The 288,358-nt window shown below is 37.2% G+C and overlaps 6 protein-coding genes across 9 annotated transcripts; 2 read left to right on the plus strand and 4 right to left on the minus strand.

The window, feature by feature from the left end:
* Window positions 1-8,996: 8,996 nt before the first annotated feature.
* Window positions 8,997-61,615, minus strand: LOC5566807 (arrestin domain-containing protein 3). Its single transcript, XM_021846881.1, has 9 exons — window positions 61,009-61,615; window positions 31,718-32,054; window positions 24,904-24,974; window positions 22,644-22,835; window positions 20,291-20,386; window positions 20,113-20,183; window positions 18,583-18,883; window positions 12,115-12,229; window positions 8,997-9,945 (listed from the first exon to the last, which is right to left on the minus strand). The coding sequence occupies exons 2-9, from the start codon at window positions 31,827-31,829 to the stop codon at window positions 9,710-9,712; spliced, it is 1,194 nt and encodes a 397-aa protein (XP_021702573.1). The 5' UTR covers window positions 31,830-32,054; window positions 61,009-61,615; the 3' UTR covers window positions 8,997-9,709.
* A 16,678-nt stretch (window positions 61,616-78,293) lies between these two features.
* Window positions 78,294-85,640, plus strand: LOC23687866 (putative gustatory receptor 58a). Of its 2 annotated transcripts, none has more exons than XM_021846882.1 (5): window positions 78,294-79,489; window positions 79,547-79,696; window positions 84,231-84,299; window positions 84,360-84,437; window positions 84,509-85,640. In XM_021846882.1, the coding sequence occupies exons 1-5, from the start codon at window positions 78,674-78,676 to the stop codon at window positions 84,581-84,583; spliced, it is 1,188 nt and encodes a 395-aa protein (XP_021702574.1). In that variant the 5' UTR covers window positions 78,294-78,673; the 3' UTR covers window positions 84,584-85,640. The 2 variants fall into 2 exon arrangements, with proteins under 2 accessions (XP_021702574.1, XP_011493295.2); XM_011494993.2 differs by having other exon boundaries at window positions 78,350-79,489; window positions 84,360-84,449.
* Window positions 84,616-103,157, minus strand: LOC5566808 (sorting nexin-2). The gene is made up of 5 exons (XM_001651167.2): window positions 102,647-103,157; window positions 90,726-90,847; window positions 89,782-90,670; window positions 89,563-89,715; window positions 84,616-86,076 (listed from the first exon to the last, which is right to left on the minus strand). Exons 1-5 carry the CDS (start codon window positions 102,779-102,781, stop codon window positions 86,026-86,028), a joined length of 1,350 nt encoding a protein of 449 aa, XP_001651217.2. The 5' UTR covers window positions 102,782-103,157; the 3' UTR covers window positions 84,616-86,025.
* Window positions 103,158-112,357: 9,200 nt separating this feature from the next.
* On the minus strand, window positions 112,358-150,153 carry LOC5566809 (myosin heavy chain, muscle). Of its 2 annotated transcripts, none has more exons than XM_021846883.1 (15): window positions 150,105-150,153; window positions 148,024-148,320; window positions 132,006-132,149; window positions 130,436-130,807; window positions 130,209-130,371; window positions 129,722-129,825; window positions 129,234-129,641; window positions 127,608-127,778; window positions 126,837-127,432; window positions 118,079-118,196; window positions 116,780-117,043; window positions 115,615-116,711; window positions 114,832-114,910; window positions 113,581-114,756; window positions 112,358-113,517 (listed from the first exon to the last, which is right to left on the minus strand). In XM_021846883.1, the coding sequence occupies exons 2-15, from the start codon at window positions 148,228-148,230 to the stop codon at window positions 112,594-112,596; spliced, it is 5,823 nt and encodes a 1,940-aa protein (XP_021702575.1). In that variant the 5' UTR covers window positions 148,231-148,320; window positions 150,105-150,153; the 3' UTR covers window positions 112,358-112,593. The 2 variants fall into 2 exon arrangements, with proteins under 2 accessions (XP_021702575.1, XP_021702576.1); XM_021846884.1 differs by lacking the exon at window positions 150,105-150,153 and adding an exon at window positions 149,887-150,021.
* A 16,935-nt stretch (window positions 150,154-167,088) lies between these two features.
* Window positions 167,089-173,039, plus strand: LOC5566810 (protein PRRC1). The gene is made up of 5 exons (XM_001651170.2): window positions 167,089-167,686; window positions 167,748-167,850; window positions 171,956-172,126; window positions 172,188-172,377; window positions 172,504-173,039. The coding sequence occupies exons 1-5, from the start codon at window positions 167,191-167,193 to the stop codon at window positions 172,651-172,653; spliced, it is 1,110 nt and encodes a 369-aa protein (XP_001651220.2). The 5' UTR covers window positions 167,089-167,190; the 3' UTR covers window positions 172,654-173,039.
* Window positions 172,880-199,895, minus strand: LOC5566813. 2 transcript variants are annotated; one of them, XM_021846886.1, is made up of 12 exons: window positions 199,703-199,895; window positions 193,284-193,367; window positions 192,979-193,177; window positions 192,754-192,921; window positions 185,503-185,597; window positions 185,283-185,437; window positions 185,037-185,220; window positions 184,826-184,977; window positions 184,657-184,763; window positions 184,328-184,596; window positions 183,328-184,257; window positions 172,880-173,389 (listed from the first exon to the last, which is right to left on the minus strand). In XM_021846886.1, exons 1-12 carry the CDS (start codon window positions 199,764-199,766, stop codon window positions 173,070-173,072), a joined length of 2,727 nt encoding a protein of 908 aa, XP_021702578.1. In that variant the 5' UTR covers window positions 199,767-199,895; the 3' UTR covers window positions 172,880-173,069. The 2 variants fall into 2 exon arrangements, with proteins under 2 accessions (XP_021702578.1, XP_021702579.1); XM_021846887.1 differs by lacking the exon at window positions 199,703-199,895 and adding an exon at window positions 193,458-193,529.
* Between the last annotated feature and the right edge of the window lie 88,463 nt (window positions 199,896-288,358).

Here is a 288,358-nt window from a genome sequence, read left to right on the forward strand (position 1 = left end):
ACACATGTTTTGATTCTCACATGGCCCTAAAAAGCTGATGGTTAAAAGAAGGATAAATCTGTGATAACAAGAGCATGAGTTCAAATCAAAATCAATCGATAAAGTATGTTTTGAAGTAGGAAATACTTCGTCCTACTAAGGGACAGTTTCGCATTCCCGGAGCTTCAGGTTATCTTTGGCATATGTGTTAGAGACAATTTTATAGACAATAATCGTACTTAACCTTAAGCTGATATTCCATATTTGGTGTTCATTTATCGAATCCTCATTTTGGCAATAATATTCTGGGTTATAATCAATTCGGGGAAATATGGTATTCGGGGTTATGGGTTCGGGGTGATGGTTTTCGGGGTAATGGTATTCGGGAAAATGTTATAGGATCGTCTATATTTTTCAATATAGATTTCATTTTTCATTCTGCTCTTGCCATCTCGTGAATTTTAGTTCTTGTAAACTAATCAGAAGGTATCAGAAGGCCGGCTCCAGAGGCACGTTCCCCGCCATTTGGGAGATTTGTGCCATCGCCATATTTGAGCCTATTTCATCATCTACCCAATGGGAGAGGAAAGGGAAGGTTAAGATGGGAGGAAATAGGAGTGGGGTCCCTTGAAGATGGAAAATCGCATAAGCGAATTAAGAGCATGTAGCACCATACCACAATGGGTTCGAACAGCGCCCTAAAAAGGGCACTGCAAAACGCATGAGCGTAAAGAAAGCCTATAGCTCGTTACCACAGCGGGTTAAGAATACCAGAAGGTCCTGAAGATTCAGGTTTCTGAAATCAGTTTCACTTAATAAGTGTTTACCAAGTAATTGGAATCGCAATTACGCGAAAAATTGACATTTACATATCATGTGATAAAAAGTTCCATAATTGGAACAACAAATGTATCAACACACTGAATATTTGCCATGTGATAGTTGAGTCGGCAGTGGCCAGTCAAGGTTGTAACCAAGCGACTGCAATTCTGCTTTGACAGATTTGTTAAATACTTAGCCACCCTTTTGGATGGCTTAGTAATGTACAGACGTCCACTCATCTCGCGAAGGGAGTTGTGAGGAACATTTCCTATAAGCAAAGTGACAAGCAATTGTGAGATCACTCGAAGCAAGGGTAATTGTGTCCCAATTTACCGGAACTGGAAACATCCAAATCACTAGGATTTCCAATGGACGAAGAAAATCCATGGAATTTGGTCATAACCAATTCCCAGTTTGTGGAGTATAACAAATGCAAAGTCTGCGAATTTACATTCTTATGTTCATATAGAGATGTAGCGATGATCAGATAATGATTCATCATCTGATACATGCCAATTCGTCAACTCGTGACTGATTCTATTCGAACAGAGCATTATGTCTTCTCTAGCAGATACCATGAAGGTTGGAGGATTTCCTACAATAAGTAATCCAAGATTTGAACTACTTAAGCATTCCATCAGACTGGAGCTTCTCAAATTGATATCATTGCCCACAATCAGCAGAAGGCCTTTTCATAGGCAGTGAACAACAACTCGTTTGAAATCATCCATTGGGGATGATTCATCATGTGGTAAATACACCACAAAACGAAAGACGTATTTCCTATTGAGGTCACATACAGAAATATCAATTGTGACAGCACATACATCTCTGGTTGTTAACTCAGAAATGAGTATGGCGACGTCAGCGCTATTTACGAGCACGCATGCACGAGGCATGGTACGCGAAATTGCCATTTCATGTTTCTGAAAGTAGCAAAAACTGGGTCCACTAGGTTTCCTAGATAAAAGCAAACAAAAGTAAGGTTTAAAATTGAACTAGCTCCACTTGAGCTGTACCATTTGCATGAGTCTACAAAGATTGATCGTTGCTGACATTTTATGCTGAAGATTGATCTAACTAAGCTATCCTAGCCGTAGTCACTACCCAAACTAAGCAAGATTAAGCTTTTCGCAATCTCAGAACGAAAAAGATCAACAGCGAACAAAAACCAAATCGGTATCTCTTAAAAGTCGCCAAAGGCGAAAAGCACAGAATACACTGTGTAAAACGCATGATGCGAAACCATAGAGGTGAAAATTTAAACTAAATTACATTAAATGTATTAATAATCCCACCCTTGAGACTTGAGGCTTGAGACTGAAGAAGGGCAGCCGATTGTTTCGGAAAAACACAAGGTCACCTGCACCATTGCTTCGGGTAGCACAAGAAGGGCATAATACTACGTCAATAATGTAAGTATCACAGCAAAACCATGCTGAAGGTGTCTGGGTATAGGTAATTCCTCATACATGTTCTGGAAATATTCAAACCTCATTGTTTCTGAGGAAGTAATGACAAAAATAAGAAGAAGAAGAAGCAGGAATGATCATAATACTTACATGTCAATTACAAAGATTAAATATACCTACCTTGATACCTTGATGGCTACAGCGTAGCGTCACGCCATTGCCGGGCGTATTGCAGAGCTCTTCGTCGGTCTTGGGCGAAACTTCTCCAGTTGCCCCGAACGTTTAGGGTCGCCAGGTCTTCTTCCACTGCGTACAGTCAGCGTATTCGTGGTCTTCCCCGAAGCCACCGTCCTCTACCTGGTTCCCTGCTGAATATTATTTTCGTTATTCTTTCTTCCGACATTCGCACTAAGTAACCAGCCCATTGAAGTTTGCCGTATTTTACACGCTTGATAATATTCGAATCATTGTACACTTGATACAACTCGTGATAGTGCGTCTGCGCCACACACCATTTTCGAGTTTCCCACCGAGTATTGTCCGCAGCACTTTACGCTCGAAAACACCGAGTGCTTTCCGGTCTGACTCTTTCAACAAAGATTAAATTATAAGAAGAAAACTAGTTCATATACGTATGCTAATCACATTTTAAAACGATGTATTTATATATAAGTTTATAGAGTTTCTTATTATTAACCAATAATAACCAATGAGTTTTTTAAATATGACTTTATTTGCCTTAAAATGTTATTCTACAGACTAACGACCAACCTAAACTTGCTGCTATATTATCATCTTAATCGAATAAAACAGATCATGATCAACACGAGTTGCAGCATGACTAAACAAAGGTTTTTTTTCATTCTTGAGGGTTTTTCGATATCCAGATATAACGGGTTATACGATGTTAGCACAACATTTGTTTCTATGAGCTGAAACGCGTGACACTAAATTTATGTGTTCATTGTTCCTAGCTGAATCCGGTTTTATTACATTAAGTTTGCTTCTTAAAACACTATTTATAATTGCTTCTTGAAATAATGCGTCGTGATTGTAGGAAGTGCAATTTATGAAAATCCGTACAATTGCTACAGTTAGAATCACAAAAAGAACTAACCTAAATGTTATAAATTGCAATTAAATGGAAACTTTTCTTCTGCTTCGAGTTTATGTTATGATTTTCACTTAAATAAACATCTCTGATTTTGACCGTTTCCATATTCAAAGCAATAAGCAGGGTTTCATTTAGAATCTTTTTAAATCGGTAATTTGTTGAACCATCACGATTCCATGGTAGCTCCAGATATCCATTGATATTCAATCCATTTGGTGGGGAAGAAACGGTGAAACCTGATAATTTACATATTTTGGTTTTTCGACAAATAAAATTTATGGAGTTTTTTTACCGCTAACTTGATTATTCAAATTGATGTTCGGAAGATTCTATCGATGGGCTCAAGGCATTAGAATAGCATAAAAAGTTCTTAAATCAGTAACAGATAAGTATACGAACCCATTTTTTAAAATAAGATTCCAATAATGAACCTTATCAAACTTCTGCTCATCAACTAAAAATTAGGTTTCCAAAAACTGAAATATTTGATTTTTTGACTACATTTTTCCAAAAACAAACAAAAAAATAACTGTGATATGAACTATTTAGATAAAGAGTTTACGGACATAAAAGTGATAAAAGATTCGAAATATGTTGAGAATTGTCTTTGAAACAATGAGAATATGGCATCAATTTTTCTATGATCTTTTTGTGCATATTTGAAATCCTTTTTTGCAATGCTAGCAGTTTTTTTTCACCTTTATTCTGTCCCAATGCACTTTCGATTGAAAGTCGTTTCGCATTCCCGCCTTCAAACATCTTCAAACAATTTAGAGTGTTATGTTGAAAAATTCATTTTGAAAGTAATAATAAAATGATACCGGCTCCGTAATGCAAGAGTAGCCCGTTTCGCATGCGAACGTTTTACATAAGGACGTATGGCATAATGAATGGTATTACTTATTAGATATGAATACACCACGTAGAGTATTGGTTTTGTAAATTCAATCTATCCTATTGCTCTAACTTTTTAACCGTTGGATAGAATTTAATGAAAATTTGGGAGTATTTAGTTCATAGTGCATTATGCGGTTCGAGTAACGATTGACCAGCGATCGGAATCCCAGAAGTGAAGGAAAAAGTATTCCGTACAACACCTAAAATCACAACCGCGTAGTTGGGGCCTTCAACCGAAACCCGAACGCCTCCGTTCGGGATGTGGCTAAGAACCTGCACCTAAGCCGAACTTTTTTTCCCAGAAGGCTGGGCTTCGAACGTTTAAGGTACAAAAGGCCCCTAATCGCGACGAGAAGCAGAACAAGTCCGCCAAAACGCGTGCCAGGAAGTTGTACCTCAACATGCTGACGAAAGTGGAATGCTGCATTATGGACGACGAAACATATGTGAAGGCCGACTTCCCCGGCAACCTGTTTTTCACGGCCAAGAATAAGTTCAGCGTTCCGGAGCATGTCCGAACCCAGAAGATGTGGGAAGCGGAGTGCACCTTTCGTGACCCAGGACACGATGAGCGGACAGGTGTACATAAAAGAGTGCCTCCAGAAGCGGCTGCTTCCTCTCCTGAAGGCCCACAACGTCCCAACAATCTTCTGGCCGGATTTGGCCTCAGGCCACTACTCCAAGGACGTGTTGAAGTGGTATGCGGACAATAACGTCAGTTTAGTGCCGAAAATGTTCAACCCTCCCAACACTCCGGAGCTCCGCCCCATCGAGAAGTACTGGGCGATTATGAAGCAGCACCTTTTTAAAAGACGTTTGATTCACAGGTTGTGCAGAATATTATGGCCGGAATTAAGGCCAAGGTGCGGGCATTTGCGTATGGACTGTAAATAAAATACGAGTAAAATGGTAAAATGAAGTTTAATAGTTATTTTTCAATCCCTGAAAATTTGATGGCAATCGGATGAAAATTCAAGTTTTGCGAATCAATTTTGTGTGTGGCAATTTCATCATGGACACCCTTTACGGAGTCCATAACCGGCATCGACTCGTTTCGTCATTACCAGAAATAAAACTGGAAAATGCAACTAGCAAATCACTTTCTTATCTTGAAAGTGGCTGCATACTTTGAAAGGTGATCCCAAATTTTTAAACAATGACATTAATAGTCGTTTTTTGTTTTATTTTTTCATCATGTTGCAAAGAGATTATTGCTCTATTACTGCTCTCATCTCCAAATTTGGTCGATTAAATTATTAGAATAGAATCAGGATTAAATTTTTGAGCCAAATTTTCAAAAAGGTAGCAATTTAATCAAAATTTTATTATTAGGTGCTACAGTGCCCGTACGATTTTGGTACGGTTTGTTTTTGGCAACTTTACCGTTCGATTTTGGCAGCACGGAAATGCATATAAAAATAATGAATCATGGGTTAGTCACCAATCCTGTTCATCTCAATGTTTCTGTGGGCCTTTTTGAGGCTTATCATATTTAAAAAAGACTCATTAATTTCGTGGTCATTATTACGGTGATGAAAGTTTTAATAAAAATAACCGTTCGATTTTTGCGTGGTTCGATTTAAACAACATAAACATTTTTGGCATATTGCCAAAATCGAACGGGCACTGAATTCATATTAGGGAGGTATCAGCATGCAAAATATCATGCGTTTAGAGGGACGTCTTTTATTTGAGAGCGTAGGCGAATTAGGGTAGAAGCTCCGGTTTTGACCTTAACGTTAATTAGCCTTAATGAATTATAAACTGTCTTGTCTTATAAATCAAATCAGCGTGAAGCAATTTGTGTTCAATAAACCACATTCACATGATAGGGCTACATTGATTTATTCGTCCATTTTCATTCAAAGGTAATGTAAACATTAGGGCGGTTCGAAAATTAAAAAAAGTTTGGAAATTTCACAGCACACTCTTTTTATTTTACAATAAAAATAGCGTGCTGTGAAATTTGCAGCTTTTTCAGTGATGATTAAGAGGTGGGGCAAAAACGATGTAGGTTTATATGGAAATTACTATGAACAAATTTAGAAAAATATTCCAAACACGTTAGTACTTTATTGTAAAGACAAACATATTAACTAATAGTGGAAACCCATTCTTCAAACCCAATTAAAAAAGTTGCTGAAGAAACAAATCTCTTTAGAGCTAATTTTGTTTGGGATTTTAGCGAAAGCTTTCAGGGCTAAAATCCAACATGGAGCTAAATAATAGCAAACAAATTCATGAATAGCTGTTCTCTTATTCGTCGTATTGAATTGCTATCTTCAAATTGTTACTGCTGTACACCTTATTTGACAAGTTCATAAAAAATCAATGTGAATGGCCAATTCAGGAATCGAAGTTCTAGACGTAACCGAAACAGGCCCATTTTGCCCATCGCCAATTTTATTGCGGAAAAAAGGTTTTTGTTCAGTTTCTATATGTTTGAAGGCTTTCATTTGACGTGTTTGTTTGTGTTTGGCCGAAACATCTTTCCTAGGACTGTAATGAACGTACCGAATGAAATGGATATCATATTTTTCTTCGACAATACATCATTAATAAAACACAATCGAAAAACACTCGATAGCCTGTGTTAGTGCTGTATTATATATACATTGTTTCAAGGCATAAACAAAAATATTTAAAAATTAAGCTTTTAAATTTGGCTTCAACTTTGTTTTAGTTTCAAATTGATATCAAGGTGGTGGAAGAAATTGATTTTTGAGCAAAGTAATGTCTCCAGAAAGATTCCTTCTTGCTAGTATGATTGAATGAATTGAATGAATTTCATCTAATAGAATTAACAAAATTCATTGGAATGTGTTCATTGAATTACACAAGGGTGTTTATTTTCCCCCGATACCTTTTTATCATGGGGCCTTTTTAGCCGAGTGGTCCGCGGCTACAAAGCAAAGCCATGCTGAAGGTGTCTGGGTTCGGTTCCCGGTCGGTCCAGGATCTTTTCGTAATGGAAATTTCCTTGACTTCCATGGGCATAGAGTATAATCGTACCTGTCACACGATATACGAATGCAAAAATGGCAACTTTGGCAAAGAAAGCTCTCAGTTAATAACTGTGGAAGTTGTAAGGGAACGTAAAAGCCCTCTTCTATCAACTTGTCGAATGGTCGGACAAAAGGAGTATCCCTAGCAGAAAAGTAGAAAAAAAAAGTTGGCACCCCTCGAATTCCGCCAGCTCATGAGTTATAAGTTTTTCGCGATCGCGGGCGCACCAGACGCCATTATTTTGTATTTTTCGCAATCGTATGTAAAACAGGTAAAATGTGTTTGGTTGTTACATAAATGAAAAATAAAAATAAATAAAATTTATGTAACAACCAAACATACTTTATCTGTTTCACATATTTATTTGATACGATTGCGAAAAATACAAAATAATGGCGTCTGGTGCGCCCGCGATCGCGAAAAACTTATAACTCAGAAGCTGGCGGAATTCGAGGGGTGCCAACTTTTTTTTCTACTTTTCTGCTAGGGATACTCCTTTTGTCCGACCATTCGACAAGTTGATAGAAGAGGGCTTTTACGTTCCCTCATAAGAACACTATGCTGAGAAGTAGGCTCTGTCCCAGTGAGGACGTCAATGCCAAGAAGAAGAAGAACCTTTTTATCAGCCGTAGTTTTGATCCGATTTTCTAACTCATTTTTCCGACATTTGATATGATATTCATCACCATGAATGTATCAACACTTACTTCTTCAATAGAACCGAGATACTAATTTAGGTTAGCTGAAAAGTATCACCTTTTTATGGTAAAAAATAAGCATTCGCTAAATGTGTCCATTTTGCATCTAATTCCAGAAACAAAAGTACCCTATGTTACCCCGTAATCCATCTTGTCTCATATTATCATAGCAAAAATTGCAACCTGAATCCTGGAAATAACATGACTTTCCTTTTCTTTATAATATTTTATAATGTACCATGACCCCACAGTTATGGATCAAATAGTGTGGAGTCCAACCTATAAATTTCAATAAAACGACATGAAAAACGTTAAATTGTAATTTAAAAGCACGAATCGAATCGTTTCAAATTGGAACTTCGGTTAGTAAACTGTTTTGGGTGTAATATTTACATAGGATTGCATAAAAATTAAAAATTGTGTCGGTTCCTGAAAACCATATTATGGATCAATTTTCATATTATGGATCAAATTGTGACATATTACGGATCAGTGCGCAAAATCAAGATATTTTCAACTCAATGCATCTGTATTGCATGGTATGGCGAAAGTTAACAATGTTTCATATATTACTGCAAAAAATAGCAGTGTTAGAGCTGGAAACAAGGGTAAAATGCCCTTTTTATTGTGATACTGCATTGTAATAACTGAGACATGAACTGTTTCCGCTCCACACCAAGTTTTCCACCCATTTTTGTCTGCTAAAATATGAAATTTACAAACCTTGATGTTTTATTAGTTTTATCCTTAGTGCTATTGTCTAAAAAATGTCGAATCCAATGCATAAAATAGCAGAAATCTACATTCTTTGGAAGTGATCCATAACCGTGGTAAACAATCATTTCCTGGTCCATATTATGGATCACTAGTTAGAAGTGCTAATATTCGGTATTTTGAATGAAAATTCAAGTAAAATGTTTTTCAAAGATGAATTCATACTAAATCGAAGCGAACGAGCATAAAACATGCTATAACATTTGAATTTGAGCTTATGAATGCTGACGGCACTTCTTACAGAAAACGACCATATAATGATAGCTGTGTGGTACCAACTAAACATTTGTCAAAAACACCTTTATTTAGCGGTTGAATGTTGTGCTTTACATTACAAATGGTAGAAGACAAATAGTATAACATGGGAAAAATATGGTTTACGTCAACGTTTATGTTTTGAGCGAGTTATCCGATGTTGAACGCCAAAGTGATCCGTCACTGTGGGTGATCCGTAACTGTGTGGGCATGGTATTTTATGTTTTCGTGCTACTGCTGAATCCACAGTTCGTACGGGTTTGTTTTACTTTAAATTTGGGGCACTGGTTTTCACATACATTTATTGCTCGCCTAAAGTTTACGTGTGCGGCAGTTTATTTCGCTACCGTGTGTGATGGAGACGCATGGTTTTTGAATGCGGCGTAAAATGAATAAAGTGAGTGGATGATAAGAGGTCTGACTCCTCAGATGGATAAAAGGCGCTGTTGATGGATTACGTAAAATCAATTTGTGTGCACCTCACATTCATTCTTTTAGTAGAATTTTGTCCATAACAAAAATTAATGTTTCATAAAGGTTATGACTTCACTCCCTACGAACTTCCACGTGGTTTATGAACGACCCTCTTTGGTGAGGCTGATAGTACGGACAGGGAATAGCTATACACGTGTACATGACTGGTTGCGGTGCGTGTTTGCAAGCACATATATCTAGGCAGGAGGGCGGTTCCACTTTCATAGGTGGTTTATGTCATGTTTACCTCTGCTCCGCTGTCACCTCGGTGAGTCAATTCATTTCCGGTGTATTTCAGCGATTTCCACGTCGCAGGATTTTTTGCGATTAGCGCGACCAACAGCACGGGCCGATATTTGCTGGGAGCTACGAACAACCGTGAGGTACACCGGGCGGTAGAGGGGCGCTAGGTCGCGGTATTCGTTGTCGCTAACGTTGCATCCGTCGTACACTTCCCCCAGCAGGAATTCCGGTCCTATATAAATTCCACCTTCCACGTGGTCAATGGCAACGTCTGTGAGAAGAAGAAGAAGTGATAGTGAAAGTAGAGCATGGTGTTTGAATATAAATTTGCTGTGAACAAGGAAACTATATCCGATTGGCCTATGGCAAAAATGTTGCATAGAGAATGTTTCGAGAGAATGTCACAATCTGTGTGCGTATAACTTTTATGGTCATCTACTCTGGCAATGGAGATAAGCACACAAAATATCTCAAGGAAGAAGTTATTAAGCGTCCTTCTAAAAAATATTCGTACAATTTTCTAGTTCATCTTTTACTTTTTGGAATAACGTTCCAACTGAGACAGAGCATGTTTCTCAGCTTAGTGATCTTATGAGCACTTGCATAGATGTTAACTGAGATCGTTCTTTGCCAATTGACCATTTATGTATTCGTATATCGTGTGGCACACGAATATACTTTATGCCCAGTTCATCAACTCTATAAACTACTTGTAACGTCCGTGGCTATAAAGCTGTCATGCTGGAGGTTCGGTGGGTTCGATTCTCAGACTGCCTAGAATCTTATTATAATTAACATTTCTTTTATTACTATGGGCATAAAGTATCAGGTATGACCGCCATGGGCGTTAGCAGAATATCCATCAGGGAAATGGGAGACGAACAACCATAAAAACATTATTCATCATATTCTTTGTCTGTGGTTATTTCAAACTTTTTTTTTGTAAAATGTAATACAATATTGGCAGTGAAAATGTTATGTCTGCATGTCTGCGGTTTCGCTAATAATAATGCAAGCATGATAGCTTTGAGACATGTCGACTGTTTTTAGCTTTACTAGTCTGTGGTTAGAACGTAATCAACAGGCAACTAATAAAAACGTACCACAAGGTTGATACAGTTGTCATTTGCTGATTGATTGTACCAGTCCTTTGTAGCCTTAGAACGAATGGATTAAATTTTATGCGCAAACGACGTGCAGTGATTCCCCAACTAAGCGAAATCGATCTCCTGGGGATGATTTTTAGATAAAAAAAAATGAAAATGTGTAGAGATCAATTCTGGGAGAGCAATAAAAACCTTCTCAATAAAAAGACGAAAATACTTGTATGGGATAAATTTTAAACAACAACTCGTAACATATAAAATATAAAATTACTTAATAGATATTTAGATAAAGTCGATAAAACGATCTTATAACATTTTTCCAAACTACCATTACCCTGAAAATCAATATCCCGAATGGTCAAGTACTCCGAAAATCAAGAACTCGAATTTCATTACCCCGAATATTCTGTTACACACGATTTTTAACTTATTCTTTTTCATCTAAGCACTTCTAAGCACACGAAGTTAGAATGCTCATTGCGTTTCAAACTATTTACGGTCCAAATATCCGCAGCTGCATTTCAACTATACCAAACTGAGGGCCATCGGTTCGCATCCCACTAGTCGAGGATCTTTTCGTAATGGAAATTTTCTCGTCTTCCCTGGACCGACCAGGAATCGAACCCATACACTTTCAGCATGGCTTTGCTTTGTAGCCGCGGACTCTAATCACTCAGCTAAGGAAGGCCCCAAGTTATCAAGCAAAATAGACAAAAATATTCACTATGTATAGTCAACTCTCCATAGGTCGATATTTTAGATACGATCTAGTTATGGAACATATAATCAGTAGAATTGCTATTCCATAGATAATCGAGAACTCTAACTGTGGTTTGTATTTTTCTCCAAATTTTCGAAATTTGTTTACTTATTCAAACCGTTTTATGGACAAAAAATCGAAAGCCAGAAGGTCGAAAGGACAAAAGATCAAAAACTATTCGCTTGGTGGGAAGTTTTCTCTTCTATTAAAACAGATTTTCGACTTTTTTCCCTTCTTTTTTATTCTTCGAACTTTTGTTTCTCGATCTTCTGTAAATTCGACCTTTTGTCATAGCTTCGAAATTAATGTATCTGCCAAGATATAATATGAAATTGAAAGGTACAAAATATTCAACTCTTATTTTGATTCTCTTTTTTGAATGCTATTGTTTCTCTTATGCTAAAATATATGACATAGTTAGCATACAAAAAAGTTATTTATGTACCTGTAGGTCTTAAGAGGGCGATAGTATAGAGCCAAATCAATGAAGATTAAACGTTGAATATTCAACATTTTTTATGATTAAGACCAATTTGATGTATATTCTTACCACAGACACAATCTGTTTCCTTACCGTATCCTATGTGTGGCTGCAGATTGCTGTTCGGTATTCGGAATGGTACCGTTCCAATGGTGATGGGGAAATTGATTTGCAAATCATCTCCAGATTTCTCAAATTCCAAGCATGCCTAAATGAGAGAGAACCAGAACAGAAAAGGGCTTTTTAGAGCATGTTTGTATGCTTGTGTGACCATTCGGTGTGTCTATTGGGCTATCATATGCGGTTAGAATGCTTGAGAAGCAGAAATATGTTGCGTTAGGGCTTGTGGTCCTTGATTGCTGTATGGTTTCGTTTGCGGTTAGCTTCTCATACAGCTGGTTCTGTGTGACGAGTTAGTCAACAGAGAAGTAAAGCTACTCAAAATTTATAAACGGATATAAAATCTGTTCTTAAGCACACGTGGACGTCATATATCCTTAAGAGCCAGTTCGCGAGAACCGCAACCAAGGGAAGTTGTATTGATGTTCTCCGATCAGGCTGAAATTTTCAGGGATTGTTCTTCTATATAAAAGATGATGTTTTGCAAAATATTAGATTTTTATATTAGGGGGAAGTGGGACAAAATGACCCCCAATGATTTCATGTCACTAAACATGCAAAATCACCAAAACTGATATAACTATAGTAAAAGTGCACGGATTTTGTTGAAATTTGGCATGAATACTCTACGTTTATATTTTGAGATTGGCATGGTATATGGATTTTGAAAGTACTTCAAATCGAGAAAAAAGAGTTTTTCATAAAAAATTTAGTGATTTTCAAATTGATTTTTTTCTTACCAACTGAACTAGGTCAAAAAACTAAATATGACGTTTTGTAGGGTAACTCATGGGCTTTCATTTGAGGTGTATTCCAGATATGCCGTTTCAAAAATTTTCGAAAAAAAAAATTTTCGGGGTAGTGTTTGAATTTGAGCCATTTTGCGAGTACCGCAACCGCCTTGTCTAGAGAGGTTGTATTGATGTTCTCCGATCGAGCTGAAATTTACAGGAGTTGTTTTCCTATATAAAAGAATATATTTCGAAAAATTTCAGATTTTTATATTAGGGAGAAGTGGTACAAAATAACCACTAATGATTTAATATATAAAAAATACAAAATTAATTAAACTGCTATAATAGCGATAGTAGGGGCCCAGATAGCCGTAGCGGTAAACGGGCAGCTATTCAGCATGACCATGCTGAGGGTCGTGGGTTCGAATCCCATCGGTCGAGGATCTTTTCGGGTTAGAAATTCTCTCGACATCCCAGGGCATAGAGTATCTTCGTACCTGCCACACGATATACATATGCAAAAATGGTCAATCGGCATAGAAAGCTCTCAGTTAATAACTGTGGAAGTGCTCATAAGAACACTAAGCTGAGAAGCAGGTTTTGTCCCAGTTGGGACGTAAAGCCAGAAAGAAGAAGAAGAATAGCGATAGTAAAAATGCACTAATTTGTATGAAATTTGGCATGTTTACACATACAAGACGCGACGCGAGACAAGACATAACACTTATCGTTCTTACAATCGTTGGCATGTTTACTTTACGTTATATGAATGATCATTTTGGATAGAAAAATGTTTCAAATCGAGAAAAACCTGTTATTTTGTAAAATTAGTTTTTTTTCAAATCGACTTATTTTTGGTCAACCGAACAAGGTTGAAGTTTTGTAGGACAACTCAAGGGCATTCATTCGCGGTGCACCGTGGTAAATCAAAATCCGGGCGGTATGAGCAGCGTATGGAGGCCTCTTTTCGGCAGTTGTAATACTGATTATATCATACCGTGTTGCCGCTGCCGTATCTGAAAGAAATGTCACTTTCTTGCAAAAGTGATGATGTGGATAACAATAAGTCATTGCACCAATGTTTTCGTTAGCAGCTTCGACGGTTCAGTAGTAAGCGTTGTTTCTTCTCACGCTGTTTGGATGGGTATCAACTACCGCATTTTTTTTTAATTTGGATTTGGGTTTGATTAGGAGGGTCACATGTATGTGTGTATGATGGTATGTTTGCTAGAGATCAATTTGTAAATAATTGAGTTTAGCTTAGTTTAGACTGACTGCACATTTGGCTGCTATGAGACACTGTACTGTTTATATCTTGAATGGAATTTTGACTTTTGCTAGCCTTGATGTTTGCAAATTTCTTGAAAGAGTAAAAGAGAGACGAAGATTGTTAAAAATTGCATATTTCCACGGAAAATTGTGTGATTTTTACAAAAAAAAACATATTTTTCAGTACAATCGTTTAAACGGTACAGTAGTTCTTGTGATTTTGTGTGTTTTCCGACACAAAAATATTGGGGGTCATTTTGACCCACTTTTCCCTTATAAAAAGTGTAGATCTGCCAAATGGGTTTCTTTTTGAATAGTAATGAACACATATTGTGTAAGCAATGTTTGTGATTTAGTTGTTTGGACAGACATGTTGGTGGTTTAAATTGCAATCATCGCTGATTGGTTCAATGAACGACGCACAGTATTGTTCTTATTACATATTACTCATATTTTGATGATGTTCAAAGTATTATTCCAGTTATATTTGAAAATTGTGTACTTACGGCATCGAAACATACAATTCCAATACAATGTCTAGATTCAAAAACATTGGGCTCCAATTCCGGACAGCCTCTTTTTACTTTTTTAAACCATATTTACAGCATATTTTTTCAATGTGGTGTCACTAAACTTTTAAACTATAACTTTGTGTATTATTATGTTACAATCACTACTGCTGCGACGATTGCCTCCATCTAAGCGCCATCGAACGCATGGGGGAAATGTCAAGTGGGGGAATGAGAATTGAAAAAAAATATCTTCTCATTGTTGATTGATCGATGTGAATGCAAAATCGTTTATTAAGTGAATTATAATTTATATATTATTACTATATGCTTATTAAAACTGAATAATTACAGATAGTGACCTGAATTACCCTATATTAAATTTAAAAATTTGAATTTGTTTGCCTAGTAAGAGACCAAATGTAAGTAATAAAAATATGCTATACGATTATCTCTAACCAATTAATTTATACCTTTGAGCTGATCTCATCGGGGACATTGATCAGTTTGTTGAACAGACCTCCGAAAGGCCAATACGTCGGAATAACTACAAAAACAGCTATTTTTTCATTCAATATAGTTGTATAAATGTTGTCAATTTAGCATTTTATATTATCAGAGTGTCCGGATATTGGTACCGTCCGCATTTCGATTCACTACGGTACACAGCGAATGAAAGCTCCTGAGTTTTCCTACAAAACTTCATAATTAGTTGTTTGAACTAGTTCGATTGACAAAAATATAAGTCGATTTGAAAAAAAAAAACTAATTTAATAAAAAAAAAATAAAACAGATTTTTTTTATCAATTTGAAACACATTTCTAATCCAAATACCACGTTCATTTTGAAGTTCATATAACGTTAATTGAACATGCTAAATTTCATGCAAATTCATTTATTTTTACTATCACTATTACTATAATTGATTTTGTAAGTTTTTATATATTAAATCATTAGTGGTTATTTTGTACCAGCTCTCCCTAATATAAAAATCTGAAATTTTGCGGAATATATTCTTTTATATAGGAAAACAACTCCTGTACATTTTAGTTCGATCGAAGAACATCAATACAACCTCTCTAGACAAGGCGGTTGCGGTACTCGCAAAATGGCTCAAGTTCAAACACTACCCCGAAAAAAATTTTTTTTTCGAAAATTTTTGAAACGGCATATCTGGATTACACCTCAAATGAAAGCCCATGAGTTACCCTACAAAACGTCATATTTAGTTTTTTGACCTAGTTCGGTTGGTAGGAAAAAAATCAATTTGAAAATCACTAAATTTTTTATGAAAAACTCATTTTTCTCGATTTGGAGTACTTTCAAAATCCATATACCATGCCAATCTCAAAGTTCATATAACGTAGAGTATTCATGCCAAATTTCAACATAATCCGCGCACTTTTACTATAGTTATATCAGTTTTTGTGATTTTGCATGTTTAGTGACATGAAATCATTGGGGGTCATTTTGTCCCACTTCCCCCTAATATAAAAATCTTAAATTTTGCAAAACATCATCTTTTATATAGTAGAACAATCACTGAAAATTTCAGCCTGATCGGAGAACATCAATACAAGAAGGGGTTGCGGCTCTCGCGAACTGGCTCTTAAACCCTGGAGTAAACAGACTGATGTAAGTAAGTCTTGAACAGAATAAGGGCGCCATTTAAATGTCTCGACATTATAAAACTCGTCGCAAATTTGCATTACTAGCCTCTAGCGTTCTCAATTCGATTGCGTGGGATGGTGAAACAATCTCCGCTTTATAAATTGCAAATACAATTTTTCTTTATATTCTCTGCGCTCCTGTGAAAAAGTTAGGGATCATCCCCACAAAAACAAATCAAAATTTTTTGTCTATATCTCTGTGATTACACTTCTGAATGAAACTTTCTATGGCTCTTCCGAAAGTCAATTAGTTGGTCTTACTTGGTAGGTATGTTGTTGTCTTTTTTTGGAATTTTACTGCATACTTTTCTAAACTTGATACTAAAAACATAGCTTTTTTTCTCAGCATAGGATCAAGCAAAAAAAAATTTCATCAAATACGGCTTATTTGAAAGTGAATTAATTGGGCTTACATTTATGGACATAATTGTCATTTTCTTTGTACCGTCGATGGGGGTGACAATGGGTCTGGGGGGTGAGATTGGGTCAAAACGGAAAAATATGATTCATGAAATACTTCAGCTAATAACGCTGATATTACTAAAATTTATAATGCATATGGTAGGGAACATATTATTACACATAACTAATCACAATATACATTTTTAGAAATAGTAGTTATTGTTTAATATATCAATAAACTTGTATGTTGAAACTAGACAAAATTTACAACATTAAATTTCTCCTGTGCCAAGTATAACGCATGTACTTTAAACTCTATTGTTATATAAGTAGAAGGTTGAAAGTCTATTCAATACACTTCACACGTATTTTCCGGAATCTATTTGATTTTTCCACAAAAATTTCATTTTTTTCGGTACGTTGTCTAAAACATTAAAAATGGGGATGAGATTGGGTCAAGGAAGAACGATTGTAAATGTAAACCACAAGTCCACTTTTCTGTCCTTTTACGGTGCCATGTGTACTCTTGCATCATTAAGATATGTTTATTCTTTCTAAATACATCATCGCTGAAATATCAAACAAGTCTAGTTGAGGATCCCGTGCATTGAATAACAATGCAACGCATTTTGACAACTTCTCAAACCAGCAACTGTTTTTCGTCTGCAACAACATCGTAATATTTTATCAAATGGATTTTTTTTTAAATTTAATTATTTATTAGTGTTTCCATATTATACAAACATCTCACGGAAGTACAAATGAGTTGGATAGCTGAAATACCGGGATCATGACGACAACATCAGCCTCAAATGTATTGCTCGTGGAATGTCGCACCGAAATTTAGCTATTTGCGATGGTTTAAAATAATCACTGCCTTTGGGGAAACTGAATAGGCTTTGTGGAAATGAGATGTCTTTTCATCTTGTTTACATCGTGTTTCATCAATATTTTTCAGCTGTAAATGGTTTCGCAATCATATTCTCAAAAACAAATTGTTTCAGTTACAGTGATCCAATGTCACCCCCTCTATGGGGTCAGATTGGGTAATTTTTCATTCACTTGTAGCACCGCAGTGAATAAATATTTTTCTATAATTTTTTGGACAGTTGTTAATGTACCATCAAAGTACATACACACCAAGTTTGAAGTTTATTGGAGTTGAATGGCGAAAGTTATTCAATAAATAAATCGTACATATCCTTTTTTGACCCATTCTCGCCCCCAATGATGGTACTGACTGTTTTGTTTATTTAAAAAACTTTCAGCTTTTTCTAATAACATTTTGTATGTGCCCTTCAAAGAGTGACATACTGAGACAGTTAGTTATGTGTTTAGTGTAATTTTAAGAAACTGCCACAATTCAAGTAAAAATTAAAAGAAAAGCAAAATAAACAAGTTTTGGCCAAATACCTATGAAGTAAGATCAACTCATCCTCTTTCGAATGAGCCATATGGAGTTTCATTCAGACATGTAATCACTGAGGTAAGGACAAACAACTTTAGTAGTCGAATGATAGAAGTCGAGTCTAGTACACGACACTGAAGACGGCCTTACAGTTGAGGTCGAAATACGCGTATCTGTCAAAGGATACAAACTTTAGTGGAATATAGTATAGTACTAAATTCGGTTTTTGCATCTACTTAACTTTAGTATGTTTTGGGGATGACCAAAAATCTTTTTCATGGTAGCTAAGGCCAGCTTTCTATGCAAAAAAAAATGCTTCAGCTGAAGCTAAGCCTGACTAGTATTTTCTGAGCACTGATATTTCAATTTAACGTCAAGTATTAAACTACTGTGCAAAATTGGCGCTTATTTTTATGGAATTTTGTAGACACTAAGTGTTCAATACTCACCGTCAGCATGTAGTAGATTTGCACCAAGCGACAGACGCCCATCAGTGTTGTAGGCACCGTCGGTATCCGCAAGCTGGCACAGGTATCCTGATGATCCCGGGATGCCACCAGTTCACCGTTGTACTCCAGCACCAAATGTTGGACCTCTTTTGTCACGCCCAGTACGCCTCGTTCGACGAAAAATTCGCAAAACTGGAGCAGCCGCACTTTCAGCTTGACACTGTCCTCGCCCTGGTTGTCGATGGTGGATTTCAGTTTGAGCGTTTCACCACAACAGAACGCAGTGCGGTCTAGAGAGCAGCTAAAGAATTGAAAGCATAAATTGGTTAGATATAGTGTTCCACCATAGATAAACCATAGAATCATAGATAAACATGCGAAAAAAAATAGCATTAAATTTTAGTTACTACAATCATTAGAAAAATAACGATACTATTAAACATATGTCAGAGACAAATGTCCCTTCCCGTCAGGTCAAAGTCTCCTAAAATATAAAATTAAAAGCTCTTTGGATAAAATAGGACAAGTTTTACTTTTGGTACTTTATTTATCGTTAATTGTAATATTTGGTTCTTGATATTTATTAAAAAAATGAATATAGATCTCTATATAAATATTCTACGGAGAAAAAAAAAATGTCAAAGACTAAAATGTGATTCGAGTGATGTGCCATCACAGTGAGGAATGAATACCTACATAATTTTGATTTTAGTTTCGTTACATTATGGCATTGTTAGTCAATTGATTAGTCGTTTTAAGACAATGGTTTTCAATATTGCAATCTTATTTAAGGTTATACAAATATAGCGATAATTTATTCAGAGCTAAGAACAATCCCATAGTTTTTGGAAGCCAAATTAATAATAAAAAAAAATAAAGAATAATTTTGAGTTATACTAAATAATTGTCATGACGCCTGGAGTTTGAAAACAATTTTTCCAAAAAAAAAGTTTTTATTAGGGGTAAAATTCGAAAAATTTCACTAGTATTGTGTCAAAAACGAGTTCCTCGAGTGCCCTTGATTAATATTACCAGAAATCATTCAAAATCTGCCATGTTTCAAATTTTAAATACCTTTGGAATTTTAATTCTAAGGGCTACTCATGTTTTCGATTTTTAGAAGCATATATTTTATTCCAAGGATTTTTATATCTCTGAAACTTAATCAACATTTACAACGTGACATAGTCAGTTTTTGAAATTGATTTACCTATAAATGGATACAACTAGGATACTACCCAAGAAATTCCGAAAACAAAATCACACACGGTAAAACATAAATTGGTTGAAGATTTTTCCGGATTTTTACAAATCAAGGAAAGTTGTTGTCATAAAAAAATATATTTCATCAGAAGTTACAGTACTTTTCAAAATAGGGATCTCATAAATAGAATTGAGGATTAGTTAATGTTTTATCTTTACATTTGGGCTCCAGATGGGTCCTCAAAGCCACGTTATTCTCCAACGCGTAGTTGTCATTTTAATTTGCTACAAAATTTAGAAAATATTTTCAATGATTTTACTGCTTACCTTAATGTCACTGGGCCCTTTGCACAGCACAGACAGCACTTTACTTTCTTATCCTGAGCTGTAATTGGTTTCTGTCGATTTCGGGAGATAATGGATTGAATGTGTAGAGACAAAAGTGGCATTTGAATTAGCACTGTTCCGTAGTCGTGGTGCATCAGGCTGCCAACAAAATACTTACCAGATATTGTTCGTCCATGCAGTCTATGTGTGGTCCCACAATGGTGAAATACTTGATTCCTTGAGGTGGCGATGCATAGGGAATGTCTATTGTAACCTGCTCGTTGTGTGCGTATTTGGTATACAATAAAAAGTATGAAAAATAAGACATCAGTGATCTTGAACACACTTCATAAAGCGTACTTGTTCATGGAAGCACATCACATACAACGCAAATATTGAGCAATAATCAGACAACAAAATTGAATTTTGTCACTTAAATCTTTTGGTGAAAATGTTCGGAGAAAGATTCATTATTTGTTTTTAACTCTATGATAAGTATTATTCCAACCAATGTATTTATCCCAATTTGGTAAAACTAGATTTAAATATTATTGATATCAATTAACAGCATATTTCATTTCATTTGTCGCAGCCATTCAAAATAAAAAAGAAAACGCTTTTCAATAAACTTAACAATGCATGTAATGCATTTATCGTGAAAAAGAAGATTGTTTCGATATTTGCCTCAATTATTATTAATTTTGTTAGACATTTCTCCCAATGTTTCAACATTGTACATACAGTGCTGTTCTGAATAATAGCAGCGCATGTCGATTTTCATACAAAATGCTCAACTTTGACATGCTGTAGTTTTGTTCCCTTTCAAGCAATCGAGTTGAAATTTTCTCCACAGAACTACAAATATGCCCAATTTTGTAAACACAAAATTTCAAAATTTTCTAAGCCCCTGCCAGAAAGTGAGATACTAGGTGAAATTGTTCGAAAAAATAGCAGTTTTAAAAATTTGAATTTCGGCTTGACATTATAGTTTTAAATTGTATATTACTTACCATTGGAACAATCTCCTCCTACTTATCAAACCTACACTTAAACCGAAAATGTTTAAAATATTTGTAGAAGAAAAATTTTAAAATGAAAAACTGCTATTTTTTCGAAAAATTTCACCTAGTGTCTCACTTTTCGGCAGGGACTCAGAAAAAACTGAAATTTTGTAGTTACAAAATTGATCATATTTGTAGTTCTGTGGAGAAAATTTCAGCTCGATTGCTTGAAAGGGAACAAAACTACAGCATGTCAAAGTTGAGCATTTTGTATGAAAATCGACATGCGCTGCTATTATTCAGAACAGCACTGTATATGCTTTGTGATTCTAATATTAGTAATTAGTGCTTTTAAAGGGAAACAGCTTTAAAATAATCTTCGAAATTTTGTTCTGAATTCGCTGTTGAATCTTCTTTCTGCAATTACTCAGATATTTTACACATTTCCAACATTTGGCTAAATGCCCTCAGTATGATTTTGAAAGCTAAATTTTCTTCTAAAATGAGACCTAGATACTAAACCCGTATTGGCCTGAGTGAAAGCAAAAATATTAAAACCCTTACCACTCAGCGAATACTTAACTTCAAATATTTTTTTGTCAGAATACTGGCCCACATATCTAGTTTCTAGAAGTGGCTGGAAGAACTCGGGAATACTCCTGTAGCCGGAGTAATTGCGGTGGGTCACTGGGTCAAGTCGGGTAGAAAAGAGCGATTTTTTGGGATATGCCAAGTTATCTTTATTTATTTCCAATGGCAATCATATTAATTTGCATAGATCATTAAGATCTTATATTCAACATTAAACATCAACAGTTTTGTACCGTTTGGAGTGTACCAGATGCGGCCAATCGGACTTAATGCCCTGATGAACCGGCTCTAGATTTATTAGATACTAAACCGTTACAAATCTCCAAAAGTATAGATCGAACATGCATTCCTATAAGCTTGACACAGATGTTAAGATACAACACTTTTTTAAATTTGAGGCATCCCGGGGGCCCAAAAATAGTCAATAAAATTCAGTTGACATAATTTCAATTTAATCGATTATCAGAAGGTTTTTGCAGATGCGTTTTTCTTACAACTCCTTGATATAGTGGCCACATTATAATATATTAACATCATCTGACCGATTTATTGTGCGTCTTCATATATTTTTTTAAACCTCTGAACTTTATGGAAAACGCAAAAAAGCCAAATTCTGCCATGCTTGAATTAATTATATAGTTGAATTCCCTGTTGATTGGTTGAAATGAATTTTTTAAAGTACAGTGAAACCTCCATGAGTCGATATTGAAGGGACCATCGACTCATGGAAATATCGAGTCATGGAACAGAAATCCTTTGGAAGGCTACTTCTAGGGACCATCATAGTAACCATGAAATTTTGTTTTTAGTATGGTTCCATGAGTCGATATCGAGTCATGGAACATCGACTCATGGAGGTATCACTGTATAATCAATTAATTCGGGTCACATTCAAAAAGATCAAGCGCCCCTGTTGAGGAGTGCATTAATTGTATTTACCTTAACGAAATAACGAATGTAACAGGCACGTGACTCGAAACTGCAAGGCAGGTTGGTTTCCGGGATGTTGAAGCGGAAAGGGAATTGATGCTGGCCACGAATCAGGACCGGAACGGTGACGTCTAGTCCTTCGCCAGCCCGCTCACCCCATATCACCGACCGCTCGTCAATGTAAAGCTGGTCGTCCTTCACCTATTTTGTGGGTTGCCAGAAAAAAAAAGAAAATATAAAGTACGGTACACAGTGTGGGCCGACATGCGGTAGGAAAAGCCACATGAATCGGCGCTTGGAAGGCATTGACTGCTTTACGATGAAAGAGACAGGTTAAATTGTTTGTGTATGTGGATTTATGTGTGTAAATGTACATGAATGAAGCTGAAAGGATGTTTGGTTCAAAGGTATTCAAACATTATATGTATTATTTTAAAGGTTGTTAGATGTATGCCAGGCAATTAAAGTGGCTTTAAAATCTTTGCTAATTAGGGAAGTCTTTGAATATGGATAATTCTCAAGTGAAGGGTAGTCTTCGGTGGACATAGAGATTCTACTATTAAATAAAGTTTTATTCTAATTCGTGTGATTTGTTTTCAATGTTCGCAAATTATTGTCAAATTATTTTTAAACCCACCACTTTTATTGTTGTTGCTCGTTTTTTTCGCGTTATTATTGATATATTTTAGCGACTTTAGGCAAACTATCGATTTTTGGGGCCCGGCTAGCCGTAGCGATTGACGCTGAGGGTCGTAGGTTCGAATCCCGCCAGTCTATGATCTTTTCGTAAAGGAAATTTTCTCGACTTTTCAGGAGTATCTTCGTACTTGCCAAACGATATACATGCAAAAATTGTCGATTGGCAAAGAAAGCTCTCAGTTAATAACTGTGGAATTGACCATAACACTAGGCTAGGAAGCAGGCTCTGTCACATATGAGACGTACCGCCAGAAAGATAGAAAAAGAAGAATAATCAATTTTGGTAACAATTGAAACGGTTACAACCCTTGAATTGTTGCTAACATTGTTTCAAGAAAATAATTGCAAATACTTAATTTCTAATATCCTGGTTCTCCTGATTTTCGGTAATAGTTGGAGTGTTTATTAAGAATCTACATATGACAACATCTTCTTCTTCTTCTTCTTCTTCTTCTTCTTCTTCTTCTTCTTCTTCTTCTTCTTCTTCTTGGCATTACGTCCTCATTGGGACAAAGCTTGATTCTCAGTTAAGTGTTCTTGTGAGCACTTCCACAGTTATTAACTGAGAGCTTTCTTTGCCTAAGTTGCATTCGCAAGTTTCGCATTTGTAAATCGTGTGGCAGGTACGATGATACTCTATTCCCAGGGAAGTCAAGGAAATTTCCATTACGAAAAGATCCTGTACCGGCGGGCATCGAACCCAGACTAAGGAAGGCCAACATCTGAGCTTCAAAAATCTTGATATGCTTATTATCAACAACCCCCCCCCCCCCCCCATATTATCTTCGGTTAGGGATGGGACATTTCAACAAAATTTCTTGCCATTTTATCAAATAGTATGTAATAATTGGATAAACTTTACTTTAGTGCTGAGAAAATTTCATTCAAATTGGCTCATAAATAACTGAGATCTAGCCGGCAAAAGCTGACCATTTAGTATGGAAAGAAGAACAAATATATTATCCAACACCTACCGAATTACCTACAGTGGTCTCACTATTATGGGTCACTTTGTCACGATTATTAGTCACTCCGTTTTGCATGCAATTCAAATGGAAATGACCCATAATAGTGGGTGACCCATAATAGTGTGACCACTGTAATTACCTACCGAAAAGAGATCGTATATCTGTTGAACATTAACAAATTCACATCTTTAATCTAGCTTTATGTGAAATATGTTTTATCAATTACTTATCCTTACCTGTGTGACTAACTAATTTTCGCAAGACCCATTCCATTATATTATGATTATCACCAGTTATGTAATGACTGGGTAGAGATCACCTTTCTATGTAGCATTTTGAGAACGTGCCCTGTCTGTCATACCGTAGCTTCTCGGCTATTTAGCATGCATTGTATCGCTGACGCCAGTTATTAACATTCTGAAACGCGACAAACCCATCCCACTCAGTGCAAAATCCTTTAAGTGAGCGTGTTAAGGAGGGTGAAATGTGAAAAGTTGGATTCTTGTCGGTATGCTTGTGGTATTGTTGCAGGATTTGCAGTTGGCTGGGGAGGGAGGGTGGAAAGGCTGGCTGGCTGCCTACTACAGATGTGACATAATTACCGTTCTCTTATCTCCGGACACAAACACCTTCCACTCGACGTGAGCTTTCCCTCGGAGTAGCAGACGGATCGCTGAAACGAAAGACGGGTGTGTGTGGTAATTGAGGCTGAGAAATTTTCCTAAAATAACAACTGTTGAGATATGGTATTATGTTGGTAGTCAAGTTGGATGCAAAGAGCCTTTCGATGATATGGAAAAGCTTGTGGAATAAAAACTGAATTTAGATGTTATTATCTTGATAATACATACCATATCACCATAAAACTCTTTAAATGTTGAGTATTATTTTAGTTTTTGAATATCTCTTCATTGCTTTGTTTATGGGTATGCCATTTTTGACCTCGTAGTTTTCATTTTTTAGTAGGTATTCAAATGTTAGTTTTTACAATACGGAGTTGGTGCTCTAATGGCTATCGCTTCTGCTTTGCAAGCAGAAGGTCGTAGGTTCAATCCAAGGCCCGTCCCTTTCACATATTTGTAACACTCTTCCTAATAGCTGCCTTTCACTATCTCTCTGCGTCATTATGGCGCAAACATCATCAGTTCTATCTATCGCTAGAATTGAATATATCGACTTAACCGCTTACCACAGTGGTATCCATACGGTCGAATATCTCATCCATTACTAACAAAACACTCCTACTTCCAAGGTAGCTGTGGGAAATGCAGAAGATTCTCCGGTTTTCTAGTAACAACGGCTAACTAATTAACTTCCTTCCTCTCCCCGGTGGACATAAGGACGTGGCCGGCGCCGTTATCAATCGATAAATATCAAGGGTAGTGAGATTGCACATTGAAGATGAAAAAAAGCTAAAGCCCAAGCTTCATCTGAGTGGTCCTCTGTGCAGTATTACTATCCTGATTGATTACGGAGTAGCAACTACGAAGTGTATGTTCCATTAGTTGATCGTTTTTTTATCGTTGATCGTTTTTTGGTATTCAAATGTTAGTTTTTACAATTGATCGGTGTTCAGGCATAATGAATCGTGTTTTCAATGGTTCCAGGGAACCGTACCAAGTTTATTTCTATGAAAATTATGTAAAACATCAAAATCATGGTGTAGTGTTGATAAACATTCATAAACTTCTAGTTCTAAACAACGATTTGAACATGGTATCAACCTGAAAAGTGGTGAGGATGCTTCAAATATATCCTCAAATCAGATCTCATCATTAAAATTCGTACCAGTTTGCCCATTCGGTTTAAAAAAATAATTTCTGTTATATATCAGGAAATTCCTTAAGAAATTGCCTATATTTAGGCGTTTACCGCGTAGTTCTTGAAATTTAACTGTTCATTATTTCTATAAATGTTGCATTCATAAGCTCTATTTCTCGCATACTCTGAGATAACGCCCTAAAAGCCATTGGTAGCCACGTGTGTAGCTCGTTGTTTCTGAGCAAATGAAAGAATAAGCATCCAAACCAACATCACGGGCAGGTAGAAAATGATCCTTTCTTCCACATAGTGTTGTTAAATAACATGAAAATCCATTCAAATGCTCAGAAACAACGAGTTACACACATGGTTACCAATGGCTTTTAGGGCGAGATCAGAAGTTATGCGAGATTGCAGTATGCAGAGTTGGTTCAAAAACTAACGTAAATCACATGGACAAGCGATCATTTTCACCCCGAAATGGAATCTCCTGATTTTTTTTTAGTTTTACAATTTCTGTGCATGAACCAATCGTACTTGTTTTCCTGAATTCCGTTTTTGGTATCATCAACATTATAAAAAACCGACAAGACAAACCATGAAAATTAATCAATTTCACCCGAAATTACGGTATCTCGCAAATCTGTACCCTAGGAGATTATTATAAATTGAAGAACCGTTTGTTTGTTTCGTCAAGATCTCCGTTTTGGTAACTTGAATACATTAGCTGTTCTAGTTCATTCTAAAACTTCCTAGAACGGATACCTTCAATCTACTAAATCATTCATTTAAGTAAACAGAACATTTCACAGTGTAGAATACGGAACCTAATTCATGTGGCTGATTGGGCAGCATCCATTTATTACGTAACGCTAAAATTTGAAATTTTCGACCACCTCTCCCCACCCTCTGTAACGCTTTTTGAATTGAAAATTTTAAATTTTTGTATGAGCCGTAACGCTTGAAGCTTCCTCCGCCCTCCCCCTAGACCGTTACGTAATTTGTGGATGCCGCCTTGCGGTTCTTGAAAACCTCAATATTTCATAGAAAAACTTCAAATAATCGAATGGTGTAGAAGTGCCTGTTTTACCCCATTTTCCCACAAAATAATATATTTTTGGAATAAAGATCGATTGTGAATAATTGCGGTCAACTAAATATTTTTTTCTGGGTCAACCTGGGTAATAAGATGGAGAATACTTTATTAAGTGTTAATGACTGGAAGAGCCCGTTTTATCCTAAACTATTATAATTTAATATTGTGAAAAAATAAGTAATTTGAGCGGGATTAAACGGAATACAGATATGTTTCGATTTTTTTTCGTTTTTCAGTTGACAAAAAACGGATTAATTTTCTTAGACAAAATATTTTGAAAAGAAAATTGCAGTTTCGTCAGGATAATTTTCATCATATAAATGCGCGATGTAAAGTGTCGTAAATAAAAAAAAAAAATAAAATAAATGCGCAGTATTGATGTTTAGGAGCTGGGATGAGCATTTAGATTATTCATTCGTATAGGTTCGTAATGAAAATTGATTGCAGACTCCAATCAATCAATAGGACTCTACGATAAATCATTAAATCATTTAGTTTTCTTCGTCAGAATTTCAATAAATATATGGAATATGGAATATTAAAACGATACTCACATAAATGTGCTTTGCATCATGATCGTATTTGTAAAAAAAACTACAAGGAAGTGGATCAAGCTGATCATTGTTTTTTTAAAGAAATTTTCCACAAGAAAACTTTTTTTTCTTCTCTTTATCCTCATTATTCTGCTTCTTCTGCTTTCTTATGGCATTATGGTGACAAGGGAGACTGTGTTATTTTCCCTATCTTTTGTTTCACTCTAACAATTATCATCTAGCATCAATAAATTAGAACTTTTTGGCTAGAAACTCTTGTTAAGCTTCATGAACAAGCGTATGGCATTTGGTATAAGACTCTTAATTACCCTTTTGGTCTGCATGGAGAGAAGAAGTGCGTGTCTGCTCAAAGATCAAGATCCCAGCAAATTTTGGTTGGGAACTGGCGTGACGTGGGATCGTCCAGTAACAGTTTCTCGAATTGTCAGCTATTTCAACCCTCTTCTCTCTTCCTCGAAGAAAACTTATTATATGGAGATTCCAAAATTTTCAGCAGATTGCTAAGTTTTGCTAGACCTATTCCCGTGCCTCTTGAAACAGGATCTAATCAATAGCTGTTTGCTTTAATCTGTACAATGCTATTGAGTTTGAGAGATTAAACATAATCACCCCAACATAATAAGATCGAAAACCGTTTGGCATTCCTGTTTACGCCAGCAAAATCAAGTGGGCGAATAAGATTCTATCGAAAGTTGGATCCGCCGTAAACAAGAATGAGGGTGAATAATCAAAATATTGTGGGGTCGACAGTCTTGAGGTTGCCCAAACATTCTTGAGTTCATTCCCAGGTGCATCCCTTATAACAAAGAACTTAACACATATGTCTATCACATTAATATCGAAAATTCTATGATACCATATAATTAGGTTGCTAGGACGTGGCCAAAGAAACTCTCGACTGTTGAAACATGCGTCAGTTTTGAACAACAGTAATGCTAAGTTTGAAAACTCTAAGATAAGAAGGTGTCAAACCTTATTGAATCGTATATGACTTGACACCTACCATGTATCGTAGGTGCTCAACACTAATATAATGTCGAAAATTCAAGCTACAGGTATGTTCCGTTTTTATCAACACGATCGGCGATTTTCAGTTGACAAAAACGGAATAATTTTCTTAGACAACATATTTCTCAAATATAAAATGAACATTGCATTTTTGTCAGGATAATACACATTTTCATCATATAAATGCACAGTATTGATGTTTAGGAGCTGTGAAGAGCATTTAGATTGTTCATTCATACACAGTTCGAACGAAACGTGTAAGTTTCTGTGACATATAATGCACATAATTGGAGCGTGGAATATCATGGATATTTACATGATGTGTAATGTAAACTTCAATTATATGTAATGCAATCTAGCAGAATCCTGAGTGATTACATGACATATAACACACTTTTACATGATTCCAGACTTAAATTTACATGACGTCATGTTTACATAGCATAAATGAAGTTTACATGACGTGTAATCATCATTATTTTTAACTGTGTATATGTTCGTAATGAAAGTTGATTGCAGACTCCTATCAATCAATATGATTTTGTAATAAATCATTAATAGTTTTAGTTTCCTTGGTTAGAATTTCAATGAATGTAATATAGAATATTAAAACGATAATCACATAAATGTCCTTTGCATCACAAGGTACGCCTCATTTGTAAAAATAACTACTAGGAAGTTGGGAAAGCTGATCATTGTTTTTTTTTAAGAAAGATTAAACAAGAAACAGCTTCTTTATCTACTGCTCTTTCTCATCCTTCTACATCTTCTCCTTCTTCTCCATTACATGAAATTACATTATGGCATTACATCCCAACTGAGAAAGTGCCTTCTTCTCAGCTTTGCTGGACTTCTTTCCTTGCCCCTTGGGAAAGGATCTAAGCTAATGCTGTTTGCAATAATTTGTGCAATGCTATCGAGTTTGAAAGATAGAAGATAATGTCCAAAATATGACAAGGTCGACAGTCTTAACCAGAGTGTATACCGGAATGAGCTACACAGCAAAAAAAAATCTTAAATTTACATGGCACGTAAACTTTCATGATTGTCATGTGAATCGAATTATCATTTGATATTAAACGATAAATAATGTAAACTGCCTCATTGCATTCAGGAATGCTTGCAAACTTGAGTGAAACTGAAACATTTCATGATCTTGCATCCAACATTCGCCAATGTTGCATGCTTTCTTGCATCTTGAGAGTGGAATTGAAAACACGATCGCTCAGTTTACATGATTCCACGTTGAATATTCTGCCACAAATAATGCACATGGTTGGATCGACGGCGTGTCATTCCATGTGCATTATTTATGATTGAATTTTCAGCGGGAAAATCATGTAAATCGAGCCGTTTTGCAAGCAACATTCTTTGAGAGAAGGTGTTTCGCGTTCAATAGATGGCTTTACATGATTGAAACTAAAATAACGTTACCTGTAAATCTAAGATTTTTTTGGTGTGTAGTGTGCCATGCGATATTCCATATCGCAGCTTACAGATTATGTGAGACACGAGATGCAGATACGTACACAATATATTCTAGTGAGCGAGTCTCATGAGACATCTCGTGAGGCTCATCACATGCGCTTACTAGGAGTACTTTCATGCAGTTATGTTCATCTCAAGATCTCAAGCTCTTGATGTGAAGCGCGTATACATGATGTCTGGTCTTAACAAAAATAAAATAAACTCGAACGGGGCATATATGTCTATCAAATTAACATAAAAAAATCTTTTATGCATGTTATATAAGAAAAAGGAGAGGACTCTGCCACGCTCTTAAAAAAGTATTCAACTAATCACAAATTCCAGTTGTTGCTAGGACGAGGCCATAGCAGCTCTCGATTGTTGAAGGATAGGCCAATCTTGTCCAACAGACCATGCTCAGTTTGAAAATTCCAATTGAATAGTTGCATAAGAAGGTGTCAAACCTTATTGAATCGTTTATGACTTGACACCTACCATGTATCGTAGATGCTCAATATAACGAAAATGTCGAAAAATCAACTATGAGGCTATTAAAATGCATTTTAATTGCTTCAAAATAAGTATTTAGTTTAAATTTGAAACATTTTGAAAATAAAAAAAAAATATTTTTTTATGTGTTGATAGATACGGAATAATTTGTTGACGAAATCGGAACGTGACAAAATCGGAGCGTGACAAAATCGGAACGTGATAAAAACGGAACATACCTGTATTGCTATTCCTGAAGCTATTGAAAAATATTTGAATTGCTTCAAAATAAGTTTTAAGTTTATATTCTAAGCATATTTGACGTTTCCTATTATGGACCCTCCATTTTATTCCCATGTAATCCGGCTTGGTGCTGGCGTGCCTATTACGGACCCACCTGGACATGCGTATTATGGACCCTCTTGTGTGGTTTTATTTACAAAACTGTTCAAATATCTGTGTTTATGCGGCTCAAACCAAATATTTTGTCTGAAACTACTGACTAACAATACGATCGAAGTTCCCCCGGTGGATTTTCATAGGAATAAGGTTGCTTAGAGTGTTAATTTTATGTTTTTCTGTGGGGGGTCCATAATACGCAAAGGGTCCATAACCGGCATCGACTCCCTAACACCAATTTAGATCTCTAATTTGGCAGCATTCGATTTTGATTTCGTTGAGCTTTGAACCAGTCATTTCTTATTCACCTTATATTGTTCCAAAATGTTATTTAGGTACCACAATAATTATGTACCTAACCGTTAAAGATTTGTAAATATAGTTGAAAGAGAGAAAAATCATTTGTTGTAGGTAGTTTAGTTGCCACTAACTTATAGAGGGTTAAAAGAAATTGAAATAGTTGAGTTGGGTGCTTTCTGTTCTTTAGAATATTATACTTGATGGGAATGTTGTTTAGGGATAAGTAATTTTTATCCCAAAAAATCATGGGTGTTTTGGTTATGTTGGAGCAAAGAAGGTACGGAAAAACGAAAAAATTGATAATGATCACTCAGAAGGTGGCAAACGTTAACGAATACTTACACTTGAGTTTGAAATTCTCGGTTGTGTGCATAATCACCTTCCCGGAGAGCACTTCACCAGCATAGTAGTATTCCTTATCAAGCCGAATATCCAACTCCTTTATGTAATCCATCGTGCTTTAGTCTCGTTGTCGTCACCGAACACTTTTTTTTCGTTTTTTGGAGGGATGACAACGCAGTACTTCACTCACTTTGTTATTCTTCGTATGTTTTAGGTTTTTTAAGCTATCAACGTAGATTATACCTCAATTTATTGCGTTTGAGTGTCACATGTTTAGATTATAGCACGCATCGAAGATTTAACGACTGAAAAAGTTTATTAAATTTGTAATTTTAAACTGAAAAGAAACAAAAATATCTATTATAGGTCTCATAGCTAGATGTGCTTTACACTGGTGACTATTTTTCCACAATTTAATATGTATGGGCTTTTGGTGTGGTCGTTTGTCAATCGCAGTTTAATGAATCATTCACGTGAATCTATAATTTTAATCACATTTAGGTACATTTCACCTGAAGTATTATGAATATCATATCCAACCTTACTAATCTTCACAAACAAAATTTCGGAACTGTTACCACTTCGTACACTTAAAGTCTAGCGGAACATTACATGACCTTGACAATCTTCATTAAGTGTTTTCCGCTTCCCGTGATCTCCTTGTTCACTTCATGGGGGCACTCCATGTCAAAAGCAAACGCCAATTTGGGGGCTCTTTATTGGGAAGTGATGTGCCAGCAGAGCCATTAAAACTTCCATCCTCCCTGGCGTACAAATTATGTCTGCTCACTCGTTCTGCACACGTGTACAGAAAAGACAGACTTTCAACGTCATCATCCTGCATCCGACCTTTAATTGTTCACAGTTGTGATATATAGTAACAGATTCATATTCTCGCAGCGTTGACAAAAAAAGTTGTTCTTATAGAAATTTAAACCTTTTGTTTTCAAATGCATGTTTTATTTGAATGAATTTAAGGGAAGTGATTTTTATTTAAATGCAGAGAAATTGCAATCCGAAGCATCTATATTACTCAATATGGATGTGGTCCTGATGGACCAGATCACCAATTCAGACTCGCTAGTTAGCCGACCTCGCTCTTCACTATAATTTGGGAAAACTTTTCATCAGCCCAAGAGCGAGTGGTGGTCTTACTATTACACTATACTATTATAGGATTAGCCAGCCGGATTATCAATGTAGATGGATTGTGCTGCTTTCCGGGTTGAATTTGTGTGGATAGATGTCAGCAGGATGCATACAACGGATGTCGAGTGGAGCGGGGAGAGTTCGGGAAATGGCGGTATGAGACGCTTAATTCAATTAAGGAAGCTATTAAACAGATTCAGACACTTTGGCCTAGCAGTTGCTCTTTCAATGGTTCACAGTACGTATGGGAATTATAAAAATAGGATAGAGTTGTCGGAAAAAAATAAGACAAGCGTAGGTAAATCAGCAGTGAGGGAAGGTGGGAAGCTGTTGATCGGGTTTTGTTTTCGATATGTAAACTTGCAGTGTTTTACATGATAATAGTGTATCCTCGGGGTAATCGATACATTTTGCAATTTACAAGAAGATCCACAACAATCGGAATCAAGACTATGCGCTACTGAACAGCTTCGCCGGAGACGCTCTTTCCAAATGATCAGGATCCTGAAATATCCGCAAAACAAAAGTTTCATGCCCACTAGCATCGCCTTGTGGCCAAATCGTGAATCTCGATTCTCTTGCCTAGTATACCCAATTACCCAGACAACCAGAAGTCGCATCAAAGTTAACGCAATAATTCGTTTATTCATACACATTACATCAAACCCGCAAAACACGGTGGATAAAATCGCTAGATTGATGAGTTTCCTCGCATAAAACGCCTCTTTTCTGAGTTCATTTGTACATTTTGTTTCGTTTCGTACACTCGTACAAAGTAAGTCGAATCAATCCGTAGCAGCTGTCAAATCCACATTTGTTATCATAAGTTACGTCGCATAAGATTACAGGTGAGTTCGGTAGGAAATTTATTCGCATTGTATGCTATTATACATCACACAATAAATGCACGTATATCACCTCCACTTTTGTACGTAGAAGTCCTTTTCGCGTCATCTTATAAGTGAATTTTTGCACATACAAAGCCTCCAGGTGATTTCGTTATACGTACATTTTGGTTGTCTGGGTAACCAGATAGCACTTTAATTCGCCCTTCGTGCTAATATAGGGCTATTATAGAGCTGATAAGCTCTACATTAGCCGTGTAACAGCCCTATAAGCCCGAAAATGCGAATTAGCGGGCTAGTGGTTACTTGTGTAATGATAGTCCTTGAGCTACTGAATAATTTTGCCATCTTTCTAAGTGGTCAGGCTCCTGAAAAATCTGCAAAACAAAAGTTTCATGCTCACTAGCGCCGCCTGGTGGCACAATTTTGAATCAACTTGCTCGAACAATGATGGCCCTTGAGTTACTGAAGAAGTTTGTCGAAAAAGCCAGCTTTCTAAATGGACAGGCTCCTAAAATATCTGCAAAGAAAAGGTCCAACAAAACTTCAAATTCCATAAACATAAGTATAAGCATTGATGACCTTACAATTTGTAGTTGCTACTCCGTGATTGACCAGTAGCTTGGGAGTAGCTTTCCACCTTCAATGTATACTTTCGAGAACTCCAAACAGCGCCGGCCTCGTCCTCACGGTCATCGGGGAAGGGAGGGAATGTTAGTATTATTACTAGAGACCGAGTTTTATTAGTGGGGAGGGATCATGATTGCATGATCAGGATTCACCTTGGTAATTGATGCGATTCATGCAACCTCAGTTCAAAAACTTACCCAACTATAAGTAATCTAAAGACAACGTGGATATACGATAAGTCAACACTCTTAGTATCGAACTATTCAAAGGTTATTTTTTATAATGATAAAAATCAGGTAAAAGTAAGGGTATAGGATTCTAAATGTTTATGTGCAAGAGTCTATGTCGACACTTACAGTGACGAACTGTTCATATTTTGTTAACCTTCCAGTCTTCGCGCGGTTTGCCACCGTCAGAACCGCCACGCTGCTGCTGTGAACGAAAAGCGAGGTTTTTCAACAGTGTTGAATACAACAGCGACGACTGAAGTGTTAAATCAATTCATTTAAGAACCATGCCCACTGTTGTCATGTTAAAAATACGGTTCAAAATATATTGTACATTTAAATAGAAGCATGAAACGAGCTCAACAAATTGATCATCCATCCTTGATTAACCTTTACGTTACCGGCCTCTGACAAGGCATTTTCAAATGGCTGCCATTTCGTCAATTCCCATTCGATTTTTTTGAAACTACTGTCAGTTTACTTTAAAAAGGTTTCAGTTATTTGTCATAAATGGAGAATGCTGAATTCGGAACCATGCCGGAGATATTCCGGATTGTACTGGGGTCACGAGGGTGCCAAATTCGGGAAATGTGATTATTTTTTTATTTATTTCAGCTACAACACTAAAGTTTTTATGTAAAACGTGAGATAATGGTAGATTGTCATCAATTCAACATAATTTGAATAAGTGGACCGTTCCAGAACATCGTAGCCGGTTCCGCCAGGGCCAGTTTGGGGACATTTCCGTTTCATGTCCAAAACATACCGTGCGACGTCTCAATCTTCATGAATTCGGGAGAACATGTCAATAAAGGAAGAAAAAACTAAATTTCAATAGATTTGGCCACTCCACCCAGCAAACCAGAGATCATATAAGGATGTTCATTTCAAATTGTATAAATGTACAATTTTCGTTGGAATTGGATATGATGCAAAACTTAATTGATTGATATCGTTAATGAAGTCATAAATTTCATCTGACTTGAATTTGCATCTTATAGAATTCCAATTTAGTCTGACCAAATATGTAACTTTGAACTGTCATTCCATTATGATTTTAACTTCACTTGGTATGACTCTATTATAATCATCAATGTGAGATTACATATGAGTTCATCTGATGTAGGTATAAAATCATACAGGGCACATCGCCGAACGCAACATAAACAAAAAAGTGGAATTCATGAACAAATGGTCTTACCTATTACAAGAACATCACTGCTCAACAGAAACACAATGTCATCACGTTGCATAAGTATTTTCGTACGATGTATTTAATAAATTGCTGCACTTCGTTTCAACTGCAAACGTTAATTCGATAAAACATGAAACCTTCAGTGTTGCACTGGCTCATTCGCAAAATGACAATTAAGTTCGGTAACATTCAAACATGATGCTCTACAGTGTTTCATTTATGTTTGCTAAAAGACCATCTCCTGCAACAAAGAATGTGCAGTATAGTGGTAGCGTATCAGACTAGCGATCTAAATGTCTGAGGCTCAAGGCTTGTTGCGTGATATTTTATTTCTTTTTATTTTATTTGTTTGTAAAAATTAAGTCATATAAATTGCAATACACAATCATATATGAAATTATAGTGAACGCCAAGTCAAATTGTCTGAAGTTGTATTGACCATTATAGATTATATAAAATGTACGTATATGGCCTCCACATTTGTGCGAATAGAGGGAATGTGTGCATTTTATACAATCTGTTTTTACCGAGTAAGTGTTCACTTTCTTCACTTGCAGTCTCAGTTATGTGAACATATTTGTTGGCTGGGCAGAGCACCTGACACAGGTTCCGCCAGGGCCTCTTTGAGGACATTTCCGTTTTTTGTCGAAAACATACCGTGCGACGTATCAATCTTCGTGAATTCGAGAGAACATGTCAATAAAAGAAGAAAAACTCCGGAAAAAACAGATGTGGCCACTCCAGATCCTGGCACAGGTTCCACGAGGGCCTATTTGGGGACATTTCCGTTTTATGTCCAAAACATACCGTGCGACGTCTCAATCTTCTTTAATTCAAGAGAACATGTCAATAAAAGCAGAAAAAACCGCTAAAAACAGATGTGGCCACTCCAGATCTCCTGACACAGGTTCCACGAGGGCCTCTTTGAGGACATTTTCGTTTTATGTACAAAGCATACTGTGCGACGTCTCAATCTTCTTGAATGTGGGAGAACATGTCAATAAAGGAAGAATAAACTAAATATCCATAGATGTGGCCACTCCACAGCACCTGACACAGGTTCCACCAGGGCCTCTTTGAGCACATTTCCGTTTGTTGTCGGAAACATACCGTGCGACGTATCAATCTTCGTGAATTCGAAAGAACTTGTCAATAAAAGAAGATTTGTCCACTCCAGAGCAATACCTACAATATGAATTTGGGCGAATAAACTGGCTTATTAAGTTTCAAGCATCAAAAATTGAAAAAAGAAAAAATGCATGAAGAATTTGTAAGTAAAACCTTTGCGGTTAATGAGCATGAGCTCAAGCATAGATGACCGCTTCATAGTTGCACTCCGTGATTGACCAGAGCAGTCGAAGGTGCACAGAGATTTAATGAATGGGGCTTGGGATTAGCGAACCATTCTCAAAGAGCACGAATCGAGAGTTCAAAGACTGAATATACCTCTGCATTTCCACAATTGTCTTGACAAGTACATAGGGTTAGTGGGTGTTGCCGGTCCCATCGCTCCAGCGGATGCAAGCAATACAATCGATGCACCAAATATTTATGACTGGATTACACCACTTTTTCGTCACACTGCGCAAACGTGACACGTCTGATTTTTATTGCATCGCTCTCCCTCGTAGGGGCAAGCGACACAATCCATGGACCGAACACTAATCTGTAGGAATAGGAAATCTCTTTGCGGGTAATAGATGAAATCTCGAAAGGGTTCCAAATTAGATAATTGCTGGCTAGATTATTGTTTAATTTCTGATGAAATCCTTAACATATTCTAAGCAAAATTTTTATTCTGTTGCAAGTGGAATTCCTCCATGCATTAGTAAGCAATACGATTGACGGAACTGACGTTTGGTCGAATTCACACTTCTTTGAACGGGCAATGGATTGTTCTTTTTTATACCGTCAAAACAATTATTGGCAGTAAATATGCCAAAGGTCAGTAAGCCAAAGGGATTTCATAAATCATAAGAATGTTTTTATAGAGTATTCATGAGGAGTTTCAAAGCGAATTCCTTTTATGTTTTTATCAACAAATTTATTGAGTAATTAATAGAAAATTTTCTTCGAAGTTTACAATAGATTCTTGGTAACATTCTAGCCAACACCTTTTTAGGATTCTTGTTGGAATTCTGATGATGTTCGAAACAAAGTTCTGGTGGATTCCTTGTTAGTTTTCTTCTCAGCTTTCTGCTGAGTTTTAACTAGTTGCACAGTGCATTCCTGCCATGGCGTATTCATGAAGATCTGCATAACAGGTTTTCCAAAAATCGTGGAAAACATACGTTCAGAAAGATCCTGCCTAAGACTGACAGAGAAGCCACATCAGTTTGTATGTATTTTATCCTAGATTTATTTAAATACTTTTCAGAATTTTCATTATGCTTTACCCGTGGCACATCATGTTTTGTTCAAATAACGGAAAATTTTCAAAAAAGGTTTTCGGCGAAACCTATTTCTTGTGCTTTGGAGTAGCCAGATCTGTTGGCAGCGAGGGCATTCTTCATTTATTGACATATTCAAATATCGGTAATGTCATAAAATAGGCCTTTCTGGAACCCTTACGTGGTGCTCAGGAGTGGAAACACAGAGTCTATTCCTTATTAATTGACACGTTCTGTCGAAATCATGAAGATTGAAACGTTGCACAATAGGTTTTGGACATGAAACTGAAATGTCCCCTAAGAAGCCTTGGCGGAACCAGTACCAGGTGCTTAGGGGTGACCTAATTAGTTGATACCGAGTTCATACTTCATTAATTGACATGTTCTTTTGAATTCACGAAGATTGGCACGTCACACGGTTTGTTATGTATATAAAACAGAAATATCTCCAAGGAGGCCTTGGTTTAACCTGTGCTTGGAGCTATGGAGTGGCCACATCACATGTTAATAAGTTGATTCTTCCTTTATTGACATGTTTTTTTACAATTGACAAAGATTGAGACAAAAGTAGAAATATCCCCTAAGAAGACCTTATGGAACCTGTGCCAGAAGCTCTGGCGTGGCCAAATCTTTTATTACCATGTAATTTTTCATTTATTGACAAGTTTTTAAAAATTCATTAAGATTGAGATGTCGCACGGTATGTTTTTGGATATAAAATGGAAATGTTCCCCAAGAAACCATCGTGGAACCTGTGCCTGGAAGTCTGGAGTGGCCACATCTGTTCGTACCGAGCTTTTTCTTCTTTTATTGACAAGTTCTCTCGAATTCACGAAGATTGATACGTCGCACGGTATGTTTCCGACAACAAACGGAAATGTGCTCAAAGAGGCCCTGGCGGAACCTGTGTCAGGTGCTCTGGAGTGGCCAAATCTATTGAAATTTAGTTTATTCTTCCTCTATTGACATGTTCTCCCGAATTCATGAAGATTGAGACGTCGCACGGTATGTTTAGGACATAAAACGGAAATGTCCCCAAACTGGCCCTGGCGGAACCGGCTACGATGTTCCGGAACGGTCCACTTATTCAAATTATGTTGAAATGATGACAATCTACCATTATCTCACGTTTCACATAAAAACTTTAGTGTTGTAGCTGAAATAAATAAAAAAATAATCACATTTCCCGAATTTGGCACCCTCGTGACCCCAGTACAATCCGGAATATCTCCGGCATGGTTCCGAATTCAGCATTCTCCATTTATGACAAATAACTGAAACCTTTTTAAAGTAAACTGACGATGGTTTCAAAAAAATCGAATGGAAATTGACGAAATGGCAGCCATTTGAAAATGCCTTGTCGGAGGCCGGTAACGTAAAGGTTAAGCAGCTGTAAGCTACTTTAATCAGCATGCTCATTTCACAAAAGCAAATTATCACTCCGGCAACGCGAAAACCTCAACTAGATTGCACTCAGAACGCGTGCAAAAACGACGCAAAAACAAAAACGTTTCTTCCGGTGAAGATGAAATGAAGCCAAAACTCAAACCTTCAAGACCATAAATTTAGACAGGACAGCAGCTCAAGATGAAAACTTGATAGATTGGTCACCACCAGCGAGTGACCAATCGATCAAGCCCCCGGCCCAATCCGCTGTTCGTCCCTCCAGACTCGTGCTCTCGAAAATCTGAGGTCCGGCCTCGTTGCATCTTCACCTTCTGCTTGGGCTGTAACAATCACTGCCCAGCAGAACGCATGCAGAATTTATGTCTGCTATAGACAATTTTTTTTTCCAAATTCTATAAAAAGACAAAAAGAGTTTTTGAAAACTGTCTAAAACTTACTCATCCAATTTGTAACCGATGTTAAGCGTGAAGACTGAGACTAGAGTGAGTAAGGAGAGCCGAGTATCAGCCAAAAAGAGAATGAAGTGTGAGCTAAGAATGAATCAGAGTAAAGAAATTTATAGAGTGACTCAACAGTTAGAAACGAGTGTATTAATGTTAGTAATTCAGGTGAGAATCAAATGTTGTCAAGAGTAATTCAGAGGAGAGTTTTAAATTAGTCAAGCAATTGCATAGTTTATTTCAAGACAGCGAAAACAAATTAGTTGTGGTATATAATGTCTGAACCTTGTTTTTCCGGTGAAACTAATAAGGCTGATACGTACAACGTTGGATGGTTTGAAATCAGGTGTTCAGATTGCAGACGAGGTGTCAACCTCGGTAATGACATTAGACGTATTTAAGCAAGGGGATGCACTTACGAAACTACTTTTCAAAATTGCACTCGAAGATGCGATTAGGAGATTTGACGTGCAGGGAAATGGCACTATCATCTCACAGGGTTTGCAGACGATAGTGATCTCATTTGAATTGATCTAGAGGCAGTGCCTCTGAGACAGTGGAGAAATAAATTGAATATAAACAGATTAACTAGGCTCAAAGGAATATTGATATTAGAAAGGATAGGTGACTAACCCTTGGTCCATTTCTTGTACATACAGCATCGAACATATTAAAGGCACCGTCTACTGAGTGATGAGTACCAAATGCGTCGATGGCACCAAAATTGTACGACGTGTACTTTGTATCCTACGACACTTTCTGTCTTGGTGCAATTTTTTGTCGAAATTCAGACAGGTTTTTGAATCAATAGTTTTAACACAACTTTTTCAATAATTATAAAAAAAATTAGATAGTTTGTTGTCACAGAAAAATTGAAAAGAAACGGTTGAGATACGGTGGAGATTTTACTCTCTGCAGTTGACCATATTGTATGGGAAAATGGCTTTGGTGTATTTTATACGTCCGATACTGTATATCTTATTACCCCGAATGCCATGAACCCGAATGCCACCCCGAATGAACAATAACCCAGAATATCATAACCCCGAGTTCCATAACCCCGAATGTGAAATTACATCGAATGACATCGCCCGCGATAATGGAATTCGGGGTGATGTCATTCGGGATTATGAATCGTTCGGGGATATGGAATTCGGGGTGACGGCATTCAAGTTAATGGTAATGGGGTAGAATCATATTTCCGTGGTCCCTAGAGATAGCTTAATTATATTGAGCAATGAAAAACGAATGTAACTGTTATTTCAAAACTAATCATAAATCTAGTAAATCATTCACAAGAAAAAATGTGAAAAATAAAAAAAAGTGTGTTACAAAATTCTAAACGAGCCAAAATTGAAGCATGCCAATGACTAACTGTGCCCAAGCCGAACCATACCAAAAACGAACCGTAAGTATGTAAAAGTAAATTTATAGTGAATAAAATGCATTGCACATATTGTGTTTTGGTGTGTTATAACTATAAATATAAAAACGATAAATTTGAGTAGTAGGTGTGTGATTATTAGAGTGGTTCAAAAAATCGTTTTTGCTCCACACCGCTCATTCGATTTTAGACCAAATTCTGGGTGTCCTCCAAAAATTTGAGCTCATTTGGATGAAAACTGAGACTGCACAAGCCCTTTAAAGTTTATATGGGAATTACTACGAAAAAAGCAATCAATTCATTCAATCGGTAATAGTGTTTGCCCATGTGCTCTTGGAGATTAGAGCTACGTTGATTCTGTGAGATACATTCATCAGCTACAACTTTGCTGAAGACCGTTTTCAAATCGGACGCCTCAGTAATTAGTTATTGATTTATATCCAGTCACAAATTCTTCAGCAGTGGTTATTTAACTTCTGAACAGGCAACATTGGTGTACCTGGCGCGAAAGATAGCACGCACAAAGCATGGCTACTATGTTCTACTGCATATATCCAGTGATGCCTGAAGAACAGCCCAATAATTATAGCCAAAGTTTTACAACTCATTGAAAAATCAATAACTAATTACCGGGGCGTCCGATTTAAAAACGGTCTTCAGCAAAGTTGTAACTGATTATTGTATCTCACAGAATCAACATAATTCTAATCCCCAAGAGCACATGAGCAACCACTATGACTGATTGAATGAATTGCTTGCTTTTCCTATAGTAATTCCCATACAAACTTTAAAAGGCTTGTGCAGTCTCAGTTTTCATCCAAATGAGCTCAAATTTTGGGAGGACATTCAGAATTTGATCTAGAATCGAATGAGCGGTGTGAAGCAAAAACGATTTTTTGAACCACTCTAGTGATTATTCTACCTTAAATAAAGTTTAAAGTGGTGGTATCGTTTGACCTCATGATTGGAAGAAAGGAGAATTTGGAATTAATTACATAGGCTGGAAACGAAAATATTTATTAATGAATTGCGCTACAGTAATGACCCGATTTTGTCAGCCCCCGGTTTTGTCTACCCCCGATTTTAGCACCTTTTTAGACCCGATTTTAGCACCCTTTTGACCCGATTTTGTCAGCCTTAAAAAAATACATCATTTTAATGTGGAAATATTAGGTACAACTATAATGTAAAAAGTCAGGTATGACCTTGGCCACGTCTAAACGATCATCTAAAGTATGAATTCATTTTGTATCGCAGTTGTCACAGAACGCAGTAACGTTAGGAATCTTGTGTTTTATTACGGCTCATACAAAAATATATAAAAACGCTGTAAACATTAACAAAAACATTAACCCCTCTACCGGCAGCTTCATTTTTTACCGCAGAAAAAAAAAATCGAATCGCGATAACTTTTTTGTTTCTCGGTATTTTTGCACCATTTTTTCACAAGTTCTCAAAAAACTCTTCTAGTTCGAGGATCCGTGTCGATATTGATCATTGGTCATCTGGATCCAGAGATATTCCGAAATTCCTTGGGGGACCGACGCTTAATCATAACCCACATATATATCTTAGGCTACACATTTTTTAACGTATTTAGATGTTCACTCTTTGGAACAATACATTAATGAGAGTATGTTGTGAAAAAATGAAGCAATTTGGAGCAACCGTCTTTGAGTAATGAGCATTTATGTTGCTGGTAAAAAACTGACCAAATAAAGATCTTGAAAACTTCAAAAAACCTCATATCGTAATTTTCAGATATCTCTGAGAATTCTCAACCAATTTGTATGATTTTTTCAGAGCAGCTCCTTATTACATGGCATTGTATAGCCCACATTTTACTTTTTCGATAAGTTGACGTAAAACAAAATGGCCGCCTAAGACATTTTGTATGGAAAATGTCGGTCCCCCAAGGAACATTGGAATATCTTTAAAACCAGATCACCAATCATCAATATCGACACGGATCATTGAACTAGAAGAGTTTTTTGAGAACTTGTGAAAAAATGGTGCAAAAATACCGAGAAACAAAAAAGTTATCGCGATTTGAATTTTTTTCTTGCGGTAAAAAATGAAGCTGCCGGTAGAGGTGTTAAGCAAAGTCAATAGGCGAGAATAAAAATAAAAAGTAGTCAAAATTTGTTTTCCCGATTTTAGCTTTTTTCCAATTTTGTCAACCCTAAATGCAACATGGGGCTGACAAAATCGGGACATTACTGTATTATTTTCAGGCCACCTCTGATTGATTGGTGTTCACCATCAATAAAACAATCACTCGCGACACTTCCCATTTGCAATATTTATTGAAAGACAAAATAAATCAACCATCAAATTCCAATAGAGTGGAAAAAATCCCAGGTACGTTGGGGAGGGGTCTACCCGAATCAAAATCAATCATCATTATTTTTCCACTCGGATGCATTTGTGGAATAGCTCGTGTTGTCTCTCACAATGTCCGTGTTCAAATTAATTAAAACAGGGTTTGCACAAAAAATAAATTGAAATTGAAAAGGTAAAATGGTTCCCAGCCAACAAATATGTTCACATAACTGAGACTGCAAGTGAAGAAAGTGAACACTTACTCGGTAAAAACAGATTGTATAAAATGCACACATTCCCTCTATTCGCACAAATGTGGAGGCCATATACGTACATTTTATATAATCTATAATGGTCAATACAACTTCAGACAATTTGACTTGGCGTTCACTATAATTTCATATATGATTGTGTATTGCAATTTATATGACTTAATTTTTACAAACAAATAAAATAAAAAGAAATAAAATATCACGCAACAAGCCTTGAGCCTCAGACATTTAGATCGCTAGTCTGATACGCTACCACTATACTGCACATTCTTTGTTGCAGGAGATGGTCTTTTAGCAAACATAAATGAAACACTGTAGAGCATCATGTTTGAATGTTACCGAACTTAATTGTCATTTTGCGAATGAGCCAGTGCAACACTGAAGGTTTCATGTTTTATCGAATTAACGTTTGCAGTTGAAACGAAGTGCAGCAATTTATTAAATACATCGTACGAAAATACTTATGCAACGTGATGACATTGTGTTTCTGTTGAGCAGTGATGTTCTTGTAATAGGTAAGACCATTTGTTCATGAATTCCACTTTTTTGTTTATGTTGCGTTCGGCGATGTGCCCTGTATGATTTTATACCTACATCAGATGAACTCATATGTAATCTCACATTGATGATTATAATAGAGTCATACCAAGTGAAGTTAAAATCATAATGGAATGACAGTTCAAAGTTACATATTTGGTCAGACTAAATTGGAATTCTATAAGATGCAAATTCAAGTCAGATGAAATTTATGACTTCATTAACGATATCAATCAATTAAGTTTTGCATCATATCCAATTCCAACGAAAATTGTACATTTATACAATTTGAAATGAACATCCTTATATGATCTCTGGTTTGCTGGGTTTACTCCATCCAGTTACTTCTTCTTTCAGCTATCAAAGCAACCGTGCAAGGAACGGATACCACCTACATCTTGAAACGCTCATTCATTGTGATGTGGAAATGATTACGGTGGGAAAATGGCACAGGACGAAATAGACTGATAGGTTTTAATCGGTCTGTGTTTTGAAATCAAGCTATGCAAAAGATGTTTATAAATAGTAGCTTTTCAGAGCGAATGTTGTTTGACTAAGAAACACAATTATAGTTAAAATTGATTCACTAAACCCGTTTAGGAATGTTAAATAATATCCCTGCGATATGAAGCAGCGGCTCTTTTCACTTCATGATGGCATTTAATACTTTTTCTGCAATCAACAATTCTCGAACACATGAAGTCAGTTTCAGAGAACCCGTCCAGAAAGTTTCGTGAAGCAATTTTGCCTGTCTGGTAAACAAAACGATAAATCACTTCATTAGAAATTCAATTAAGTACGGTTTCGGCAACAGGACCCCCGTGGGCAACATATTTTTACCAGTTTCAAGAAATTGCGGCATGTTGTATCAAAATTTGGCCATTATCGTTTATCAAATGGTATCCAGTGATAGTTTGCGCTTCCTTTAAAAAAAAAAGCAGTCGTAAAATGGAAGAAAACAATATTTCTTCAAACCCAACATACATTTGAACGGGTTAGAAAGTAAACAAATCACTCTGAAACATTTGTAAGCTGAATTAGTAGTTTACGGAACAAGTTGCAGAATGATGATTTTTACAGCACGAGTCGTAAATTTATCCTACGAGGCTTGCCGAGTAGGATAATTACGACGAGTGCTGTAAAAATCGAGTTTTGCAACGAGTTACGTACAACATTTTTTGCAATTTCGTAGAAGACCACTTGATGGTATCAGAAATTATATCGGAATGCATTCACCATTATTTTACAATTTCTGAGGAATTGTTGTGTTATGATTCATTACGCAACTCAAAACAGTTGCGTAATGAGAAAGCGTTGCGTAATGAATCATTACAGCACTGGTTTCAGTTAGGTAATGAATATTCCCGCACTGCGTACTCCAGTGCAGGAAAGTAGGCCGTTTCATGACAGATTGGCGTGATGGAAAACAGCCTATTACGATGAGAAATTGCAAAAAAACTATTATACAACTTCAAATGATATTTGGGAAACCTACAATGAACATTTTATAATTTTGTCTGACATTCTGATTCGACACACTTTTTCCATTGTTATGACCAAGATTTTTAATCAGAGGCTAGATGTATCTAGAGACTAATGTTCAGGCCACATTGCACGTAAGCTTTTATCAATCCAAAACACCCAATTCAATTCAATCTTAGAAAGTTTTTGATTATTGCGTTATCCTCTGCCAGTATCATTATCTCGGTTCGTGCGTTCATAAGAGAAAATGAAATGTAAACCAAATATAGCAAGTTACGAACAAAGTGTGGCACCATGCTCAACGAGAACATGAAAAATATTAAAGGGGATATATCAGTATCAATGCAGTACAATATCCTTTTCGGAAAGAATGGAAGAACAGATAATAAAATTGCGTGCATTTCGCATTATAGGGGGAGATCCCCCAGTACCGGACACTTAAGCCACTAAATTCATAATTCGAAAAATATTGATTTTATGGGCTCGTGTTACCCATTTATGATAAATATTATCATTTTTATATTGTACAAAAATAAATTTGAAAATATAAATATGAATTTTGACATTGCGTTTTGATGATGTATTTTAGTACCAAATTGATCGATCTTGAAAGGTGGCACCCAATACCGGACACGATCTGGAAATGCCTCGAATTCTGTAAATTTGAACATCATTGAATGTGTACACTAAAGGAATAGTTTATAATTACCAATTCAATGCAATTGCAACATTTACAAAAATAATTTGAGTTTTTCTTAGTCTGCAAGATGCCTATCAAAAACCTCTTTCATATATGATGAAAAATAGCACATTTTACGATGTTGTTCTGAATGTTCATTCTTCTCAATTTTATTGCATGTTTGATACCATGGTCGACGGGACCCATGAAAAATGAAAGTATTTTGAGACACTGATGCAATAATTACAAAAATATCATATAACAAATCAAGCTGTCCGAAACTGAGGGACAGGAGGTGCTTAACCAAAATTGTAATTTGTCCATATTTACTTCAATTATGGCACAAAATACATTCATACTATCAAATTAGGATTATGTTCGATCATGCTTGCGGGATCCAAAGTATTTTTTCATATTCGAAATAATTACTAAACAGCCTCAAAATTAAGCAGATACGTCAATTTTTTAAAGATTTTCAAACTTTTATACTTTTTTAAAAAGGCATGCATATTTCAAGGATGTGTTATGCTACGTAAACATTAGTCTACATAATAGCTTTCTTTGCTACTAATACACCATCTTGATTGGACCATGATTTCTCAATGTTTCGACTTTGTCCGGTATTGGGTGCTGTCCGGCACTGGGGGATCTCCCCCTAATCTGCAGATTATTTGTCTGATACCAAACCATTGGCTATTTGTCTGATACCAAACCATTGCTATTATTCTTGGGTAAGCCTTATCCAAAAAAGTTTGTTCACTGTAACATTTAACTCATGTACAGTACTAGACAGTATAAAATTGCCGTTTTTCAAATAGAATAATCAAGTTTGGAGGCCTGGATTTCGGCTCTGATACATCTAAAAATTACAACACTGCTAGGAAATAGCTCATTTGAATTTAACTAACTTTGGCATTATCGTAAGTCTCCAAGTTTGACAGAAAGTTGAATTTAAAATTAATTTTAAATTAACCCATATCCGCCCAGCGTCCTAAAAATAGGACAGAAGCCCCGAACGCCCAGCGTCCTATAAATAGGACAGTACTTGTGGTGCAAATATCTTGAAAATAAAGAGGTTTAGGAGAAAACTGTCTTCTGCAAAGTTGATCACAGGACTGCTGACTTCCACTTAGTAACTATTTTAATTCAGAATTAACACACCAGGTGGCGCACAGACGCCAACAAATGTCACATTTATAAGCAACATATGAAACAACTTTCCAGCGTACAAATATTTGCTTCGTTTATATCTCATTCCAGCGATGAGATACAAAAATGGTGTCTTCGACAAAGTTGAACAACTAAATAATACCTATTCGCATAGAACCTTACAAATTCGAAAAACACTCCCAAGATGGCGCTAGTGAGCTAAAACTTTATTTGCTTATATCTTAGCCCAGTTATGAGATACAAAAATGGTGTCTTCGACAAAGTTGAATAACTAAATAATACTCTATTCGCATAGAACCTTATAAATTCGGAAAACACTCCCAAGATGGCGCTAGTGAGCCAAAACTTTATTGGCTAATATCTTAGCCCAGTTATGAGATACAAAAATGGTGTCTTCGAAAAAGTTGAACAACTAAATAATACCTATTCGCATAGAACCTTACAAATTCGGAAAACACTCCCAAGATGGCGCTAATGGCCCAAAACACTCCCAAGATGGCGCTAGTGAGCCAAAACTTTATTCACTTATATCTTTGCCCAGTTATGAGATACAAAAATGGTGTCTTCGACAAAGTTGAACAACTAAATAATACCTATTCGCATAGAACCTTACAAATTCGGAAAACACTGCCAAGATGGCGCTAGTGAGCCAAAACTTTTTGCTTATATCTTAGCACGGTTATGAGATACAAAAATGGTGTCTTCGACAAAGTTGAACAACTAAATAATACCTATTCGCATAGAACCTTACAAATTCGGAAAACACTCCCAAGATGGCGCTAGTGAGCCAAAACTTTTTGCTTATATCTTAGCACGGTTATGAGATACAAAAATGGTGTCTTCGACAAAGTTGAACAACTAAATAATACCTATTCGCATAGAACCTTACAAATTCGGAAAACACTCCCAAGATGGCGCTAGTGGTGCTAAATAATACCTTTTTTTTTGCTTCGATGCTTACTGACTTTTAAATGGCTTGCTTCTCCAACTAAATAATATCTATTCGCATAGAACCTTATAAATTCGGAAAACACTCCCAAGATGGCGCTAGTGTGCCAAAACTTTATTTGCTTATATCTTAGTTCAGTTATGAGATACAAAAATGGTGTCTTCGATAAAGTTGATCAACTAAATGAGAACTATTCGCCTAAAACCTTATTTGTCGGAAAATACTCAAAAGATGGCGCTAATGGTCGAACATTTTGATTGTTTATATCTCAGTTCAGTGATGAGATACAACATTGGTGTCTTCGACAAATGTGTTCAACTGAATGAGATCGATTCGCCCGAAAACTTATTAGTTCGGAAAACATTCACTGGATTGCGCTAGTGGGCAAATATTGTATTTGCTTGCATCTAAGTATTGTTATGAGATACAAAATTGTTGTCTTCGACAATGTTGAACAACTAAATGATACTTAGTCATATAAAACCTTATAACACTCACAAGATGGCGCTAGTGGGCAAAGATTTTATTTGCTAATATCCCAGTCAAGTGATTAGATACAAAGTTTATGTCATGGACAATGTTGAACAATTAAATGAATCCAATTCGCCTAAAACCATATTAGTTCGGAAAACACTCACAAGGTGGCGCTAGTGGTCAAATATTTTATTTTTTTATATCAGTCCAGCGAGGAGACTGAAAAAAATCGAACTCTCGAAACTGGTTTCTTCGACATAAAAGGAGATATTTTCGCAAAAAAACATATTAGCTGGGTATTGTTATTATGTGCGAAACATCAAGGAAACAACCAATAAGAAATCGATCCGAGCAACAATCGCTTATTTCGGATGCAATGCTCCTTACGTTTTTAGATGAACCTTGACACCATTTAGATCTTTTGATCTTTTGAAGGGAGTATTGAACGAAAAAAAACGACAAATTGACTTATCCATCCGTGAACTGAACTCCAAGGGTGAAGGGCGGCTGTCAAATGAGAGTAAAATTGAATAGCCGCCAACCTAAGTCCAGACCCAGTTTTATGACTTAAACGTGGAAAAGTAAAAATTATTTTTCGCAAAATTACAGGTAACAAATGCGCTTGAAAGATATTGTTTACAAGCAGTTATTTATTACGCGCTACTGCAGTGCGTTGTTGCCAATTTAATCAGAAAATTCTACTTAATTCCCAAAATGAATGAGAAAATTGATTACGCCTTCACCATTGTTTAATCGTAGTTTTGTATGGTTGTTTACTTTTTAGAACCAGCGACACGTTGAGGTAGCAGTAAAGAGCCTTCCTTGCTGAACTCACTAAGACCAACACACTTAATTTAGAATGCCGAGCCTCGGCTAATTTTAACCGAGATCCGCACAGCCGAGTACTCGGCAAACCAATTTCCTGGGATCTCAGCAAATAAAAGCCGAGTATCAGTAAATCGTGCTTCGTTGCTAAGCAACCGGACAATTTGTTAGCTGAGTCTCGGTTAAAATCGGGAAACCGAGATTCGCACAGCCGATCTCGTGAAAAAAATCTGAGTGTGAAGAACTGTGACATTTGAGCGGGCACGCTTCAGTATGCTCCCCAGGTATTCTGGCTCTAGTGTCAAAAATCTTGGACCGCGTGGATTCGGTTCTATCGGTAAATATGTGAATATATGCATCAGTGATGCAGTAACTTCAACGTTATAGCCGAATAATGTTGGCTTCAAGTATTCACATCTGTAAAGCATGTAATAGTTGGAGTCCAATATTTGACTGTCATTGGACTGAAGAACTAACTTTTGATCAGCACTACCGAAATTCTGATATTGCCAAAGATATACTTCAATCACTGTTAGATCCGAGTCACATTGTATACTAATAACTTGACCCAGAAAAAAATATTTTGATAGTTATGTTTCCATTATCAGCTGGCAAGTTTTATATAATCTTTTTAAAGACTATTCTGAAACATCTGTAGATTTTTTTTCTAAATCAAAATATTTGATGTAAGATTTTATTTTGTTTTTGGTATAAATGGTTTAAGTGTGCATAATTGTACATGTACATGTATGGAAATGTATGTATGTCTGTATCTTTTTTACGTGGTAGAGCAGAAATTGAATTGAAGTCACTAAATGATTTAGTTCTGGCATGAACCTTTCGCCTCTGAAATTTTTATTCTTTATGGTGCAATTTCTTTATCAAGGTACGTCCATAAATTACGCCACGCAAAGTTTTGCCATATTCATCCTCCTCAATTTTCCTCTGTTTCACACTTTTTGTATGGATTCCAATTTTTATACGGGTAGTCACGTTTCATTGTAACCCCCTCCTTCCTCTTCTGTACGTGACGTAATTTATGAATTACCCCCACCAGCAGTTTTTTCCAACTTGTTTACATTGTAATGGGTCGAACTGCATGAAAATATATTTGATTAATCTCGAAAATAAATTAATAGAACAGCTAGATATGGACGACACACTTTCAAGAATTTTTTTGGATCCCCACCATAGACTTGAATTTTTTTGGTGAATTAAGGTTTAATTTATGGGAATACGACTATGAATAACAAAAACGGAGCTGAATTCCAATTGTGAGATACCTTGGGCGTTAACGGGTTAATTTTACCTTTTTTAGGTCAAACTCAAATACTGAACATGTAAACTACACAACAACAATTTCGAACACCGATACAAATTCGCAATAGTAACATTCTACCCACACAAATGTATCATATTATCTAATACTCCACACACACAAACAAGATTCACATCAGTACAAACCACCATAATTCAGAAAGTGTCGATAAAAAAGCGTAGGTGAAAAAACAGCTAAAACTATAAAAGTTTAAGTACAAACTAAGCTTATACACAAAAGCTCAACAGAACCGGTTACAGAGTATTCCCAAAATATTGATACAAGCACAGTGAGTAGGAGACAAAACCCAAATAAGGAGATAAGTGAATGTGATTTTTTCCCACTTCTAGCCACAGTGGGTCGCCATTAGATGAGGACCGTATGTAGAACACCCCTTCCCCACCCTTTCCTTAACAACGAAACGCGTCTTTGTAAGTAATGGTAGGATAGAGTTAAAAACCGATAAGAAACTATTCGATCTTTTTAGAATCCTTGATAAAGGTTGAATAAAACAACCGAAACCGTCGGATGTAAAGGCAAACTTGTTTTCGCCGTTATTCAAGACTGCTAAGGCCGAAAAATATCCTCAGATAGTTCAATTATAACTATTTTACACCCTGGCAGTTATAATGACTCTCAAGTTCGAGGTCAAGTAAGACTAACTCCAATAAATATACCGTTTTGTTCCGAAAATGACTCAAAGTCCGAACAGAGGCGATTTTAACGTTATTATGCATTTGAACCCTAATTACCGTTTTGTCTTGAATTCCGTACTAATATTCCGAAGAGTGGCAATTTCTAAGGTCTAAGGTCGGTCCGGGATCATTTCGTAATGGAAATTTACTTGCTTTTCCTGGGCATAGAGTATCATCGTACCTGCCACAAGATATACGAATGCGAAAATGGCAACTTTGGCTACTAATTTCCCACTGTTACCGCTACAGACGATGCTAATTTCATTTTAAAGTTTGCGCTGAAAAAACATTCAAATTTGGTGAGAACCTCCAATTGATAGAATAGCATTGCAAGTATTTTATTAGTAATATTTTGTTTGAAATATTTAACATCTGAACCCCACTAACAAAGATCCCTTGTCAAACAAACGAAGTAAAGGATTTTCATATTTATTCATACTTTTTTGACAATTGATTCGCGGACCCCCTGATAAGTCGTCACGGCCCCCTAGGGGTCCGCGGACCACTGGTTGGGAAACCCTGGTATAGTGTTTAGTTACAGTCTATGACTAAACACTAGTTCAATGGCTGAAGACGGTGTACGTGTCTTTTTAAAATCGCTAGTGTTCGGAATATGAGACATGTATGAAATTTGAATCAAGGTGTTTGAAATATGAGACAGAATGAGCCTAGGGTTCGGCATTTGAAGCAAAATGTTGCTCCCCTCTTTTGCGTAAACATGTTGCTACAAATTTATTGATCAATATTTTTGTCATTAAGTACGCTTAGGCTTACAGATGGTATCCCTTGGGAGGACATATCCTTCTTTTTGATCAAATGTCCTCCCGTCCTCCCTTGGGCAGTAAATGTCCTCCTTTTTCAAAGTGAGCAAATATAATACTTGAAATTCACTCATACAACTTCCTTCCATATTTGTTCAAATAGGTCTTTCAACATTTCTGTCTTGAATAAACTCTGTTCAAGATTCAAACTGTTAACATTTGATTTTTTTAGATGCTTGTATTGTCAAAACATTGTTTAAACCGCTGTTCTTCATAAAAAAATGTCAAGATGCTTAAGGTTTTTTTTTGAGAACTATATTTTTGAATTATTTTTGAAGTATTTTAGATATGATTATCTTAAAGTCGACTCTCCATATCTCGATGTTCTATATCTCGATATCTCTCTCTATGTTGATGATATCGCTTCTTCGTTTCATTCTACATACAATTCTCTCTCCATATCTCGATATCCCCATTATCTCGATATTTCCATAACAACTACCGAAATAATAAACATTGCATATACTTTGCAATCCTTAAATGTACAAATTAATGTGAAATTTGCGAAAAAGTTACACGTCTTCTCGGTGAGAATCGAACTCACGATTCCCTATTCACTGCACAGTTAAAAATAATGAAGATTACATGTCATCTAAACTTCATTTATGCCATGTAAACCCGAAATCATGTAAATTTAAGTCCGAAATAATGTAAAAATGTGTTATATGTCATGTAACCACTCAGGATCCTGCTGGATTACATGACATATAATTGAAGTTTACATGACATATCATGTAAATATCCATGATATTCCACGCTCCAATTATGTGCATTATATGTCTCAGAAATTTACATGTTTCGTTCGTACTGTGTGAATAGGGCGTGTTACCTCTACAACGCGAGAATATTTAGCGAGCAACTCATGTTCTGTAACCAGTCGTTTGAGAACGTCGCGACCCATTGGGGGCCCGCACTATACAAATCTTATCCAGCACGTCTATGGCAAGTATTGTGTGGTCTTTCAATACCTAATAAAAAATGCGCTACCGACTAGGCATTACATATACAGTAGAAAGCGTTGTGTTTGGATGGGCATATAATTCTTCCGAAAGAGGAGCGTCTTGCGCGTCCATGAGTCCAACTTCTGCGTTCATGAGTCTGCTCGTGGTGTAGCGGTAACGCGCCCTATCTAGTTGACATGGAGTCGTGAGTTCGATTCTCACCGTCTTCTCGTAACTTTTTCGCAAATTTCACATCAATTTGTCCATTTTATCCAATTGCAAAGTATATTGAATGTTTAGTATTTCGGTAGTTGTTAAAACTTCTACTTGGCTGGTTAGCCGTAAGCCATGAATCATAATTAAAAAGTAGTTGTTTGTTGCTGATTGGTAAATGATGAAGTAGACGTCTTTTTCAAATAGCTCAGTATAACTTTTACTTCACTCGATGAAACATATTTAAATTCTCGAAGAGCTTGAAGTTTTATAAAAAAAAAGTTGACCAAATGTATGGGGAAAACGGTTTCAATTTCTTTTCCGGCCTCTGGTGGCGCTGTAGTCTATGATTTTTCCCTTCATTGATTTGTTGAGATTCCAAAAAATATAGAAGAATCGAAAACAAACCGGTAGTCTTTTCGTTAAGAGGCAAAAAAACTGAAATTCGGTTTTAATCTGGTATAGAATGGGCAGCCTCGCATAAAAAGGTTTTTTCAAAAGTGTTCTGATTTTGTTCAACATATGTAGGTCGAATCATTGTACAAACATTTTTGATCCGTATTTTTAATTTTGGTATTAATGAGTTTAGGGTTAGGATGAACCTAAACCTAAATTGTTAGTCTACAACGTGGAAAAAAAACTTTCAGTCGAAAATGTAATTACTGTGAAACCTTCATAAGTCGATGTTTTATGACTCGATATCGACTCATGGAATCACACAAATCTTTATGATTATTATGATGGTCCCTTTAAAAAGCTTTTCGAAGCATTTCTGTTTCATTACTCGATATTTCCATGCGTCGATGGTCCCTTCAGATATCGACTGTAGAACTTTTTTTTCCATTTAGAGTTCAGAATGATAGTAATGAAAGCCGATTTTCTTACAAAATTCTCAACTTTGGTATGCTGTATTTTTGTTTCCCTTTGAGCAAACGGCATGAATTTTTGGCAGAGAACTACACATATGCACAATCAATTTTTAGAATTCAAATAACTGCTGTACATGTCGGACTCGATTATCCGAACCCAAGTAACCATAAGCACTAATAATAAGCCCTTAATCAGCATCATAGATGCGCACATGCATTATAATAGCACCACAAATGCTTACACCCCTTATAACAGCACTTCCGCTGCATAGAAACCTTATTACAGCATCATTAATGCTTCTAAGCCTGATGCATACAGGCATTAAATAAGCACTATATTAGCTTTATATTCGAATACAGGGCATGTTTAAATGCAATCCAGTGTTTAACAGATATACCACGTGCTTTGTGTTTGCATATAGTGGTAAGAGGGAGTCAAACATAAATCTTCTCACTACTACAATTGCAGGTTTTATGACGGGGAAAAGTGATGGTTTAAATTGGTCACTTTTCTTTCCAATACTATTCATCTTATGTGGCCGTATGAGCAAAGGAGCAGGACAACAACTCAACAATACGGGTGTCGCAGGTTCGAGACGCAAAATGAGGAATTTCATCATCATAAAACGAGGATTAAAATGTGGCAATTGCAAGTCCTCAGAAGGATGAAAACTACCAAAACGAATATGTCTGATACGGAGAAGTACTATCTGTATCATTTTATTACATTTTTTGCATACTATTAGAGGTTTCCGTTTTCATTCATTTGTTTATTTACCTCGTGTACCAGTTGCTTGGCCGCATACGCGAAAGCTCTCTGACTGCGTACGCAAAAGCACAAAATATTCGCCCTAAAAACCTGGCGTAAACAACTGACGTTTCTCACGTGGTATTATATCAGCATTAGTGGTGCAGAGAAGCATGGTTATATCTTGGCTCTATAATGGCACGCTATTTCGCCTTTTGTGGCATTATAATAGCATTATATGCGTATATAAAACTGACATGCATCAAATGATTACCCTATATGCGCATATAATGCTGTTACCGTGCCGCATTATCGTGCTTACCGGTTACTTGGGAAGACTCGATTATCCGGCGACTCGATTATCCAGGATTCGATTATCCGACATTTTAGATTCGATTATCCGGAGTTTTTTTTTAATATTCTTGTTTTTCAGTTTTTATGCATAAATTTGAGATATTTTGGTATTGCAATATACAATATGAATGATTTTGAAGTTTTTGACGTAGGTAAGGAAAGAGGAGTTCAAAAGGTTTTTTATGTGCATGCAGGTCAACTTTTTTTTTTCTTCTCATAGAAATAATTTCTGGCTAGCCACTGTACCATACAAATGAAAGAACGATACAGTATAATGTTTAAGTTCTTTTATCGTAGATTTTAAGTTTTTTTTATTGATTTTATTATCCGGAGTGAAAAAAATCGATACTCCGGATAATCGAGTCCGACCTGTATTTTGAATTTAAATTTTTTTTCTTCATCTATCGCACAGAGCGTTGAATGTATGGAGATGCGGGACAAAAATCAAAACTGGAAGATACACGATGAATCGACATCATACTTTTGGTGGGTAGTGTTGGTATCAGAAGCCCAAATAGACGTAGCGGCAAACGTGAAACTGTTCCCAAGTAACCAGTAAGCACGATAATGCGGCACGGTAACAGCATTATATGCGCATATAGGGTAATCATTTGATGCATGTCAGTTTTATATACGCATATAATGCTATTATAATGCCACAAAAGGCGAAATAGCGTGCCATTATAGAGCCAAGATATAACCATGCTTCTCTGCACCACTAATGCTGATATAATACCACGTGAGAAACGTCAGTTGTTTACGCCAGGTTTTTAGGGCGAATATTTTGTGCTTTTGCGTACGCAGTCAGAGAGCTTTCGCGTATGCGGCCAAGCAACTGGTACACGAGGTAAATAAACAAATGAATGAAAACGGAAACCTCTAATAGTATGCAAAAAATGTAATAAAATGATACAGATAGTACTTCTCCGTATCAGACATATTCGTTTTGGTAGTTTTCATCCTTCTGAGGACTTGCAATTGCCACATTTTAATCCTCGTTTTATGATGATGAAATTCCTCATTTTGCGTCTCGAACCTGCGACACCCGTATTGTTGAGTTGTTGTCCTGCTCCTTTGCTCATACGGCCACATAAGATGAATAGTATTGGAAAGAAAAGTGACCAATTTAAACCATCACTTTTCCCCGTCATAAAACCTGCAATTGTAGTAGTGAGAAGATTTATGTTTGACTCCCTCTTACCACTATATGCAAACACAAAGCACGTGGTATATCTGTTAAACACTGGATTGAATTTAAACATGCCCTGTATTCGAATATAAAGCTAATATAGTGCTTATTTAATGCCTGTATGCATCAGGCTTAGAAGCATTAATGATGCTGTAATAAGGTTTCTATGCAGCGGAAGTGCTTTTATAAGGTGTGTAAGCATTTGTGGTGCTATTATAATGCATGTACGCATCTATGATGCTGATTAAGGGCTTATTATTAGTGGTTATAGTTACTTGGGTTCAGCCGGTCGAGAATCTTTTCAGATTGGAAATGTTCCCAACTTCCTAAGATATAGTGGATTTTCGTGTTTGCCACTCGTTATACACATTGTGCACTTGAAAATTCAAAAATGTTCAAAAATCCAATCTCCCATACCTTCTTTACATGATGGGTGATTTAAAGGTGGCCCAAAGACGATGTAGGTTTATATGAAAATTACCATGGAGATATTTTGAAAAATGTTCAAAATACGTCTGTACTGTCATCTAACTGCAAACTTATCATCTCATAGTGAAAACTCATTCTCCAAGGCTGTGTGAAGGTAGTTGCTGAAGATAGCAATTCAATACGACGAATGGGAGAAGAGATATTCATGAATTTGTTTGCTATTATTTTGCTTCATATTGGATTTTAGCCCTGCAAACTCCTGCAAAAATCTCAAACAAAAACGATTTGTTTTTTTTAGCAACTTTCTTTATTGGGGTTTGAGGAATAGGCTTTCACTATGAGAAAATAAATTTGTAGTTATATTACAGTACTAATATATTTGGAATATTTTTAAAAATTATTTCGTAGTAATTTCCATATAAACCTACATCGTCTTTGAGCCTCCTTTAAATCACCATAAAAATAGCTGAAAATTTCACAGAACACTATTTTTATAGTAAGGATGGTAAGGAAGATATAGGAGATTTGATTGTTAAACTGTTTTAATTTTCGAACCTCCCTAATGCAGATGCTAAAATGGTCAATTAAAAATCTCAGTTAATAAATACCAGTTTTAGTAGTTCCAAAATTATCTTCGAGAGATATGCATCTCCTCTACTTCCTAGCACTTCACAACAAACTCATGGGAACGCACGGTTGCTCATTGCGAACTAGCGGTACATCCTGTTCTACACGGATAAAAATCTGATCCCCACACCATGATTTACAAATCATGAAATTCATAAATTGGTTAGGTCATAATATCAGGATCACAAATCATGGTTCCTGGAGTCATAATCATGATTCCTCATAAGCGTAACATGCAGTGTGAAAACAGTAAGCGGCGCAGTTTGCTTCATTTCATTCGTATCGATCACACTAAATTCAAGATGACGAAGTGGTTGAGTGGTAGAGTACGTGGCTCACAATTGGAAGGTTCTTGGCTCGAATCTCAATGTATGCTATTTTTAACTTTTTTTTATTTTGTCGCTCATAAACAGATGCGCGACTCAGCATTTTTGGCATTTGAATCATGATTCCGAGCAATCAGCTACAAAAACCTAACGCGTGTGTTGCGTTACGGCAATCTGGCTCATGATATCATGAGTCCAAATCATGGTGTATTTTCATAAGACGAAAACACGCTGGAATCATGATACCATGAGTCATAATCTTGTTTTTGGATTCTGATTTCTACCCGTGTACAGTCAATGTTGCTTGCTACACAACACAAATGAGGATTGGGGATGCTTTATGTTTGGGATAGTGAATCAATTTCTATGAATAATGCAAAAAAAGTAATGATGAAGCGAAATGGATCATTGCAGGGAAGCCCTAATGAGAGAATTATTTGGAACAATGCTCTCCAGTAATATACGAGATACTTCGTTGGCAGATATCTATAATTGTGTTCATATCGATACGTGTGTAGTCATCCGCTAATTCTCTCAGAAAAACAGAAAAAACTTCATCCGCTGTGAACAATAACAACGGTTTAAATCCGTTTTTTCTTAAGACCATTATCGTCCATTGTTTTCGCTTGATGTTCTTTACCCTTTCAACCACTTTCCCATAGAACATCAGTTGGGATAAAGCTCTCCATGTTCAACAACAGTTTCAAGACTATCCTCCAGTCTGGATAGAGATATGTAGCCATACTCTTCAATTGTTGTGCTATCCCACATCCGCTTCCGATTGTTGGGTTGGCGACTTCTACGAACTCGCATATAAGTATTTTATGACACGGATGCATACTAACGACCGTAACGGGGAAAAAGCAAAATGCAGAAAGTTGTTGGAACGTGATGTACCGTAAATGTGAAGAATCTCTTTACGAGCCGCAGCGCGGAAGTGGAACATTCGAGATGAAGGACACCTACAGCATGGTCAAAGCGGAAAAGGTCCAATGGAAACTGGTAAACTATGTTTTAAGTTCATAGTTTGGTCATTTGAACATGGATAAAACATTTTTTTCGGCTTCTTTTGGGATGCTGTACCAATGAAGGGGTTGATTATTGATCTCTCATTTTTTCTGCTTATCAAATGCATTATCAATCAAATGCATTATCAATGCATATCAAATGAGTGTTTTTTCTTGAAGACACGACTTTCACGATAATAATGATTGTATGTATCTACACATATTACTTCATAAAAATTAACAAAAATTGTCAAAAAAACAATTTTTTCTAACCAATAATTTTTGTTTATGTGGTCTGAAAGATTCAGTTGATGACACACCGGTTTTGTTTAATTACATACGACCTTTTTTGTGCCATTGTAAAATTGAATCAAGTAGTGTTTTGTTTTGTTTACTCTTCTGACTTCCGACTGCTTGAAAAAAGTTTTCGAGAATTCTCAATTATATATATTATGTTTTTAGTACATGGTGTTTTGGAAAATAGGTCTACATATTATAAAATTCATTCAAGATTCTAAAGCCTTCTAAATTCTCGCGTGAGTAGTGATGGCATGGATGCTATTTTATTTGCATGAATTGAAAGAACAAGTATCAATATTTCGTATACCTATAAGGATTAAATAATATTGAAAGCATCTGTTTCGTGTATCACACAGCTTTATCGTAATTTTATACTGTTTCCAGCTCGGGAAACTTTTGTCACACGCTTCTTTCTTTACGTTTTTTTTGGACCTGATGTGCGCATTATTTACTGCAGATTTAATTATATTAACCTTTATCGTACCGGGTGCCGACATCGAAGTTTTAAAATTCTCAAACTTTTTCATAGTTTTATCGATTTTAATGAAAATACAAAAAAAAAAACACATATGAGTTATATTTTTAATTTATAAGTATATTCTTGACCTGTTTCAGTTTCAGAGAATATTGTGGTCGTTTCGGATACTTTTTCTACCCAGAAGTAACAAAAACATTTCCTGTCATGAATTATATGATGTATTCTATCAAATAGATAATGTTTTCATTGATTTTTTTTTTAAGTTTTTGCTATTGTTTCTTAAATTTTCCATCATATCCATTACGAAATGACAATGTTACAGAATTTTGAAACAATGTCGTCACTCAGTATTGTAAAGGTTACTAATAGCCTCACACAAAACGAAAAAAAAATCTCGCAAACGATTTCTTCTTTTGTTCCTTGTAGATTCGATTTCCATTGATGGTGAGCTTCGAATTGATTTCTATTTTCCATTTCAGATGAATAACATTCTACTCTTGCACCACACTGCTGCCCACACATAAGCTCACGTGCACGAGATAGGTATATATGTACACAAATTAATAAACTATCACGATCATGCACGATTTCCGCCTCACCGTCCATCTGCTAGTGACAGATATGTACAGAATAATCTGTTAAAGTAACTGTTGCTGCGAGAGGATATCGTTTTTCACTTAAACACACTTTCGCTATGCAGCCTTGGCCGCGCGTTCTATTTCACAAGGATGACAAACACTCGAGAGTAGCTGATTTGGCATTAGCTTAGGCATCCATCCGATGGTGGCACAACATAAAAAGGATAAATTGCGCCTTTTTACGTTCGTTCACTCTTCACAACACTGGCCGTATAGTGCTGAATGTATATATCGATGTTAATATTCTCTGGCTTCTGGGCAAACGCGTGCGCATGGCCTTCCAAAGGATACCGAAGATCCGTGCGACTAGAACACGTCCGTTCACACCGGAGGATGTACACAAACTGAATTGGTGACGTTGTGAGACAAATGACGACGATGACTATTCGCTCCACGTGGTAGACACGGTCGGCCGGCGTAGCACAATCAGGAGCAGCCTCCCACATCCTTCGGTTAATGGGTTGCCAGATATGTGCAGTACGGATCTTTATATTCTGAGTTCCATGGATCTACCGTTTTGCTTCAAACCGCTGTGCACATTCAATAGTTTTTATAAATCATCTTTCAAGAGTTCAAGTTTTTATAAATCAATCTTCAAAACATTTCTTCCACAATACATTCAGAAGCATTTATGATCGTAAACTGCAGTGTTGATACTCCGTGATTGACCAGAATAATCGAAATTGTTCAATGAATCATTAGATGTGGCTTGGGAAGCCTGTCAACTTCAATGTAGGCTTTCGAGGATTAAAAAAAAAAATGAATTCAATAATGGCTTCGTCTTTACGTGCATCGGGAAAGGGAATAAGTGTTCGAGTGACATCCATTGTAGCTAGAGACCAAAACCACCTCTATATCTTCATGGTTGCCACGTTTAGGAGTTTAGGAAATGGGGAGATGCTAGCTTTATGACCAGGATTCACCTTAATATGTGATGCGATCCATGTAACCCGAGTTTGAAAAGTTTAACGGCTGATAGTTTAACGAATAAAATACCCAGATAACCAGAAATCGCATGAAAGTTCACGCTACAACTCGTTTATTCATACTAATTACATCAAATCCGCAAAACACCGTGGATAAACTCGTCAGATTGATGTGTTTCCTCGCATAAAACACTTCTTTTCTGAGTTCATTTGTACATTTTGTTTCGTCTCGTACATTCATACAAGGTAAGTCGAATCAGTCCGTAGCAGCTGTAAAATCAACATTTGTTATCATAAGTTAAATCGCATAAGATCACAGGTTTGTTCGGTAGAATATTTATACACTCGCATTGTATGTTATTAATCATCACATAATATAAGCACGCATATCGCCTCAACTTTTGTACGTAGAAGGCCATTTCGCGACATCTTATAAGTGAAATTTTACACATACAAAGCCTCCAGATGATTTCGTTATACGTACATTTTGGTTGTCTGGGTAGGGGCCTTCCTTAGCCGAGCGGTTAGAGTCCGCGGCTACAAAGCAAAGCCATGCTGAAGGTGTCTGGGTTCGATTCCCGGTCGGTCCAGGATCTTTTCGTAATGAAAATGTCCTTGACTTCCCTGGGCATTGAGTATCATCGTACCTGCCACACGATATACGAATGCGTAAATGGCAATGTAGGCAAAGAAAGCCTAGTTTATCGAATGCGCGATATTACAGATGTCGACGAAAATACGTGAGAATATATTGCGGATCTTTTCATATTTTCCGTTCCACGGTTGCCGCAGAGTTCTACCGCAGCTGTCAAAGTTCTAGCGCAGGCTTGAAAATCATTGAATCAAACCAACACTTTTTATGGGCCATGCTGTAGTTAACACATATGAAACAGAAGCATGAAACTAGCTAACCAGTTGATAATCTATCCTCGATTGAACAAAAACAAACTACTATCAAATTTTTCCAAATTTTTTCATCACGAACATGATTGCTTGGACACAAAGCACTGCCCAGCAAAACGTCCGATAACGAAATCGATTGCTTGGATCATTGTCTAGATAGCCGAGAAAAATCTTCGGCGCTGCGTGAAAAAATACACAAAGCACTCTAAACATTCCTCCAAGTATTTATGCAAATACTTGCAATGTTTTAGAACAGGGTTTTCAGCCTCGCGGAGCACTTTTTGAAATAAAATTGTTGCGCGGAGCATCACTCCGTTTAAATTTGAAATTTAAACGTTTAAATCGTCCTAAGTTCCTACGAAAACCGAGAAATGAGATTAATGTTCGTCAATCCTCCTTTGAGTTTGATTTTATTTTTAAATTTTAATTCTAATCTTTACAAAAATGTTTTATTTGATTAAATAAACTATTTTGTTATTAATTTTGACAATTAGGCATCTTTATGAAACTACATTTGGTATTCAAAAATTCGTGGCTTGAAAACGGCAGAAATGCTTTGGTAGGACATTTTTTTATTCTTGTTGTTAGTTCGTACAACTGAGCGAATTTCTGTAGGGAAATATTTCTTTTTAAAGCCTTTCATAATGTGTCTGGGTTAAACACTTTCGGAATTTAGATAAAACTCGTGAAATGTTCCTATTTTTGTATCACGGTGTCAACATTTCGATTATTATCGAAAGTGCATCCCAACAAAATTTCTACAATCTGAAGGTATCAATTATATCAAGCAAAATTGAATGTTTTCAACTTTAAGGCTAAGTAGCCCATCGTTTTGGCAGCCATTTTTACTTTGTAGCTTGTAATTTCAGGGTGATAAACTCAGTCTTCGTAGTCAATATTGATTCAGAAAAGTATCACTTTGTGTCTTTATAAGCTGATACTTTTTCTGCTCTTTCCATGTAAAACTAACTGACTTCATTAAATCGAAATCATGTGATGAGTTATTCACAAACGTGTACAAATTTAAATGACTACCTACTTCTCCTTAAGTTTTCCATATTAAATTGCAGAAAACCCAATTTTGTAGCTAAAACTGTTCCGTATAAAATGTATGTCAACACTTTTACCGATAATATATATTTAACCTTCCAATTACATAAACTTAACCCAAATGCTGAATGTTTTCGTATAAATATCTGAAGTACATGAAGGCTCAACGTCGAAAACATCATAAGGTGGAAATTAATTAAAACCACCTCTAAATTTTCAGGAGCACAAATCATGAGGACAAACAGTGGGCTTAAATGAAAATTTAATCGATTGGTCGCAACCTACGAGTTAGGTACAATTGACAGCGTATTTTAAAGCAAAAAGTGGAGATATTTTAAGGCATTGGCAAATACATATTTTCAAAGCTGTCGCGGAGCACTTATCAAGGCTTCGCGGAGCATGATATAAAAAATGGTTCTTTCTGGAATATATTCAGAAACATCTGCTTTTGAATTCTTCAAAAACAACAATTGTCCGAGGAAATCCCCCATTCACTGTGGCAAAACTTCTCCTTCATTTTTTCACTTAACTACTCCAATAAGCATTCCTCCAGTGTTCGCATCGATTTTTTAAATTTCTAGATTATTTCCTAAGATTTCCTCTGAACTTCATCAAAGCAATTCATAAAAAAAAAACAATTGCAAGGATCCCTTACAAAAATTATCCAGCAATTACGTTTGTGATTCCTTCTGTTGTTCCTCAAGATTTATTTATAGAGGATATTATACAATTGTACTCTGAAAACTTTCTGGGAGATTTCCACAGACCTTTTAAGAATATACTTCTCGTTCTTCAGAAAACTCTTTTTTGTTTTCTTCTTTTCTTTTTCCTGTAAATTCCTGTAAGGCCACGGCCCTTCCCAAAATCTACAAAGTCTACAGACTAGAGCGACATGAAACCGAGTTTAAGAAGTACCCAGACAACCAGAAGTCGCATAACAATTTACGAGCGAAGTCGTTTACTCATACACATTGCATCACATCCGCACTAAATGGTGGATGAAATCTTTCCATCGATGTGTTTCCTCGCATAAAATGTGTTTCGTCCCGTATACTCGTACAAAGTAAATCGGATCAATCCTTAGCAGCTGTCAAATAAATTTTGTTATCATAAATAAAGTCGCATGGGAGTACAGATTAGTTCGCAATAAAATCTACACTCTCGCATAGCATGCTATTTTGCATCACATAAAATATACACGTATATCGCCTCCATTTTTGTACGTATAAGGCCTTTTCACGACATACGTGAAACTTTGCGCACATAAGAATCGCATAACGCAAAAAGTGATTTCATTATACGTACATTCTGGTTGTCTGGGTAGTGCTCTAAAGTTTTATCCAGGAATTTGCCTACAGGGAAACGGCAACGATTTTCTCCAGGATGTTTTATATTGATTTTTTTTGCATTTATTTCCACAGGAATGCCAGATTTACAAACATGATTTTACTTAGTTTATAATAATTTGGAATACTCTACAGAATATTCAATAGAATTCTGGAGAAACATTTCTAAAAAAGTACAGATGATTTTTTGACGTATAGATTTTTTGGCAATCTTTTTTAGAATTCTTATAATACATTCTTATAATAAATTCAATAGAATTTTAGGAAGAATTTTGTGCCATTTAAAATGTTGTGGCGATAAACAGGAAGCTATTTAGCAAGGCCATGCTTGGGGTCGTGAGTTCGAATTCCTCCAGTTAAAGATCTATTAGTATCTATATCTTAACGTCTCATTATTACTTATACCAATGCGAAAATGGTAAACTGGCAAAGAAAGCTCTCAGTTAATGACTGCGGAAGTGCACCTAAGAACACAAAGCTAAGAAGCAGGCTCGGTCTCAGTTAGAACGTATTGCCACAAAGACAAAAAGAAAGAAAATGTTATTCCTGAGCACGACAAAAAGAAATTCAGAATTACATTTTATGAATTTTTGTCATTCTTTAATGAAGTTTTTGGGAGATTTTTAACAAATTTTCTTAAAAAATCCTGAAGCCGTTTAAAAAATTTGCTTTCAATTTTCAGTGAAATAGAAGAACTTTTCACTTGTCCCCAAAAAAATTTTTTTTTTCAAAATTTGACTTATTGTAATGTGTTGTCACTATTTCTAGTGGAAATAAGCGTAGATTTTCCGATTCATTAAGGGGTCATACACAAATTACGTCACGCTGCAAGGGGGGGGGGAGGGGGTCGAGCCAAGTGTGACAAGTCATACAAAATTTTCGGAGGACTCATACAAAAAGTGTGACATAGGGGGGGGGGGGAGGGGAGGGGGTCGAAAAAGTTGAAATTTAGCGTGACATAATTTGTGTACCATCCCTAAGTAGACTTTTGGACAATTTTCGTGAATATTTTTGTAAAAATTATTAAAAAGAATTCAGCGGAAAATTTTTAGAAAAATTTCTAATAGAAACTTCGATACTCCTAGATAAAATCAATAGGAGTTCCAGTGTTTTCTTGTGGAAGTGCAGTGGACTCCTCGGCTTTTTTATAGCTAGTGACACGTCAACATTTCCCTCACATCCCCAAATTGACCTGCATTCGGACGCAGCCGGCGCCGTTATTGTTTGTTATAATAATGAGAGCTCCAGTATTTACACATTGAGAATGCTACTGATCCTGAGTAGCGTACTGTTGGTTCCCTGTGTAAATACAGCTGATCTCGCAATAACGGAGTATCAACTCCGGGCGATCAATCATGCCCATGCTCATGCTCACTTCGGCAGGGGGATTCTAAAAGCTACTGGACTCATGTTTTTAGGCAATATGCTCGTAAACGAAACCTGCGATGTCAAAGTGAAAGTATCAACGAGGTACTGCTGAAGCTGACCAGTTACGTGACAGCCGGAAGGTTGACTATTCAACTTATGTTTTTGACACGCTTTCAATATCAATGAGAATATATACCGGTATTTATTCTTATTGTTACAATATAGCACATAAGACTGTTCTGTTTTATTCAATGTAAATCCATTGAATCATTCAACGTGGATTTGCTTTGTAGCCGCAAGCGTTACTACAAGGTTAAGGAACGCTCCTTTCAGGAGACTTAGGAGTTTTCACGAATTACGTAACGCAGCAATGGAAATTTTCCGCCCCTCACATCTATGTTAAACTTGTTGTATACAGACTTCAATATTTTTGTATAGATCGTCACATTTTCCTGAAATTGCCTCCTCCATTAATGCGCTACGAAATTCATGCTCAAACCCTTACAAAGCTGAAAATACTACTCACTCGTTGCTTATGAATTTGATGTTGATACTGAGTAGCATTTTCTAACCCGTTACTTTTAACTTTTAAAGACTTCTGTAAAGAAACAATTAACGTTTTCGTTATTTTGGGATATTTGTAGCTTCCTCATGTCCACATGCTACTTCATCGTATTATCTGAATATACTGATGTACAAATTGAACTTACACTGTTACGCATGACACTACTGTTTTCGTTTCATTTAATTCGATGTATATTATCACACCTTTCACGAGTGACAAAGTTAGAATTAATATTATATGAATACTATTTTTATGCGTAACGCCGCAAGCTATACATTGAATGCGAAAGTGCTATCATATCACTTTTTCGTTCTAGTGCAAGCTATAATGTCATTCAATCGATTTCTGTTCTATATATTGTTAAACTATCAATGGGTAAAAGTGTGCAGTCTAGGAATTTTTCCGTTTTACATTGACATCAATGGCGGTAAACTGCATCCTCTGAAGTGGTGTCGCTGGTATGGTATTTCATTTGGATTCATCATACCGATCATTCGTGCAGTTGTTTCCATTGATTATTATGTTAAAAATTATGAATCTGACCCAGTGAAAAGAATCACATTGGTCATCTTACAAGCTATTGAATGCATACGTGTGATTGTTTCTAATTGTTTGTTTGTTTTCCGATGGAGAAGTTTGTTGAAGATCTTCATTGGCATGAGAAGTGTGTATGAACATCAACCACCATCCTTTTCTCTACAAAACATCCTTCTTTATCCTCTTGTTTATATAACTGCCATGGACTTGGCATTCATTTTCCTGATAATTGCTGATGGTGTCATTTCCTTAGACTACGTGACATTAACTACACTTTTCAGCATTTTTAGTTACATTTACAGTACCTTCGGAAACTTTTGTATAACTCAGATATTGCATGGTATTTTATACGTTTATGAAAATCTTTACAACAGCATGAATGTATCCTTGAAAACAGAAATGGAAAAATCTGTAGCAAATGTCAATAAGATTCATAAATTTTCTGTATTATTCCTTCATTTTTATCACATCTCAGGGGAAATAAACATAGTTTTTGAGCTGCCATTTTTATCACAACTGTTACAAATATTTTTGAGTTTATCCACGCTTGTTTACATCATTTTGAGTATGATTGTTCTGAATGGGTTTAGCTTTGATCGGTCAGAAGTGAGGTCTTACATGTTGGGATTATCGTGTTGTGCGCTCCAGCTCTTACAAATAATCGAAATTCTCAAAAGATGTGATTACTTGTACGTCCAGGTAAGTTGTTAATATTATCATGTAGATTAATATAAAAAAATAATCAAAAATATTACATACACTATCAACCACACAAATTTTCGACTTTTTTCAATGGTGATCTTCGGCGTTACATTGGCGTTACAAATTGACAGAAGGAAAGATGAAAAACTGTCAATTATTACGCAACTACACGGTAAAAATTTCTGTAGTAAAATTTACTATTGTAGCAGACTACGCCCATTCTTGAAATTACCATGGAATTTCAGAACAAATTACTATGTTTATGGTATATCCCACCACATTACTGGTACATTTGACAGAACTCATTTTCATCCATTTGTTTTCGACTACAGACATGGTAGAATCAAGCGCATTCATGGTCTGCTGAAAATTGCCGGTGCGAGCGCTTAAGTTAACCCCCTAAAATGGTAGTTTTTACCGCACATTTTTTTTGCGTGTAGGGTTGTCATGTCTTCTTCTTCTTTCTGGCTTTACGTCCCCACTGGGACAGAGCCTGCTTCTCAGCTAGTTCTAATGAGCACTTCCACGCTATTCACTGAGAGCTTACTATGCCAATGACCATTTTTGCATGTGTATATCGTGTGGCAGGTACGAAGATACTCTATGCCCTGTGAAGTCGAGAAAATTTCCAACCCGAAAAGATCCTCGACCGGTGGGATTTGAACCCATGACCCTCAGCTTGGTCTTGCTGAATAGCTGCGCGTTTACCGCTACGCCTATCTGGGCCCCATCATGTCTATTACGGTTCAACCAGCCGACGGTGTTTTTGAAAAAAAACTGAGGTTCGTAGACACAAAAGTCAATTTGGACAAAGTGCAAATATGCAGATAGAGCTGCGAAGAACTGCTCGGAGAATTAAAAACAATTAAATCATGTGTTATTGCTTACAAAAAATCTTGTAAAATATTGGGAGTCTATCAATTCATCCTGGAGAGAACATTCAATTTTTTTTTTGTGGGAAATCATGGATTATTTCAGCTTCAAAAAGAATTTGAAAGACGGCTTCGGAAGTTTTTTTTTTTGAACTTCAATTAAAAATATACCGCAACTAAAGGAACAGTGTACCAATACTGTTCCTTTAGTTGCGGTATATTTTTAATTTGTGTTCCTATAGTTGCGGTATCCGTTGTTTTCTTACGGGATCCTCCACTATAGGAACACTATACCGCAACTATTGGTGCAAGCAAGAACAGTTTTAATAATTTTAGTGATATTTCATCAGTTTTAAAGCAATTTGAACGCTTTTTTCAACTATTCCATGTATCAACAAGCCAATACGTCGATTGGCAGTGTCGGTTCTGTGGCTAATGTAATAAAATCAGTGAAAACGACACTACCGCAACTATAGGAACACCCACAACTTAGGGAACACTTACCCTACCAATGAAAGTTTAATGTGTTTCAGTATTTTCTTAAGAATATTGCCAAACATGTCTTCCAACAGATTCTTTTTGAAAAATTCTCCTTGAAATATAGCAGCATTTCAGCCTTTGAATTCTGGATTCTCCGGAATTCTGCAAGAAAGCCTCTAGTAATTCTGCCCTGGAGTTGCACAGGAATGAAATCCCAAAATATGAATTCAGTCAAAAATTTCTAAAACAATTTCTCCAGAAATATTTTAAGATCATTACAAATTTCTTTATGTGTGTCTTAAACAAATCATGCTAGAATTCTAGCAAAACATTGATCTTCTCAGTTTTTTACTAAATATTCTTCACATATTTCTTTATTGCTAAGCTAGTTTCGGAAGCATTTAAATTCTTCTGGGTTTCCTTTCTTGCCCCCCCTGGCTTCCGTGAATGAGCCCTGCATAAGAGGTAAAATACCCCAAACAGGGTGTCTACTCGTTTACCGAAATGAAATTCCCTGATATTTCCAGGTTTTTCCGGGTTTTATAAATTAGTTCCAGGCAGGGTTGGGAAAAAAATCTGAAACTCATTCTACAGTAGCCAAACAAAGCCAATCGCAGTCAGCGAAGCCAGTGAAACTCACGCTTACCGCTGCTGTAACCAAAGAGCCTTGAAAATTGCAAAACACCCGTTGCTAAGGGTAATCTAAAATTACTGTAGAAAAATGTTCTATTTCCCGCTGCATTTCCCGCATTTAGAGCCTTTAATGACACTAACGATTTAGAAAATTCATTCTCCCAACATAGGCCACTTGATGAGATTCACGTTTTTGAATTACTTTACTGGGGAAGCCACGTGATTTTCGCGAATTTCATGCCTACTACTATTACCATTCCCAGCACTGGTTCCAGGTTCAAGAAATACTTTAATTTTATATGACCAAAACAAACTAAATTTACACAATTTAGACAATTTTAAAAAGTGTTTTAAAGTGTATTCACTCTTTTAGACATTTGAAAGCAATGTGCTAAACATATTAAAGCTTAATTCGAATATTCATATGAATTGTATTCAATAATGATGGTGTTTTGTTTGTAAAAGTTCTTTCCATCATCGTGTTTAAAACACGGATCCAGATATAACTCTGAAGATTTCTTCAAATTGAATAAATGAATAGATATTTTAATTTGAGAGATTTAAATTTTTCTCACGGATTTCATTTAGTGATTATTTCCCATAAAACCACTTCAAGAATTTACCCAAGGAATTTCTCCAAGAATTTTATTTTGGGTATCTTAAAAAAACTGATATTTTCCAAAAATAATCACAGAATAACATATATAATTTTAGATATTTTTCAAGAACATCTGCAGTCCTCAAGGTTTTTTTTGGTGATTTTCCCATTGGTTTCCTAGAACATCGTCCAAAGGCTCCCGTTTTAAACATGTTGCAATATTCAACCTGAAATGCCTCCAGGGATTTCTCAGGATTTCCTACATAATTGTCCTTCAGCATTTCTTTAAGGTGACACGGGAGACCGTGTTATTTTCCCCATCTTTCGTCTCACTCTAACAATTATCATCAAAACTTTGTGGAAGCAAATCTCGAGTTTTAGTGAACCGATGAAGCTGAAAATTTATTGGGTTGTGCACTACATATATAGAATCATAGGATACATTTTCGCATCGATATATGGAGTGGTTCTTGGGATTTGTTTCTTGAAATGGATAGAGTGATTATGATGACGTCCCGTGCGGTCTTAAGATTTTGACTAGGAATTTCTCTGAGGATATCTTGAGAAATTACTCCAGAGATAGCTTCCAAGCTCTAACCTCTAAAAAAACTTGTGTAAGTTGTTTAGTATTTTTTGATAAATAAGGATTTTTAGAAAAACACTTGACAAAACTTAAGAATAATTGCTAAAATTATTGAAACAAAAAGAAACAGATCAATATTGAATCTCTGTGAAGCAACTCCTTGAAAAACGAAATCGCTACGAAATTGTGTTGGCATGATCGGAGAATTTCTTGGAAAAACAGCTGTAGTTGTAACTAATGTGGAATCTTAGATGAACTTTTGAGAATTCTATAGTATTTTTTTTTATTAGATTCATTGAGGAATATTGGGAAAAACTGTAATCCTTGGATGAAATACAGAGGAAATTCCAAAAATAAATAATAGAGAAACTGAACCACGAAACACAGGTCGAATATGAAATGTTCCTAATAGATTTTCTGATTAATTACTCGAGGAATTTATGTAACAACTCTTTGGAGTGAATGTGGACATTATGGCGTAGAAATTCTTTAAAAAAATGCCTGAAAGCTTATGAATTAACCTCTGCGGGCTTCTTGTAAGATATTCTGTGGGAATCTTTGAAAGATCTGATAGAGTTACAGCTGGAAAATTCATTTGAAGAATTAGTGAAAAATATCTCGAGGAAGTCCTAGAATAGTCTTTGGAAAAAAAAATTAAAGTAACCCCTAAGAAAATGACTGGAGATATTCCAGATGAAATATCTGGAAATATTCCAGATGAAATATCTGGAGAAAACACAAGGCAAATTCTTGGAACATTTTCTCTGGAAATATGTGAAGAATTTCTGATAGAATTAGTTGAATAGTCTCGTAACAGGCTCTGAAAGTTTCTCGAGGCCTTATAGAATTTTGCATCAGAATTCACTACAAGCAAGATAGGAAAAAGAGATCCTTTAGGGACCATATTGGTTAAAATACAGACCTTTCATTATAAATAGAGACTTATTAGAGATTTGAATAAAAATAGAGAGCAAGTGTCTAAAAAGAAACTGCCCCCCAGCCCTACATACGTAAATCCTATACTGATCAAATATACCTGAAGATATTTGATGTTTAGTAAGACGATTAAGTTCCATACCTGAAAAGATCCTCACTGAATAGCTTAAGTAACGTTATGATAGCGGCGCAGCCGATTTTTTTTTTATTGAAGTAATGATAATCTCTGGATTTTGACGCAAAAATCCTTTGTAGTGAACATATTCTACCATGAATTACTACCCCAAAATATTTTCCCTGATTGTAATTCAAATTCCCTTAGAATTCCAGGTTTTTTCCAGGTTGAATAAAATTCCCTGATAATTCCAGGTTTTCCAGGTTTTTCCAGGTAGTAGACACCCTGTCAAATAACATCTCAAGCATATTATACGAACACCAAACTGATAATTAGATCAGGTATTGTGATACCTCAATAATACATGATGGATTTTCATATAAAAGTTCAATACCTCCAGCAGACCTCAATAGCTGTCTAATACCTCAATGAAGTATTTTTATCTGTTTTAAAGATTTTTTCAATACCATTATAATACCAAATTGACAACTAAACAATACCTAATTTTAATATTATACCAAAATATGGTTATGGTTGGCATAAGTTATTGGGAGTTATTTATTCCTCCTCGGGCCGAATGCCATGTGGCCGAATTACTAACAAAAAAAAAATAATCAAATTGCTACAATTCATAACTGTGGCCCAAAATGATCAGCTAATTAGTTTGTTTATTTTTATGATGGGGCCTAGATAGCCGTAGCGGTAAACGCGCAGTTATTCAGCAAGACCAAGCTGAGGGTCGGGGGTTCGAATCCCACCGGTCGAGGATCTTTTCGGGTTGGAAATGTTCTCGACTTCCCAGGGCATAGAGTATCTTCGTACCTGCCACACGATATACGCATGCAAAAATGGTCATTGGCCTAGTAAGCTCTCAGTTAATAACTGTGGAAGTGCTTATAAGAACACTAAGCTGAGAAGCAGGCTCTGTCAGTGGGAACGTAACGCCAGAAAGAAGAAGAAGATTTTTATGATGTGACGGGACGTCATGTTTGTCGCTGTACAAGTGCTCCAAGAGAATGATAAAATCAACCCGTTGATTCAGGACGAAGCACAGTGCGTTGCTCCATAGACAAAAATCAAATTTCAAGTTATTTTATTCGGCAATAATGAGTATCCACAAGTGTTAATAGACAGCATCCGCTATTGAAACAAGTATTGAAAAGCTATACAAAGCACAAAAACTACTACAACAAGCGTGGAAAGTGACAGTTGTCGGAGTAGCATAGCATAGCATAGACTGACTGTACATGTCAATGGTTGCTACTCGGTGATTGATCGGAACTGGTAAGAATTGTACTACGATCCAAATGAATAAGGGATGGGAGTTTCCGCTTACTCTCGAAGTGCAATTTTAGCAGATCTAATATTATTGATCAATAACGGCGCCGGCCAAGTCCTTACAGTCAGTTGGGATGGGGAAGGAATGTTAGGGTGTAATGATAGTTGCTTCTAGAGACCGAGAATACCTCTGCATCTCCACAATCACCACGGGAAGGGTGTTTATTAGTGAGGGAGGAAAAGATCTGGGAGTCACCTCTGGTCGGTGATGCGATCCATGGACAAGGGGGAAATATACGACTTATATTTCAAGCTAGTTTTGTATTTTTGTCTCGAGAAGTTTTTGGAAAAAATACGTCAACATCTATAATGTCGAGCAATTCAAAAGACGTTTTTATTAATGACGAAAACTGAACATTACATGTATATATTTTAAATTATATGAAACAGGAATAATGCCGACACTTGTAGTGACGAACCATACATAGTTTGTTTGAAAATTACATATGAGTATTACTGTGCATTTTGTCTCGATATGGTAGAAGTTTTAGAAAATACGTCAACATTCACAATGTCGAACAATTCAGAAGATAATTTTTAATAATGTCAAAAAGAGAAAAATATATGTATATTGAAATTGTATAAGAAAAAAGCATAATGCCGACACATATAGTGACGAACCATACAAAGTTTGTTTTAATATTACATAAAAGTTACGCTTTCAAGAAAAAATGTGTTATCACAAACATGAAACGAACTCACCAGTTGGTAATCCATTCTCGACTGAACACAAAACTGACACTGAAAGCAAAACTTCTTGGCGTCCCGAAAACAAACCGTCTTGCTTGGGCCTTCCCAAATACCTACCCAGCAAGACGCTCCAAAACAGGGGGAAAAAAATCTCCGGCGACGAAAACACGCGCGAAACCTTGAGCAAAATCTATCGGACGACGCAAATCCGAACTGTCCTGCTTGGGCTTCACGAAGCACTACCCAGCAAGACGCTCCAAAACAGAAAAAAATTCTCCGGCAACGAAAACACGTGCGAAATCGTCAGCTAAATCTATCGGACGCCGCAAAACCGAACTGTCCTGCTTGGGCTTCACGAAGCACTACTCTGGAAAGTAACAGTTGTCGGAGTATCAAAAAAACTAAATTTCGTCGATTGTTTTCAGCATTCCTTCCAACTAGTACGGAGAGTGTTGAAACCATTCTATTCAATCAAAATCTAAAAGAGAACAAGGCTGAAGGTTGGTAAAGTATATATGACGGGATAAGCACACCAATTTTAACGATGAATTTCAGAAATCGGTAGGATGAGCTGGCTATGCAATCAAACTTATGAAATACGAACATGTTACTTTGATTATCGATTCAAAAAAATGTTTCATGGAGTGTCTTCTAAGAGGTTTGAAAGATACAGCTGCAACTCTCTGCAACTCTTTGAGCTTTTGACTATTTTTAGGAATGATCAGCACAAGTATAAAAATAGTGGTTAGTGATGAAATATACAAAAATCTTGCAATGCTATGTGGTCTCGGCTCAACCAGACATTACACCAGAGCAAGTTTATGCTTAATATAATATATTTTGTATGCAGTTTGCAAGATTTGATTCAAATTTTATTTAAAAAAAATACTTATAAGGTACAGTGGGGGAAGTGTATCAGTGGGGTAAGTGGATCATTCGTCAATATTAAGCATAAATTCTTGAATATGTTGAATGTTTTCGCACCATTGCTTCGTTTCAGGTTATATTCTTACGCCCAGACTGATACTATTGCAAAACTAGTACTACACGTACACTAACACAGACAAACTTGTTAGCTGCGAAAATTAATTATTTTGAAAATTGTTTTCCATCAATAAAAAGTCCATTGTATCTCTGTCTAAAATCGAATACTTCTATTTCTTTCGACACATGATGAGCATTTCAGTTCTAATTGAATGAATCACAATGAAAAATATGTGATTTTTATAAATAAATACAGATATATTATACATGGTACACTTACCCCTACTTTTCAATGGGGTGGGGTAAGTGGATCAAGTAAAATTATCATTTATTGGCAGACTAATAACGAGAATTTTTAATGAGTTTTAGTATCCGTAAATGTCGTTTCCCTTTATTTTTTCCATTCCCAGCTTAAATTTGTCAAATTGACCATAGAAAATTTGAATTAATCCACCTTAAAGTTTTTTTAACCTTTCTGGTATAAAAACATATACAAAACAATAATAATTTCGAAATTCACACGAAATTGTTCTTGATTTATCTAAGCTGAGTTGCAAAAGAGCAAAATATACAAATTTTGCAATTGAAAGCATAGTATCGTACCTTATTTGACCATATAAATTGTTCTAGACAGATGATAAAAATACAATTGTAAATAGAATAAAAGGATTTTAGTTCGTTATTCAAAAGTAAATGTAACTAATATTTTTAAACTACGAGTATTTTTCGAAAACATTGTTAGGAATAATCTACAATACTTCTGTATAACTTATGTGTATAAATAGATTAATTTTTTCCAAATTATTCTGATTACAATGTCTTTTTTTGTTCGAATTGTGTGAACTAATGTATACATACATTTCATTATATTTTGATTCAATAAAGATACTTTTTAATTTTAAAGTATTAAAATGTAACATTACTAGCACTAATAACAAGAACGAGAGTAATATTATTCTTACTATACATAATTACACCCCATTTGTTTTGGGAACAGATTTTTTTTACTAGTGATCCACTTACCCCACCATGGTGGGGCAAGTGGAACATTTGGCGTAAAATTTTAAGTCTCTCATACTCAACACATAACAATCGGAAAAATCGAAATAAATGACGATTTGAAGTATATTAGTCCCACATTTGTTATCCACAGAAAAAAGTTTAAATTACATTATTCACGTTAGCCGTACATAACAATGAAGTTGACTATTGATTTTTCTGTATCCACTTACCCCACGGTACCTTAATAAAAATGCGATTTTTGTAGATAATGGCGTATAAGTCACTTTTGCAGCTAATAGTGAGTAGAGACGTATTTGCAGATAACTTCTTGCATTATTATGACGTATAGAAGAACAAATTGCGAAGTTTTTCTTGGAAAATAATGAATTTGGCGCTTGGGACAGTTTTGCGGTTATGTGTATGTCATTTATGCAAATTGTAGTTCTTTTTACCAGAATCAACTTTCCCTTCCATACCACGGTGCTCAAATGGTTTGATCTTCCAGTTTTGATTTTTGTCCTGCATCTCCATACATTCAACGCACTGTGTGAAGTTGTGAATCCTACACATCGCGTCAAGACTCGAAGCTGGTTAATTTGTCTCCAAATGGAAGACATGTTTACTATGTGGAAAAAAAATCCGGCAAATCTTTTAAAATAACTTTGTAGAAGTCTCAATTACCGTTAATGGTTATTTATCCAGTATAATGTTATTTTAATTAACAAAGATTGACTGGACTTTGATGATGATAATTGGATTTCGGCTTTCAATCACGAATTAAGCGTTGATTATTTTAAATCATTGCCAACGTTTCGATCCAGTTGTTGGGATCTTCTTCGAGCCCTGAAGAAGATCCCAACAACTGGATCGAAACGTTGGCAGTTATTTTAATGGTATATGAAATCAGTTCACAGATTTTTGCACATCTATTGGCAATTTTTTCATAGTGAGGTGGAACAAAGTGAGCAAGTGGTGAAGAAGAACAAGAAGTAAGGCGCCGTCCACAAATTACGTAACGCTCTAGCTAGGGGGAGGCTCAAGCGTTACGGCTCATACAAACATTCGAAATTTTTCTTACAAAATTCGTTACGGAGTGGGGGGAGGGGGTCAAAAATTTCCAAGTTTAGCGTTACGTAATAAATGGATGCTGCCTAAAGAAAATGAAAAATCCATCCCATTTTATAGTTGTTTGTTTGTTAATTGGTATAGCAGATATATTTGAAACTTTAATCATAATTTAGGCTGATACAAATATTAATTTTCTTTTATGTCACCCCCCCCTTCAAAAATCCGAAAAAATTGAAGGGGAGAAAAAAAAAGATTCATAATTTATTTTTGACATCAGTTAGGTTTTTTATTTTTAGATTAAAAACCAGGTAAAATAATGATCAAGTTCACGATTGGAAAAAGTTTAATAACTATAGTTAAAAATAAAAAATTGAAAGAAATAACTTTTTTTTCGTTTTTATTTTTTTCCCCCCCCTCGTAACTTCCAAGTGGTCTCGGACATAAAAGAAAATTAATATTTGTATCAGCCTTATTAACTTTAAAATGTTAGTTGTTATGGATCTTGAAAAATGTTTGACGATACAGCTCATATTACTTCACAATACGCCATATGTTTAACTCCGTTATTTCCGCAACATTTTGTGGACTGTCCAACAAAAGCTTGACCATGCAAAACTACATTCAACGATATCTAAGCAATACACAAACTGACTTGCTTATTATGCACCACTATAGTGCTCATTTTGATTCAATATTTGTGGGGAAAAAATACAGAAGTTAAAAATTGTTCAATTTTTACTGTGGTACGTTTTATCGCATTATCAAGCAGAAGCAGAAATTCGCCTAAATGCACCTTCTTTAATTGTTCAATTCGGTGACTTAAATGTCAATCAATGTCACAGTATATATCGATCCCCACATAATTCTCCAGTCGGGAAAGCTCATTACCAAATTGTTCGGCACAAGATTAACACTCGTACCTACCGCGTCATGGCGAAAGTAAAACCGATAACCCGTCTGGATAGTTATAGACTAGTGCGCTACGTGTTACTATTATTCTATGTTCAATCCATACTCGTGGGCTTCACTGCTCAAGTTTACGATAGCACAAAAAATAGAATTTACACCTCAAAGATTCTTGCTTTCTACAGCATTGGAATATCAATTATTTTGATAATCAAGCACATCACTTCTGGTAACCTAATAGGCAGAAATAGTGAATTGGGTGTAGTTGAGTCAACAGTCAATGCAGTAGAAGCATTTTTACTACTCAATATTATGCTGCTTGGAACTATTCGGCGGTACACGATGAGAAAAAACATAGAAAGTCTTTTCGATGACTATGCAAATATTCAAAAAGTTATTGGCTTCACTTCCTCTCAGATTTATGGCACTGCTAACATTAGAGTAATGAGAGCGGCGATGATTGGCACAGCACTACTCTTAATTCTAATTTTGCCCGAACTAAGAACTGTAACTTCTGTATCGGAAGTGTTTGACGTGTTCACATTAATGTATCCAAAAGTAATGATTGTGAATCTTGCATCATGGCAGTACTTAGAAGTACTATACGTGCATCGCTATTTAGAACTCATAAATCATATGCTCTCTGAAATGCATTACGAGGCAGCTAAAGAAGTAAAGGTTATCAATCTCGATAAGAACTTTCAAAGCCTATCTTTGAAGCTTTTTCGAATAATGATGATCCGCAATCGAGTTATTGCATTAGCTTTTAAAATAAACAATAATAATAACCTTCAGATGCTGACGGTTTTTACACTAATTTCTGTGTTAACCCTCAATCAGGTAAATATTGGTTTTTGTTACTAGATGATTGTATAGTTTTGCATTATCATTTTACAGATGTATGCCGTTTTTCTACTGATCCATCACTTAAGCCAAGATCAAATCGAAGAATCACAACAGAAAAGCTTAAGTTCTATATTTTGCTTGATTCTTATTTTGTACGAAGCTTTCTGTATAACCGATGCGTGTGAGCAAGTGGTGGAAGAGGTATGTATAAGTTTATATCGAGTTTTGAAGTGCTGTTTGTCCAACAAAATGAGTTCTTTAGCTAGACAACGAAAAATACCTAACAAGTGTAACGTCGTTTGTATTCGGGCTATACACTTTTTAATTTTTTTGTTTTTATGCAGATGTTAGAAATTTTATATCTTTTAAACAACTACTGGTACTGATCACTCGTAGAGGTGATTATACGGTTTTCTGGAAGCATTATAAAAAAATCATTAATTTTTACTTGGGGTAACATTTTTTACAAAAACATTATTATTATAAGCTTATGGATAGATCATCGAAATCTTTTATTTGAATTCTCTCTGCGAAAACCTTTAAAAATTATTTGAGAATTTCTTCCTAAACTTCTCCTGGACATGTAATCTGGGATTCTTTTGGAATTTACACCAAAAAATCCAAGGCACTCTTCATTAATCCGGTAAGAATTTTAAAAGCAAACTAAAAATATTTTTTGAAGGCTTGTTTTAATTGTCTCAGTTTGCATTTCATCGAAAAAATCTTGAGAAATTTTCAGGAGTTTTTTTTGTTTAAGGTTTTATGGCAGAATTCCAAGAGAACAATACGCAACTTAAATAGAATTCAAGGAGTTCAAAAAGGAACTCATACAAAATTTCTTGAAGAATATGTATAAATTTCAGAAATGTGAATATTTGAAGGAATCCCTATATACTTCACAGTGAATTCCTGGAAAGGAAAATCCTTGGGTTTGGAAAAAAGTAGCATTTAGATTCCATAGAATAATTTTGTGCGGTCCTATGCGGTCCTGTGCGGTGTCTGTAGTGTATGAAAAAAGCAAAGTGTATTTCGATCCAAATGTTAGAAATGAAATCGAAAGTAAATGAAAATTAAATATCACCTACGCACCGTTGATAAATTTCGTAACTTCAAATGCATACAATACAATTTGGTAACATCAGTTTTATTATTTTCTGATATATTTCAGTTCCCAACTAATATTTAATAATTGAAAACAATTAAAAAACGAAATATGTATTTGTTTGGTCTACAATTAATCGATTTTAGTTTCAATAACGACTCAAAAAAAATAGCATAATAAAGTATGTTGTTGTTGCCTTTCGTTACTTATCCGTTTCGGTTGTGTTTATGTTGGGAAATGTTCCGTCAATCAACATCGGATCAATTATAGATCCGCAACCTGATTACACGATTCAGTATATGCAGCCCATTTCAAACTGACACGTTAGTCGGACAATACAACTTCACATAATGATATCCGGGAAATCGTTCAGGCGCATGAACAGTTATTATTTAGTGCGGCTGGTGCTACTATCGTTTTATGTCTTATCGGTTTTGATGGGATTTACTGTACAAATTTACGACAAATCTAAAGGCAAAGTTTATACATCGAAAATATTCGCGTTTTACAGCATTTCTCTATCGGTTATAATGATTATTCATTATAAATCTTCTGATCTATTATTCAGTAGAAGTGATGAACAAAGCATGGTTGCAAAGGCAGTCAGTGGTATTGAGGCGACCTTACTAATCAATGTTATGCTGATAGGAACTATTAGGAGATACATAACGAGGCGCAATTCTGAAGAGCTGTTCGATGACTTTATGCGTGTTCAAAAATCTATCAATTACACTCCAGTGGATTTGTATCGAATACTTAATATGAAAGCACTTAAAATGGTGATGATTGGCATCATTTTGTTGACAATCTCTATTGTGTTTATAACTATTCACAAACTTGAAACCGAAAGCGAACTGTGGATAATTTTCGATGTGTTCACGACGATGTATCCAAAGGCTTTGATTGTTAATCTTGCCTCGTGGTATTATTTGGAGGTACTGTATGTGCGACGTTATCTAGAACTGGTGAATGACATGCTGCACAATCTACACCATAAAATAGCTCGTGAGCTTCACATTATACGATTCGGAAAGTGCTCTACGAAATATTCTTACCAGCTGCTCCGAATTATGATGATACGCAGTCAAATAATTACCCTTGCATCGAGACTAAACAAGTTTTTTAGTCTTCAAATGCTAACTGTTTTTACGTTGATTTCTGTGTTGGTTCTCAGTCAGGTATTAATTGAACAATACAGTTCGACATTATTTTATAATAATATGAAAAATCGTTTTTTCGACAGATGTATTCTTTATTCCTCAGTGTTTACCGTTTGAACAGCAATTCCAGCAGTGGGATGTTGTATAGAGATCTAACAATTCTTTTCGTTTTTATGCTGGTTTCTTATGAAGCATATTGCATAGCCGATGTGTGTGAGTTGGCAACGGAAGAGGTATGTATGGTCTCCAACTAGTTTTTTTTCAAACAATATTTTTTTACGTACAAATCCAACACTAATATCTTAGAAAATAAAAGTTTGACTGACTAAGGTAATTACAAAGTATGAAATGTTAAAAAGTGACATGATTTTGGCTCTGTTATGCCCTATAGCGCCCGAGCCTACCGAATAAACGAGATGGATAAAAACATAGTTTGACTGCATCAATTTCAAAACTCTTGTATGAAACATTTTCACGTTTATCTAAGTATGCATACATTAGAATAGGAAAATAACTCCACAATCTCACTTTCTAGATTCCATTTGGGTCCCAGAACAATAGTGTAAAGTTTCAGCTCGATGGGAAAATTAATTTTAATGCTAGTTGTTTACATTAATAGAGTTACTAAGAAAAACTTACTTTTACTTAGTTTAATTTCCAAAGCTCGCATTTTAAGCTATGGTGGCGTTCATTTATTACGTAACGCTAAAATTAAAAATTGTCAGTTCCATTTCCCTTCGAAACGCTTTTTGAATGAAAAAATAATAAATTTCGCCGGGGACTTCGACAAGGTGATAGACTTTCGTGCCTGCTGTCCAACATCGCGCTAGAAGGTGTCATGTGGGTTCAACAACCGAGGTACGATTTCCACGAGATCCAGCCAATTTGTTTGCTGGTGCCAGCCGCCTGAAACGTGAAGCGACAGAAGTCGGTTTGGTGGTGAATGCGTCAAAAATAAAGTACATGCCAATAGGCGGAACCGAGCGCGACAGAACCCGCCTAGGCAGCAGTGTTACGATTTGTGAGTTCGTCTACCTCGCTCCGTCATCGCAATTATTCGATGAAAATGTGTTCACTGTTTATCGGTTGGAGAATAGAATACAGTGAACACATTTTTCTGTAAAATTTCTTGATTTTGAACGAAAAAACTGCTTTTGATAATTCTGAAATTAATGACGGATTCTGCCTCTTTAACAATTGATAATAACGTTAGTCGTTAAATACGGAGACGCATCTGTAGTAGTAGATTCACTCCCGCACCAAAGGCGGCATCCACAAATTACGTAACGCTCAAGGGGGAGGGGGGGAGTAGGCTCAAGCGTTACGGCTCATACAAAAATTTAAAAATTTTCATACAAAAAGCGTTACGGAGGGGGGGGGGGGTCAAAAATTTACAATTTTAGCGTTACGTAATAAATGGACGCCGCCAAATGTACTATGTACAAAACGCTAATAAGACCTGGTCCTCTATACCCGAGCAGAAGAAAATAACTTCTGAATACCAAACTAAGGTATTCCATACCAGATAATTTCCAAAACTTACAACCTGAATGAGGTATGAATGAGCCCTGTATAAGAGGTAAAATACCTCAAATAATATCTCAAGCATATTCTACGAATACCAAACTGATAATTAGATCAGGTATTGTAATAACTCAATAATACTTGATGGATTTTCATATAAAATTGAAATTTTTCAATAATAGTTCAATACCTCCAGCAGACCTCAATAGCTCTTTAATACCTCAATGAAGTATTTTTAATTGTTTTGAAATTTTTTTTCAATACCATTATGATACCAAATTGAGGTATTGACAACTGAACAATACCCAATTTTGGTATGATACCAAAATATGGTATGCATAAGTTATTTGTTCCTCCTCGGGTAGACATGAAGCATGGACCTTGCTGGAAGAGAACCTGCAAGCATTTGGAGTGTTTGAACTGCTGCTTATGACCATCTTTGGCGGTGTGCAGTAGAACGGTGTGTGGCAGAGGTGGATTAACGACGAGCTGCTAGGCTCTACGGCCACCCTGTATCCATGGCGGAAGCCGGAAGGGTGCGTTGGGCTGGACATGTTTCAAGACTACCACTACAACCCTGCAAAGATGGTGTTCGCGTCGAATCCGGTTGGTACAAGACGGCGTGAAGCACAGCGAGCGAGGTGGCTTGACAACAAGATCTGGAGAGCGTGACTAAATTCTAAGTTGGAGGGACACAACCATGGACCGAGTAAATTGACGTAACATCGTTGACGAGGTTTTATCAAACTAATTGATGTAACACCAAAGGTACTAATGTCTGAACAATGCTTAAATAAATCTATGAAATATATTTGCTACTTTGTTAGAAAATAAAGGTGGAGGAAAAGGAAGTTGTTAAAAGAAAATTATTATTATTGTCTTTAATATAGTCAGATGGTATAGAATTTTACTCACTTTATCGCTTATCGCCTTGATTTTTTTCTTCCAGTCTAACAAAACATCAGAAATCTTGCATCGGTACAATTCGTTGCACATGGACGCACAACTAAAGCAAACGGTAATATCACGCGAAGAATTCCTTCGAGACATTACTTGACCATTTTCCATCTCGTTACAGGTTGAGATGTTCCTGATTCAATTGATGCATCATCCAATCAAATTCACCGCCTGTGGAATGTTCACGTTAGACTATTCGGTATTGTTTTCGGTATGATTTGCTGCCTGCGTAACAGTATAGTAGATTCAATGCTTTTTATCCTTTTTCAGATAATAACGTCGGCCACTAGTTATCTGATTATCCTCATTCAGTTCGAGTTGGCCGATAACTGTAAGAAGGGTTAGTTCAGAGAAAAGATGCACACATTTTGCGGGGATTTCAATCACTTAATGTTTATTTCTTTAATAGCTCTCAGATATATACTTTTTCAAAGAGAAATAGTTAACAATAATTTATTCTTTGTTATACATTTGTTTTCGGTGTATGAAATATATATAGACAATCAATTATTTTATCACGCTAGTTTACATAGCACATACAGAAACTATAATTAGCGCTAAATTCAATCAACAGTATGTGTGTATTGGATGAAACGCAGAAAAATGAGAAAAATGTATAAAATTGTATCTATAAAGGCCTACCATCGATTGATGTAAATGTATAATTCAAAGCAATTGTAGTAAACAAAGATGTACGGAATGTTTTGGTAAATTTAGTTACGCGTTTGTTATTCAGTTCTGGCTATGGTTGATTGTTCAGCTCGGACGCAATGAATTGTATGCATTCTAATGGTGTTGACGGGAAATAAGTATAAGTTTAATGCAGATCGAGATCATAAATGCAAGCATAAAAATTGCGTAAAACGGCATGTTTTTTATGTTACAGATATATCACTTTGTTCTATATCAATTTGTCTACACATGAACTTCGATTAGTCCATTGTCGCGCACTACGACCTGATTAGATTTCAATGCTTTAAGAAGAGATATAAAAATCTTTTATGCTTAAAAGTACTATTCAATGATGTTCGCAGTTATGATGGATGCATACAAATTCAAACAAAACCATTCATAGACAGATCAGAAATTAATAAATAGCCTATCTATAGAGCTCGTCTTAGTATTTCTGCAAATTTGAACCGTTCAACAATATAGCTGAATAAGATGATTAACATTCGAGACAGGTATTCGCGAAATATAAATTATCGCGTGTATGATTGACCGAACATGTAATTGTTCTGAAATTCCAAAGCGCAATACGTACTTTCGGTTTAACTATGTACATTATAGATCTCGAAACGATTATATCAGCATTTTGCTTGATATGTCCTGCATTTGATCTGCAAATAAACACAGGCTCAGATTTATTCAAAAATCAAGTTAATTTATGTACAAAAACTTCTGCCATAAATAAAGAGAAAACAAACATTTCAACATTGGTCGTTTTTGACTTAGAACGAGCTCCGCTATCCGAAATCGCCCTGAAAGGTTCACTAAGCAGCTATACCGAATTTTAGTATATGTATGATGATGGCTCGTAACGATTGAGAAAGAAGGATGAATTTTGTGTCGCACTCTCACTGGCAATGCGCTCCGAAGGTTTTGCTTATTCTACCTTATGTGTTTATTCCGCCAGCAACGAAAATGCGAGTCTACAAGAACAATGGAGAAATCTAGGAAATTCTTGCGTTGGCGTCGGCCAGGTTGATCGAGAGACGCAGTGTATTTGTCAGTTTCCTACTATTGTTTTCGTCAGTACTGATTGTGTTCGTTGCGTTTAGTTCGTCTCAGGCAATCTCTTTGGCCACCGGCACGATCGCTTCCCAGTACTTCATTTGCTGTAAGAAGAAGAAGAAAAAACAATTTTATATATCAGTATACTGCCCATAATCGCATAACAGTCCCATGTCGACTTTTGACCGATTTGCGTTTTTTGCATAAATCAACTCAACATCGTCAGAAGATCGATAAAAACTGCTAAAAAAGTAGCCTTTGTTCCTAACTTGTACAAAAACAAACCCCATTTGTGTTGTCCCATCTTGAAAATATTCGCATAACAGTCACATCAAAGTCCGTATAGTGATCGGGCTCAGAATGGGTACCACTTCTAGTACTACATTCGGACTCTCGATACTACTAGTTATTCACTGATGTGTAGCGAAGTGAAAGGAAATCAATTATACAGTGAAACCTCCATGTTCTATGTCTTAATATCGACTCATGGAACCATACTTAAACAAAATTTCATGGTAACTATGATGATTCGCTCAAACAGCTTTCCAAAGCATTTCTGTTCCATGACTCGATGTTTCCATGAGTCTATGATTCCTTCAGATATCGACTCATGAGGGTTTGACTGTATTCAATACACACTTGCTTACGACATTAGAAATGTCATGTATTCACGTTGTTTCGAAAATATTTTTAAATTAGTGGATATCACACATAATTATGTATTTTCAATTACGATGCATTGCAAAATTTCGCTTATACAAATATTAATCTTCTTGTATGTCCGTAGATAACCATTTGGGTGGTAAGGGGGGAATAAAAACAAATGAGCAACAAAAAATAAAATAAAATAAAGTTAAATTTACATTTTTTATTTAAATTTTGTAATGATTCTTTGCTGGTGCTCAGTCTCAGGTGCTCAAGAATATCGAACTAAAACTTATTTTTGCGTTTTTCGATAACTGGTAAAATTGACTAAAAGTAAAAGTACTCCTTGCTTGTAAGTGTGCAAAATAAAAACTTTTCAATGCGAAAACCAGATTTCCATATAAAAACAATCAGCAACCACATCGTCTTCTTCATCTGCTTATTGGGAAAATACAGAAAGACTTTGGCTCGGCACATCCCACGAGCCACTGTATTTTAGATCTGCGGTCAAGGCTTACAGAAGTTGCCTGAAAAATTTGTTTCGTCATTCTGGATCTCCCATATAACAGATTAGCTAGGTTGTTCTGAAACATCTCGAATCATTTCCTTCGGATTCCATTTCCGCATTATCCAAAAGATGATCATCTGGGTCTCTCATGACTGTAAGCGCATTCCACATCATAACGTGTGTTTTGAGAAATCATTCAACACGATGTTTCTTTTATCTGGTGATTCATCCATGGACATACAGTATACTATCCGTAACTCGCTCTTCCGTACCTCGATATCGAGTTATAGAAAGTGTAGTAAATGTGGGTTTTCATGGATACCTTCGCCCTTTAAACAAAGTTACCCTGATTTGTGTTTTTTAACACGATAATTCCCTAACTCGATAGTCGCCTTAATATCGAGTTACGGAGAGTTGACTGTACTATAATAATTATTTTTTTACGACCAAAGAACATAAACAGCAAATGAAACAACCAGTGCATTAATAACAATGAGTGTTTTAGTAGCTGTCGAACGAGCCGATGAATATGATGGGACTGGTATGCAATTAAATTAGTATATTATATTGTATATAATCGCATAACAGTCTCGCTACGATTTTTGTGCATTTTAAGGCAAATTTTCAACTTTAATTCAAAAGAAATTTATTAGGTTTGTTCGTGTACTCAACAAACAGTGATATGTAGCAATTTAACACATTTTAGGCCAAATAAAGACTCAAAATGGAGCGAAAGTGTTTCCACATTTCAATCGTCTTTTTCTCAGTTTGTCGTTTTCCAACATGGGACTGTTGTGCAAAGAGGGGCAGTATATCATATTTGACAAGTCTACGTATGTATGTAAGAGCACCAGTGTTGTGAAAAACTCAATTTCTCACAACTCACGCTTGAGATTTTTCATGCGTGAGTTGTCAATCATGCAATTCAGCAGTCAAAAAATCATGGATGAGTTGGCTCACCTTTTTAACTCATTGTCTCGTATTTCCACAGTTTACTCACCCACGGCAATAATTTCTTGTTAGTCTGGTAAAATTATGTTAATCCTTTCTAACGTAAACAACAACATTCGGGATTTACGAGTTTTTGCCGGGTTTTGCGACTGAATCATTTGTTACGGTTTGAGTTGATTGAGTTGATTTTGCATCAAAATTTCAAGCGTGAGATTTGCGAAGCAGATCACTAATGAGTTTGCTCTCACGGGAGAGCGTATTGATTGAGATTTTGAGTGTGAGTCTATCAACACTGAAGAGCACCACCACTTTTCGACGAATCCAACATAAACTAATTCAGTGCGATATTGTAACACAGGTATTCAATACAAATAATATGTTTATTAGAATGCTCATAGGGCAAGTGTACCATTAGTGGTGCACCTAAGGGAAAACTGCTAAAACACGGTGTTAAGATCATGAAATATATGATTTTAACGTATCATTCGATAGATCTCAAATTCTTCTATCATTCAAATGTATAAAAATCACGATTCATTTGAAATTTCCCTGCAAAAAGCCTTGCACCAATAATAGGAACACTGTTCCTTTAGTGAAGGTATATTTTATGGATGGTTCCTTTAGTGGCGCAAACCATTGATTTCTTATGGGACCCTCCACTATGGGTACTGATGCACCACTATAGGTGCAAAGGAGCAAAAAAAATAAGCAAAATAATTGTTTTAAATAGTTTTACGGTTAAATTTCATGAATATAATTCGATTACTTGTATCATTTTCGCATCGTACATAATACAAAAATATCACATAATCATTCATTAGCGCGAAACATGCCAAAACACACTACCTCCACTATTGGAGCTACCTCCACTAAGGGAGCGTTTGCCCTATATCCATCCCACAAATCACTACTCTATCCAGCGTTTTACGAGCGCTAATGGCTGCCGCAAATAGGCTCGCTTTCTGATAGGGAACATACGATTTGACGTTTGGCTTGGGATCATTCAATAGAAAACGACCCAAGCCAAACGTCAAACAGACTTATCTCTACCAGAAAGTGAGCCTATTTGCGGCAGCCATTAGCGCTTTTAAAAACCTGGATAGATATCTTTCATCTTTGATCACTATTATCGTAGAGTAATAATATGACCAATAAATACACTTTTCATTATTTCAAAAAGTAAACATGTACCGCCAAAAAGTAAGATAATTTGAGTAAATACACGCGGAAAATGTTCACAGTATGATTCAATTTGTCGATTTGAACCATTAGCGGCTATAGTTTTCAAATTTACTTTGTGCAAACTTATCTTTTTGCAGTGGAGCTCTGGATCTACTACCACGGGAAAGAGAGAGGATGATATGATGATTAGATATATACGGTGTTTATGTATAGTTCTCACTTCTTATGTTCTGTCCACTCCTACGTCCATTCAAAATGTGGGTCTTATAAATCTATCATAAATTTCAGTAAGTAATCGTTTTACCTGCTGCTGATGTGCCATCTGGTCTTCCAGATATTTGATGATCGTCGATTTGAAGTCGCGCGCACGAGCCAATTCAAAGCGCTCCATCTCCTTTTTGATCTCGCTGGAAATGTTATCGAACTCCTTTTGACAGCGTTGTACTTTGCCCTCCCACTGAAATAAAAAGCGAATCGATTAATCACAGGTTTATGGCATCAATGCTGCGCATCGTCACCATACCTCTTCCACTTCTTTCTGTGCAAAGTCCAATTTGTCCCTCCGTTCTTGGAGTTCCAACTTGGCCTTATTTTCTCGCTTTTTCGTCAGTTGCATCTGTGCATGCTGCCAGTTCTGAAATACCTTTACTCGTTCATGAAATACGTCCTTGATAGCGCCAAACAGTCCAATGTAGTCCTTGATAGTCTCGCAAAGAATGTATAAGTCGGAATTGGCTTGTTCAGATCGCAGGAGTTCCACTTTCTCCTCAACATCAGCCAACTGGGAAAGAGCTTGCGAAAGTCCAGTATGCTCCTCGCAAGTACTCAACAAAGCCGCTGATTTCGCCACACCTCCCGTCAAGGTTGCCAGCTCTCGTCGATGGGTAACCAGCGCCTTGATGGCCGAGTGCAACTTTTGCATATGTGCATCAATATTTTCTACTTCGTTGATTTTATCGTTGAACCACGGATCGGTTTCATCCATCTTGTAGGTGATTTTGTTGACCGTTTCACCAACTTTATTGAACAAGCGCATGACGCCAGCCCCGCTCAGTGCAGCGGTATTGACGGCACGTGGCAATTCTTGGTCGCTTTCGAGAAAATTTACAAAGTCCGTATCCTGACACAGGAACGGATGTTGGGCCACTCGGTTCAAAAACCGTTCCAACGAAGCTCGCCGGTTTTCTACCCATTCTAAATTGATTCCAGTACCCGGATCACTATGCGGTTGGCTACCCATTTTAACTTTGGTGGTGCCGATGATGTTCTTCTCTGGCGCCGGCGGAATGATGCGTCCCAATCGAAGGTACTTACTCACCAACAGATCGTGCAGCCCAAGGAAATCACTAAAGCGACGCATCGTGAAGAATTGGCGCTTCTTGAATTTTAGTATGTTGGTTTTCGTGGAAACTCTGCAAGAAAATTCAAATCAAGTTTGAGGGATATGATTTGAAGATAAGAACTTACTTGTAGGCAAGATACGATCCCATACCATCGCCGACTTTTTGCGGATCGGAAACAGAGATTTCGATGAATGCATCGCCTGCCTCGTCCGTTGGGACATCCTCCAACACGGGTGAAAGTGGTTCCTATTATAATTTGAAACGAAAAATAATATGTTATTTCAAGAGTTTTCATTTTCATTTTCATTTTGCAGCGTTTGGTGGGGCTATAAGAGCGCAAGTCAATCCAAAGCCGATCATAGGAGGGGTAATGACTGAATAATCTATGCTGACCACACAAACGATATGGGAGAAGGAAAATAGGATTGGCTTGGGTGGGTCGATCATACTCTATGCCCAAAGAAGTCAAGGAAATTTCCATTTCAAAAAGATCTTGGACCTATCTTCTAATGTAGTAACTCAATTGGATAATGATTTCTCCATTTTCGGGCGATGTCCAGTATCGGAAGGCGTCCAAGACTGGGCGAACTTTTCCCATAATATACTAGAGGATTCACCATTATTAAGTTAACCATATTTCGAAAAGATTAGTTTGTTTCAATAAAATCCACACCTAATTCTAATGGAAATACACTGAGAGGCAAAATAAAGTGCCGACCTCACCAGTTTTCGAATTTCTCTCATTGATTTGGTTCACATTAAAGTTAACACACTTAAATCTTTTTTGATATTTTATTTTTGATATTCTTTTAAAGATGCAGTTACGAAATTTTGATAAAAAAAGAATTTTACTCAAAGAAAAAGAAAATCAATTTGTATTGAAAAAAAAATAGTGACAAAATAAAGTGCCCACTTTCTTCTTGGCCCCAGAAAAGATGATTTAAGAAAAATAAAAAGCAATTTAATAGTTAATGTGTCCTCCTTTGGCCTTAAGGACTTGCTGGAGGCGTTTCGGCATGCTTTTCACCAGGTTTTGTAGGTGTTGTGTTTCTAGTTCTTCCCAGGCGCGCTCCAAGGCTTCAAAATAAATATTTTTGTTGGTAACACCAGTTTTGTCAACCCTGGCATCGAGAATCGCCCACAAATTCTCGATGGGGTTGAGGTCTGGGCTTTGTGGAGGCCATTCCAGCGGTTTCCCGCAAGATGTTGATTTTCCCGCAAGATGTTGATGTAGGAATCTGCCGTCATTATTCCGTCGATTTTCACGAGGCTTCCTACTCCACTCCATGAAAAATACCCCCAGACCATCACATTTCCTCCTCCATGCTTCACCGTTCCTTGGATGTGGCGCTCTGCACCACACACGAGCCCGCTGCTTTTGGTTAAACAGCTCGAGCTTCAGGAGCGCTACATCCAAGGAACGGTGACGCATGGAGGTGTGATGTGATGAAATCTCGCGTAACAATTCAAAAGGGTCAATCCTCAGATCGTTGACTCTGAGAAAATTCGATTTGAATATCATTCACCACATTTTCAATTCCTATTTTTCAGATTTCAAATCAATCAATGTGATTTCTTGCTAGTTGAGTGACGATTTACTGTTACCACACACTAATGATTGATTTTATTCTGAAAACTGACAAAAATGTGGAAAAAATGATGAGTTTAAATGCTTGGCCCATTTTCGATTTTCATCAAGGCATGGGCCTTTTTCATTGGCCAAAATAGAATTTTATTAGCGTGCTTGGCCCAAGGCTAGGCCTTTTTGGTTTTCAATGAATGAGCAAGAGAGAGTCATTGGCCTCTCACCATGCTAAGGCCAATGACAGTTTGCGAAATTTTCCGATTGTAGGCCTTCTTGATGGAGCGAGAACTAATCATTGGCCTTTTCGAGCGGGGGCCAATGAATGATTTGGAAAAAAGCGGTTATTGGCCGTTTTGAAAACCGAGTTTATAACGGTAAGTTTTATGATTATGTTGATAATGTTTGCATAGTTTATGGGTGTTGGGAGATGCTATCGAATGGTATCAAAACCCGATTTGTTTACAATTTGATCATTGGCCCTTTAGAATTGTTACGCGAGAAATGTGATGGTCTGGGGGTGTTTTTCGTGGAGTGGAGTAGGAAGCCTATTATTAAGTTAACCATATTTCGAAAAGATTAGTTTGTTTCAATAAAATCCACTCCAGTTATTTCAGAATACTAATAGTGAAAGCCGATTTTCATACAAAATGCTCAACTTTGGCATGATGTAACTTTGATTCTCTATGAGCATAGATATGAAATTTCAACAGAGCTCAATTATCTCAATTAGCTCATTACACCCGATTCTGTTTTTGCACGGATTTTTTTACACGACCGTGCAAAAAAAAAATTCATACATTTTGTTCCACCAAAACCTTATTTTTGCATGAAACGTCGAGAAATAATGTTACTTTTTTTGCTTGATTTTTTGAAATTTTGAACTGGAAACTTTTTTTGCGCGGCATCCCCCGTACAAAGACAGAATCGGGTGTATCACAAAATTTGAATGTTCATACATCGGTTTAAAAAGTTAAGCACCAGGTGAAATCGCTCCAACTAATAGTTCTTTTTTATTTTTGTAAATTTTCGGTCAGCACCAATTTTGTAAAAAGTATGACTTGTTTATACATTCGTAACTTGGGTGGAAATTGTTGAAAAGATGAGTGAAAAAAAGTTTTAAAACTCCCAGTAAATATTTAAGTTATTAAAACTACTATTATTTTTGATTAATAAAAAATTGTGAAATTTAGCATAGTCGTAGTTGCCTGTCAAAATTTCATGCCGATTGCTCAAAGGGAAACAAAATTACAACATGACAAAATTGAGCATTTTTTATGAAAATCAGCTTGCACTACTATTTTCCTGAACACAACTGTACATAATGACGTTGAAGCACTTGAACGCCACTCCCACGGATTTGTGAAGGGATTCACCAAATGAGTAACATTGTTTGGCAGATTGTTATCTCATCAATGACAAAAACGTTGAACGTGAATCAACCGTATTGATAACAATTGGGATATCCGGATGAATCAAATAGAGATTAGATAAAGAGCATGGGGGTGGTTCAAAAATTTGATTTTTGAGTCATATGATGTTTTGTGTTGTCTTAAAATTGGAACCCATTTGGATTAAAAATTTTAATTTCAAAGACATGTGTAATGAACCAATGCACGAGTTCACTAATTTGATGTTTGAGCGGAGCCGAATTCACTCGTTGCCATGGTCACATAAAAAACACGGCACCGCTCAAACGTCAAAAAGTGAACTCGTGCATTTGTTCATAGGAACTTTAGAAAAATTAGAAAATCGAACGGGATTTAATAGAAGACCATACAGAAACCAAGAAATCAAAAACAATCTAAACAGAAATCAGGAGATTAAAGCTCTCATAAGAATGAAAAAAAATCCAGCCAGACGTTTTTTTTTTATGAATATTTATTGGGAACATCATGTTTTACTGCTAGGGGCCTTCCTTAGCCGAGTGGTTAGAGTCCGCGGCTACAAAGCAAAGCCATGCTGAAGGTGTCTGGGTTCGATTCCCGGTCGGTCCAGGATCTTTTCGTAATGAAAATTTCCTTGAATTCCCTGGGCATAGAGTATCATCGTACCTGCCACACGATATACAAATGCGAAAAGGGCAACTTTGGCAAAGAAAGCTCTCAGTTAATAACTGTGAAAGTGCTCATAAGAACACTAAGCTGAGAAGCAGGCTCTGTTCCAGTGAGGACGTCAATGCCAAGAAGAAGAAGAAGAATGTTTTACTGCTCGTACTACGGTATTAATCCTTCTTTATGAATTCCCCATGAAATTAGTTCAATATATCTCCAAGAATGCAATCCTCATTTTTAAACAGGACTGAAACGGATGTGATCCACAAACAACTGGAATGATGCCAAAAAATTGGTGCTGAAAAAGGTGCTGATTTGACAGCTCGTCCAAAAACACGGTTGTAGGCACGAAACAGACGAGCGTTTCTGTATTACCATCCACCCGAATTCTTTATTCATTTTCAACTGACCTATGGTGGCTGGCTTCAAGAACTACCGCTTACTTCAGGGGGTTTAGTTTTTAGAGATATCACCAGAAATTACTCCAGAGACTCTAGCCTGATTTTTTTTTGAATTATTACAATTATTCCTTCACAAATTTATCCACGAAACCAGGAATCATTGATTTATCAATTGATTTCGCTACAAGTTCATCCCATGTTTGCGTTAAGGACATTTTTATGAGCATAAGCAAATATTTCTCCACCACAGATTTCTTAAAATTTTCACCACTGTCTTTCAGTTTTTTTTTTCAATATTTCAACAAAGAATTTCTCAGAGATAACTTTTTAATCCTTGGGGGCCTTCCTTAACCGAGTGGTTAGAGTTCGCGGCTACAAAGCAAAGCCATGCTGGAGGTGTCTAGGTTCGATTCCCAGTCGGCCCAGGATCTTTTCCAGGTAAAGGGAATTCCCTTGACTTCCCTAGGCATAGAGTATTATCGTACCTGCCACACGATAAACGAATGCGAAAATGACAACTTTAGCAAAGAAAGCTCTCAGTTAATAACTGTGAAAGTGCTCATGAGAACACTGATCTGAGAAGCAGGCTTTGTTCCAGTAAGGACGGTGATACCAAGAAGAAGAAGAATAACGTTTAGAAATTACTCCAGAGGTTCCTCTTTTAATTATTTAAAAAATCCAGCATAAATTCTTTGCGAAATTCTCAAAATTCAAAAATATTCAAAATGCGAAAATTGCGAGGAAACACATATTGCCAGGGTTCTGAATTATCGTATCAATGATGCGAAATCTACGATTTTTTGCACGTAAGGAGAATGCTTTTTCGCTTCCTCACGTGAATATCTTTTTTCGCTCACACTTATTTTCCCTAGAGTTACGATGGAGGATAACCGAAAATCTTTCCACTCCGGGGATAATTTCTTTTTCACCCCATCATATTTTCGCTCACCAACTTCTCCCGAGAATTATCACTATGTGGATAAACCAAAACTGGTGCCGCCGACGGGATTCGAACCTACAACATTGCTAAAAACAGCCGCGATGCGTGCACGCTATCCATGCTACCACATCAACTTGACGAAAGCAGCAGTTAATTTGATGCATAAAAGCAACTGCTGCTTGTGGCGATGGACACATGAAAAGTTCTCCATGGAGAGGAGAATGATAAAATAAAATTCTCACAGCTGTGGAGTTGTGCCATTATCTATTCTCGCTTTGTTTTTTAGACGGATAATTTCGCAAGGCTGCTTTTCGCTGAAAATTGTGGTGATGGAGAAATCCATTATCGTGAGAGTGAGTGAGAATTCGGAAGCTTGTATATGGCCAATTAGGGAATCACTATAGCCATAACTGATACACTTTTCCTACCGATTTTGAAATATTTAGTTCATTTGCAACATTATTTTTAAGTACTTTTGTGGTAACGTTATTTTTTAATACAAAAATTTAGTCAAAGTCATGAAAAAAAGAGATTAGGATCATAAGTGACTATCTCCAGGATCGAGGAACGGATTCGATACGATACTCGGCATGGTAAGGTAACATATTTTTGAAAGGTTAGTTCATCCTAATAAAATCCACACAAATACCGAATTTTATGTACCGTGCCAGTACCATATTATAGACTGCGCCATATTCTGAACGCTCCGTTCCTTATGTTGAACATTCATTGTTTTTACATCAAAAATAGTAAACTGTCAGTTCGAAATATGATTCATTATAGCATTTCAAAACTAAAATACATGGTTAAGTTGTTTTTTTTTTTCGACAAGTATTATACGTAAAGTTCGTTTGCTGTCCATAATAAAGAACAATGTGTGTTCGTAATTAGGACCATTGATGTATATGGGGTCCATAATTAGGAACATGCATGCGTCAGACTAACACATGTTTTTTTTTTTAAATAATTGATAATTGATGGACGTTTTATTTTAATCTATACGTTTATTTAGATATTAGACAAATGCAACGGCAAGACAAACCAATATCCCAGCTGTTGAAATTCTTAATAATTTAAGTTATTCAAATTGGATTTTCTTAACCGTTCAGAATATGGTGCTTGCACGATACTTAGGATGACACAAAACCAACATAATGGCGTTGAAGTACTTGAACGCACCCCACGGATTTGTGAAGGGGTTCACCAAATGAGTAATATGGTACGTCACATTGTTATCTTGACGAAAGAAACATCGAACGTGAATCAATACTAACGAAAACGATGCGGGTTTCTGTATAAACAAATGAAATGTGATTAGATAAACATCTGATCGGGCAAGAATAGTTGTTAGGGTGATTAAAAAAAATCGATTCTGTTCCACACCGCTCATACGAGTTATGGTCAGATTCTTGAGTGCCAGGTCAAAATTCGAACCTCTTGTTCTTCTTCTTGGCATTACGTTCCCAACAGGGACGAAGCCTGTTTCTCAGCTTAGTTTTGTTATGAGCAGTTCCACAGTTATTAAGTAAGGACTTTCTTTGCCAACTTTGCCATTTTGAAAATCGGGATGTCTATCTAAAGAAAATTTTAAAGAAACCTCTGATGAAACTTGTGTAACTTTCAAAGTATCCTCTGATGAACTTTTACAAAGATTGCTGAAAAAATCCTGGTCATTAGAGAGGAAGTCTTAGAGGGTTTCCCAGATACATTGCTAAGATAATTGAAAAAAAAATAATATTGGGCAGAGAAGGGGAAGGTCCTGGTGTACCGTGTACGCACCTAACTTTGCGCGGCTCCAAAATTTGCGCATTTTTAAGAAGCATGAAAAAATGATAATTTATCAATGATTTTTTCAACAATTCTGTTTCAGTAACATGTTCGTTTATGTGAAATAAGTATTTGGCATACATTTGTTTACTAAGAAACCCTCGTTAATGTTAGTAAATAACCCAAAAACCTTATCGTCATACGTATAAACGTCAACTTTTACACCGTCTTAGCACAAGCGCTAAGGAGTGGCTCTGCCAAAAATCAACATTTTTCTGAACAAAATTGTGTTGTGAGAAGTATATTTGAGGTGTATTTACAAAAAAAGGTAATATTCTAGTAATTCCATGAATTTCGAATCAATGTCGAATTTTTATTTGAAAAAAGCAATGCGCAATGTTAGGACCCATTTTTTACATGAGGGTCCTAATTTTTGCGCACTTCTAGCAATTCAAAATGGCACGTAAATACACCCAAGTAACCGTACAGCTGTATATAGTTGCATCAATATCACTTTATATGCTACTATAAAATATGGCATATAAAGTCATACTGCATTACATGTCTCATTAATGCAGTATTAAAGTGGAAAAGGGCGCTATTAAAGTTTAAATACGGCTACATTTCCTAGCTCTATGTTGGCAATTGCTAAAGTATAGTTACGGTCTGTACCGAATAAAAGCTTTAGCCAAAGTGTATTTGATGCATGAAGGAAACAATTGTTTTGAGATCAAAAATAGAAACACAAAAATATTATAGTATTTTTTTGTTCGTTTGATGTCAGGTCAGCGTTTGCTTACGAGCTATTTGTCTGTCTTTTTGGTATGATTGGTGGGATTCGAACCTAAATTAAATGAGATGTTTTCGATGACTCGCCGCGCCTATTTTCCGGACCATGAATGCTGCATGTCTTGGCCGGGAAAATTGTGCAACTCCAAGCAGCGCCCTTTCGTTGTCGGTGGCAAATATTGTCGATTTCACTCCAAGTTGGACCATCACAAGTGTGTAAGCTCCCTCAAAGTGTGATAGCAGAGATAAGTCCAATCATGTTTTTAGTGCACTTATTTCTTGTGGTTCAAGGAACAAGTCCACCGAATACGTTGAGATGATCCTTTTTTTCCTGCACTCTACAAATTTAGTGATAGTTCAATTTGGGGTGAAGTGCGCAAGGGTTTATTCACAAATTTCATAACGCTTTTTTTTTTTTCTTACGCTTTTTGTATGAATATCTTACAAATTTTGTATGACCTGTAACATCACGAGGACACCCACCCACCCCCTTCAGCGTTATGAAATTTGTGAATGGGCCCCAATAAGTTTGGTAAACACGACTGTTGCACTTCCAAGTTTACCGCGGCTGTCACTCTTTTGCTGTTGAGATTTTGTTTTGTTTTCATTATGTGGGGCTAAAACGGTTGCACATCTTCACGCTTTATGTATCGTTTTAGCATCTTGTCACATTGAATCAGTGATAGGCGTGTGGTGTACGCACGGGCCTATCAATCGTAAGGTTTTTGGTTCAATTCCAGGTTGATGCAACTTTTTTTTTTGTTTTCAAATTCTGGTTTCTCATAAGACAAATCTACGAATTTCGACCAGATTTCTTGTGGCGAATTTTTATAAGGGATATTCAAGTATTTCTATAGTCTATTTGCCTGAGTGAATGAAGGATCGACGATAAATACTGCATTGAAGTCTTGTCGTTTTTGTTGCGATGAAGCATTGAGTAAGATGATGCAATGAAGCATTGAGCGGCGACCGTATATCACCCATTGATGCACATTTCATTGCTACAATAAAGCAATGCTACATTGCATTAATAAAATTGAATTAAAGCATTATTGCACGCATATTGCAGAATAAAAGCAATGATGCATTGCACTTGTTGAATTAAAGTTAAAATACGGTAATACCTCAATGCTTGTGGTTACTTGGGCATGTACGTCATTGCAAATGATAGAAGCTGTCGATCTTACCAGGAATGGCCACTCAAACCATAAGGCAGTGACTACATATAATATTCCTGAAAGTACCTTTTGTATGAAGCTGAAGGTAAGGTGTGCATCGAAAAATCTCGGGAAACCCACTGTACTTACGCAAGAGGAGACTTTTACTATAAACTTGGATAATTGATAGCGGTTGCTTTCCAGTTGATGGACAATGATTCACATTCCAGTTGTCTAGCAAAAAACCCCATTCAATCAGGGAATATCCGGTACGTATGGCAACAAAAATAATGAATCGCTTAGTGATCAGCAATACATCTCCCGAACTAATTGATGCATTCCATGGATTCGATTTCAGTGAAATGTAAGGGTCCGTCCATTAAGGGAGAGCCCTTAAGCAGCTTGAAATACGAATGGACAGTACTGCAAACGAGGAAACTCTCGAGCATAGCTCGCCTGAGCTTCAGTTGAAGCACATCACTGCTAAAGACTCGTCAAGTTCATCTGGAAATACTCCATTTCTTGCTGACGACATGTATAACAGAGAAGATTTTTTTTGAAAAGCTTCCAAATTGTGCGAAATCTAATCGTTCACGACCATTAGCAGTGGACACGAACGTCGGACTTTGATAGTTATTTAAAGAGATGGAATGAAATAAGAAAAAAGAGAAACGTAAACAACTAGAAAATAAAAAGGGTGAAGAATTAAAAAAAAAACTAGAGAATAAATTATATAAAGCAACGTACGAAAACAAATAAGCATAAGCTGCGGCTGTAAACTATATTGCTCTGTTTGAAATCTTGAGAATATATAATAAAAAATGAAAAACAGAGTAAATCACTATTTGTGGCCACTCTATGTTTGGGGTGGATGAACAAATTAAATTGAAATTCACAGAAAAACTCCTGATGAAACTCATATTAGTTGTACCCTTTTTGTTTAATACAAACCCAGTAAAAAATTAACATTATTTGGAACAAACGAGCATTTTAAGGGATGCGCAAAGTTAAGAACAATTCAGATTTTGTGCGCAATGTTAGGCACAAGATATTGTGTCACATTTTGCATTTTTTTTATTTTTTTTTATGAATTATTTTTCTTCTTTTTAAATCATGTGTTCTACTGAAGAGTTAAAAGCCTATCGTTGGCAGAAGTTTGAATAAAAAATATACATATTTTAGCCTTATTAGAAGCAAAAATAGGATGATAATTTCTTAACTGCGCAACGTTTGGTGCGTACACGGTAGTGGTTAGAACTCACGCCGAGGAACTGGAATCGAATTCCATCTCTTAGATACTCACTTATGACAACAAGGTTATAGCGACGACTTCCTTTAGAAGGGAGGTATAGCCGTTGCTCCCGAGATGAACTAGCCAAGGGTTAAAAATCTCGTTATTAAAGATAGAAAAAATAAAATATATATATACCGGGTACCCCCGTTGGTTTGACCACATTTAATCTGAACACTTTTCAATTTGTACCCCGCTAATTTGCACATCGGTCAGATTAAAAATGGTTCAAACGTCATTGAGCCCATGGAACGGAGTAAAGTAGAATGGAACGCTGTGGAATGGAACGCAGAATCAAAACAAAACAGTGAAAGAGGTGACCAGAAGCACGATTCTAGGGTGACTAGATGTTCAAATTAAAAATAAACCCCGATGGTTTGCATGAGGTACCGTTCAAATCAACGGGGTGTACTGTATATTGGGCAGAACTCGAAAAAAAGATACAAGATCGGAGGAATTATCGAAAGAATAATTACTGTAGCACTTACTGGTCTGTATCGTAAAATGATTTTTTGAAGAATTCATTGAAATTTGATTTGATATTTTTTAGACGAATTGCAGAAGTACTCTTTGGATCCCTGAAATAATTTTAGTAGCAATCCCTGGGAGTAATCGTGAATGAATTCTCGAAGGAAGCCAACCCAAATGAAAATATTAAACGAAAAACTGTCAAAATTGGCGTAGGAATTCTGGTTGAGTTCCTTGGAGAAATCCCTAAACCAGGGTTGGGAGCTTGTGTACTGTCACAGTACTAGGGTAACCAATATATTTTGGACCCCTATATATTTTGGACCCCCTGGGACATTTTCCTGCAAATTTCCCAGTTTAAATCGAAGGACCAACTCAATTCGCATGCCATTTGGAAAGATAGGACTATTCCGCACTTGCATCAAGCGATTGTACATAGCAAATGTGTTTATTCTATCTGAAATTAATTAAATTTAATCGGTTCATCCATGCAACCGTTACAACACGTTACACACAGAAATCGAAGTCGTCAGAAATTTTACAAATGTAAACAAACACTTTTTTCAAATTTATGAACTAAAAGCGTAGAATTCCTTCGGTTTTCCATTGTTAATCGATTGATTAGACTATGGGCACGCATATTATACAACCAGTGTCGTGGACTTTGTCGCCAAACGATAAAAAAGGCCAGGGGTCCAAAATATATACATTGAGGGTTCAAAATGTATTGGTGTGTCCAAAATAATGACAGACAGTGCTTCACAATTCAATTATTTTCGACGTTTTTCGGATCCTACATGACTGTATGAGCCTTTTTATCTCGTAGAAGAAGCTTTTCGCTACATTTTGGCATGTTCTTTGACTTGGTTACGCTGTGCAATTTATTAATTGGAACAAAAAACTAATATCACTTTCTTAGGGGGTCCAAAATACGACCGTTACCCTACTGTGTATTCTCATTTATCATCCAAATGAGCTTAAATCGAATAAGCGATGTTAAGACAAAACGAAATTCTGAACCACCTTAACAGTTATTTTAATAGCAGGACAAAACCTTTATTTCTATGGATGCAAAATTAGAAATCAGTATGCAGCATAAATCTCGAATTATAGGCAATTCGAGCTTTTACTTTCGAGAAAACTGTGATAGAAACGCCCATTCCTGTCAAATCCTTATCTTCCAAGCAAGTATGATAAGCGATTTCCAAACAATTACACATCACCAACATAAGCTAAAGTGAAGCTGTTTTTATACCGCGAAAACATACATTCTTGTTATGGGAGAACCGAATAGGGGAAAGTATGAATCATCATGCTCGACCTCGGTTTATCGTTTTAGAAGAGAGAGGAAAATTAAGATCGAAGCAAAGATGTTGATACTGAATATTGCTGACACTGTCGGAATTGAATTTAAGTATGTAAGGAGTCCATTTAATCTTAAATGAAGCGAAACGGCGTACTCGTCAACTATCTGTAAATTGATTGATAAACAATCTGCTCCCTCATGCATATGCAAAAGAGCATATAAAAATGGGAAAACAATGACGATACTGCTCTGGCTGCGATAATTGAATCAAATGAAGGATAAATTCAAACCTGAATAGCGGACTCGAAGATATCGTTCTCGTTCTCGTCGTCCGGCGATGTGATATCCACATTATCGAAGAGTGGAGGCTGCTGCTGTTGGTCCGCTTGCTGCAGCTGTTCTTCACTGGTTCCGTTGTTCTCCATGACGGCACTTCGCTATCCTTAATCAGCGACGGATCTTCTATAGGTAGTGTTTTGATGGCGTGGAAAATTTCTTCCCCTTTAACCACTCGCTGATCCCGAAGAATGGGATACGCCTTATTGGATATGCTGCCGTTTCGAACTTGTACCCAATTAGCAGCTCAGAAAAGCTTGGAGATAGATCCACCAGCAAACAGCTAACTACCTACTCGAGGAGTGCACTTATCTTTTGTTCCCGTCGTGATGGTTTATTCTTTTTTGACACCACAGTAGAGTGATAGGCGTTTGCTTCGTCGTAAATTATTTTGTACAAGAGAAGATCACAAAATTCTGATGCACCCTTCGTCAGCAAAATAGCAACTCAAACTGTCAGAAGCGGAGGAGGAGAAACGCACAAAAGAGAAAGCGAAGAAAATGGTGAAAGCTGTCAAATCAAGTTGACGTTCGGAGGAGGCGCATAGTTTGTTTTAGTACAAACAGAGTTGTCGTGAAAAATTACATGATCAAGTTTCAAAAAGGGCAAATTCTCCATTAAACAACCGACTGTGTTGAAAGTTGTGTGACGATGATGATGATGATGATGTATACTACCATCTATTGTAGCAAGGCATCTGCCTATAGCACTGGAATAATCTGAAAAGCGATTTGATCAAGGTTGTACTGTTGTTCGTGATCCGTCAGTCTCCTGTATGAAGGGCCAAAAATGGATATGCGGACCCGCAAGCAGAGACACTTGCACGAAACCCGCGGCAGGGGAAAAGAATCTCCTTCCAGAAGAAAGTTTTCACGAACAACTGTACAATCAAGCCCTCGATTGACAGAATACTCCCAATAGATGGGGTCGAAGAGCCCGCCCTCAATCCACGAAATGTTAACAACAGGGAGGAGGCAGTCCCAAGCTCCCTGTCCAAATCGCTTCATTCGGGTGCCCTGGTGGTCCCTCCCAACCCAGTTATATATGATATAAAATATAAATAAATACAATATAAATTAGAACAGTCTCACCAAATTAGTTGGGATCCCATGTAGATTTGTAACTCTTGATAAACTGGATGTTAAAGGCTCTCCGATGACCACACGGTTTGATTTTTCGTATGGTTTCCATTTCACACTATATGCTACACTGCACTCGCGAAACCTTTCACTAATGATTGTGTTTATATCACGCACAAAATAAATAAATAAATAAAATTGAGATTTCTAACGCGCCGTATAAATAATCTTTTATTCAGATACAAAAAGTCTTACCATGGGGAGAGGGGGGTTGGTAAATTTCAAAAAATGTGTTACGTAATTAATGGGCATATTCAGTTTGCATTTTCATTTTCTTCAAATACGCGGCACTATGCACTATATTGCGTCACACGAAGCACAAACACACAAACACATCACGCCCGCTTGACACGCCGCGTTGCTACGAAATGACGTCAGAAGTTGTTACGCCGAAATAATGTTGGACAGTTTCTCACCGCCTATGCCCAACGTATTTTGACAGCTACTAAAGGTACGCTGCATTTTTGTCTATCTTACACGAAAACACTCACACAGATAAAATAGTTATGAAAATCCGTCAGATTTGTACTGAAATCGGAATATAAATTCAATTAATTCAATTGGTTTGTTTAGAAGTGTCCATTTTTTTACATATCATGATTCTACGTAAAAAATAGAGCCAGAATCCAAAATGTTATAATTTTCCGTGCCCTGGAACTATTTTTAAAATAAATTTGAAGTTAGTATGGAAATCGCTTTTAAATCATTGCTCGGCAAATCGTCCCCTTAATGTTACAACTAGATAACTCGAAAATCAAAATTTTGAGATGTGCAACTTTGAAAATATGATCGTTTAACAAGGTGATGGTTAATCGCAGAGATTATGATTGAAAAATAATCTTTAACTTGTGTATTTTGAATCACACGCTTAAGACCTGTGGATATTTTGCAGATCTAATTAAGAAAAATGTTTTGACATATTGAAGTCAAAAATTTCAAATTTCGAGTTATCTAGTTGTAGCATCAAGGGGACGAAATGTTACTACGGGACAAGCTGTTATTATGTAAATTGAAATCTCATTGAGTCTACTGATTTAAATCTTCATTAATCATTTATAACGTCAAAATTATGATATTGAAACGCTATCAATTTGTATTATACTTAGACAAATCTACTCTTTCGATCAAGCTACGAAAACTTTTGCAGAGCCAGTTTTCACCGGTTTGATACTAGAAAAGCGCTTAAATTTCACCATCAAACTATCGAATTGTCATGTTCCGACATGCAGGAGCAAATTATATTCCAAGAAATCATAAAACAGAACCATGTAAACCGGTTACTTTCCATAGAGTTCCAACGATCAATGTGCAGAGAAACCTAACATTTTTGGGCTAAAACGTGAAAACAAATACCACGAATCTTTTCGTATGTTCCAAGCACTTCCGAGAATCAGATAGCAGGACTATAGCGGAAGAAAATAAAAAAAAAATCTCAATGTAAGTTTTGAACAACTATCGAAATTTAAATTATACTGAACAATAAACAACAAGCAAATGTACCTTGTGTTATTTGTTTTATTATACCTATCTAAAAGATCGAAAAGGTCTATCGAAAATCTTCCGAAAACACTGTTGTAAAGCTTGATACTTTTCAGTATACGTAACTCAAAACCGACCTAAATGTCACTCTTACTCCTTTGTATTTGGGCCCCTCATGTGACCAAGACGTTCGGTCAAATTTCCCAAATTATATCAGATTCAACTCCTGCATTCCGTACAATCAGGCCTTTCTATGTACATATAGTAAATATATTCTTGTATATAAAATTAAAAAAAAAAAACAACTTGCACTGCTAGTTATTTCTGAGAGAGGTAATGGGTTGTGATGAGAAACATGAAAAATACTCCTCATAAATAGAACAAATGCATTAAATGACCTCCCAATCGGATACGTAACAATTTATTCTGCTAAATTATCGATATTTTGTTATCCTAAATACCTAAATTTACTTAAATTGCATTAAAATATAACAAATTCCATACAAATCCGGTAAAAGTTCATAACTATCTACTAATACCAATGCACAGGCGTGAATAGCATACCTTCTATGACTGTCAATATACTTAGGCCTATGCCCAGCCAGAGAGCATCGATCATATTCAACACTTCATTCACACGTCTTCTCGCATACATCAACATTTCCACAAAAACCAACACTCAAGCGTATATGGAGTCTCTGGTCTTACTTCTACTTGTGTAGATATATTTTGTGAATGAATCCGAGCAGGAGAAATATATTAGAATTAGAATGCTTTCATCTCGCTCATCTGCTGTGAAAGGGAGCGGAAGAGAAATGAACGGCGTCACTATTCGCGCTGCAAGACCAGAGGGAGAATGAAAGAGAGAACTAGTGGCACGCAACAATGATGTGCGCCACTTGAGAAAATGAAATGAACGTAGATTATTTGACGAAACTTGACGAAGAAAAAATCTCGATTCATCGTTGCCAGAATACCGCTGATATTCTATGTACTGAAAAAGGCAAACAAAACAGCAACAATAAAAGGCGTTGGTACATTAAACGTTATTCACTTGATTGAAGATTGAATAAGCATAATGATGAATATGATAATAACAACAATAAAAAAACAGGATGTTTCAATCTCGGAACCCCATTTCATGCAGGGTCTTTGGAAAGATCTCACCAGTTTTGTTTCCTTCTGGTGCCTTTGGGTGCACTTGTTCGTCTGTATGCAGACACTTGAAGTGAACATTATTCTGAATCAAATTTTGCAGAAGCAATTCACACAAACCCACACTCTTGCTTTTCCCAACACTAAAAACACCAAACTTATATTTTCTTCAATATCTAGGCACATTTCTCCAATTTAAGCTCTGCATTCACTCCATAATCATGCCCATCATTTTCATTCGGCCGAGCCATGGCGTTCACTAAATCCACTTTTATTTTTCTTCCGATAGGTAGAACTTTATGCGTTTAGCATATTAAGGCCCTACGCACTTAAACTATCGTCTGAAAACGTTGTAATTATTTAATTTGATTTGATTTTCCCGTAAATCACTTTTTTATCACTACGAACAAAACAACTGCAACCGACGCGAGGCAGTGTTGCCGATCTTCCATCCGAAAGTTGTGTGACGATGATGTTTAAAACTCCGCAAAATGCTTTTTGTTGTTTGTGGTTTACTTCAAATCTTTTGGTGCTAATTCTCCTGACTGTCACAAGGAATGATCACGTAGACGGAAAGTATCCACGACTAATTATAAGCGTTTTCCTTTTGTAGAGCGAAAGCCGTGCAAACCAAGCAACGATTCAACTCATACCAAAGACAAATTAAAGACCTCCATGTCCCTTGCAGTTGCCCAAAATTTTATGGCTCATAAGGTAATCTAGAATGCCGTGAAAAGTGTACTGCGATCTGTCAAACTTGGGTACCTTTTGTACTACCGAGGGACGAAATGCAGTACTAGAAGTGGTACCCAATCTGAGCCCGAGTGTGACGGACCTGCTCATACTGCATAGTCCATTTTACGAATCGGCAACACTGATGATATTGCTGTTACTTTCACATGTTACGACACCGCCTACTGTCAAAATTTGGACTATCACTGGACTATCGCAGAAGTTTTTACCTGAGACGAGACTCGCGAAGACGGTCTTCTTTTTCTGTGATTGCTGAGTTTTTTTTCTTATTCCACTTTGTGTTTATACCAAGTATGCGCAAGCCGTTCAAACCCTCACATGAAGCTCTCAGCAAAAAATGATTGAGTTTGCATCACATCGAATCATAAATAGCCGTTTGAGTGAAATTTCATGCCAGCAAACGTAGCAGACATTAGAAATAATTAATCTTCTGCTTAGATTTATCAGCAACTTTGGAAAAAAAAACTACTCCACCGATTGAGGTTTTTAATAACAGTTTACTTTGAACACAATACTTTTCACTTTTTCAGCCATAAAAACGGTGGGCTGCATTTGACGTTTCGTGAGAGGGGAATCTGGGCTGCATATGACGTTGATATTTTTCGTCTTCGCGAGTCTCTCTCAGGTTTTTACAAGTGTGGAAATGCTAATAAAAGTGCGCGATTGCTTCAAATCGAGTTGTTGTCTTCGGCGGGGTTATTCCTCGAAGTCCAAACAACAACCCCGCTGAAGACACCGAAATGATTCGATTTTTCGATTTCGATTTGCACTTCGCAGTCCACTAGTGAAAGAAATACACAATATATAGGGAAACTGGGTGTAAAATGCGCCGTTGGAGTAAAACGCCACCCTTGTTTTGAACGAACGACGTGCTTTGGGACGCTTTTTTTCACCCAAGATAAGGGAAAATGTATTAAAATGCTTCTCTATACATATTTTTAAGTGTTTTCCTGGCAAAAATCGTGAAAAACTCAAAAAACATTTTTTGCTATTTTCGTTGTAATTTCGTGTTATTTTCTAGGCCATTTTTCAGACTGATAAACAACAACACTTTTGAAACTATCACCAAGAATCGACTTGTGCACTCCCATGGTTCGTATTCCATGCGAAAAAAGTGTTGAATTTATCCTTAAAAAGCGTATTGAAGGACTTAAACTTTAATCAACTCGTGGGGCAAAACGGCTACTCCTATTTCATAACCCAGACAACCAGAAATCGCATGAAAGTTCACATTAAAACTCGTTTATTCATACTTATTACATCAAACCCGCAAAGCACCGTGGATAAACTCGTCAAATTGATGAGTTTCCTCGCATAAAACACTTTTTTTCTGAGTTCATTTGTACATTTTGTTTCGTCCCGTACACTTGTACAAAGTAAGTCGAATCAATTCGTAGCAGCTGTCAAATTAACATTTGTTATCATAAGTTAAGTCGCATAAGATAACATGTTAGTTCGGGAGAATATTTATACACTCGCATTGTATGTTATTAATCATCACATAATATATGCACGCATATTGCCTCCACTTTTGTACGTAGAAGGCCTTTTCGCGACATCTTATAAGTGAAATTTTGCACGTACAAAGCCTCCAGGTGATTTCGTTATGCGTACATTTTGGTTGTCTGGGAACACCAAAACAGCCATTTGAATTCAAATTCCAGCAAACGTAACGCCAAGCTGTAGTTACGTGTCAATTTGAACCTTAGAAATGCACATTTTTCGAATCAGCATGTAAACTATAATGGAACAGTAACATCTGATCAAACGCCCTTATGTATGCAACGTATTTGCATCCATGAATGCGCATGCGTGCGCGTGAACGACTAACGCCAAGATCAGGTGGCGCGTTCTAGCCCGCAAAAAATAAAAATGCAGATTAGCAAGCATTTTGCAAAAATTGATTTAACGCCAAGATCAGGTGGCGCGTTCTAGCCCGCAAAAAATAAAAAAAATAAAATGCAGATAAGCAAGCATTTTGCAAAAATTGATTTATTAAAGGCTTATAATAATGTTCTTCATAGCTAAAAACGCTTCTTTCCTTTTACCCCCAGTTACCCTACATGTGGAGTGATAGAAAATAAAAATTATTTTTAGTATCATACAGGCGTATCTGCAGTGATCGATTTCTCTTCGTGGATTTTCTCTTTGGTTGAGTACAGGAAATTGATTTTTGTAATATTTTACAATTCAACATGACGCTGAACGATGCGTTATTTCTATTAAATAAAAATAAGCAAACAATTATCGCATCGCCAAGTACACTTATAATTAGCAGAAGAAAAACCGATCACTGCATTTACAATCTAACGGGAGATATTTATTTTGGGAAATCCGTTCAAAAAATTTGTAAGAAAAATTTTAGTCTAATTTTTTTTTTCGAAAAGATTAAAAATGTTTTTATTTTGTCGAGCATATATACAAATCTATGATTTCTTGGCTGATAGCTAGTTGAGTATCCAAGATTGATATTTTATCAATTTGACCATGATTGCTTGATTTCATTTCATTTATTTAGTTAACATCTACACAGATAACTTTTGTTGCCACGTGTTTCAGGCGGGTGTACAGGTCTGCCACCTTTTCAAATGTTCGACTGAATCAACAATGAGCCTATGCATGCTATAAAACGTTTGACTTTTACTGTGCGCCCTGTTTTCAAGTTGCCCGTGAGAGAGAGCGAGACAGCACCAACACACGGCGCACAGTAAATGTCATGAGAACAAAAGAATTTGTGGCACGTACGGAGGCTCATTTCACGCCACAATACTCGGTTCGTGGCCGCATCTCTCCATCCTCGGTTCTGCCCCACGCTTGCCAAATCGATATGCACTTGATCCGCCCACCTAGCTCGCTGCGCTCCACGCCTTCTTGTACCAACCGGATCTGAAGCGAACACTATCTTTGCAGGCAGCGTTGCCAACCTTCCAGATTTGTCTGGATATTCCAGATTTTTGAGGCCCCGTTTTACAAACATCTGGAAGATCCAGATAAAATTTGAAATGAATTTGTAAGGTTTTGTAAATAATTTGTAAGGTTCTCCATATACGACATTAGCAATCCAGACTTTTCCTGACAAATTTTCAAAACCTTCCAGATTTTAGAAAAATTGACTTGGCATCCCTGTTTGCAGGGTTGCTGTCCGGCATTCTTGCAACATGCCCTGCCAGTGTTGTGAAAAACTCAATTTCTCACAACTCACGCTTGAGATTTTTCATGCGTGAGTTGTTAATCATGCAACTCAGCAGTCAAAAAATCATGGATGAGTTGGCTCACCTTTTTAACTCATTGTCTCGTATTTCCACAGTTTACTCACACACGGCAATAATTTCTTGTTAATCTGGTAAAATTATGTTAATCCTTTCTAACGTAAACAACAACATACGGGTTTCACGAGTTTTTGCCGGGTTTTGCGATTGAATCATTTTTTTCGTTTGAGTTGATTGAGTTGATTTTGCATCAAAATCTCAAGCGTGAGATTTGCAAAGCAGATCTCTATTGAGTTTGCTCTCACGGGAGAGCGTATTGATTGAGATTTTGAGTGTGAGTCTATCAACACTGTGCCCTGCTCATCGTATCCTTCCAGCTTTGGCCACCTTCCGGATACTGGGTTCGCCGTAGAGTTGGGCAAGCTCGTGGTTCATCCTTCGCCTCCACACACCGTTCTCCTGCACACCGCCGAAGATCGTCCTAAGCACCCGACGTTCGAAGACTCCAAGTGCTTGCAGGTCCTCCTCGAGCATCGTCCACGTTTCATGCCCGTAGAGGACTACCGGCCTTATGAGCGTTTTGTACATGGTACATTTGGTGCGGGCGTGAATCTTTTTTGACCGCAGCTTCTTCTGGAGGGTATAGTAGGCCCGACTTCCACTGATGATGCGCCTCCGCATTTCACGGCTAACGTTATTGTCAGCCATCAGCAAGGATTCAAGGTAGACGAACTCGTCGACCACCCCGTATCCCCGTCTATCGTAACATTGCTACCTAGGCGAGTCCTGTCACGCTCGGCCCCACCAGCTAGCATGTACTTTGTCTTGGCCGCATTCACCACCAGTTCAACTTTTGTTGCCACGCGTTTCAGGCGGGTGTACAGGTCTGCCACCTTTTCAAATGTTCGGCCGACGATGTCCATATCATCCGCAAAGCAAACAAATTGACTGGATCTCGTAAAAATCGTACCCCAGCTGTTAAGCCCGGCTCTCCGCATAACATCTTCTTGATCTGTTCAGAAAATCTCATCGCATCAAAACAGCGGCACCATCGTATATGGGATTAAAATAACATAGGCCTATTCACAAGAAGTTTGAAATCAGCTGATCGGGAAGCTCTTTGACAGTTCTTCCATGGAAATGACAGCCTCGTGTTAGCACCGGTCGTCCACCGATGTTTGTTTACATGCATAGACAGACCTGTCACATGAAAAGGCCTATTGTGACAGAATTACTGTTCTGTCAAACACACAAGACTACGGTGGCGCTATCTACACGTAAAAAAAAACAGTTTACCTAATTTTTGAGATGACTTTACCCAAAAATAAGTATATCGATTATTCTCTCAACCCAAAATCTCTCGGTATTCTCTCTCTTCCCCACCAATGTTGTCATAAGCAGAGAGAGCTGCACCTACCTAATGGGAGTAGTTTGGCCCAATAAGCCAAATTTGAGTAAATGCATTATTCTCAAGCATGGGTTGAATGAACTCAATTTTGCGTTGAATCAAACCAAATTTAAGTAAATTTTTCTTATGGCTTCAAAGGCAAAGTCCTAATGGAGGCCTTGGAAATTTAGCCAAATTTGGGTTATTGGACTCAACTACGGTTCTGCGTTGAAACAACTCAGATTTGAGTAGATCCGCGTTGCCGTGTATGCATTTAATAGGCCTATTCAAATGACGTCTCAAATCAGCTGATCGGGAAGCACTTTGACATTTCTTCTATGAAAATGACAGGCCCCTGTTAGCACCGATCCTCCACCGATGTAAACAAATGCATAGACGGACCTGTCACATGAAAAGGCCTATTGTAGCCGTTTTGGTAATTTTATCTATTTGGAATAATTCAAATTATTTAGGCGAACTCGCCAAGGGAAGCCATTCTATATAAGTTCGGATAGACGATTCAACTTGTAAAACAACATGAAATTATTATGCACGTCTCTTATATATTCGCATCTCTTATTTATAAAACTAATTATAAATGTTTTTACATTATATCTAATAAATAGATATACCTTCGTCACTCAATGTATCGTATTGTCATCCTATAAATAGCTCATCGTAAAAAAACGGAATCTTCATACCATGCAACTGGTTTTGCATTAATGCTGCTACATTCGTCTGCTGACGATTGAACGGTTGATTTGACACACCACTGACATTTATACTGTACTTAATGCTGGACTTCCACCTCGCTGCGCTGACCCTCCTCGTCCTCCTTTTGAGCGGAATTTAGTCGCTGCTTGTTCGGCGAGGTCAGCTCGCTCTTCTGCTTCCTCTAGTTCCTGCTGTGCCTTGCGGAATTTAGCAAGATTTAATGCGGCTATTTCTTCTGCTTCTTCAATCTGCCTCTTGTATGTCTTGATCTTCTGCTGTAGTTTGTCGACAAGATCCTGCATTCGTTCATGATTCTTACGGTCTTCTTCCGATTGGAAGGTAAGTTCCTTGATACGACGCTCAGATTTCCGAAGGTTCTTTTGCGCATCCGCATGCCTCCTTTGTTCGCTATCTAGCTCCGTTTCTATTTCACGCACGCGCTGTTCTAGTTTCTGGATTGCTTTCTTTCCTCCCTTAAGAGCATTCGTTTCGGCGTCATCTAATCGAACCTGGAGTTCTTTGATCTGTTGTTCTAGTGCTTTTCGTAGCTTCTCTTGTGTTTGGGCATGATCTTGTTCTGCTCTCAGTTCATCTGCTAGGCGGGCAGCATCAACCATAGCTTTTTTGGCCTTTTCTTCGGAATTTTTGGCTTCGTTTAACAACTCGTCGAGATCGGAGTGTAATGTTTGCAATTCAGACTCAAGTTTCCTTTTGGCGGCACCAATTGATGCGTTTTGCCCAGATACTTCGTTAAGCTGCTCGTGAGCGTCACTGAGTTCCTGTTCAGCTTGGCGACGGCCTCGGTCAGCCTGCTCAAGTAATGTTCGAGATTCTTCCAGCTCGTTTTGCAGTGCATTTGCTCGGCGCTCGGAGATTCCGAGTTGTTCTCGAGCATCATCGCGCGCCCTCTGTTCCTCCTCAAGGGCACCCTGGAGATCCTTCAGTTGTTGTTGATAACGTTTAATGTTCTTTTGTGCCTCTGCATTTGCCTGTATTGTAGTTAAACATTGTTAGTCATATTTGATATCAACATTGTTATAAATTATTCTTACCTTATTTGCATGGTCCAAAGCAATTTCAAGCTCATTGATATCAGCTTCCAGCTTCTTCTTCATGCGCAACGCCTCTGCTTTTCCTTTGGCTTCAGCTTCTAGCGAAGCCTGCATGGAATCAAGGGCGCGTTGATGATTCTTACGCGTATTTTCGAATTCTTCTTCCTTTTCTTGAATACGCCGGTCGATTTCCTGTCGCACCTGGGATAGTTCCAGTTGTGCTCGCAGCACCTTGTTTTCTTCCTGTTCCAACGCAGCTTCAGCTTCTTCGAGAGCCGCCTGTAGTTCATCCTTCTCAGCCTCCAATCGTTTCCGAGATTTTTCAATCTCATGAATGTTTCTACCACCTTCACCAATTTGATCTAGAAGATCCTTGACTTCATCGGCTAAGTTCTTGTTTTCTCGACGAACAGCTTCAAGTTGTTCTTGACCTTCTTCATAAGCACCCTTAAGTCGGAAGAGTTCAGTGGAATAATTACGGCATTCTTTTTGAGAAGCATCCAACTCGGCAGCCAGATCGTCGACCTTAAGCTTCCATTCTCCAATAATTTTATCAAATGCTTTTTGTTTCTTCTCTGCCGCATTTGCTATGGATGTAGCTCGGTCCACTTCAAGCTGCAGATCTTCCACCTCAGTAGATAGACGTTGCTTAGTTTTCTCCAGAGCAACACACTTCTGATTAAGGGATTCGATGGTTTCCTCCGCTTCAGCAAGGCGAGCTTGAAGTTTTCTCTTGGCTTCCTCCAGCTCCTCGGCACGAGCAACTCCTTCGGATTCATACTTGCTGCGCCACAGTTGAGCTTCAGCGTTGGCTTTGCTGAGCTGCCGTTGAATATCTCCCTTACCTTCCGCTTCTTCCTCAACCTGTTCCCGGAGATTATCAAGGTCGTGTTCCAAGTTTCGGAATTTACCAAGGAGGGTGGCGCGCTCTCGTGCTTCTTCGTCAGCTAAACGTTTAGTGTCCTCGAGTTGCTGCGTTAGCGAGATCTTGATCTTGCTGAGCTGTGAAACCTGCGACTCTGCATCCTCTAGTTGACGAAGCAGATCGGAGTTCTCAATAGATAGCTTCTTCTTAGCTGCATCGAAGTCATTCAAAGTACGATTAGTTTCGTCTAGCTTTCCTTGTACTTCGTTCAAAGTATGCTGCAGTTGCTTGGCGATCTTTTCTTGGGCAGCCTGTTAATCAGATGAAAAATATGAACAACGTTAAGAAGACTACAGATCAAACTATTAATTTATATTTCGCTGTACCTTTTCACGAGATAGCTGATCACATGCTGATCGAGTGTTGTTGAGCTCATTATACATGTTGGCACGATCGTGTTCCGCTCTAGAAATGCATTAGAAAGAAATATTAGAATGTGTCGGCTTTCAACAGTATAGTGTGTTGTAATTGTTGATCTTATGAATCAACATTGTAGCAATATTTAAGTTTGAATCAAGAATCGCGTAAAAATCAATAGAATGTTTTTTTCTAAGCTACATACATAAGGAACAGAAAAATGAAGATGCTTGATCGTCAAGATGAAATGATAACCCAAGCAACCAATAGTTCGGATTGTACTTAAGCAGTGAACTCCACAGTTCACTTTTGGTATAAATCTGGTTTCAGTGAAACTTTTTCGCTGATTAAGAGTATACTACGGATATTAACAGAACTTCATTCTCAGAAGAGTAACTAATGAACCCATCGTGAACTAGTAAGTTCGGAGCAAGTTTTATTTGAACTTCTTTCCTACTTGAAGGTAAATAAGTAACTTAAACGAACTCTATGTAAACTGTAAAGTTCGATTAACTACTTAAAAAGTGAGCTGATTAAGCCAAAACATACCCTTTTATCCGTACTTTTGGTTGCTTGGGAATGGATTTAATAAGAGAGGACAGAAACGCTTCATAAGAAAAACTTGTTTGCTGGTAAGAATTTGTACAGCTAAAATTCCATCGGAATATTGAACAATGTTTTCACAATCAATAAATGTAAAAAGAGTTGAAATGGAATGAATTTTCTTCTGTTAGAATTAGTGTATTACGTACTTTGTTTTCAGTTTGTTCAGCTGATCAACTTGCTCAGCCATTTCAGCAACAGCGTCGTTGTGCTTCTTACGAAGGTTAGCCAAGGTACCTTCATGCTGTATGTTGGCTTCTTCCAAATCACGGCGCAACTTGGCGAGTTCGGCTTCACGTTTTTTGTTCAGTTCAATTTGAGCAGAGGTAGCGCCACCAGCTTCCTCCAGACGCTCACCCAGTTCCTCAAGTTCCCGAGCCAAATCTGCACGCTGCTTCTCAGCCTTTGCACGTGCTTGACGTTCCGCTTCAACTTCTTCTTCGAGCTCTTCAATGCGACCCTGTAGTTCTTTGATTTGCTTTTGAAGCTTTCCAACTAGATTTTGTTCATCTTCTAGTTTGGCAGACAGTGCAGAGATTTCCTTGTCCTTTCGCATGATTGTCTGATCCATTTCTTTCTTGTTGCGTTCAAGATCGGAAACAGCTTCTTGAGTCAACTTAAGGTCACCTTCAACTTTGCGTTTGGCTTTCTCGACATCACCACGCAGTTTCTTCTCACGTTCCAATGAATCTTCCAGCTCATCAAGGGTCTGTTCCAGCTTGGCTTTAACTTTGTTCAAATGATTGACTTTATCCTCTGCTGCCTGTAGTTCTTCCGCGGTTTTCTGGTTCACTTCGCCTTGCATTTTCTTTTCCTTGTTCAGCTTATTGATCAGTTCATCTTGATGCGCTATTTCATCGTTCAAATTTCGAATTTGATGGTCCTTGGAAGCTTTGTCTTGTTCAATCTTTTGAATTTGCAACTCAAGATCTTCCGCATCTTTCTTCTGACCGGAAATTTCCTGCTCAAGTTTTTTCTTGGTCTGGAAAAGTTGATTACGGGCATCTTCTTCTTGAGCCAAGCGTTCTTGAGTATCACGGAGTTGGTTCTCGAGGTCGTTCTTTTGGGCGGTTAATTTGGCGGCCTTTTCTTGGTATTCCTGTAGTGCTCCCTTTTCACCAGAGAGGGAGTCCAACAGAGCAGTCTTTTCGGCCAGCAGTTTGCTGTTCAAGGCTTCCAGTTCTTTGCGGAGTTTCTCTTCCTTTTCAAATGCTTCGGTGGCTTTCTGTGCTTTTTCTTCGAGTTTCTGAAATCATTATAGAATGTATAATTTCAAATAATTTCTTAGCGGTACACATATTGACTGATACTTACAGCAATTTGGTCCTCAACGCGGGAAACGTTCAGCAGAGGTTTGACTTTCTGCCATAGTTTCCACCAAGCCCAGGTACGAAGTTTTAGGTATTTGCGTAGATTACGTTGTACGACTTCCAAGGCGGTACGTTGTGACTGCATCTTTTTGAACTCTATACGAGTCAAATAGCCACGACACCAGGACTGCAACCAGGACATAATCTTGGACAGACGCTGGTCACGGAAATCTTCCATCTGACCCAGAACACCGGCGCGGAAGAATACCTGCTCATCGGAAAATCAAAATTTAAGAAAACATAAGGAAAACGAATAAGTGAAATGAAATTTTCATTAGGAATGTCCATAAACCACGTGGTCAGTTTTTAGGGATTTTCAGATCACCCCTCTCCCTTGTGGTCTTCTGAGCATATGGTCGGTGATCAGACAGATCGAACTAGATGATATTTTGGCGTTCTAAAGACATGTTAAGAACTCCATCAATTCTGATTTTTCTGATGGTATTTCGATACAGATGCATCATCAAATAGATAAGTTTCATTATTACAGCAAATATGACTGGCGTACGTTTTTTTCTGAACCATAAAAAAAACAAGTGGTTTGGTCTGTCTTAACACCGCCCATATAAAAAAAAATCAGTGGTTATTCTATTTTTTTCAGTTATGAAAAAATCAGTACTTCGTTCACATACAAAAACTACACAAATACTTCAACGATGCTATGGAAGAAACATTAATTTATCTGCTTATAGAAGTTTGTACTTCACTGACTTAAGAATAGAGACTATTCCAGTCGAACATTCTTTAAACTAAAGGTGGAGTAATAAAAACTACAGCCATGTGGATATATATGTACGCTTAATAAGAGCAGGATGTATGTAACTTTGTAATGAAGCATTAGGACCTTGAATTTACAACATTATTTAAGAATGGCTATACTACATACATTCCCAAAATAAGTGGTTTAAGTCTTTTGGGTTGCTCATAAAGAAGCGAGCCGAATGACGTAAGTTTGTGTCGAATTTTAAATACATTAGTGTCTGATTCAGGCAATGTCGATCACAGCTCCATCGTTTTGGTATCCTTTAACAAGTAAAATTACATGTTTTGTTCAAAACATCTTCAAGAAAACGTTTTTCTGTCATTCCGTCGCTTACATTATGAGCCACTCAGTCGTAACCAGGATTACATCCATTGTAATTTTCATTAAATGTAAGTGTCGCTGTCAGTTAGTAGCATCTGTTAATGTTTGCATCTAGCAGAAATATCACGGAACACAACATTAAACACTAAGGAAACTTGCCTTCGTATGACCGATACGGTACGAATCGGGATCCAACTGGATGGCTTCGAAACATTTTTCCGCAGCTTTCTTAGGTTCTGCTTCAGCTTGCATGGCAGCTGGAGCCAAGATGAGGTATCTGAAAATTTTAACATGATTGAAACGTTATAATATCTACATAATTTGACAAATCGTGATTTTTATTTCGTTTCAGGACGTATAGTCGGGCGTGACTATAAAATGTAGTGATCAGAAAACAGTGTTTCACGCGCAAAATCTATTTAATCGTATAGTCAATACGATTAAATAGATTTTGATTTGCTAATTTCCAAAACTGTTTTCAGAACATTCGAAACACGTACAATTATTGTTAAAAAAGCATGTTTGGTACACAAGATCTTTATTTTCATGAGAAAATTATCTTTTTTTTTTATTTTTTATTCCATAAAACATATTGTATCTACTTATTACAAACTATATTAAAAAAAGTATATCACTGTTGTTTTTTCAATAGAAAATGCATTGTATATCTACATATAAACTATCAAGACTGAGTTTTATCACATTGAAATGCAAGCTGAAAAGTCATCATTGCTGCAAAAACGAATGACGGGCTACTTAGCCTTAACGCTTCAGCTTAGCCTTCCCCCTTCGTGCGTTACCTAATTTGTGAATGGTGCCTAAGTTATTTTTAAACATTGTTTCATTATGCCTTCCTAAATTCACATAGAGGAATTGGGGATAAAATGAACTTCGATCAATTTTCATGTTTTCTTCCTTATGAAGCTGTCAGATTCTTTCTAAATTGCTCAAAATTTATGCAATGTAACAAGCTGAAATATTGTGATGGAAATAGAATTTTATCAACATTATTATAATATCGAAAATTTCCTTCCACGGACCCAATGTTCCAAACATGTGGGTAAAATATATATGTAACGGGGATAATATGAACACATGCTGGGCGTGAAATGAACATGCAGTGGGGGTAAAATGAACACCATTTAAATTGAACGGGTTGCGGTATGATTCTCGGAATGCAGATCTCACAGACATTCCGGAATCGATAGAAAGTTAAGCCACGGCCATTTGCATGGTTACCCAGGTCTTTGTATTTTTTCCCGTAAACTGTCGGCATCTGAAATAAAATCTAGTAGTATTCGCCCTAGTGTTCATATTACCCCCATCTTGAGTGGTTCATTTAACCCCCATAGAATTATTATCTTCAAATCATTTGCATTCAGGATTAAGAAGATACAAAACTTTCAATTTTCGTCTACTAGGGGGACACCCTAAGTAATTTGTCTATTTTGACTGGCAAGACATGAATATTACTTGACAGATAGTTTCTGCTCCCTGTAATTTGAGAATAAGTAAACATCTGTCATTTTTGTCTGTAATACTACTCGACTGTCAAAACTTAAATGGGTCGACCGTGAAGTTCAATTTAATCATTAGAGGGGAAAATAACTACCGAAATGTCGATGAAACGAATCACAGCCTAATAATTGTTAAAATAGTTCCATAGTCTGAGAATTGAGTATGGTGTTATGTTTTGCATAGATTTATAACATAATTACCGTAAAACACAATCCTCTTCAGTAGCACCCCCACCACCCCTGTTAATTAAGGTACCCCGGGGCAAGTGAGAATACGGGGTAAGTGGGGCGTTTCGTCATAGCTCACATAGGAAAAGTTTTTCATGGGGGTATTCTTCTAGAAAATTGCAGATACAATGACAAGGAATGTATTTAGTACTAAACATATTGTTATTTTTATTAACATGTGGTTCATGTAACAGTTGTCAGTTCAGCACCATTTTCAACTACACGCAAAAAAATTGTGCGGTGAAAACTACCATTTTAGGGGGTTAACTTAAGCGCTCGCACCGGCAATTTTCAGCAGACCAGAAATGCGCTTGATTTTACCATGTCTCACAAAAAATAAATGTGTTATAAATCGAATATTCATCTGTAAGCTACAATTTTAAGTATTTTTACAAGCTGCAAACGATAAACCAGTATTTTGTTTTCATTTCATATGAAATTTTTGATGGTCTATTTAACCTCAAAATATGTTTGTACCCGGGGTAAGTGGGAACTATCAAAACAAAAACCAGAATCAAAACTTTTCGTATACGTTTCATACATTTTCCAGGAGAGTAGCACTAAAACATTCAAACAAATGATTTTTATCAAAAAAAGATCAATCTCAAATTACGTAATTGCATAAGAGGGAGAAGAAAAGTGTAATTATTCTTTATTTTTTTTTTATTTTTGAAATACGACTTCAAAATTGCACAAGCACAAAGATGGAATTAGAAAAGCATCATGAGAACGATAATTTTCTATTTTATTTAAACTTTATTTGTTATTTCTACCAAATTAAGTAGTGATGGAAAACAATTCCACCCCATTGAGTGGTTTTCTGCCATGCATATAAATAATAACAAAATATACTTATAATTTCGTCAATTATTGATTGTTTATGTGTTACATTTTAATTAACAACTTATAAATGATATATTTTGAACATGTTTAATTCCTTTTTACGCTTTTATTGAGTAATTTTCATTTAATATTAAATGTGAGATGACATACTATTAAATAAAGGTTTTCTTTCTAAAACGTTACGTATTTTATGGTTGATCCCTTATGTACATCAAATATGTACTTTAAATTAAAAATCTATGATTTATCAATCCTATTATTGTAATGGGTGACTTACTGATGTGGATTGATGCATGATACTGGATATGTCCCACTTGCCCCGTTTAGCGAGGTAACTGCGTCCAATGGCTCATTCTAAAACTCTCTTCCAAGGTTTTCACAATTTCGAAATTATTCGACCAGTTTCATGCACACACCAGCAAATATGTTGCCAAAATGTGATTGTGTTGTTGGATTTGAAAAATATTGACATTTGAAAATTTTATTGAACAATTTGTTGGAACTATCGTTTTTTTCGTTCCCACTTGCCCCGCGGTACCTTATACTCATTGTTCCTCTACATTTGAGGAAAATGATTGACAAAATAATCATTCACAAATATTTTGATTGAAATGCATTTTTTTTTATTATGAAGTTACACATTTACTCTTTTCTCAAAATAAAAGCATTATGCAATCTTTTGAAGATGCGACCCCATTGAAATTCAAAAAACATCACGCAGACCCTTTAGAAATGAATGTTCTCGAAATGAAAATTTCCAAAGATTTCATTACAAATCGAAAAATATTCAATTTTATACACCACTCAAAAGTCACGTGTATCACTATAAAATATTAACTATGAATAATTCAAACATTCTGCCTACATAATCTGGATCCACCAAGAATCTATACAAGAGTTTAACAAACATCTTTCCAAGACTTTGATAGGGAACTGTAAAAAATAATATTTTTAAAATTTATCGAAAAAAATCAATTAGTTGAGAAGCGTCCATTATACCAAACGACCATTATGCGAAATGACCTTTATGCCAAACAGGGTAGCCCCAAAATATTTCTTTATTCGAAATGTTTAACATCTGAATCAAGCGAGGTAAGGTATTCCCTACATTTATACAACAATTTTGAAAGCAACTATTATTTAAAATGGCTTCGCTCTTTACGGACCCGCAGACCACCGGTTGGGTTGGGAAGCCCTGCATTAGAAGCTAATTAACTGTTTTTTAAGTGTGAAATACGATTGTAATGATTCATTTATCGCATGTTCTGTAAAAATGTTTGTTGGGAAGGCATCGCTTTGCTTGATTCAGTTTTTTTTACCTTCATGTAGTGCAACAATATGATCTTATCTGGAATTGTTAGTCTTCAAACTTATATTTTCTTAACAAGATTCATCGAAAAATATCGAAGTATGAATTTTCAAATATTTGAAAGAAATCTCTTAAAATATTTCAAACGATTTAATAAAAAAACCTGTAGGATATAGTATAGATCTCTTCGTTCATTTAGTATAAACTTGATAAAATCTATTTTTAAAGATCTTAAAGTTTCAGAATTTCCAAGCAAATATGAGATTTTTAGAATAAAAACTCATACTTCTTAAAAATAACTGTTCTTGATATTCAATACGTTACGTGATACAGAGCGTCATGAGGCTTAATAAATTTGATGGAATCCTTACATAAGTGTGTAAGGCAGAGTTAAAATTTGTCACACAATAAAAAACATTTGATTTTTCAATGAATGTAGTGTTTTGTTAATGCAGCTCATTCTTTCAAGTTGCCCGTTGTAATATAAATTTTTAAAGCATAATTAAGTTGTATGATGTCTTTCAAAATATTCATGTGGGAAGCTTGAAGAGTAATTTATAAGTTTAAAGTGGACACATGATTTTTTGTGATTAAAAACATTGAAAAACAAAACTGATTTACAGATTTAGAGGACACAGTGAAACTTAGACACTTATTCAATAAAATCGAAAAATAAGAAAAAATCAATTCAAATTTTACTTGTAGAAAAAAAAAATCGTAGTAGTAGATGCAGAAGTTCAATTTACATGAATATAGGAAGTTTTGTGATAAAAACAAAACTTTTTTCCGGAAATACTGTACGTGATACATAAATTTGAAGGGTATTGTAAAGTTATGGAATGTTAATTCAGTAAAACTCATGCTATGATTTTTAAGGGCAGAGCTGAAATCTATCATTATAAAACATGAAATAAAATTTCCAAGCAAATAGGTAACTTTAAGATAAAAAATGAAATGAAATGCAAATCTTGAAGGTATTGAATAAGCTAAAGCAAGTCTTTTCAATATATTGTGAGGACGAACTCTGATGAGCTTATTGTTGTGGAACCAAAAAGATATACTCTAACGAAATTAGGGGAATTCGGGGCATAATGAACACATCAAGCAAATGCTTGTTTTAAGACCATACTATGACATTTTTTCAAATTTCTTCCGGCAAGTTTTCATGTTTGATATTAGTACGACGTGCTACATTTATTCATGGTAATAAAAATCATATCATATGCCAGAAAAGTGACGTAGACAATTAGGTCCAAAACAAGGCTAGTAATAAGGTATCGGGGCAAAATGAACATTTTAGCTTAGCTTTAGCTTAGACTGACTACACATATCAATGGTTGCTATTCCGTGATTGACCGAAGTCAGTGAAAATGCACAAAGAATCAACTAGAAGTTCGGCTGGGATTGGCCATAATCTTCTTCAGTGTGCATAATTCAGTGCCTCTATTTATACAGGGTCAATAACGGCGCCGGCCACGTCCTTGTAGTCAGGTGGGATTGGGGGAAGGAATGTTAGTGTGTAACCTTTGCTATTTGGAGACCGTGTTTGCCTCTGCATCTCCACAAAGGTTACTGGGAAGGATGTTTGTTAATGGGGAGGATCGTTGGGTCAAAGGATTCACTTTGATAAGTGATTAGACCATGATAAATAGTTTTTTTTGTCAAATATAAATATGCTTTTATGAAAATATAATATTTTCATTTGATATGAACAATTTCTATGTAAAGGAAAATTATGCCGACACTTAAGCATAAGCATAAGCATAGATGACCGTACAATTCGTAGTTGCTACTCCGTGATTGACCAGAACAATCGAAGTTGCACAGGGAATTAATGAATGAGGCTTGGGATCAGCTTACCATTCTTCAATGTGCACAAATCGAGAGCTCAAATTTAAAAGTCAATAACGGCGCCGGCCACGTCCTCACGGTCATCGGGGAAGGGAAGGAATGTTAGTGTGACTACCGTTGTTACTAGAGACCGAGATCACCTCTGCATCTCCACGGTTGTCATGGAGAGGATATTGGGTTAGTGGGATAAGGTAAAGATCTGGGAGTCACCAATGTTTGGTGATGCGAGCCATGATATAATCACGCCTAACCGGATTCGCGAAATAATTCGATAATCGCATTAAACGCCGAACAAGTGTTCGTCACTCGCCCATGCAAGAGCAAGCGACGCGATCAATAGATCAAACACTACTAGCGATCCGCGGCGCTTTTTCATTTCTCTGAGCGAACGACGCGCGACAAGTTTGATCCTGCCCCCATCGCCCGCCCCCGCAGGAGCAAGCGTCAAGGTCGAAGGATCAAACACTACTTACGAACCGATCACTTTTTCACCGCTTCACTACCGACGCGCGACATATTTGATCCTGCCCTCATCACCCGCTCCCGCAGGAGCCAGCGTCAAGGTGGAAGGATCAAACACTACTAACGAACCGATCACTTTTTCACCGCTTCACTACCGACGCGCGACATGTTTGATCCTGCCCTCATCACCCGCCCCAGCAGGAGCAAGTGTCAAGGTCGAAGGATCAAACACTACTCTATTCAAAAGATGTTTTTATTAATGACGAAAACTGAAAATTACATGTATATATTTTAAATTATATGAAACAGGAATAATGCCGACACTTGTAGTGACGAACTATACATAGTTTGTTTGAAAATTACATATGAGTATTACTGTGCATTTTGTCTCGATATGGTACAAGTTTTAAAAAATACGTCAATATTCACAATGTCGAACAATTCAAAAGAAAATTTTTAATAACGTATAAAAGAGACAAATATATGTATATTGAAATTGTATAAGAAAAAAACATAATGCCGACACTTATAGTGACGAACCATACAAAGTTTGTTTTAAAATTACTTAAAAGTTACGCTTTCAAGAAAACATGTGTTATCACAAGAATGAAACGAACTCACCAGTTGGTAATCCATCCTCGACTGAACACAAAACTGATACTGACAGCAAAACTTCTTGGCGTCCCGAAAACAAACCGTCTTGCTTGTGCCTTCCAAATACCTACCCAGCAAGACGCTCCAAAACAGAAAAAAAAATCTTAGGAGCCGAAAACACGCGCGAAACCGTGAGCCAAATCTATCGGACGACGCAAAACCGAACTGTCCTGCTTGGGCTTCACGAAGCACTACCCAGCAGGACGCTTGAAAACAGGAAAAAAAAAAAAAATTCCGGCGACGAAAACATGCGCGAAACCGTGAGCCAAATCTATCGGACGACGCAAAACCGAACTGTCCTGTTTGGGCTTCACGAAGCACTACCCAGCAAGACGCTTGAAAACAGGAAAAAAAAATCTCCGGCGACGAAAACATGCGCGAAAACGTGAGCCAAATCTATCGGACGACGCAAAACCGAACTGTCCTGCTTGGGCTTCACGAAGCACTACCCAGCAAGACGCTTGAAAACAGGAAAAAAAAATCTCCGGCGACGAAAACATGCGCGAAACCGTGAGCCAAATTTATCGGACGACGCAAAACTGAACTCTGTAAAGGAAAATTATGCCGACACTTAAGGTGACGAACCATTCAAAGTTTGTTGAACAAATATCTAAATGTAACATTCCTACAGCTGTCAGGACGAAAGCATGTGTTATTATATTTTACTTATTTGAAAAGAAACAAAAACTCGATTGGCTGGAACATCATAGAACACTCTTATTCTTATGCCGACACTTATAGTGGCGAACCATCCAAAGTTTGTTGAATAAAGTGAACGACACTACAAGTCTACACTTGTAGTGTCGAACCATTCAAAGTTTTTTTTTTATAATTACAAAAATAAAAATAAAAAGAAAGGGGTGTTTTGAAAACAAAAAAAATGTTAAACATAAATAATTCATGAATTAGAGTTTATGTCGACACTCACAGTGACGAACCATTCATGGTTTGTTGAAAAATCATATTTACGTCCTACCGTTGTATCGATTAAATGTGCAGTCATACATATCTTATAGATTAGAAATAGTAGCATGAAACGAGCTCACCAATTGATCCGCCATCCTTGACTGAGCAGCAACAATCCACATTCAGCTTAACTCGTTTGCTCGGCTATATAAAAGCACTCAGAGAAAATAGGCGCACGACCCGAGAGAGAAAACAACTGACGACTGCTCGGGCTTTCTTGACGCACTGCCAAGGAGCAATCGTCAAGGTCGAAGATCAAACAGAACTAACCGATCGCGGAACTTTTTCACTTCACTCGACCGACGCGCGACATGTTTGATCCTGCCCTCGTCACCCGCTCCCGCAGGAGCAAGCGTCAAGGTCGGAAGATCAAACAGAACTAACCGATCGCGGAACTTTTTCACTTCACTCGACCGACGCGCGACATGTTTGATCCTGCCCTCGTCACCCGCTCCCGCAGAAGCAAGCGTCAAGGTCGGAAGATCAAACAGAACTCTATCGGGGCAAAATGAACATTTTATGATTACAAAATATTTAATGTCTGTCAGTCGTTCCGATGTGTAAAAGGGCTCTCCCTCTATCATAAGAGCTAAAAAGAATATTTCTAGGTTTGTTATTTTGTTCAAAAATTAAATTCTTCCTCCGCCTTGCTTATATGCCAATTTGAACCAGAGAAAAGCTTAAAGTCGAATTTCAAAGGACAATTGAAGCAAAACGTAAACTTTTCTACCGTCAAACATTTCAAATGCAATACAGATTTCATGCAGTGTATGAACTTTTGATGAAGTATGCATATATCAGAGATTGAGGGGGTGTCCATTTCGCCTCGGGTGTTCATTATGCCCCTAATCCCCCTATAGATTTTTGTATAAAACAATTAAAAAAAAACTGTCCGTCTGACGAATATTCTGAAAAAACCAGAGAATTTCAATCCAACCAACACATTGTAAATGGTCAAAGCGCGTGCAAAAAAGTTTGAATTTTGTCCTAGTCGCGTGTAATTTTGTTCGAGACCATACATTAAAAAACTTGATCAGCCGAACGATCACAAAGACACACCCAAGTATTACCTACAATGAATACTTACCGCTGCTTGAAATCAGAATACATCATTCTGTTGGGGAATCCCTTACGACAAATACGAATACCTTCAAGCACACCGTTACAGGTCAGTTGATGCATAACCAATTTAGCGTCAATAAGACCGGTCTGCTTGAGTTCATTGGGAATAATACAACGGACAAAGTGAGGCGAGGTGGACATCAAAGTGTTCATCAGGTTGTTCAACTGTTCCTTGTAGGCCGATGACACTGTGGCAAAGGCGGCACCTTTCTTACCACGGCCACCACCCTTCGCTGGTGGAGCTCCTTCGGCCACGACTGGTGCAGCTTCCGAGAAGATTTCAACCAACAGGGCGTTTTCACCCTTCTTGAACTGTTCAACGACCGTGTCGTTCAAAGGATCCTTATTCTTTTCGAGCCAGCCCGTGATATTGTATGACACTACACCGGCGTAATGGCCGATGGCGAAATGACCGGCAGGAATACCTGGCTTCGGTGGCCTGGGCTTCATGAACGGGGGAGACTTGCCCAAATGGTTGTTCATCAGCTTCTCGGCGAATGTTTGATCGGTTGCCTTCGGGAACATAGATTCTTCCTCAAGGATGGACAGGATACCCATAGGCTGGAATGGTTTGAAACGTTGATTACACATTTTTCAGCCACAATTTTGTCAACGACTGTTTTCAAATCATATGTCTAACAGTATCAACATAGTACTAATTCACATACAAACTTAGCAAAGTTACCATATTATGTATTACAGTATTTCTTTGGCATAATTTCACATCAATACCAACCTTCTCAATCAGCTCAATACAAGCCAGCAAATCCATACCGAAATCGATGAACGCCCAGTTAATGCCCTCTTTTTTGTACTCTTCCTGTTCCAGGACAAACATGTGATGGTTGAAGAACTGTTGCAGTTTCTCGTTGGTGAAGTTAATACAGAGCTGCTCGAAACCGTTGAACTGAAAGGAAAGAAGAACGTAGGTGTTATCCAAATATTTGGAAACATTTTAGGTGGGCATAATTGTACGGCTAAGAAAGGATATAAAATACGCATATGTGGAACACCAGGGTATGATGATGACCTTTCATAAATATAATACTTTTATTGTGTAACTTATGACCAACATTATGGCTATGCACAGACAATCAGAAGCAACACTATCGCTCTAAAAATCGTTTAAAGTTCTTCATGTTTCTAAACTCGCATAACTTATGATCTTGCCATTAACCCTTTAATACCCAATTTTTTATTTTCAATCTAAATATCCTTTTTAGTTATCTAAAATCGTTCTAAACACGTTTTGGGCAATGATTTATTTTTATTAGCAAATCTATGAATTTTGGTTTTTGATTTTTATAATTTTTATTTTTGAACATCCCATCCTTTTTCATTTTTTATTGAAGCCTCTTCTAGTTACTGACTTTTGGCAATAATAAAAATTCAAGTTTTTTCGATACTTTTAAAAATATCAAATTTTTAATATTTTTCTGGAAATGTTTTTATTTTCCGTGTAATTAACAGAAAACCAGGTTTGAAATTATTTTAATACCACCAAGCTGTTCTTTTTTGGCAAGTTTATAGTAGAAAAATATGAAAGGTACGATTTTTATATTACCGATAAATGAACCCCATGCATTTGTAGGTTATAAAAGAATACAATTTTTCGAACAATTTTCAAAAATACAAAAAAGATTGAAAAGTCATAAAAAAATTTTCCTATATGCGTGTAACGAGTCAAGGCTTAAGACAAAAATAAAATCATTTTGATTTCTGAGCAACGAAAAAATACACAAAATTCCAAAGCGTACCCCGTCCAAAGGCGGGGTTGGGTATTAGAGGGTTAAAGCTATTGCTAATCGAGTAGCTTGTTGTTTTTAAGCAAATGAATGGACCAAGATAGAACTATGACCACTGGAAGATAGAGGAGGATCTGCTCTTTATCATAGCATTGTTAAATAACGTGTAAATCCTTTCAGTACCAACAAGCTACCCACTTGGTTGCCAATGACTTTTGGGCGAGATCATAAATTATACGAGATCACATACAAATTTGTGTTTGCTCGGATATCTGAGAAAAAAATGGCCATTCAATCGAACGATATCTTGTCACATTATATTAGTTACAGTCAACTATTGCTCACTCGATGTTTCGTATCTAACTTAATTAACCAATAGAAAAATTGGTTCTCATGCCTAACTCGATGGTCGTTTGGATCGCATTTGTACAGGTTTTGTGTTCTATAACTGGATACCTCACTAATTCGAAGGTACCTTCAATATCGAGTTATGGATACTGAATGTGTTAATGATCTTATATTATGAAACCAGCCTAGGGCTGAAAATCTCCTTAATAAAGCTATAATAATAATGATCTTATGATTCTTAGCGGAACAAACTGCAAATTCATACTCACGTCGAAAATTTCGAAACCAGCAATATCCAGTACACCAATGAATTGGGCACGCTTCTGCTTCGTGTCCAGCGTTTCGTTACACTTTTTGACCAGCCACTTGAACAGACGATCGAAGATACCTTTGCAAAGGGCACCGACGGCATTGTAGACCTGATCTTTGTTCTGACCTTTCGTGACGTATTCTGTGCCGACTTTGATCCTGGGTTTGAGCAAGTTTTTGTACAGATCATCCGTAACGCAACCCAGCAGTTTAGCGACTCGGTCACCTTCTTCTATGCCATCGGCTTCCGCTTGTTCCTCGCGACCCTTCTGCTTGAACTTCATACCACCCATGTGCATGACAGCTGCAGTAATTTTGTAGATATTGTCCTTTTCTTCCTGGGTGAAACCTAAGATATCGAAGGCTTCCTGTAATCGATTGCGAGTAAATATGAATTATCCTTGAACATGGATCTACAGGATTGATTGCACTAAAGTTTATTACTCACATCGGTCAGCCTACATTCCTCTCCATCATCGACATTCGGAATAGTGACTTTACCCTGAGCGACATTGTGGTAATCGTAGATATCATTGGATAGCAAGCACATATCTGAGAAACAAAAAATACATGCACGTTATTTTTTGATAATTCAAAAGTTATATTTTTTTTTATCAGTCCTACGATACACACCTACAAAGACTATCTGTGAGTCTAATGTTCTAAAATGTGTATGTCTATGCTGTTATGTCCCATATTATATAGTCTTACGTGGTCTCAATATATATATATATATATATATATATATATATATATATATATATATATATATATATATATATATATATATATATATATATATATATATATATATATATATCAGTCCTACGATACACACCTATATATATATATATATATATATATATATATATATATATATATATATATAGACAGGAACCATCAAATGAATGTTAAAAGAAGCTTAAGATTTTTACCTTTCAATCCTTTAACAGATCCGGACATCATTTGATAGAAAATGTGATAAGAACGCTCCAACGTTTGCTGGGAAATGACACGGGCCTTTTCCAGCAAATATGTCTCAATATCAGCACCAGCCAGCTTTCCGGATGCAGTGAAGTGAATACGAATGAATTTACCCTATTTAGTGTTAAAATATCACCACTTTATTCAACTGTGAGCAAGCAAAGTCACGCAAACTTACGAAACGAGAGGAGTTATCATTACGGACGGTCTTTGCGTTACCGTAGGCTTCCAGTACGGGATTGGTCTGGACGACCTGATCTTCCAGGGACGGCTTTCCTTCGGTATCCTTTTTACTCGCACCAATGGTGGCAAAGTACGCAATGACCTTCTTTGTGTTTTCAGTTTTTCCTGCACCAGACTCGCCGGTAATCAACATAGATTGGTTTTCCTTGTTCGTCAGCATGTTAACGTAGGCACCGTCAGAAATGGCGAACAAATGGGGCGGAACTTCATTACGACGTTTACCACGATACATTTTGGCGACTCGCAACGTGTACAACGGCCAGCGTTTGTAGGGGTTGATGACAATGCAGAACAGTCCGGAGTAGGTCTATGAACAAGAAAAATAATATATATAACTCTCTCTTTTACATGGTAGATCTAGAGCTCCATTGAATTTCGACGAACTTGGAACAAATCTTGTAATAAATCACTTCGGATTTTGTTCACAATTTATTGATAAATTCGTTTTGAACTTATATGTAAAAGCTCAAATATTGTGCCGATTAGACCACCTATGTTCAAATGAGGTTTCCTTCGTTTTTAGAGTGAAACAAATTAAAAAATCAATATATTTTTAATCTGATAAAAAACGGTTGATTATTTTAAATTGAAAAAGAGCATGTTTGACATCACTTAAGCTTAATCGACATATTATATTTTAATATAACTATCAAACTACTGGTCAAAAAATAATTTCTTAAATAAAAGTTCAAATTCTCAAAAAATAAATATGTTGAGTATACTGAAGTGCTGTTAAACATATTCTTTTTCAATTTCTAGAATTTGGCCTCACAAAATGAGTGACTTCTCCACGGGAACAAAACGCACAAAAAATATTGTGGCCAATTTCGAGGCCGAAGCCCAGAACAAAAACAAAATATATGATAGAAGTCTAAGCACCATTTTTTCAATATTAGGTGGGCTTAATTTTATGATTTTTTGTTTTAATTATTTGGCTTTTGAAGCATTGTGCTTACTACTTGAATGCATTTTCAATTTTTTCAACGCATTTTTAAAATTCAGAACTTGGTAATTCAACACTCTTTTGAGCCGTCTAACCTTTTACTTCTGAAATATAGATTCATTCTGAAACATGTTACACAAGGGTATACACGGAGAAAAACGTCCGAGTAATCCGGCATATATTCAAAATACAAAATTCGTTCAAACGTAAAAAAGGCCCCACTATTACCGTGTTATTGCTATTCGTCATAGCAAAACACGGTAATAGTGGGGCCATTGTAAAAAATAAAAAGGAATTTTTCACGTTTCCTAGAATATTACCACATAATTTTGAAGTAATCGAATGAACACTGAACGATTAATGCCTATTTGTGTCGCTAACCCAGCGTTGAATAACAAATACTGGTGCTGTGATGAATACCGGTACATCTAACCTATTGTTCTAATGGAGCTTATAAGTGTTACCTGAAAAATATTCTCAACAACATCTAACCTATTGTTCTGATGGAGCTTATAAGTGTTACCTGAAAAATAAGTTCAACAACGATTATTGTTATACTTACATAGATCAGCCTAGCCCTGTATCGTTCTCTCAAGTTATGTAACACAGAGGCATCGTTGAGGTAGGTTAAATTCGACATATCCTCGCATTTTTCGTATTTGGGGGGATTCACCTGGCCTACCAGATCCTTCTTGAAATCCTTGGTCTGCGGCAATGAAAAAGATGATAAGTAATATACAATGTATTTGATAATGTTACAAGGCGTTTGTATTTCCATAGAAGAATCAAATAACACTGCTATTAGACTTCAAAGTGCAAAACAAATGTTGTTTAATGGCATTTTGTTTATTGTTCTGTGGCAATACATTTTGTAATTTTGTACGTATACGGAATACCTGATCACGTTTCTTGTGTCAAAAGAATCGATTTATTGCTTTCTTGATTATTTTACAGATGCCAGCCATCGCATCGATTTAGCTATTATAGCTATGCAGAGGAGTTACATTTTTGAGGAAGCCTAATTTGTATATGACTTTTAAATATATAGTTCGATCACAAAAAGTGTATAATTTGCGTACTGATTGAATTTTAAGAGATCTAATGAACGAAACATAAAAATTGTAATTTTGTACAATAGACATGCTTTTTAACCTAATAGCAAGCTTCTTTACTAAACCATTGGTACAGAAATCTAGTGTATGATGTCAAAAACCTCGAACAGCTTGCTATATGTAGAATATTTCATTTTAAACAATTCCTCACCCCCTGTGTCTCACTAGGGCGATTCAAATTTTAAAAATGTTTGAAAATTCAATCTCCCATATGCTCCTTACCACCCTTACAAAAAAATAGTGTTCTATGAAATTTTTAGCTTTCTAGGTGGTGATTTATGTAGGTTTATATGGAAATTACTATGGAGAAATTTTGAGATAAGTTCCAAACACGCTAGTACTGTAATGTAAGTACAAATATTAAAGTACATATTAAAAACTCATTCTTCAAAACTTAATGAAGGATGATGCTGAAGAAACAAATCCCTTTTGAGCTAATCTTGTTTGGGATTTTTGAACATGTTTGCAGGGCTATAATCCCATATTAAGCTAAATAATAACAAACAAACTCTTGAATATCTCTTCTGCTATCCGTCGGATTGAGCCTCCCCTTTTCAGCAAATTTCTTTATTATGGTTTGAAAAATGATTGTTCACTATGGGATAATAAGATTGTACTTACATTACTATTTGTGTGGTAAGGATGGTAAAGAACATATGAGAGATTGGATTCTCAAACATTTCTAAATTTTGAACCGCCCTAATGTCTCAATTTCTGTGCAGAAACTTCGAAAATTTTGTATGAATTGTCACGTTTTGTTGAACCTTCTTCCCCTTAAGAGCCTTGACGGCCTCTTTAAGGTGATTATAGAACGAAGCCACACCTCAAATTTTTAAAAGCGCTTCGCGTTGAAAATTTATCCCATTAGTCACCACCAGCAAGCAAGTAATATGATTGATTTTCAACGCGAACTGTTGTCAAAATTTCCAGTCTTGTGCATTTGAAAATTAGAAGTTTGGCTTCGTTTTATAATCACCTTAAGGTGAAGCGGCGTGTAAGTCAAAGAATCATTAGAATCATCATTGATGTAATAGTAGTAGTGTCGCCTTTCCATGTATATTTTCAAAACAAACAAACAAAAAATATAACATTTGTGTTAAGCATATTTTTATGTAAACACATGGGAAATTTAGCAGATTGACGAGTATTGGAAATCAAAATCAACTCTTAAATCGTACATATCAAAAGAAAACATTACAATTTAATGAAGGGCAACGGAATTTCTCTGTTTTTGATTGGATTTATCGCATATTTTTGTTATGCATCGGTACGGTTTATGTTTGCAAGGGATGACGGTGTTGCCAGGTGATTGGTGACAGATTTTTCTAGCAATTGTTATATGCTTGTTTTCGGAACATTTGCTGCATATCATAAAAACTTATCATTTTGCAAATAGTTTTCCATCACAAGATCACTGATTTAATAAAATTTCAATGATTTTTGTGATCAATTCACATTAAATGCTATGATTTTACAGACAGCAACTCTGACATCACTGCGCTCAACGATCGCGATGATTGTGCACACACGATAGACGCGTCCCGACGCATCCCGACGCATCGCACTGTGGAGCTTTCCAATTATTTTGGGTGGTTCAAATTGATAAACTCTTGGTATGATTTTATGCTTCGTAGAGATGTTTTTTGTAATTTGAGAGAATCGAAAAACAAACAACGTATGAATTTCAAGTTTCTATGCTTTGCCCAACCTATCCGCACTGAAAATTAATACAACAGAAAAAAAGTTGGATATTTTAGACTATAAACACAGGCATGTCTCAGTGTGCGGTGGCGGCGTCGATTCGCAGCAAGTGAAAACCACCGCCATAATAGTTTTGTGTGTTGCGGTTGATAAAACTTTATAAATATTTGATTCCCGTTTGAAATGTGTTCCTTTAAGGGAAGTGAATGAAAGATTTGTTTAGTGGAAGTGTAGTGAACGCAATATGAAAAGCAAAACACAAATGTTTGCTGCAGAATTACAATGGAAAACGTAAGCACCTTCTATTTACAAGTGTAGTTGTGCGAGGCAATGAAATGCGGCATAAATTTGGAGATTTTTTTTGAGAATATAAATCTCATGTATATCGTCGCTAAATTGATAATGCTGTACCTGAAAGTGTTGATTAAATATTGAAATACCACCTAAAGCATTTTTCTTCGCATAAATTATCCATTAAATCAGGTGATAAGCAATTATATTTCATCGATGTTGCAAATACCAATACTATCATAACAATATGTTAATGATTTTTGAAGAAGCCATTTTGTGATGACGCACCAAAAGGCCTTAAGGGATTTCCTTTTCTCAATGCAGCTGCAATTCTAATTTGAAGCAATTTCTACACAGGGTCTCAAGTAAACATGTTTTGCAGGACCATATATTACGAAATGATCCCAAATTGTTTCAAAAGTTTTTGAAATTTTGTTTTTCCAATAAGACTATGGTGTATTTAAAAAAAAAGTTAGGAGGTACTTGATCTCCTTTTGCATATGCACTAACGGTATTTCTTCGGGGAGGGGCCAGGAGACTCTCGTTTATACTATATGCACTGAAGCCAAGTGAAATGATTATTCAATAACACATTTCATCGTCAAAGATATCACAGTACCTAATGGAAAACTTCACGTTTCCGAATCAAGTTTCAACGCACCGCAACTTATTTTGGTTGAAGGACCCAGTTTTCCTAGCCTACATTTTTCAAATAAAATCATAGCGAATTAACACACAACTAAAATAAAAGAATTTTAAGTTCTGCATTTGGTTTTACTTATTTAAATCTCCAAGTTCTGAAAGTTTTTCGAAGCCTTTCAAAAGATCTCTGTTGATTTTTTAGGTAATACAAACAAACTACAAACTACTCCCAAAATATTATTCTTTATATTATGAAACAATAGAAAGCTTACAGCATCCTCCCGTGCTAAATCCAGCCTTTTACGAGCGCTAATGGCTGCCGCAAACAGGCTCACTTTCTGGTAGGGATTAAACGATTTGACGTTTAGCTTGGGTCCGTTCAATAGAAAACGACCCAAGCCAAACGTCAAATCGACATGTCCCTACCAGAAAGCGAGTCTGTTTGCGGCAGCCATTAGCGCTTTTAAAAACCTGGATATCTCAACAGCAAATGTTGTCAACTAGTAGTAAGCCATTATAATGGCCATTTCCTCAGGGGATCAGGGTATCCCAAATCATACAGAAACGTTTGCATTTTCTTTAACCTTGATTTGGAAATTTATGAAGTTTGATGTTGCCAGCTAGGTTTCAGATCCGACAATTTAGTGGCCGTTTCCCCCAGGGACCGGGAATTCGGAACAATCCGACAAGTCAAGTCATTCAAATACATTTGAACCACATATAAGCATGATTCGTAAATTCATTGATATTGATATGTCGCAAGCCAGGTATCAGTTTCACCAATATAATGGCCCCTTCCACCAGTGAACTGGTAAGGACTGTTCATTTAAGAAAGTGGACACGTGTTTTTTACAGTAAACTGTTTATTTTCGAACAAATTCATGAGTTTACCTAAAATACATGGAAATCAACGTAATTTCGATCAAATTCACATAAATTTGAACATTTATTGAGCATTGCTGGAGAATGCTCTTACTTTTTTTTTGATACCTCCCATAAAATTCTGCACAACTTTTTTCGGAACTTTTCGAACTGCTTTTTGAACTGCTGAACACATTTTCTTGAAAAAATCGATGGAGCTTGCTTCTCTTCCATCCTTCTTAAGATGCCGTTTGATTATTGCCCAATATGTTTCAATGAGGCGTAGTTCTGAGCAATTTGATGGATTCGATCATTTTTCTACAAATTCGACTTATTCCTTCTTGAGCATCTCCAAAGTAGCTGAAGCATAGTGAGCCGATGCTAGGTCTGGCAAAAACAATGGAAGCATGGTGCTTTCAGTAGATGGGCAGAAGCCATTTTTTAATGCATTCAGTTCTGTAATTTTCGCCGTTGATTGAACCCGTCGTGAAATATGTAGTACTTTCATACCGCAGGAACAAATTGCTTGCCATACCAAATCATTTTTTTTCCAATTTTTTCTGTTGGGATGTATCGTGCGTCGTCAGGTATATTTGTTTTGGCCACAGCGTTGAAAACATTCAATTTGGACACTTCCCCAAGTAACCACAAGCATTGAGGTATTACCGTATTTTAACTTTAATTCAACAAGTGCAATGCATCATTGCTTTTATTCTGCAATATGCGTGCAATAATGCTTTAATTCAATTTTATTAATGCAATGTAGCATTGCTTTATTGTAGCAATGAAATGTGCATCAATGGGTGATATACGGTCGCCGCTCAATGCTTCATTGCATCATCTTACTCAATGCTTCATCGCAACAAAAACGACAAGACTTCAATGCAGTATTTATCGTCGATCCTTCATTCACTCAGGCAAATAGACTATAGAAATACTTGAATATCCCTTATAAAAATTCGCCACAAGAAATCTGGTCGAAATTCGTAGATTTGTCTTATGAGAAACCAGAATTTGAAAACAAAAAAAAAAGTTGCATCAACCTGGAATTGAACCAAAAACCTTACGATTGATAGGCCCGTGCGTACACCACACGCCTATCACTGATTCAATGTGACAAGATGCTAAAACGATACATAAAGCGTGAAGATGTGCAACCGTTTTAGCCCCACATAATGAAAACAAAACAAAATCTCAACAGCAAAAGAGTGACAGCCGCGGTAAACTTGGAAGTGCAACAGTCGTGTTTACCAAACTTATTGGGGCCCATTCACAAATTTCATAACGCTGAAGGGGGTGGGTGGGTGTCCTCGTGATGTTACAGGTCATACAAAATTTGTAAGATATTCATACAAAAAGCGTAAGAAAAAAAAAAAAAGCGTTATGAAATTTGTGAATAAACCCTTGCGCACTTCACCCCAAATTGAACTATCACTAAATTTGTAGAGTGCAGGAAAAAAAGGATCATCTCAACGTATTCGGTGGACTTGTTCCTTGAACCACAAGAAATAAGTGCACTAAAAACATGATTGGACTTATCTCTGCTATCACACTTTGAGGGAGCTTACACACTTGTGATGGTCCAACTTGGAGTGAAATCGACAATATTTGCCACCGACAACGAAAGGGCGCTGCTTGGAGTTGCACAATTTTCCCGGCCAAGACATGCAGCATTCATGGTCCGGAAAATAGGCGCGGCGAGTCATCGAAAACATCTCATTTAATTTAGGTTCGAATCCCACCAATCATACCAAAAAGACAGACAAATAGCTCGTAAGCAAACGCTGACCTGACATCAAACGAACAAAAAAATACTATAATATTTTTGTGTTTCTATTTTTGATCTCAAAACAATTGTTTCCTTCATGCATCAAATACACTTTGGCTAAAGCTTTTATTCGGTACAGACCGTAACTATACTTTAGCAATTGCCAACATAGAGCTAGGAAATGTAGCCGTATTTAAACTTTAATAGCGCCCTTTTCCACTTTAATACTGCATTAATGAGACATGTAATGCAGTATGACTTTATATGCCATATTTTATAGTAGCATATAAAGTGATATTGATGCAACTATATACAGCTGTACGGTTACTTGGGTTCGCGATTTAAGCCAAATCTCGGAACGGCAGTTTTTCTGTACACCATTTGTGCAGAAAAAAATTGAGATTCGCCATGTCAATTCGACCCATCGTTTCGAATTTATAATTTTTTTATGTCAACTTTTGTCTGCTGTCAAAATAAACACTTGAGATCACACTGAAACAAAATTTTATTTGTTTTTATGGAATTTTTACACCAAAATGCTAATATTTAGGTGTCCACTTTCTTAAATGAACAGTCCTTATTCGGAACTGTTGGTGGGGGCGATATTTTCACCGGCCGCCTCTGTGTCAACTTCTCGATCATTGAAGATCGATCTCACACTTGTGAGTACGAGAGACAATAAATACAATACTTTTATATTCTATGACAGTCAGTGCTAAATACAACACGTTCATGTAAAGTGTCCCGGTTCTATTTATTTACATCCGACGTTTCCCAGTCTTCCCGGTATTCGATTCGGTCCGCCGCATAGCTTGTTCCGTCGGGAGATTCCAACAGGTTATGGGATCCAGTTGCGCGAGTGTGGTTCCCCGTGGAAACGAAAGTTGTGGACATTCGATTTCGGAAGAGTTAGCTGTCTTGAAAGCTGTAGCAGTAGGCTGTGTGGTGCTCGTACGGCGCTCTGATTTGGCGTAGTTCTTGTCCGGAGTAAGAGCGAGAGAGTTGGCTGGCTGAAAGCTGAAACATTTGATGAGAAGTGACTTGTATCCCGAATGAAGTGAGAGGAATAGTGTTGTTGCTCCGGTTCCTCACTGTCGGTTCGAGTTGAGTGAGATAGTTGGTAACTCACAGTGCGTCAAGAAAAAGTTGGTTTGGTTGTAACGAAAACAAAAACAGAAAATGACGGAGAAAGTTTCGATTCCCCTGTTAAACAACAGTAATTATTCAACCTGGAAGATGAGGATGCAGATGTTATTGATGCGAGATGATTGGTGGTTTGCGATCGAAGAACCAAGACCGGACCCGGCTACCTCCAGTTGGAAGAAAGGGAATCAGAAGGCACTGGCAACAATCGTGCTGTTTTTGTCGGATAATCAGATGCATCTGGTGAAGGACGTAACGACGGCTAAGGACGCATGGATGAAATTGAAGTCGTTTCATGAGAAGGCGACGATGACTTCTCGGGTGTCGCTTCTCAAGAGAATTTGCAACATGAACATGACCGAGGGACAAGAAATGGAGAAGCATCTTTTCGAGCTAGAAGAGCTCTTCGATCGCTTGCATTGCGCGGGTCAGCAGTTGGATACGTCACTCAGGATTGCAATGATGCTTAGGAGCGTCCCGGATTCCTACGACGGATTGGTAACTGCTTTAGAAAGTCGAAAAGATGAAGATCTGACCATCGAGCTGGTGAAGCAAAAGCTGATGGACGAATGGCAGCGGCGATCGGAACGATTGGGGAATCCAGGCGAATCAGATGAGAAGGCCCTGAAGCTGTATACTAAGCGACAGGAGCAGAAAGTTTGCTACTATTGTAGTAAGCCGGGCCATTTCAAAAGGAACTGCCGGCTGTTTAAAAGGGAGCAATGTGGAAAGGAAGACGAAGAACGTACTGCTACAGCCAAGCAGGCTGCTGAGGCGGAAAACCCAATCTGCTTTACAGTTGGAAGTCGTCAGTGCAAGGGGCGTTGGTTTGTGGATAGCGGATGCTCAAACCATATGACCAATGAAAGAAGATTTTTTAAGAAGTTGGATGAAACTGTTACCGTTGATGTGATACTGGCCGACGGATCTCGTTCGAAATCAGCAGGAATTGGAGAGGGGTTGGTGAAGTGTCTCGGCAGCGATGGAAAACTGAAAGAGATTTTGATCAAGGAAGTTATGTATGTACCCGAGTTGTGCAGTGGATTACTATCCGTTCGGAAATTAACACGAATAGGTTTCAGAGTACAGTTTGGCGCTAAAAGGTGTGATATCATCGGTTTATCAGGAAAGTTAGTGGCTGTTGGTGAACTCAATGACGACCTGTATGAGTTGAAAACGGAAGAGATGGTTAACGCAAGGAACAGTTCTCGACGACAGCAGAGCTGCCGATTAGTTTTGCTTAGACGATCTTGTGAAACTGGAATTGAAGCCCACTCGAATTCAATGGTACGAATGAAGTGCGTTTACGACCAGCTGGCTGAGCAATACATTCAGGAGGAGCTGTCCAACGGAAATCAATACGATCGTTTGGATGATGACCTGAAGCTACTGACTGATATGCGATGTTTGACGAAGCAAAACGAGTTCGATTCGACTAGGACCTTGGAGCAGCTGCGCTGGCACAAGGGCCGGTGCGTTCGAAATAAATGTGTGTTTTCGGATACCATGCGTTTGATGAATCGAGCGACATTTCCTGCTAGAGGATGAAAACATCGAGGAGGAGTGTTGGTGGGGGCGATATTTTCACCGGCCGCCTCTGTGTCAACTTCTCGATCATTGAAGATCGATCTCACACTTGTGAGTACGAGAGACAATAAATACAATACTTTTATATTCTATGACAGTCAGTGCTAAATACAACACGTTCATGTAAAGTGTCCCGGTTCTATTTATTTACATCCGACGTTTCCCAGTCTTCCCGGTATTCGATTCGGTCCGCCGCATAGCTTGGTCCGTCGGGAGATTCCAACAGGAACAACCCAGCATGTGGCCAAGTCATCCAAAAATGGTTGTACTATTTTTATTTAGACTTGGTTTGCAAAATCATGAAGTTGAATTGTCACAAGCCAGGGACTCGAAATTCAAGTGGGATTACCTCAGTACTCCCCGTGATGAATCTAAAATTACAGTGAATTTCTAATCGATGACCGCGGAACCAAAAACTAGAAGATTTTTGAGAACGACCCTGAAAATTTAACTGAAATTCATGGAAAAACGGATGGGAAATAATATTTGATATTGAAAATTTCAATCAAATTTGACGTCAGGCTCGCATGATTGATGAATGTATCCCGATAATACAAACACATAAAACTGGTGGTGTTTCACATCGGATGTAAAGCCAGCGTAAGAAGATATTCAACACGATTTTCCCAAACAACAGCTAATTAAAAACTGCGTACTTAATATTTTGTTCGAAATCAGCGCTGCGAATTTCTGTGTTTTCTGAAACTAGACGTATAAATAAACTGTTTGATGACAAAAAGTCAAAATGCTCAAAAAGTAACATCGGACAGTTATGCGTATAACGGCAGTAAAGAAGTATGTCGAAATTCATAATATCAAACTATTTTGAAAAGATAGTATGTGTGTATTTGAATAATATGAACCTACTTACGTCAACTATATGGTCCTAAATTTGTTGATAAAATCTTCTTTTTATTAGAAAACACGATACAGCGTGTTCTTGCTACTACTTTAGCATTTTTTCCGCTCAAATAGAGGCTATATCATATTTAAACTTTAATTGAAAAACGGGTCCAAATTTGAACCTTGACACTTTTGATCATGTTTGACGTTCACTAAATCGACAAAAACACCACAGAGGTTCAACTTTTTTTTACACTGGGGCTGTTCCTATCTGACATTTTGAAAGGGACACGGAAAACAAAATCCACCTAAAATTTGTGTTTAAATCAAGGGGTTTGACAAAATCACAATTACTGGAAAATATGTTTTTCTTTGACGTAAACCAACGAAAAACATTAAAAAATTGAGTAAACATGTGATTCTGGCCCAAACTTAAGCGTTTGGTTCTGTAATTGGGACAAGGCTTTAGGACCCTATTGTAGTGATGAACCATCCGAAGTTTGTTCGGAAATTATATAAACGTTACGTTGTCAGGATTAAAGTTACCCCAAATCAACTAAATCAAAAAATGAGTTCTTTGCTAGTGAATAAGAATAAAATAAAAATTCTTTCGTAAACTTCCAATTTTCGATACAATATTGGAGTTGGATGTTTCACCTTAAAACAGATCGTACGGGGGTGGGACATTTCGAATAAAGACGTTTCGCATAAGGACGGTTGGCATAATGTATATTTGACATAATGAGAATTTTATGCCTTCTTTAAAATGCTACCTGTTCTTGTATGAAACTCCTTTGTGCGAAACGTACATTATACCAAACGTCCTTATGCGAAATGAGTCACCCAAGAATCGTACGTAATATTCAAGCATCAATTCACTTGTACAATACAATGTTTTAAAATTAATTCAGATTAATTCCATGAAGATCCATTTCATACACCATTTACATTATTCCAATCTACAAACAAGAGCCCAAATAGTCGCAGTAAATGCTTAGATATTTAGCAAAACCATGCTGAAGGTGGCGGGATCTGGTTGGCTCGACTTTTCAGTACATAGAGGAACATTTTGACTCTTTTATATACTTTCTGGGGTTACGTGCCCTCTGGGTCAGAGCCTGCTGGCAAGCAGTGCCCTGGGAAGTTGAAAAAAAAAATCCTTTAAGAAAAATTCTCCACCGGCGGAATTTGAACCCACGACACTTAGCTTGGTCATGCTGAATAGCTGCCTGTTACCATTACGGCTATTTTGACCCACAATCAAATATTATAATTATCATTTTCTAAAATTTTTAATAAGGTATGCGCACAGAAAAAATCTATCCACTAGTTTTTAGCTATATCTGTTCAATTTGTCATGATGCAATCAATACCAATAACGAAAGGTATAATATTTAAACATATTGAAATACCCAAAACAATGTCCATAGTTTTCAAAATAGAGTCGAAATAACGTCGATGTTATCTATGTTTTTAGACGCTTCAAGAATAGACTGACGGTTGACTTGAAACTTGGATTCCGTAAAAAGCGGTTCAAAATCCTTGGATCGTAGCGGAATGCAAATTCCAAACCTTTCTGAAATGTGGCTGAAAAGTCAAAGTGACATATTCTTATGTCTAAAAAGTGAATAAATCAACAGGGTATGAGTTGTTCTAAATAATAAAAGCCCCGAATAGGAACGCAAGGTAAAAATTTGAAGTCCGTACGTGGACGCTGAGTGGTTCCCCAACGACTCTAAAGGTATTAGGTGTGTGCCAGATCGAGCTAGCTGCTCTAGTGTACGCAACATGAGTACGAAAAGCCACTAGTAACAAATTGATAATCAGCAAAGAATTTTAAGTAAAATAATATTTTATACTGAGCATATCTTCATAACGCGGGGACGGGCCTGGTGTAGTGGTTAGAACACACGCCTCTCACGCCAAGGACCTGGGATCGAATCCCATCCCCGAGATAGTCACTAAAAAAATTTCAGTGACGACTTCCTTCGGAAGGGAAGTAAAGCCGTTGGTCCCGAGATGAACTAGCCCAGGGCTAAAAATCTCGTTAATAAAGATAGAAAAAAAATCTTCATAACACTGCACGCTGACACAAAATTCATAACTACGAAAACAAACTTTTATGCTGATTATCGAAGCGCGCAGGAGAATATGTTACTGGTGGCTTTTCGTACTCATGCTGCGTGCACTAGAGCAGCGAGCTCGATTTTGCGCACGGGGTCATCTACGCTTAATACCTTCAGGGCCGTTGGGGGACCACTTAGCGTCCACGTACGGACTTCAAATTTTTACCTGTTTTTTTGAGTTTGAGAATAACTAATCATCTGTCAACTTTGTTCTGAAATAACTACTCGACTGTCAAAGCTCAAATGGTTCGACCGCGAAGCTCAATTTAATCATTTGTGGGGAAATAACTATCGAAATGTCAAATTTTAACTAATAGTTGAACGAGTTTCTTGAATCGGTTTACAGCCTTAAAATCAAACGAAAAGTTGGAGCATTTGAATATAACAAGGCAGAATGATGATTGTTTACGCGAATGTTTCGTCAATTCACTATGGACCGATGCACGAGTTCACTATTTGACGTTTGAGCGGTGCCGTGTTACTTAGGGGAAGGGGTGGTAAAATGAACACCTTAAGCAAATCATCTTGTTTCTGATAGTAAAACGAGGAATTTGTATAGTTCTATCCCACAACATCAAAAACATGGATGTTATCTATAGCAGCGACACGAATTCAGACTTAAATTGCTGAATTTCCGCATATTTTTGTCGCTAGCAAAAAACGATGTAAATGTTCATTTTACCTGCACTATGTGGGTAAAATGAACAGCTATTGGTGGTAAAATGAACATCATACAAAAAACGTGAGCAAAACAAATATTTCCGAAAATTTTTATTGCTCTACTGAAAATATATCCATTCATGATTGTAACCCTTTCAAAAATATTTCTTAAGGTATCAGATTTGACCTCATATCATAACGATTTTCACCTCACTGAAAAACCTCAGGTCTTCCGAGCTAAAAGTTACGTCAGTTCTAATTTTCTAACGTGGTTTTGTAAAATCTCAGTTTTCGTTGATATTTTCACTTCAATTGACCTACGTATCAACTCGAACACTCAGATTTATGCTATAAATCGTCCGTGCGTGATAAAAATTCATCGAAAAATGTTTTTTCCCGATAAAAGGCAAGGTGTTCATTTTACCACCCCTGTTCATTTTACCACCACTTCCCCTACGTGATCATGGCAACGAGTGAATTCGGCACCAATCAATCGTCAAATTGATGAACTCGTGCATTTGTCCATGGACCATTGCAATAATATATGACATTGGGAATTAATTCAATTCACGAAAATATGATTTGTAACTACAAAATGAATGATGTTTTGATCATCTTTATATTTTTATTGGAAAAGCATTAATGTGAAAAGCAAATTGTTAAAGTTTCATAAAGATTCGAGCATGTTTCAGTCTTCTGGAACCTTTTTGTAATTCGTATGGAAAACGAGCTTGTAAACTTCTCAGTTCATTTTCTCAATGCCTACTTTTTGACAGACATCATGTATACGCGTTTCATATTAAGAGCTTGAGATCAGCTTCCCGCATAGAAATTTATTGTACCTGAAACGGTCTGAACCGTACTATAACACTAGCTCTTTTTGTCACCTATTCATCGTAAGTTCCATGTATAGTCTATTTGATGGTCCCACTGTGAGTAGACATTACTGAACCTTAGAAGAACCATAATTTTTGATGTTCGTACCCGACTGCTGAGAAAAACTGACAACCATGTTTGTTTTTCGCGATCAGCAGCAGTTTGTAAATTTCTCCACAAATTTTCGGTTTTTGCTTGAAATACTATAAATATAAAATGTATGTTTATAACTTAAAACTGTTGGAGAAGCACTTGACAAATATGAAGGTGAGTTTTTTTTAGCTTCTTTTTCTGATTACGGCACAGGAACGTTAGTGCAAACACTTTTTTACAGAAATTTGTGGATCATTAGAGCAGTCTTTCAAAATGGATTATCACCCGACCGGAGAAAAGGCGCACCCGAAATCATTCCCGAGGACTCTGGTCGTTGATTGTTTTTATTTTATTTGATCTAATTATGCTGTAAAATAAAAAATGCTTCAGCAATAAATATAGTGTGTTTTTAGCTATTTGTTCATATTTCTTTGCAAAACTTGGAATGGAATGAAAATTACAAGGATCCCGCTCGCTCTCCCAAATCCATACGGTTATAACATAAGGTAGCCATAATTTGAACAATCCAATAGCCGGCACATCAACCGTAATAAGTATGTTCTCAATACGGTTGTCGAACAAAATTACTAGGGGGAAAATGAAAATTTGGAACGGTAAACATTCTTAACAACCCGTTTATCAGTAAGTCGATTGTCTAAAAACTGTAGTCCCTAAGGTCGAAACATTATCCTAGTAATGTCCTTCTATGGTTCATGAATTCATTATGATTATAAGAGGAAAATACACCGTAATTCAAGTGGTTCTAGTAAAGTTATGGTTTATGCGGTTTCCCATGAGCGCGCTTGAGCACGTGCTATGGTGAGACACATTTTTTAAGATCTTATGTAACAATGTACTAGCTCAAACGATCACATCTGCACTGGCTCATGCGTCGTCTCATGAGAAAATCTCAATGTGACAGTGCATTTGAGACTCGCAGGCAAAGGTTCCAGAAGCAACGGAAAGGGATTAAATTGTATATTTAATGGAAATGAATTAAATTGCCCTTAGGCAGTTTAAGGACTGACGCAGTTCAACGCGGTGCTGGCCACCGAAGAAGTAGAGGCATAAACCAAAGCCGTATGCTCCAGTGGGGTTATTGTACCGTTTTGATTCATATTACGGACACTTAAGGCTCCAGTGAAGTACAACTAATCGAAACACTTATAAGCTGAATCGTTTTGTATAAAACTTTAGCGTAATCAGGCCTTCCAAACACTAAAATTTCGAATGGTGGGTGAATATTCGGATTCCACATCTTTAATTCACTTTAATCAATAAAAATGTTTGACCTCTTCATGATTTTTATTCCGGACACAACCACACTTTTGTTTCATACTCCGGACACTTTGTTTCGAAGTTTTTGACGATACATTTTGAAACATTTCGAGTGAAATGTTTCCCATACAAAGTAGAGTGTCCGGAATTTGAAGCTGTCCGGGATTCGAATCAAAACGGTACTAGGCAAACATAACTTCATAAATGTACTCCTAGTAAGCGCATGTGACGAGCCTCACGAGATGTCTCATGAGACACGCTCACTAAGATATATTGTATTAAGTATCACATGGCACACTGCCTCATTTAGGTACAGTCGACTCTCCACATCTCGATATTTCTCCCTATGTCGATGATTGCTTCGGTCCCTTCACTCTGCATCAGTGCTGGGAATGGTAATAGTAGTAGGCTTGAATTTTCGCGAAAATCACGTGGCTCTCCAGTACAGTAGTTCAAAAACGTGAATCTCATCAAGTAGCCTATTTTGGGTGCACGAATTTTCTAAATCATGAGTGTCATTGAAGGCTCTAAATGCGGGAAATGCATCGAGAAATAGAACATTTTTCTACAGTAATTCTGGGTTGCCCTTAGCAACGGGTGTTTTGCTATTTTCAAGGCTTTTTGCCTACAGCAGCGATGGGCGTGAGTTTCACTGGCTTCGCTGACTGTGATTGGCTTTGCTTGGCTACTGTAGAGTGAATTTCAAGATTTTTCCCAACCCTGCTCTGCATACATTTTCACTCCCCATATCTCGATGTCCTCCTTATCTCGATATCTCCCTATCTCGATATCTCCCTATCTCGATGTGATTTTCGTTCCCGATTTTCTCTCCGTATGTGGATAAGTTCATTATCAAAGGTTACTAAACTAGATTTTAGGGATTCCAAACAATTTGCGAAGACGAAATGACATCTGTTTGTTTTTAATGTTCCTGGTAACGGAGTGATTTTCAATCTAGTATTCTTTAAAAATATGTTCTATGTCTCGATCTCTCCCTATCTCGATGGTCCCTTCGATATCGAGATGTGGAGAGGCGACTGTATACATAAGAAATACGACACTCTGCTTTTTGAATATGGAACTGACTTATGATTCAAAGCATTTTGCTTTTATTTTATGTACACAGACATACAGATGTTACACTGATGAAATTCCCATTGATCACACTTTAAACGAACAGTTTAAAATCTCAATTTTCAAAACTTCACGACCAACGTGCGCTTCATCTTTTATCGCGTTTGACGTTTTGCATTAGCACCTTCAGGTTGCACAAAATTGAACATGTTGTATATACAATCCGACGGGAATTTATTATTGGCAAGTTTAATTTTGACGGTGTTGTGATCAATTAAATTTATTTAAATTCATCTGGGCTTATCTATCGAATTCTTGTGATAAAGTTATAAACTGAAACGAATCGTCACGTTGGGTGTAATGATTTCCATCGTAGAGGATATCGTTAGGGCTATGTGAGTAACACCTTCTAAACTTCCATTTCTATCATAAAATAACTTGTCAAATTGTTTGCATATAGATTCCAAATTACTTTTCCATCAGTTTTCTGTATCCGTACGCACTGTATAAAACAAGATACATTACCTCACCACCGGGTAGGGCAACGGTTACCAATTCACCCTTGGTTGCTTTGATTTCACCCAGAAGATAGCCTTCGGCTTCATCTGGAACCCAGCAGGCCTTTTTGGCATCGTAAGGCTTGCTCTGATCAATTCGTTTCATCTCCTCCGAAATGAAGAGCCATTCGGAGGGATCGGGGTCGCCACCAACCTGTACCACTGGCTTAGGCATCTTGAGCTGGTTCCAGGTTAGTTGGGGACAATGGGAGGATCACTAAACTGGATTCGTTGAAGGATGATGGTTTTGCTCGTAGATGCCTACCTGTAAATAGAAAAAGACATATGTTTTAATGGTGCGTCAACAATGAAATACTGAAGTAAATTGTATTGTAGGGTAAGGCAATAGATCATAGACATAAAAAAATGATTTTTTAGAAAAGCAGAGATAACAGCACCCTAGTGTCGGGTGTTTTGAAGAACCTCAGGAAGTGTAGGCACAATATTACATGTTACGCCCGAAACCAAATTCATTATAAGTATTATGCAATATAACTACATGTACAGAAAATGATTTCAGTACAGAACATATGAGATCTCAATAAAGTAAGGTGTAGATGAATGGAAGCCAAATTTTCAAGGGCACGGATCTGGAGAACCAAACATCCGTTTGAGCTGAAATCCTAATCAATTGGTCATCACCAGCTAGTGACCAATCGATTATGTTTTCAGTTTAAACGGAAGTTTGGTTCTTCAGATCCGTGCTCTTGAAAATTCGAAGTTTGGCTTCGATTCATCTTCACCTTAAGGTATATGTAACGATATTATACAAGATTTGTAAGCATTTGTAATCTTGCAGCCGTTGATTAGCTGCAAATATGAAGAGGTTGCTGTTTTGATATGGTTATAAAAATTGACGATTTTAATGATCTGATACAAATCGATAACTAAATATAATTAACTTCAAAATCGTATATCGCTTCAACCTTTGCACGAAAGACATTTGGACGATATTGTGCGTGCAAAATTTTGTACGATTGAGCATTGCATGATGGAAATAAAAAGGAATTCATTAAACGTACATCGAAGTTGTCGTGAGAGTGGAGAGGCAAACTTTGGCATGTCATGAGGTATTTCTGGGCGTCAAATGTGATTTAGTAGAGCTTTACCCTTAATTACTTTGTCATAGTAACTCATGTACTTACATATATTTGATTAAAAATGCGGCATTTAGATTTAGAAAAATAATACAGTACATTTTTATAAAAAAAAACATATAGCATGCAAATCATACTTCCAAATATGCATATATACATAAACAGAATCATATACTTACTCAAGAAAACAACAAAAGTATAGATATTCACAAATACAGAGAAAACATCCAGACTCATCTTCAATCATACAAAAACGTGCATACCAACATAACGAATCGATTTTTCGTAGAGGCAACAATATCGACATTGTATTTTTGTGTATTGTGTTTTGCATTGCGATGTTTTAAATCTACCCAAGTAAGCACTAGCCCACTAATTCGCCTTCATAGATTTATTGTTCGATTATATAGCTAATATAGGGCATGTTAGCTATAAAATAGCACGCAGGGCGAATGAAAGTGATATTTGGTTGCTTTAGTATCATTGAGTTGGTGAACTTTGCTACATTATTGAGCAGTTTCTATCTGATTTACAACAAACATTTTTTTACAGTTTTTTTTTTTACCGAGACAACATTTCTCCGATATTCTTTTCTAATATTCCGCTTATTTAATTAGTTACGTAACGACTCATTACGTGACGCTCAATTTGCTGAGAGAAATAGGCCGTTTCATGAGAGATTTGCTTGATGAAATATAGCATATAGCAATGAAAAAAAGCAAAAATGTACTTACAGATCGAACGGTTACTTCGAGGAATTTTTAGAGAACCACACTTTAGTTAGTTCAAATGTTTTTAAATGGTATAGACTATTATTATACTATTTTCTGTTTTCTGCCCTTCCAAAAAATCACTATTATATTTTCTATCTTCTCAACCTCCCCTTACCCTACAAAATGGAACATATTCCTAAAATTCAACAGCTATCCTTCAATTTATTGACACTACTTACGTGCTCGGGTTCGAAAGATGGTCTAATCAGTGACTACATTATTTCAGCTTTTTTATACGGCGCAGAAATTTCACTGGCCCGACACACAAGATGACGCATCGCACTTACTACTTTGTTGCCCTGGGTACATAAAGTACCACGAATGTGCTCTATATACTTGTACAAATCAACAAGTAAACCGATCAACATTGTAGGCGCATGCAAATTTAGCATAAGAAGTCAAATTTAGCGGGTAGACATTGTCATCAGACATACCACCTCGCCAAAAATACATCCAAAAACCACCTAGTCTGCAAACAACATGCGTAAGGAATTGAAATCACTAAGGAAGCTTCTCTGCCAGTGATAAGAGTTTTCCGCTTGACTTCGTATTAAATAGTCGAAAGTAATCCGTTGGATTGCGGATACAGTAAGTTAACTCTCAAAAAATGTTTGGTGGTTATTGACCGAAGAAGCTGAATGCAATGAGGAATTAGGAATGGAAATATGTTCATGATGTTTTTCAGGAAAAAAAAAATCAACACGTTCGTCCCAGGAAATCAGATCATCAATGCCGAATGAGCAATCAGTGTGTGATGCTAAAGGAGCTCAAATTAACATACATAAAGATTCTGAAGTTATAGTGATCCTTGCAAGGAAGTAATACGGTTATTAACAAATTTTCCTGGATTGAACAGGACTTGAGCTTGAACGGAGAATCCCAAAATGTTTAAATAAAAGGACAAAACGTTGAATTATTTATTCTTTCGGAAAATAATCATTCTTCCAAGATGTTTTCGTTCCCTTCAATTATCTTTCTACGGGGTTTTGTCCTTACGACGTTTTGACATTCGACGTTCGTTTTGGAATTCAACGTTTTGTCATTAAACCAAAGTGTAAACTGAAAAATAGAAGGAAATCAGCTCCATGTGCGTAGCCCGTAACTTGTCCTGCTAAGATATTATCCAGGCTGATTTGACTTCTTCAAGAAAGTTAGCCAAATTGTTAGGATAGAGAAAGGAATGTGAAAAAAATTTCTTAATATATTTTTCCAAGTATTCTTTCCGGAATATTCTAGAGATGATTCCAGGATCTCACAAAAAAGATCTTATAACAGTTCCTGAAAGTATTTCTCCAGGATTTTATCTGGTGATCTTTCAGAGATTTTCCAAACGTGCAGACAAATTCCAAATGACAAACTAGTTTTCTACCGTTTTTTTAAGTCTCAATCTATTTCGTGACATACAAACATCATTTCGTTTTTATTTACATAGACTATCTTTGGAGTTATTTGAAGTAAGTCGTATTAAAACCTCAAGCATTCATTTAGAGTCATATTCGAAAATTGATTCGAAATATCGCATTGTTTTATCTATGAAGCCATCCTGTGACTTCACTTTTTTTTCTTAAAATTCCTCAAAATATCGAAACAGAAATTCTTCCTAAGATACCTTAGAAAATAGTTCAGATCTTTTTCAGGGTTCTTCCAATGCTCCCTTCGAGCATTATAATTTTTATGGTCGACGTAAGAGCTATTATTCTTCGCATTTTTAGTATCATTCTAAACATTACATTTATGTCTTTTATCTAGGTGTCCTGTGTTAGTCAGCACCTGGGAGGGAGGCACAGATACTACTACACACGAAATATAGAACAACGTTTGTTTGAACTGCAAGATAACTCCAGCTTGCCAACAACAATCAAGGCAGGCTTGGGAAAAATCGCTAGTTTTCTTTTGTTGTGCACTTTCGATCTTTCCTGACAAACATGGAAAATGGGCCACAGTTTTCCATGCACTAAATATTCATTTTCAGACATTCATTTTCATTAACTTAAGTAAAACGATGCGTTTTTCAATGCTTTATATTCAATTGAATTGAATTCAATTGAAAGGTGCTCACGCGACATTACTTGCATTATGTGCATCAAATTGATTTTCATTCGATTTTTGTCACTTTTGATGAAATTCGAAAATGTGTTTCAATCAGTAACGCGCTTTTTCCATGTTAGTCCAATGTTTGAGATCTGGGCTCACAGTGACAGTTCGTGACAGCGGAATCCCGGCTCACTATGAGGTACATACATTTTGTATTGGTTTCTCCCTCCCAGGTCAGCACTATCATCTTAATTTGGTAAAACAAATTTCAGATTTTATTAACATTTTGTTAACAACATATTACATTTCATTTGCCGTAGCAGTTCAGATTTTTTAGGTGATTTGATTTCACCTGCTTATAAGAGAAAACAAAACGCTTTCAATTTACTATAACTAACTTAATCTAAATATATAACGCATCAATCATTGCAGTAGAAGATTGTAAGGTTTTTGCCTGAAATTGTTAGTTATTTTATTTGACATTTGGGGATTTTTTTTTATTTCCGTACGGGTTTGGGCCGGACAAAAGCGTAAGAAGCGAAGAAATTTTTGGAAACAATTTTAATGTATTTCGGCACGACCGAAATTTTCAACACTGTAATAAGAAGTCCGGTGGTGGAGTTCTCATAGCCATTAATGCAGACTTTACTTCTGAAGAAATTGAAACTTTAAAACACAAAGAATTCGAAAATTTTTGGGCTAAAGCTCTAATTAATGGAGAAACGCATATTTTTTCATCCGTGTATTTTCCACCTGAACACGCTAACAAACATTCTTTTGAATTATTTTTCAAAATTGTCGAAACTATTGTTTCAAATATGGAACCTGAAGTAAAACTGCATATTTATGGCGACTTTAACCAACGCAATGCCGACTTCATTGCAGACAATGAAAATGAATCACTTTTACTCCCAGTCGTAGGCGAAGACAGTACTTTACAATTTTTATTTGACAAAACATCATATTTTGGCCTAAATCAAATTAATCACGTAAAAAACCAGCAAAATTCTTACTTGGACCTCACTGGACAAATTGCACTGAAGATTTCTGTGTGTATACATCATTATCACCTCTATGGAAAAATGAAGTATTTCACACAGCAATTGAATACTCAATCTTCTTACATAAAACTTCTCTCCCCAGCGACTGGGAGTACGAGGAGGTGCCGGAATACAATAAAGCAAATTACAAAGAAGCCAAACGTAGACTATGTACAATTATTGGCAACATATTATAAGTATTGAAGGAAATTTCGACACCGAAGTAGACAAATTCCAATCAATTATTCAGCAAATAATTAATGAAACTGTGCCAACAAGAAGAAAAAGACGTATACAAAATAACAAATTACCGGTGTGGTTTAGCCCACAACTGAAAAACCTAAAGAACAAGAAACAGAAAGCGCATAAATTATACAAAAAAGAAAATACTGCCACGAACTTACAAAATTATCATGACATATGTAACCAACTCAACTCAGCCATTAACTTTTCAAATGCATATTCCGCTGGAAAAATCGAATGATTTTGTATGTTTCATAGACGTACTATGAAGTAAAGACATTGAATTTGTTGTTAGACTGCACAAAACGTATATGCGTCTGAGATGTCATTGCGGAAAAGCGTCTAGAATGAATTTCAGCTACTAAGGGGTCCATTACTAGCATTGAAACCCTAATCCCATAATAAACAAAGCAAACATCATGCTTGGCCTCATTAAGAGGTTCAGTAACAATTTTCAAGACCCATATACTATTAAACTATTGTATACTGCATATGTAAGACCAATTCTGGAATACTGTCACCTAGTATGGAACCCGTACCATGTCGCACACGAAGAACGCATAGAATCAGTACAGAAGCAATTCCTTTTATACGCCCTTCGGAAATTGAATTGGACTGTACTGCCACTTCCGTCGTATGAAGCACGCTGCATGCTCATCATCTTGGAAACACTTAAGCAACGCCGGGAATTCTCAACGATTCTCTTTATGAACAACATTATTTCGAACCGTGTAGACTCTGCTGCACTTCTTTCTCAACTAAACTTCTACACACCTTCTCGGTATTAAGAACAAGAAAATAATTTTCAGAAAAATCATGCAGAACGCATTATGCTCAAAACGGACCAATAAACCGTATGATGCATCAGTATAATGTACATTGCGAATTCATTGGCATTACTATGTCCAAAGAGCAGCTTAAAACACGACTAAAGAACAATAGAAGTAATTCATAGCATGTAAGAAAGTATTGTTATTATTGTATGTAGTCTACCTATGCTTGACGAAATAAATAAATAAATAAATAAATATATTAATAAAAAAAATTGAGAAAAATTTAGGGTCGCCTATTTTCCCGGAAAACTCAGTTGGAAATTTTTTGTTTTCCCCTGACACTACTTACTTTGAAAAATACTAACTCAAGAGCATCATAGAATCAATCATCATAGAAAAACTATACTCCAACTCGTAGAAAATTTTCAAAAAAATATTTTTGAGAAGATAATTTCATAAGCTTTTATCGCTGAAATTTTTGAAATGTACTTTTTTTTCGTTTTTGAGTTATGGCCAATTTTGTAAAAAATGTGCAAATGTGCCATTTTGAGCCTTTCCTTTGAAAAATCATAACTCAAGAAACAAGCATCGTGGAAACAAAGTTTTTTTTTAAGAAAATGAAAGCAAATTTTTTCAGGAATAAAAAAAAAAATATTAAAGGAGGAAAGCATACTGATTGGACGATAGCTAGAAGCTTCTGCAGGATTTTTTTTGTCTGGTTTCAAAATTGGATTAACCTTAGCATTTTTCCATTAGTCAGGACAATATGCTAATTGAAAACATTTGTTAAATATATCAGCTAAGAATGATAAGCTACTTTCTCTAAGTTTCTTGATGAGGATGTAGAAAATTCCATCATCGCCAGTAGCTTTCATGTTTTTGATTTTTTTTTAATTATTGTTTTCACTTCTTCCAAATCAGTCCCCAAGGAATTTTTGAATTTTCGATCTCTTGATTGAGAATATTTTCGAAGTACTGAGTAACTTGATTTTCTTTTGGACTAGTAAGTCCTAAATTAAAATTGTGCGCGCTTTCAAACTTCATAGCAAGTTTTTGAGCTTTTTCGCGATTAGTTAGTTATAATGTTATTTATGTTTTCCTCTTTTAATGCCGGTATTGGCTTCTGAGTTTTTTTTTTCAAAATTTTAGATAATTTCCAAAACGCTTAGAGCTAGGGTCCAATTGAGAAATTTTAATTTCATAATTTTTGTTTCTTAATTGTGATTATTAACGCTCCGGTTTTGTGCCTTTTTGAGAAAGATTCCAAAGTGAAATCCCTCAAAGGGGTTTTTCCCTGTTTCAAAATTGAAGTTAAAAATAAATAAATAAATAAATAAATAATAACGCTCCGGTTATTAACGCGTAGAAGAATAACAATCATAACAAAATTGGGCAACATTTCAGAAAAGTCAATGCTTAAGCCTTCAGTCGTCGCGCGGTTTACCCCCGTCAGAACCACCACGCTGCTTCTGTGAATAAAAAGCGAGGATTTTTCAGCAGTATTATACAAAACACAACAGCGCGACGAGTGAAGTGTTAATAACTTTTACCACAAGCATCGGATTGCTTTGTGGTCTTCGACAGTGTTGGTGGACTCACAGTTAAAACTCATTGAATGAGTTCTCGCAAACTCATTTGAAAATAATCTATATGGTCGGCGTTAAGTCAGAGTGGACCAAGTACAAAGCTTTGGAAAATTGGATTATTCTGTCATTAGATGCAAAATAATGTTATCTCCATTTCACTTTGATGCGATTTGATGAATGTTGAAAACTGGGAGAAATATGTAACAAATTTACTTTGGATGATCAATAAAAATCTATAAAAGTATGTAGTCAGAGTGGACCAAGTGCTTTTTAGCATAACAACGAAAACGATTAGTGCGCTGAGAACGTCTAGAAAATGCAAGACATTTCAAATCATTTTCCAGATTTTTCGACATGGAATGATTCTTCTTCCCATCCATCAATAGACATTCATAAATATATCATAATTCGATGGATCTTATTTTGATATCTAGCCATTTATCGTATTTTAGTAGGTGGTCAGAAATAGCAACAATTTCTGTGCAAACATAGTGGACCAAGTGTCAAAGAGGTTTTCACTTGGTCCACTCTGACTGAACGCATATATGAATATTTCTGGTCTTCAATGCCCTGACCCTACAAAACCTTAATTTTCAAGCTATCGTAATGCCATGTATTTCGGGATTGAAGATATGGATTATTGAAGAATTTACGATACTGTTGTCGAAGGGTCTTGATGATATGTTTATCTTAAAGATATGCACCCAGTTTGACTATGCAAGCATTACATGGTTGTTATTTTCCTAGAAATTGTTCAGTCAGAGTGAACCAACTCACTAAACGGTGGTTTTTAGTTCAGTCAGAGTGGACCAAGTGTACATAGTCCATCAAAAAATCGTTCTATCAGAGGTTTGGAATGTGATTTTTCATGATTATCTCTTCACATTATATTGTTTGAAAGTAACACAGAGATGGGTAGAAATATTTAACCAAAATTTTACTAAGTTAAAAAATTACAAAGCGTCACACTTTAAGGCCGTTTTCTTCAAAATATGAAAAATGTCACTTGGTCCACTCTGACTTAACGCCGACCATATCAGCCTCGCTAATCTCACGCTTGAAATATTTATGTGAAAGCACTCAATCACGCTCTAGCCGCCAAAAATGAATCAGTCATAAAAACTGCCATAACTTAATGCTTTGGTTTACATCAGAAAGGTTTATGTCAGTTAAACATGATACTATTGCTTTGTGAAAGATAACAGTGGAAATAAATACCAGGCAATGAGTCAAACGAACGAGTCGACTCATCCATGATTTTGAGTTGTGTGATCAACAACTAACGCATGAAAAATTTCAAGCACGAGTTATGAGAATTTGAGTTTTTCACAAGACTGGACTCATCGAGGTCTGTGCTTAGATTTTTTTTAATAGAGGTCTGATTTTTTTTTTTTACAAAAAGTAAGGTTCTCATAGTAATTTCCATACAAATTTTGAACGGCTCGTCGAGTCGTCAGCCATCAATCCTCTTTACCAATCGTAAATTGCCGTATATCAGAAATATTGAGATCAAGCAATGTCTTTTGGTAAATTTTATCATAACCATTTTGTATGACCCTGATCCGAAATAACTTGTAATTATTACACATACATTTCCCTTCCTATACTATTGGCTGCACGGAGCAGAACATCTAAATCGTTGATTAAAAAAAAAGCAAAGGCGTGGCCTGAGGCGTACATAAATCAGCCGATCGGCTTTCGTAAACGCCTTAAACTCACGATCGATCTTCAACTTTTGTTGGATTTGTTGAATTCAACAGTGCGCTATACCTAATCTAAATTTAGGGATGGCATTTGATATCGAAAAAACAAACAAGCACATGTGTACATCAATGTAATTACAATGTGTAACAATGTATTGATGGTTTTGAAACCAAATCGTGCACCTAAAGAATAGATTGTTGGCTTCACACGAAGGCTAACGAAATGAAAATGAGTTTTTAATTAAGTCTGATAAGACAGAATAGAAGTCATAGAAGTATCTCTCAAAAATGTTTGATATGTTTCATATTTGTTAAATGTATCACAACGTAATGTGACTACCGTTGGGCGATTTTGAATCGATGTTCAAAAAATCGATGTTTTTATACCGATTAATCGATATTTTGAATCGATGTTTGAAGCATCTAAAATCGAGTGAATCGATTTTCTTCATTCGATATTTTTATTCGATTCATTTTATTTAAATCGATAACATTTCCTGATGAGTTGATGAAAAAGAAACCAAATTTTGGAATAGCCCTGAAGTATGTAATATGTTCTATGAAATTTCAAAACTAAAATAATTGAAAGATGTCAATATTGAATACGAATCCATACAGTCTCATTTCAAGCTTCATTATTTTTTACAAACATCGATTCAAAGGATTCGATTAAATCAGTAAATCGATTCGTCAACTCAAATATGAATCTATTCAGTAACATTGATGTTACAGACAAATTTGCCCAATGCTAAATGTGACACCACTTCTTAACCTTCCAGTTGTCGCGTGGTTTGCCGCCGTCAGAACCAACGCGCTGCTGTTGTGAACGAAAAGCGAGGTTTTTTCATCAGTGTTGTACAAAATACAACAGCGCGACGACTGAAGTGTTAAGCAACGGTTTTAACCCTGTTGTACATTTTGTCTGGGGAGCATTTTTTTTTGAAGAGAAAACATTTCCAAGTTTTATATTTTATTAGCATTAGGACTTATATTAGCATTAGGTAGCAGATATTAGTGCTTCAAAACTTTATAATATTTTTTGTGAATGCAACAAGATTTAAAGCGAAAAAAATCAAGAGGTGTTGTATCGCTCAAATTCAAAGCAATTTTTGTTAAAAATAATGTTGTTGTCTAAGTTTTATTGTTTTATCGGGATTACAATGAAATCAATTTCATAAACATTGATAGATTGCACAGCGTAACAAAAATGCCATGTTTGCGTGTCTCAAGGATTATGTGTCTCTACTAGTTTTGGGGTTGATGAATCTGATACCAATCTCAGAAAAGTTCCAACACTTCGGAATTTTTAGCTACATGTCGCCGAAGTTGTATAAAACACTGGTTTTATTATTGTTCACACAAAATTTAAAGCACAATTTACATTTTTTTCTGATATAATCCACCAAGCATGCAAAATAGGATCTGAACTTTCAATTTAGATATAATTTGGTTGGAATTTCACTATTAAATTTATAATAAATCGATTTTTTCAACATGTCAACATGCTGTGTCCATACAAAATTCTAGGGGAAAATGCAATGCTTTTTTAAACAATCAAAAAAATAACTTCCGCATCGTAAGTTTATAAACTTTATAGATAAGTATATAAGTAGAGGAATTAGGGGCATAATGGACACGTTAAGCAAATGTTCGTTTTAAGACCCTTAAATGGCAATGTTTTTAATTTACCCCCGGCTAGTTTTCAAGTTTGATGTTAGTACGACGTGCCACATTCATTCATAGTGATAAAAATCATATCATATGTCAGAAAAGCGGGATAGAAAATTGGGTCGAAAACAAGGCTGGTAAAAAGGTATCGGGGCAAAATGAACACCTGTATGAAATTTAGTTATTCCAACATATTCAATGACTGTTAATCATTCCGATATGCAAAAAACTCTCCCTCAATCATAATAGCTAAAAAGAACCTTTCTGGGTTCGTTACTTTTCTCAAAAATTAGATTCTTCCACGGTCTTGCTTATATGCCAATTTGAAACTGAGAAAAAAATTTAAATCAAATTTTAAAGAACAATTGAAGCAAAAAATATTTTTTTTACCGTCAAGCATTTCAAATGCATTACAGATTTCATGCAGTGAATGAACATTTGATGAAATATGTGTATTATCAGATATTGAGAGGGTGTCCATTTCGCCCCGTATGTTCATTATGCCCCTAATCCCCCTATGTGTATAACAATAAAATTTAAATTCTGCGTCAAATTAGACAAATAAATTGCTTTACAAGCTGGAAAACTTGCATGCAAATTGCCTAAAATAGTCATTTCTTACATTTTCAACAGCCAATATCTCGAAAACTAGACTTGCTATGATATTTCTGAAAACGGCAATGGACTCAGCAACCCTTAATTGAGTGAAAGGCGTTTTTTTTTATGCATGAGACAAAAACGTGTTCCGCAGTGTTTCTAACGGAAAACCCCGTTTTCATATTTTGAAGAGTATTAAATAAAGAGCGAAGGAGCCTTAAATGTGCCATTTGAATAATTCTTTCATTATCAACTCCAAGAACCTGTAAACCATCTAAACCTGAAGGGATCATCAAACTTAGGAGGCTTTCTGTGTAATGGAAATAATATGTGTTAGATTTGCTTTACTAAGCTTAATTGAACTTCAACTAAGTTAGATCAAGGTCCGTGATTGGTTTGAAGGTTTAAGAGGTAGACAACTGTTTCTAGCTAGCACTCGAATAGTAATGATTTATTTCTCTTTTCCGTTTGACCAACAGACCTCTCGTTGGTCGCTTCTGATTGTTCTTGAAAACATCGCATTTCGTTTATATCAGAGTATGCGTAAGGCAAAATGGATACACTCAAAATGAAAACATATCAGCTCTTCCCTCTTCAAATAACTATCAGTATTACAGTGTTTGATTGATTAATATTTCAATAATTCGAAACTTATATTCTAAGTCGTTAACATTACTAATAGGAACTTCGATTGAACTCAGAATTCATTGTATATAATAGAGAAATCTCAGAACGTGAATATAATCACAATTTAAATCATGTAAACAAAATCTTTGTCCATGTTAGCTTGGCGAATCCGTTTTGATCGCCTCGGTACGCAATCAGTCGACATTTCAACATCTTGAAGCGCTTCATCAACCACAATTCTCCTTTTCCTCCTGCACCTGACATCTTCTGGAGCACTGTAAGGTTCCCCTCGATCAACTTCTGGTTCCAGCTGTTGCCGGCGCAATGATACGTTTCGTTTTTTGTTAAGCTCTCCAAATCCATCAAGGCGAGGTTTGCTACTTCTAACTTCCTCATCCGAAAATCCACGAAATTCTTCATCATCTTTGAGTTTATGGGTTTCCCGTTGTTGTCGACGCAGAAGGACATTTGGTTTTTCGAAGGATTCACCTTCCTTATAAATGCGTGGTTGTCCTCGATGTGCTGTGGTTGGTACGTTTCCAATTAGAACCTGGAAAGTGTTGCGAGAGTGCCTTTTAATATAACTTGCTTTGAGCCATCTAGCAGTATGATGTGGATTATGATTTTTATACCAAATCTCATCTCCCTGCATCAGATTTTCAAATGGATCGGGTATACATGCATTTGCATTCCCTACATCCGTCGAATTATCATCATGCACTAGGTTTGTGTCTTTATTATTAGTTAACTTATCATGCATCGGTTCTACACATAATTGTTTTTTATAATGCGATTTTGGATTTAACAAATCTAAAATTGTTTTTGGTTTATAAGAAAATATCATTTGCGCTGGGTAATTTCCCTCGACTGTAAGACAGTTGTTTCTGTAATTGATCAAAAACAGATTGATCTGATCATCCAAGTCTAAATCTATAAATTCTGGGTCAAGTAGAAACTTTTTTAGCACCTCTTTTACGGTCCTTACCAACCTCTCAGCTTGACCGTTACTGGAGGGATTATACGGAGGACTCTTAAGAACATTGATTCCCTGTCGCTTCAAAAAGTCTACAAAAGCATGAGAATTAAATGGAGGACCTCCATCAGACACTAGAACGTCTGGTAATCCATATCTAGCAAATATGCCCACTAGTTTTTTTTAACACTTTCCCACAATCTGTTCCATTTTTCATCAGTTCAACTTCAATCCACTTGGAATAGCTATCGACCACCAACAAATATGTGCGGTGATCAAAATGAAAAAAATCGATATGTACCCTACTGAACGGTCGTGTCGTAGCTATCCATTTAGATTTCGTTTTCAGTTTGGGAACAATCATCATACTATTGCACGTGTCACAAACCGCTACGTAATTTTCAATATCAGAGTTAATTCCAAACCAATACACGTTCTGTCTTGCTAACCTTTTCATTTTAACTATCCCAACATGGTTGGCATGCAATAATTTTAAAACCTGTTTCTTTAACGACATAGGTATCACTACCCTATTTTGATACAAAAGACATTCATCAATCAGTTCTAAATCTTTCTGGTTGGCGTAAACATCAATATACTGTTTGCTTATTTTCTCAGGCCAGCCGTTTGTCATAAAATATATTACGTTTTTCAAGAATTCGTCTTCTTTTGTCTGAGCTGCTATAATACAAAAATCAATAGGAAATTGTCTACTAAAATTAATACTGTTTATTAATCCTACATCATATTCGTCCGGAACAGCCATATCTACAGGGAAACGTGAGCAGAAATCTGCGTTGCCCATTCGCTTTGAAGGTCTATATTGAATCTCGAATTCGTAAATTGAAAGTTCCAGTACAAATCTTTGCAATCTTGTAGCATAAATAGAGTTTTTTCCCTCCTTGCCAAAAATACCTACTAGTGGTTTATGATCAGTGTAAACATAAAATTTTTTACCAAATACAAATTTGTGGAATTTTTTAATCGTACAAACTAAAGCCAGTGCTTCCAAATGAAGAATAGGATAGTTTCGTTGAGCTGCATTTAAAGAAAAGGATGTGAAGTAAATCGGTTTTTCAACCCCATCAATTATGTGTGCCATAACACCCCCCAAGCCGTACCCCGACGCGTCTGAAACTATCACAATGGGTTTATTGGGGTCATAAAACTCCAAAAAGGGTGCCTCTAATAATGCATTTTTACTTTCTTCAAAAGCTTCATTACAGTTATCATCCCAAATAAACTTAACACCCGACTTCAATAAATTATACAAATGGTACAGTTTAGTGGATAATCTTGGAATAAATTTATGATAATAATTAATCAGTCCTAGAAAAGATTTCAATTCTGTTTCATTGCGAGGTACTTTAGCTTTTTCAATAGTAGATATTTTATCTGGGCATGGCATTAATCCTTTTTCACTAATAATGTGTCCCAAATGAATCAATTCATTAACAAAAAGTTTACATTTTTCCCAATTTACTTTGATATTTGCACATTTCAACCTATCAAGTACAATAAACAATTTTTGTCTACAGTCATCAAAATCTTTTCCTGCTATCAAAACATCATATAGGTATACCGACACATTCTCAATTCCATTAAGAACCTGGTCCATCACTTGTTGAAATATTGCTGCACTGGACGAAGCTCCTTGGGGCAATCTGTTATACGAGTAAAGTCCTTTTATTGTGTTAATTACCATAATTTTTTTTGATTTCTCCGACAAAGATAACTGCGTATAGGCTCCCTCTAGATCTAATGAACAAAATATTTTACAACCAGCCAATCCAGCAAAAACATCTTGGGCGGTGGGTAGAGGGTATGTATTAGGAATGATCAATTTATTTACTGAAACTTTGCAATCTATTACTAATCGAATTTGATTATTTTTCTTCATTACAACAATTACTGGGGAGGCCCATTCACTTGTTTTGACAGATGTAATTACCGCCACTTCCTCTAATTTCTTCAAATATTCTAAAACTTTATCCCGCAAACGGTAGGGTACATCATATGCCTTCCTAAATATCGGATTTTCAGTTTTCAGGACTAAATCTGCTTCAAAACCTTTGATTGGAGAAGTAAAACTTTTTGAAAAAATATGTTTATATTTGGTTTTTATTTCATCTACCGTATCTTGGATTGGTTCAATTCCAGAAGAAATTGCATTGACGAAAAAATTTCTCCATTTGGGGAAGAATACGTCAAGCCAAGGTCTACCCAATAAAGGAACAAAATTGTTTTCACAATTTAGCACCAGAAGCTTCAAATCTTTTGAAATTCCCTTAAAAGTTACACAAACATTAGCTTCACCTTCAATTAGAAGACTTGTCCCGTTTACTACTATCAAATTTCTATGGCTTTTTGATAAAGCTTTGTCAAAATGTTCAAAATACTGTTTTCTTCCCATCACAGATACAGACGAACCACAATCCACCTCCATGTCACACCAAACATCATCTATTTTTACATTCACCAGACAAGGATCACTAATTTTACCAACTGTTGAAACGTGCATACATTGAAGAACATTTGTCTCACCATCATCCTCATTTTCACTGTCAGTGTCCGCTCGTAATCTGTTGACCAGTTCACTCAAATATTCATCCGGGTTAGATCCTGAGGTGTCCGGGTTAACCATATTCACAGCATCTCGATGCATATTTTTTAGTTTAAAGCATTTTCTTTTAATGTGACCTTGCACCCCACAGAAGTCACAAACCATTTATGAATAATTAGGTCGGGCCGATGAGCGATTCCTTACTTCCAGGTCTTGTCTTTGTCTGCTTTGCCATTGTTTGTTCTTCCATTGGCCTCGTTGATAAGGAGTATACCCTAGCCTATTCTTAACTGGTCCACGATTTCGCTCATCATCACCATCTGACCGGCCCGCCATATGCATTGTAGCTGCTAGCTTATTGAGTCTAGCGCCAGGGAAACCAGATGCTTTTAATGATGCTATCTGATCCGCAGTGTTATCGTAATCCATATTTTTAGCATTATTCCTGGCAATTTCCCAGGTCGCTATTAGTTTTTCTGCTGTTTCTAAAGTTAGCTTCTCTTCATTAAGCAACCTTTGCTGGAGAGCTTTGTCCCGGATCCCGGCAACAATGCGGTCTCTGATAGCCATCTGTTTAAAATATTCAAAATTGCAGAACTCTGCCTGGAGTTTTACAGACAACACGAAATCCTCTAATGATTCATCCGGTTGCTGCACTCTGACGTTAAATTTTAATCTTTGCACCAGATCGGACTTCGTTTTATCTAGTCGTGCTTTTAATTTGTTAATCATTTCATCATATGGAACCTCCGCAAGATTACTATTTGGGTACAATAATTTTAGTTCCCTTAAAATAACGGGACCACTGAGCGTAATGAAATGGTCACGCTTTTCCTCGACAGGTACTTTATTCATATTAAAAAAGAAACCTAGACGCTCAACCCAATCTCCAAAGGAATTTCCTCTACGGAATGGTTCCAAGGTAGTGTTAATGTTCGATTGAGCCATTACAGTATATTGGTCAGTAAAAATATCCAAAAGCTAAAATAAACGACTTTGCTTAACTGCCGGATTCTCTGGATCTTTTCCCTCAAGAGTAAAGAAAAGTAAAAACTCACCAGAATGATTTTCAGCCTTTGCCGACGTTGTGTAGGTCACTACTCGCAGCCCTTTGGCTAACACACGAGCCGTCAGTTGACGTCAATGGAAACCGCTACCTGGGAAGGAAATCTCCGCTTACAACCTTTCGATCTGCCGTAACTGCTTGACCACAGCAGCTAGCCAATCAGCAAAAAAACACACCGGGACCACTGTGTAAAGCCTACACCAATGATGATCAATTGTTTGTCAGGACACAATCACTATGAGATCTAATAAATAGAAGAAAAACTCTCTTAATAAAGCATCTACAATAAAGCTATTGTGTTGTACGATTTCTTTTATATTCTGAACTTATTATTTTAATCTTATTATACAGGAACAATAGCTCTTATACTTTCCGGATCTTTCTTTGATTACCATACAAAATGGTGGTTTCAGCTAACGCGCTAAAATTTCTGCTCAAAACTTACCACACCCTTCCAGAACCGTAATTCTGATTCACGGTTACAGCACAACCGAAATCAGTGATCAGTGATTATAGCCTGTCCAACAACGCCGAACGTAAATTGCCTCCAGTGATTTGATAAGTTTGATTGAAATTCCTACGCGATGGCGTCGATCCGTCACAAGGTAGCCGATTTAATTAATCATCCACACTAAGTGCAGTGAAACACTTCACTAACTTGTCCAAAACCAACTGTTAGATTTGCCAACTGTTAGATTTGCTTTACTAAGCTTAATTGAACTTCAACTAAGTTAGATCAAGGTCCGTGATTGGTTTGAAGGTTTAAGAGGTAGACAACTGTTTCTAGCTAGCACTCGAATAGTAATGATTTATTTCTCTTTTCCGTTTGACCAACAGACCTCTCGTTGGTCGCTTCTGATTGTTCTTGAAAACATCGCATTTCGTTTATATCAGAGTATGCTTAAGGCAAAATGGATACACTCAAAATGAAAACATATCAATATGTACAAAAAGATAACAATAAAATCTATTGTAAAAAGCAAGGTTTTAATCGCTTCTAAAACAAATCGGAGGACTGAGGAGATCAAAAGTCGGGAATCGTGGTCTTTATTCACATTTATTTTCGTTAGACAACTTATCAAAAACATAAGCAAACTTCTTCTAAATCATATCTTCAACAGCACATTTGTATTTTGAGGCTGAATTTTGCCAAACTAATATATTATAATATGATTCCTACAGGTATTTTTGCAAAGAACTCTGTAGGTATTGTGGATGAGTTTCGAAATAATTCCTAGAATACTCTTAGAAGCATTACAACACAAACAAAGTTTGAGAAGAAAATCTAGAGCAGTGGTTCCCAATCTCTTCAGAATTGTGACCACCTTGAAGTTCTGTAAGTGTCCTATGTCTGTAATATATCAAATATCCAGTGATGCCTACAGAGCAACTCAATTATAGCTAAAGATTTTTAACTCACACAAAATCAATAATTTATTACTGGGGAGTCCGATTTGGAAATCGGATCTAACAAGTGTATCTAATAGTATTAGCACATTGACAAACTCTATGACCGATTGAATGAATTGCTAGTTTTTCTATAGTAAATTCCATATGAATTAAATTTCCATAGTAATTTCCATTTGAAGGGCTTCTGCAGTCTCAGTTTTTATCCAAATGAGCTCAATTTTAGGAGGACACTCAGAATTCGATCTAGGAGGTTTCCTTAGCCGAATGGTTAGAATCCGTGACTACAAAGCAAAACCATGCTGAAGGTATCTGGGTTTGATTCCCGGTCGGTCCAGGATCTTTTCGTAATGGAAATTTCCTTGACTTCCCTGGGCATAGAGTATCATCGTACCTGCCACACGATATACGAATGCGAAAATAGCAACTCTGACAAAGAAAGTTCTCAGTTTATAACTGTGGAGCATTGTAGCTGGAAAGCAGGCTCTGTGCTAGTTGAGACGTAAAACAGAAAGAAGAAGAAACATACATATATTAAAACTTTTAAATATAGGCAAAATACTACAGGGGGGTGATGGGTGAGGTGCCTGAAAATCCAAAAAAATGTAACTAACCAAGTGATAAACCGTAATCCACAAGAACACAAAATTAGTTGAAAAAACTGAGAGCGAAAAGGGATGGACGTAAAAACTATGTAACTTTAACACTGACGACTGATTAAATTTAAGCGTGTGGTTGATGTTGAGGCGAATTGTCTTAGAGTGCATCGAAAGCTGCGGAAGCCCATGTTATACCGTCAGGTACCTACGTGCGGCACTCTGAGCTTTTGCAGCTTTTCGTAGTTTCTCGATTCTCGCTCTTCGAATTCGAAGAACGATGTCATTTGGTGAAACGTCAACAATCAAAACAAAAACAAAAATTTGTTTTTAACTGTGCGATTTAATTTTTGGTCAGATTATTTTGTGTAAATTTTCGCGAAAATATAATGTCGAACACCCAGAAACCGGTTGGAAATATTCTGTCGAACATAAGTCCACCTTCGGAGCTACCGAGCTTCGTCACAGCAGTTGTGCCGCAACAAACAGATGTTCCTACGGAATCTACGCAACAGCAATCGACAATGGACGAAGAGCAATCACCAAAACGGAATGCGGAATCCGATCCGTTCATTCCAACCACTTTCAGTCCGGCTATCCCGTCGAGTAAGGGTACCGGTACGGTAGCTGATGCCGCCGAACCAGAGTCTACAGAAAAGGCGGATGGAGGCTCAAGGATGGGCAAGGACTTTGCCAGTATGGTCCTGAATCCGGAACCACTGGCGGAGGCTTTAAGTCCCATCACGCAGGGAGGGTCGGCATTATTCGGATGGATGAAGGGTGCCGTAAGTAATAACGGGATTTTGCATAAGGTAGCGGAAAAAGCTAAAAGTTCAGTCGATACGATTGTCACAACTTTGGATCCCCAGATGAAAGAGTATATCAGTTGAGTTTGAATAAAAAAATGAAGAGGACGTTTTAGTTTAGCATGAACTTTTTCTTTCAGATTCTGGAGGCGATACAGAGGTGATTGTGGCATCAGATAAGGACGATAAAGTGCGACCGATTAGAGAAGCGTTTCAGACGGTGTTTGGCAAAGCTACAGTCATGTAGGTAGAAAATCGTCAGTGTCGTAGCGTGTGGTTGGCAAGGTTGACCAAAATGAGTGAGGTACATTGCAAAATTTCAAAAGAGGCTTGTTTAATAAGGGCGTCTTTGACGATATCTTGCAAACCTTCAATTCTGTTTTCAAACATGGCCGATACTAGACTAGACGTCGCAATTGATTTCGTTCGCAATCGATAAATTTGTGATCAATTTTCATTACAAGATTTCTGCAATCAGTGACGACGAGTATCATGCATGCCCAAGTAACACCGAAAAGATCTCTTCGGATAGCGGAGGGCAGAGCTTGGCATATAAGAGTTATAATAGTGAATACCATAATATATTGCGTTATATAAATGTTAAACTATTACCTCAGAAGTAACAACATCACTTGCTTGATGCAATGCTCTACAAACGTGGATATAGTTTTATAAGGATTAATACGTTTTTATTAATATGTATCGAAGGCTATAAAACGTAAGTTGTAATAATGTGTTTTGTACAAGATTCAAACAACTTCGAAATTGATAAATTATTTGTGCCATTTTGATATCATTCGACTATTGAAGAAAGGTCGAGAACGCCATATTCATACCCTCTGTTGAAAACTCGATCGAAATCGAAATGCAACAAAATTGCTAGCGATGGGTCTTGAAATTTGAATTTCTTTAATGACAAAAAAGATTTGGAAAGACCTCAGGAACAGCTGAAAAAAAAAAACAGAACCATAAGCCTTGAAAGTGGAACATAAGTGATCACACGGACATACAACGTACATCTGATTGTCACTGGAATCCACATAATTTCAAACTTGCTCTGGTAGCAAAAAACACAAGTTCCCTATGATGATCTTTCACTAGTATACATTGAAATAAAGCAGCTGTTTTCCCTGTTATTGCTGGAATCATTGGATCATTAGAATACGCTTCCAAATCAATAAATAAAAATAGCTATTGTGCGAGTTGTGTCCGTCAATACAGTGGGGATTCGCTCGTTGGGGATCCGCTACATGGAATGACTCGATGGTTGCATGTTCGCTGATTGGAAAATATTCCAACTAAGAAGCACTCGAATGTCAAGCATTGATGTCAAACTGACATTGACGTCTGAGCACCGTCGCATTGAAGTCTCCATATATAGAACACATGTGCATGTATATGTGCGTTTTGTGACGATTTGCTCTCCCAATGCAGCATTTTCACCAGCTGTCAGTCGTTCCAACCTGGGAGGGAGAAACCAATACGAAATTTATGAACGTCAAGATGAGCCGAGATTCTGCTGTCACGAACTGTCACTGTGAGCCCAGATCTAAAACAATGGATAAACATGATAAAAGCGCGTAATTGATTAAAATATATTTTTGCATTTTATCAAATGTGACAAAAAATCGATTGAAAAGCTATTCACGCTTATTCAAAAGTAATGTCACAATAGCATCTTTTATCCTGATTGAATATAAAGTGTCAAAATACGCATTAGTTTACTTTTTCCAATAAAAACGAAAATTAAATGCACAGAAAACTTTGGCCCTTTTACCATGTTTGTCCAGAACGATCGAATGAATACAACAAAAGAAAACTAGCGATTTTCATCAAGTCTGCCTTGATTGTCGTTGGCAAGCTAGAGTTTTCTTGCAATTCGAAATAACTATATGTCATATTTCGTGTGTAATATCGGTGCCTCCCTCCCAGGTTCCAACTAACGAGTCGAATTCGCTAGCTGGAAGGCATTCGTGTTCCAACCAGCGAATCCTCGCTGTATTACTGCAAATTTTACAATGTTGACATTTGTAAACCGATGTTTGACGTTTGATGAAACTATATCCACTAAGCAAGAAGCTATATCAAAGTTGTTTAAGTGTTATAGTTATTATAAAAAAAAAACAATAAAATGAAATTTTGAAAAGCATGTTGCAAAAATGTTGTCAAGATGTATTATAAACGCATAAACTGCGTTATGCGAAACGTCCATTATGGAAAACGTCCACCCACAAAGTTAAGCGAAACGTCCTTATGCGAAACGTTTTTATGCGAAATGTCTCGCCCCCAGTTGAGTGCAACTTTCGCCCAACATGTATAAACCTTCTTGAGCTTTGGGCATTGAAACTCAACTTGAATGCAATGAACTCAAGTTGTGAATGCCTTAATTCAAAGTAACTTGAAACAGATCTTTGAAATCGCCATTTTGGAAGAAGCTGCAAGAGTTTGTTTGAAAAGTTACTGAACACATCTTAATAATCTTGATTTGAACGCTGTTCGCAGAGGAAATTTACAGCAAATCTCGTAAATTCAATAATGTTAAAGGCCTAACACGGAGTGAAATGCAAGTTTATTGGAACGGAAATGAAACTTTATGAGCTTTTGATATAAATATGCGACGAAGCTAGAATTAGGTAAGTTACAGATTTATTGATACATTTTTCAACCCATTTTTCGAGAGCATCTCGTCGAAGGTTGTTTCGTTGAAATTGAAAATTTGTTGAGAAATTATTGGAGTCCAAAGCATTGATAAATAAATAAACAAGAGTTACGTTATTCTTTTACTTTCCTAATATATTTGAAAAATATCGTCATGCAACATTGCTAAACGATATTCAAGATAAATTAATCACTTTATTGTTACATAACTCTTCAAGTTTATTGATTTTGTGATTATGAATTCGAAACAAATGTGTTAGGCAGCTAGATTCCACACTAACTTCTTTGAAGCTATATCTTATAATGCTCAGATAGTTTTCCTTAACAGGAAATTCAAACTTTTTGTGAAAGTTTAACCAATAGTTTAATGCATTCTAATATTTAAATTGTACTTAAGTTTTATCATGATGCTTTTTGAGGATTTGGATAGAGTAAGGTGGGGCAAAAGTTCGACTTTAGTGGTATAATCGAAGTTTCCAGGAAAACAATAGCAGATGAAACAAAACAAATACCATATAGTGAACCTTCAAAAGAATTTTGCATTTTTTGGTCATAATTTTGCTGAACAAACTTGTGTCAAAATATTTACCCATTTTTAGTTTTAATAGTTTCAAAACTGATTGTCTTAAACGGACTTTTTGCCCCAACGGTGGGGCAAGAGTTCGAATCTAGTGTGGGGCAAAAGTTCGCTGGCTTAAACACAAAATATTGATACTTTCATGACAGGCATACTTTATACCAGCTGTAAAATTATGTTTGCAGAAAAATACACAAATTTTCATCAAAAAATTTCCCAAAACAGGGTTAATTGTAATATACCTAAAAATAGCAGTTTTTCACAAAACTAAGTGGAAATGTTAAATTTTGGTGAAATTTTTCGTACGATCAGGCAAATTTTGCTAAATTTGAAGATAGTATGGTGATTTCAGGCAATTTGAAAATTTTTCCGTGAGTTTATACATGGGTCGAACTTTTGACCCAATATGGGCCAAAATTTGGTTCCAAGTATTTATGCCAAAACTAATACACCTCAAACCACCCTTATGATAGGCCTAGAAACGCCCTTACATAAAATATTGAAAAATATTTTATCTTCATTTGGTTCCACGCATCGAAAGTTTGACCAAAAATTACAATATTCACGTCTAAAAACGACAAACAGCCATAACTTTACCAAATCTCAATCGATTTTTATGTTATTTGGAGTGAAAGTCTCTACTTGAATATCATTCGAACCCTCATGACATTTATAATTTTTATTTTGAATTGAGCTAGAAATTTCAAAAAGAAACTCTTGCCCCACTTTAACAATTTCATAACTTTTTGTTTCCCATGACTTTCGACTATTTTTTCCGAAAAAGTGTTTTTATAAAAATATTGTAGAAGATATAAGGGTACAAACAAGCTATTGTTTATAAAAAAATTGTTATTGAAACATTTAATTGATTGTTGGGTTAATCCCATGAGTTCACTAAATTCTGTTGTTCACGAGTTTTATTTTAACGCTATTTTTTTACAACTTTTTAACGCGTTTTTGAAACAAACGAGGATAAAAAAACAAGGATAAGCTTCGATTTTGATTAGGAAGCGAACAAATTGAGTTTCTCCAAGGGCGCCGTGAAGAAACGCTACGGCTCTGACAATTATTTCATATTTTTTATAGAATTTTATAACGATATTTTGATTTCAGAGGATTGTCATCTCAAGCGGCAGGAATCGCTGCTCAACCAGTAGGATTTGAAGCCGGGTTGAAGGGAGCCGAACACAGAATCAATGGAATACGGGCTGAAAATCCAAGGGTAGATGACCATCTGCCTGTAGTTGCAGTTGAAAACTTTTTGGTTGAGTTGTTCCCAGAGCAGTTAGTATTATCTATTTTAAATGTTTCCCTATCACGTGCGATTTAATACTTTCTATTGTAGATGGTTTGAAGCCAGTGTTATCGTGCTGTTCGATTACGCTAAGAACATTTTACTGAAAACTGTCACGCAAATGACACCGATTCCACTGCCTATCGTAACCTCAATTCGGGCCGACACACCGGAAGAATATGAATTTAGAGACACAGGATTTGCAGTTACTATTGGCAGCGTAATGGCAAAGAATTTGAATGTAAGTAATGATTTTTCACATGTCACAATAATCCGAATAGAATAATTTCAATTATTTTACATTGCAGTTAGAGAAGGATAGTTGTGATAGCTTTGATCAAATATTTACTTATTTTTCCTTTTACAGACACCCCACACGGAATGGCACAAAACGTATACATCGATAAGTCGCTCAGATACGATCCTAAGTGCAGCAAAAATAGTTGCTACGCTCTACAAGAAAGCTGTCGAAGAATATGCATCTTCCATGGGCGCCCCAATGAGTTCAACCGAATAAGATTTGTTGAAAGCCAGCTTGTCGACAGGGTGTAGATGTGGACACTACTAAAGAGAATGCTGGTTCCATCAATAAGAGAAGGATTTCCACACTCCCTAGTTGGGAGCTTCACGGAACGAATGAAGGAGGGCGAGTGAATGCCACAGAACTGGCTGCAGTTAACACAGGGCACATTTCGATCAACAATATGGGGGGTCATCGTTAACTCTATTGAAATATTGCTGTATTTACTGGTTTGCTTGACCTTATAGACACAAAGCGACGCGTATTACCAAGAATGAAATTTATGCATACAATATACTTAGCTATCGATAATTTTTTACATCGTCAGATGAATATCATTTTTATTACTGTTAGTTTAACTAGAAATATTGATTCTAATAAAGTAATAATGTTCGACAACACAGTACTTCCGTTCAAATATTTTCCCTAATCCATTCCACGTAAGAGGAGATTCTGGTGAATACGCCAGGGTTGTTACTGGAACATTGTTCGCCATAGCTATAGAACCCAACGACATGTGATGCTGCAGTGGCGTCAGCCGATGGATCATCTTCTCCGTTGTCCGGTTCAGGCCATACCAATTGATCACCGGCATGGTAGCAGCTGTTTGGTGGATCTAGAGGTACAACTTGATCGACGCATAACTGATCCGCACTGATTTTTTGCGTATAATCTCGTTGGCAGTCGGTATTGTACATGGTGACCATTTGTGGTGGTGGGTCCTCGGTGTTTTCTGAATAAATGTGAAATTAGAGAATTGGTAATAAACAGTTATAAAATAATAATATTGAATTTTACAAAAGTTGTAGATGTTTTTCACATGTTCTTAAGGTGATCTTGGAATCCAAAGATGATGTCGCAAAGGTTGACTTGTGTCCCTACTCACGTTATCAAAAGCATTAAACTGAAAACGCAATACGCCAACCACAGACAAACAGACGTAACACTTAGAACAAATATCTTCAAAATCCATCGCCCAGTTTACACCATCAGCATCTAGTGAGCATGTTACACGAAAAGGTGTTTCGTGCAACAAGACCGGCAGATGGCGGTAGTGTGAAACGTCAAACGCGAAGAAAAACGATGCGCGCGCCTCTGGTTGTGAGATTTGTAACATAGCGAATTTGAAATGATCATCAAATGAGTGGTCGATGGAAATTTCGTCAGTGTTACGTCTGTTTGTCTGTGCGCCAACTATTCTAATCTTCCTATTTTAAGCTTTCTGCTAGTGCACGAAGTCAAAATAAAAGTGCACACTTCTCACAGTGCTTTCGAGAGCGATCACAAAAAATGATTATTTGATGTTACTAACCTTAACGTATAGGGGTGATTTCTTAACTGGAAGCATTCCATAGTGTGTTTTTCACAATTTATTAGTTTTTGAACGAAATCACGCAGTTTTTGCTGTGATTTGTGTTGCAAAATATCACTAACTACCGCATCACTTCTTCTTCACGCACCGTGTTGTTGTTTGTTGGTTCTTCTGTGCCCGTACTAAAAGTCTACTCACCGTAGCAATTCAAAAATTTGATGCGATACTTGAAACACTTTGATTTTTCACGCAACGTACTCCTGGGAGCAATCAATCACTTAAGTTCTTCAATTTGTGCTCGAAAACAGCATTGGAACGCGAATTTACTGAGCCAACATTGTTTATGTAAGAAGAGCACAATTCTAACTGATTGGAAGTGATGTCAGTTTTAATGTTTGTAATTTACATTGTTTGGATATTCATAAACTTGCTTCAACCACGTATTGTACAATTTCTGAACATTCAAAAGGTGTACACAATTTCACAAGTGTTGCAAAACATTTTTATGCGTGAGAAAAACAATATAGGACGCGATTTAACAGCAAAAATGAGTATAGGATATGATACACTATAATTGACCGTACAATTCAAATGCATATTGATTGCAACTTCTTCCGTCTGTGAGAAGCGTGAGAGATGTCAAAAAAGGTAAACAAAACCACGCATGGTGCGAAAATGCTTATAATTTTGGTCAAAACACATATTCCCTCTCAAAATGAAATCAATTGCGATTTTTAGCTTTTATGAATGTGTTGATAAATTAATATCGACAATGATACCTTAGTATGGAACGTGTTCAAGTAATAATTCCTACTTAATTCTGTGGATGGAGGTATACACGGAGCATGATGATTTATTTCTGGCCGGCGGACATAACACTGTGTTCCGTCCTGTTGGGTGGCTCGAGAGGGTGATTTAGCGGGTGGCAACATTATGTTTACGTACTCAATGGACTTTCACCTTAATGTTTTAGAGCATTATTGGAAGTTGGGTTCTAAGCTGTTCCACCTGAAACATATTTGATAACATGTCACCAATCAAAAGAGAATGTTTAACCAAGTGTCTTTCCCATGGTACCTCTAGAGCTCCATTGATTTTCGACGAAATGGAGACAAACCGAGTTAGATGAATATTATGCAGTAGTTATTAAAATAATATAATATCCTGTACTCATTGTGTCAAACTAATTGCCATCTGAGTGTTTAAGAGTGGAACTATGGACCTATGCACGGGTTCACTATTTGACGTTTTAGCGGTGCCGTGTTATTTATGTGACCATGGAAACTAGGAAACTAGTGAATTCGGTACCGCTCAAACGTCAATTTAGTAAACTCGTGCATCGGTCCATAGATAGACAATCAAGTTATCCATGATAAACAATTAAATATAAAATATTTGAGCTGTTTTCAAAATACATATTTACTGTTACTTGTACATATTACTTGTTTAGTTACGAAACTACAGGTTGTCAAGGGACTCTAAAGGGACTTTTTTTCAGATGTAGCTGATTCCCGGTGACCATAGTGACCAAATTCGGATCTCCGGGAGGGTTTCTGAAACTAGACATGTGTGCCTTTCATGTAATCTCAACAGAACTGAAATCGGTCAACACACTGATTTTTGCGAGCTGTTTGAAGTTTAGGGTCGAAAATGATCCTAAGTCACAATTTATAACTTTCTGTTAGGGACTAATAATCACGTGGCCCTATCTAGTGAACAGGGAGTCGTGAGTTCTTTTCTCACCAAGAAGACGTGTAACTGTTGACTTATCACTAATTATTCTAGAAAATTTCCCAAAATTCGTTTTGTGTATGCGTTCCTGCTAAATTCAGTCATATTTTTCTTAAAATGATTTCAGTAATTAATTAAAATATCTTTAGAAATTACCCCTGGTAATTTGTCTGGTATTGTCTCATGAATTCATATCAGGATTACTCCAAACATCATTTTTCTGAAACTTTCTCTGATAGTGATTGATAAAAAGCAATTTAGAACTTGAAACATTCCCAAGAAATCTTATTGAGTTTTCTCTAAGAATTCTTTTAATTTTCTTTCTGAATTTCTCTAAAATTGAAGGCACTAATAGACATGGAATTGGTTTTAAGTTAAATATACTGAATAGTCTAATGATTTTCTGTCTAATAGAAAAATTAACATAATTCGTAAAACTTGGTTAGCTTTCATAGCTCGCCATAGCCGTTTTTCTTTAAAGTATGTTTTTTTTAAGTTACTTTTTCGTTTATAATGATTTTACACTAGCTGAATTTGTTTCAGATTTTTAATACAAAAACACCAAAAAATCAAAAACCTTCCCCTTGGTTATGCGACCTTGCCGCGATGGGAGGGCATAATCCATTAGCCCATATGATGGAAACTAAAGGCGTAACCTGTAGTGGTGGTATCACATTTTGGCATTTTTTGCTTAAAGCCGCGTCATAATTCATATGGCATAGACGCAATAATATCTCGGATGTGATCCAACGGACATTCTGCGTCATTGATAGAATTGATGCCCATTTCAAATAATTAATCTATTCGAAGTGGACATTAATACTATTGGTGACGTTCAGTTTGCCTTTTGCTAACCAGAATGATCCGTAGCCACTCTTACTATTAGCTAGCTAGATACATCGTTATCATATACGACGTAGGGAATACTTAGGAACTCTTAGGAAAAAGACTAGTAGATTCACTGAGTAGAAATAAGTGGCGACAATCTTATTTTAATATGGTTTTTACGTAGCCATAATAAGAAATGCCTCTTTTGTAACAGCGGTATAAATAATCTAATTCCAGCTTCATTTTTGCAAAATTCACAATTAGAAAGTAGGCGTTGTGAAGCATTGCATTTGCCACCGAAAAGTGAATCTTGTAGGAGACTGTAATAGAAGCCTAAGGTAACTTTACTCTTCAATATTCATTATAAAAATGACTATGGAAAGTAAGACGCTGAGATCGATTACTTGGGTACACTTGCTAGTTCCGAAAAATTGTTGAACAGACAAGGAAAGCGACTTTTTTCTTTAAGGATATATGAACGTAATGACCAATAAATACTTTTAACAACAAAAAATGAAATTTACTAGAACTACTACTAAACAGCCTAATTTTGTTAAGACTTGACGACAATTGACATTTAAGACTCTAATCTTACGTAAAAGACAGGAGTAATCAGAATAGCACTTGAATGACAAATTATTCAAAACCATTTCGACTAGACAGTATTAGTAATGACACTACTACACTACTATTTCAAACAAATTCTGATGGAGCTGCTGATTTTCACAATGCTTCCTTTTCTCAGAAGCAAGGGAATATGGGTACTTTTCAAAAACTACCACGTCACAATACTAATAAAAAACAGTGTTCATGTGGGCGCCATTGCCGTCTGAGTATTGGTCCTGGTAGAGGGGAAACTTGGCAAAAGCCAGACCGAGGGTTCAGCCTTGACAAGTTAAGCTGTCAGGCAGCTCCAACTGAATACCATACAAAAAAAAAAAAAAAGAAAAAAAAACATCAAAATATCAAAAAGGATTTTTGTCAGAACAAGACCATCGTATAAAGGCTGAAATTTGAGGCAGAATTATGCAGAAATGTATTTAAAAATCAATACAGTGCCTTCCCGATTTTGGTGATTCACGTTTTTGGCAGCAATTTCTTCCCAAGTTTGGCAATACATTGAAAATAATTTCCAATTGATTATTAAGCACCGAATCACATCAAAATGAAAATGGTGGTGAACATTGAGATCAAAGAAATGTATTATGAGACGTACTTATGAGTAGATCTCTCTTATATCAAAGCTATTGCACCTACAGTATTGCCCATAAAAAATGCGAAAATCTTCATAACATGTTATATGGTAATTTTTATATGGAAAATGGAAACTAAACAAAACTTTCATTCATTATTTGTATTGTTTAATCTTTTTAGATTTTGTTTTTCGCTTTGAACATGATTTATATCTGTTGCAGAAAATTGCCTGAAAGATATCTTTGCAGGAGTCGCGATGTTCTTAGAGTTGTCATTAGTGGGATTATTACACGAACACTTGGGTTAAAATTGAAATTCTAGGAGTAGTTCATTGTGAAATCGCAGAGCAACAGACGGAACTCTGGAGACTTTTAATTCGACCACTCATTTTACGATGCTTTTACAGCAGCTGTTTCAAATTTCTCAACCAGAGGCGCGCGCAACGTTTTACTAGTCTTGTAGTAATTCGTGCAAAATTCTCATCAGATTATGATACAGTTCACAGTATCATAATCTGGCGATGGATTCTAAAAAAAATTTTTAAGTGTACACACAACACTTTGTTTGTGGTCAAATCTCAGCTAAACTAAATTTCAGCTAAAGCTCTTGATGAAATAAATTTCTAGAAGAGTTTCAGCAGAATAGCGCGAAGGAAACATGAAGAAAATCCATGAATCATTTATTTGTACAGGAATTCAGCGAAAAATTTTGAAGGGACTTGCTACGGGGTTTCGCGTCAACCCCTTCAAACTACTCTGGCGTTGAAATACCCATTGGAAGAATGACTCTGTATGACAACTGAAGTTGTCATCGAGAGCATAGCGATAGATGTCAAAAGACTTAAATAGGGAAAAGATATATTGATCTATACTATTCAAGTGTTCTGAATTTAAAGTCCGTGAAATTATTGAATTTTTATCTGCTCAATTAAGATCATAAATAGTAAGTTTATTATGAATAATATGAATTCTTCCGTAATGATGCTAATGTTCCTCGATTAGGTGGCAGTGAGCCGGAAGATTATCCCGTCGTTTGAGTATCAATTACCAGTAGAAGTTATTGGAGAGTGAGTCGACTGAATTCAATGAAAGTTAATGAATTACGTAACCTATAATACTTTCCTTTAGCTCAGTCCATCACATATTACTGCTCGTGGTAGCTTGCTGGGTTTATTGAAAGGGATTAAGAGAGACCGATGTAATTAATCACAATGTATCATAAATTTCTACATCTATTAATAAACCTAATACAGCTTATAGCTCACAAACGTTAAACTCACGAACGAAGGTGTTTGCTTTAAAGGCTTTTCGAAACCCCCATCACCCAACAGGACTTGTCATTAAATTTCTTGAAAGAATTCTTCGAAAAGTTCATGTGAGATTCTTAAAAACAATTCTAGAGTTGTTATTGAATCAATAGCTGATAATAGATCTTCTGTATGTTTCCACGCAGATTTCTTGAAATAACCTTACTTATTTAGTTCATCAATTCAGTTTAAAATAGCATTGAAAATATAGGCGCGCTCAAAGAAATTTCCATAGTTACCATACAAGAATTAAAAGTGTTTTTTTAATCCTTAAGAAATTTCTTGAAAGAGTTCTTGTAAAAATAACCAAAGAAACTTTTGAAACTAAGATATGGGGAATCGTGAATAATTAACTAGAGGATTTCCCTTGGAAATTTTTTTGGATGAACAATTGACGAAAGTCGAAGAAGTATCAGCCATTATTGAAAGACAATCGAACTAAGATTAAGAAAGTACAGAAAAAATAAAATCACTTCGATCAATTCTACTGCACTTGCTGTCACTTTTATCACGAATTCAGAGAAATGATTGCAGAATGTATTATAACCATCAATAAACTAGTGAGGTTCATATTATCATTATTATGGGCGTGTTTTAAACAAAACTGTCACAATCACTTTTAATGCTTTTTTCATCACCATACATTTTCTTTAAATATCGTTATTAGCACTTACACAATTACTCATTTTATAACGACGAGAGTAACTTACAGTTTCACTAAACACTTATTCTTATGCTGCATTATAAAACTATTGATCACACGTTAGCATTGAAACTTAACCACCATTACTGATTAGTACAAAGGATGCTACAGCTCGTGTAAACGGACTGAAACGTCAACAACCAGCACTAGTTTATAAGTAACTACTGAGCCCTGGCGGTCCCTCCGTTCGAAGAGAACCTGACAATATACTGAAACATATTAATTATAGATCGAATGAAAATGTCTTTGGTTAGCGTTTAACGATACAGAAGAGGTTTATATGGCTCAGTTATTGATTGAAGAGAAAGTAAACGAAGAAAGCCTCTCAATGTTAGTTCCTAAGAACAAATACCGTTTTTTTCAAATTCCGAGCATGACTTATATTGCAAACAGTGGAGATTTCATAGGTAAGAATTGATATTTTCATAAGTTTTAAACGCAGAGGACTTGAATCATTGAAAAATTGATTATCCTGTTAAGAAATTTGAGTGGTTTTATTACTAATCGCAAAAAAAGTTAAGTGTAAATCGAAAAAAGCCAGCGGCATTATTTTTTCGTCATCTGAAAGCTTTTTATCTTGGTTTTGTAAAAAAAGGAAAACTACGAAAAAATATATTTTTGCATATAATATCGCTTGTGCACATATATGCCTATATTATCACTATTTCTAATATCTTTTTTTATGGCAGCATTAGCTTCACGAATCAAAATCTTGTTTTTACAAAATTTCCATATTTTTTCCATCCATGCATCCAAGAATGGATCAAAAGCTTTTGATTGATGTTAACAGATCTCAATGTTTCCTTTATATTGTTTAATAATAAATAGATTCTACTATAGGTGCAATAGATGTAAGGGAGCTTAAATTTTATTCAAAAATAATTAGTTTAGATCATTTTTTGAACAAAATCGAGCTGTGAATTAATGGTATTTATATAAACAGCTCCTGACTTGCATTCAACAAAATATTTGCGATAGCAAAAAAGTGGCCGTGAAAGGCCAATAGTGCGACTGCCTACTAAGAGTACACCGATTCTTATTCTTCCCCCATTTGAACTGTAGAAATATATGCACGGTGCCCCGACAGACCGTTATTATGTAAAAAAATTGTCCATCAAATCTGAGTACAGGGCTCGATTCCTGAGGTCATTCTGCATCTCTGCGCCAATTTTTAAAAAAATCCCTAGGCGGAATCTCGAGAAATCTTGATTTGAAAATTTGACTTCAAAAATTCGATATAAACCACATTGAAATTAGGCAATAGCACTGAAAAACCCTACAAAAACGCTCAAAAAATTGGCCAAACTGTTCTCAACTAATATGTAATTGTTATACTATACTATATACTATATACTATATACTATACTAATACTATTGTTATAATTAGAAATATTTACAACTGACTTAACTTACCGGAGTGGCTTAAGTATGTTTTTTTTATAGTTTAATTGTTTCAGTTTAATTTATTGTTTTATTTCTACGTTAAATCGATTGAAATAATACAAAATAATAAATTTACAATTAATAATGTTGTGATTTCGATACAACAGAGATCTTAGAATGAATGTGACATAATAAAAGTCCGGAGATAAGCCACATGATTACTGTTATAGTCGATTAGAGAAAGTATCAAACGTTTGTTTAAAATCTGCAATGATTTGGTTGCTTTGGTACGCTCACGTCATTATCAGAATAAACTTAAGCGGATGTCTTTTACGGAGCCGCTGACCCCCACCTGAATGATGTAACTTTTTATTCCGGCATTCGTACTTAATGACCATCACATTGAAGTTTGCCTATTTTATTCGCTCCTGTTCTTAACCTTTTAGTCGTCACGCGGTTCGCCACCGTTAGAACCACCACGCTGCTGCAGTGAGCGAAAAGCGAGCTTTTTCACCAGTGTTGTACAAAATACAACAGCGCGACGACTAAAGTGTTAAATAAATATGGTTAGGGAGCCAAGAATCAACATTTTATACAGGGAAAATTAACAATGATGTTTCATTTGGGCATGCTTGCATCACAGATGTATATGCTAGAACAAAAATTTTCTGAAAACCTGTGTAAATATCCAAATTGAAACTCCTTGCAATCACTAGCGCCGCCACACAGCGAATTGCGTCAATAAGTGGTGAATATCAGTATCGTGAAATATTTCATATTCACTACTGACGTCGTCATGGGAATTCAGCGATGACAGCGCCATCACGATGTTGCTACTTGTGTTGCCATTGAAAATGACCATTAATTGTATTATATCACACGTCACAAGCGTTCTATGGCTCTTCAACAACTTCAATCTGCCCCGACACAACTGAGCGTCAAAAGAGAAACCCTGCTCTACTGCATTGCGATCGATTCCAATGAAGTCATCAAGAAGTATATGCGACAAAACGCAATACTGAACAGTAAATTCGAAAACTCATCTCTTTTTCATTGCATGGAATTTTACAACAAAAAAAAAGGCAGGCACCTCGTCTACAATTCTTACACTTAATTGTATTTATCAGCTTAATCAGCATTATCTGTTTATGTTAAGATATAACCATCTTTTTATAAGTCTATGCCACAGCTAGATTTTCGTTACTGAGTCGAACGTATCCTAGAAATCAATAAACAGATTGACAATGAATTCTATTAAAACAAAGTAAATGGCTGCAGGTATGTATAATGGAAGTCCTAGTGGTGTTGATAGCTTAATAATACTTATTCGGGATTTGTTTGAAGTTGTTAAAGACTTTGATAATCTTCGAACACTTGTGACATATAACAATAATGTTTTCCGTGTTGTAAAAATCATGTTTTGACTGAGAATGTAGAACAGGAATGTAAAATTTTGAGGGCAATACTCGGTGGAAAACTAGACGTAAACATCAAGAGTAGTACCAGATGTACAAAGAAGCAAATGTTATATGGCAAAATAAATACGGCAGACTTAAGTGGGCTGGTCACTTTGTGTGAAAGTCGAAAAATAAGTTGCAAATAAATAATATTCAGCACTGAGTGATTCACGTTTATCAAACAAAACATCAATATCATTGAAATTTATTTCTTAGATTTGAATCTAGTTAACTAAGCTTACTGGTTTGAGTCATGTAAAAACATACTTAAGCCACTCTGGTAAGTTAAGTCAGTTGTTAATATTTCTAATTTTAACAACGGTAACAATTATATACTAGATGCGAACAGTTAGGCCAACTTTTTTGAACGTTTTTGTTGGTTTTTTCCAGTGCCATTGCGTATGGGCTCATTCACAAATGTCATAACGCTAGAGGGGGTGGGTGGGTGTTCTCATGATGTTACGGCTCATACAACATTTGTAGAGTATTCATACAAACAGCGTTACGAGGGGGTGGGTGGGTGTCAAAAATTGTCATTTTTGGCGTAATGAAATAAATGAATGAACCCTATATGGTTTATATCGAAATTTTAAGTCTAAAACTTCAAATCAAGATTTCTCAAGATTCCGCCTAGGGATTTTTTTAAAAATTGGCCCAGAGATGCAGAATGACCTCAGAAATCGAGCCCTGTACTCAGATTTGATGGACAATTTTTTTACATAATAACGGTCTGTCGGGGCACCGTGATATGACATACCTCGATATAGCCGCAAGTGCAGTGGGGTATGCGTAAGGTTCGTCCAAATACACGCCGGGATCACTTCAGCTGTCGGAACGATCGGTCGTTGTAGTTGCACTAAAGCTATGTCGTTTGCCGCCCGCATACGATCGTAGTTTGGATGAACGGTAGTTTGTCGGATCTGTGCAATGCTACCATCAGCCATTGCTGCCTGCCTTGGACTGTTGAGTAATGCAACGCAGCTAGCAGCTGTAACCACGATACTCTTCGTGATGAGAGACCCCAAGCAGCGATTGGAAGCTGCAGTTCCGAGGAGCGTAACGATGTGTGGAGCACTCGAAGTTTGAAGGATATCGTAGTAATTTGCATGTAGATTTCTGTACTCTGCACTACAGGAATCTAGTTCATCACTTGTCAGACGTTCCTTCAGTATGAATCGTTTTGGGCAACACACGATGCGCGATGACGAACAGAAATGTACGATACGCTGTGCATTGAAATCATCCCATATTTTCGGGCATCTCTCGTAATGAGTACAAACTCCACGAGTATCGTCACCGTAATCACAGAGATCATCTTCCTTCAAGTCAGGATTAACGAACTGCACTGAGTTGGCGGTACGAAAATTCGGCAGTAGAACCGTTTTAAGCCAGTCCATATGAGAATGTAATCGCGTGGATACAGCTGCTTCGCCAAAGCCACAGTCTCTCCCAAAAGAATTCAGACCATAGGCAAACGTGTAGAAGCGATCGGTGCGATACATCGGTAGCTGCATTGGCGCTCCATACACTAGACGGCACGAATTGGGAACCAAGAATATTGGATTACCAACACACAGATGTTCGTTGGCTAAGCCGTTTGAGAGACGTGGAAGAAATTCTCTTGGGATCGTACAATTTTGGTTAGTGTTGACGCTTGCACGAGGTAGTAGATAAGTTTCCATAGGATCTGAAATGTATAGAAAATGTTATTTTTAATGGGCTCAGTTTGAGGAAACATTCAATATAAGGTGCCTGACCATAGACAAAGTCGAACATGTCTCCATAATTCAGCTTGTTGATATCTGTACGGCCTATGCCTGCCACCTGAAGTTGAGGAGACGGAATATTGTGTGAGTACCAAATACAAACGGGTGTGCGATTTGAGTTGAATTTAACACGTTTTTTTAACTTTAAAACCGCAATGTTGTTGTACAAAGAGTTCGCACGATAGGCTGGATGAACTCTGATTTCAGCTATGTCTATCCGGTCTGAAGGGTCTTTCAATTCGATGTAACTTGCTGCAATACTGGAAATGATTAAAAGTCATCAAACATGCAAAAATAAAATAAATTGAGAGCTATCAAACCCAGCGTTAGATGCACATTCGGCTAAGGTTAAAACAACGTCGTCTTCGATCAATGTGCCGCTGCAGTTGTTTCTACGAACATTCCGATTTTTCCAACCAATGGTAACCTGTATTTTGTGATTTGATATTTTACTCTACCGTCCCTTGAATAGATTCAATGACAACTTACCACGTGGTTTAGTTCTCCATAATTGAACGTCATATGTGCCTTGGTGCCATCTATTGACAGGTAATCTTCTGATCTTGATTGAATGAGATCATCTTCATACTCTCTCAAATGAACGAACCTTAGGGCACAAGTAATCGGATTCATGTTCCATGCTGTGCAAATATTCGCCATTAGTATTTGATTTGAATTTCGACTTATGTTATTGCATTACAAATGGGAAAATTTTCTTCTTTACGAATTGTTTCCTCGATCCAGGTAAAGAAAGATGACACGCGCGTGTATACACCGGGATTGGCATTTCCGCATGCCGAGCCAAACGACGTTACGCCGACCAAAAACGGTGTCATTTTACCATTGTGGAGCAGTCGAACTTGAAGCGGTCCTCCGGAATCACCCTGTAAATAACCGTTGAAAAAAGTATGTAATCTCTCAAATCACGTTTGCTGGAGCAACTAACCGGACAAGTGTCCATTCGTTCATCGCCGGCGCACATTTGATGATTTTTTATGCCTTCTCGTAGTCTTCGGAGGCTCGTTCCATAGCTTTCATGGCATTCAGAGTTATTGATAGGTTTCAATGTGACTTTCAGCAACGTTGGGGTTCTTTCCTGGGCTGAAAAAATCATGGATATGTTACCATCAGCATTAATGCGTGCAATGATATCTAATTTTGAATACCAAATCCAGTATCTCCCCAACCAGTAGCTTCAAGAGTTGGAAAGCGGATGTCTTCGTCCTTCCAGAGACATGCAGGTGAAACCGTTGGATGTAGCCTGTAGATTAATTATGCATAATGAAAATGGTACCGTACCAAATGAATGCTAGACCGAAAGGATCTAAAACTAAATAAATGTTACTGATTTATGACATTGAATATCATTGCTCGAACAACTCGCTATGTTTTATAAACTATTACTCAGAGTTGTACAAAGTCTGTGATAGTTATTCATGTTTTTATTAACGCTACAATTCGTTCGAATCCCGCCGAGAACTACGACAAAGTGATGTTCTTTCTTGTCTATTGTTCCTCCTTTCACTAGAAGATGTTATGTAGACCGGGGTTCGATTTTCAACAGATCCAGTCATTTTGTTTGCTTTATAGATGGCATGGAAATTGTCGACCGAACATTTTAATAGCTGCCGGTCTTGTACACCGCTCGAAATGAGAGGTAGCAAAAGTCCAACTGGTTGTGAATGCGAATCAACGACAAAGTACCTACATGCTAGTAGACGGAGTCGAGCGCTACAGGGCTGAATAATTTTGTCTTGCTTCGAAGAATCCCGAAAAGGAGGATGCGCTAGTGTCAAGACCTCACATGATGGAGGCAGGATCAGCAAAAGTAGGTAAACATGTCTTCTAAACTTTTTGAATTCAAATGAACCTGGGCTTGTGACATAAGATTACTTATGTTTCCAATCCACCGATAAAATACATTTTAGAATATAGCTTTAGTGCACATCGTACCTTCGTGCTGTGCGTGCGCGAATTCTCTCTGCTCTTGGAAGTTTTTTAAAAACTACCTAAAGCAATATAACAGTACATTTCAGTGCTAAAAAAACAGTACTTTTCAGTGCTACTAACACAATAGTTTTCAGTACTATTTTTGGTACTATTGATCCCTTTACGATCCTTGTTTGGACCCGTACTTTCGATTTTTCTTTGGTCCCGTTGGCGAAAGCTAGCGGTGGTAATCCTTCTTGGACACTGTCTTGAAAAAAACTAGAGATGGTCGGGTTTCACATTTTTCAAACCCGAACCCGACCCGTACCCGACTTATTTTATTTCTTAAAACCTGGACCCGACCCGAACCCGAGACTGTAAATGAAGAATAAACCCGAACCCGACCCGCACCCGAAAAAAATTCGCTGTTCAAACCCGAACCCGACCCGAAACCCGAAAAAAATTTCTAAGAAAAACCCGAATAGAACCCGAGTTTGAAAAGATGATAAATTCATCGTTTTTGATGCATAGGGAAGCTTTTAGGTTGTTACTCTGTTCACCATTCTCACCAAACCCGATCCAAACCCGACTAAACCCGACTTTTTTCAAGCCCAAACCCGACCCGTACCCGATAATTTTGTAGCCTTCAAACCTGACCCGAACCCGAACCCGATAAATTTGAAATTTCCAAACCCGAGACTCGACCATCTCTAGAAAAAACCTCTTAGGATGTCTCGTCTTCTTTCGTTTATTCACTAAACATGGTTGCAACTACAAACAAAAGGAAGGGTGAATCTCTGAATTCACAACTTCCTTCCAAAAAAGTGGGATTTGAAACTGTCACCAAACGAGGCAAGAACGAAAGAAACGACGTTTCTCCGGAATGCGAACTTTCTTCCAAGGGTGAAATGGATAATGTTGATAATTTCATGGAAATGAGCAATCAGTTCGATGCTCTAGACAAATTTTTTGAACACCAAATCGAAGCAGTCTCTAGCCCAGGCTCTTTCATTCAAGTGAGAAAGCAAAGAGCGCCACCTATCGTGGTCGAACAACTGACGAATTTGGGGAATTTAGGCAGGAGATCTTGAACTCCATTTGGGGAATCAAGGTCTCCTTCAAAATCGCAAAGAAAGGAGACAGTCGCGTTTTGCCGGAAACTCTTAAAGATCGCGAGCGTCTTCTCAAACATCTTGAAGAGAAGAAGCACAATTTTTTTACTTATAGCGACAAAACTGAACGTTTGTTCAAAGCCGCCTTGAAAGGTCTCTCAAGTGGCTATAAGTCCCCTGAAGAGATCAAAAATGGAATAAATGATCTACTTGGATTTCCCCAGTGCAAGTAATCATTATGAAAAAGAGAACCCGCTCTGGCATTGGTCGGAAAGGGCTTTCTCAAGAATATTAATTAGTTCACTTTAACAAAAAAGATCTAAATAATATTGAAGCTTTAGAAAAAGCAAAACTTTTGTTCGATGTCCGTGTGGCATGGGAACATTTCCAGAAACCTGGAGGAAATTACCAGAACCCCACTCGGTAATGGTACAATAAAATTGCCGCATGGATGCTAAATGCATGGTTTGCGGATGTTCTTCTCACGCTAAGGACGTCTGTCCAGTGAAGGAAGATACCGATAAGTTCATATGCGCGAATTTCGGGGGAAATCATAAGTGAAATATTTGGGCTTGCCCTTCACGTAAGCGAGTCGAGGCTTGTGCCAGGCAGATGAACAGTAATATCCGTTACGATAACGGTCGTTTCCGGAATTTCCCTGGTAGAGTATCGAACAATGCTCATTTTTCAGTTAACGATCGCTTGATCAAAAATCATACCCATGGGGAAGATTATAATCACGCTCATTCACAAACTAATTTTAATCCGTCGGGTAGTCGTTCGAATCTTTTGATTTCGAATGTTTCTATCCAAGGAAAATCCTTTGCCGATATCGTAGCAGGTAATTTGCACTCCTCCCCTTTACCCTATGAATACCCGTTCTAATTGTTTCAAATCAAATGAAAAAAAAACCCTGCCGCCAAATGAAACTTAGAAAAAAGACACTACACATTAATGCTTCCAGTGGGCTATTTGCCCTTTGAAGGAAGCACCACAATAGACAACGGACTAGCATGCAACGCCAGTGGCACAGTCGGAAAACATTCCTATCGAAAAGTTTTTCGGACTGAGGTGGGAATCGTACCCACACTTCTTGACACGATGTGGCTAAATGCCTCGGTGACACTAACCGCACTTCTACTATTTCTAAATTCAATATCCTGATACCTCTACATGTTTTCCTCTTCTAGAAATTCATCTACGATTGATTTGGTCTTAACCGACTCTACTCATCTTTGTAGCCAATAGGTCCCTCATGCCGATTTTGATTCTGATCATGTTACTGTTACATTTCAAATTTCCCATAAAGCGATTCTTAATCCTATCAGCTCCACTGTCAATTATTTTCGAGCCGACTGGAATATATATAAAACATATATTGACTCTAATCTTGATGTTAACATTTCTTTACAAATACAACTTGATATTGACAATGCTCTTGAACCTTTAACAAACTCCATTGTTGATGCCAGGAGCATTGCAATTCAAAAATGTGAAGTAAAATTTGGAGCCGTGATTATAGACGATGATCTTAAACTCTTGATCTGTTTAAAAACGTGAGGAGAAGGCAATTTCAACGCACTCGCGATCCAGCTATAATTTTTTTATGGCAGGATTTGCAGAAAGGAATCAAGAAACGTGTTTCACAATGAAGAAACAAAAATTTTGAAGATAAAATTTCTCAATTGTATTAGTTTATGACTTACTAGTTCAATAGAAAATCAAGTTACTCAGGACTGCGAAAATATTCTCAATCAAGAGAACGTTTTCCGAAAATTCCTGGACGACTGATTTGGAAGAAGTGAGAACTATTATTAAACAATCAAAAACATGAAAGCTCCTGGCAATGATGGAGTTTTCTACATTCTCCTCAAGAAACCTTCTGAAAGTAGCTTATCATTCTTAATCGATAATATTTAACAAATGTTTTCAATTAGCATATTTTCCTGACAAATGGAAAAATTCTAAGGATGTACCAATTTTAAAACCAGACAAAAATGCTGCAGAAGCTTCTGGCTATCGTCCAATCAGTTTGCTTTCCTCAATCAGTAAACTTTTTTAAAAGCTCATGTTAAACAGAATGATGGTCCACATCAACGAAAATTCGATTTTGCCAATGAACAGTTCGGATTCCGCTATGGACATTCGACCACTCATCAACTATTACGTGTAACAAATTTGATTCGTTCAAACAAATCTGAAGGCTATTCTACTGGTCTTGCTCTTCCAGGCATAGAAAAAGCATTCGACAGTGTTTGGGATGAAGGTTTTATCGTAAAATTCAAAAATCTTCGATTTTCCAACATACATTGTTAGAATAATTCAAAGTTATCTGTCAAATCGTACACGTCAGGTTAATTACACTGCGGAACACGTTTTTGTCTCCAGCACCAAAATACCGCTATTCACTTAATTAAGGGTTGCTGGATCAATTGCCGTTTTCATAAATATCATAGCACGTCTAGTTTTTGAGATATTGTCTGTTGAAAATGCAAAAAATGACTATTTCAGCCAACTTGCATGCAAGTTTGCCAGCTTGTAAGGTAATATATTGGCTTAATTTGCCACAGAATTCAAATTTTATATGTATAACAATAATTATCATCAAAGTTTGTAATACTTTCGACGCGGAAAATTTATTTTTTGATGGTTTAGAGAATTGTTGTATTTTGTCATATAGAAGAAAGGAAGAATTTTGTATGGAGACTGCAAGCATGTTGAAAAAATCGGTTTAATCGAAATTTAATCGCGCAATTTCAATCAAATTGTGTCTGAAATGAAAGTTCAAGTTCTATTTTGCATGTTTGGTGGATTAGATTATAAAAAAGTTTGATAAATTGTACTTTGAATTTCATGTAAACAATAATAAAACCAGTGTTTTATACAACTTTGGCGACCTGTAGCTAAAAATTGTGACGTGCTGGAACATTTCTGAGAATGGCACCAGATAAAGCAACCCCAAATCTACTAGAGACACATAATTTGATCCTTGAGACACGCAAAAATGGCATTTTTGTTACGCTGTGTTATCAGAACTCCAGGTCTGAAAGACATCCTGTAAGAACTGATGTTCCTCAAGGCAGCATTTTGGAACCAATCTCATGCAATATTTTCACATCTGACTTACCTGTGTTCCCAAGCAACCAAAAGTTCTGATATGTCTTAACAATCGAACTCAGAAGTTCACATCTAGTGTAGATCTAGTTCCGTGGAAATTTATTGCTGAATAATAAGATCGCATGTATGTAAACGGTACTTAATGCTCAAAGAAGTACCAATTATAATTATAGAAACCAGAAAGTTCAAATAAATTACTAACTGAACTTTAATCGAACCTCCAACACAAAGTACGTTCAATGTACAAACCGAACTTGACGTGAACTTTTTTGTAACATGAGATTTAAACTTTTTGATAGATTTACTTCAAGCGTTCGCTAGTCTTCTATTCTGTTGTCGTTAATTAAATTAAAGCACATCACGACCACTCCAGTATTCTATGACTACTTGGCCGTAACTGTCCTAAGAAAAACACTGGATCTACTCTATATAACAGCCGTACCTTATATGCAGCGCACTGCCTGAAATTGTGACGAATTGTTTAACACAAGCCAGTTTTGAACTGATGATCACTTTCGTATAATTATTCATTCCAACGTACCTGTTTTGAGTTTTTTATTTGGGATCCGTCGATCGGTGCATTTTCGACCAACTGAGGGCTTTGTGCAGTTCCATCACCACAAGTTCGGAATAAACACCAAGGAAATTCCTTCATTGATATTCACCTTTCAATATATTCAATAAATGAGTAGCTATGGGTCCTTTTTTGAAAACTATTCAGTTTCAACTACATGGTTTTTCACTGCAACTTGCTTTATTTTTTATCTAAAAAGTTATGAAATTTATAATACCACTGAGAATCAAAACAAACTGAGTAATGTCAAATTGTGAAGTTCACAAACAGTTCCACGTGAACTTTTTCAAACTTTCAAGTTCTGTTTACGTTATAAGTGAACTCTTAATATTATTTCAAGTTCATAATAAGTTCCAAAAGGGAAAAGATAAAGCCCAGATCTATGAAACCAGCATATCGAGTAAAAGAATGTGTCATTTCGCTACGCGTACATGCAGCAGTGGTATACTCTCTGGTTTCAACGCAAGGAACTCGAGTTCGAGTCTCGACGTAAGTATTAACACAAAAATATAACTTAAGCCAAAAAAAAACATATATGCCTACGGTTCATAAAATCCCGTACAAATTAGCAATGATCCACAAAAGCTGCAAGTTCATCGAAGTTTACTTTCAAGCTTAACAACAGTCTTTCCAGAGGCGTAAGCGAACCAATTGTGAATCAAATTTCGGATAATTACTTAAAAAGTTAGCTGTTTAGAAAGTTCTTCATTGACTTTTAAATAGCTGATTAGGCCAACGTATGCCATTTTATCCGTACTTTTGGTTGCTTGGGTTACCTCAGGGATGTCAAAAATCCTTGTTTGGGGATGACACAGGCCTGTGTGACGAAGTCTGCGTGTCATCTGTAGTCAATTGCAAAAAAGTTTGGATATTTTTTCTGCATACTTGCAAAAATGGAAGATTTCTCCTAATCCTTCCAAAACTCAACTTATCACTAATGGACTAGCTGTTGTAATACCCAGGAAGAAAGCTCTACAGAGAATTCAAAATAAAATTTTGACAATGATTCTGAAGCTTCCATTCTGGTATATGTAGTACCGTAATTTCGGGTGAAATTGATCATTTTTCACGGTTTTTCTAGTCTGTTTTATATAATGTTTGCAATGCCAAACAACTAAATGCAGGAAAACAAGTACGAAGGTGAGCCTCATCGACTCATGTACCGAAATTTTCAAACAAATGTAATTTTAGTGTTAACAAATGTATCTAAAATAAAAAATCAGGGGATCTCCTTTCGGGGTGAAATTGATCTCTTGGCAATGCTATTATTGTTAAATTTCAAAACAAACTCAACAGTATCAGCTGTACTATACATATCACAAATCATATAACTGATTGGAAATAACAGGTATCCTCAGTGTATAACTTTTTTTTAGCAACAAAGGCGCCAGTATCGTCATGTTACCGACCAATGACAGAAAGTAGGAAGAATTGATGTTGAATATCGAGAGTTAGACGCTGTTAATTGTTTTTGTATGCATCTGGTTTTACAGATGGCTATGAAAGTATATAATAAGGACAGATGGGAAGTAAGAATCGAATGATAGATAAATATAACTATACAAACTTGAGAGAAACGGATTTGTAGTAACAACTCTTTTGCGTTAACTTCGCATTCTACTACAAACATTAGAATATTTAAGACCACCACAAATCCTGACTTGATTAACAAGTATAACACTCACGTCACATTGGCTTCCAGTTTGAGTAGTGCAATATCGTTGTAGGTTGTGGAAAACCTATGGTCTGGATGCCGGATAATTTGCACAATCCTCAACTGCTGCGCAAACTGATCGTCCTCGTCGCTGAATATATTGATATCGCCGAAACGCGCCACATCGGGAGAGCTGCCACTGAAATAATTTGACGTCAGTTTGTTGCACATTTCAGGAAGGACCCCAGAGTCCTACTTGTCCGTCACACAGTGCGCCGCGGTGAGTACATAATTATCCCAAACCAGTGATCCGCCGCACTTCCAGCTGATGGTACCGTCCGGTTTTGTCCATCCTATCGCGGCCATGTGGGCAAACTCTCTCAAATAGGCCGGCTCCCCAAACGCCGGTGCCACCAAGCCTTGTTTTCCATGTTTATAGTACCGCAAGTGACAATCTGCCGGTACGAAGCAATACGATTATGCAAATGTCATCTTTGCTGCTGCTACTGGTGCTACTTGCTACTGTGGGGATATTCAATTGGAGAGACATTATAAACATACCGTCCAGAGACATCCTTTCGTTTGGGAACATCGCGGTGGCCAACTCATCCGGAAATGGGCTAATGGGATACAATTTGCATTGACCTAAAATGAAAAATAAAAACCCAAAATCATCAAATTAAACAAATTGCCTGTTTTTTTTTCTAGTGTAAGTGTAGCCTTGATGGAAATTACTCAATTTTCAGCTCCAAAACATCGGAATATATTAACATTATGGTTACTTTCGGCTTAAATGACTCTATGCAGTCTTCACTTAACACTACCTGAAGCAATATAACAGTACTTCTTAGTGCTATTGACTGTTTAACGATAAACTTGAGACGATCGACGCGCCACCATATTTAATATAACGGAGGGTATTTGAACTAACTTGGAGGTCTGAAATACGCGACCTGTGCTGTTTGGGTCGGCCCGTGTGAGAGATGATTGTTAGGCTAGCTTTGCTCGTAGCTGACAGTCGTACACCCACCCTAGATGCAGTCGGACTCTCTGGTCTGCAGTGGGCCAGTATAAGTGCAACATCATTTCCTCCCCCTGTATGGATATTACCCTAGTTAGCAAAATTCTGAAAGGTCACTCGTTACGCTTGTAGATTTAATGACCTGTCCTCGAAATAATTGTTGAGCGCAATTTCTGATAACGTGTTATTATTTAAGCTCGTATAAACCTTTCGGAGTAGTGATCTTTCGGAGGATTGTGAACAAGGTCGATAGTTTACAATCCATCGAAAGGTCACTGGCTACGCTTGTGGATCTGTAGGCTTGTACTCAAAGAAGTTCTTGTATAATCTTGAACGGTCGTTGAACTCAAAACTTGACAAAATATATTTGCTTGACCCTATATGAGTACAAATGTTGTTCATACATCTTCAAGATGTTGTTCATGCATCTTCAAGAGATCACTAGTTACGCTTATATGTGGATGACAGGCTTTATCAAACAAGTCTTGTTTGTAGTCTAGAAATATTAAATATGTACATTTAAAAAACAAGAGAAGAAATTTTGGAAAATAAATTTTATACAAAATGAATTTCGCGGGAATTTAATCCCATTTACGTGATCAAAATTTAATTTACGCATTTTTATTTACGAGTAAATCACGTAAAAATCAATATATGACGTATACTACGTAAAATTCCATATATGACGTATATGAACTTCAATCTACGAGAAAATTGAACGTTTGTTCAGGTCTTCTAGAAAGCATAACAACTGTTTTATTTTTCGGAATTATGGCTCATATTTCAGACAGTGTAGATTTTGAAGATAAAATTATTTTACAATTTTCAATATTTTTCATTTTCGTAGACTTGAATTATAGACTACTGTAGCATCCTGTGGAGACATTTAGAAGATTTCATTAAAAATCACTGATTCAAGTCGAGTATTCTAAATTTGAGTCATTTTCGGATTTTAAGACAAAACGAAACACATCAATGGTTACTACTCCGTGATTGAACGAATCTGGTGTTAATTATACTTTGTTCTAAATGAATAAGAAATGCCACTTTCCACTTTTCTTCAAAGAACACGTTTTAATAGCTCTCAAATTGTTAATCAATAATGACACCGGCCAAGTCATTACAGTCATAAGGAAGGAATATAAGTATGTAGTGATTGTTGTTACTAGAGATCGAGAATACCGCTGCATCTCCACAATCACTATAGGAAGGGTATTTTCAGCGGGAAGTAAAAGAACCTTTGATTGGTAAACGTGTATAAGGCAGAAGTTCTTCGAATTTACTACCCAGTATGTATCAAAAACAGAACTGATCCCTAGAGGGTCATCGAATCCCAAGTAACGATAGTAGCTGTTACGGGAACACAGAGGTAAACACTTTGGCCGAAATCGTTACAGCAGCTCGCAAACTCCAAATGTGGGTGCGAATCAGCTTTTAGCTGAAATAGTATTTTTTATTAATTTTAAGATGTTGTGTACATACAGATTACTTACAATTATCGGTTTAGGGCATTTTAGAAGTTCATTTTGTCTACCTCACTGTTCCTGTTCTTCGTGTATCTGTGATATAATTCTAGGTTAGACATATTGTGTTCAATTATATTTAGGGAAACTTACTATGATACAATAGTTCTAGAGACATTCATTACGGCTTCCAAATTTTAACATTAAGTTAGATATAAGTTTTAGTTAGATAATTCAATGCTTTACACAGTTTTCTGTAAATTAATCTTGCACGTTCTAGTTCTTAAGATATTCAATTGAAAAGTTACAATAATTTGTTCTGTTTGTTCTTGTACGGGGCTGTCAATCACATTTGTCATTGACGGTATTCCAGACGAGAAAAGCCACATGACAAATCGACAACTAGGCAGTGTTGGCAGCAACATTCTCCCCCCCGTAACACTGATCAACGATTCAGTTTTACTATAATCCAGTATACTCAAGTTCGCTAGTATTGTGACAGACATATATGGACGTTCGTTCGCGATTCTCATTCCAGTTCGACGGATCCAATCGTTACATTATTCATAATTGATATCTCTATAGTCTTCAAGGAGTCCAAACGTTCCCTTACTACCTCTACCGTTTTGATCACTACAACTTTTAAAGAATTGTTGCTGCTGTTGCATATCCGCAACTCTGATTTCAGTTGTTATCGCCCCTGCAGAACAGTTCGACGTTGAACTTTGCACCACGTCGTTTGCTACTGAAACCATCACCTCGCTCAAACTGATCTTCAAAACGTAACCGCGGTCAAACATATCTTTCCCATCTTCACATCGTTGTTGCAGACTGATATCCAATTCGATCGACTCCGGCAACATATTTCGATTATGGCTTAACATAGTACAATCCTTGAAAGATGATACTGCAGAGGTCAGTGGTAATCCAATTGAAATATGTCTACGATTTTTATTTGACCCCTTGATGTCTAGTGTATCTACTTTAGACATATTCGAAGCACCCACTAGGGCGACTGACAGTGTCGGTATTTCCTCAAAACTTATACTCAATGGAAATGACGATGAACTGTCCATTGCGTTCATTTCCGCTAGGGTATGCCTTGTAGTTGTACAATGCATTTCGGTCAACGGATTACAACTACGACCAAATTTGAAGGACATCTTCTCTTGTTGATCACGCATATTTGGTTCCATGTCTCGATCGTTGTCGCATCGAGTACCCAAAATCGATTTGCATCAATGCACTCCATTATGCAAAGTACTACTAAATGGTTCGCGATTACACTTAAAGACATCCCACAAATAAATGATCCATTTGCAGCAACTTCTACCAGGCGTGGTGAAACAACCGCAATACTGTCCAATAATCTGCGGTCCCTCTTCGTCATTAGCAGCGGTAGAATATGCACCACCAAACGAACCACTACCTCGAACAGCGTACGTACCTCGTTCTTGTTTGTAGTACCTTATCTTCTCTTCGAAGTGCAGCAAATCACTCAACATACTCAACGTCTTCCAATTCACTTTCATAGATCCGGTCAGGTCACTAGCGGCGCCATTCAATGAAGCATATTCCGGAATGCTGACGGTAACAGAATTTACACAGTGGGATCTTGTTTGTCGCGACCGCAAGGGAGGAGGAGCTGGATCTGGAGCGCTCGATGCCAAACATTTGGGAGGAGCTCCTAAAATCACACAACTGCCTGTACTGGATCTCGGGGATAACTGGCCTTTGTATCCTTCCGATACTGATAGAAAATTAACGGTTTCAATAATGATGTGTTGTACGTTCGACGATGAGCACTCAAACATTGATTGTTTTGACACACTGTTCGTTTTGATCGTAGTTACAGAGGTGATAGTGTTATCTTCGGTCGATACGTTCTTGGGTTTGGGGAACGCGCTGGTAATCCGCAGCTGAATCCCTACCTGTTGTGACCGATCAGCTGGGTGATCCAAACTCACCGATTGTAACGGTTGACTTAACTGTTCTGAGCGAACATTAGTATTGCGATTCTGTGCAGCGTCGTCAGCTGCGTGATATTCGATCGATAGTTTGTTGGTACTGGTTGATGACTTGTTGCTCTCAAAATCACAGCGCAAAGCATCTAGGCCCTCCACGACGGCTCCTTCAGTAGCAATCTGGCTACGTTTGTTCACTTTAGGGCGCTCCAAAATTCGTTTTTCTAACAATTTATATTTCTCGTTCAACAACTTTTTCTCTTGCTTCAAGGCTTGCCTCTCTACCTCCCATATGCGCTGCTGAATTGCGCGCTCTTCTTCTTGTCTCTGCAGGAGGAGAGCTAAGCGAGTAGAGGAATTATTTTTGATGGATACCTTTACTGGAGAACCATCGTGATAGGTTCGTTCAAGACCGCCAGGCGAATCGGGGCGCAAGAAATTTACGCAGCCTCCCGCTCGTGAATACTCCGTAGGAAACCTGTCCGTTGGCTCAGAAAACCTCATGGCGATAATTCTAAAAGTGTTACGGGAACACAGAGGTAAACACTTTGGCCGAAATCGTTACAGCAGCTCGCAAACTCCAAATGTGGGTGCGAATCAGCTTTTAGCTGAAATAGTATTTTTTATTAATTTTAAGATGTTGTGTACATACAGATTACTTACAATTATCGGTTTAGGGCATTTTAGAAGTTCATTTTGTCTACCTCACTGTTCCTGTTCTTCGTGTATCTGTGATATAATTCTAGGTTAGACATATTGTGTTCAATTATATTTAGGGAAACTTACTATGATACAATAGTTCTAGAGACATTCATTACGGCTTCCAAATTTTAACATTAAGTTAGATATAAGTTTTAGTTAGATAATTCAATGCTTTACACAGTTTTCTGTAAATTAATCTTGCACGTTCTAGTTCTTAAGATATTCAATTGAAAAGTTACAATAATTTGTTCTGTTTGTTCTTGTACGGGGCTGTCAATCACATTTGTCATTGACGGTATTCCAGACGAGAAAAGCCACATGACAAATCGACAACTAGGCAGTGTTGGCAGCAACAGTAGCTGAACAACTGTTTGTTCAGTTGAAATAATCTTTGGAGTGGTTTGTTCAAATCTTGTTTCACTAAAATGTTTTTAGACCAGCCTGTAAGCTACGCGGAATGAGGATGTGCATAAGCATTGATAACACTGTGGAACACGTTTTTGTCTCAAGCACCAAAATACCGCTATACACTCAATTAAGGGGTGCTGAATCCAGTGCTCAAAGATATCATAACACGTCTAGTTTTTGAGATATTGACTGTTGAAAATGCAAAAATTGCTATTTGTGCCAACTTGCATGCAAGTTTTCCAGCTTGTAAGGCAATTTATTTGCCTAATTTGTCACAGAATTCAAACTTTATATGTATAACAATACTTATCAACAATGTTTATACTAATTTCGACGCGGAAAAGTTATTTTTTGGTATTTAAAAAATGTGTTGTACTTTCTCATATAGGAGAAATCAATTTTTTATGAAGACCGCAAACATGTTGAAAAAATTAGTTTAATCTAAATTAAAACGAGCAATTTCAACTAAATTAGATCTAAAATGAAAGTTGAAGTCCTATTATGCATGCTTGGTAGATAAGATCACAAAAAAGTTTGATAAATTATATCTTACATTTTATGTAAACATAAAAAAAACAGTTTTTTATGCAGCTTTGGCGACCTGTAGCTAGAAATTGTGACGTGCAGAAACATTTCTGAGACTGGCATCAGCTTCAGCAACTCCAAATCTACTAGAAACACATAATTTGATCCTTAAGACACGCAAACATGTCATTTTTGTTACGCTGTGTAACCACATAATTCGCAACGATAAAAAGCAATTGCCACAATCAAAATATATGTTATCATTAACATGAAACAAGCTCACCAGTTGGTAATCCATCCACAACTGAATCACTGCCTAGTAAATCGAACGAAATTAAAAAAAAAAACACTCCGATATCGCGTGAAACCCAACAGTTTGGGCCTTCGCAATTCACTCCGTTTGTTCAAGGTTCTATTGAAAGATCTCGAATTACTAGAGATCAAAAGTGTATATGTACAATTATTAACTTGGATTTTCTCCAAACCAAGTAATGGAAACAAAAAAATGCCATCTGGCAATTGTCGAAAAGATCTTTCACAATCTCTTATTGGTGACGGACCTGGTGTAGTGGTTAGAAAAACACCTCTCACGCCAAGGACACCTGCAATCGACTCCTATCCCCGAGTACTTAGTTACTTATGACAAACACGTTATGGTTACGCCTTCCTTCGGAAGGGAAGTAAAGCCGTTGGTCCCAAGATGAACTAGCCCAGCCCAAGTTATGTTCTATGTTCAATTCTGATGGTAGGATCACCAATAATTTTCAATCTTTCTTGTATACTTGGTACTGAGTTCACGAAACACTTTATTGTAAACATATCAGAAAAAATCTCAGAATTCGATGTGTTCACGAATTGATGTTGGACGGTGTTTATCATACATTGGAGTCTACTCACTTTCGTCAAATGAAGCAATGATCACCAAACACAAGGCAATAACTGATTTAAAACGATCTATCATTTTTGTATCAGGATTTTTACATTCAATAATTAGAACAAAACAACACACGAAAATATCACTTCTGTCACGATCGGTGATTTCGGTGGTTTCTCCATCGATTGATGTCTACGAACTGAACACTATCGTATGGTTGCAATAACCAAAGATCGTTTCGTTGTGAGAGAGCTACTAGGAGAACGATTAACATATAGGGGTAAGGGGGATAATATAGGCATATGGCACGGCACGCATGAATAAATTATATGAATTTCTTACAGAATCATGGAACATACTTTCATACCGCATCAAAATTTGATTGCTCGTATGAGATACTGACAAAAATGTAACATTACCTCTAATTCTGCGGTGATAACCTTACTGTAGGCCATTCGCACTGAACACATAATATATACAATCGCCCCTATTTACCCTATTACTTTATCACTTCAAGGATTATTAAAATTAGTCTTTAGTGTATATTGTGTTAATTAAAATTACTAACAGTGAAAAATGCAGTTCTTCAATGTGTCACGGGAATGTATTGAGTTTGTTTCATTAATACTGTAGCAGCGTCCCAGTAGAATCTTTAACATTTCAGCATCAACGGCGAGACGTGTCTCACCAGGTGCATTATACAAATTTGATAGGAGACTCCTTCAGTGAAAAACAGGTTATGTGAATCCATGAACCGGGTATTAATTGTATCTGCCGTGGCCTTACGAGTGAATATTTATTATTGCTTTGTACGATGACCAGATTAGTGCTGGGGCCCAGATATCCGTAGCGGTAAACGCGCAGCTATTCAGCAAGACCAAGCTGAGGGTCGTGGGTTCGAATCCCACCGGTCGAGGATCTTTTCGGGTTGGAAATTTTCTCGACCTCCCAGGGCATAGAGTATCTTCGTACCTGCCATACGATATACGCATGCAAAAATGGTCATTGGCATAGTAAGCTCTCAGTTAATAACTGTGGAAGTGCTCATAAGAACACAGCTGAGAAGCAGGCTCTGTCCCAGTGGGGATGTAACGCCAGAAAGAAGAAGAAGAAGATTAGTGCTGACGAGTTTTTACTAGTGAGTAGTGAGATGATTGCTAGTATTTCTTTGAGACGATTTGAAAATGGATCATCGATGCATGGAACTATCGGTTTACGGAATAAACATGTTTTGAAAAGCTTTTTAAGAGGAATAACATTTTTTATCTGGTGTTACGCCTGTTACGTTAAGAGTTTGTTAGAGAGATATCCTATTAGATGCTGATACCATTTTACGCCCACCGCAATTTCTCAGCTGTTACACACTCAATCTGTTCGGTAAAAATAACTGGGTTTTGGAACTACCGAAAAAGTCAGTAAACTAAAAAAAATTGTAAAAAATCGAATAACAGAGATTTTTTACTGAAATTGTGCAGAGAGCTTTCTTTTTATATCATATATCGAAAAAAATAAAACATGGTGAAGTTTGCTTTTCAATTACGCATGACGACAGTTTTCATTTTACTGACTTTTTTGGTAGTTCCAAAACCCAGTAAAATTTTACCGACCCCAGTAATTTAATCTAAGTGTGTATTCAAAGATGACTCCCAGATCCTCACCTTATCCCACTAACCCAATATAATTTCCATGACGACTGTGGAGATGCAAAAGATTTTTCGGTCTTTAGTAGCAATAGTTGTCTAACTAACATTCCTTTCCTCCCCCCGATGACAGTCAGGACCTTTAAATGTAGAGCTCTCGATTTGTTCACATTGAGAATGGCCCATTTATTAAATCTCTGTGCAACTTTGATTGTTCTGGTCAATCACGGAGTAGCAACTAAGAACTGTATGGTCATCTGTGCTCATGCTAATGGGGCCGTCCAATAATTAAGCAAGACAATTTTCGGGATTTTTCAATCCCTCCTCCCCCATGGTAAGATAGTTTGTATGAAAATGCAAAAAAAATAATTGTATGGCGCGTAAGAAATCTCAAGCTTCCCCTCCCCCCATAAACCGTTACGAAATTAATGAACGGCCCCATGCTCAATTTGTAAAGTAACAAGTTCTAAGTTAGAGTTGGCTACAAGGCTAGCTGGAGACGGTTAAAATCAAATTAATCGTTGAAGAATTTTGAGAAGAGGAAAATTTTCGCATTGATAGTTTGAATCAGATTAAGCTCCTGAGCATTGAGATAGCCTAATTCTTCTTCAAACATTCTGGCAAGATTTTTGAAAAGTTTCTCGGAAGTTCCTTTTCAAACTGTTGGCAAGATTCAAGAAATTCGATATTTTACTAATTATACTCAAATCATCGAGATGAGCACATTATCTCGAACCTGTCACCAGAATATTTTTGGGTTTTTGCCTGATGTTAAATTTTGTATTGACAAACGGATATTTGATAAAGTTTCCAAGAATTCTAAGCGAAAATTGTAATGAATTCTTCCAACGGCTAATAGTCAGCTCTTACTCATCTTAATCCTAATATTTCCAACAACTTAAACCTGAATGATTGATAGATTGCTGGCCAGAATCTCAATGGACTCAATGAACTGAAAGGTTCTTAGTGTAATTCATACATTATCTGTAGTTCGTCTCAGACGTGAGTTATGAGTCTGTCTCTCAAGGATATCTTTTGATTTATCATGAGATCTTTAGAAGGCTTCTGAAATAAAAATAGCTATCATCAGGCTTTCCTTGAGCTCTTTCTCAACTTTGCCGAAGTTACCATCCTTCCACTTTGTCCTAAAAAATAACTGTATTTATAAAAGTAACTGTTCTCAAAATAGATCACTGGGCGAAATTTTGGCGGAAAAATCTAAAAACTATTTAAAATCAATCAAACAGTCATCGTGAAAAAGTTTGGTTTCACATCTTTGGTATTTTGGCGAAAAGATTTTAAAGCTATTTATTAATAATAAAATAGTCATTCAAGTCATCGTGCAAAAGTTTGGGATCACCTGTGCTGCACGCAAATAATTTTTGTCATCATCTCTGCCATTTTTGAACAGATTTTAATAGTTCATACCCTTTTTCATGACGCGTATTTGATTGGTTTGAGATTTCACAGAATTTTCGCGTTTTAAGTGAGTTCAGGTGAACCCAAACTTTTGCACGATACACTATACTGAGGGGTGAAGCCAAACTTTCGCACGATAACTTGAATGACTATTTTATTAATTATAAATAGCTTTCAAATCTTTCCGCCAAAATTTTGCAAGTGCTACTCAAAGAGGATAAAATTACGGTTCTAATGTCACATCTAGTGCAGAAGAAATAAGGCATGTTTTTTTTTCAGTGTGTTTTTTTGAAAAGTATCACAACTTTAAGTTAAAATTTTGTAAACAAAATTAAGAAAATGTTTTAAAAATACTTTCTGAGTACCAATAATTCATTACTATTTGAATGCGCCATCGATATCTCCAATTGGATGTGTCATCACTGAGATATGGACAAAACACTTTTGTATGTTTTTAAGGTGGTGAACCCAAACTTATGCACGGGAGTGTATATAAATGTCAAGATTACTATCAATAAAGGTTAAAAATAGACCAATAGGATTTCATGACATATTTAAAACGTGACAGCTTCAAACATAACTAGAGTTCGATCAAATCAATTGTAAAAGGGTTAATAGAAATACAATTCTATCAGGATATTGAATTGGCAAACATCCTGAACAGCAATCGGTAAGCAAAATCCTGCTGTTGGATTTTTTTTGCATTTAAGTTTCCAACAGCAAAAAAAAAAAAAAATCCAATCTGATACACCCCAACTTTGGTTTTAAATAACGAAAATCGGATTTTTTTTGTGCCTATGAATGATGATTACCACTCCTGATTCATACTCCATCTAGGCTGTCATTACAATGTACGATAGAGTTTGGATTTATTTTTAGCTTTGATCCTGGTTTCAAAGAGGTTTCAGTAATAACTGAAAAATTTACGTTACGTTACTGTTAAAAATTTCGTCAGATTGCCCTTACTTTTGTTCGGAGAATTATCATATCAGTTTTTAAATTTATCAGGATTCATTAGTTTGACGAGTTCTTAGTGATCATCTGAGACAGAATACAACTGTGGAATTGCAAGATATTGAACAAAATCAATTTGAATTATGTTCTTTTGAAGGTTTTACACATAATGTGCTCAAACAGTCTAAATCTGAATAATTGGACAAAAGAAATTTTTACATGAATAGTATTGGTTCTCCTTCACTGATGTTTAATCAAATTGAATTTGACAGTAAACCAGTTCCTTAACCAACATATTCCAAAAGATATTTACTACGTATTTCTATAACCAACCTTCTGGTAAGTATAACCATATGAACAGTCAGCAAGCTCGATGTTCCCGACATTGCACCGAAGTCGCAATATTGCTACCATAAAACATGAAAGTTTATTGATTTGACTAGCATCCAAATGTCTTTTTAAGAACATCGAAATACATGCCACCATTGACTGGAATGGATGGGTGGGAAATTGAAGGCGAAGGGGAACTATCGCAAGTGCTTCCCATCGTGTTCATACCATTTTCCGAGACTATACTTTCTCAACTCATGTGCGAAATATCCTTTCCTCGAGGCGAATTGAGATAAACATGGACTGTCTCTAGCGCGTCTGGCAGTCTGACTCTTGTGCTGCTTCCTGCAAACGATGTAATGAACGAAGAACGGAGCAATGCAGTTCATGTCCAGCCACTGATTCCGAGCATTTAAAGCCTACGTTGGCACTGCTACCGTTATCAGTTTTATCAAGTTAAATAAAAATTATGGAAATGGCGTAACTGGGACGTGCCACTTTTGTATCACCGATACCGATGAAGCTTTCCAGTACCTACAGCCAGTAAGCCGATGATCCCTTAATCCGATTTGGGTAGTCTTCAACGAACTCAACGCACATGCTGTACTCCTTCAGCAATCGAAGAGTAATGAATTTTACTGTTGACAACAGTTTTCAGGATTGGGTATTTATGTTGTTCGATTCTGCTCCATCGATTGAATGGGTGTTTCATTATGTGCAATTACATTGTTGTATAGTAAACATGTGTTTGCATTCCCTTGATTCATTTATGGAACTTAAATATGCTAGGTCTTCAGTACATTGCGTTTGTATATGGGACTTTGATTCGAAAAGTCTTGCTGCTCCTGATCTACTGATTCATCTTATGTTTAAATACACAATGGGCGTATATGTACGCTTCATCGTTTATTATTGCAGAATATGGAAGCAAAATAATCTCTAGATGTTAGGATTTCAAGTAGGGGAGACTGGGTAAACTTGATATTAGTTAAGCGAATTGAATACAAAATTAAAGGGTATTGGTATGACACTTCATGTAAGAAATATTTCCGTTGGAATCGAGAGCATTTGAGGCTTATAGTTAAATATTTAACATTGATGAGACTTTAGTTTTCTTGCAACAATAGCGAACAATCTGTTCTACGATCATTATTTGACGAAACTTATAGTAGAACTTAAATTTGGTCTCAAATTTTTTAGCGAAAAACAGTTTTACACATTAGGGCCATAAAGTCTGTTCCACTTGGAATTCGGCCACTTCTTATTAATAATTGTGGCGTTTTTAAATGCCATAGCGAGGAACTTTTTATAGCTTTTTAAACAGGAAGAATTTTTTATATAGTGGCAAAAATTACATTAAAATTCACACACATGCTCAAAAGTTATCGAAGATTGAACTCGATAGACATGAGAGAGTTTTGCACCATTTCCTTAAAAACCCAACATAGTCGGGAGAAGTGATCGCGTAAAATCTTGTACTTTCAAATTCTGAATCAATAATTTAACCTTGTAAAACACAAGGTGGCTGCACTGTATGAATTCAAATAGGCTTTTGCAGATAAATTCACTCGTAAGTATATGATATGGCAAGATATTCGCGGATGTGGAAGAAAAATCACCACTGATTTTATCACTAGAGCAACTACAAATGAATAGAGTAAGTGTACCAGTTATGGACATAGTGGTTCCCTATTTCGCCATACGTGATAACTGGAATGTCTTCAAATTTTGAAAGTTTTTGTGTGTTCTAGTAGTTAGATTTAAGATATAACTTGATGTTAAAGCATTCAAAAAGATTTAAAATGAAAAAGTCATCAAAATTTCTCATATGGCCAAATAGGGAACCACTATGGCCATAACTGGTACACTTTCCCTAAGTTTACAATAAAAAGTGTCATCAGAATAACATTTTCCTATTCATTGAAACGTTAAAAAATCACGTGAAGTTCTGACTCGGATTATCCAATCAATGTGTTGGCTTTTATGGTACTATACTTTCCTTGTTGATGGCTTCGTGATTACTAGAAAATTTCCATTTGAAAAAAATTAGCTGATGATAAATTGAGGCCACACCTTGAATTTTCAAGAGACCCAATCTTTTGGTCACTTACTGGTGGAAACCAATTGATCAAATGTTCAGCGTAGAGCATTTTTTAATTCTCTAGATTTGCGCTTTCGAAAATTACATGAATGGCTTCTTTTCATTTTTACCTTACCTCCCAGAGCTGAACTAAATTGAAATTTGTTATATAATCCATATTTATATGGTAATATGGCTGAAACTGGCACTAGATTAGTATTGCTTTGATCAAAAAAAATATAAAGCTATCTCCTTAGAGATTGGTGTGTAAGTCAATTAGAAATTTTGAATGAATTTGCTATTCTGAAATATGTACATATAAACTTAAATGCACATTTCCTAATTGAACCGGCAGCAAATATCCCATTTTGCCCAACTTGTAGAGATTACTTCTCCAATGAGCATGGTTTGGATAAAATACTCGTCAATCTTAAATGGCGAGAAACTTTCGCTATTGAACGAGTTTTAATTACTTTCCGGTTTCAAGTTCCCAATGTGAGGCGCTTTTCGCGACAGTTTGATTACCAGACGAAGAAAATTCTGCCGCCTCCGTTTCCCATGTCGAAATGCACCGAAAGTTCATACCGCTGAGCTGAAACTGGGTTTCCGCAATCCTCCCACATCGTAATTATATTCGCTCTGGGGGAAAGCAATAAAGTTCCCGTCAAACTTACTTTCCAATATGAAGCTTTACATTGGTAAAAGCCATGGTCGTAATGCATGATTCATTGGTATTTTCGAATTAAACTGTTCATTCTACATTAACAAACATATTAGAAATATTAATATTTTTCTATAAGACCCATTCCGCGCCAAATCGTATTCCGAACTGGCAGTACCCTCTCAGATTTCAACGAAATTTTGTTAACCTTCCGTCAGTCGCTCAAAAAAAAGTTACACCAGCGGTCGCATCGTGTACTGAGTACACGCGGAGCATTTTTGATTGTCTATCTAAAGCTAGGCAAGAAAGAGTATTGATGTCTTCGGCAAATTTCTTCAGTTCATCGGTACCAATCGGTCAGTGGACATATGAAACTTTGGAAACATCCTCGCCCTTCAGTGGCCATCGGAATGTTCCCCGGGGGAACCGATGAAGTGGACATTTCGCAATGCAACATCTCGAACACAAATATCTCAGGATCTAGATTTTTTAGCAAGATGGTGTCTTCGGCAAAGTTGTACAATACATCAAGGACTAACATGTTATAGGCTGCTTGTTTCGGAATTCTGCCACCAGTTGGCGCTAGTGAGCATGTAATTTTTCAAACACGGATATCTCAGGATCCTGATTACCTAGAAAGATGCGGTCTTCGACAAAGTTGTTTAGTAGGTCAAGGACTAATATATTATAGGCCATCTAACTTGAAATTCTGCCATCAGATGGCGCTAGTGAGCATGCAATATTTCAATCACGAATATCTCACTATCCCGATTTTTAGCAAGATGTTTTTTTCGCCAAAGTTGTTCAGTAGTTTATGTGATGATCTATTCAATTCGGAATTCTTTCACCAGATGGCGCTAGGGCGGCGTCCACAAATTACGTACCGCTTGAAGGGGGGAGAGGGTCGGCTCAAGCGTTACGACTCATACAAATTTAAAAAAAATCCATACTAAAAGCGTTACGGAGGGGGGGGGGGGGGGTGGAGGTGTTCAAAAAATTCCAATTTTAGCGTTACGTAATAAATGGAAACCGCCTAGTGAGCATGACGTTTTCGAACAGAGATACCACAGGATCCCGATAACCAAGAAAGTTGATGTCTTCGACAAAAGTGTTGAGTAGGTCAAGGTCTAGCATGTGATAGGCCACTCAACTAGAAAGTCTACCACCAGATGGCGCTATTGAGCATGCTGTATACTGATCGCGACAAGATTAGGGCTGTGCACTTAGGGGATTTATCGGTATCGGCGATATCAAGTTGATTAAATATCGGTATCGGCGATATATCGGATTTGACAACTAATCAACTAATGCATTATGGAGTTCATAACATGAATTTTGTAGTGATATTTAGCTATATTCAACGGATTTCTAAAATTCCATTGAGTGTATCAGGCAAATGGACTATCGAAATACATAGGTACCACTTATGAAAATTCGCCACAATAAATCGGGTTGAAATTCATAGCTTTGCCTTATGAAACAAAAATTTGAAAACAAAAAAATGTTTTCGCGGCGACCTAGAATCGAACCAGGGACCTTGCTATCGATAGGCCCGTGCGTACACCATGAGCCTATCGACGCCTTGATGTTATTTGATGCTAGAACGAAACATAAAGCGTTTGTATTGCAATAACCGATCCACCTTTCATAAGGCAAAATGTATGCATTTCGATAGTCTAGTTCACAGCGTGTACGGTAACATTTATATAATATAAGCAATAAATGTTGTTCTGGTTATTAGATTTGTCACACTGCGGAACACGTTTTTGTCTCCAGCACCAAAATATCGCTATTCACTTAATTAAGGGTTGCTGAATCCATTGCCGTTTTCAGAAATATCATAGCACGTCTAGTTTTTGAGGTATTGACTGTTGAAAATGCAAAAAATGACTATTCCAGCCAACTTGCATGCAAGTTTGCCAGCTTGTAAGATAATATGTTGGCTTAATTTGCCACAGAATTCAAACTTTATGTGTATAACAATACTTATCATCAAAGTTTGTATTACTTTCGATACGGAAAGGTTATTTTTTGATGGTTTAGAGAATTGTTGTATTCTGCCTTTTAGAAGAAACGAAGAATTTTGTATGGAGACTGCAAGCATGTTGAAAAAATCGGTTTAATCGAAATATAATCGCGCAATTTCAATCAAATTATGTCTGAAATGCAAGTTCAAGTTCTATTTTGCATGTATGGTGGATTAGATTACAAAAAAGTATGATAAGTTGTACTTTAAATTTCATGTAAACATTAATAAAACCAGTGTTTTTTACAACTTTGGCGACCTGTAGCTAAAAATTGTGACGTGCTGGAACATTTCTGAGAATGGCACCAGAATCTTTTCACGTAAACACTGGCGTCGGGTAACATAATTCCAAATATAATTGCCCATCAAGTTTAAAAATAATCGGAAACTCGAGATTTTGTTTTAGAAAAAAATTAATCAGGACCTCTAGTGTAGCCTGATGTAAGTATTTGAAACTAGCAGCCCACTGTATTTTAAATTGAATGTGGAAGAATTTCAAGTATATTTTACCCCTCACACGTTGGCCCGTGATATACAGAACAACTTCATCAAAGACATCATCTCTCTAATCAAATTTTATTTTCCTTATCAGGATCCTGAAATATATGCTTTCGAAAATCTGAATAAACCGTGTTGTGGAAGAATTTCTAATCAAATGGCACAGCACATGTTTAGTCCTTGATCAACTTAACAGCTTTGCTGAAGCTCATGCTATAAAATCGCTATCCTAAGATTGCCGCGATCAAAATACAGCATGCTCACTAGAGCCATCTGGTAGTAGAATTTCATGTTGGGTTGCCTATCACATGACCTATCACCTACTCAACACTGCCACGAGATCGTGTAATCAGGGCGACCAGAAACCCGATTCTTACTGGAAAGTGCACTATACACGATCGAGAAAAAGATGTACTTAATTTGTAAGACGTTGTTGATATGTGAAATGAACAAATACAATTTACGACACGAATGCACTCTTTGAGTGTAAAGTGTCTTAATTAAACAAAAAAAAAACACTTTTGTTGAAGACGTCAAATTTCTAGATAATCGGGATCTTGAGATATATGTGTATTGAATGTCATGCTTACTTGCGCCATCTGGTGAAAGAATTCCGAATTGAATAGATCATCACATATAAGTCCTTGAACTACTGAACAACTTTGCCGAAAACACCATCTTTCTAAGAAATCAGGATTCTGAGAGATTCGTGATTGAAATATTATATACTCACCAGCGCCATCTGATAGCAGAATTTCAAGTTAGATGGTCTATAATATGCTAGTGCATGACCTACTAAACAACTTTGTCGAAGACCGCATCTTTCTAGGTAGTCGGGATCCTGAGATATCTGTGTTTGAAAAATTACATGCTCACTAGCGCCAACTGGTGGCAGAATTCCGAAACAAGCGGCCTATCACATGTTAGTCCTTGATCTACTGAACAACTTTGCCGAAGACACCATCTTGCTGAAAAATCTAGATCCTGAGATATTTGTGTTCGAGATGTTGCATTGCGAAATGTCCACTTCATCGGTTCCCCCGGGGAACAATCCGATGGCCACTGGAAGCTGAGGATGTTTTCAAAGTTTCATATGTCCACTGACCAATTGGTATCGTTGAACTGAAGAAATTTGCCGAAGGCATCAATATTCTATCTTGCCTAGTTTTAGATTTATAATCAAAATGCTCCGCGTGTACTCAGTACACGATGCGACCGCTCGTGTGACGGGCCCAGCAAAAAAAAGTTACACGAGCGGTCGCACTGGTGTACTGAGTACACGCGTCAAAACTTAGGTTAAAAACACGATGTTTTCGAATACTTTTCGTTGATTTTTTCGAAAAATTTCTTCTGTACAAGCAAGAAGAAGAGTAGATCTTGGAATAGGACCAACACCCGGAACGATTTGAAGAGATTTTCAACGTGTTTTTTGGCTTTTCGCAAAGTGCGTGTACTCAGTACACTAGGGCGACCGACGGTGGGTTAATGTAGAGACCTTGACAAAGTAAGCCACTGTGCATACTTAGTTCCAAAATTTATTTGAACTTTTATTTAAAAAGAGTCGATCGTTCCTACCCATTTAATGTAATGGCAAAATTTGAGCTCCTGCAAAAAATGATGGATGGCTTGTAGATAATTGTCTAAAAAAATCTCATTTGAGACCTACACTGAAAAAAAAAAAATAACTTAAAGTCGTTCAAAAAAGTTGGGGTTATATTTTATTTTATTGAAATTTTGTCTTAAGATGGGTAGTTATGTTTACCGTTCATAGAGATGGGCACTTTTAAGGAAAACAACTAACAAACAAAAACATTTTAAACAAAACTAATCAGGTGAAATTCATAATTATCTCAAAATTCAATGAAGCACAATAAGCGAGTCGATTTGGTATAATATCGCTGTGTGCGTTTGAAATGCAAATGTTAAATGCGGGAACACCAAACGCGGTAAGATTTTTCATAAGAAATGCGATGTCAAAGATAGATTTTTCTTGCTAGGGCGGCGGTGATTTATGTAATCTCAAATGTAAACAACAATAAGGCTGATACAAATATTAATTTTCTTCTATGTCCGAGACCACTTGGAAGGTACGAGGGGGGATAAAAATGAATAAGGAACAAAAAAAAATCAGTGCGCATCGTACCTTCGTGCTGTGCGTACACGAATTCTCTCTGCTCTTGGAAGTTTTCTTAAAAACTACCTAAAGCAATAAAACAGTACTTTTCAGTGCTACAAAAACAGTACTTTTCAGTGCTAAAATTAAAAACGGTACTTTTCAGTGCTACTAAAACAGTACTTTTCAGTACTATTTTTTCTACTATTGATCCCTTTACGATCCTTGTTTGGACCCGTGCCTTCGATTTTTCGTTGGACCCGTTGGCGAAAGCTAGCGGTGGTAATCCTTCTTGGACACCGTCTTGGGAAAAAAACCTTTCGAAGGTCACGTCTTCTTTCGTTTATTAATTAAACATGGTATCAACAACTAACAAAAGGAAGGGTGAATCTCTGAATTCACTACTTCCTTCCAAAAAAGTGGGTTTTAAAACTGTCACTACACGTGGCAAGAATGGAAGAAAGGACGTTTCCCCGGAATGCGAACTTTCTTCCAAGGGTGAAATGAATAATTGTATCGAAATGAGCAATCAGTTCGATGCTCTAGACAAATTTTCCGAACACCAAATCGAAGCAGCCTCTAGCCCAGGCTCTTTGATTCAAGTGAGGAAGCAAAGAGTGCCGCCTATCGTGGTCAGTTGTTCCGAATTTGGGGGATTTAGGCAGGAGATCTTGAACTCCATTAGGGGAATCAAGGTTTCCTTCCAAATCGCAAAGAAAGGAGACTGTCGCGTTTTGCCGGAAACTCTTAAAGATCGTGAGCTTCTTCTCAAACATCTTGAAGAGAAGAAGCACAAATTTTTTACTTATGACGACAAAACTGAACGTTTGTTCAAAGTTGTCTTGAAAGGTCTCTCAAGTGACTATAAGTCACCTGAAGAGATCAAAAATGGAATAAATGATTTACTTGGATTTTCCCCAGTCCAAGTAATCATTATGAAAAAGAGAACCCAATCTGGAATTGTTCGGAAAGGGCTTTCTCAAGAATTTTATTTAGTTCACTTTAACAAAAAAGAACTAAATAATATTAAAGCTTTAGAAAAAGCAAAACTTTTGTTTGATGTCCGTGTGACATGGGAACATTTCCAGAAACCTGGAGGAAATTACCAGAACCCCACTCAGTGCCGTCGGTGCCAAAAGTGGGGTCATGGTACAAAAAATTGTCGCATGGATGCTAAATGCATGATTTGCGGAGGTTCTTCTCACGCCAAAGACGTCTGTCCAGTGAAGGAAGATACCACCAAATTCATATGCTGTAATTGCGGGGCTAACCATAAGTCCAATTTTTGGAATTGTCCTTCACGCAAAAGGGTCATTGAGGCTCGTGCCAGACAGATGAAAGATAATATCCGTTACGATAACGGTCGTTTCCGGAATTTGCCTGGTAGAGTATCGAACAATGCTCATTTTTCAGTTAACGATCGCTTGATCATGAATCATACCCATCAAGAAGATCATAATCATACTCATTCACAAACTAATTTTAATCCGTCGGGTAGCCGTTCGAATCTTTCAATTTCGAATGTATCTACCCGCGGTAAATCCTTTGCCGATATCGTAGCAGGAAATTTGAACTCCTCCCCTGTTACATCCATGGGTACCCATTCCACTTGTTTCAAATCAAATGGAAAAAACCCTACCGCCACAGGTAATTCCGCTTCTTCGTCTACCGGAAATTCTAATGGGAAATCACATGACATGTCTGCCTCTGATTTTAATTTTCTAACTGAACAATTGAATCTAATGATTGATGCAATGTTCAAAGCCACCACTATGACTGAAGCAGTCCAAGTAGGTGTAAAATTCACAAATCAAATTGTCATTGGATTACGTTTTTCTAATGGATCCAAATAATAATTTAAATATTTTAAATTGGAATGCTCGTTCTCTGAATGGTAAAGAGGACGAGCTGTTTAATTTTCTTACGGTTAATAACGTGCATATAGCAGTTATTACCGAAACGTATTTAAAACCTGGATCTAAACTCAAAAGAGATCCTAACTTTTTTGTTTATCGTAATGATCGCCTTGATGGTGCATGTGGGGGAGTTGCAATCATCATTCATAGGCGTATAAAACATCAACTGTTTTCATCATTTGAAACTAAAGTTTTTGAAACTTTAGGTGTTTCTGTTGAAACACAGTTTGGTAAATATACTTTCATAGCTGCCTATTTGCCTTTTCAATGCTCTGGACAGCAAGTTAATTTGCTCCAAACTGACTTGCAAAAATTGACTCGCAATAAGTCAAAATTTTTTGTCATTGGTGACTTTAATGCCAAACATCGGTCATGGAATAATTCTCAAAGTAATTCCAACGGCAGAATTTTATTTGATGAGTGCTCTTCAGGATATTTCTCAATTCAATACCCTGATAGCCCCACATGTTTTTCCTCTTCTAGAAATCCATCTACGATTGACTTGGTCTTAACCGACTCTAGTCATCTTTGTAGCCAACTGATTACTCATGCTGATTTTGATTCTGATCATGTCCCTGTTACATTTCAAATATCCCAAGAAGCGATTCTCAATCCTATCAGCTCCACTTTCAATTATTTACGAGCCGACTGGAATATATATAAAACGTATGTTGACTCTAATCTTGATGTTAACATTTCTTTAGAAACTAAACTTGATATTGACAATGCTCTTGAAACTTTAACAAATTCCATTGTTGAAGCCCGGAGCATTGCAATTCCAAAATGTGAAGTAAAATTTGAATCCGTGATTATAGACGATGATCTTAAACTCTTGATCCGTCTTAAAAACGTGAGGAGAAGACAATTTCAACGCACTCGCGATCCTGCTATGAAAATTATATGGCAGGATTTGCAGAAAGAAATCAAGAAACGTTTTGCTCAATTAAGAAACAAAAATTTTGAAAATAATATTTCTCAATTGGACCCTGGCTCTAAGCCCTTTTGGAAATTATCTAAAATCTTGAAAAAACCTCAGAAGCCAATACCGGCATTGAAAGAGGAAAACAAATTATTACTAACTAATTGCGAAAAAGCTCAAAAACTTGCTATGCAGTTTGAAACTGCGCACAATTTTAATTTAGGACTTACTAGTCCAATTGAAAATGAAGTTACTCAGGAGTTCGAAAATATTCTCAATCAAGAGAACGTTTTCGAAAATGCTTGGGAGACTGATTTGGAAGAAGTGAGAACTATTATTAAAAAATTCAAAAACATGAAAGCTCCTGGCGATGATGGGATTTTCTACATCCTCATCAAGAAACTTCCAGAAAGTAGCTTATCATTTTTAGTTGATATATTTAACAAATGTTTTCAATTTGCATATTTTCCTGACAAATGGAAAAATGCTAAGGTTGTTCCAATTTTAAAACCAGACAAAAATCCTGCAGAAGCTTCTAGCTATCGTCCAATCAGTTTGCTTTCCTCCATCAGTAAACTTTTTGAAAAGGTTATTTTGAACAGAATGATGGCCCACATCAACGAAAATTCAATTTTTGCCAATGAACAGTTCGGATTCCGCCATGGACATTCGACCACTCATCAACTTTTACGTGTAACAAATTTGATCCGTTCCAACAAATCTGAAGGCTATTCTACTGGTCTTGCTCTTCTAGACATAGAAAAAGCATTCGACAGTGTTTGGCATGAAGGTTTGATTGTAAAATTGAAAAACTTTAATTTTCCAACATACATTGTTAGAATAATTCAAAGTTATCTGTCAAATCGTACACTTCAGGTTAATTATCAGAACTCCAGATCTGAAAGACTTCCTGTAAGAGCTGGTGTTCCTCAAGGCAGCATTTTGGGACCAATATTATACAATATTTTCACATCTGACTTACCTGAGTTACCTCAGGGATGTCAAAAATCTTTGTTTGCGGATGACACAGGCCTCTCCGCCAAAGGACGAAGCCTGCGTGTCATCTGTAGTCGATTGCAAAAAAGTTTGGATATTTTTTCTTCATACTTGCAAAAATGGAAGATTTCTCCTAATGCTTCCAAAACTCAACTAATAATATTCCCACATAAACCAAAAGCTCTTTATTTGAAACCTTCAAGTAGACATGTTGTCACGATGAGAGGGGTTCCAATAAATTGGTCAGATTAAGTTAAGTATCTAGGGCTCATGCTAGATAAGAATTTAACTTTCAAAAACCACATTGAGGGTATTCAAGCCAAATGTAATAAATATGTAAAATGTCTCTATCCCCTTATTAATAGAAAATCAAAACTTTGTCTTAAGAACAAGCTTTTGATATTCAAACAAATTTTCAGGCCAGCCATGTTGTATGCTGTACCAATATGGACTAGCTGTTGTAATACCAGGAAGAAAGCTCTGCAGAGAATTCAAAATAAAATTTTGAAAATGATTCTGAGACTTCCTCCCTGGTATAGTACCAATGAGTTACATAGAATATCCAATGTTGAAACATTGGAACAAATGTCAAATAAAATAATAAATAATTTCAGGCAAAAATCGTTACAATCTTCTATTGCCACGATTAATGCGTTATATGTTTAGGTTAAGTTAGGTTAAGTATATTCAAAGCGTTTTTTTTTCTCTTATAAGCAGGTGAAATCAACTCACCTGTAAAAAATCTGAACTGCTACGGCAAATGAAATGTAATATATTGTTAACAAAATGTTAATAAAATCTTAAATTTGTTTTACCAAATTAGGATGATAGTGTTGTCTAATAACACAGAACACCTAGATATAAGAAATGAATGTAATGTTTGGAATGATACCAATAAAGAAATTAAAAAAAAAAAAAGGAACAAAAAAATAAAAATGGAAATAAAGGTATTTTTTTCGAATTTTTATTTTCATCTGGATCATTAGTTTACCTGGTTTCTACTCTAAAAATTAAAAAAAAAAACTTAACTGATGTCAAAAAAATGTTGAATGTTTTTTTCTCCCCTTTAAAATTTTCGGATTTTTGAAGGGGGAAGGGGTGGGGGGCGTGTGACATAAAAGAAAATTTATATTTGTATCAGCCTAAGTTAACTTTAAATTATCGAGAATAATATATAAAAATGTCTCATCTGTGGCCTGAAGTGAAAAAATGGTTTTCAAAATTTGAAGTTGGTTTAAGAAATATCCATTTTTTTAATTATACATTTTTTTTAAATAGGTTATTGTGTTTACTACTTAAGTTCAACTTCCGTTTTCATATACATTATTAAAAAGAAATTTGATGTCTGTAATATATTGAATATATTGAAAATGAATACTAGAATCACCTATATCTAATTGATCCACATCAATATTCAAGAAAGTGCTCAAGCTTACCTTCACATCAAAATTATTTTCAGCTGTAAACTTGTAAAAACTCCCTTATGTTATTCATTCTGAATCAAATGTCCCTAAATATCAATTTTTGAATAATTTAGGCCTGAAAATGTTTATCAGACTATTTTGAAATTTGAATTGAACTAGGAACAACGCTACTTTTAATTTAACAAATTGGACCACCTGTATCGAAAAATGTTACACACTCCTTGTGAAAATTCGAAAATTTTACTAAAGTTTTGGAAAATAATTTTTCTAACCTACTCCTTACCTTGACTCCTATCTCTATACTCAATACTACCTCGAGATTGCTCAAAATCAGCACTGACTTATACAAGCAAACACATACTATGAACCTAACCTGATGTATACTGCTTCTGGTCCCTTCGCTCACTTCCGCAGGAGCAAGCGAAACAATAAGGCATTTCACAGCGAACTTCTTTCTCTTTTGCTCTCCAACAAAACTTGGAAACAATGGTGTCAGTACTTGTCAACTTTGGCAGGTATTGGCACCGTTGTTTTCAGTTTTCCCGAGAGAGGGAAAGAGAGCGATTTTCTGATGACGTCACCGCACAGTGGGCAATTGATGGACCAAACACTACTAATGCGATCACAACACTTTTTCTTCACACTGCGCGAACCGGGTACGAAAATTGTATTTTTTTTTATAAACTGTAAATTTTGAAAATCTCTTTTTCAATTAAATGTAGGCTACAAATGAGACAATTTTCATTTGGAATTCTCGATAATTGAAAAACCGATCAGACTGAATTGCTTATTGAGCTTCATTGAATTCTGAGTAATTGTGATTTTCACTTGTTTAGTTTTGTTTAAAACCGACACGCTTAAAATTTTTAGACAAGGAATAGTTATTCTTTGAAGAATGGACGGTTGGTAGTCAACATAATTACACTGCGGAACACGTTTTTGTCTCCAGCACCAAAATACCGCTATTCACTTAATTAAGGGTTGCTGAATCCATTGCCGTTTTCAGAAATATCATAGCACGTCTAGTTTTTGAGATACCGACTGTTGAAAATGCAAAAAATGACTATTTCAGCCAACTTGCATGCAAGTTTGCCAGCTTGTAAGGTAATATATTGGCTTAATATGCCACAGAATTCAAACTTTATGTGTATAACAATACTTATCAATAAAGTTTGTAATAATTTCGATACGGCAAAGTTATTTTTTGATGGTTTAGAGAATTGTTGTATTTTGCCATATAGAAGAAACGAAGAATTTTGTATGGAGACAGCAAGCATGTTGAAAAAATCGATTTAATCGAAATTTAATCGCGCAATTTCAATCAAATTATTTCTGAAATGAAAGTTCAAGTTCTATTTTGCATGTTTGGTGGATTAGATTACAAAAAAGTTCGATAAATTGTACTTTAAATTTCATGTAAACATTAATAAAATCAGTGTTTTATACAACTTTGTCGACCTGTAGCTAAAAATTGTGACATGCTGGGACATTTCTGAGAATGGCACCAGATTCAGCAACCCCAAATCTACTAGAGACACATAATTTGATCCTTGAGACACGCAAAAATGTCATTTTTGTTACGCTGTGTTATCTGGCTTTATACAAAATTTCATTAAAATCCAAAATGTAGGCCACACATGAGATTTTTTCCAGTACTTTTATTCAAAATCTAAGACAATTATTCAAATGATAGTCCAGATAAATTTTGGAAAAACTAAATATCAAACGTGAAGGTCTACACTTCTACAAAGTTCATTGAAATCTGAGAGGGTGCTGCCAACATTTGTTCGAGTTGGCGCGAAATGCGTCATAATCGTCATAATTGTCATAATTTTTATTTCTATGCATAAACGTCCAAAATAAGACCTAAAACAACATCTGTATTGCAACTCTACATGTACCTAAAATTGAAGGTTTTTATTCAGAAAAGTTAGTTTCAAATACACATACTGTATAATAAATGTAAATTCATGTGGCATTTGAAAAACGCATCTGACTACATCAGACAGATATAACGCAAATCCAACACTCTCAAAACAATAACAGAGCATTTCCAGCTCAAAACTCAAATAAAAATGGCAGACTGACTGATGCCAATGTAAATGAAACTTCGCACATGTGCTAGTGGCGATATCTCTTCAGAACTTTTCTATATTTCCTTTTCTACGCTTCAAAAAGAACCTATAAATTTAAAGGATTTTCATGATATTTACAAATTTATAATTCAAAAATCCATCTACTTAAAAATATTTTCGAACAATTTTTTAAATTTTTAATCATTTGCAAAACAAGCTAATAGATCATTGTTGATATATTCTATATCAGAATCAGATTTGACGCAAAAATTGGCAGGGAAAAATTTCGGCACAATGTGGAACAAATACAAATACCATTTAGTATTAAATCTTTTTTTAAACATTTATTGGTAAAGTATCATTTATCAACAGTAATGAATTTCACCAGCCATGAAGTAACAAATAAAAAAAAAATAAAAATAAAAATGGAAGACACACTACATTTAGATTTTAGATTTACCCAAAACAGGATAAATTGTAATGCAGTAGTTTCTCGATTTTATCACTGTTCGTTTTAATATCGCTTCGTTATATCACTCCCGATTTTAGCACGGTTTTCTATTCGAATCTATCACGCCACAATATATGTTTGAATTTCATACTTTTTAAATTGAAAAATAACCCTAAACAACCAACATGTATCTATTTGACCCATCTCTCACGTGCTTTTCATTTCATTCGGTCATTTTCTGCAAAATAAAGCTTAAATTTTAACGAACATTTGTTGGCAGAAAAACCATTTTCATTATATCACGCCAAAAATTTTTGGATCCGTGATATAATCGAGAAATTACTGTATATCCATTAATAGCAGTTTATCATAAAACTCAGATGAAAAACGAGAAATTTTGGTCAAATTTTAGCTCAGTCAAAAAAAGTCATAAAAGTGAGGACTTAAAATTATCTTGCTTGAACAGCATCCTCAGAAAAGGAACCTTCACCCCACTCCTATGTATATGCCACAGTATGCATATCGGTGGACTTCTACTGTAGTATCAGAAGCTGAGCCCTTAAAATAGCCAAGGGCGAAGTCGACCAGTGTTGAGTTTCAGATGTTACACCAATATTCAAAATCATAAGTCCTAAAACTGTGTTTTTGCTCTCTCAGGGGAAGCATTCCCTCAAAGCAATAACAGTTTAGAGAGGACTAGGACTGTCGTGCTTCCATACTTTTGGTGCTGCTGATTCTTTCCTGCAAAGCCATTATAATGAAAAATTATGGTATTTGATACTGGAGACCAAATGTCCCCGCTTGGCATTGAACTAGGAAGCAGAAAAAGACAGTGAAGATAGAATCTAATTGTAAACACAACACACCCATTAACAATGATTGCTATCGATGTTGCTTGGGAATTTGACAAGCTCTGCTAAATGATATTGCTACATGTACTGACAAAACACTGATAAGAATCTCTTTTCAAGACTAAAACGGTTTAAAAAAAGTTTGTACGAATTCTTAATAATTTTGTTTGTCAAAATATTTGTTACTGAATTCAATGTTATTAATGTATACATTTCAAATCAATAAAACATTTTCTTTGTGTGAATAAACGATTCAGTAACATTGAAAAATCCATTCTAGTTCGTCGTTGTAATTTTTTTTTGACAAAAAATGCTTATTTCAGGTTCAACCAGTATTGTTTGTACAGCAATTAATGTTCATCCAGTTCTGCCTAATTCTGACATCGAACCGATTCGTTTCGGTAAACACGAAACGAACAATTTTGAACCCAACTCAACAGCAAACAACATACAAAGCACGATCCGAGTTTGTACACTCATAGGTTGCCGACTGAAGTGCTGTGATCTATAGCTAAATTCAATAACACCATGGTGAATTAAAATCATACTGGGTGGTTTGCACACTGCAAATACACGGGATGAATGGATAGTTTGGATTTATTTGCACAATTTCAGAGCCAGTTGTTTCAGTGTGACTATTCGAGATTAAATCTCGCCTCGGGCTGAATATTTGAATATCTCATTATCCGTCAACAATATCGTATAACGAATAAAGCTATTGGGAATAAAACTAATTTTGGGAAATTTCTCAGCATATTACGGTATGTTTCCTATACAGAATTTTAAGTTAATTTTAAGTTAATGCTTCCTCACATAAAGTTACATTTGTATGCAATGATGGGAAGATGTAAGATTGTTAAGAAAAACACAATAACGAAGAAGGTTACATAAAATGATGCAGTTGAAGCGCCACCAATTGTGACTGATGCGAAATATTTTAAATAATACTATTTGAACTTGCGGAATCACTTCAATATGATCCTCAATTCTGATTTTCAGCATATGGGTATAGGTACATTTTTTTTCCAATACATATTTTTACTCTTCGCGGCAGCACGCCAAGCGTTTCTGCTTACTGTGGGGTTGATTTTGATTGGTCTTGTTCCCATACACCCTTTTCAATCTTGGAAATTCTTCGCCATTCATGCTCATAGCCAACCACTGTTCGTACCACATGGTATGGAAATTTTGCGAGCGCGAGATGCAAAGCATTGCCGGGCGTGGTACCCACCGTTATCGAGGGAGAAAGTGAGCTCAGAGAGTGAGATATAGTTTCAGTTTGAGTGTGACTCAGGTCTCAGGTGTGGAAGAGTTCGAGCAGAACTAAAAACAGGAGTTTATATATGGATCTTATTTCAAGTGTCATGGGCGTTATCTCATATATTAGTATGGTTCTAATATGATAACTGCTGTTTAACTCTAAGTCTTAAGCTTCCTATGAAACTGTTAGCGTTTAAGTATGTGAGTTTTAAGGAGTGACTTACAACTCATAGAAATTCATCACTCTATTACATTATGAAACATCAACATGATTTCGATATTTAAATTGATGGGTTTGAACAAGGAATCCATATTTCTAAGTGAAAATTATACCATAGTTTTTGTTGATGATCGAACTTGATTTTTTTGAGTTGCTCCGTTTGACGGTACGGAATGCGGTGGCATAATCTTGGTCAATCAAAAATTTGGGAATGGTATATGGGCTACTGTTCGCGCCGTCGCGGAATGTCTTTCGGACACTTATTAAGAACGCGCTTTTTACTGAACGAAAAACACTACTTTATTCGCGAACATCGACAATGATTTATTAACGAACGAAAATAATCAGGAGAAGTGTGTTCCGCGACGGTTTATTTACTACTAATCGTGCTATTGTTTCCACTCTATTTGCCTTCCACATACCTTGCAGAGGATCGATCTACCCATCGCTGGCTACAGATATATAAGCGAGTGAGCGAGCCGAGCGAGCAGATGGGAGAGATTACTGCCTAGCTAGGGATGCGCATGTTAAGCATGACGCTCGATGAGTTTATACTTCTCGCTCTGACATATGCCGGCCGCCTTGAAATATAAATTTCAATCTCCTGCTCTAACGACACTAACACGGCGCTCGATCTCAATATTACGATTTGTTTTGATTTGCTAATTCTACACAGTGCCTATATACTAATCGAACGAAGCTTCTCCTGGTATATTACTCTACTGATGAAGCTACTGTTGTGCATGCTCCGCTGACCCAGTTTCGATGCTATCGTTTTTGGGCCTTGGTGACCTATTTTCGTATCAGCTGTTTAATTCAAGGCTGAACGTTGGACTCTGATCAGAGGATCTGCAATTTCGGGGTTTTTCCTGTTATCGGATGGACGTTTTCAGAGGATGCTTCTTCCGTGACTGGGTTTCGTAGTGAACTCGTAGCTTCCATCAACATCAAGCGGACAAATTGCATGAGGATGCGAACGTTGAAAGTTTGCAAGATGATTATATCCACGGTTGAATCATCGGTGCTGCAACGATTGCAGTTCAAATCGCTGGAAAAGATGAACAGGTGCTTTTTAACCTTATTAATCATATGACAACGCGACTTGCCTGGACCGGAGGCCTCCGTGGCCTCCGCGGATGCCTGATGACATCGATGACTTCATACTGGTTTTAAACTAGATTGTTTGACGAACTGTTAGGAGGTGGGATGAACTCGATTGCTGATGAATTAGACGACCGTATGTTGTCGCACGTGGTGATTCCAATATTTTGGTTGCTCTCGATGGTAATACGTATGTTGCATGAAATGTCTCTCTGCAAAATATGAGAGGGTGCTTTTTTACCCTTTTAATCACGCTAAAAAGTAACTTGCCTGCAGCGGAGGCCTACGTGGCCTCCGCGGGCGCCGGATGGCACCGATGACCTCTCATAACTATTGGTGAACGATCCACCATAAACCCTTGACGAATTTCAAACTTCTTGCTCTCGTTGACGCTGACGTAGATTCCCTCGAACGATTGAATGTAAATATCTCATGAGACATTTAAAGTACGGGCGCCGAAGCGCTGGCGTTAGACGCCGCTGATTGTGTTCATGCTTTGGCATTCACATGCAACATGGGACCACCACCGATAACAATACCGACCTCGACTGACGGGGAATGGTAGACTTAGACACTAACGGTTGGAGTGTTCCAGAAACACCGGAGCTGGGACAAATCGTAGCTGGCAGAAAGATGAGCGGATTAATTTTTACGAAAAACAATAAATACAAACAACTTAACTGGTGTGCGGAGGCCGAGTATCGACCTCCGCCGATGGAGGAGTCCTAGTTCTCCCCGTTTGACTGATCAATATTATCGCGAATCGGTAGAATGCAGATCTTTGAGATCGCTCTACGATAGCTACCATCCTTAGTTTTGACGGTCACGACTCGTATATTTCCATCACTACCAGCGTGAGTCTCAGTCACACGCGCTAGTTGCCATGTCAGAGGAGGCTGGTTATCTTCCTTTAGGACCACCATAGTCCCCACTACGATGTTATTCCGTCTCACTGTCCATTTCGTCCGGTTTTGAAGATCCGAAAGGTAGAGCTGCGACCACTTCTTCCACAACTGCTGAGTGAATCGTTGCGACTTCTGATATGCCGCCAGACGATTTTCGGGTATCCCGTCTAGATCGGGTTCTGGAATTGCCGTGAGTGGTCGATGGATTAAAAAATGACCGGGCGTCAAGGCTTCGTAGTCGTCCGGATCATTGCTAAGTGGTGTAAGAGGTCGCGAGTTCAAAACTGCTTCCACTTGTGTCAGGATCGTATGCGTCTCGTCGTACAAGAGGATATGCGAGCCAACTGTTCGCTTAAAAAGCAGTTTAAATGACTTAACTGCTGACTCCCATAGTCCGCCAAAGTTTGGCGAACGCGCTGGAATGAAGTGAAACTGGATCTCTTGTTCCGCAGAATTCCTAATGATGGATTGCTGGAACTGCTGATCGTTAAACAGATGCCGCAACTCTTCCAATTGTCTTCTAGCACCAACGAAGTTTCGTCCGTTGTCACACATGACTATTTCTGGCTTTCCACGTCGGGAGGTAAACCGCTTCAAAGTAGCAATGAACCCTTGAGCGGAAAGGTCTGCCGCTAGTTCCAAGTGAATGGCTTTTGTTACAAGACAGATGTAGACGGCGACGAAGATTTTTACTGGACGATTTCGACGATGCAGATAGACGATATTAAACGGACCACAATAGTCAACTCCTACTCGCTGGAACGGAGAACATGGAGTGACTCTCTCTGGTGGCAAATCCGCCATTAGCTGATCTTGAACTCTAGGTTTTACTCTGAAGCACGGTACGCAATCGTGGATGACCTTCCGTACGAGATTACGGACGCTGGTTGGCCAGAAACGTTCTCGAATAGACGATATCATGAGTTGTTGTCCACCATGTAGTAACTTCCGATGGTAGTGTGCAACGACGATGTACGAGAACGGATGACGATGGTCGAGAATGTACGGATGCTTTCGGCGGGTTGCTATAGAGGCATGGCGAAGCCGGCCGCCAACGCAAAGTATTCCTGCCTTGAGTTCCGGATGGAGACTCGAGATTTTCGACGACTCTTGAACTTCCTTTCCATTCGACAGATCCGCCATCTCTTGCGGAAAACTTTCGTATTGGGAGATGCGTACCAACGTATTAAGCGCTTCTTCTAACTCCACTTTAGTAAGCTGACCATTATGACGATTGTTTCCATTGGCGGGATCTGAATTGTGGCGGAATCGAAGTATCCAGGCCGTTAGGCGAAGAAGCTCTATGTACGACGATTTCAAACTGAAAATGTTGCTCGTAGGATGGGCTGGAAGAACGGCCGATACGCCTTTGGATTCAAGTTCCGCTGGGTCGAAATCCTCCTCGTTAATTTGCGAAGCTAAAGGCCAGTTGTGTTCATCTGACCTTAACCAAAGCGGACCATTGAACCAGAGTGATTCATATTGCAGCAGCGAAGGGATCATCCCACGGGATATGATGTCTGCGGGATTGTCTAGACCTGCTACATGATTCCAGGAGCCATCCTTCGTGATGTGCTGTATCTCCGAAACTCTGTTCCCTACGAATTGCTTCCACTTCGATGGTGACGAGGCTAACCAACATTTAACTATTGTGGAATCCGTCCAGAAGTAACAATTCGCTTCGATACTGATACTGTTCATAACCTTCTCAAACAAATGTGCGAGTAATAGTGCTGACGAAAGTTCCAGTCGTGGAGTAGACAGCCGTTTGTTCCCTTTTTTTCAGATTGTCGAGGGGTGCGACTCGTGACTTCGCCGTCAACAGTCTTACGCTCACCTCCCCTCTTTCGGAGATTGTTCGGATGTAAATACAGGCTCCATAAGCCTTGTTTGATGCATCGCAAAAACCATGTATCTCGGTAGAAACGACGTGACTGCCTGTTCCTACCCACCGGGAAACGGTGAGGTTTTCAAGCCCCACTAGGTTTCGTCGATACTCTTGCCATTTTTCCTGTAACTCCAAATTAAGTGGCTCATCCCAACCGCAACCTTGCTTCCACAGTTCCTGAATGAATATTTTGGCCTGTATAACGACAGGGCCAACTAGACCAAGTGGGTCGAACAGCCGGGATACATCGGAGACTACTACACGTTTCGTGATTATCGCCGACCAGTTAAACGACGGGAATGTGAATCGGAAAACATCAACGTCAGGTTGCCACACTAGCCCCAGAGTTTTGACGGCGGTATCCGAAGAATCAATCTCTAGCACAGATCGAACATCTCTTAATTCATTCGGAATAACTTCCAGAAGCTCCTTGCTGTTTGAGTTCCACTTTCGAAGAGTGAATCCCGCTAATTTCGTCAACTCGATGACATCTCTGACCAATCTTCGACCTTCTTCCACGGTATCAACGCCGGAGAGCATATCATCAACGTAGAAATCCTTCCTGATTACCTTGGACGCAAATGGGTAGGTGGCTTCTCCATCTTCAGCAAGCCGTTTCAGACACCTTGTGGCTAAATATGGTGCAGATGATGTACCGTAGGTTACAGTCGTCAACTCGTAAGTACGGATTGGCTCAGACGGTTCGTATCTCCACTTAATACTCTGCAACGGATAATCTTGACTTTGCACTCCGATCATTCGATACATTTTTGCGATGTCCGCATTAATTGCGATTCTGTGTGTACGGAACCGCAGTGATATACTTGTCAGGTCATCTTGTATGACCGGACCCACCATGAGGGCATCATTTAATGAAACTCCGGTCGACGTCTGACAGGAAGCATCGAAAACCACTCGAAGCTTCGTGGTTGTGCTGTCCGGCTTGAGAACAGCATGATGTGGCAGATAATACCGACAAATTTTCAATTGCGGTTCCTCGACAACTTCTCTCATGTGCCCAAGCTCAAGATACTCGCGAATGAAATCAACGTACATTGCCTTCAGTTCTGGATTATCAGCGAAACGTCGTTCCATCCCCATCAAACGCTTAATAGCTGTGGCTTCGGAGTAACCTAATCTGTTAATCATCGCTTCCTTTTTCGGCAGCGTCACTATAAATCTGCCGCTCTCATCTCGCACTGTTGTTGTATCAAAATGTTTCTCACATGCCGACTCCTCTATAGAAAATGTGCTTGGACTTCGACAGGTTTCGAGCTCCCAAAACTTCGAAAGCTGATCTTGAAGTTCGGAGGTAGAACAAACGAAGGTTAATGACTGTTCTTTGCTGTAAGCGTGATCCGAAACCTTTCCGGAGACAATCCATCCTAGATCAGTATTCTGTAACGTGGGGCCGTTTTCCGTTGCTTTCCGCTGCTCATCTTTCAGGAGGTCCATATAGAATTCTGCGCCAATGATGATGTCTACTGGGCCTGGTTCGTAAAACCGTGGGTCGGCAAGCTTCGATGATTCAGGAAGCTTCCATCGACTAATATCGCATGATGCTGTCGGCAGAGAAACCGTCAGTCTTGGGAGGACGTGAAATTGCATCTCTTGTACAAACGGTGAAATACGGTCCAATCTTGGACTAACTACCGCACTGACCAAGCGTGTCGAAGTGGATGTAGACGTCCCAATCCCTTGGACGGATAAATAAGTTGGGAATTCGTTGAAATGAAGTCTGTTCGAAAATTCCTTTGTCATCAAACAATGCTGCGAGCATGAATCCAGCAGTGCTCGTGCCAGCATAGAATCGCCGTTTCGATCCGTGATTTTGACCAAAGCGGTTGATAAAAGAACGTTCAGTGTGGGTGTGATTGGGAGTGCTACGTGTGTCTGACTTGTGGCTGTGGATGTGTTTGTGGTTTGTGTTGAAGTGCTTTGTCCTTGCGAGGTGCTTGGTGTAGCTGTACTAACAATGTGGGTCTGTTGGTTCGGATTTTTTGGCTGTTGTCTATTTTGTTCCGGAGGACTTGACTGCGATTGTGGAACGGAGGATCTCGGTGGGCCAGCATGCAGTAGGGAATGATGCTTTTGTTGACAATGACGGCAAGACCCTTTTTCGCAGTTTCGTGCGTAGTGACCAGGATTTAAACAATTTCGGCACAATTTAGCCCTGAATACAGCCTCGTTGCGCTCTGGAACCAGTAGCCGTTGAAATTCGCCACACAAAAATGCAGAATGCCATGAACCATTGCAAAATGGACACTTATTAGACGATTTGACGACAGTGTGGCATATTGATGGCTTCGACAACCGTTGATCGGAGCAATTAGGAGAGCACATTGGAGCGATGGATTGAAGAACTGCACAATGGCTTCTCAGAAATGAGATAATGTTCTGGTACGTTGGTACACTTTTGGAATTGTGGTGCGTTTCCCACAGCCGCAGGGTAGCCGGATCCAACCGAGAATACACCATGTGCGCTAATATGGTACTCCAACCATCCGTCTGCTCACCGATCTTCTGAAGCATTTGTAGATTTTTCTCGAATCCACCAATCAGGTTGCTTAGTCCGTCGTAGCTTTCTCGCTTCAAACCTTCCAACGCAAAAAGAGTCCAGGTGCGCCTTCACAATTAGCTTTTTGTTTTCGTAGCGGGTTTCTAACGCTATCCACGCTACGCTGTAATTTGCAGCTGAAAGTTCCACCGATTCAATTTCCTGCAAAGCTTCTCCTGAAAGAGCAGACTTCAAATAGCTGAATCGATCCATGTCGTTGAGCTGTTTGTTATCATGGATCAGGCTACGAAAACTGTCACGAAAGGTAACCCAATCTTTTATCTTCCCACCGAACGACGGAAGGCGAATTTCTGGCAGTTTCACCTTTGAAAAAAAGGAATCGGAGCGGTCGCCAGGTTGACTAACTCCACCAAGAGTCGAACCGGATGGAAGTGAAGGTGGGGGCTGCATTGATAACAGGTTTGCCTTCGCTATGCAATATCGATCCTCAAAATCGCTCAGCACACGCTCATTCTCCTCGTTCAGTTGTAATATTGCATCCTCGTCAGATGATTTTCCGCCAGCTGTTTCCAAAAGCAGTTCAATCTGTTCACGCACGACATAAAATTCCTTGCATGTTGTCTCTAGCATCTGCAAACGAACACCAACTTGGGTTGTGTCCCGGGCTGCATCATAATTAGCGACGAATTTTTCTACACCACTCAACGTACCCAGCAAACGCCGCTCACGCTTCGCCAATTCTCTCAAATCCGACATGATATAATACTTTCTGAACCACTGTGCACTGATCACTACACTGCGGCTAACTACGATTGAACGTAATTAGTCAATACAAATAATTACACCGTGTCACTGCTTGCACTATCACTCCCGATCGACTCGACGTTCCACAGATCGCGGCCTCACGAGACAGATTGACTGCTCAACGGACAGACAGACAGCAGTGAAGGGGTAACAACCTGAGAGGACAATCAAGTCGAATAATTCCAGCGGACTTCCGAGACCAACTTAGCTAGCAGGAGGACACCACAGGGCTACGCACCAAAAGGGACAAAACTCGCATGCACTTTCAATCAATTATTTATTTACAAGCCACAAGTAACTTGCCACTCAAACATGCACTACTTCCCTTGCTAAATGAGTTGAAGATCCTCCTCCCTCCGTTTTCCTCGTCGCGTTGGCGCTTCGGGTCCGATGTACAAAATGTCCGCCGCTGCTGATGTCCTAAGGAACAATTGTCGACGCGATGGCGCCAAGCTCAACAAAGCTTGACTGTTGAATGGCAACCCGCCAATCTTCTCGGGATGGCGCCGTTAGACTTCACTGGCCAATTCACCAGACTTTTGCATTCAAAAAGCACTTTTCTTCGGAAACTTAAACCAATCTTCCGAGCCGAGCAATCAATTTGCCGACGGCTTTCGCGCACTGATAGTCCTTTTCTGTAGTTTTTCAGCCACACAGCATTCGAAGAGGACGTTGGAATTGTCCTTGCAACACCACACTGATCAACACGAAGTGTCCGATTCCAGAATAGATCCGGTTCGAAGGACCATAATGTTCGCGCCGTCGCGGAATGTCTTTCGGACACTTATTAAGAACGCGCTTTTTACTGAACGAAAAACACTACTTTATTCGCGAACATCGACAATGATTTATTAACGAACGAAAATAATCAGGAGAAGTGTGTTCCGCGACGGTTTATTTACTACTAATCGTGCTATTGTTTCCACTCTATTTGCCTTCCACATACCTTGCAGAGGATCGATCTACCCATCGCTGGCTACAGATATATAAGCGAGTGAGCGAGCCGAGCGAGCAGATGGGAGAGATTACTGCCTAGCTAGGGATGCGCATGTTAAGCATGACGCTCGATGAGTTTATACTTCTCGCTCTGACAGCTACCTATCTTAAAAAATGTATATATGCAAAAAAAACGACTTGAGCTCTTTTAAGCATAACGTTTGAAGTTCCTTGAAATTATCAGTTTCCTTAGCTTAGTGTTAAAATTATCGCCTACAAAACAAGGTCATGCTGAAAGTATCTGGTTTCGATTCCTGGTTGGCCCTTGATCTTTTAGTAATAGAAATTTCCTGGACTTCTCTGGGCATACAGTATCATAATGCCTGCCACATGATATACGAATGTGAAAATGACAAATTAGACAAATTTATTAAATGTGGATGAGACCTAAGAAAACACAACTGAGAAGCAGGCTCAGTTCCAGTGGGGACGTAACATCTAGCAAAGGAAGCAAAAGAAGAAGCAGAAGAAAAAGAAGAAGTATTATAAGAGGAAGTTACCATCTAGAAATGAAAAATCGATTTGTACGGTCCATTCTTTGGTTTTACGATTTTTTAAACATACCATACGTTTTTTGATATTTTCTCGTAACGCGGGTAGATCATCTTTTCGAGGTGCGTTACAAGGTAAGATCTACCATATTGTACTCTTGTAGTAGCTGTTCTTGTTAATACTTATAAGTTACGGTCGGAAGAGTATAAAAAAGTAACAAGCCACTAAGACCCACCTATTTGTCCTAAATGATGAGGAGGTCGAAGTGGAAAAATGACTCAATCAGCATCTGAGCATCTGAAATTTGTTCACAGTTACAAAAATGATTTTGAAACTTATAAGTAGAAGCAATAATTTGATACGCTAGAGTACTATGGTCAAAATCAGTATCATTTAACCAGCTTAGTGGCCGAACCTGATTAAGGGGCACGCTTTCGAGAGTTTATTTATTTATTTATTTATTTAACAAAAATTTGGAAGAGGGGAAAACCCATTTGAGTGATTTCTATAGAAATCTTTCTCAAAGAGGCACAAAACCTCTTCATCTTTTCCAAAACGTTATAATATGAATATATAATCTATAGGCTCCAACGGACATAAACCATAACAGGGCCATGCGCTTGAATTTCCAGGGTAACAACATCATATGGATAAAGGAGGGTCATCATGAAATTATGGTACTAATCTGGAAATAAACAAAAAAAAAATGCACGAGTATCAAACAATATATGAAATTTCATTCAAAAAGTCAAATAATAATTTCATAATAGAAGGACATTTGCTACCAATTTTGAGAGTTTAATGGTGACAAACTGTTTTCTCCAAAAGGTATAAATAGCGGTATCTTTTTCTAAAGAGGCTCTATGCAAAATGGTAAAGAATGATAATTGTATAAAAAACGACTACTTCATTATTTCTCAATAGTAATGGAGTAGAACGACATGCACTAAACAAAGGACACGGGTATACCACAAAAAATCAAAGAAAACTGGTCGCAGTGGTTCATCCCGAATAGAAACAGAAAAAAATACGTTTTTTGAAGGCAATTTCAACGCGCTCGTGATCCTGCTTTGAAAATTATATGGCGGGATTTGCAGAAAGAATTATTTTTTCGATGAAGACATCTTGATTTTGAAAAAAAAGTCTTAGTTGTACCTGGGCTCAAAGCCCTTTCGGAAATCGGAAATCATTCAAAATTTTGAAAACAGAAGACTCAAAAGCCAATTCCGATATTGAAAGAGGAAAACAAATTATTACTAACTAATTCCGAAAAAGCTCAAAAATTTGTTATGCAGTTTGAAAGCACGTGCGGATTCGAACGAAAATCTGATCCGTCTGCAACGTAGTCCACGGTGTCTTTTTCATGTAACTTTATAACAAAAAAAATCGGCATGTCTCAAATTCAAACCAATGAAAGACAAGACCTTCCTCTTTCATTTGTTGCTAAAATGGAAATTATCCATCGGGGGGTCTAGTGCAATTTTTTTTTATTTTGTTGTTTGTAGTATCATTTTAAATGCACCGTAAATTAATAAATTTTGGTGATGTGAACTGTTGAAACGGATTTAAATGAAAATGTTGCAAAAATCTAGTGTCAATATCTCGTAGATTATATTCTATGCAGCTCGAAACCTAAATATTTACAGGCCGAGGCCGAAATGTAAATTTTCGAGTTGCCTCTCTTTTGCTTCATTGTTGAAATTTGCATTGGTTTGAAAACTAAGTATGTCAAACAACCAGTTTTCAATTTTAATTTTAACTCAAGAGCAATATTCATCTTTCTGACTTGGATTAGGAACGAGCGATCGAAAGACCAAAGGTCGAAAGGACGATAAGTCGAAAGACAAAAGGAAGACAACAAATGGTCGAAAATGAAAAGGTCAAAAGAAGCAAAGGTTGAAAGTGATTTGCATAATGATAAATAAAATAATTTTTGAAAGAAGATTTTTGACCTTTCATCCCCTCTTTATTCCTCCTCAAACTTGTGCCCTTTCGACCTTATGTCATAGATTCTAGAAAATTGACATGTTCACATTTGTGTCAATGACAGACGCAATATAATACTTCATAAATCCAATATTCCAATCCAATTGCAATGTTGACACTATTGTCCATGTGTTTGTTGTGAGAAGTGACATAACATAGCTTTTGTTTGCGATGGTAAAACAAACAAAATTGCTGACAAATATTCTCAGATTAGCAGCCAGTCTAGGGCTGAAAATCTCTTAAATAAAGATAAGAATATTAATAATTATGCTGACGAATATACACTTCCTTTTTAAATTGATGGTAGTAAAAGTGCAATTGAATTCATACAAACATCGAACGGTTTCATTCATATCAAATCTACCTGTGAAAAATTGATCGTGTGATCGTAACATTTTGCTTAGAGATCTCAATAAGTGCTGTAATGTTCAATTTTAGCATAGTTTTATTAGAGTTATTTGTAATTCTATAGTAATTCATAAAACAAGTACATTAAATCAGCTTTGAAAATGTTACTCAGTAACTTTACGATTTTGCTAGCTTAATAACGAAGTCATACGAAGCTTTAACAAATATATTGGTGAATCATAAAGGTCTCCGATTACACCAAAAAAGGAGCCAAAAACGGTGACCTTTAGTGCAAACAGACTTGTTTGCTATTTATATCCAGCAGATTTCAAGTACTATGTTTCGTATAGCTTTGTTGTGTTCAAAACTTCTAAAAGCGCCAGCTCGAACAACTCTTGATGCTAATCTTCCATCAAAAGACGTTCAAAATCATGAAGTTTGAGCCGTCGCATGCCTAGTTTTGGTGCTAAAATTCAGTGGTCCCAAATTACGGGTTTTCCGGTGGTCATTTCGGTACCCAAAAGGACCAGAATAACCATCAATTCATTCTTATGGCAAAATACATTCAAACATAATAAATCGTTATGAGTTGGACACAAGTCATTTGGTTTTTTGGCATCAATCCAAGTAGTTTCATCGATTTGTCCAGATTGGATACCTTCCGGGTCTCCAGGATCCGGTTCTGCATGGACCATACTGGACCGATACTTTCAAGCGATGTGCACCAGTAATTGATTCCTTATTACAGAGAAATTTTATAACAAAATATCCATTAACCAAATAGTACCGATGTGAATTACATACAAAAAACTGCGATGGAAACTTAGATTTCGGATGTTCCGGGTTTCCGGAACCGGGTATGACTATCTAAATGATTTGAGAATCTCTATTTACAGTCCACGTAAATACCTATTCAACAATATAAGGACGGTTCAGATTACTTGTTTAGTTACGAAACTACAGGTTGTCAATGTAAGGGTATCTAAAGGGACTTTTTTCAGATGTAGCAGGTTCCCGGTGGCCACAGTGACGCGATTCCGGATCTCTCGATGGGTTTCCGAAAATCGACATGTGTACCTTTCGTTTCAGCCCAACTGAACTAAATTCGGTCAACACACTGATTTTTTCGAGCTGTTTTTTTTTTGGGTCGTATACGACCATAAGTCACAATTTGTAACTTTTATTTTATGGAAGCTCCCTAAGGGGCCGGAAACGTATCGAATTTTTCCGCAAAAATAAATGTTCCCACAAAAAAAAAGCCTAATTATCAGAAAACGCCCAATTGCTACGTTATTTTAATCAAAAGTTACAATGATTTGAATTTTGAAATGGGTCGAAAACGACCCAAGGTCCTTATTAAGGTTAAGTTATATCCCAAACTCCGTAAAAAAATTGAAAAAAAAAATATTGCTCTAGACCCCCCGACGGATTATTTTCGTTTTGGTCGCAAATGGAAGGGGAAAATCATGGCTTCCTTGTGTCAAAATTTCAGACATGCCGAATTTTTTGTTTTGAAATTGCTCTACGAAACACACCGTGAGTCTAAAGGGCTGGTAATGGAAATGGTGCGGTGCAGACTGCTCTGGACTGGAAAAATACTTCCAAAATTATAGTGCTTTTTGTCCTAGAATGATCTTGAAAAGACGAAGATACTCGATAATTCGTGGATTTTCTTGATTTTACTCTCACGATACTGAAGCTACTATTAATAATACCACATCTGAAATCCTACCGGAATTTCGATATTTCCATATTCTACTGTAGTCTTTTCCATTTGTGCCAGATTTAAAAAAAACTTGTATTATTATTTTCATGGTTTTGTTGAAATATAGGAAATTTTACTACGAGCTTAGAATTCACTACAATTTCGATCCAAATCTACATAATTTGTTTGAATATTGCAATTTTATTGATTACACTGCGGAACACGTTTTTGTCTTCAGCACCAAAATACCGCTATTCACTTAATTAAGGGTTGCTGAATCCATTGCCGTTTTCAGAAATATCATAGCACGTCTAGTTTTTGAGATATTGACTGATGAAAATGCAAAAAATGACTATTTCAGCCAACTTGCATGCAAGTTTGTCAGCTTGTAAGGTAATATATTGGTTTAATTTGCCACAGAATTCAAACTTTATGTGTATATCAATACTTATCATCAAAGTTTGTATTACTTTCGATACGGAAAAGTTATTTTTTGATGGTTTAGAGAATTGTTGTATTTTGCCATATAGAAGAAACGAAGAATTTTGTATGGAGACTGCAAGCATGTTGAAAAAATCGGTTTAATCGAAATTTAATCGCGCAATTTCAATCAAATGATGTCTGAAATTAAAGTTCAAGTTCTATTTTGCATGTTTGAAGGATTAGATTACAAAAAAGTATGATAAATTGTACTTTAAATTTCATGTAAACATTAATAAAACCAGTGTTTTATACAACTTTGGCGATCTGTAGCAATAAATTGTGACGTGCTGGAACATTTCTGAGAATGGCACCCGATTCAGCAACCCCAAATCAACTAGAGACACATAATTTGTTCCTTGAGACACGCAAAAATGTCATTTTTGTTACGCTGTGTTATTAGTTCGACCCAAATCTACAGATTTTCTATACAATTATATTTTCCTCGATTCCTTAATCACTAGATGGAAAGATTATAGAGGTAATTTTATGGTCTATGGTCTTAATCGGATTTGCGCTCGATGGACTATTTACGCAAGTAATTGAGATTTAGCCTTGGGGACGGCTCATATTGTTAATTCTAAAGGTTGTTAGTTAACCGCGATAGTGGAGCTCATGTGCTTTTCTGAAAGCATTTGCTCCTTGCCCGTAAAGACTAGTTGAATGTCTGATTGAAGCCACGCTATACGATACTTTTTACCGCTACTGTAATCAAATTGAGAATTTAAAAGCATATTGTTTATCCAGTCGCAATAGATACATTTTTTTTAACAAAAATGGTAGGAAATCAGAAAATGTCTATAGAATAGAATGAAAACTTAACGATGTGCTTATTGCTTCAATAACGACTGTCGTTCAAGGTCATTAAGGCCCAAGTAATAATGGAACAAATGTCAACACTGAAACAGCAGTTTGCGGCGTTAAAATGTCCAAATCTAAAAATAATAAAACGCACAGCTGTTTTAATTTGGAAATAAAACAGCTGTGTGCATTTATTTTCTCAGATTTGGCGACCTTGAAGCAGAAAACTGATTTTTCAGTTATGAAATTTGCTCCATTTTTACTTGGGCTTAAATGATAATATCTGTAGCAAAATTATAAAAATAACAACACAATCTTTGCTATTGAGTCTCGATGATTTCAACGAGAACATTTATAATTTTACATTTATTTTTTAGTTTTTTGAATATCTTATTTTCATAATACTAAGCTTTCTCGATCATTTTGTATCAAGGGCCCCCGTAAATAGATCCGACCCGGGCCCCCCGAAGCCCAAATCCGGCACTGCTTCCTGTCGATTACCGGCCGAAATGGTCGGCCTTCAAGAGTTCCGTGACAGTGGTTCATCTCGGACCGTTCGAAAGATTTACGTCGTCGTTGGTGGAGTTAACCTTCCAGGCTACTACGAAGACAACAAAGGGAGTTAACCAAGGATCGAAGTTCACGTGCACACGGAAAGTTCTTTGACTGGGCCAAGTTCAGCAAACAGTTGTTCATGCAATGCCACCTCGGTGAAGAAGATCTGTCTGGCTTGCGAGAGGGATGGACACAAGGTGGCACAGTGTTTCATTTTTAAAGCTATGAGCATTGACGATCGGCTCAAGATAGTTAGCCAGAATGCTCTTTGTAGAACCTGCCTGAACCAACACGGCAAATGGCTTTGTAAAACGTGGAAAGGATGCGGCATAGAAGGTTGTCGGTTACGTCATCATAAGCTGCTGCACACCGTCACGCCGGCGTTACCACATCTAGTATCCAGTCAGTTGGAATGGGGAGTTTCTGGTCCAATTTACCGAATTGTACCGGTGACGTTGTTCGGAAATGCTTATCGAGTTAATGTGTTCGCATTTGTGGATGAAGGTTCGCAGACTTCGCTTGTGGATGATGCTGTAGCAGACCAACTAGGTGTCACAGGTTCATCTGGGACATTAAGCCTGCAATGGACAGGTAACGTAACCAGAGACGAAGTTAACTCACGCATTATACAGATGGAGATATCCGGCGAATCCAGGTGTGCGTACGGTGAAATGTCTTCGGCTGCCGGCGCAGTCCTTGTGCTACAAAGACTTGACAGAAATATACCCACTTCTCCGAGGTTTGCCAATCAACGACTACGCAGATGTAACACCGAAGCATGAAACTCACGATTCCACTGAAGATTAGAGAAGGAGACTGGGGCCAACCCATGGCAGCCGAATGTCGTTTAGGGTGGAGCATTTACGGTTGTTCACGATCAGCAACGGAATCGGTATCTGTGGGTTTCACGTTGGAGGATGGACCATTTCGGAGAGTGAGTTGAACCAAATTGTCCGCGATTATATAACGCTAGACAATTCCGAATGCAACCTCCAATATCTCCTTTGGAGTCGGAGGAAGATAAGCGAGCACGACAGCTACTCCAGTCCACCACTCGCAGAGTCGGCAACCGTTTCGAGACTGGTTTATTGTGGAAAAGGGACAATGTACAATGGATCATTAAAATAACCAAAACGGCCGCTATGGCAAGCATAGATAGCGCCACCGTAGCCTTGTGTGTTTGACAGAACAGCAATGCGTTCACAATGTTAATTTCCATATACAGTGGCGCCTTCGTTTTGATGCGGTGAGCACTGGCAAAAACTACCTTCAATGATCAATTTCCGGATAGCTACGGGATGGCATTTCGTCGATTGCGGTCGTTGGAGAAGAAGCTTGACAAGGAACCGCAACTATTCGTAAAGTACTATTTGTCGTTCGGCGACAAATTCAGGAATATCAGGAGAAGGGATACGCTGAAGAACTCTCCAAAACCAATTCCGAGAAGAGCTGGTATTTGCCTTTTGGGGTAGTCCTGAACCCTAAAAAACCAAACAAGGTTCGGATTATTTGGGATGCCGCCGCAAAGGTGAACGTAATATCGCTCAGTTCGGCGCTTTTCAAGGGTCCGGATAATCTTGCTTCGCTAATAGAAGTATTTTATCATTTCCGTCTCTACGCAGTCGCATGTACAGAAGACATAAAGGAGATATTTCATCGCCTCCTCATCCGGCAGGAGGACCGCAAATTCCAACGATTTCTATGGCGGAATCGTGACTCGGATGAAGCAAATGTGCACGTTCTGGATGTGGCGATATTTGGTGCGACATGTTCTCCAAGATCGGCACAATATGTCAAGAATGTGAATGCACTGGAGTTCGAAAGTAAATCTTCTCGGGCGGTGACTGCAATCGTCCGTTACCACTACGTCGACGATTATCTCGACAGCTTTCTTACGGCAGAAGAAGCAGAGAATGTGGGAACCTGACGTTCGGTGTATACATGCAGCAGGTGCATTTGAAATCCGTAATTTTCTTTTAAACGATCAGGCGGTTGCAGTGAGCGTAGGAGAAAGCTCCACATCTGAGGAGAAAATGATCAAGCCGGAGAAGAAGATTAATGTAGAGTCTGTCCTTGGTATGAAGTGGATCCCAATCGGGGATAACCTCACCTACACATTCGTAGTACGCGCCAACCTTGAGCGAGTGCTGGATAAGGCTCATGCGCCGACCAAACGACAAGTGCTGAGCGTGGTCATGAGCCTGTTTGATCCGTTAGGATTGATCAGCTATTTCGTGATCCACGAAAAAATTCTGATGCAGAAGGTTTGGGCTTCTGTCGTTAACTGGGATGAACCGATTGGCAGCGAACTTTGCAAACAATCGCAACGGTGGATAGCTCTTCTGCCACAACTGAACTCCGTTCGAATTCTTCGTTGCTACTTCTCAACAGCAAACTACCAAACCTGCCCTTCTCTCCAGGTTCACGTCTTCGTAGATGCTTGTAAGTCAGCATATGCCAGCGTTGTCTATTTCCGAGTAGAGTCGAGAGGAGGAACAGCGGTGACATTTATAGCAGGCAAAGCAAAGGTGGCCCCATTGAAGATGATGCCCATTCCTCGATTGGAACTTCAAGCTGCTGTATTGGGCATCCGATTGCTCAACAGTGTCATCTCGATGGACAAGCTTCCAGTCAGTCGTCACGTTTTGTGGACAGATTCCCAGACCGTTATTGCTTGGTTGCCGACCACCGACGATATTAGCAGTTCGTAGGCTTCCGAGTGGTGGAAATTCTTTCGACGACGGACATGCAGGAGTGGAGGAAAATCGACATAGAGCTGAACGTAGCGAATATTGCCACAAAATGGGGCAAACGACCGAGTTTTGATGACTCTAACACCTGGTTTTGCGGTCCGGAAAGTTTATGCGGAGCCGGAAAGTTTATGGCCAAAGCAGGTTCGCATTGTAGGCGTACACATGGAGCAGCCTGCTCCCCTGATTGAAGTTGTGAGATTCAGCCGATGGGAAAAGTTGCTTCGTACCGCAGCATTCGTTCGGCGATTTGTCGATAACCTGAAGAGGAAGAAAAATGGCGACCAACTGGAACTGGGTGTGTTGAAGCAGAAGGAACTGGTCCACACGAAAATGATGCTACATAATCAAGCGCAGCAAGAATACTTTGCCGAAGAAATCAAGCAGCTCAGTGGAAAGGCGAAAGAAATACAGCTGCGGTACTCGGCGGTATCCAAGTCCAGCTGTATTTACAAGTTGTGGCCGTTTCTGGATCAATTTGGGGTGCTGCGTATGCGATGAAGGATTGGTGCAGCGCCACACGTTCCGTATGCAGCAAAATTCCCAACGATACTACCGCAGCAGTCTCGAATCAGTTTTCTGCTTTCGGATAAGTTTCATCGTACCGCGACCGATGGCCCCACTGCCGAAAGTATTCGGGCAATTCACATGGAGGTTGTTCATAGTTTGTCAACGGAATCCTGCATTCGAGCAGTGCGAAGATTTGTATCTCGTCGAGGATCGCCGGCGGAAATTTTTAGCGACAATCGGACCAGCTTTCATGGCGCCAACAACCAATTGCAGAAGGAGATAACGGGTCGAAATGCCGCACTACCATTAGTGTTCACTAATTCAAATACCCGTTGGTCGTTCAATCCACCGGGCACACCTCACATGGGTGGGGTATGGGAAAGGATGTTCCGGTCAGTCAAGGAAGCCATCAAGTCCACGCTGGAATTGTCTAGGAAACCAGATGATGAAACGCTAGAGAACGTGATCATCGAAGCGGAAAGTATGGTTAATACGCGTCCACTTACCTATATCCCTTTGGAATCGGCGGACTAGGAGCAGGGCTGTCAAGTATCATGGCCGACTTGCGACAGTGACGAAACAAGTCTTCTCACCGTCACTACACGAAACTATATTTTATACGCTCACTTTGTCACATCGCAAAGACGGAGCTCTCATGAGAGCAACTTTAATATTGTTTTGCTATTAAAATTTCTTTCTCATTATTATGAATTTCGAGAAGTAAATGTGTTTGATACGTTAAGTGGGATATTGTTCCATGATTTCAGCAATATAAATAACCAGGCTTCCGAATTCTCACTCACTCTCACGATAATGGATTTATCCCTCACAACAATTTTCAGCGATCAGCTGCCTTGCGATTTTATCCGTCCACAAAACAAAGCGAAAATAGATAATTGCACATTTCCGCAGCTGTGAGAAGTTTGTTTTCTCTTTCTCCGATCCATGGAGAATTTTTCCTGTATCCATCGCCACGAGCAGCAGTTGCTTTAATGCACCAAATTAACCACTTCTTTCGTCAAGTTGGTGTGGTAGCATGGTTAGCGTGCACGCATCGCGGTTGTTTTTAGCAATGTTCTAGGTTCGAATCCCGTCGCCGGCACTAGTTTTTGTTTATCCACATAGTGATAATTCTCGGGAGCAGTTGGTGAGCGAAAATATGATGGAGTGATAATCAAATTATCCACAGAGTGGAGTGATTTTCGGTTATCCTCCATCGTAGCTCCAGGGAAAATTAGTGTGAGCGATAAAAGATGTTCACGCGAGGAAGCGAAAAAAGCATTCTCCTTACGTGCGAAAAATCGTAGATTTCGCATCATTGATACGAAAATTCAGAACCCTGTAAATAACAATCATACCAGATAATTGACTAAAAATTACCATGTTTACGATTCCGTCGCGAGCCGTAGCGACGGAAAAATGAAAGAGAGTTAAAAAAAATATATGTTATTGTCTCGCCGTCCGATGACAGTGAGGACAGCATCTATGTAAAAGTCGCACGACACTTTCTATTTACAATGACGCTTTCCAGCACTAACGCCGAACCACTTCTTGTTGGGAAGCTCTTCTGGTGTAAAACAATTGCTAGTTCTTCCAACAGACTACCGTACGACATTGAGAAGCAGTTGGAACTTGGCGAAGCATTTGGTCGATGAAATGTGGAGACGGTGGATATCGGAGTATCTTCCGGTGATTTCACGCCGTTGCAAACGGTTCGACCTCGTGAGGGATTTGAAGGAAGGAGACCTTGTGCTGGTGGTCCAAATAACAACCTTCGTTAACCTGTATTCTCCGTGTTTCATTCGACTCAGTGTAAACACTTTAGAATATTGTTCCAAAGTTTGATCACCGCATGACTTTATCATAATTAGCATTTATTGGGTTTTCTCGGTAAACGCGATACTACTCAAAGTGGAAGGGAGCAAGGAAAGTAATACAAGAATATGATGGATAGAATCACAAGCGAGTGACGAGAGAAATTAATAGAAGTTGAAAACTAACAGAGGGCCAATATGAACAATACAATCGAAACGACAAACTGTTGCCTAACGTCCTGGTTTTGTTTGGCCTGGTTGGTCACTACTGTACTAACACTAAACAGGCAAAAATTTGTGTTATGTTTTGCCTGTCTAGTGTTAGTATTCATAGTCATAGTCAATTTTACCTTCTTTGAACCATAAGCTATTCTTTATACTTTTACGGAAAAATCACCTTCTTTATATAATATGCTGTTCTATGGATGCTTCTGTTAGGCCTTACATCTTTATGCCTAACGTCTTTATGCCTAATGGGGTATGCTCAGAAAAATCCTCATGGCATAGTGAGTTGGAGAGTGGCCCTAGTTGATCTCTATTTTATGCATTTCACCCATTTTCTCCACAGCTTTATTCAAACGTAAACTAATTTATCCATTAGGTAGCGTTTGCATCAATAAAACAAAAATAAACAAATATTTATATTCATAGTTCAAAACCCTTCCAATGTAATCAAAACAGTAAATAGATTACCACAATTCTACTGTGAGATAAAAAAAAAATCAATATCTTTCTCTTTTACAGATTGCTCTTCATTGCTCTGTTTACAGCAATTGATCACAGTTATTGAAAGTTCAAAAGAATAAGAGAGATTATTTTTCGGTGAACTAAAACTTCTTAATGCTCCCCCAAAGCATCACTTATCCACATACACGGAAAGAAATCCGTTTCAACTTTCTTGTATTTTCCTCATTTCGTTAGTTTCCATAGCATATCAGAATTCAAAATCCTTTGGATATGAACAAAGAATCATACTGGGACGGTTGACTGCTTTCCATTATATAATTGTAAAAGTAAAAATAAGAACAAATCTTGAATAATTTTCAAAACCATTTCATCCCTAAATAGTTTAATCCCAGTTGTTGGTCTGCTCATTCCTCTTCACCAGTGGTTATTGAAAGTTCTACACTACTCTTGAAAAGTGAAAATTTCTCGATTACCAAACGATGAAGTAAATCTACTTCCTACTCCGGCACAGTTTACGGGTCCACTTACACGGCGAAAAAAAAATCTGTTGCAATTTCATGAAATGGCATTCATCTAGATCAAGACTACATTGTAAGTTACAATTACAATTTGTAACTAGATCAAGACTTCAAACATAATAATGTAAAAAATATTTCATATTGTGCTTGTTCAAAGTACATGGTATAGGAAGCACCAATCTGCCATATTCATATATCTTGGGATATTTTTCTTTAAGCGTTACAGCAAAATCTTTTCATTCCATGGTTAAGTGCAAGCCACGTCGGCTCTCAAGTGAAGGTATGAGGTTTGAATCTCAAACAAATAGTTTTATTTATTCGAGCGGAAATCAAAGATGTTAAGGTGCAAGAAAAAATGGTTCAAAAGTCAGAACTGAAAAAGCAGTATTCTCCTTTTAAAACAGTAAATTGATGAAATTAAAAACATGCAGCCTTTTTATTTGGCAAATGAAAGAGCTGTGTGTTTTTATTTTCTTCGATTTGTCTATATAAAAAGAGAAAACTGCTTTTTAAATTTGACTTTTGCACCATTTTTACTTGGGCCTTAAGAGCTAAGTGTGAGAAAAGTGGGGATTTTTTTTCAGTGTATGAAGGGACAAGGTGATGAAAGGAAAGAAAAAACGAAATCCAGACAAATAGAACACGGGAAACTTTGAGCCAATTATAACTTTCCCGTGGAAGAAGCCACTCGAACAGGTAAAAGCTTCTCTCAGGAGGAATTGACCTGTTCGTGAACTTTCTACTTTATCCACACTTTTTTCCATCATTTCATTGCCTTTCACCAGACGATCCGGATATTGGCACTGCCAGCAGCCCGATATAGAGGGGTTTCCTCCGTTTGCTTTTCCACCCGAATGGATTCTAGTACAGGGCAAAGTGCCCTGCTGACTTGCGTTTCCACTCAGCCGTGAACTTTCAATAAAGTTATCAATGAAATTTATACTCGCTGCACAATGCAGATGTACATAGCAATGGTGCGCACTACGGGGTTAGCGGGAATATATATATATATTTTTTCTTGGAATAAAATGGTTCGGGAAATGAAACTTTTGTAAAAAGAAAAAGGAAAAAAAGTGATGGAAGTTTGCGCCTGCCGTGCTCCAGCATGGAATTTGTCGGAAGTTACAGCTATTATATTACTGTCGACTCCCGCTAATCTGAACGTCACATTATTCGCATGACCTGTGATGAATTTTTTGGTAGCTTTGTTTCTGTTTTTTTTGTTGGTTTTGTTTATTCTTCAATTAGTATTACTTCATTATTCTAACAATTTATTTCTGGAAGAATCAATCAAAGTAGAAATACTTTCTGGAAGTTTCATGATGGGGATGTAAAAGACACCCACATCGCCAGAGGCTCTCACATCTTTGATTTTTTAATGATAGTTCTCACTAGAAGCAGTGAGTAGTGGAATGAGTCCACTAAGAATTGTCTGAAACTGTTTCTTGATTGAGAATGCTTTTGATATCCTGAGTGACGTGATTTTGAATTTTACTAGCGAGTCCTTCATTAAAATTGTGTGCGTCTTCCAATATTTTTTTTATATGATTTCCTCAAAATATTTGAGCTAGGGTTGATTTGAGATGCCTTATTCTCAATTTTTTTGTTTCTTAATTACCTTGGCGTAACTTTGCATTAAGCAGAAGTTGATAGAAATTTATAGGCAGAAACTGAACTTTAATTCAAGCAATTTATATAGTATACATTCCTGTGCGGTTCATTAATCCGAGTACGAGACAATTCCCAAAACTATAACGGTCAACAGTCGTTGTTTAACATGAACGCCATTCCAATCGTCGGGCCGTGTCGTTAGAACTGCCCTAATCGAGTCTCCATACTCACACGAACCTGCTCTTCTGCAACGATGCCATGTTTGATTTATGCAAACCGAAACTACGCATCAACGGTTTGCTGTGGCAATTACGTACAGCAGGTGCGTTCTATAATGAAACATCACTTCCTATTTTCCTATTGTTCGAGCACGATGACGTCCGTTGGTCGTCACGTATCCGGATCATTAACAATATGATTATAGCCGAATGCTTGTCCTTTTGTGGCTAGTGGTGCCACGTCGCTACTATGGCAGAAATTATTATTCGAACTGTGAATGGCCGATACTTCACAATGTTTTTCAGGTTCTAGCCTTCCGTACCTGGGGTCCGTAATAACTTGAGTGATGGAAAATGATATGAATGTAATAAATTTGGAATACTATCACTTAAAGTAATTTTCTAACTTGTACCTGAGCCACAATTGTGAAGTTTTTTAATTGATAATTCTTCTTTTTCTTCTTATTCTTCTTGGCATTACGTTCTCACTGGGACAGAGCCTGCTTCTCAGCTTAATGTCCAATGAGATCTCCACAGTTATTAACTGAGAGCATTTTTTGCCAAAGTTGCTATTTTCGCATTTGTATATCATGTACCTGGTACTATGATACTTTATGTCCAGCAAGTCAAGAAAATTCCCATTGCAAAAAGATCGTGGAACAACCGGGAGTCGAACTTATTGGTTATTTAATCTTTTTATGCGAATCGTTTTACGCCACAGAGCCTCAATATGCCATAAAACGACTCGCAATAAAAACAAATGCTTAGTCTTTGGTGATTTCAATGCCAAATACTGTTCGTGTAAGAATACCTTAAGCAATTCTAACGGTTAGATTTAATTTGAAGAGTTTCCTACGGATATTTATCAAATCAATACCTTGATAGCTCTACTTTATAACATTAAAGACCACTTGTTTGAAAAAAAGACCCACAAAAGTCCAAAGAGAATCCAAAAACCAAACAGGAATCGAGAAAACTACAAAAAACCTAAGAAGAACCAGGTGATAAGAGTTGGATTCTTCAAAGAATCTGATCAGACTTTTTTTGGGAATTCCTCCGAACATTACAACAGTTTATTTTCTTTCATAATTTTCTCTGGAAACTTTATCAAAAAATATGTCAGGTATTTACTCCAGATTCATTCAGATGTTTCACGGTCGTACATTGGAAGGATTTTCGTTTTAGATACGTCCAAGAATTCAATCTGGAAATTTTCGAAAGATAAGCACATAAACTATTGCAGAGAGTCTATCAGGAATTCATCCAATTATTCATTGGACGTGTAATCACAGAGATATGGACTGAACAGTTTTGTATGTTTTAGGGGGTAATCCGAAACTTATACACGGGAGTGTAGGTCCATTTGAAAAGTTACTGATTGAAGTACATTTATAACATACATCGATAGCAATGTTGACGTAAATATTTTTCGCATACGAAATTTAATATTGACAATGCACTTGAAACTGTAACGAATTTCATTTATAAAGCAATTGCCAATCGAAATATTTAATTCGACTCTTATCTTATAGATGATTAGATATATATTAGAAACGTGATTGAACGATTGAATCCAGGCTCAAAGGTATTTTGTAAGTATCTTAAACATTGAAAACAGTTCAAAAGCCAATTACGACGTACAAAGTATTAATAATTAAAATGCCCAAAACTTCGCTGGGCAAGTTAAAAGCGTGCATAATTTTACTTAAGATCATACTGATGTAATACACTGACAACAAAATTGTAGCAAAATTATATCAATTCTTATAACGCATAACAAATTTTGTTTCATTTTGTATAAAAGCACTCTTAGCATGAAAATACCAAATGGTGTTTTGATAGAGATAACTCGGAAAAACGAGACACACAAAAATGATTACCAAAAATTCATTTTAAATCAGATACTTCTCAAATTTTGAGGGATTAAATAACTAGCAAAGTTTTGGCATAATTTATCTATTGAATTTCCTTTCCCAAGCTGAATGCTCGTAACACTGCTCATGAGATCAGATCTTAGGCGAGGCTTTGCCGACCTTTCTTCCACAATTTCTTCCAGTTTTTCTTCAAGTTTCATTATTCGTCCATTCATTATCGGAACATCTTCACAACGCGGAACACGGTGGAATGGTGGATTCCAAGCCTTTTGCTGATCCATCTGTGTGACTGACCAGGATTATCGATCACTGCGCCCAAGATTTACTGGCGTAGCTCTTCTTGTTACGAATGCATCTTGTAAACAGATCGCGATAAAATTTTGGACATATAAACATAGCACTCCAAACTAGTATTACCCAAAACTTCATTTATTTTTTACCCACACTATAAAAAGTTACACCCAAAACAAAATGTCGCATTTTTTTCTGATTCCAATCTTTTAACAGATGACACAAATTGGTTAAATTTTGTTCTATTTAAAACAAAGTGAGTTATATTTCTATTTAAATTATAACATTTTTCATATTTGTTATTTTAACTACCAGCCAGCTACAAAAGGGTCCTAAAATGTTCAATGAAATCTTGTTTTTATTACATAACACGAAAGAGCATGTTACTGCACTTACTTTAGCATTTTTTTCCACTCAAATAACTGTAATTTAAAAACTGGGTCCATGAATGAACCTTGACACTTTTGATCATGTTTGACGTTCGCTTAGTCGGCAAAAACACCACTGGGGTTTTAGTTTTATCACTGGGGTTGTTCCTATCTGACTTTCTGGAAGGGACATGGAAAACAAAATACATCAAAAATTTGAGTTTAAGCCAAGAGGTGTGACAAAATCTAAAAAAAAAAATAAAAAAAAATGTTTTTTGGACTTAAATTAACGAAAATTGAGTAAACATGTGTTTTAGGCCTTAACTTAAGCGTTGGGTACTTAAATTGGGACAGGGCCATAGGGCCCTATTATATCATATTTGGTAGAAAAAATGTGCCTTCTAAATAGCAAAATCTGTTACAACTCTGTTGTAATCCACTGGTCAGGTTACTAGTATCATCGAAAAATCCGGATTCTAAGAGCATTTTCAGCTTTCCGAAAAATCTTGGTGACCAGCATAGGAATAAGTGAGAAAATAACATATTAATAAAAAATGGATGATGGAATTCACAACCTCATAGAAACGTCCAGTAAGTAGCCCGATATCGAGTCTTATTTTAGGTTTCATGTAAGACCCATGTTTTGGCCCTTAAGGTAGAGATCTACTTGGGCTTCACTTAAATCCAATAGGGCTTTGCTCTGCAAAAGTCCAGAACTACACTTTTATATAAATTACACAAAATGCTCTATTTATAGCACTAGTTTGAAGCCCTAACGCTTTTTAAAGCCATCTTAATGAAATAAATCAAACAGGATAAGTACAGTATACGTTTATACCATTAGACTAAATCTCAGGCATTCCACATCCCGATATTTTATATGTCGATATCGAGTAATAGACTCATAGAAAGATATGGATTTCGTAGTCGCGGTCACTCCGATCGCATTTGCACTGATTGTGTGTTTTTTTTATTTTCCTATCAGGATTATCCCTTCAATACCTAGATATGGTAAGTAGATTATTCTATGTAGTCACTTTTAGTCATCGGGTTGTTGAGTCGCTTCGTCGAATTATTTTCATCATGGGTCCAGCTACTGGTCAGCACTGGTTCGTTTTGTTGGCATATAGGGTGCAGAGCTACTTGGGCACTTCCATGATTCACTTTGGTATCGGGGGTTTTTATCGGCCAAATTTTGTGAAACTTTGCAATAAGAAGGACTTCCATACGACGCATATTGTGGCCAAATAGTAGCTTTCAAAAAACCCCACTGCCGAAGTGAATCAAAAGTGCCAAGAACTGGATCCAGCTCCCTACGTCAAAGGTACAACCAGAAGTTTGTACACCTAATGAGATTGTTCTGGTGTGAGGTTTTGTGCGTGTTGACCATTTTGATGAAAATTAGGAAAAAAAGTAAAGCCTCGGAGAGTTCTATCAAAGCTTAAGCGTTTAATCAAGGCAACTGCATATACACTATACACGGGTTAGATAAAAAGGTTGAGACTAGTAAAATTTTGTCAATATTCAAATACACAGAAAAAAATCCGTTCTCGTATCCGTGAACAGCAGACGTGAACTCGTCAACAAGCGAAAATACTACCATGAACTAGATCATGTTTATGTGGCCTTTGGTGGTAGTTCATGGTGTATTTTTGACAGTTCACGTTTTCCCGAACTCTTTTTTGAGCGTGCATGTATAACTTCCTAGGGTATTGATGAAACTTGATGTGTCTGGAAGTATCCAGCATAAAATTTAATCTAGTTCCGTACAGTCACCGCCAAGATAAAGGTTTCTCTTGCTTGTAGCCAGGTAAATGGGCGGGAATCGTTTGTTTAAACTTAAAATTCTACCGTCGAATTGTGTGTACTTCATATTTAATATATAACTTTTGTGGTACAGAGCAAAAAAGCTTTCATTTTTGAACACAATTTTGATTTTCAGAAAGACGAAACAAACGTTTCTAAATAAAGTGTGCCAAAATTAGTTACCAAATGTACGTTTCTTTCACTCCCCAAATCGATCACCGTAGGTACGGCGTAGTGATATTGAACTCGAGAGTTTTTAGATTAGATATAAATTGGCCACAAATCAAATGGCGCTTCGAGAAATGTTGTATGAAACCTTCCAATCGGTGCGTGTTTTATATTATTACTAGGAATAAATTCATTAGTTTGTGAATCATACTCTTCTTTGTGCACATTTTGAATCACTTTGTTTACATGCTTATTGCAGGCTATGTTTGACAAACGAACCATTGAAATGGTTTGCATTGATTTCATCGATAGGAAGATCCCATTTTGCTGCAGCTCGATTTCGTCGAAATCGCTGGCAATCATTGCACACGGTTGGCTCAATTTGGGTTATGTGACTTGGGTGCATGAAACGGTTGGTAATTACTCGATGTTGCTAGTTAGTAACTTTTGTGTGCCGTAAAATCATGAGGAATAGATATATCACAGCCACAAAATCAAACGTTCTACTTACTGGGAATTGTAAGGAAGGGTTCACGAAATTTCTGCAACGATCCAGTATCACCCCCACCGCAAAAAAAAACTTTGATTGGACTTGTGTATGAAATAATCACTTTACTCAATATCCATACGCAGCTTGGCCGTGCTTGATTTTTTGGGGTGAGAATAGTTGCGATAAGCTCAAACTCTTTCAGAACAGCAAAAATGTGTTTCCGCTCGACTCACAGCATCGAAATTGCTCTTATCACTAGCAACGAAAAAAATGATATGTTTCGTTATCGTTTTTCGTAAATCTATACCTACCAGAAGACGCTTGTAGTAAATTTGGACTTACATTAAGTTCGGTCGAAGACATACGATTATCGCGATAAGCTTGGAGGCGATGAACTGGATGAGCGAAAATGAAATGAACGATTTTCAATTTTCTTTCATCCTCCAAGCGACGATCACAGAGTATGAAATCGTTTTCTGGTGGATAGAGCCGGTGAAGATTTTTTTGGGTCAGAATTTAAAACACTGGATTTCGTGTTACCCCATCGATAATTTCATTCCCTATATTGGACACAATTTGGACGTACACGTGCCAGGTTCAGCGTACATTTTGTTCAATGGACATGATGAAGGGCTTCCCTTCACAGGTTGTTTGCGCCTTTTTCATTTGTTTATCGTTTCGGCTCAATTTGGAACTCAAAATCGAATCGCATCGACTGACATCGGGTTGTTATACTACCCATCACATAGGTTGTTGCTTTTTAATTATCATTTATCGTTTACGGCTAATAAGCCGAGTGGATGTTTCAACAACTACCATAAAACAAATTTTGACATATATTTCGCAATTGGATTAAATGAACAATGACGAGAAATTTGCGAAAAACTTACACGCCTTCTAGATGAGAATCGAATTCACTATTTCCTGTTCACTAGATAGGGTGCGTCATACCTGGGCATAAGTATCATCGTTCTTGCCACGTGATATACGAATGTGAAAATGGCAACTTCAGCAAAGAAATCTCTCAGTTAATAACTGTGGAAGAACACTAAGCTGTGAAGCAGGCTCTGTCCCAGTAAGGACGTAATGCCAAGAAGAACAAGAAGAAGTAGATAGGGTGCGTTACCCCTACACCATGGGCGCAGAAGTAAACTTGAAAGAGGTCTCAACTCAATTGAAACTTATTAATTGATTATTGATTCAACTTATTGAGTTGATATCGTTGAAAACTTATATGTAATGTTGAATATACATCCAACTAAAAGTGAAATTTCTCGTAAAACCAGTGAATCAAATTGTCATCTAAGGAGATGAAAAACAAACAACAAAGCAAGCTAGCTCACAACCTACTTTTGCGGATTGGGATACAATCAAAAGCAAAATTGTCATGACAATCATAGGAGGCAACATTGTTGCAACCTTTTCAACTGGTGATTAATTAGTTATTTTAAACACAAAACCAATCTTGTTTGGATAATGTTCGATAATGTGCCAATGTTTACCAACACAGAGAATGTTCTCGAAATCTGCAATGTGAAACCCAGAAAATCTCTGCGCGCGTGGTGATCGATAATTGTCATATTCTGTTCCAGTGGTTGTGAAAAACCCACTGAGCTGGCCGCACGGTTTGGCTCAATTACCCGTCCATAGCGATACGAGGTCGTTAGGATGACTTAGTGGATAGAGTAGGATTACAGGAAAGAGACTCAAAACAAAAATAAAATTCAACTTAGTAGTGTGAACATTTGAAGAAGAGAATTATTCTAATTATTATAGCCTTGTTTAATCGCCTATTTGCAACGGTGTAAATAATTAATAGGTTGTGATCTGTGCCTAGTGTTTACCAAGTTTTAAACAGGTAAATTTGAATTGAGTGCATTTGAAATCAATATTGAAATTGTATGATTACTTATGGCTAGGTTACATTGGAAGACAACACAACCGTTTTCGTACGTTCTCAAACCTAGATTTACTATCGGACATAGTTCTAAACCGTGAGTAAATAATCAATTAGATTACAGATGGAGAATTAAATTTAATACTATGTTTAGGCTAGCGTTGTGAACAAGTCGAGATCTAGGAAGGCAATTGGTCAGAATCTGAGAGAGACTCGCGAAGAGGAAAAATATCAACGTCATATGCAGCCCAGATTCCCCTCTCACGAAACGTCAAATGCAGCCCACCGTTTTTATGGCTGAAAAAGTGAAAAGTATTGTGTTCAAAGTAAATTGTTATTGAAAACCTCAGTCAGCGGAGCAGTTTTTTCCGAAGTTGCTGATAAATCTAAGCAGAAGATTAATTATTTCTAATGTTTGCTACGTTTGCTGGCATGACATTTCACTCAAACGGCTATTTATGATTCGATGTGATGCAAACTTAATCATTTTTTGCTGAGAGGTTCATGTGAGGATTTGAACGGCTTGCGCATAATTGGTATAAACACAAAGTGGAATAAGAAAAAAACTCAGCAATCACAGAAAAAGAAGACCGTCTTCGCGAGTCTCGTCTCAGGTCAGAATCACTCATTGCAAGAGGTGTTAAGGAGAAACTATCTTTGTAAGTAAGAACAAAATTTGTTAAATTGATGATAAACTACTGGATATAAAAATTTACAGTTTGAGCTGCTTGTAAGCTGCTACAAAACTTTAGCGTATTCCACCGAATTCCGAACAAACTCAAAAAAGATATGTCGGATTTGGAAGCCTCAAAAATGAGTGTGAATTTCACAATGACGGCCTGCGCTGCCTGTACAATGACCTCAGACACCGATGAAGGGATGGTTGGTTGCGATGGATGTAACAACTGGTACCACTACCGGTGTGTTGGTGTAGACGGATCGGACATCCAAAGGCAAGAAAAGTGGTTCTGCCCGACGGAAGCCTGTCAGAAGGCAGAAGTCATAGCGAAGAAGTCGGAAGAGAACCGGAAGAGAGGATCGAAAGGTAAGAAGTCTCTTGGCGTAGATAATACCTCCGATAAGTCTAGCGCCAAGTCGGATCACCTTTCTGGCTCGTCGTTCGAGAAGAAGCTGAAAGCTTTGGAAAAGGAGCAACGATCGAAAGAAAGGGAAATCGAAGAAGAACGCCAACTCTGGGAGAAGCGTATGGTGATGGAACGTATTTTAAAGGAAAAAAGGCTACAAATGGAGGCCGAGATGCGTCAGCGCGAAATGAAGCAGGAGGAAGAGTTGCTGGAGAAGGCGTTGCGGGAAAAGCAAGAACATTTGGATCGCATGGAACGAATGCGGAAGGAATACCAAGCGAAAATGGCAGATGAGGAGGAAATGTGGAGAGGAAATTGAATACTTCCGGGTTTGAAGAGATGGGATTGGAAAAAAGTCAAGGTTGCAAAGTTCGTATGGCGTCATTGAAACTGCAGGAGAGGGCTGGAGAAATAAATGGAAAAGGATCTGAACAGCTTGGGAAGGTTTTCGAAGCGGATGACCAGGAAGAAGAAGAAAGCTCAGATGAATATAGTGGAATGTCAACCAGCTCCGAAGGAGAAGGATGCGATGAAGAATATGAAGAAGAATCCGAAGAGGAGTCAGAAGCTGATGAGAGAGTGTCAAGAAAGAAGAATAGGAAACAGATAAACAAGAAAGGAGTACCACACGGGCTGGGGCGGCAGTCTGCAGGTCCCAAAAAAGCACAAATAGCGGCGCGTAATGGAATTTCCAGGAAGCTTCCCATATTTTCTGGTAAACCTGAAGAGTGGCCTCTTTTCATAGGCAGTTACGAGGCATCGAATAAAGCATGCGGATATTCTGATATCGAGAATCTCGTAAGGCTCCAGGAATGCCTTAAAGGACCAGCTCTGGAAAGTGTCCGCGGACAGCTGTTGCTGCCGAAGTCGGTGCCGAAGGTGATTGAGAAATTGCGACAACTGTACGGGCGAGCGGAGCAACTTCTGCAGTTCCATCTAGAAAAAGTAAACCGGTTAGAGTCACCGAAGGCCGAAAGGTTGGAAACGTTTATTCCCTTTGGAAATGCCGTAGAGCAGCTATGTGACCACCTTGAAGCTGCTGACTTGAAACAGCATCTCGTCAATCCGTCAATTTGTTGGATAAGCTGCCATCAGCGGATAAAAGAGAGTGGGTTCGCTTCAAAAGCAACAAGAGGAAAGTTAATTTGAGGACGTTTTCTGATTTTTTGTCACGAATTGTATCGGAGGCTTGCGAAGCCAACGCATGTGGTGCGGTGAAGGTGAACGAAACACGAAATATGAAGTCCGGCAGAGTTGGAATGAAAGAGAAAGGCGCAATCTACATCCATAGCACAGCATCAAATTCAAAGGACAGCACACCCCTTGGCAATCCCCCAAGCGGAAGTGTAAAACCTTGCAAAGCTTGCAAGCGTACTGATCATCGTTTGCGGTTTTGCCAACACTTCAGGGCGATGACATTTGCTGATCGGATGAAGGTTGTGGAAAAGGGAAGCATCTGCCAAATCTGTTTGAACGAACATGGAAGAGCACCATGCAAATTTAAAATTCGTTGCGACGTTGAAGAATGTAACGAACGCCATCATCCGCTCCTACATCCGGTTGGAGCTAGGGTCGTTATGAACACTCATTTTCAGATTCAAGGAGCAATCCTATTCCGGATGGTCCCGGTGACGTTGTACTCTGGCAATCGTATGGTAAAAACTCTAGCATTTTTGGACCAAGGGGCGTCGATAACGTTAGTGGAGAGGTCGCTGACCGATAAATTAGGCGTAGTAGGAGTCCACGAGCCGCTAACAATCACCTGGACAGCGGACGTCACACGGGACGAAAGAAATTCAACAAAAATGAACCTCTGGGTATCTGGAAGTGAAGAAAAGATCCTTTTAAAAGCAGTGCAAACGGTAAAACAACTTTTGTTGCCAAAGCAGTCAGTAGATATTGGTGAAATGAGTGCAACGTATTGATATCTTCGAGGTGTACCATTCTCATCTTATCCAAGCCAACGTCCAGGTATGTTGATTGGCCTGAACAACCTGCATGCTATCGCGCCAATGGAAGCCAAAATTGGTCAGCAAGGCGAACCTATCGCTGTGAAATCCAAACTCGGTTGGGCAGTGTACGGGCCGACAAAGAAGCTTCAAGATGGACAGAGTTTCATGGGTTATCATCACACAGTTTCCAATGAAGATCTACACGATCTCTTGCGCGAGCATTACGCGATGGAGGAGTCCGTGGTGGCCATATCACAGGAGTCGAAGGAAGAAAGACGGGCCCGTGAAATTATGGAACAAACCACAGTCCGAATCGGTAATCGCTTTGAAATAGGTCTGCTGTGGCGAACTGACGAACAACAATTTCCAAATAGCTACCCAATGGCAGTGCGCCGAATGAAACAGTTGGAACAACGTTTGATGAAGACGCCAGACTTGATGGACAATGTACGCAAGCAGATCGTGGAGTACCAACAGAAGGGGTACGCGCACATGGCAACGCCAGAAGAGTTAGCGGGGTTCGATCCGTGTTCTTCATGGTTTCTTCCTATCAATGTCGTAGTGAATCCGAAGAAACCTGGGAAAGTACGACTGGTATGGGACGCAGCAGCAACAGTGAATGGTGTTTCACTGAATTCCCAGCTGTTGACCGGTCCGGATTTGCTTACTCCGTTACCAAGCGTAATCAACCGTTTCCGAGAGCGACCAATCGGTTTCGGAGGCGATATACGCGAAATGTATCGCCAGATACTGATACGAAAAGCCGACAGGAGAGCTCAGCTATTCGTTTTCCGAAACACTCCGGACCAACCTCCCAGCGTATATGTCATGGATGTCGCTACTTTCGGATCAAAATGCTCCCCGAGTCAAGCGCAATACGTGAAAAACCGGAATGCTAGTGAATTTTCAAAACAGTTTCCAGAAGCAGCAGTTGCGATAGAAAAGAAACACTACGTGGATGATTATTTTGAAAGCGTAGACACAGTCGAAGAAGCCATCAACAGAGCGAAAGAGGTCCGATTTATTCATTCGAAAGGCAGCTTCGAGATTAGGAACTGGGTGTCTAACTCTGGCACTTTTCTCGACGAACTGGGTGAAGCGAAAGTGTCGCAAGCGGTGCATTTGAACCGCGACAAGGACAGCGGAACAGAAAGGGTGCTCGGTATCGTCTGGGATCCAAAGGATGACAATTTTCGTTTTCGACGGACCATCGACATGACGTGAAACCGTGTCTTCTAGAAGGTGTTCGTCCGACAAAGAGAATTGTTCTTAGTAGTGTCATGGGGTTTTTCGATCCGCTTGGTTTGCTCACGCCATTCACAATCCATGGAAAATTAGTAGTCCAAGAGCTGTGGCGAACTGGTTGTGACTGGGATGAAGAGATAGACGATGATAGTCTTGCGAAGTGGGATCGCTGGACTGGATTATTGCCGATAGTTTCCGAAATTCGAATTCCGCGTTGTTACTTTGAAGGCAGTCTTTCAACGTCGTTTGAGTCGTTGGAGCTCCACATTTTCACTGATGCAAGCATTCACGCCTATGGTTGCGTGGCATACTTACGAGCAGTGATTGACGGAAGCATCAAGTGTTCGCTGGTTATGTCCCGCTCAAAAGTGTCTCCACTGAAACTACAATCTGTTCCCCGCCTTGAATTGATGGCAGCTGTGCTAGGCGCAAGGATGATGCACACAGTAAAATCCAATCATTCACTGCCCATAACAAGACAGATTTTGTGGAGCGATTCTCAAACGGTCTTGAGTTGGATACGATCAGATCAACATAGATATAAACAATTCGTTGCCTTCCGTATAGGAGAGATCGTTGAGCTAACGACATCAAGTGACTGGAGGTATGTCCCATCGGATAAAAACATCGCAGACGTCGTGACAAAATGGGGATCAGGACCGCCTTTGATGTCTGACGGTCCGTGGTTTAACGGACCTCATTTCCTGTACGAGGCGGAGAATATGTGGCCGGAACAAGTGAGAACGGAAGTTCACATTCCGGAGGAGATGAAGGCGTGCGTCCTGTTTCACGGCACGGCGTTTTCGACTCCTCTCATCGACGTTTACGCTACGTCACGATGGCGAAAATTAGTTCGAATCGCTGCTTGCGTTGTACGCTTCGTTGAAAATTGTCACAGGAAAAGAAGCGGTTAGCCAATTCTAGTGACTAAGGCTCATAGCTCGCTGGAACGATGTATAAAAGGGAACCCAAAGCGAATCGTGCAGCCGCTGTGTCAAGAAGAGCTTCATTCTGGTGAAATTATTCTACTGAAACAAGCTCAACACGACAGCTTCCCGGAGGAGATCAAGGTGTTGGAAGCTAGACAGGACTTCAACTCAACAGCATGCGTTGAAAAATCGAGCTGGCTCTACTCGTTACGTCCGATTCTTGATGCCGACGGTATTGTCAGAATGGATGGCAGATTAGCTTTGTCAGAGGCAATTCAATTCGATCAAAAGTTTCCGATAATTTTACCTAGACGCCACGAAGTGACACTCAAGATCATTCAAAGCTACCACGAAAAGTTTGGGCATGCGAATCGGGAGACCGTATTCAATGAGCTTCGACAACGGTTCTACATTCCTAAGCTACGGTCTGTGATAACGTCAGTCGTAAAAGGCTGTAATTGGTGTCGTGTCAATAGGTGCCAACCACAAGTTCCATTGATGGCACCGCTTTCAGTTCAACGAGTCACTCCGCAACGGAGAAAAGATGGATCGCCTTGTTTACTTGCTTAGCAGTTAGGGCAATCCACCTGGAAGTAGTACATAGCCTGACTACAGAGGCATGTCAAATGGCGATCAGACGATTTATCTGTAAGCGAGGTTCTCCGAATGAGTTTTTCTCGGATAACGGGACGAATTTCAAGGGCGCAAGTAACGAGATGATACCGTTTTGATTCATATTACGGACACTTAAGGCCTTAGTGAAGTATAACTCACAATAAAGCATGTAAAATAAATCACTCTGTATGATTCCTCCGCGTTATCGATCCTTCAAACCCCTTAACTTTCGAATGGTGAGTGAAGATTTCGATTCCGAAACTTGAATAATTTTAAATAAATAGAATTGTGTGGACTTTACATGATTCTTATTCCGAACGCTTCCTTACTTTTGCCTCATATTCCGGACATTTCGATTCAAATTCCGGACAGGTCAAACAAATAATAAATAGAAAAATCAAATCATCAAATGAATTTGTTAAGCCACTAGAGAGACGCCTAAGGAAGTTAGGCATTATAAATTTTCATAGATATCTATGGAAAATGCTTGTTAAAAACAGCCTTGAAATTGAGAACTTTTGAACGGCTAAAATTGAAACATTTCGTGTGAAATGTTTCCCATACAAAGCAGAGTGTCCGGAATTTGAAGCTGTCCGTAATATGAATCAAAACGGTACGAGCGATGGAGAGAATCAAAATGGAATGTGCAGAGAACTTCGTTAGTCCGGCGATCAAGTGGCATTTCATTCCGCCAAGTACTTCCCACATGGGTGGTGTGTGGGAGAGGATGGTTAAATCGGTCAAGGAGGCGTTGAAGGCGATAAATGATGGTAAGAAGCTTACTGATGAGGTGCTGTTGACCACGTTATCCGAAGCAGAAGACATGATAAACACACGTCCGCTGACATATCTTCCGCAAGATTCCGGAGTTGAAGCAATAACGCCAAATCATTTTTTGCGTGGAATTGTCAAAGGGTTGAGCACGTTGAAGTTGGAGAAGCCCTAAGAAATTTGTACAAACGGTCGCAGTATCTGGCCGACAAGATGTGGCAGAGGAGGGTAAACGAGTATTTGCCGAATATCAATCGGCGGACGAAGTGGCACGATGAGCGAGGGAAGCTGAAAGTTGGGGACCTGGTGTTCGTTGTCGATGGAGATCAGAGAAATAACTTCAGCCGTGGAGTTGTCGAAGACATCATTGAAGGAGCTGACGGAAACATACGACAAGCGATGGTTCGGACGGTTAAAGGCGTTTTTAGACGGGCTGTAGCAAACCTAGCAGTGGTTGAGATTCCTGGTAAAACCGGAACCGATGAAGCGGAACCGGAGTTACGGGCTGGGGTGTGAAAAACCCACTGAGCTGGCCGCACGGTTTGGCTCAATTACCCGTCCATAGCGATACGAGGTCGTTAGGATGACTTAGTGGATAGAGTAGGATTACAGGAAAGAGACTCAAAACAAAAATAAAATTCAACTTAGTAGTGTGAACATTTGAAGAAGAGAATTATTCTAATTATTATAGCCTTGTTTAATCGCCTATTTGCAACGGTGTGAATAATTAATAGGTTGTGATCTGTGCCTAGTGTTTACCAAGTTTTAAACAGGAAAATTTGAATTGAGTGCATTTGAAATCAATATTGAAATTGTATGATTACTTATGGCTAGGTTACATTGGAAGACAACACAACCGTTTTCGTACGTTCTCAAACCTAGATTTACTATCGGACACAGTTCTAAACCGTGAGTAAATAATCAATTAGATTACAGATGGAGAATTAAATTTAATACTATGTTTAGGCTAGCGTTGTGAACAAGTCGAGATCTAGGAAGGCAATTGGTCAGAATCACTCATTGCAAGAGGTGTTAAGGAGAAACTATCTTTGTAAGTAAGAACAAAATTTGTTAAATTGATGATAAACTACTGGATATTAAAATTTACAGTTTAAGCTGCTTGTAAGCTGCTACAAAACTTTAGCGTATTCCACCGAATTCCGAACAGTGGTGATAAACTGATGTTGCGCAATAAAATTGTTGCAACAAGAATAGGAGATGGCATTGTTTTTGTTATTGCGTGGTGCGTGACAATTGATTCACTGTGTAAAACCCCAAAAGAGACAATTTAAAAAGGCCTCATTTTCTAACTCCTTCAATTAAATTCATTAGAAACTATTAGCCAACAAGATCTTGTTTTTTGGCGTTAGTTTTTGATAAGTGTTAAAAATACCTCATTAAAATTTTATATCCATGTTGCCAATATTTGCAGAGATATTTCAAATTATGCTTTGGCTCATTGTTACCCCCTAGCTCAATGTCACCCCCGATGACGGTTCTGTCTTCTTGATAACTAGAATAAATCTTGTTGGCTGTAAAAACTCAACTTAAATACAATAACCAATACAGCGATTTCATAGTCGATTTGAAAGCCAACTCTTGGAGAAAAGCTCAAACCTGAGATGATTGAAAGTGAGCGTAACACGGTAATTTCACAATCAATTAAACTTATAATGACTATGGCTAAGAGCAGTGGCGCGGGAAGTGGGTAGGACAGGTAGGACATGTACTACGCACAAAAACATCTGGGTAGGACAGCCAAAGGATTGTCCTACCCACGATTTAGCAAAAAAAAAAAAAAAATCAAGAACAGAAAGAAGCTTGAAAAATAAATTAAACTATTAATCATCTGTTTAATATACATACAAGCTCGTGTGAAGAACGATTGAGAATATCTATAGTGGAAATCCTGGGAAACTAATTGTAAGAATTGTTACAAGAAGCTACTTAAACCGTTAGAAAAACAAATTTAAAAGTTCTCTGACATTTTTGTTTATTTCATATTTTTATTTAATTTTTCAATGGATAGTTTCTTCAAAATATCTACAGTCAACCCGGTGAATGCTCTGGGATGAATTGGCATGAGCGTTCCTGGAAGTTACTTTTGAGAAGTTCCTTCCATAGTTAATTATCAGAAGATTCTTGAAGAATTTTTGGATGAAGTAATGGATTAATCTAAAATCAGTCCCATCGTGTTATACACAGCACGAGTGTGATGGTGCTGGAGATTTCTGAAAGTGCGATCACTCTCGTCTTAATTTAATCTATCAAAATATTGCTGAATTTATTGATAATTTTCAAGGAAATCCCTAAAAAACTCCCTTAGTTAGTTCCTGAAAAAGTGTTTGATCAAACTCCTACTGATGTTTGTCGCATCGTCCATAAAAATATTTAGAGCTGATTATGACGATTTTCAGATTGTTTTTTTTTTTTGTTTCGCAGGATTGTTGAAGATATTGCATTGAAATATTTGATGGAGTTTCTGCGCGATGATTTTTTGATGAATCTTCAGTTTTTTATGAAAACTTTTGCTATTAACCATTTTAGCTTCGATGCAAAAAAAAACTACATAAATTAAAAGACTTTTGGCTGTTCATAAATTTGTTATCTAGGAAATTAGAATAACCTGGCTGGTTGTGAAGAAAAGCAGTTCGGTCTACTTTTGTCTGATTTATTTAATAAAATTGATTTAAAAAGGATTTAAAATATAGAGGTTATAAATATATTTTAATATGAATAATAATAAAATTTGATACAATAAATGATTATAAAGACAAGACTGAGAGTAGGTTTCTATTTTTAATGGGAGCTCTCTATTAAAAAACATTCTAGTCTCTTTTTTCCAAATACTCCTTGCATGGAATCCTGATACAAAATTGCACAGACTACAGAGAAATCTTCAGAGACAATAACGGGTCCCACAGAATTATTTAGATTTTTTTTCAGGGTCTCCTATAAGGTTCTCTTCCGAAATTCTTCTAGAGATTTATCTACCAATTCTCCCAGAAATTCTTTTAAAGATTTTTCAAAGGATGCTTAGAAGGCTTTTTTTCAGAATTTGCTACACGATTCCTTTAGAACACCAAGGCTACCTACCTCCAGTAATTTTCTCATGTATTACTTTGATGTTATTTTCCAAAACTATCCTAAAAATTCCACCAAATATTTATTTTACTAATCCTTCAACAGAATTCTTCAGCTGTTCCAGAGATTTCCACAGTAGTTCTCCTGAGGAAATCCTCAAAGGTTTATTTCAGACTTTTTGAAACATAAAATAGATGAGAGGTTTTTCTAGACAGACCCTACAAGAATTTCTGCGCCTGTTCATGTGGATTCCTTCAAGAATTCATCCACGATTTATCCCTGAAATCCAAAATTCCTTAAGAAAAAAATCCTTCGGAAAAATCTTTTTTTTTTCAAGGAATCCATGCAGCATTTCATCCAAGTATTACTCATGCAGTTAAAAAAAAAAATTAAAAGTTTTCCATAAAAACATCCCATTCAATTTTCGAAAGTTTATTTAAGTTTTCAAAATAGCCAATACTTCAAAAAAATTTCCAATAATTCTTCCGATCATTCCTACACATACTTCTATAGAGGTTCTGTCCAATGTTTTTCGAGAAATTCCTTTAGAAGATCCTGTGAAATGCTATCTCAAGATTCGATTGATTTTGTTTTTACATTATCTGAGCAAATTATCTAGGAAATATTCTGAAACTTTCTCAAGAGTCCAGGAGTTATTTCAGAGGTCATTGTTCATTAAGTGTGCCTTTAAAACATACACTAGTTTTATATGAGGTTACTTCGGAATTTTCTTTAGAAATGTCTCACGGATTTATTCATCAGAATATTTTCAATGGCATTTTCCTGGAGAAAATCAGGAGGAGAACTGTGGTTCTCCTTGGGTAAATCCAGGTTGATTTCTTGAGGTATCCAAAACAAAAATTTTGAAGAAATGCCCTAGGAAAACTCCTTTAGAAATTTTCGTAGTAATATGTGAACCTTTTTTTCGAAATTAATTTCAGATGGAATTCCTGGAGAAAATTACGTAATTCCAAAACAGTCTTGGATCTTGAAATGACTGCTATGAAAGAATTGAACTCTCATCTCCCGGCTCCTAATAGGTTTCGTTTTGTTTTCTCGGTCCCTGTTTGGCCTCTTTCAGCATCCTTTTAAGTCTCTTTTTCAGGCAAGAGGTCTAGAATTTCCTATTTTTAGGGTACTCAGTCGCTACTAGCACTGTAAGGACAGAAAGCTTTCTTAGTATTGTGGTTACGACTGGTATTAAAATGAGGCGGTTTGAAGCAAAGGGGAGTGAAAAAAAATAGTTTTGAGTAAAACTACTTCGAACTCACCTGAAAATATCGTTAGAACACTGACTGAAAGTCACTTGAAAATATCGTTAGAACACTTGGAAATAGAAGAATTTCTTCAATTCAAACCCGACCAAAATGTAACTTATACCCTTCAAATACAGTAACTTGAAATTTCCAGTCTAGGATTCCATAGGGTTAAAATTTTTCTTAGCTTCAATGTGCACAAAATATGTGCCAACGTTTGTCCTACCCATGGTTTCAGACGTGGACGCGCCTCTGACTAAGAGATATTAGATTCATTGCTGAAAACACGTTTCTCTTGGCAATTTGCATGTGCCATTTTGATGGATGGTCTTTTGGGGTGAACGTCAAAAATCTAAAAATTGAACAGAACAAAGAGTTGAAAGCTTTTGAGTGGAATAAGCTGCAAGTGAATGTTACTTTCAGTAACAGATCGTTATCATTCTTATACTTGCTCTGTAGTGAACCGAAGGTTTTATGCCGGTAAACCCAAATTTTGCCAGAAAAACTACGAACAGCAATCGCGCAAGTATATATGCCCAAAAACACCAAAAATCCTAACACCTCACAAATAATTTCTAGAGCAAAAAAATCCTTCCAAACTTTGCTATTTGCCGAAGACCACGATGAAGCAAAAACTTTAATCGTCCCATAAACCGACCGTCGTGTTCCAAATTTCGTTCGTTATTTGCACAGACTGCCAAAAAGAGACTACTTTCTCTCTGGTGGGTAAGCGGATTCCCATCGCACGCTTATGACGGACAACTAGTCAGGATGCATGTTAAATCACCCAGTTGGACGCAAGTTTGGTGCAGTGAATAAATATCGCCGTGGCTGTGTTGAATGAACCAACCAACCGAAACCAAGTGAACAGCCAACATTTCCCGGCCATACCATTTCGCCAAGTGTGTTTTATGGTAGCTGGTCGTTCAAACGCAACGGTAGCAGCGGGTAAGACACTGAACAGAGGGTGTGTATGGAATTAATTTGCACTTGTTTGTTTTTCAGATTCCCCTTGTTCCTGGCATTACGTAACCACTGGGACAGAGCCTGGTTCGCAGCTCGGTGTTCTATGAGCACTTCCAAGATTTTTAGCTGAGAAATTCCTTTAGCAGAGTTGTTATCTTTCGTACGCTTGTATTCTCAGTGAAGCTATTGGTATGCCGGAAGCAAACCCAGACAGATTCAGCAAGGCTTTGTTTCAAAGCCGTGAACGTTACCACAAGGCTTAGAGAGATCTTGTTTTTTAGATACAGGCAGCGAATGTCCACTGCCGTCACACTCTTTCCGAAAGGATTAAAACTTTGCAATAATGTTATCGTCGGTTCGATCCACCGTCAGTAACAGTCAGTTCACAAAATTTAGACTTCGTAGATTGTACTCAAATTGAATTATTCGATAGTAATTGATTTTTCTGAATCCATGCTTTAATTTGCAGTATTTGTAACAAGTTGGTATGTGGATGGCGCCCAAAGACAACATTTTCATTACATTTAGTTGCTTTCAACATATATGTTTTACCATCAACCTTCAACTTGAATGCACATTCTGCCACCTTGCTCGCAAGCATTACAGATAGAAAGACAGACATATATTACGATAGATCACAGAGATATATAATAAATGAAAGTTTGATCAAAACCATTCAATTTAAATGAAAAATGTTATTGAAGGCCATAATAAATAAATCAACAACTTGAACAAAAATACAAAAACTGCTATAAAATCATGTCCATTTTAATGTAACGAATCAATTTCAATCGCTTCCAATAAAATAAAAAGAAATAGGGGGATTTGATTTTTGATTTGAATTTCAAGAGAAAGTTTTTTGACAAAGAATTTTCATTTTAAAAATTTATTTATATACAGTCAACTCTCCCTTACTCGATATTCCGTATCTCAATATCGAGGTAGAGAACCATAGTAAAAGTTGGTTTTCATGGCTAATTCAATGGTCCTAGGATCAAAGTTGCACTGATTTTGTGTTCTGTAACTCGATGGTCCCTTCAATACCGAGTTATAGAGAGTTGACTGTAGTACCTTAAACATGTGTGCCCACTGCTATAGAGTCTTCTTCTTCTTTTCTGGCGTTACGTCCCCACTGGGACAGAGCCTGCTTCTCAGCTTAGTGTTCTTATGAGCACTTCCACATTTATTAACTGAGAGTTTACTATGCCAATGACCATTTTTGCATGCGTATATCGTGTGGCAGGTACGAAGATACTCTATGCCCTGGGAAGTCGAGAAAATTTCCAACCCGAAAAGATCCTCGACCGGTGGGATTCGAACCCACGACCCTCAGCTTGGTCTTGCTGAATAGCTGCGCGTTTACCGCTACGGCTATTTGGGCCCCTACTGCTATAGAGTATTGTATTGAAATTTATCTAAGAACAGGGATTGAATGTTGAGAATATTTAGAGTATCACTTCTCGCTCTCTGCAATAATCATGATATGCTACACATCATCAGAGTCTGTTTATCATCTTGTGCTACAGCTTAGATCGAGAGGATAACAGTGCATGCAAGCTCTAAACCCGGGGGGCAGTGTTGATGTTGTATGTTCGAGGATTGTTTATCATTACGCCAACCCCCAATGGTAAATTAGCGAGAAAACTAGGTTTAATCATCACTCCCTCTTTGGTGGTTTTGCTCGCTGCCGTTATTTATTAAGCTTGTTACAACTTGCGAAATATTACCAGTCATGGACGCTTGCTTTGATCCTGCTTCAAAATCAAATAAGAACGAAATCTGTAATGCCTGTCTAATGTCGAATTTGTTTTTTAACCTAGGTTGGGACTGGGAAAACCCGTTCTGAATCACAGTTTCAACACCAACAACACACTCAGGCAAATGGACTATCGAAATACATAAGAACACGGATAGAAATCAGAATCCAAAAACAAGATTATGACTCATGATATCATGATTCCAGTGTGTTTTCATCTTATGAAAATACACCATGATTTGGACTCATGATATCATGAGTCAGATTGTCGTAACGCATCACACGCGTTAGGTTTTTGTTGCCGATTGCTCGGAATCATGATTCAAACCAAACCTTGAAAACAAAAAAACGTTCTCACGGCAACCTAGAATTGAACGAAGGGCCTTGCGATCGTTAGGCTCGTGCGTACATCACGCGCCTATCGACGCCTTGATGTGAGTTGATGCTAAAACAATACATAAAGCGTTCATATTGCCATAACCGTTCCACCTTAAATTAAATAAATAAAGCAAAATGTATGCATTTCGATAGTCTAGTTCACAGCTTGCAACCAATAAGTCAACATACATTTATTAAGGTAGCTGATCCAGTGGTAGCGGCTTTAAGCGTGTTGTGGGCAATTTCAATTTTTGTGTGTATTTTTCTAGCATGGCCCTTGTTAAAATAATATGAATGTGTATAAAAAATCTTGGATATCAGTAAGGACATAGTAGAAAACAATTAAAAACCTTAACTTTTTTGCTCCTTTGCACCAGTAATAGTGGGGTGTTCCTATAATAGTGAATGGGAAACTCCTTTGGTCGAATCCATGACGAAATCTTCTTGGGGAAACGCCTCGAATAAAACTTGAAGCGATATCGAAGAAACTTATGAGCTGCCCATGGAATTATTCTTACAGGGATTCTTGAAGAAATTGCCGAAAGAATTCCTTAGTGTAATTGGGTGAATTGCTTAAAGGAATATGCTTAGATTTTTTTCTTTTGGACTCTTCGCAGAATTGTGCAATAAATATAACAGAGATGCCTAAACAGAGCTTACCAGAGGAAACAAAAAACAGTTTCAGATGAATCTGGACATCACCGTAGCTTTCCCTCAAGCTAATTGTAAAATTTTACAGAAGAAGCTTGGAAAATGATACACCTGCGCTGGAGTTTTATTCTTCGCTTACGCTGGAATTTTTTCAACGACTCTGCAACTATTTTTAGTGTTCCCGATAAGATTTTTAATCAATAATTCTCCATATTTTTGGCTATATTTCTTCGTGAAATATGTCAAAAATAGCAGTGGGCATTTGATCATATATTTTTTTCTCTAGAATTTACATCTTGTGAAGTTGCGCGAAGGCGAAAAGATATTCGTGTTCAGTCGAGGAAGGATTGCTAACTGGTGAGCTCGTTTCATGTTTATGATAACACACTTTTATCGTGGCAACGTTACGTTTAAGTTATTTTCAAACAAACTATGGATGGTTCGGCACTTCCAGAGGAGGCAAATGAAAGCCCGTGGTTCCCCCTGGCTGATAAAAATAAATTTCAAAATCATCTAGCTTGCTACACACAGTGCTGTAAACATTCGATACTTTTCGCGACGTTTGTTTGACAAAAAACTGTCAATTGATTGTCTTCTGACACGATGACATTTGCATAAATCATAAGTTTGGCATAAAATTCAGACATTTCGGATCATAGACAACATGAATAGTTTGATTTTGCTTGTTATGTCGAATGTGGCATACATTCAGTGAAAGCAGCGCCCATTACGAAAAATGACATAAACAAACAAAACTCTAACGTTTCCTAGCTAAGCTATTGTGGTCAGAGGTATTCAATTGACATTCTTCTTTCCGAAATTCGTTTGATCGCTTGTGTTGTGAACGTTTAAGTGGAACTCTGCCGAATTTCAGCGAAAACGTGTGGACTACCGCGATTGCTTACAACACGGCTACACATGTAGTTAATTTTTATTTTTAAGAGATGATCTTCAGAATACATATTTTCGTCAAAATTTTATCAAGATAAACTTTTTGAAGATCTCTAGGAATTCGATGAGAAAAAAAAAACATCTGCCGAAGTTCTTACCAATTATTATTTGAACGTTTTATCAACATTCTCAATGTATCTTACGGAAGTTTTAGCCAAGCATCTGTTTAGTTATCTTGAAATGAATTTATCCAGGAATTCCTTGAAGAATTTCCTAAGAAATCAGATAAGTGATAATTCCACGAATTCACTCGGAATTCTGTCTGGGACTCGTATTAGTCTTCAACTATGTATATTTCTTTAGATTGTTCAAAATAATTTTTGAATAATCATTCCAATAATTTATTTCAGAAAATTGCTCTTGGGAGTAACACGAATTTCTCCATCGAGTCCTCAGCAAAAACTCAAAATCACAAAATATAGCTTTTTTTTCTATAGAAAGTTCTACAAATATTTCACAAAGAATTTATCTCAATACAGTCCAAGAATTCAACTATGGAATCGTGATAAAACTGTTTTTTTTTTTTAATAAAAGGAATCATGAACTGTTTCAGCAATTGTAGCAAAGAACATACTGGAAAGTTAGTAGTTATTCCTCCAATTATTAATTTAAGATCCCACCTCTGGGAGTTCTTCACCATTAATGTGTGTTGAGTAGTTCCAAGATATTATCCGAACAATTTCTACAGTAACGATGATTGGGCTTCTCTAACAAAGTTTGCAAAATTCTTCAGACAATTGAAAATTGTTTTGGATTTTTTCCTGTATATTTTTCCAAGCATGTCTTTTCGGATTATTCTGGGAATTACTCCAAGTATCACATAAAAAAAATCCTTCGATGATTTCTACAAAAAAATCTCTTGAGTTCCATTAGAGATTTTGCCAAAAATGTTATAATAAATTTCTTCTTGGGGTTATCTTTAAGATTTGAGTAATTCTTGCTGAGACCGGTCCACCATTGACACTTGGTCTTCCAAAGTGTTCAAATTTATTCCCTTTCTTTTTTTTTTATTGCCAAATGAAGCTCTTATTGCCACAATAACATGTGTGAAGGGATTGTTCAACAAATTTCTGTGTTATAGCAGTTTTTCAATAATCGAAGGGTCCTCATATACTGTTTTAATTATAACTATCGAAGGGTCCATCAATTTGGCCAACCGAATGCAGTTTCTTTACTTACTCGACAGGAGCGTTTAAAAGAGCATAAATTTGAACATTTTGAAAGTCCAAGTGTAGATAGTGGGCCAGTCTCAGCGAGAATTGCTCAATTGTTTAAAAAGTTTATCATAAAATTATATAAAGATTTCAAAAATTAGAATATTTCCAAAAGTTTTTAGAATTTATCCTGAAATATCTTCAGCATTTTGTTTTGACTTCTTCCAGGTAATAAAACAAAGATAATCTAAAATATATCGCATTGGTTTCTGCAGCAATTAATCCTTTGAATATTTTTTCTAAGACGTCCTCCTTATATTGACACAGAAATTTTTCCATGTATACATTAAAACAAAAATCACAGTAAAAATGGAGATTTTTTTTTAAATTTTATTTTTATAATTATATTTTACCTAGAAATATTTCCAAGGTCACTACTAAAATTTATTTCTGGATTCTTTAAATTCCTGAAAGATCCTTTAAAGATATCCTTAAAAAAATCTGGAAAAAAAAACTTTTGGGTGGAATTTTTAGGGATTCTTGGAAAATAGATTTTTTCAGGTCTTCATTCAATGCTTCCTTCGGGTTTTAAGTTTCATAGAGGGGTTTCAGAATTTTAATTCATTTAAGATGAATACCCCTTCTGCGTAAAGCCTATAAGCAAAACAAATATAATTTATCCATGAATATCGCAAAGATCACTACCAAAACATAATCTACAGAATTCAAAGGCAATTTCTCAAGATATTACTTCAAGGATTCCATAAATTTCTGCGAGAGATTTGCTCAGAAAAATTCCTTGAAGAATAGGAATCTGAGATGTCTCTAGAAGAAATTCATGTATGGATTTTTTCTTTTGAATTCCTGTGAGAAACTATGTTGAAATCTTTGGACTACAAGTGTCGTCATTGACCCTTATTCCTGTTTTATATAATTTTGATATACACATACCTGTTTTCTCATCATTACTAAATATAACCTTTGAATAATTCGACATCATGGAAGTCACCGTTCTCTTTAATCTTCTACCAATATCGACCAATATGTTTTCACCAAGAGACAAAAATGCAAAATTAGTTTAAAGTGAGAGTCTTTTTTCCCCTTATCCATGGATCGCATCACCGACCAAAACTGGCTTCCAGATCTTATACACCGTTCCCATGGTGATTGTGGAGATAGAGAGGTATCCTCGGTCTCTAAAAGTAACAATCATCACACACTATCATTCCTTCCCCATCCTAACTGACTGTAGAGACTTGGCCGGCGCCGTTATTGGTCAATAATATGAGTGTAGAAAGTCCTATCCCTTATTCATTGTGATCAAAAAACAATTCTTACCAGTACCGATCAATCAAGGAGTAGCAACCATTGACCACTGTCAGTCTAGCTAGGCTATGCTATACAATTATATTGTGTGACTCAGAGTTTATACTATATCCTTGCTACAAAAATATATATAAGAAATGCCATAGAATACTCAGTTTACCTCATCTATCAACACATTATTTATTTGTAACTGGTGTTCGAAACTTGAATCAAAACGGTACTTCAAACGGTTTGCCTTACTTCCCTAGGTAGATGCTGCAAACGTCCCGAGACGAATGGATTGAATAGAAAGAACAACACGTCACCGGAAATAGCGCCGAACGGAGATACATTCCAGTGGAATCATTGATGCTTGATGGTAAATCAATCAGAAAGAAAGTTTTCCAGCGCGCTTCATTCAGTTGGTTTGCTTTTGTTCGGGAGTAGTGCTTTCATGTGGCAAGATTTATTCGCTTTAAAGCACTTGCACTACCAATGAATACCAAGAGAAACCAGTTTGTACAACTTATAACAACGTAATTTGGCAGACAATGGTAATACCGGGAACGCTCTGTGATTGCTATTTTGCTGCTACCGTTTTCTCGCCGCCGCCAATAATAGATGTTTGTGTTCGGCAAAACTTTTTCGATGCGGAAGAATGGAAACAGTACGCTCGGAATGATCTTTGATGTTGAACCAAAACCTTGCCAGGATATTCTATGTAGAGGCCTAGGTATAGGATTCATCCCCATTGAAAAACGAAATTTATGCGGGAAAGGAAAAAAATAAATTCTCAACGCTCTGCCTAAAGTTGGGGTTTGTGAATAAATTCATTGTTTATTGTTTATTGTTTTAATCATTTTTCTTAGTTTTCCAAAATGATATGCATAGAATTTATATTATATTTTTGACACTATTTTACAACTTTTTGTTGTATTAATCTCTTTTCTTTTCTTTAATTCAGATTTGTCAAATTAGTTTAAACAAAATCAGTACATTATTGATATCTATCAATTTCAGTTATAGGTTTTTCCTATTGAATAGCAAATTTGATTGAATTTATTTTTAAACGCATGAGACTTCCAATATTTTTAATCTACTAAACTTAAGACAAAAACTGCTCATATGGCATAAACAAGATTGATATTGGTATTATATGTGTGAGAAATATTCACCATCAAGCATACCGTGAACTGAGTTATGGCAAATCGGTGGCAGTATGACGGCTGAATGTTCTCGAATGGTTGAAGAATACTTGCCATGCAGCGAATGCTACACGAAACTGTCAGAGTTTTTCATGTTCCATTTTGAAAGTGCTTCGAAGTAGTCGATCCAAATTTATGGATGAGTTAACTTTTGTAATGAAATAGTTCATCAGGTTTACAATTTATTATGAATTGAAACCGAAGAACATTTTCAAAGGAATAGACAATTCAAAGATTAACGATCAAACATTTAATAAAAATCGGAATGTTTTTTGCCTTAGCTTTTTGTCTTCCAAATGAAGGTTGTTCGATGGATAAACTTTTTTTTTAATGCACGCAATATTATCTAGTCCGATAAACTTCTTCAAATAAGCCAAGTATAATTAATCTAAGCTTCTCGAATCAATTTGATACAACTATATTTCTAATCAAGTGTCTAATTCAAAGTAAAACTATCTTAAATTTCATGCTAAATTTCGAGTGTAAACGTGTTCATACACTTCTGCTTTAAATGATTGTAAAAACCACAGCTTAGATTAGGATCATCTCATTATTTTTCGCACAGGTGCTAATGACTGGAAAAGGTGCTTCCGAATAAAAACTTTATTCTCTCTTCTGAAGAGAAATCGCTTCTAAAACTTTTTTCCAGCCATTCGTTTCACGAACAACTGCTGTAGAAGCATCGTACGAGGTGATTTTTTCCCGGTGGGGTTGCGCAGAGATTAATTCTATTCATTAGCAGTCTTATCACGGTGGAAATTCTGGTTCGTATCTGGTGGTGTTAAGAAATTGCTTTAAGGATATGTTTTTTGTCTTTCTCATGCTGCTTGAATCAAATGAATCGAATTGCATGTGAACCGGTGTAGGTACAAGAAACAAAACAAAACCTGGAATATTTGAGACACGTAGTGCTTTTCATATCTACCGGCAAAACCTTTTTTTTTGTACCACAAAACATAATTTAAATCACTATAATTTTTTTGTTTTTTGATGTTTGCAGTTTGCAGCACTTCTTCTTAGTCTTCTAAAATTTACTTTTTTAAGAATCTGTTTCGATTTTGATCATTGCTTCAAGACTTCAATTCCGATGTTTTTAGAGGGAACGACATTCCCATATAAAATTATTTTGATCACCATTTTGTTTTACGTTAATTTTTCGAAAATAAATATGGACCGTTCAACGTTAGACATTGAGGAGATTCTCTAATAAAATCATTCAAACCGGTGAAATTGTCTCCCTGATTTGATGTTACAAAATTATGGTTCCCAAGGAATTTTGAAATATCCCTAGAACCAGATAACCAATGATCAACTTTCAAATCCATGCAAAACCCTCAGAAATAAGGATGTCAAGGATGAAAAGTAGGGTTTATAGGGTCAAAAGACAAAACTTTGAAAGGACTTAAGAAAACCATTTGCTTGGCGGAGAGTTTTTCCTTTTTCGAAAAAAGATTTTCGTCTTTTGTCCTCTCGACCTCTTGTCTTTTGACCTTCTGTCCTTTCGTACTTTTGCCGTAGATTCAAAAAGTAGAAGTTGCCGAATAGACGCATTAAAATTATGAAGGAAGGAGAAAGGCTTAAGCTAGGTAGTTTAATTGGATCTTTTGTTTCGATTCTTCTTTCATTTCGAATTATAGATGTATTGTTAATCTTGGGTTGTCAAATGATTGTTTCTCACGTTTTGATAAATTTTCATGTCCCTACTTAATTTTTCAAAACAAACCTCGTTGCTGACAACCATATTATGGTACAGCTACACATTTATATTTCATTAAGAAATCTATGATGCGGCAGAATTAGGACTGTTGTCGTTTGTTAGGTAGCGTCAGAATTTTACGCATTGCATTAATTTCCACGGTGTGTTTCCGAAGCGCTTGTAAGCTGTCCCTACAGCAACGGTAAGTCAGAATATTTGCGTTTCATTTGCGTGTGCTACCTAGTCCCTAATAATTTAGCACTACTGTGCGATCCTTATACCCTTCGCGGCATGGGTGGAGCGCCAAACACAATAGGGGGCGATTGCCCTGCGTCGGATACCTATAATGCTATAATTGCCGTCAAGCTTAATTCGCACTATAGACTTATGCAGTTAAGCTGGATGGAGAGTAGTGTTCATCGGACATTCTTTATTGCCCAATAACTCCTGAAAGAAAAAGGATAATCTAGGTACGGAATACGATATATTTTGATTAATATTGAACCAAGAATAACTAGGGAATGTGTACCAGTTATGGCTATAGTGGTTCCATATTTGGCCATATGTGTTTTCTCGTAAACTTTTACATTTTGAATATTTTTGAATGTTTCAACATTAAGATATATTTGACATCAAACTACTTAAACACAGAATGATCAAAAATTTGAAAATAATCAAATTATCTCGTATGGCGAAATAAGGAACCACTATGTCCATAATTGGTACACCTACCCTAATGACTATTACAGAATCAAGGTGAGCGTATTTGAAAATAAAGAGTCCTTTGCGATGACTTATGTGATGATCGCCTAATTGACATCTAAGAGGCGAGGCTAGGGAGCGTTGCCCCAACCCGAAGAGGCCGAGGATGGTGAAGTTGAAAGCGGGACGAACCAGCCAAGGATGGTGAAGGTGAGAGCGTGGCACGGGCTCTCCTGAGCTAGTTTGCGCGGTGAGGGCAGGCTTCGCACGACCAAAGGGGATTTGGCGGTGATTCTCGGACTGCCTCAGGATGTCCACGATGGCTAGGGACACCTGATCCCGACGGTAGTCGGTTATGGTTGGTGAGTAGGTGAATTTGGTTGGTCGATCTACGGAGCAGTCGCACGATTGACGGCCGCTAGTTTTCAGGCAGCCAACTGTTTGGCACACCGAACTTAAATCTCCTACTGCCACCAACTTTCTGATCTCGATTCCCTTGAGCTCCGCCCAATGATCCTTCGCTTCGGGTACTCATCCTCCCACGAACTGGCAGCGTTTCGTGGTTTCCTGCCATTTCGCATTAGCTGCCGTCATGCACCCACTCGGGGTAGCTCATTCGCCGGGTATGCGTTGCGAATGTCGACACTCCACCGCACCGTTGAACTACACTAGCTTACAACTTTTAACTAATTTATCGCGCTTGTACAAAAAAAAACTAAATGTTACCCGCCGGTAACACAATGCACTGGTCTGCCTACGTTAAAAAGCACTCGCATATCAAAAAGTATCAAGGCCAGAATGGTGCACCTTAGAAACGAAGATTTTTTCAACAAGATCCGCTCTCTCCCAGATTGTGCTAGGCCATTCTGGAAGATGTCCAAAATTTTGAAAACCAAATTAAGGCCAATTCCACCGTTGAGCCCACTAGACAACGCTGACTCTAAGGATCGCCTGATAACCCCTGGGGAGAAGGCTGCTGAGATAGCTCGGCATTTCGGAATTCCTAGCCCACACGATGCTGCTGTCTCTGGACATGCAGCCAACGTACACGATACTCCCAACGACTTCTCGGAGGAGTTGGAGATCACTGCTGGCGAATTGCTGGCCTATGTCAAGCAATTGAGTCTCCAGTTCTATCAACATCTGGCACTGATTTTCAATCAGTGCCTCCGACTTAAATAGCTACTTCCCCTCGTCGTGGAAGTCAGCAAATGTCATCCCCATCAGGAAACCTGGGAAGGATCCTTCTTCTTCCAAAAGCTATCGACCCATAATCCTTTCGTAGGTGTTCCACAGGGAAGTGTTCTATGTTCCCTACTATACAACCTGTTCACCTCGGACATGTCTCAGCTCCCTGAATCGCTGTTTGGACTCCCCTCATGCTCCCTGAATCGCTGTTCGCTGACGACACCTAAGGTAGATAAACGAGAGCGTTAACATCTCGAATCCAGAGAGGCCTGATTGTCTGACTTAGGTTTAACGTTAGACAGCAAGCTTCTCTTCAGACAACTGGTTAACAAAACGGTCATCAAATGCAACATTTTGCTTACACTTTACACTGATCAACCGAAAGTCAACCTTGCCTATGAAGAACAAGCTTGCTGTTAACAAAAAAGGTCATTCTTCCGGTCATTAAATATGGCGTACCAATCTGGGAGAGCTGTGCCAGAACCCGCCATCTGAGGCTCCAAAGGACCCAGAATAAATTCCTTCGGATGATCCTCAACAGTCCTCCGAGAATAAGAACAACTGAGTTCCACCGTCTGGCCAAGGTAAAAACACTCGATGAGCGCTTTGGTGACTCGATCGATAGGTACAGGTACATGGCTGAACCGCGAGTCATTCGTAAATCGAACGGCGAAACAGAAGCATCTGAGCTGTAGCAAGTCCACAAGAGGGAAACACCCCCTCGAGTGTGAGATCGACCACCACCACGGACAGCCAGCCAACAGCGGAACGTGAAAAACCCGCGCAATTCGTGGTTGCTAGGACAACCAACGCGTGGGCAGCCAGCGCTCTCATCGAAGCAAGAGCGGATCGGATTCAATCATCGCGTGTGTGCAACCGAAGGCGCGAAAATCGAAACACGCACTTTTTGAGACGGTAGTCAGCCGGATACGAGCGGTGTCAGTAGTATTCATACTACAAATAGCTTTTCCTGATCAATTAGTGAACTTTTTACATTAAGACTAGTTTTCACTAAAAGAGTCATTGGACACTATTCTTACGCAAAATATTTTTCCTCGGAAAATTATGGCGCACATTATGGTGAGTTAAGGAAAAATAATTCCCAACAGCTCAGCAAGGGTCGAATTATCCCCTAATCCACCAAACCAGTACGGCACGATGGATTGCGTGGAACGAACTAGCAGCGGCGATGAGGACGTCGAACCTACTCGCAAACCGCGAGTTCACGACATCATATACTTCTGTTCAGATAGTCAGGCTGCTATAAAACTCTTGCTCCGGCCAACTCAAGGTCAAAGCTTGTTATCGCACATCGAACTCAAATTGAGAAACTGAATTCAATCAACTCTATATACCTTGTATGGGTATTTAGCAATTCTTCCACCGCTGGAAATGAATTGGCTGATGAGATAGCTTGCGATGGAGCATCGCATGACTTCATTGGCCCTGAGCCAGCTATTCCAATTTTGAAGTGCTAAGTGAAGCTACAGATAAATTCTTGGGCGGCAACTCAGCACCAGCAATATTGGAATAATTTTGAGTCATGTCGTCGTCAAGCTAAATTGTACATTACTGGGCCAAAAGTGGCTAAGTATTTAACAAATCTGTTAAAGCAGAATTTTAGTCACTTGGTTACAACATTGACTGGCCACTGCCGACTCTACCTATCACATGGCAAATATTTAGCGTGCTGGCTCATTTGTGTGTGATAGTTGTGACCCCGATTATGGAACTTCGTATCACCTGATGTGCAACTGCCCAGTTTTTGCGCAAATGCGATTCCAATTACTTGGTAAACACTTATTCAGTGAAACTGAATTTAGAAGCCTGAACCTTCAGGACATTCTATTCTTCTTAGCCCAGCTGTGGTATTTACCCCATGCGTTTGTAGTGCCCTTTTCAGGGCGCTGTTTGAATCCATTGTGATATGGAGCTACATGCTCTCATTTCGCTTATGCGATCTTCCATCTTCATGGGACCTCACTCCTATTTCCTCCCATCTTTCCCTTCACTTTCCTCTCCCATCGGGTAGATGACTAAATAGACTCAAATATGGCGATGGCACAAATCCCCCAACTGGTAGGGAACGTGCCTTTGGAGCCGGCCTTTGATACCTGATAATGTATCTAGCTTGTACGTACATTACAGTAATAACGTGTTTGGAATCATGATGATAATAAATCTTCGAGCTGTTAAGTGGAATACCTATAAGTAAATGAAAAACCGAATTTAATACTATACCTTTTAATTCCACTAGAGTATCCTTCGACAGATACGCGTATTTCAACCTCACTTGTAAGGCCGTCTTCAGTGTCGTGTATTAGGCTTGACAAAGTCTAGTACACGACACTGAAGACGGCTTTACAGTTGGGGTCGAAATACGCGTCAAAGGATAGAAACTAGGATTAAATGGTATAGTACTAAATTAGGTTTTTCATCTACTTGTGTTTGGAAAATTTCTCCAGAGTTATTTCCGTATAAGCCTACATTGTCTTTGGGCCACCTTTAAACCACCACCGATAAAGCTAAAATTTACACAAAACCCTATTTTTATGGTAAGGTTAGTAAGGAAGACATGTGACATTGGATTTTTTTTTTTAAATTTTGAATCGTTCTAGTGTACATAATTAACATGGCAGCCAAATCACATGACGGGCTACTTAGCATTAACATAAAGATTTCCGGTTTGTTGCAGTTTGTACTCTATTAGTAGAAGGATCTTCATGTCACTAACGAAACAATTCTACAACATTGGTCCATAAACTATATGATAAAACTGATATTTTTGTTAAGAACTGAAAGCCTGCGATGTCCAAATCTTGGAGATCTTACCCTTAACATTCTGGACGATATGATTATAATTCATGCTGAATCTAAAACGCGTACCCAGCAGCGGCCGACCAGACCTGTCCTGACATGGTGGCTCTGTTTCCCGAATCCAACCTAATTAAACTGTTCTGGCGATTGTATCATCAGTATCACAACAAAAGGTCCGCTAATCTGCCGCCAACAATGCTTCAAAATGCAGCTAATTCGACAAACAACAATTTAGGGAACATGCCTACGCCTTGAGGGACCGACGAGTTACTGCAATGGTTATTCACTATTATCACCACATATTCAAAATTTATTGAACGTCAACAATCGGTGCCCTCCGGTTATTCGCAAATGTGTCATACGATGGGCAACAGCATTTGGACATTACACATGAGCAGACCTTTGGTTAGCATAATGAGCAAACCCTTGTGGATGGGCGCCGTATTTGAATCGGAATTTCGTCGAAGATATTTTCAGATGGGTAAATCTCTGAAATTGTCGGTGTGCTGAGCGTCATCGAGCTAGCCAATGCGATATGCGATTGCGATAAATTCTATCTTTTGATTGCGAACCTACTGCGAAGGTGATTGAAATGATGTTTAACGTGATAGTATTGACTTTTATATTTCGAAATTCATTTCGTTTGGTTGTTTGAAATATCTCAGTGGATAGCTAAGGAACTGAGGGTTAGTATTATACATTACGGTATAATGTATATTATCGTATATGCACTGAAATGCACTCTAACGTGGACTGAGGATATTAATTCTATACTGCATCCTATGAGACACATTCAGCTGACGGTGGTTCGTTAGTGCGGTTACCCGAGCAAAGTTGAATAACACAAAAATAGCGCGTTCAGTTATGTGATCACAAGTATTTGATAGTTTAGTTTATTTCCATTTTGGAACAGGCAACAAAACAAACGTGATAACAAAAATTTAAACTTATGATATTAAAGGAATATCTCATTGTGTTATCATAAGAAACAGGTTGATAGCAAGTTCTGTCATACCGTCAAGTTCTCCCATTGATAATTCATTATTCCTTCAATTAGTTCTAACGATCAAATAATCATCACAAACATTTGGCGTTATTCGGTGAATAAAATTCACTTGTCGATGACATTCTCGATCTGACAGCTAATATCAAGAGTATTTCCATTGATAATACAAATAACAAAGTAAATTCATGATAATAAACATGTTACCGTTATGATATGCGGTTTTTATTCGACTCTGCTCGGGTAATTATTCGTTTCCAACGGTGCTCCTGTCTGAGTTGCTTTACATTTGCTGTTCCGGTACCGTAGTTTAGGGTGTAATTGATCACTTTCCTCTTCCACTTTGAGCTGATTGAACCATATTTGAGAAAAAAAAATCCTTATCCACTAAATCTTTAAAATAGGTCGAAACTCCTACAATTAGTAAATTATGTCATTTAATTGCCGAAACAAATTTTGAAAATCTGCACGATACGCCTAGTTTTAGGCAATATGGTAATGACTGTTTACTTTGTTCTCGAACGCTAACAGTTGGCGCCAGCGGCAAAAATTACAGGCAACAACCTTTCGAACATTCAGTTTCTCTTACCGCGCGGCGACACTGATGTTTGTATTCCTACGAACGCGCTACGATGGATTCTCAAAATTCTCAAACTTTCAACACAAGCGCATTGAAGAATGGTAGTCGGAGAACTGTCAAAACGTATGGAAAATAATGAAAAACGTAAATTGCTTGCAATTAGGAAACTGGATCAAAAAAGTAGTGATTAGATATCAAGTATAAAGTAAATACATAACTTTTTGTGTTAAGTTCATCTTCCGTGGTGCTTTCGTTGCTTCAGGATTTCGTTTTTACTACCATTGAAAAAGAGCCATCTATTGCCTTTTCAGTTTTGAAAACCGCCCTATTTCCTTTGGAATTAGCACTTTTTTTAATAAATGGTTGGATGACGAATAACAATAATTTTGAATTAATGAACCGTGGCATAGGTGGACAAATAATGAGTTAAATTATGAGAAAAAACATGCTTAGGTAGGATTTGGCTATTGTATGGTAGACGAGTGCTTTACCAAATAAACTACGGAGCCATGTTATGACCCTAAAGCTCGGAAGGTTACAATTTTTCAATTCAACTCCCACCAGCTCGTGTAGATTTAATACATATCCATCAATTCCATGTATATCCGTAGAGCACACGTGGATTTTTTGCGTAATTTCTCTCATAATTTATTGATAACCATGCGAATTGGATGACTGAACAACTACATATAAACATTCTAAGAATGTGTGTTTCCAGAGGCGAGTTGAGTAGTTCATGCTTAAGCCAACATAACATTTCAAATGATCTAAACTTGCATCTAGGTTTAATAGTAGCTTTTTGTTTAGTGTTGACTTCATCAACCTTTGAGAGTAGTGTTTGAACCTTCGACCTTGACACTTGCTTCTGCGGGGGCGGGCGATGAGGTCATGATCAAACATATCGCGTCGGTCGAATAAAGAGAAAGAGTGCCGCGTTCAATTAATTCTTTTTGATCTTTTGACCTTGACGCTTGCTCCTGGGCGTGCGTCAAGAAAGCCCGAGCAGTCGTCAGTTGTTTTCCCTCTCGGGTCGCATGCCTATTTTCTCGGAGTGCTTTTACATAGCCGAGCAAACGAGTGAAGCTGAAAGTGGATTGTTGCTGCTCAGTCAAGGATGACGGATCAATTGGTGAGCTCGTTTCATGCTACTATTTCTAATCTGCACATTTAATTGTTACAACGGTGGGACGTAAATATGATATTTCAACAAACTATGAATGGTTCGTCACTGTGAGTGTCGACATAAACTTTGATTCATGAATTATTTATGTTTAATTTTTTTTCCATAACGCCCGTTTCTGTTTACCTTTATTTTTGAAATAAAAAAAAACTTCCGATGGTTCGACACTACAAGTGAAAACTTGCGAAAGGTTCACTTTATTCAACAAACTTTGTATGGTTCGCCACTGTAAGTGTCGGCATAAGAATAAGAGTGATCTATGATGCCAATCGATTTTTTTTGTTTATTTTCAAATAAGTCAAATATAATAACACATGCTTTCGTCCTGACAGCTGTAGGAAAGTTACATTAAGGTATTTGTTCTACAAACTTTGAATGGTTTGTCACCTCAAGTGTCGGCATAATTTTCCTTCTACATAGAAATTGTTTATAACAAATGAAAATGTTATATTTACATATAAGCATGTTTATATCTCACAAATAATTATTTATCGTGGTCTAATCGCTTATCAAAATGAATCCTGTGACCCAACGATCCTCCCCATAAACAAATATCCCTTCCAGTAACCTTTGTAGAGATGCAGAGGCAAACACGTTCTCCAAATAGCAAAGGTTACATACTAACATTCCTTCTCCCAATCCCACCTGACTGTAAGGACGTGGCCGGCGCCGTTATTGACTCTGTATAAATAGAGGCACTGAATTATGCACACTGAAGAATATTATGGCCAATCCCCGCCCAACTTCTAGTTGATTCTTTGTGCATTTTCACTGACTTCGGTCAATCACGGAATAGCAACCATTGATATGTGTAGTCAGTCTAAGCTAAGCTAAGCTAAGTACTGTCTTCATCAACCTTTGAAAACATTGAACAATTAGTTTTTTTTTTAAATATCTGTGATAAAAACGAAATTTTAACAGCCTTAAGAGAAATTTTAATTCAATTCCGAACTGGTTAAATTCATTCCAGTGATCAATTTTCCCCCGGATTACGGTACGACACATTTCCTATGACACGTTCGTCTGCAGTGCATTTTACAGACCAAAATGCAAAGCAGTCGCTGCGACATCAGCATACCAACAATCAGATTCCTCGTAATCTGGGTATGATAAATGACTTAACCTTGAAAGTGTAATACTGATGTGATGATCTAAATGTCAAAATAGAACGAGACAAAACTACTTTGTGCTGAACATTTTCAATATAGTTTTGAACCCTTGTTCTCGTAATGAGATTAGAGCGTTATTGATGATTCTGCACTCAGAACGGAACATCCAGGAAATAACACATACACTGGATGTTTGTCTGCCACGTCCAAAATTCTGAGGCAAACCATTCAACAGTTGCAAAATCGATTAAACGGTGTGCTTCACAATCATGCTATCATCGGTACCTGTATTATTGAGAGTGAAAATTTGAACTGCGCTGCGGTTGAATTCGTCACGTTCTGTGTCGGTTAGTTTGGGTTGGGAAATTTCTCGATTGGTTCGCTATCGTTTAACCAATTTTGATTGACAATAAAGTGTTATCATGCCAACGTGTCGCATAGTTATTGCCAGAGGATGATAAATATTTGTAGAGTGGAGCTTTCTGGGTGGTTAATAGAAGTTGATTCAATGTTATTGTCAGTAATAGTTTGAAACTAGTTGGTGTGGACTTATTACTATTATTTTTCTTCTTATATTTCGTATTTTTCTTCCTTTGCCTTGCATTCATATGTATTATCTACTGCCTACAGGTATACCATCCGCCTGAAAATTGTATGACAGTTATGCTATCTTGCTCGCAAAGTATTACAGATAAAGTGATAGACAGATAAAAAGACAGACTCGACGTGCGACAAATAATGGCTTCAAATTATATTGTTTATATTATTTTCAGAAGTTTTTGTACTGAGGGATTTATATAATTTGTTCTTAAAAAACTTTGGTAAGAAATGACGAAAAAAAAAGATGTTTTATACGCCTATGAATGATGATTGCATCTTCCCCAAATGTCCCATCAAGTCGATCATTACGATAAACAAAAAGTTTGGATCTCTTTTGAGTAATAATTGCTATATGTATGTTATTAGATGTTAGAAAATTAAACAGTTCGTCATGTTTACCATTCAATGAACAAGCACCCCTATTTACAATATTTAAAAAATATTGGGATTCATTAGAGAAACGTGATCCGATATGGTATGATTTGAAATAAAATGGGTATCCATAGGAAGACAATTTGAAGAGGAGTAGCTGACACTGCCTGCTACAATATTGGCATAGGAGTTTCCATTGGTAAATCCTTTCGAAAATAAATGATTCGAACGACTACCCGACGGATGAAAATTAGCTTGCGAATGAGCATGATTATTATTGACCTGATGGGTATAATTCTTAAGCAAGCGATCGTTAGCTGAAATATGAACATTGTTGGAGATTCCACCTGGGGAGTTCTGGGAACGAAAAACGTTACCGTTAATCTGTTTGTAAGAGCTTCGACGATTCGTCTACGCAAAGGGCAATCCCAAAAGACTTATGGATGCCCTCGCAATTTGCGCATACAAACTTTTCGGTATCTTCCTTCATAGGACAGACATCCTTAGCGTGGGAAGAACTTTTGCAAATCATGCATTTCGCATTCATGCGGCAATGTTTTGTACCATGACTCCACTTTTAGCATTGACGGCTCTGAATGGGGTTCTGGAAATTTCCTCCAGGTTGCTGAAATTGTTCTCATGTCACCAAACATCGAACATAAGTCTTGCTTTTTCTAAAGCTTTAATATTATTCAGATAACTTTTGTTAAAGTGAACTAAATATTATTCTTGAGAAAGTTTTTTTTTTCCGACGAATGCGAGATTGGGTTCTATGTTTCATAATGTATGCATGGAGAAAATACCAGAAAATCATTTATACCATTTTTAATCTCTTCTGGTGACTTAGAGACCTTTCAAGAAATAGAAATGTAGAAGTAGATCGCCAATGGCGCTGTTATCACAAAATAGAATTATTTTATTAATACTTACTATTGAAGTTTTTGATTGTTTGTTTAGTGCCATGTTGTAGAGAATGTTTTGTTATGGTTGAAACATTTGATTTGACACTTATAGACCCGGTACTTAGACTGTCAGAGCGTGGCAAACTAGATGTTGGTCACACGAACAGTCGCGACATTGGCCTTCTACGGCTAATGCTTCTACTTTTCAAGACGACTTTGAACAAATGTTTCATTTTGTCGTCATAGGTAAAAGATTTGTGCTTCTTGTTTTCAAGATGTTTGAGAAGAAGTTCGCGATCTTTAAGAGTTTCTGGCAATACGTGACAGTCTCCTTTCTTTGCGATTCGGAAGATAACCTTGATTCCCCTAATGGAGTTCAAGATCTCCTGGCTAAAGCCTTCAAATTTGGAACAACTGACCACGGTAGGCGACACTCTTTGTTTCCTTATTTGAATCAAGGAGCTTGGGCTAGAGACTGCTTCGATTTGGTGTTCGGATAATTTGTCTAATGTATCGAACTGATTGCTCATTTCGATGCAATTGTCAACATTAACCATGTCACCCTTGGAAAAATCGTGCTGGAGAAAATCGGATAGTAATCAATGGACTCCTTTCAGATTTTTTTAGGGGATTCCTTCTGAAAAAACTGTTTTTAAAATCGCCTTTGCAATGTCTCCAGAGATTTGTCCAAACTGTTTCCATATTTTTCTTTAGGAATGCCTACGGAGATTCCTTAAGCAAATCCTCTTGTTATTGCAAATTGATCTTGTGAAAGTGTATTGGATTTTTCCAACACTTATTTCAAATTTTCAACCCTTTCAAAACAAATTATTCCAGTACCTATCACAGTGGGATTCCGTTTTTGGCATGCTCCGTTTTTGGCATGCTCCATTTTTGGCACACCCCCCCCCCCCGCCCCCCATTTTGCCAACAAAATGGATCCGTTTTTTGGCAACATTTCTAAATTTCATCAAAGTTATTAATTTTTTGTCATTATCATTGTTTTTTTTGTTTCAATCATTTAAAAAGCAGATCAGCTTCACGTCCATCTCATTCCAGGGCTCCATCGTCAAATCCTCATGAACACTAGGGATCCCTTACTCGATTATTTGCTACGGAATGGTCTTGTTTTCGTTACAGTTTATGAAGCCATAGAGATTAAGTATCTCAACTATAGTTCCAAATTTTTTTCTCAGGCGTTCATACTGTCTAACCAGCCCACTTGAGTCTGTCGACAATTGATACACTTGTTAAAAATCATTATTTCATTATTTCGTTCTTCAGATTTGGAACTAAGCACAAGCACTAATACAAGAGCATCAAAAAGTCTATGTCACATTGAAGAAATACATAGTGTTGACAGAGGTATGAGTGACCCACCGGCTTCTTACTGAGTGCTTTGTGTCACTTATTTCATCAAATAAAATGCGTATAGCAGGATGCTGTGGATTTTGAGTATTTCTTGCAAAATCCTGAGGATTCTGAATACGTTCCCAACAAAATTTTGGGATAGCTAGCAGTAATCTAGCAGAATTTTGAGAAGTTCAAATCAAATTCGGCAATATCACAGCGCAATCTTATACATCTAAGCGATATCCCCACAGTTCCTAGCGGCATATTTAAATTCCTTAAGTTTAATAGCATTCTATTAATTTCTGTTGATCTCATATGGTTGGTTTATAACCTATATCAATCTAAACTTCTGAAATACAATGGAAATCTTTTCAAATTCAAATCATAGGAAGCCTTCATATGTATTCTACAAAATTGAGGGCCGCACTAGAGATCATACGGACCTAATGCGGTTCGGTTACGAAAAAATACTTTAAATTTTTGTTTCTATAGGTTCATAGCATAGTCCTAACGTCCTTCGAAGTGAACCTTTCCTAAGTTTGGTGGTCATATGGTTACGTAGGGATAATGTATCACCATGTAAATTATATTTTTTGAAAACAACTACCAAAAATTAATATGAAAAAAAAGGGTTTCGACTTTGTTCACGGTTCCGTGTTTGGCATCTGAAAATTTCGACTTTGTTGCTAAAAACGGATTCCCACTGTACATGAATAGTTACTTTTATCCCAATATTTTTACTGGAACTCTTCCATAGATTCTTACAGCCATTTCTTAAGAAATTGAGCAGGAAATCTGCCAGAATTTCTTACAGGTCATTTAATAGTTTTCTTAGGACGTTTATAGAACATTTTCTTAGGATGTTTATAGAAAGTCTTCAAACAATTCCTCTATGTAGTCTTCCATCGAAGTTGCCTCCAGAAATTATACAATAGAATAGATTCTACTCCATTACCCCGAATGGCATTTCCCAGAACGATATCACCCAGAATGCCATTACCTCGAATTCCATCACCCCGAATACTATTTCCCTGAATTTACAATTATCTTGTCATTATGACATTGATGATATTCTGCATGATATTGGAATTCGGAGCAGTGTTGATAGACTCACACTCAAATGTCAATCAATACGCTCTCCCGTGAGAGCGAACTCATTAGAGATCTGCTTCGCAAATCTCACGCTTGAGATTTTGATGCAAAATCAACTCAATCAACTCAAACCGTAAAAATGATTCAGTCGCAAAACCCGGCAAAAACTCGTGAAACCCGAATGTTTTTGTTTACGTTAGAAAGGATTACTATAATTTTACCAGACTAACAAGAAATTATTGCCGTGTGTGAGTAAACTGTGGAAATACGAGACAATGAGTCAAAAAGGTGAGCCAACTCATCCATGATTTTTTGACTACTGAGTTGCGTGATTGACAACTCACGCATGAAAAATCTCAAGCGTGAGTTGTGAGAAATTGAGTTTTTCACAACACTGATTCGGAGTAATGTCATACGCGGTTATGGGTCGTTTGGGGATCTGGAATTCGGGGTAGTGGCATTAGGGTTAACGGCATTCGGGGTAATGGGGTAGATTCGTCATTTACCCATTGCTGTAGGAAAAGTCAAAGGAATGATCAATTACAAAGTTTATGTCGTCGAATGACTGACATTGTTGACAATTTTGAATTTCTTTTTCTGGTAAAGAAAGACTAAAAACATGGAAAACAAAATAGTTTTGTGCTCCCGGATGCCTAGAACCCTAAGTTATAATTCCTGGATTGTCACAAGAGTCATTTATCTATCAATCCAAAAATCGTCAAAGGGGCGTGTCAAATCTTGTTTTTATTTTTATCCATTCGACTTTTTTTTAACTTTTAGATTTTCAAACGTTTTATTTTTGAATGGATGAACCATACAGTTTAAAGTAGCTTTTGCTTATCAACACTAAGTATTCTGTCCGTTACAGTACACTTTTTTAGCATCAGCAAAAGTGGCAATATCTATGCATTTCTAATACTGATGCAAATTTTTAACATGTTTAAGACTGTTTAAACAACCGAAGAAAAATGAAAACTGTATCCTAAAGGGAACCATCGAGACACAACCCGTGTCATCCGGAGCGGAATTTATCGACAGAAGTGTAAGGAAAAAAAAAACACCAAGATAATAACGTCCTTGAGTGTAAAATGGAAAAGTCTGGCGGAAAAGCCTCTGAGTCGTGAAATGGATGAAGTTGCTTCTTATCTGATTGTACATTTATTTTTTCTTCGGCTAAGTCAACCACATTGATACTTGGCATTTCAAAAGGGAATATGGTTTAAAATGCTTTATGAAAAGATAGTTTATCACAGAATGAAATTTATTGATATATGAAATTTAAATTTCTATGAAAAATGTGTCAATAACACAGCAGAAAATCATTATTTATATTACGATGATTTCGATGCACATCACTCGTGTCGTGATTATTGAGTAAAATTTTAATGAAATTGTTACAAAAATATACAATGGAACCACTTTTAGTCGATGTTCCATGACTCGATTTCAACTCATGGAACCATGTTAAATACAATATTTCATTGTTACTATGGTCCCTTCAAACAGCGTTTCAACATATTACTGTTCCATGACTCGATATTTACATGATCCCTTCAGATATCGACTCCTTGAGCTTTTAATGTAGATGAAATGACGTAAAGCGACCAATCGCGCTGTTTTAAACTGGTTTATATCACTATTTATATGGAAATCCACACAACATTCATGATGCGAGCAATGTGCATCGGAAACGTCACGATACCAACCAATGACCCTATTTTTGTGTCTTACCGACTAGCTGCGCATTTATATATTTTTTTTTTATCAAAAATGGCGCTTGGTCGTGCTTAAAATCTTGTACCATTTTCCCCCAACGTCTTGTGATCAGGCATTTTGCCGTCGGGCAGTCATGGAAGCGATTTACGCGTGTGTCGTCGACTGGGTGCGATTGATTCGGCAGTTGGTACGGTACAAGGTACTTATCCAAGTGTGAAAATATATTCAATTTTACAACCCATACCTACCGGGATGAAAAACGATCGACACTTTACTAGGTGCTGTGGGATGTTACTAGGGTGGTTCAAAATTAAAAATAAAATTGTTTGAATATTCAGTCTACCATATCTTTCTTGCCATTCTTTCGATAGAAATAGTGTACTATGCAATTCGGAGCAATTTTTGTGGTGATTTAAAGGTGGCCCAAAGACAATGTAGGTTTATATGGAAATCACTATGGAGAAATTTGGAAATATGTTCCACACACGTAACTGCCCATAACTGCATATTTGTCACATTCGAAATTTTTGACGATTTCGAGTTAATACCGTGGAACATCATCAAATCATCAATACTTTCTACTAACTTGATAAAATCTGTGAGATTTTTCTAGAAAGTTCGGAAAAAATACCAAACTGTTTTGTCACATTGTTTAATATAACCGCATAACAGTAACATTGAGATTATACATAGGCCTCGTAATGTTGTGGCAAATAAAATTTATATCAGAATTATTTTCTGACTATTCATCCAATATGTGAGATGAGCTGTACAAAATTTCAGCTTCATATAAGCATTGTTGAGTTCTCTGTATTTTTTTGAAATTTTGGGGCCTTCCCATACTGATGAGAAATCCAGACTTGGTACTCTATTTACTCAGTAGGTACCTACTTTTGTCGAATGTTACAAATATGCAGTTATGGGCAGGTAAGTATTGTAATAAAATTATAAACTTATCTTAGTGAGAAGTCGTTCTGCAAACCATAAGTTGCTGCAGATGTAATTCAGTACAGCGGAGGAGGAAATAAATATTCATGAACTTGTTTGCTAATATTTAGCTCCAAATGCTATTATTTAGTCCAATTGCTATTTAACCTGCAATTTTCTGCACAAAAAAAAAACTCAATCTTTCTCCAAGAAAGTTGATCTTGATGATGGTTTGAAAAACTATTTATTACTATGAGATGATAAATTTGTACATACATACACTCTTAAAAATAATGGAAATTACTGTGGACGTAATTTATAGTATGACTGAATGACACATTATGTAAACGACAAAATATGTGTCATTCAAGATGTATTGAACAAAAAAATGTAATTTTACACGTTAATGGGCACGAAAACTATGTCACTATGATCAGCTTTTCCTGAATCAGACGCTATGGTATTTGAAATGTGACATAAATTCACGTTATTCGGCTCGCTTCTTTTATGTGCATCCAAAAGACGTAAAATCAGATGATTTTTTCGGAGTGTGTAACAGTACTTACGTATTGAGAACATTCTCGCAAATTTCGCCATAGAAATTTCCATATAAACTAATATAATCTCTGGGCCACAATTGAATCACCACCGAGAACTACATAACACAATGTTTATTGTAAGCACGGTAAAAAAATTGATTTATCAACTTTTTTGTATTTTGAACC

This window comes from Aedes aegypti, chromosome 2 (assembly GCF_002204515.2).
Source record: "Aedes aegypti strain LVP_AGWG chromosome 2, AaegL5.0 Primary Assembly, whole genome shotgun sequence".
Lineage (NCBI taxonomy): Eukaryota > Metazoa > Arthropoda > Insecta > Diptera > Culicidae > Aedes > Aedes aegypti.

Coding starts and splice junctions, on each gene's coding strand:
- LOC23687866 (XM_011494993.2), top strand. CDS start 78,674: ATGGCGAAAGTAAAACCGATAACCCGTCTGGATAGTTATAGACTAGTG. Junction 79,490..79,546: donor CTGTGTTAACCCTCAATCAG/GTAAATATTGGT, acceptor ATCATTTTACAG/ATGTATGCCGTTTTTCTACT. Junction 84,300..84,359: donor ACGCACAACTAAAGCAAACG/GTAATATCACGC, acceptor ATCTCGTTACAG/GTTGAGATGTTCCTGATTCA.
- LOC5566809 (XM_021846883.1), bottom strand. CDS start 148,230: ATGCCTAAGCCAGTGGTACAGGTTGGTGGCGACCCCGATCCCTCCGAA. Junction 129,826..130,208: donor ATCTGTTAAAGGATTGAAAG/GTAAAAATCTTA, acceptor TTTGTTTCTCAG/ATATGTGCTTGCTATCCAAT. Junction 127,779..129,233: donor CTGGTTTCGAAATTTTCGAC/GTGAGTATGAAT, acceptor CTTTCCTTTCAG/TTCAACGGTTTCGAGCAGCT.
- LOC5566813 (XM_021846886.1), bottom strand. CDS start 199,766: ATGATAGATCGTTTTAAATCAGTTATTGCCTTGTGTTTGGTGATCATT. Junction 185,438..185,502: donor TTGGGGAGATACTGGATTTG/GTATTCAAAATT, acceptor TGATTTTTTCAG/CCCAGGAAAGAACCCCAACG. Junction 184,597..184,656: donor GAATGTGCATCTAACGCTGG/GTTTGATAGCTC, acceptor AATCATTTCCAG/TATTGCAGCAAGTTACATCG.
- LOC5566807 (XM_021846881.1), bottom strand. CDS start 31,829: ATGGATTACATAAAGGAGTTGGATATTCGGCTTGATAAGGAATACTAC. Junction 22,836..24,903: donor TGTCCGGAGATAAGAGAACG/GTAATTATGTCA, acceptor CCCACAAAATAG/GTGAAGGACGACCAGCTTTA. Junction 20,184..20,290: donor GCATGGACGAACAATATCTG/GTAAGTATTTTG, acceptor CGAAATCGACAG/AAACCAATTACAGCTCAGGA.
- LOC5566810 (XM_001651170.2), top strand. CDS start 167,191: ATGTCGAACACCCAGAAACCGGTTGGAAATATTCTGTCGAACATAAGT. Junction 167,687..167,747: donor CCAGATGAAAGAGTATATCA/GTTGAGTTTGAA, acceptor TTTTTCTTTCAG/ATTCTGGAGGCGATACAGAG. Junction 167,851..171,955: donor TTTGGCAAAGCTACAGTCAT/GTAGGTAGAAAA, acceptor TTTTGATTTCAG/AGGATTGTCATCTCAAGCGG.
- LOC5566808 (XM_001651167.2), bottom strand. CDS start 102,781: ATGGAGAACAACGGAACCAGTGAAGAACAGCTGCAGCAAGCGGACCAA. Junction 90,671..90,725: donor GGATCGTATCTTGCCTACAA/GTAAGTTCTTAT, acceptor ATTTTCTTGCAG/AGTTTCCACGAAAACCAACA. Junction 89,716..89,781: donor CACAGAAAGAAGTGGAAGAG/GTATGGTGACGA, acceptor TTTTTATTTCAG/TGGGAGGGCAAAGTACAACG.